Source organism: Parus major, chromosome 1 (genome assembly GCF_001522545.3).
Source record: "Parus major isolate Abel chromosome 1, Parus_major1.1, whole genome shotgun sequence".
NCBI classification, from domain to species: domain Eukaryota; kingdom Metazoa; phylum Chordata; class Aves; order Passeriformes; family Paridae; genus Parus; species Parus major.
In genome coordinates this window covers 88421060-88672380 of record NC_031768.1, presented here as the reverse complement: position 1 = coordinate 88672380, position 251321 = coordinate 88421060, and the positions used below count along the sequence as shown (strand labels likewise).

The 251321-nt window shown below is 40.8% G+C and overlaps 5 protein-coding genes across 10 annotated transcripts in view; 2 read left to right on the top strand and 3 right to left on the bottom strand.

The window, feature by feature from the left end:
- Positions 1–283, bottom strand: part of DUSP12 (dual specificity phosphatase 12) — a 3545-nt gene extending 3262 nt beyond the window's left edge. The window contains exon 1 of the mRNA XM_033514779.1: positions 6–283. Within this exon, the coding sequence (XP_033370670.1) occupies positions 6–268 (263 nt within the window). The 5' untranslated portion in view covers positions 269–283. The remainder of the gene's footprint in view (positions 1–5) is intronic.
- Positions 284–7732: 7449 nt separating this feature from the next.
- On the top strand, positions 7733–16327 carry TENT5C (terminal nucleotidyltransferase 5C). Of its 2 annotated transcripts, none has more exons than XM_015646605.1 (2): positions 7733–7773; positions 10397–16327. In XM_015646605.1, exon 2 carries the CDS (start codon positions 10423–10425, stop codon positions 11596–11598), a length of 1176 nt encoding a protein of 391 aa, XP_015502091.1. In that variant the 5' UTR covers positions 7733–7773; positions 10397–10422; the 3' UTR covers positions 11599–16327. The 2 variants fall into 2 exon arrangements, with proteins under 2 accessions (XP_015502091.1, XP_033373097.1); XM_033517206.1 differs by lacking the exon at positions 7733–7773 and adding an exon at positions 8503–8601.
- Positions 16328–39596: 23269 nt separating this feature from the next.
- On the bottom strand, positions 39597–63121 carry GDAP2 (ganglioside induced differentiation associated protein 2). 2 transcript variants are annotated; one of them, XM_033517203.1, is made up of 15 exons: positions 63013–63100; positions 61657–61810; positions 61225–61471; positions 59553–59692; positions 55689–55842; positions 54072–54160; positions 52080–52156; positions 50872–51031; positions 49227–49377; positions 48241–48317; positions 47510–47586; positions 46809–46948; positions 46165–46219; positions 41337–41480; positions 39597–40401 (listed from the first exon to the last, which is right to left on the bottom strand). In XM_033517203.1, the coding sequence occupies exons 3-15, from the start codon at positions 61398–61400 to the stop codon at positions 40354–40356; spliced, it is 1488 nt and encodes a 495-aa protein (XP_033373094.1). In that variant the 5' UTR covers positions 61401–61471; positions 61657–61810; positions 63013–63100; the 3' UTR covers positions 39597–40353. The 2 variants fall into 2 exon arrangements, with proteins under 2 accessions (XP_033373094.1, XP_015485471.1); XM_015629985.3 differs by lacking the exon at positions 61657–61810 and having other exon boundaries at positions 63013–63121.
- A 52-nt stretch (positions 63122–63173) lies between these two features.
- WDR3 (WD repeat domain 3) lies at positions 63174–82329 on the top strand. The gene is made up of 26 exons (XM_015629976.3): positions 63174–63432; positions 64807–65016; positions 65420–65538; positions 66464–66542; positions 66876–66971; positions 67431–67544; positions 68517–68618; positions 68735–68832; positions 69770–69865; positions 70167–70397; positions 71232–71325; positions 71658–71759; positions 72443–72528; positions 72932–73067; positions 73775–73831; positions 74499–74599; positions 74705–74816; positions 74910–75044; positions 76311–76361; positions 76583–76648; positions 77458–77550; positions 78107–78154; positions 79532–79575; positions 80071–80199; positions 80698–80791; positions 81403–82329. Exons 1-26 carry the CDS (start codon positions 63262–63264, stop codon positions 81556–81558), a joined length of 2820 nt encoding a protein of 939 aa, XP_015485462.1. The 5' UTR covers positions 63174–63261; the 3' UTR covers positions 81559–82329.
- A 2320-nt stretch (positions 82330–84649) lies between these two features.
- SPAG17 (sperm associated antigen 17) lies at positions 84650–172448 on the bottom strand. Of its 4 annotated transcripts, XM_015629915.2 has the most exons (48): positions 172340–172448; positions 163945–164085; positions 163072–163131; positions 149071–149202; positions 145196–145358; positions 142841–143035; positions 140286–140467; positions 137282–137437; positions 136602–136683; positions 135510–135631; positions 134418–134555; positions 134220–134333; positions 132625–132775; positions 130725–130955; positions 128641–128726; positions 127867–127983; positions 126117–126271; positions 122995–123074; positions 121283–121365; positions 119713–119940; positions 118393–118504; positions 117729–117854; positions 115573–115686; positions 113266–113468; positions 110546–110666; positions 108385–108719; positions 106193–106322; positions 104708–104904; positions 104240–104384; positions 102937–103091; positions 102358–102534; positions 101436–101557; positions 101130–101260; positions 100705–100832; positions 100150–100329; positions 98407–98520; positions 96940–96985; positions 95234–95324; positions 94737–94790; positions 93487–93589; positions 92737–92833; positions 91765–91860; positions 91484–91635; positions 90859–91025; positions 89924–89984; positions 88667–88811; positions 87407–87544; positions 84650–84816 (listed from the first exon to the last, which is right to left on the bottom strand). In XM_015629915.2, exons 1-47 carry the CDS (start codon positions 172430–172432, stop codon positions 87408–87410), a joined length of 6348 nt encoding a protein of 2115 aa, XP_015485401.1. In that variant the 5' UTR covers positions 172433–172448; the 3' UTR covers positions 84650–84816; position 87407. The 4 variants fall into 4 exon arrangements, with proteins under 4 accessions (XP_015485401.1, XP_015485434.1, XP_015485442.1 ...); XM_015629948.2 differs by lacking the exons at positions 84650–84816; positions 87407–87544; positions 89924–89984; XM_015629956.3 differs by lacking the exons at positions 84650–84816; positions 87407–87544; positions 88667–88811; ... (4 more) ...; positions 92737–92833; positions 95234–95324 and having other exon boundaries at positions 93503–93589.
- Positions 172449–251321: the final 78873 nt, after the last annotated feature.

The following is a 251321-nucleotide window of genomic DNA, read 5'->3' as shown; positions in this document are numbered from 1 at the left end:
GGAACGCGGCACATTCATCCAGGCGGCTCAGCAGGTCCGCGCCGGGCTCGTCCCGCGCCCGGACGTGCATGGCCCGCACCCCCGGCACGGCCGGCGGCTCCTCTGCGTCCACCGTCAGCACCGCCACCACTCCCGCCGCCGCCAGCGCCTCCGGGGACGAGCAGGACTCGGCGCCGCCCACGTAGAGCCCCGGCAACACCGGCACCATCCCCGTCCCGCCGGGAGCCGCCATGGCTGAGGGAGGGAAGCGCCGCCCCCGGCACGGCATCGCTTTCCGCTTCCCTTGCCAGGACGGACTGAATAATTTCGTAATGATCGTCGCCCTGCGGTGCGATTCTCTCCTCGCTGCGTCCACGAGTGACTGTCTGAACTCGTCTTTTTGTTCCACATCCCTCTGCCTCCTTACAAATGCTCAGAAAACAAATATCACAGGATGGGTCGGGTTGGAAGGGACCACAGTGGGTCATTGGTCCCAGCTCCCTGCTGGAGCGGGGTCGTCCAAGAGCACACGGTACAGGATTGTGTCCAGACGGTTCTGGAGTATCTCCAGTGAGGGAGACTCCTGACAAACAGCACAGAGAACAGAAATTTTCAGCTCCGCTTGAAGCTTCTAAATAAAGCTTAAATACTAACTAGCAAAATAGATAAAAGAGTACGCAAGTAGACACACAGCTAAATGTAGCTGCAGCCAGTGGATAAAACATATAATGAGGAATACAGTGGCTTTTGTAGCAAAGCTATGTAACAAGAAGCAGCAGCATATGGCCTAAGAGAAGTTCAAGCCAAGGTCATCTGCAACATTGGGATGTCAGGAAAATCCACAGACGCCAGAAGTTTATGTCCAAACAGGAGACAGAAAGTCCTGCAGCTTTATTCGAATAAAGGAAGAGAGCCCACGGGGGCACACGCCCGCGGGGTTTTCTCTACAAGTTGTGAAGGGCGCAGCCTCTTTTTATCCGAAACTCCCGGCCAAATGTTTCCCTCTTCCTTTCCCCATTGCCGAGGTACTCGGAAGGTACGGCTTTCCCGGACTGCCTAGCACATATTCTCCCTTTGAACCTACTGTTTTACCCCGAAGTTGAGAAGTTCAGACTTGTTTGTTTCGGGAGCCAAGGTATCAGGGCCCTGCAGCAAACCTGCTGCCCAAAGTTAGTAGAGACATTAAGAACCATTTCAAAGACATTAACACCCACAACTTTACCCATCTAATTGTGAAGACATTAGCTTTCCTCTCAGGGACACTCAGTGAGTATGACCACCAGAGACCCCTCTAGATGACCCTCTAGGACCATAAAGGACTTACAGTAGGAGGTGGATACATGCAAATTTGTTCCAGGAAAAGTGATGTTTCTGTATTAGCTAGGAAGTACACTGCAATGAATATGTATGGTCACAATGGATTTTTACTCCAGACACACCTAAATTAGAGAAGGTACCTTCTCTACCAGCACGCTTATAAAAAAGACTCCCCACTTCAAATTGTGTTTAAAAGTTTATTTGCCAGCTGTTTTCTGTCTCACTCCACAACCTCTCTGGACAACTTGTTCCAGTGCATGGTCACCCTCAAAGTAAAGTTCTTCCTGATGTTCAGGAGGAATTTTCTGTGCATCATTTTCTGCCCTTGTCTGAGTGGCAGACACCAGTGAGAAGAGCCTGGCTCCATCCTCTTGGTCCCCTCCCACTTTTTTTATCGTGGCAAAATGCCAAATCTCATTATAAATACTTGTACTAAGGCTCTCTCCATGGCTGGGACACACAACCTTACCCTGTCTCCACTATAAGGGATAGACGAGCCTAAAGGATCTAATTACCATGACTGAGGGGATTGTTCTAGTGCTGCTCCCTTCGAGACGGCTGCAGGCAAAACTCTTGCAAAAACATCTCCAAGAGCCTCTGGGATCCTTGCAGGATGCTGGCTGGCCACTGAGGGGGTGAGACTGGCAGTCACCTCAGACCTGATAAGGTGAGACTGAAAGTGGTTGCGAAGGGAGGTGGTTTTCCCTTTCCTGCGGGAGAGGCAGATGGAGCTGGGGAACCGCAGAGCAGCTGTCCAGGAGGGATGCACCACCACAGAGATGCTGCTGAGGATGCTACCCATGAGACACTCCCTCACCAGTGCCAGCAGAGAGCATGCACCAGTTGCCAGTCTTGCTGGGAGATGGGCAGTGAGACAGCAGCTTCCAGAGCTGTGGAGTTTCCATGTGCTGCTGGTGGCCCACTGAGCACACTGAGACGATTCTTTGTAGTTGAGATGGGACCCAAGGTTCCCAAGGGTGCAAGGCCACTGCTTAATGTTTGCTGCAATCCTGCCTCACCTCCCATGCTTGCCCTAGTGCCTGTGTGATTGATTGTGTGATTGTGCCATTGTGCAGCAGCCGAACTGGCAAACTGCTCCAGGGAAAGGTGGACCCCCTCTTTGGGTGAATCAGCTCTAAATCGCATAAATGTGACCCAGAGGATGTGCCTGTATATCTGAGTATGGGCAGTTTCTGACAGCTCTCATTTAGATTATTCTAAGCTGCATAAATATTCAAAATTACTTCTTCCAGTTGCCATCACCACCAGTGAGAAATGAAAGGTTTACTGAAAAAGCATTTAAAAATGCAGACAACTTCTCAGTAACAGCAGGGGGGAAAAAAAAAAGCAGCATACTGAAAAGAAAGACAGGTGGAAATTAAAACCAGATAAAACTGTGTATGGACCTCTACTCATGAAAGCAGATAACAATTGAAGTAAACTAGGATGGGGGAAAACCAGCTTATTCATTTCTTGAGTGATCTGAAAAAAGTCAGCAGACAAATGCAAGTTACTGAAGGGACTATGAGTTTTACAGCAGGGTTATATTATCCAGGTACTATGTGAATACTAAGGGGTGGTTAATAATCTCTGTTAACCTTCAAATCTGTGAATATGCAGGGGCAAATAGTACAGTCTTCAACTAAAACCAGGATGCAGGGTCCCAAGAGGTTGGTCTGGTGGTAGTGTTAGCACTACAGTCCTCCACGCTGCTTTCTAAAGCCATGGATAATGAGGGAAATGTGAAAAAGATGTGATTTCAAACTGAAAAGCTGTAGTGAGGGTAAGTACAAAGTCCTTGGGGCACAGCCGACAGACAGCTTGGTATCTAATGGCTTCACACAACCAAAGCTGCACTCCCTAAACCTCACTGTTTCTCTGCACCCCCCCTTTGCTGTGTTTGCCACCTGCAGCCTGAGGCAATGTCTCCTGAATTTGCTCATGGCTCCCAAATTAGAGTAAATTTTTTTTCAATCTGATTTGCAAACCCTTGTTCTGCCCCCACCTCTGCTTCCCCACATCATCTTCTCCTCTACCACCTAAAATTGCGATGTTCTCCCCCAGGTTCCAGGAAACCATGTGACTAATTAAGCAGTTGGGGTGAGCTCAGGTGCAAAGAAAAATCCAGTCAGATGATGGGCTGCTGCCCACTCGCTCCAGCAAGTGCATTCCATCTCTGCATGTGTCTGCCCTGCTGCTTCCTAAGGGAAAAGAAAATGCCAGCCTTCTCTGGGCTGCCCGCTCTGGATCCTCACAACACAACCAGACTGGCAAAACTGATTTTCCTGCTGTGGAAGCAAAAATGCTGGGCCTGGGCAGAGGCATAACACCCTCTTCCCTCCTAGAAGAATTTGTCTGCATCTTTCATTGCACAGCGGGGTGGCTCTGCTCCTTCAGGTTTTTGGGTAGTTTGGGGCCTGTACATCAGAGGATTTGTGAGAAGAGTCTGCAGCTCACAGCCCAGGTTACCAGGGTGCCACACAGCAGAGTAGTGGGGACTTCTTCAAAAAGCCATATATGAGAGACAGCAGCTCTGGATTTCAGTGTCTTCCTCACATCTAAATGCAGCAGGAGCTTACTTTGCACATGTCCTGCTGGTGAAGGGGACTGTACCATTTCTTGCCTCTTGGAGAAAGGATGTTTTGCTGAGCTCAGAACTCTGTGGGAGCTGGGAAGTCCTCCATGGCAGCATACCATCCCTTAAAGCAAGGACTTTCCAGCAGTCACAGTGCTTCTAGCAGGAAATTTAACTTCTGATTTTTGAAGGGCTACTGTTCCCTGCATAACTACACTCCGTGTGTCTATATCCGTGTGTTTACCTTTATCCATGTATCAGGAGGAAGAATTGCTTCATCTCCCAGCAGGAAACCTCAGACTTGCAGAGGCAGCTAGAGAAACAACAGAGAAAGAGGCTCACTCTTGACACTCTGCAGGAGGATTTCATCATAGCCCTGCGTGGGTGAGATGTTCCTACCTGTCTCCACTCTCTCAGCATCTGCAGACATGCAGTTACTCCACATGTCAGACAAAAAAGAAGAGTTTTCCAACTGCAGATCTGATGCTCAATTACAGAATGGAGCCTGACAGCTACTACTACTACTGGGTATTAATAACTCTGCTTCTCTTTATGGCTTTAACAGCTGTAGCAACCAAGATTTATGATGACACATTACCTTCAGCAATGCATCACATAAGGAAACTAATCTGACAGTGCCAGGTCACTGAGCTGACTTACGGGCTTTTAAGTGAGTTTCTTCTGCCAGATTTGCTGCCCTATTTACTGGCTAAAAATGAACAATTTGCGCTGTTTTAATATAGCTCCATACTTGCCTCTGTTTGGGCAGCTCACAGACTCTTTTCCCTTTGTCACACTGCCTTCCCAGGAGCCAGCTGATCCATCTTCATTCCCCATCCTCTGTCTGAAAAGCCTTTGAAACACATCCAGTGCTGTGTATCCTGAAGAAGGGTACACCCCAGCAGAGGGGAGGAAAGGAGGGAGGTAGCTGGGAGGAAACACTGGAGCAAGAGGCAGAGATGAGGGATGGAGCAGCTCTGGGAGAAGGGGGAGATGACAATTGCCTAAGAGCAGAGGAGCACGGTGGTTGCTAGCACTCACTATCTTGTGGCAGGATTTTATCTGTATCCCAGTCACTCCTGGAGAAACTAAGTCTTGCAAAGATTGGGATCACCCATTACTTCTCCCTAGACTTAGAATTAGAGCTGGCAGCAGGAAAGTCCTAAATAACTGCTAATCATTAAGATTGTACCCTGGAGCTGTGTCTGGGCCTGTGTCAGCCACCTCAGCAGCCACAGATCCTAAACGGTAGCCCGCAGTTTTTAATCTCTTGTCTCAGCAGTGGGCTGGAAATTTCCATGTTTTCTATCCTCATGGCACCATAATCCACTGCAGAGGCACAGGTGGATGCATGGCAGAAAGCAGCCTCTCTTCAGGGGTAAGTGGGCTCCTTCACTACTCAAAGATGCATTCCTCTTTATTCCTGCAATTTACTTAAGAGCCCGGTCCAGCCAGCTTTAATGGCATTTCCAATTCCCATCCCAAGGACTCTTGGTGTGGCATCCATGAAAAGCAGCTAAAAAGAACAAGTTTATTGTCAGGAGGTCTAAGTTCACTGCAGAGAGTACTGTGCAGTGTACTGTTCCCCTGACAAATACTCAATGTCTGCAAGTCAGAGGATAAAGAAAACACCCTAAAATAGAGTTGAGCTACTTCTTTGTGTTTACAAATGTTTTTGTGGAACAAGAACTTTTAAACAAATAATGTAAAGTACAAACCTTTGATTAATACTTTAACATCTGTAATAGCAGTATGTGCTGCAGTTTATATTTGTCTATATTTGTATCTAATAAATATCTTCAATAGAAAATATTTCTTAATAAATACTTTAATTGCTCCCCATGTGGCAACAGAAAATATACTTCCCAAAATCATCAGTTATTGTCAATAGGCAATATTATTTGAGGCAGAAATCTTGCTGAAGAAATATTCTTAAGAGGTGAGATCATTCACTGTTTTAATCTCCAAGTGAGACATTTCCTTACAAGTGGTTATGCTTCTCTCATTTGTGCTACTCCTTCTCTTTGAGTTCCCGATTTCTCTTTCTAATTTTAGAAACATAGGGAAAAAGTGTTGAGAGAGATCTGGATCCTCATGTTCAGCTCCATACCACCACAGGCAATAATATTACATATTACATATTTTCTTCTCTAGCTTCATCTTAGACCTTAGTTTTATTCCCTCCCCTCCTGCGAGACTCTAAAATCATGATTATCTCATTGGACAGCAAGATGGTAGCTTGCCTCAAATCTGATTCTTGTGTTAATGTTATCTTTTAATTTAAGTAGGTAATTTTGTTTCCTGTTGTTTATCCCAGTGGGGCAATATTGGAGTAAAAGAAATAATTATCTAATCTATTCCTGCTCAGATTTGGTTTTGTTAGTGAAACAAGGCAGGTCTGTTGTGTTTGCTAGGCCAAAAGGAGCTTCCCAGTTTCCTCATTCAAGGCCAGCTCTTCTCTGTATGTGTGCAGATTTTAATTCATCTTTCTTGACTGTGTATGGCCGAACGATATAACAGATGTAGTGGTGATTTTTTTTTTCCTAATGTTTTGTAAGTACTTTTTTTTTACTTCTACTAGGATTATGTCAGCTGGCCCATCCTAGGTTGTGTTATTTTTCTCCCCCACTTCTGTTGAGTTCTGATTATCCTGACAAAAGACCCCTGTATTTGATGAAACGTTGCATTCTCAGCAGAAATTGTAACTTTTGCCCCAAAACACACGATCTCGCACCCTGCACTATTAACCACCAGCTGATTTTTATGACACTGCATCTCCAAGTTGATTCCTGTCCAGTCATTCCATCATCCTTGTCCATGTGTGCAGAACCTCCCACAGCCCATCAGCCACAGTTTCCAGTAGCACGCTGTTTCAACACTGCTGTAACATCCTTGTGAGCCCATCCTCGTAGGTTCTGGATGAGCGCCTGGTTTGGCTGCTTCCAGTCGAGCACCACAGAGAACTCTTTGGCAGAGCTGGGCGTCTGGGATCGCTGCTGACAGCTGTTCCGTCTGGGACAAGGTGCCTTGTGGAAAGCCCTGCTGTATTTCAGTCAGCTCTTCATCGTAGCCCACAGATTCACAGAATCACAGAACCAATTAGGTTGGAAAAGACCTCTGAGATCATTGAGTCCAACCTGTGACCAAACACCACCATGGCAACTAGATAGTTGCACTGAGTGCCACATCCAGTCTTCCTGTAAACAACTCCAGAGATGGTGACTCCATCCTCTCCCTGGGTAGTCCATTCCAATGTCTAATCTCCTTTTCAGTGAAGAATTTTTTCTGACGTCCAACCTGAACCTGCCACAGCTTAGGACTGTGTCATCTCCTGTCATTTGTTGCCTGGGAGAAGAGATTGATCATTACCCGGCTACATCCTCCTTTCAGGCAGTGGTAGAGAGCAATAAGGTCTGCCCTGAGCCTCCTTTTCTCCAGACTGAACAACCCCGGCTCCTTCAGCCGCTCATCACGGGACTTGTGCTCCAGATCCTTCACCAACTTCGTTGCTCTTCTTCTCCAGTCTCCCCAGCCCCGCAGTGTCCTTTCTGAACCGAGGGGCCCTTTGAAAAGTCCCTTTTGACATGGGAGGGGGGAGCTGGAAGCGGCCGCTGGGCGCTGCGTGCGGAGTGCGCGGGGCGAACCCCCGAGGTGGCGGGCACGGGCTCCAGGGCTCGGGCGGCCACCCCCGTCCGCTCCCCGCTCCGAGCGCCGCGGGGCTCCCGGGCACAGCGCCCGGCGGCCGGACCGGCGGCCAGAGCCGCCCCCGCTGCGGCGGGAGGGCCGGGCCGGGCCGGGCGGGCGGGGCGGGCCGGGGCGGGGCGGCGATGAAGGGCCATAAAGGGCGGTGGCGGACAGCGGCGGGGCTGGCGCGGTTGCTCGGGCTGAGCGGTGGGGCCGAGGTGAGCGGCGGGGCCGGGGCTCCCCTCTTCTCTCGGGGGCTTGAGCCGCAGGGGCCGGGGCTCCTCTCCTCTCGGGGGCTGAGCCGGCGGGGTCGGGGCTCCTCTCCCCTCTCCTCTCGGGGGCTGAGCCGGGGGCGGGCGGGCTGGCTCTCCTGGGAGCAGGCGCTGGGCAGCGCCTCTGTGCTGGCTGCGGGCGCTGGGAGTCAGCGCAAGGCGCGTTCCCGCCGACCCGCGGAGGGAGCCGGACCTCCCGCCTCCAGCGCTGCTGCGGGGACGGGCCCGCGGAACTTCTCTGGGTGTTGTGTCAAGTGATATGTCTTATAGGAGAAAGCTGGTGCTGCAGGGTAGCGCACCTCGTCGTAACCAAGGTGTAGGGGTGTAGTCCTCGTTCTTTTTTTGCCTCTGATTTGGGTGTTGTATTCAATACCCTTTCCACTCGGTATTAAAGATAGTGTCTCCTGCCTCCGCAGTGGTTTTCTTCCCAAGGCGTGAGCATCTTCAGGTGTCAGATCTTGTGAGGGGAATGGCTGGCAGTGGAGCAAGAGGCATGTGAGCTGTTAGCATCCCAAATGCACTGGAGTCGCTAGGAATCTGTTGTCACTAAACATAAACTTTGCCGAGTAGGCAAACACAAGTGATTTGGGGGTGGGAGACTTTGGGGGTTGACAGCCTGAGAATTAAACTCTCCGCTGAACTGGAAATGAAATACTTTGTCTTCCTCCCCCCAAGGGCTGCAGCGTGCATTATTCTCCTAGGTGAGGGTCACCAAGCAGAACCAAGTGTGTGGTGGGGTTGGAAGCACTGGACTAAGTCCTTTCTGGTCACTGGGTGAGTGAGCTGTGTGTGTTGTCTTGGCTGCACAGGGCTACAAATGGGAAGGAGGAGAGGGAATAGTTTCAGAGGTAGTAGCTGAAAGCACTTGCAGCTTAAGTTAGAAGTCACAGGAAGACTCTTGTGTTCTTTAGTGATCTGGAGGATTTAATGGCAATACAATGAATTTACAAAGGAAATGTACTTTAATGTGCTTGAACTGCCTGAGAGCAACTGCTGGAAGGCTTGATGCTTTTTGCTTTGTTGGAACATTAAGGAGCAAGCTTGAGGAACCTCTTGATTTGTCCTAGATTAATCATCTTGCAAATCACAGGCTTGTTTTGTGCATGCTAGTGCTAATGTGTTCCATGGCAGCCCGGTTTGTAATGCAGCAGCTCATGCCCAAGGACAGAAGCTACTTCCCCAGAAGCATTTTAACCTCACCATGTACCTGCTCTAGGATTTGACTCTCTTCATCTGGAGAGGTGGCAGGTCAAATGAGTTGCTCAAAAATTTAAAGCTGGCAAATGGGAGGTTTGGGATGATTTAGCTGTTCTTTAAAACTTGCTTTAAAATGTTCCATGCACTGTGCTGTTGCACACTAGGAAACGATAGGGTTTGACTTTTTTGTTCTTGGTAGGCAAGCGTTAATTTGCTTAAGTTTGGCTAGTCTGACCTTGGCAGCTGCAGTCTTCAGGAGTACTTGGGGCAGAAGAAGGTGAGGCCTCAATTAGTCTGTTGCTGTCAGGAAGCACCTGGCTACACAGAAACCTGGAACACTTAAAAAAAGAAAAGGGTATTAACACCAGTTTGAGTTGCATGACTGTCAAACATCTGTAAGTATCTACATGCTACAAAAGGAGAGTGACTTAAGAAATCTTGTCACAGCTAATCAGATCATTCTCTTGTGCTTAAAATGGTCAGACAAGGCTATGACCAAGTCTGGTTAATGAGATTCTGAGTGTTAAAAGAGTAACATGAACTTGATATGCATCATCTGAATTTATCCCAGATCTTACAAGCTTGTTTGCCCTTCACAAATGCACAGAACTGGGGGCAAGTACGAGTATTTCCAGAAAAGTAGTTTGGTTAGACACTGTCTCTGGAGAGGGGTAAGGAGTTGCTCACAAAGACTGGAGTGCCCACTGAAGGCTGTAACCTGACTTTGCAGCTGAAATTCTCTCCAGGACATTGAAGAGCTGCAGCTTTTTGCAGGAGAAAGATATACTTGGCCTTTATCCTGTGAGTGATAGATGCTGGATCATTCAGAAAGGGAGGAGTCCTATGAAAAGGAAGAAATCTAGAATCTCTGGCATAATTTGAGTTATCAATAGACTGGATGTCTAAGCTCTGAAACTAACACCTGAGAGTCTTCTATGGTTATGTTAGCTGGAGACAGCGGTTTGAGCTTTATGTGCATCATGAAACAACTTCAAAGTCTAACTTTCAGAAGTGTTTTGCAGCACAACTCCCTTCAGCTGGTGCTACTGATGACCTTAGCCTTAGGTAAAGCTTGTGTCATCTTTGGTAATTCTCATTTAACACAAAGTACTTTCCTGAAGCAACTCTACCTCACCAAAAAAAAGAAAAACAGCTAATTTTTTATTTATTTTTTTTTTTTGCCTGCACCAGTAGAGAAGCTGTGTCTCATTTCAGGTGAAAGGATTGCTGATAATGATTAATACAAAGAGTAATTTCTTTCTAGTTTGTGTCTGTGTGAATGGACAGAAAGACAGAGCCTAGGAACAGATCTAGGAAGCACAAACAGAAGCGCTGACTTGTCTTTTTCTTTTTATATTCTTCTTCTGTACAGTTTCTTTGGAGAAGAAAAGCCCTAAGATGGCAGGCAAAGGAAGTAGCAGAGCAGACTCCATGTCCTGCAGTGTACTGAACTGGGAGCAGGTCAGCCGTCTGCACGAGGTTCTTACAGAGGTGGTTCCGATCCATGGCCGGGGGAACTTCCCGACCCTGAAGATAACTCTGAAGGATATTGTTCAGACGGTGCGGAGCCGGCTGAGCGAAGCAGGCATTGTGGTCCACGATGTCCGTCTGAACGGTTCTGCAGCTGGTCATGTCCTGGTCAAGGATAATGGGTTGGGATGCAAAGACCTGGATCTCATTTTTCAAGTTTCTCTTCCAAGTGAGGCAGAGTTTCAGTTAGTTCGAGATGTGGTCCTGCGATCCCTCTTGAACTTCCTGCCGGAAGGAGTAAGCAAGCTGAAAATCAGTCCCGTAACACTGAAGGAAGCCTACATCCAGAAGCTGGTCAAAGTCTACACTGAGACTGACCGTTGGAGCTTGATATCGCTTTCCAACAAGCATGGCAAAAACGTGGAGCTCAAGTTTGTAGACTGCATACGACGGCAGTTTGAGTTCAGTGTAGACTCGTTCCAGATCATTCTGGACTCCCTGCTCTTTTACTATGACTACTCAGAGACCCCCATGTCGGAGCACTTCCATCCAACTGTGATTGGGGAGAGCATGTATGGAGACTTTGAAGCAGCTTTTGATCACCTCCAGAAAAAGCTGATAGCTACGAAAAATCCTGAAGAGATCCGAGGTGGTGGGCTACTGAAGTATAGTAACCTCTTAGTGCGAGACTTCAGGCCCATGGATAAGGATGAGATCAAAACGTTGGAGCGCTACATGTGCTCCCGATTCTTCATAGACTTCCCAGACATCCTGGATCAGCAGCGCAAGCTGGAGACCTACCTCCAGAACCACTTCTCCAAAGAAGAGAGGAGCAAGTATGACTACCTCATGATTCTGCGCAGGGTGGTGAATGAGAGCACCGTCTGCCTCATGGGACATGAGCGAAGGCAGACTCTCAATTTGATTTCTCTGCTGGCGCTCAAGGTGTTGGCGGAACAGAACGTCATCCCTAATGCCACTAGTGTAACCTGTTACTACCAGCCAGCACCTTATGTCAGTGATGCAAACTTCAGCAACTACTACCTTGCAAGTGCCCCAGTGCTGTACAGCCAGTCCTACCCCACTTGGTTGCCTTGCAATTGATCGCTTCCCTGGAGGGCTCCTGGGTGGAGGCTACTGAAAGCCACGAGTGTAAATACAGACTAGTAATGACTGTCAGTTGGGTGTTCTCTAATGGAAACATGATGGCATCAGACTGTCCACTTCCTGGTGTGCAGTGGGATTATGCAGCCAGGTGACCTGCTATGAACCTTTCGGTGTATCTCTACAAATGCCAAAAAGCCTTATTACCTCTTCATTGGGAGAAGAGAGCCAGCAGCCAAACTTTAAGTGGAGCGGTTAAGAAATTTTGTACTAGCTCTGGAAGTGGCTATTAACATGTGATCTAAGTGGAGTATTCAGTAAACTGGGTTGGTTAATTGACTGTAAAATGCCTTAAGCAGAAGCTGCTCCTGTAGTAGCAGCAAAAGTCTGCTTTCTATTCCCTAACCTCATTACTCTTCCTCAGTCCAAGTTCTGGCCAATTTTCTCTTGAGCTAATTGTGCTAAGACTGGGCTCATGTTATCTTGGGTTGCTTTTACTCTGTGTCTGTGTAGCGCTGGTAAGAGTATGAATACTGTCTGTCTTGTAGAGGACATAAATGTTGTTTCCTGTAGTGCCTATGGATATCTGGTCCCGCCTTGAGTTCAAGATCAGTTTCTTGGAAGTTGAAGATAGTTTAGTAAGTCTATTCATAAAGCATAAGCTGCCTAAATTTTTCTTGACTACAAAAACTTGAAAGGTGGCATTTCTAAAAACACACCAAAGCACAGTCTAAAACTTGGTAATGTGAAAAGTCCTTGAAATGAGGAAGCTTTAAATAGAACTGGAGCCACAGTCTGAACACTTAACTTGGAAAAATATTCATGAGTCCAGCATCAAGCTAAAGCCTTTCTATCTTTCAAAACAATTTTGGCACAGTTGGAAAGTAGTACAGCTCTTACCTTAGGGTTTGACTGGATTTTCTTCCACACAGGTCCACAGCAAAACCAACAAAAACCCTAAACAAAAATCCCAAGCCACTATAAATCGCAGGATTATGTGCACTCCTGCCACAGTATGAATTCTGAAAGTGCCTCCTAAAATTAATTTCTTGTTGCACAACTTCAGGCCAATCTATCACAGTCCTGAAGGTTTGCCTTTCTGTCACCACTGAAGGGTTGAGCTTACCAGGTGATCACAATCACCTGGTCACTGTATGAGATGGCATTTTGAGTGATTAGAGTAAAATTCTTCCTTTTTACTGCTCTTGACCCTCACTTGGAGAGGTGTAGAAGCCCTAAGCAGAGCTCTTCACAGAAGTTGTATGTGTTGAAAATCTGGACCTGAGTTCAGAATCGTTTCTGGAAGAGTATGCACTCCCTTGGAGGTACAGGGGGCTGATCTTCCTGAAGGGTGTGTGCTGAACTTGCTGCTTTGGGACTCCCAGGCTTTATAAGGAAGGTTAAAAATTCCTCAGTTATTTATGTAGTGGTGTAATTAACTGGATGATTTTCACTGAATTATAGTAACAAAATACATATAGCAATGCTCTTGAGTTTCTTTTGTTAAACCAGAGATGTCAACTAGAAAGGCAAACCTTAGAGCTATTTATTATGTTCTGGTGCAATGTTCAAGAATGCTTGTTCACTGAATCTTTTTTTATTACTTCTGTAACTATTTATTACTGTTTCTGCAAGCTTTTAAGACCAAAGTGCCTGAGCCAACAAATGATTAAAGCTTAGAAGGTAAAGCAGGAAGCAGGTGGAACACCAATGTTTGCTTGTTATTCAAGGTGGAAAACAGCAGCAGTGCTGTGCTTAAATGACAGTAAAAATTGCCTGCTCCTCAGAAGACCAGCAAGTTCTTTCCACTTTTCATAACTACTTCATAGAGAGTGCCTCAATGGAGCAGTGAGGCTACTATGCTGCTCAGACCTCATTTAGCTTAGGAGGGCAGGGAGGGATGCAATCTACAAAGTGGACAGTGTTTAGCCAAGCGGGCTTTAGCTTAATTTCCTGAACAGTTTTGATAGCAACTTCAGTAGCAAAAAGACAAAGAACTTGGTGGATTTTATTGTAGTTTTTTTTCTTTAAAGGCTTCCTGATTATACAGCCAAAGTAGCTAAACTTGAAAGCAAACCCAGCCTTTTTCATTAACTGTGGCTTGGACTTGGTGTGGTTTACAGACAAGACATCTGTCATCCAAGACTTTGACTTTTTAAAAAACTAACATGATGCCAGTGTTGTCATATGTGTTAAACTTAGTGCAAGTTTACTGCTGGAATGCAATCCTAGGCAAGAATAACTCCTGCATGCAAAGCAATCCTTGGCCTAGTATAGAGTGTCACTAGAAAGAGGACTTAAGGGTTTGTAATTGCTGTCATCTCATAGATATATTTAAAGCCAACCTATGCTACAGCCATTGCAGAAGTGAACCATTGCCTAGAGGGGCTTAGACTCAGATATCTGCCTTCTGTGATGTCATGGCTGATCTTTAGGAGCTGTTCTTGTGCATTGGCTCATGTGGAAGAAGTGGTGAGATGCTTGGGAGGAGTCCTCACAAGCTGGAAACACAGGCTGGTTTCATTAGTCTTTAGTGCCTTGGCTGCTGAACATCAGGCCAGGTGCATCTCCAGGAAAAGGAAATGCTAGAGAAGGAAAAAAGGCTGAATTGGATTCCTAGTGAAAAATAGAGCCACGGAGAAGTTAAGTTTCCTGCCATAAGTATTGTGCTTTTGCTGATGTAACTTGATGCTGAGGCCTCTAGGGAAGCTCTGCATTGAATTGCTGCTCTCTGAACAGCTGAGTGCCTGCCTGGGTTTGGTTTGAGCTTTGCAGGATTCTTATGCTCCATGTCTGGTTGTTAAGATGCTCTGGCACATGGGAAATACTGATGCTTTGTAACCTGGCTCTGAGACACTAAACTCTGAATGGTTATACTCTATCCTGAAGTTGCACACTTCTTGTTCCATTGACCCTGGAGTACCAGGAGTTGCTGGGGCACTGCTTGTCCCATTGCCTTCAAAATAATCCTGGCTTGGCAGGTGAAGCTGGTGTACTTGGTGGCTTTTCATCACTGTGCTGCAAGCAGTCCACCCCTTTCTGTTCCTGGCAGCTTGATGGTGCAAGTGGCAGTGGCTTAATTTGCTGTGGGTTAGCTGGTTTGAGGTCAGGTTTATGGTGACCCCTTATAGCAAGGGGTAATTTGAGAATGACTGCAAGATAAAAGTGACAACTCTAGGCCAAGTCTAGGATGTCTGCTCAATTCAGTCACCCCTCAGCACTAAAAATGCCACTGCAAACCTGTTCTAACCTCTTGTGTGTCACAGGAGGTTAGAGAGAGATTACTGTACCTCAGACTGTTACCTGATATGTTCCCTCTGGGCAGTGGCAGTAAAACAAAGCTGCAGTAACACCCAGTGCATCATTCCTCAGGACCAAGCTTCTGCTAGCTATGGTATAAAATAGCTGTTTTCTTCATGTGGCTTATAAGCACTGCTGGACAAAGTCAGTCTGAGGTAAAGCACCTGCTGACAACATTTATTGCCAAGTTCCCCTTGACTTGCAGTGTATTGTGACTTCCTCACTGTAAGATAGACTTTTTTATTAGATAGAGATGCTGCCAAGGAGACCTGGTAGAAGACTGTGTTTTAGTCACTTTGGTGAAATCCCTCTGCTGATCCATGGTGACTGTGACAAGTTGGAAGCTAAAGCATAGTTTGTGGTTACTGTGCTAAAGATGTAATTATTGCTGTGCTTGTCCTCAGCTCAGTCAGTCAATCAAGCTGGCGGTTCAGGACTACTGCTTGCTTCTGAATAACCATTTTTCAAAAGATCCTCATGCTTTCACATTAATCACCTCCTCTACCAAGCAGTAGGTAGTACTTAAATCTAGTCCAAATATCTAAAGCTTTTTATTGAAACTTAAAGATCCGTATTTTGGACTTGTGTTCTGGGGTTAAGCATTTGGTATGTGCCCAGGTTTTGTGGGTTCCTGATTCCTAGAATAACCACTGATGTTGAAAGTGACCTCTGCTTGTCACTCTATGAATAGCTGGGAAAAGGCCTCTTAGAAGAGAACCTGGACAAATTGCCTTAATTCTTAACTGTCACTCTACTGATGGTACTTGTTTCCTATTCCTCTCCCTCAACTCAGTCAGGATCCTGTAATTGTTAGGCGCAGGAATAAGCAGTAAGTTGACCACAGCCACAGACAGCTTGGTCTAATTTGGGCATTGGGAGAGCCAAATGAACAGTAAAGCTTCTGGCCCTCACATCTAAGTCGTACTTAATTGTTTCTTGAATACAGTTAAGCATATTTCATAAATGTTCTTTATTTTCAGTGAAGATAGATACAGAGTGGGATGTTGGTCTATAGTAGAAACTTTGGGGGGAATGGCTGGAGCACTCTGGTTTTTCTCACTTAGACAAGCCAAATCCAGACATTTATCTGAATAAAACTGCACTTCCCATTAAAATTTAGAAGGCTTTTTTTTTTCTATGTTTATCTTATTTTTTACTGTTAAAAGAAGTCAGCTCTTGGAAGACCTGTCTCTCATCTCTTTGGAAGAACTGAGTTGTTTTGGTTTTTCTTTCTCTCCCCTCCTTCTTTTAGCTGGAAAAACAGGGTACTAGATGTATTTGGATTTGTGATGAGCCCAAATGTGAAATTGGTCACAGTAACTTTGTCTACTGTTCTGCACTGTGGTGTTCACTTGTTATCCTTGGAAATCGGGGTTTGGACCTTAATGATGCTGGAATTCTTGTGCAAATAAACTTATGCTAAACAACCCTTGCCTTGAGCTATTTTTGCCTCTAAATAATGCTGACAAAGTATCTGTAGAGCTTATTTCACCCATGGGTGTGCAGGTGCACTTGTGAGGTGGGTAATAGTGTGGGGTACACAGTAAATGCTTGCTTTAGATGTTATTCAAGGCACATTTTTTTATCTGCCTCAGCTTATTGCAGATTAGTTAGTTAAGTGAGACATGATTAATCTTTTGCTTTCATTTTTTTTCCCTGTCTGACCATCATCTGGTCCCAGCTTTCAGACACAGTGTAACAGACCTAGACCTGTTAGGTAGGGTCTGGTCTGAACTAGAGCCTACCAGTCTGTTCTGACACACTCCCTTTTATATGCTGCTGCAAACTTCAACTCATGACCCAAGGGGACAAGAAACAAAGTCAGCAATTGTTCTTCAGGTTATTTACATGTTGAAAGCTTTTGCTTAATTGCTGATGCTACTATTAACCAATGTTCAGTGGGAGCTGAGCAGGTCAAAGCTAAGTACAAGCTGCGGTTGTGCGGCAGTCCACTTGCTGATCCTGCTCTAGAATAAAAGAATAAATGCTCTTAAAAAGTGTACTTGCTTCTAATCCCCTCCAGAGCACAGACAAACTCTAGCCTTAGTTAAGTATTGCTGGAGAAATTCCAGTTTCCAGGACCTTGTAACACCTGCAGTGGAAACTTCTGTGGAATTTAGAGGCGGTGTGATCCCATGGAAGTAATAATGAACCTTGGGCAGTCCCTTTTCCAGATCTAATTGCTTTCCTATGAACTTAGAGAACTGATAATGCAGCTGGGCAGCACAAACCATCTGCTTGTCACCTGAAACTCTCTTACCTTAACTCCTGTTTGTCACACCATGAAAACTTCAGAGTTATTTTGGGCACTATCCTTATGTTTCTAGAATACCAAGCTCAGCTTTGCAGGGTCAGATAGTGAAACAACAAAATAGCTGTTCTTAGGCAAGTGGTGCCAGAGTACTCTATGTGTTCCATATGGAGCTTATATAATGGTAAACAGAGGAACTAAAGAAAGATGTTTTTGCTCTATTGCAGTTTCACTGTTAGTGAAAATAAGTATTTTGTCCTGATAAATCTGCTAGAGCTTTGCCTTCTCCATGCTGTGCAAGGTGAGCTCAGCCTTGTCTTAGCCTGTGAGGCATTAGACACATGGTATTCTATATTATTGTCATTATTCTGTCAGGTGTCATTTTCTCCTTCCTTCTGTGATGGAATACTTAATATTTTTGAAATCAGAATATTCAAAGTGTCCTTACAGAGATGTTGGTCCTTTGAGAGAAAAAAAAAATAATTTTGCATTCCTGCTTATTTAAAATTGCTTATTACATATTAATGTATTTAGTTCATCGATAAATTAAGTACTTGCAGTCACTATTTTCAGCAATAAAATAGTATTTTTATTTATCCAGCATATACCACTTGAATATGGGTATAAAATATAGCAGTTGTGTTTTGCTGCAGTAGCAGTGCTGCCATCTGCTCTGCCTCATCTCAACGAGTTCCATGTCCTATAGGCAAGACTTCCCAGCCAAGAGAATGTTTAGCCTGCCAAACCTTAGTGATTTTCCTCCTAGGAAAGGGTTGAGTCATCATGCTGGAAAAAGTGAGTCTTGACAAAAACTGTGTCTAAAGCAGCTGCTAGAACCTAAGCTGGTAGTTTGTGTGTACATTAAGGAGTCCTATACATTTGTTAGTGTTATTTCGTTGACCCTTGGCTAATTAATTGGTTTAATTAAGCAGCAGGAATGAGGTGCCTAGGCTGTGCTGGGCTGTTTTTGTCACTGGTAAGTAAATTAGAGGACTATCAGTGTTGCCCCACTGCTTGGAAAATGGAGTAGTGCAAACTCTGGGAGAAGTCTGGCCAGGACAGAGGACTGGCTGGTCTAGTCTGGGTCAACCTTTTGCCACTGAGAAACCTCTGTAGAAACTCCTGCATACTTCAGGAGATTCCCATGGCTTGATTGCACCTCAAGCAAAGGGAAAACTGTCCCCCTGCCTTGCAAGAGAAGGCTTGAAGTGTGAGAACTCTAATTTAGTCACTGCCCCCATGCAGCAAGGCAAATCTGAGTGTGCCAGATATGTGGAATGTGAATTACACCCACAGTCTGGTCCCTTTGTGGGTGCCCTTCTTGCTTCAGAACTGACTGTCCACCTGCAACAATTCCCTTCTCCACCCCCTCCCTATTGCTTATCTGAAAAACTTATTCTGAAAGCTATATCTGAATGTTCCTCCCAGAAAGTTAATGCCCGAAGCTTGCCCTAAAGATAGTGGCAATTCATCGTGTGCTGGGAGAACCTGTTCTAATATTTGATTGTGGTCATTACTGAGAATTTCAATTACATTTTCATGTTGGGCTTTGAACTTTGTCTTCAGCCTGTGGACTGCTGCATCCTTTCCAACAAGGCTGAGAAGTCTCAGATGGTGTTCTGCTATCCACTGGTCTCTTCAGCTCTTGGATGAACTGCAGAGAATGGGCACTTGATGCTTTATGTTGTATAGGTTGGATTCAGAAGCTGGAAACATTTTCTTCTGTAACTTTGTTGTTCCTGTTTCTCCTGACCCAGCACCAGCTGTTAGCCCAGTGCTCTACATACTCCCAAAAACTGGTGCTCAGATTGCTTCCCAACCCCTTGATGTCTGTCCACAAACTCTGCCTGCCATTTTCACCATGGCATTATGGCATGAAAGTGCTTGGCCTGAGTCTGTTATCCACAGTGATTTCAAACTCCATCTGCTGCTTTCTGAGGCAGCCTCTACCATCTGCTATCAACAACATCTGTGCTCCTGGTTTCCAGATGTGGTATTTTGCACTTGTGGGTACTAGGAAAGCACTTTGTCTGAATTCTATGGGCAAATACTCACAAAGTGGATGCACAGTGTAACTCATCTTCATTGTTTACTACCATGCTGTCTTCAGTGTTGCATAGTTCTCACAGTTTTGCATTGTTCTTGCATACTGAAGGGTACATGATGTGGTTGTGGGCACCTTGAAACCTGCAGGTGGTTTAAAACCAGTGTCAGCACAAAGTCCACAGACGTACTGGACACAGGTTATTTTGGGAGTTTTTATTTGTTCTGCAAATACAGGGTAGAGACAGCAAAGAAACTTTATATTCTGTCAGTGCTTAACAGCAGCTCTTCAGTTCTTTGCACCCCTCCACCTCTAAAACTCTGCAGTTACAAGTGCCTGGGCCTTACTGTCTAATTACTGATTTTACTTACTTGTTAATAAGGAATAGATGTGTATGTAGTCAAAGGGTCTTTGGTTTGGCACAACTGAAGTGAGGAGCTCTGTGTTTCTGCTCTTGCCATCACATCTGTAACTCATCACAGTCATCTGCCCGTCTTGCAGCTCATGTGGGGCTCCCCAAATGTTTCACAGCCCAGATGAATTGCCAGGACTGATGTAAATCTCCAGACCTCCATGAGATCCCTTCCACTTTGTCCTCCTGGCCAGCTTTTCTTAAGGCTGGGCTGAAGTAAGTTACTTTGGGGATGAGAGCCTGCCATGGGCACAGTCCAAATTCCCTGTGACACCAGTGGGAGTTTGTCCAGTGCTGTGAGGGATTTGCTAACATAGCCTGGCAGGCCTGAGTGACATGGGCTCCTGTGTTACAGCTGTCCAGCTGTACTGGCCTGTGCTTCCCCAGCCCTGCTTGATCACTGGGAGCAACATGTGCAGATGGAGCTCAGCCTCTGGCATCAAATTCATGGAGTAACTCCAGAGAAATGCTGCTCACAGGAAAAAATACCCCCAGCATCTCTTTTGGAGCAGAGGAAAAATTGAATGTGGAGTAATATTCCAGCTAAAGATTTGCATTCCTCAAATTGGTGGTTGGCCTTCCTCCTTGTAGCACTTATCTGGTAGAAGGAGGATTCCTATTTCATATTGTTTCCCAGCCCATGGGCTCTGAAGAGAGGAAAAAGCACATTTTGGTGACAGAGGGAGCTGCTGACAGGGCCAGGAGTGGATATTTAGGAAGCCCTGCCTGTCGGTGAGGTGGGAAGGGAAAGGGAGGCTGGATGGTACTGGGGCATTTCAGAAATCAAATAGGAGGATTCATGTTTTAAAAAAAACCACACACATGAACCAGGAAGCTGACAGAGAGGTGTTCCATCTTCTTACAAGCAGGTCTGACTTCAAAGTGCAGCAGCATGCCAGCAGAACTTGCAGTGGGGCTGTGTCATGCCCAGTCTTAGGATGCTCCACGAGTATAATTTGTAACTTTTTGCAATACTCAATTGTGACATAAACCATGGTAAATGTGCTCTTCTGTTCTTGTGTGCTACACGTGGCTCTCCTCACTGACACATAAGACACTCATGGTGTGAACTGTGGCCTTCAGAATGCTCAGCCAGAGTTTTGTTGGCTAGTTAGAAATAAAAGATTTCTGTATGGGTATAATTGCAATTATAGTTACGAGTTTCAGTTGACCAGGACTTGAATTTTTATTTTAATTGAAGTACCAGATTGAGAACATTTAGTTAAAAGGAAAAAATAGGAATTTCTTTCTTGAATAAGAGTTCATTTACTAGCAATGTGATACTTGACAAAAGTGTCTTGCTGTAAAACTGCATGTGAAGTTATGAGTTTTAATTCCAGAGCAGCAGTTTTTACTTTGAAGGTGCTTGCTGCCTGATTGCTGGTTTTACTTACTGCTAGTAAAGAATAGATGAATAGTGAAAGGGTCTCTAGTTCACCTCAGGGATCATTTGACTGATTTGCAGTGTTATAATACCAGATTATCATCAGAGAGTTTATGTCCACTACAGTCAAAAGGTCCAGATCCCAGACCTCATGGAAAAGTACTGTTATAATGCACCATAGTGGTCTGGACTTGAATAAGAGAAAAACTGCAGAAAAAAAGAATTTAAACCTGTTTTTTGTTTTGTTTGTTTGGGTTTTTTTTGATGATGACTGTTCTTCAGGCTGTTGCAGGCATGCTTGATAGCTTGCAAGCCATGTTTCATTTGTGAGAGGGACCGTGTCAGAGGATGAGGTTAATTTCTATACATATTGCAGTGTAATACATCACAAATAGGCTGCAGTGTAACAGTGCTGGCTCATGACACTGCTTGAAACAGTCTGACAGCCCAAGTGGCCGAATTTTACATCCATTGAAATGATATTACTTAAAAAATTGTATCAGAGGACTGAGAAGCTGCAGAAAGGTGTTTAATGTTCACGTGGCCAGAGTTGTCTGAAAGGCAGTGGTGCCCACGCTGCCTCTTGAGGAGAGGATTTCTGTGCATGGGGTATTTTAGAGAGGGCCTGGGGTGCTGCTGAGCACTGAGCAGCAGCACAGGGGCCTTCAGTGCCCTGCCACAGTCACTGCATAATGATGTGAAGGAAGTGTCAATTAAACCTTACCTCCAAATGATGTGAAATAAGTGGCAAGTTAAACCTTGCCCCCAGATTAAATCAGGCTCCATAGAAACCCAACATACTTTTTTAATTTTTCCAGTGGTTTAATTTCCTTTTTATTTCCGTAGCAATGGATTCTTGAGAATCCAGACATGCCAGAGTGCTGGCAGTTTACCTAGCCTTTAACCAAATCTTTATTCTCACAGTACTGAGTGAGCAGAGAACACAAACATTGAGTAAAGAAGGTGTAACAGCTCTATAAATGTTATAAACAAATATTTAAAGGGTGGGTTTTAATCTATAGATTACTTATTACTTATTTTATTTTTTTTTATACACTTACTATATCTTTAAAGCTAAAATGTTACTTTCATTAAATAGTTGCCATTTTCATTTTTCTTCAGGAAACTGACAGAGTAGGTGCTGGTTGTAGCCTGGCTCCCAGATATCACCTGGAGATTCCTGTCACAGGTGATAAGAACAGCAAAATAACAGCCTGGCTCTTATTCTGTCTAATGTTTTACTTCCTCTTCTCCAAAGTGAAGATAATCAAAAACAAAAAAAAAGTCTCGTGAAATATTGCACAGACTGACAATATTTTTCTTTCACAAAAGAGTATTTATATAAATTCTTTTCTTTAAAAACATGCATTGAAGCAAGCCTAGGGGTTTATTTTGGCTGAGGGTTCCTGACATACAGCCACCTAAAATAAGCTGCTTATGGCATTTCACAGAGCGTTGTGTCCTGTGCTGGGGGTTTCTGTGAGTCGAGGCAGCCCCTGCCTGGCTGCAAAACCTGTCTGGGGCTTTTCTGCTTCTTGGCACTTTGGCTTTGGGTTATCTGGGCCTGAACTCAGCCTCTGGTTAACCTTCACAGTATTAATAGCTTCTTATCTCAAACTGCTAGAAATATGACAAAAATACCAGGAATTTTCTTTCAAGCCCAGTGGAGACCTGTCACCCTTTCTTGTGGCTCTGTGATGATGACGTTTGTCAGTTCCTGCAGGCTGCTCAAGTCTTCTCTGCTCTGTGTCAAGCTGGGTGTTAGCGATGCTTTCAGCCAAAGGTCTGCAGGGCTCAGGGTGGAGACGTCTCCTGCAGGGCTAAGGAGTCCTTGCAAGTTCTGTCTTCTGTCTCAGATGAAGCCGAGTGACCCACTTGTCCTAGATTCTGGTTTTTTTGTGTCTGAATGTGGCAGGAAGTGCTGCTGCCATGGCAGGAGCAGAGGTTCAGGGGAAAAATCTGACTCAGAGGCCAGAGTTTTATCACGGAACAATTCACATCTTTAAATCACATTCAGTCCATGCTCTTCACCATTTTTTTCCAGTCATCTTTGGCTGGGTAAAGTTACTGTCAGCCCCATGAACTTCAAGGACGATCTCATTTCCAAATGAAAATGACTCTAAGCTATTTAGGAGCCAGAACTGGAAACCAGTCAGTACTGAGTCTGTGCTGGTGACCACACACCTGAGACTGGTTCAGCAGGAGGCATTCAGGGGTCTGGAGGCTGGTTTTGGAGTATCCAAATGAGAACCTTTAGGATATGAAACAGAGTATTCCTGCCAGTGGTTTGGTGTATTATGATGTGTCTCTAAAAACCTAATGTCTCAACAGATGGAGATTCTGAGGAAGATGGACAGGAAAAAAAATACTTTGTGGAGAAAAAATACATTTTTGAATTGGAAAAGTTTTTTAGGAGGACTGTGTTAGATGGACAAAGCTATGTATGCAAGCTTTATTATTATTTTTTGCTTCAGCTAAGAGTCACCGTAATGAGCTCAATGAGATTGGAAGATGATGATACCCCCGAACTGGTAGGGGGTGGAAAAAGACCTGCATCAAACTCATTTTCCAACGTTAAATTACAGTTCAGATTTCTATTTTTTTTTCTTTTTTCGCCCCCTTCTCGTTGGCTGGTTAGGTTTTCTCCTGTCAGCCAACTTCCCCGAGCAGCAGAGGCGTCCCTGTGGCCCCGGGGTGCCCCGCGGAGCGCTCAGCACCGCGGACAGCGCCCGGCTCCCGGCGGGGCCAGCCCCGGGACACCGGCCGGGACCCCCGGAGGGCGGCTCCGGGAGCTGTGCCTGACTGTGGGGGGACGTCTGGGTGTTGCACACATCCTTTGATTAAGAGAGATCATTAACTCTAATAAAAGAGTTAAAGAGCTCCCTCGTTTGATGGAGAAATCTCCAAAAAAAAATTGAGGCAGAAATGCTGCAGGTGTGGTTAACCAGCAAGGAGATGGGGAGGGATGTTCCATATGATCCCGGTCTGAATGGAAGGCTCTAGAGGGAGAGCCTGTTTTCCAGGAGCTATTCCCACCAACCTTTCCAAAGACAGCCTCTTTCTTCAGCTCCAGATGAAGCCTCATGCCCAGTCTTCTCAGGGCTTTTCTTGTACCTGTCACCTGTCCAAATACTGTGCATCCAACTACTCAATGATCTTTGTGGCTTCCTAACAGCTTGGGACATTCCCTGATGCTCACAGCCATGGCAAATCTGCAGCATTTCCAATGCCACAAATGGTAAATACCATTTTATGTATTCCTTTCACTCCAAGAGTCTCATAAGGACCAATCAGTTTGCCTTTCAGAAGGAGAGGAGAAAGTGTTTTAACCCCAGTTTTATTTGACAGAGACCTGAAAAGAGAAGGAAAGAGGAGAAAATGGAAATCATTACACAGAAAACTCCATTTTCTTTGGATCTTGCTGTTCTGTGTCCATTCAGGCTCACCTCTACACTTCCAGTGGAGCAGTTTTTCTTGCAGCCTGGTCTCACAAGGGTTTCTTAGCTTCTCCCTCAGAAAGCACAGACAAACAATCTCCAGGCAAATCCCCTTTAGCAGACAGCTGCACAGAAGAGATAACTCAGGTGTAGGACTATAACAGAACAAATGTGACAAGAGTTTTTCCCACCTCAGCTCCCACCTTACACTCAGTGGATGCTGATCAAAACCTGACAGGACTTTAAGAGAGACAGGAACACTGGGATACATCTTAAAGCATGATTTATTATTCTTCTTTAATGGTCTCAATGGAAGAGTGAGAACATCTCCACCATGTTCCCCAGATGTTCATGGTCAGTGGTCACAAGACCACAGGTTAGAAGATCTCTTAAAGATTAATTAGTTAGTAAACTACTGCTACAAAAGAATGTTTCTATTTTCACACTAACAATTAATTATTTTGTTTTATACATCTTTGCCACAGTGCAGACATTCTTAACCAACACACAAAACTATTTGCAACACTTTAAAACTTCTTATTACTATTATAACTAATTCTGTATCTTAACTTTAAAACCTTAAAGCTTTCTACTACCTAGCTTAATGTTTTTCTCTCTAAACTACAAACTCATATTCTTGCTTGTGGTTTCTAAATCCTTCTGGATTTAAAGGCAGAAGCCTTTTAATGAACACAGGTTGAACCCTGTGTTCATTTCTGTGTTTAGGCCTATATGCACAAGATTTTGAGAATTTTCTATGCTTGGAACTCCCACAAAAACCCATGAGGGACTTGTTTCCAGCCAGCTGAGAACCCTTAAGAGGCAGCGCTTACCTGGATGTTGGTTTTGAACTGTAGATTCCCCCTTCTTCTGTGTTACAGTGTGAGCCCCTGTTCACTCTGGGGCCTGAGACCACATTACAGATCTTGCAGCACTGTTTGGGCAGTATTTTAACTTGTAACTCCTAATGGCCTTGACATGTGGTAGAAAAGAAATGGGTAGGCCACGCCGTGTGGGTTCCTCTGTAGATGTTTGCATGGAAGAGCATGATACCAGTGTGGGAAAGAAAATACCAGGAGGACAGTGTATAACTAGGGATAGGGAGCTCATGGCTGGATCAGCTTGACCAGGGAAATGCCAGTGGAAAAAAGGAGCTGGAATACACTTTTCTTGGTCTGTCTGTGAAAGTTCTGACTGGGGCATGTGCCCTGCTGTGCTGGTGCCCTTGGTCACAGAGGACTGACTCAGCTGCCTCCTTCCAGTGCGGCCCCTCTGGCTGGGGAGAAGAAGGGTGAAGGGTCTTGGGGGCTGGCTTGAAAGCCTGAGTTGTTTTGGCTCCCAGGACAATGAAAGGGCCCTTCAACAGTAGAAAAAGAGGTGGAGAGGGAAAGCTGCCATGGGATGGGATTGAAGGGAAGAGGGGTCATGCTGTGGAAGAGTGTGACTCAGGCTGGCAGCTCTCCTGGAGTGGAAGAATGATTATTATCACCCCCAGGAATAAAAAGGTGCTGCTGATAGTGGACAACTGGGAGGTCAGGACCTCACCCACCCAGGATAGCCTGGGCCTTAGTAACCATCATTTATTCTGCCTCCTCTCCCACAGACCCCAACCCTCACAGCCTCTACTTGTTCCCCTTTCCACTTGCCCCCTGCTGGCCTTCCTTTCCCATCCCTCTGCCAGGGCTGCTCTGCAGCTGCACAGGTTTCATCCCCATCCTCTCCCTCTTTAAAGGCAGAAGCCCCCATGTCTGTGGCAGCTGTCCTGGCTTTTCCAGAGGGTGCTCCTCTCTGCAGAACAAGGGCCAGTATTCACCATCTGTGGTACCTCTTGCCATGGTGGGGACAAATCGCAGCCCTAACCCCAGCCTGGGCTTTCAGCAACTCCTCTCTGGTTTCCCATGTGCACTGGGATGCTGGTGGTGCAGAAGGCCTGGGGACAGCATTTCCACCCTCCCCAGGAGCCCGTGTCCCTGTGGTGGAGGGGGGAACCCCAGCCAGCTGTGAGTGCTCCTTGGCAGCCGGAGGGTGGCACATTGTGTACACAAGAGTGTGTGAACTCAGTCAAACTTCACAAACAAGGATAAGAACAGAGCTAGGACATAATCAGTGCTCAAATATAGCAACTCAAGGTCTCCTGAGAGTGACACAAGTGAAACAGCGAGCCAGAACAGGTGTCACAACCCCTGTGGCTTTCACTTCCCCTTACCTTGGCTTCTCAGCAGTGAGGCTGGTGCTGGCCACAGGGCCAAATTTAGACTTCAGACAGTAAAACAGCCTGTCACAGGCAGCCTTGTTGCTATGCAGGGCAGGAGTCTGACTGTGCCCTGCACAGCAGCGTGTCCAGTGCCACGCAAGTCCCTTGCCTCTGGCAGAGCCCCCACCTCCTCCCCATCCATCTCCACTGCTGCCTCTGCTGCTACGAAAACAGCCAAGCATGATCCCAGCTGGCAGTTTGGAGCAGCCTTGTAGCTGCTCAAGAGCCAAGAGCCGAGGGGCTGTACCCCTCTTCTTGGCCTCTCTGACAGGTCTGACCACTGCTTTCACATGGTGGAAAGATTGGGTTGGTGAGACATGACATGGGCCAGGGTGGCTCCAGTCTCTCGCAGTCCCTGGAAGATGTTATGGGGAAGGTTGCCACTGCCCAGCAGTGTGTGTTTCTTCACCTCTCCCTGGGGAGGAGACCTACCCTATGGGAAAGAGAAACAGAGAAATGCATCCCCTCCTGGGCTGGGTTTGGCTTTCTGAGCTAACATGGGGCTAACAGGGGGCTGTGCTTGTGTTTCCCACCAGTAAATTGCTGCTTCTCTGAGCCCCAGGGACCTGCTGGAAGAGATGAGCTTGTTCTCCTGGGCTGTTCCAGACATGGCTCTGCATGAGGAGAGCCACCTGCAGCTCTCTGTAGGCTTGGGATGAGTTATCTGTGTCTCAGACAGGGCCTGAGAAATCAGAAAGGGAAACCTATGAACCCAGGGCCAGGCTTAGAGCTCTTCTGGGGCTGGATCTAGGCAAAACCTGTCTTGTGCTCAAGTAGGGACCACCAGAACATCAGCAGTCCCAGGAAAAGACCCTTCCTGTTGAAGACATTGCACATGCTTGGCTTCCCCCTGTCACAACAGCAGCGTGGCTGGCAGGTTCTGTGGCCATTGTGGCCATCCTGTTGCCCTGGAGGAGAGGCAGGTTTCCTGGGGAGTTAGAGCCACGAGGGAAAATGTTCAGAAACAGGAGCCTCCTGGTCACAACCCTTGGGGGCTGTCAGCATCCTGTGAAGCACATCCCCTCCTTCATGTGGGCTGGCTGCTTTAGACTCCGGTGGGAGGTGCAGCAGGGCTTGTGGCTGGAAACAGCTGCTCTCCTGACAGCCTTTTCTGACTCAAAACAGCAGCTTTGTGAGAGGACACAGCAGCTAAAATGGGATGAGGTTGGAGGGCCAGGTGCAGCATGAAAGCTTTCACAGTGTCCCAGGCACTGATAATAAAAATAAATAGAGGGAGAAACCGCCTGCATCCTCCTGCCCATGCAATTGGACTTCCAGCCAAGTGCCTAAAGCAGGTTTTTCCTGAGTGTGTGGATCAGTGGGCCCTGTGGATACCTCCTTTCAGCAAGATGTTTCGGTCCCTGTCTTCCTCCTCTTCTCCCCTCATGCCAGTAGACAGTATGGCAACTGAAGCTTCCTCTCTGCACCTGACAAAAGGAATTTGTCCCACTGCTTTCCTGCACTCCTACAGCCCCCAGAACCACTCCTGCCCCTGCTTCTGTGCTCTGACCTGAGCACCAGTGGGGGCCGTGGCCAGCATGGAGCCCATAGCTGAGGACTCTGCTCCTTGGGGAGCTGGGGGGTGACTTGTGAATGCCACACCCCGACAAAATCCTGTATGTGCTGCTGTTTCCCTGGCCCAGCCCGGTGATGGACCAGGATCCCAGCACCAGCTGAGCACCTGCCACTGGGGTGGTGTCCTGCAGTGAGGGCTGTGGCTCGTGCAGCACCTGCTCCATGCACAGCTCTCTAGTGCTGTTTCCCAGCCCCATGAGTGCCTAGTGCCACCACAGCATGAGCTGCTTGTGCTCATCCCTGTCCCATCCTGGGGAGCCTGGGGCTGCTGGGTGTTGGGGTGGGGATGTTCCCTGGAGGAGCAGTGTGTAGGTGAACCTGGTTACTATCTTAGGAAGGTTCTGGGCTGTTCATAGTCCATCTCAGTAACCAATCTGAAAAATCAGTGTGTGGTGCCCAGAGGTGCTTGATCCTTTGGGAATGTGGGATAACCCAATGTGTGATCCTACCAAAAGGTCCATGTGATGCCATGAGAATTTGTGCTCCCATGTCTGAGTGACAGAGCGCAAGGGATGGAATAAATAACTTGTTCCTTGGCCAACACCTGAGTTTTGCAACAGGGAAGGACTCTTTGAAGGCAAGTCAAAGCTTTTGATGGAGTTTGGCAGCTGCGGATGGCAGATGCGGCACATCTGGTGGAGTTCATGGTGCTGGCTGAGCCTCTTGACTGCTTTGTCCCATCTTGGGTGCCAGTACCACAGTGTTTCTGGCTGGACCAGCGCTTGGGACCCCAGGAGCTGTGTCTCAGCTTTGCAGGGGAGCCAGCAGTGGTTCTGAGGAGCTGCTCAGTCACTCTCTGAGAGCTCTGTGGGGAAAAATGCCTGAGAGGCAGCGATCCCTGCAAGGCAGCAGCACGCTGGAGACATGACAGCGAGGTCAGACTAAACATCAGCTCTGTGCCAGGTTGTTGACATTTTGTCCTGGAAGAAAAGATCTTGAAAAGGCCTGGAGGAAGCAGTGAGGTGAAGCTCCATGCCAGGATGGGACCCTTGCCCCAGCCACAGCCTTTCTGGAGAGGCCCTGGGTGTGAGCTTCCAGCCGCCTGCGGTGCTGGCTGCCACGATGTGCATCCCCAGGCTTGTGTGACTTGGGAATTTATCCCAGAAAGGGGAAAAATCCCTAAGGCTGTGCTGCAGCTCCAGAGTCACATTGTGTTTTGGGATGCTGCAGAAGCTGTGTCCCGAGGAGGCAATGATGGCACTAACTCCTCTCCTGGGTGCTGGCATCCCAGGCTGTGCCTGCACTTCTCAGGATGGGAACCTGGCTCTGACAGGTATCACTCCTGTGGCAGAGCCTGCTGGGGAGGTTGCTGGGGCAGGTGCTGCTGATCATCAGTTAAAGTGGGCCAAAAATAATAAAGAATGGGGTTTAGTGAGCTGCTGTTTGCTGTTCCCAGGCAGGAAGGGGTTAGTCCAGTTGTGAAAGCATGGGAGACTCCGTGGTGTTGGAGAGAAACCGCGTGTGGTGCTTTCACAGAAGTGTCCCTCCAGGCATGCTCGTTTCCAGCCTCAACGCAAATTAACCTCATCTTCAGGCTCACTGATCTCAGTCACTGCCCTGGAAACCTGATCAAATACTCCTGTCCATTCCTACTCCTTTGGTTTCCATGGCAGAACTTCTCCCCTTTTACCACAGCAGGCAGGGCTCTCTGGTCTTCACTCCTTAAACATTCAGCGCAGGAACCAACAACTCCATATGGCCTGGCACTAGCAAGGAAGGGTCTAATATCTTTTTTAATAATCTTTAAGCTAAATACCACAAGGCAGAATGGATAGAAAGAAAAAAATTGCCTACAAGCCTGTATCTATACTCTATGTCTGCAGATAACCTTAGGAAAGACCTTGTTGAAAACCTCCAAAAGTCCAAATCAGTTTTTTTTTGGCTTTTTTTTAAAGCCACTTTTTTGCTGACACAGCTGACCGTTCTGTTGAGTTTGTGAGACAATGGCATTTGCTCTGCAGCAGGTGTTCCAGGCTGCAGCCAGCGGGTTTGAGTTTTCTAAATGCTTATCCTTTATTTTTTGCCTTCAGAGACTTGCCAGGTAGAGGTTTAAGCCTGATGGTTCTACAGTTCTGTAAGTTGGTGGGTAAGCTTTTGGAAGTCTCAGCACAAATTGCTGGCTTAAGTTAGCCCATTTCATTCTGTCTCCAACTTGAAAACTTCTTTTCTCTTGGAAAAGTAGCATTAAACCAGAAAAGAGAGTTGAAGTTCTAGCCAACATGTGAGAGGAAGGAGGGAGGACAGTTGCTGTGTTTGGGGGATGGTTTTGGTCCTTTTTGTTCTTTAAAATCAGATACAAATACCTGCAAATTTGGTAGACTTGGGGTTCTTTCTTTTTTTAATTTTATTCTATTTAGGAAGTTAGATCTTGATTGTTCTCTTTTTCCTGGAAGACTTTTGACACAATTTAAGCAAGGGGAAAAAACGAGAACAACCAAGAGGCTCAAAACTATTTTAGTCAAACAAACAATTCAGAACATCTATGTTTTATGTTGGTTCCTTTTAGCAGCTGTTTGTCTCCAGATGTTGAGCAAGTGGAGCACTTTGTGTGAAAATTCAAAGAGTGGTCACTGCTTCAGCTAGCAATGGACAAGGTTTCCACTTCTATTTATCTTTATCTCACCATCTTCCTGTGGGAAACGGGTGAGACAGGAGATCTTAGGGTAAGCAGATTATGCAAGGAGAGCTCAATTCAGGATTAAGCAACAAATATCTATTTAAAAATCTCTATTAAAAAAAAAAAACAAATCCAAGCCCCTTTTTGTCTACTGTGGCAGTTTTATATACCAGAAAGCAAAAACCCAACAACACCTGAAAGTCACCAGAGCCACAAATTGCCTGTGACCCTTTGGAAATCACAAGAGACTGTCAGCCCTTGACTTTGCCTGCAATGTTGCAAAGGACTGACTCACTCCACAGGAAGAGCCCTTTTTCTGCCTGGGGAGGACACTTCAGCTTAGCTGACATGGATTGTCTCTTGGGAAGGGCTGAAATTCTCTTTGGAAAACCTTGTGCCTGTTGGAAAACTGGCATTACCCAGCTGAGGAGCTTTTGCAAAATATGAATGGAGCTTTAGTTGCTAACACTTTATGGGGACAAAAGGGAGACAGCTGCATTGCTGCTCTTGGTCTTGGAAAAAGGAGGCAATTGCAGTTGTATGTAGTTGCATTTGTGTGCAGCTGGGCTCAGGGCTGCCCCTATACTTTTATTTATAAATTTGTTTTCCGGAATAAAAAGTTAATTGCTCCTGATGTGGCTTGAAAAGTAGTAAGAGTAGGATGGATGGAAGTTAAATGGATATCACCTTTCAAGAAATTGTCTGCCAGCAGAAAAGCAAATGGAAAAATAATAATGTTTATAAAAGTGAAATATTTAAAATTAAAAAAAAAAAAAAGAGATCCACATTAGTAACTCAATTTGGGCCATAATATCCTCAAAGTTTATTCTTTGGTTGAAGACATCTCTATTCTTTCTGTCTCTCTTACTGGGCAGTCACAAGACCTGTGATGTGCCTGGCTGCACTGTGTATCTCTCCTGGTGCAATCAGCTTGCATGAACCAGAACTAAGCCCAGGTTAAAAACAACAACTTTTTTGGCCTTGAGAAACAGGGCACCTCATTCCCCTGACCCCCTCCTGCATCTTGCCAAAGTGACTGAGAGCCTTCTGCAGGCCGTGCAGGCTCCCTGTTGCATTGCCTGATCCTTAGGAGAGCAGCTCCAGCACTGCCCCCATCCTCCCTGCCCGTCCTCCCCATGAGAGGTTACTCTGCTGTGCATATGAAAATAACTGGTATGTCCCAGTTTATTATTTCTCCTGAGCAGATGAGAGGGTTGGAGGCCGATCAGAGCAGAGGAGTCTCCTGGTGAGTTCATTCTTCAAAAGCTCGTGGCGGCTGCTTCTTGTTAGGGCTTGCTGTAGCGCCAAGAGAAAAGAATAATTCTCTCTGGATTCATGTGCACGTCCCTTTACTGCTGTCCTGGAGTGGCTGCAGCTGCTCTGCTCTTGGGATTTTTCAGACACAGCAAACTCTGTGCTGTTTAGACTGCATGGGGTGCTGGCAGCTGGAGATGGAGGGCTCGGGGCAGCGCGAGCTCCCAGCTGTGCAGAGCATCCGCGGGCATGGCACTGACCTCCCCTAGGTGCAGGCACACGCTCTGCTCACGGGTCCTGTGATTCATCAAAGAGCAATTGGAGCATCCAGGGGGCTCCTAAATGCTTTATTCTTCCTCAGCCCAAGAACCCCAGCTGCAAGCCCCTCAAGAATTGTCTGGAGTCAGCACGTTTGATACAACATTGATGGTTTAAAACTGCAGTGAGCTGTGCTGTGGGGCAGGGGGACACAGGAACTGCTCGCTGCCCCTGTCATCCTTGCTCCAGGGTTGTGGTGAATTCCCTCAGGCTGGCTGAGAAGCATTGCTAGGCCAGCCTAAGGAAGCAGCCCTGCATCAGAAAACCTTGCTGCTGGCTGCAGTGTGTTTTCCACAGGTGTAAAGACTATTTCTAGTCCAACTGGTATGACTTGCTGCCATTCTGAATCAATAAAATAACTTTATCCATCAGCAAACAGTGACAGACCTTTCCAAACCAGGGGCTGAAAAGGTGTTTCATTTTGAGCCCTTGGAAACAGGCCACTGGAAGATGGGGCAGGAGGGAGCAATGGGTTTTGCAGGGGGGCAGCCCCAACACCTACTTTTAGTAACTCACTTTGAAAGTTCATTGCTGATTGTGAATTATTTCTGTGCTGTGGCTTCTGTAATGACTGTGTAACCAGTTTTGCTGGCTAATGGTAGCAGTGATGATCGCAGTGCACAGAGTGAGACATTTAAATGTGATGTAGCAGAAGAGAATTTGCCCATTGCACAAGTGGCTCTGAAAATGTCTAAAAGGGTATCTTAATTTATGGCCACTCCATCTGTAAAATCTCCACCTGCTCCACCATTTCCTTTGGGTCTCAGTATGCTCTGATGGGCAAAGCACCCATCCCACACCCCTGGGCTCTGCTGTCCTGAGCTGGCACATCAGCAGGTCCCACTGCTGGCTGCTACTGCACCAGCCAGGCTGCAGAACATTTCTGCCTTTTCTTCTTCATGGTTGTGAGTTCTTGGGGTTTAACATTTTATTATTATTATTTTTTAAATTCTTGGATCAGCCCCTCAAAAATGTTTTGGTGTATGGCTGTAGCAGAGTCCAGTTCAAAGAGACGCTCAAGCGCAAACAAAGGCACCACAACAGGACATGGAGCATTTCCCTTCAATGTAAGTACTTCACTGGGATCTGCCAAAAGAAGCTATCCTACCATTACCATAAAATATGTTTGCATTTTTCAGATGCTCTTGTCTGATCTCATAAAGAGAAGCTCTTCTGCTTAGTGCTCTCTCTTTTATGGCTCTGGCCTTAGAAAAATTCTTGTTCAATGTTTCCATTCAGGCCATGATGTTGACCATTAGCTGGTCTCTGCTCAGTAGCCTCTTACCAAGTTCAAATTTCCTGCTGACAGTGTGTGCAAGCTCCTGCATGTGTTTTCATAACAAATCAGAGGCTCACGTTACTGAAATGTACTGTTCAGCCCCTTTGGAAGACCCCTCTGAAGTCCACTGGGACCAGAAGAGGGGGATTGCTCCTGGCCTGCAACGCAGAGCACTGTCAGGGAGAGTTTCAGCTATGCCCAGCAGTTTTCTCTCAGTTTTCCCCTCAGACTCCAAGAGTTGGATGGGCTGGATTGATGAGGCTTTCCTACTGACAGTGGCAGGTTCTAGTGACCTCAGGATCTGCAGTTTCCTTCCCCACTCTTCTGTGCTCAGGTGAGTACTTGCCAGGCTGGGTCATTGACTCCCTTTTGGGATCTTCCATTACTAGTTCACCTGTGGGGCCTTGCAGCTTGCTGTGGAAGTGGCCCAAAAACTTTTAGGAACTCCTAAATCCACACAGGATGTATACTCCTGTGAGGGCAGGCAGTTGTGTCATGCTTCACTCATTGCTGCTGGCTGCTACTGAAGAGAACAGGTTCCAAGCGCTGTGGATTCACCTGCCCCAAACTGCACACTTTGCATCCCATGAAGATGATGCCAATGGATCAATGAGCCAGAGAACCAGCAGGGATAATGAACCCCAGCCAGGCCTTTCCCTTACTACCACTATTAATTCTGTCAAGGGGCCATTTTTCACCTTCCCTGTTCTTGCGGAGTTGTTCACTAGTGTTAGTCTTCAATATGCAAAGCCACCTTTGAAATGTCCTTTCTGTGCAGACAGGGTAACATCTTGCTTGCAAATATGTAAACCTGTTCAGATGATGTAAAAACAGCTTCTCCAGCCAAACCATTAGCAATGCCTAAGTGTGTCCAAGTTGTGATGGCAGCCAAATGCTGCTATTAAACCTTTAAACTTAACAGGAGTTTTTTTCTTTAAACCTTTAAACATAACAGGAGTTATGAGTTCTTTGCTGCAAACGTTTTGGTGAGAATGAGAATCAGGGTTTGCAAAGATCTCTTTCACTGAAACAAGGGAGATTTTTGGGAAAGGATGGACAACACAGAACCCCTACTGCTCTGTGACAGGCCACACAGTTGGTCTCAGGAGAGGTATTAAGTACATCACTCCAGAGCTTCATTAAAATGCTAACAATTAAATAACTTTTCCTTATCAACTACTTAAAAATTGCTTTTGCTTTCTGAAAAATAGCAATGCAACAAGAGCAAATCATGCTCAATCTTTCCTCTGTTTGCCATTCATGTCAGTTCTCAGTGAGTTGCAGGACCTTCCCAATGGACTGAGATTAAGCCCATCGCATTTGCCCACAGCTTCCTTAGTGGATGGATCTGAAAATCACATGTGCAGGCAGCAAAATAGCTGCAGGTACCAGGCAGAGATGTGTCAGGACCACACTGACTGACACAGTGCAGAGCTGGTTCTATCCAGGATCAGTCTCTCCTGAGCATTTCTTCAGGATCTGGTGGAGGGTACTCCTGCCATTACTGCCTACCTGGGTACAAAGCCAGATCCTGCTCCCAAAACCAGTTCCACTGGGAAACATCGGTATTGGAGGACACTGAACTGTTTTTGATGCCTTCCACAGCACAAGGTTAAGAATTTAAGAACCTTCCTTGCCACCACCCTTAAAAATAGGAGAGGACTAAACTATGGTAGATGGGTGGAATGAAGAAGAGGCTCTGGTACCTGCATCTTCTCTGGAGCAAGGACTTCTCATAACAGCTCAGTGAGAGTGTTGAGCACGCAGTAACATTTTGAGTTTTGCTGCTCTAGTGCTAACCACACTGTAATGGCAAGCAGTCCTGTCACATCTGGATGAGGAATCTGGTTTTCAAGGGGAAGCACAGCTGAGGAAGGCTTCAAACAGGATCTGACTGACCGATTAAAAACAGATGCTGTGCTGGCAAACAGGCTGCTGTGGATCATCTGATACAATCCCCTTCCCCTCGTTTCTGTACATAATGTCCTTCCAAGCAAAGCCACCTCCTCCATAGCTATGTCTAAATTGCATTAGGAATCTTGGCATTTTTTCAGTTATACATATTGAGAATGGTTTTGCCATTTAAAATATTTCAGGGGGATTGTAGAATCAAGCAGTAGACTGCTTATCAGAAATCCACCTGGTACTCAAAGAGGCAGAGGCCATGCTGCAGAGGGCTCAGGGCTGCAGCATTTTAATCCCTGCAGTCCTTAACCTTTACACAGAACTCTCCCCCTTCTCCTGGAGGAGGGAGCTGTATCAGCTCTGGAAACAGAGAGGAACACCCTCTCCACCACCTCACACACTGCTTTAATTTTAAGCATATGAGCAAAGAAGGCTCTGCATCGCCGTAGTGAGGCATGAAACATCTTTCTCTCATTTCACTTTGGAGCACCTTGCAGCAGGTTTGCTTGCCTCTACCTGCTCCAGTATGTCCAGTATGGCTCAAGGCTGCTTTAGCTCAGCCACATCCTCACCTTGGCTTAGTGCAGGAACTGGACAGTGCACATTGCTAGTCTGTATTCAGTTGTTCATCCCTCTAGTTTGGGGATTATTACTTTCCTGGGGAGACTGAAGATAATCCAGTGGGCCAGTTGCCATAGGAGTGCTGGCTATATATTGGTGTTAGTCCTCCCTGGCACTGGAGGATCACAAATTGAATTGTTCCAGGCAGTTTTCTTCTAGCCCTCTTCCCCAAATACAGCTAAACCAATTCCCTTACTCTCCCAAGACTGCACCTGCTAACAAAAGTCACTGGGATCAGTTCCTACTTAGCCAGAATCAACACAGTCAGGAATTCCTGTATTGCACTAAGAGGTGCAAACAAGTTTCAAACCAGGAAAGCTGGTTGCTTGGTCACAAATGTAACAGGAGATTCATCCCAGAGAGGCCAAGGAAAGGGGATAACTCCTTTCACTCTTGTTTTTCAGTTTAACAGGGGAGAAGGGCTGATATCAAGTTGGAGACTAGCAGAATCATAAAAATTAATTTCACATGGAATGTCTGTTCTCAGCAGCAGGATGCTAATCCTGTGCAGCACCGCAGCCACAGGAGTGCTCAGGGACAGACTGGGGAGAAGGCCTCGTTTGCTGCAAAGCTGAGGCAACAAAGGCATTTGCAGTAGGAAAAACAGAGGTTCAGGCAACCACTGTGGAAGAGATGTCCATCAAAATCAGCAGCTCTGTTTTCATCCTCAGATTTGTGAGCAGGAGAGCACAGGAAAAAAGTACAGTTCAGGCTCAAAGTGTACATGGCAAACAAGGCACAAGAACAGGCTGTCCAGAGAATCTGTGGGTGCCTCATCCCTGGAACTGTTCAAGGTCAGGTTGGATGGGGCTTTGAGCAGTATGGTCTAGGAAAGGTGTCCCTGCCCATGGCATGGGAGATGGAACCAGATGACCTTTTAGGTCCCTTCCAACCCAAACTGTTCTCTAACTCTCTAAATCCACCCTGGCTCAAAGGCCTGTAGACATTCTGACTTCACCCACAACTTCTTGCCACTTCCCAACAGCATCCAGTTGAGAAATCAGCATAACATACAGCAAGAGCAGCAGCCACCAGGTAATTTATCTGTCACTGCCTTGGCAATTGCTACAAAGTCAGCCTGGGCAAATGACAACAGGTAAGCCCAGACACTTTGAGTCACCTGTCCATGGTCAGACAGCTAATGGCAGTGCCCCTGAGAGAACACAGATCTGTCAGAACAGGAGTGGCCAAGGAGTGCCTGAGCACCACAGCTCAGTTTTACCAACAACAATGCTGCCACTCTACCACTGTAACACCCTGGGCCATGCTGAGGTGAATAATGACCCTTGTAATTACTAATACACCTCTCTAAGGAGACTCCCCTTTTTGAGCCTGAAGATGGTGTAAGATGGCTTTAAGCAAGAAAATAAACCCTTCATCAGAACTTTAAATTCTTCAGTGGGTAAGGATGATAAAATGCACAGTTATGACATGCACAGCCTGCCTCCCTGGCCCCCTTCCAGAGGAAAGCATTGTGTCCACCCTTAACTAGGGCAGGCCAGTGTTTATCACTGCCTAAAACAAATGCAGTTCAGCTGGTTTAATGCAGTTTTTTGCATCTTAGAATTAAGCAGTGAAACATTTTAATAGCAGTGGGTATCCTAAGAATTTCAATGATATGGGTTTTTACATTGTCACATTACATTTTCAAATGTCTCCATTTAAAATGTAAAACTGGTAAATTGTCACAACTTCAGACTCACTGGAAAATGCAGGATCTTTGCAGCACAATGCAGGTCTGTCTTGCCACTGAGATTTGCAAGACTTGGGTAAAAAAATAAGATTTAAAGCAAAGTCTTTCAAGGGAAAAATACACACAATAAGATGCACAGTGCCAAAATCTCCTTTCTGCTTTGCAAGTGCTCTGGAGGCACATTCACACTTCACTGAGCCAAATAATTTCTGAAAATGACTGCACGTTTGGAAAACGTGCAGACTCGAGTCCTAACAAGAACTGTTTAGGTTTTATGACTCTAAGCCATCTGTGAGCTAAAGGGACAGAAACCATCTAAAAACTGTCAAGCTGAGAGTTTGGTTTCCACAATAAGCTCTGAATCACCTTTAATCTGCCCATTAAGTGCACTCTGGCAATTCTGCAACAGCCCCACTGGAAATGCCGTGAGTGTGAAAAACAGCAGATGGTTAACGGGGGTGGAAAGCTGCGCAAATCGTTAGAGAAGCATGGAAAATTCAGTGCTGGCTATAAAAGTCACTAGACAAGGGCAGCTGTAAACAGCCAGGTGAAAAGAGGAGGGAGGGACAGTGGTAGCTGCTCTGCACAAGCTGCTGCTGTTTCCTTCTCAAAAGCCACCAGGAAAGTGCTGAATCAATTCCATGTGAACAGACCATAAGGTGCAGTGCTCCCGTGCATTAGCACGAAGGGAGCTTTCCATTGCGCTGGAGTTTCCAGGTTTCAGCAGCACCTTGGATGTGATTATGGAATCACTTAATGACCCTGAGGGACACTTAGAAAGCAAACCCACTTGCTTTTTATATGTTGTATATATGTATATACTTGCTACAGCCCAGGCAAGTGATTACTGTAACCTATGATGACATAGCGAGAGATATCCCTGTATGCTGAGAATAAACACGACACTAAGCCAGGAGCAAAGGTAGGAAAGAAAGGGAACTCAGTATGGCCTGTCCAACACCACATTCCAAACTCTCTGACTGCATACAGAAGTTGTGACATTCAATTAGATGACTATGAGAGAATTTTTTCCCTGCATATCCCACCAGTTTACATTACATTTAAACAAGAGGTATAATTTCCAACCAGCTCAACAGGCATGAATAGCATAACCTTCTAGGATCTCTAACAATGACTTCTGCTAATGCTTAAATAAGGTGGTTATTGCAGAAGTGGAAAACAAGGAAAACTGGGTTTTGGGAGAGAGTAACAGATACAAGCCTGGGCAGGAAAGCAGGTAGAATCAAATATTGAAAATCATACTGCCATTTTCATATTCAGTAGTGTTATGACATTCTTCCTATGAAGGATTTAATCCTTTTGTACTTGGGCCTGCCATCCCTGATTGTTTTACAAGGCAGCCTTTTCCCCCCTCTTTTAGCTCTCCATGGGCAGCCCTGAAACACTCTTCACCTCCAGTTCAAGTAACCTGTGGCTAAGTTCTCTTGCATGTATCATGTCTGTGAAAAATCAATGAGCGTCATTTTAACAGGAAATCAGAGGGACACTGATATCTCCAAGAGACAATCTCTGCCACCAGAGTTTGGGGTTGGAGCCACCATTTCCCCCTCCCCTCCATGCACAGTTTAGGCAGATGGCATCCACTTACACAAACATATCTGGCCACAGCAAAGGAGAACATAAATGAGTATAGTTAGAGAAAAGAAACCACAAATGCTTTTCAGTTTTATTCTTACTGGGAGGGTAGTGGAATCCTGACATGGTCCTTCACATCATCCAATGAAAACTGACAGGGACTTTTTCAAGGCTCCTAGTTCACCTAGCAGTTTATGGGACTAAATCCTGGAGTAATGTTGGCTTGGCTGTAGTGCTTTGTCAGCCTGCAGACATGGCATTCCCAATTCCAGATAGTTTTGCTGGGTCAAGACTAAAGTAATCAGTACTAACAGAAAGGGAAAGTAATCAGATGTGAAACACAGACCATATGATGAGTGATGTGTCAGGCTGGTACTACACAATATTTGTACAGACCAGTCAGAAATGGGTATTACAAACAGAGCTGGAATATAGTAATAGTTAAAAACATAATCAAGTGCTTTTGATGGATTTCCCAGAAAAAAGTCTCTTCAGAAAAAATAATGTAACAGCTTCAAAAAACAACAGCAGCAGCAACAACAAAACAAACAAACAAACAAACAAATAGATGTATCTAGTGACCTTTAAATCAGCTTTTCCATTGGATAAATACATTTGAAACAGTTGTACAGTTCACAGTGGCATAAAGTTCTCTGATTGCTTGAGTGCTTGAAAATATCTCATCAGTAAAAAAATACCAGAGCTGGGGGAGGAAAACCCTCTCTCTGAATTCTGTACATGGGTAAATGCACAGGTTTTGGCAGGCATCAGGTCATTGGATCCATGGGAAACTGGCAGCATCACAGGACTGCAGATCACAAGTCAGGGGATGGAGGATAAGAAGAACAGTAAGGCCCATTTTCCTGCAATGAGAACAGAATAAGCAATGGAACAGAAGTCTTCTCCGACACATCTCGGTGCAAAGACAGTGCCACAGAGGCAGAAATAATTAGGCATTCTGGCTTTGTCTTCCATGAGTACAGTGAGTGCCACAGCTCACCCAGCAGAGGAGTGTGCTAGTAAACAGGCAAACACAGGCCTTGGTTTTGCTTGTGTTTTAAGCAGAAAGTACAAGTTAAACTTTTGCCATTAAGCCAAAGCTGTGACACCAGGAAGCCACAAATGTTGGCATAACCAGTGACTGAGACAAAGCTACTAATGCAGGCAGACACACAGCTCTGACTGCTACGTTGAAGTTACATCACATAGTCTTTGGAATGATTTTGCCAATGCAAGCCATATTCATGTCACTATTTGATGAGAAACCTGTGGTGCAGAAGGGAGGAGGAAGAGGGTCCTATACACAAAGGCAGGACACCTTTCTACTGTTCCATTTTTGCCTGCTGTTTTGTTGTTTGGGGTTTTTTTACCTTTTCACATGCTTGTTAGTATGTGGAGCAAGGAAAATGAAATGCTACTATTTCTTTTTTCCAGTCAGTGTAAGGTGTTACAGCAGCTAGCACAAATTTTATCTTGTCCACAGGCTGTTATTGTGTTATGTTACAGCTCTTGGCTGAAGAAAGGTAAGCTACCTTTTATGCACATAGGAGACTGATCTAATGGGAAAGTAGCCTCCTTCTTAGCTAAGCCCTCTGCTTGGGCTGATGTAGACCAAAAAAATCAGAGAATCATTACTCATAGAACAACACAGACTCTCCAGAAAACCCTTCCCTCTTCCTTCTCCCCATTCTTAAGATGTGGAAGTCAGTCCCCTTAAAGCTCTTGCAGAGCTGAATGGGAGCAGCACAAGAACTGCTCTTAGGGCAGAGACTCATGGTGGCCACAGGCAGGCACTTACCCTGGCGTCATACTCGAGGACGAAAGGGGGAAGATCAATCTGTTCTGGGGGTATGGCTGTGAACAACTGCTGAAGGCTTTCCACATAGTGGATTTTGTCCTTTAGCCCTGAGACTGTAAAGGTTGTGAAAAACCATGCTGAGACCTGAAAATAAAACCCCACAAAAACCAATTAACAAGATGCTGCTTCAAAACCTTCAAGTTCAGTGCAATACTCCACAGTGAAACAGGCTTGAGTTGAACTTGAAACACTAAAATCATTGCCATAACACAAGGTCAGGAAATATGCACCACCAACTGTTAGCAAGCAGTGTCTTGAGAGCTTCAAGCTAGTGTTTTCTGACTCTATGCTCACTCCTCCCCCAATGCCAGCCTAAGGTCCCTTTCTACAGTCCAAGAGTGACAGCTGTTCTGCTGTTTCTCCTCAAAACACCATCAGTAGAGCGGCATGTTTTCACTCCAGGCTTAGCCAGTACAAAAATTACCTATTTGACTCTGTCAGAAGCATTTTCAACCCTTTACATTGAAGTTTTCTCTTGAAAGAAATGCCAGTTAGAGTGAGAGAAAGGGAGACTTTTCAAAGATTTTACTAAAATCTCCCTTCTGCTTTGGTTTGTCTGAGTGACCTCTTGTTTTACCAACTTTCTTATCAAAGCCTTATTAATTTAACTCTACAAGAATGAGCCTATTAACTTATTCTACAAGATTTTACTTTAAATATTCACATCCCTGTCTGTTTCGGGTACAAACAAGACACAGAATTTTTGTTTTTGAAGACCAGTAAGACAGCAATCTAATCCTGCTTAGATCGACTGCACAAGCTTTACCTTTTCAATCCACCTTCTCCAAAATTAAGTACTGTATTATTTATTGTTTATTTTCTATTCTTTTCCCAGAAAGAAGGAAAAGAAAAAAATCTGTTCTACAGGTCACAAATGCTCACAGTAGGGATCAATCACATGGTCCTGAGAAACCAGCTCTTGCTGACTCTTCTTCAGCCAGGGGTCAGAGCACATGACCTCCACAGTCCTTTACAACCTTGACCATTCTGTTTGATAATTTTGCTTTGACTGCAGGAAGTTAACAGAAAAGAAGCAACACTGCAAGAAAAGCCTTGAGGAAAGCAAGAGTTTCAAATAATCTTGAAGATTAAATCTATAAAAATTATCTGCCTGAATACATTAAAGAAAAAAGTCAATTTCTAAAACCTGTCCTGGAATAACTGTGCTGCCTCCTCAAAACAGCTTATTTTAATGAGAGAGGAACAATGAAAAAGAGAAAAGAAGGTAGAGAACATGACAGAACATTTGAAATCAGTTCATTATTTTGAGGGCAGAATCAGATTCATGTTAGCAGAAAGCAAGGAGACAGATTTTACTGGCAACCATTATTCATTATATTGTTCTAACAAGACCTCTTATGAGTGACACTAAATGACAGTTTAATGAGTGAAAAATACCTTCTCAATCTTGCACCGAAGTATCATGGATTTCAAGGTGTGTTATGAATGACAATTATTAAACATAATTGCTATAGTTGTTCAATGTAAAAAAGCCTAATAGGGGATATTTTTGCAGCCATCACAAAAACTGCTCTTGGGAAAAGTGTTTTTTCTTTTTCCCCTCCTTCATCTCACTATACAAGCCACTGTAGCTTGGCATCTTACCCAGGAACACAGAGAGAAGGGAGGAGAGCAGAAATGTTTCTGGAGAATTTTCCTATTACTTCTGTTCTTGATAATCACAGGTTATAGAAACAGTAATACAAGAGCAGCTATTTTCTTATTGGTAACAGGACATGGAACTTTAAATTAAATCAAATCTCTGTTAATGCACTGAAAGTAAAGTAAGTTATACCAGAGCAGCCAAAGAAAGTTAAAAATCTAGACATCTGCTGAAGTTTCCCTTCATTTTTCTTGTCCTGATATTCTGAATCTAAATAAATGGCTGTAAAAGTCACTCTGCCAAGCTATAAACCCACAGTTAAATGTATGATATGTCTCCCACAAAAAACCAGCAACACAGATTAGCTGTGCCACTAATCTCTTAATTTGGGCATACCTCAAAGAGAAATTTAATAAAATCTGGGAAATTTTATTCCAGTTGGAAGGATCTTGAGTAGAACACAACCAAGTGATTTGCAACAATCTTTCCACTGCCATCTGATCTCTAGAAACTGCTTTTAGGATCATTATAGAAAAACAAACCAAAAATTGTTCATGATAAATACAAAGAGTATCATGATTATGAATATCTAATTCGAGTCTTTGGGAATGTTTCAGCTTTGAAACATTCTTGATTCACAGCCAGTTAATGAAAACAGAATTACTCTGGGTGAGACTGTTTCAGATCCAGCCATTTATAGTTCTGAAAGAGTTTATTTGGAGAGCTCTCAGAAGAAGGGAGCTAAGAGGATTCAAATAAAAATGCCTCCAAAAGCCCTTAATTTATCTATCAGCAGCTTTATCAAAAACAAGCAGGAGGAACTTTGCATGCAAGAGTACAAAGGAACTGATGGCACTTCATGGGTACCTTGATGTGAGGCCTGGCAGCGAAGTGCTCATGCAGCAAGAGCCACTCCAACCTACAAAACTGTTGAGATCTACACTATGATTTCATGACAAGAACAGCTCCATTTCACAGATCACAAGAATATTCAAGGCATGAGGAGAGGCAGGAGCACTGTACAAAAATGTGTGCACGGTGGCTCACCCTGCTTCAGTTACTCTGTGCTTTAGGATAACTGCTGAACCTTCCCCCCTGCACACCAAACTCCATGTTTTCTAGACAGGGAATTACCCTCAGAAAACAGTTTAGAGCAGTTTCATACCTAGAAATTGAACTAAGAATCATTGTTGGAACCATAAAGTACATGGAGAGCTATTCTGGTTTTCTAAGGACATATGATTTCCCAAAAGACCTGATGAAAAGCCTCTTGATCCCTTTTAGCCCATAAAAAAGCAGAAGTGATTCTATGAGATGGCAGCCATCCACCATGCCAGGATTCAATCCTGCTGTGAAAGGGATAATTTATACAAGACATTTAAGATCTGTGCATGAAAGTGATGTCTTTGGGAAGTCACATGAATGCACAGGCCTTCCTCCTGAATTTGAGGCATGGGGACATGAGCCCTGAAAGAGCCAAAAAAAGGAGGGGAGAAAAAAAATCATTCTCTGTTAGCAGCCATCTTCACCATGCTTTCTGCTGCATATTCCCCATCATGTTTCATAAGCTGATAGTCCATGAAACAGTCAGAAGCAATCCCGCTTGCCTTCTAGTTATAGAAAAGATTGGCAGAAAGACATGGATATAAACATTCTCTTTTGCCTCCAGCTGTGCTGCCAGAATAGGATACAAACCAATACTATTTCCAGCAAGTTAGAGAACTCTGTGTCTCTCACCCTCCCTGCTTCCCACCAACCATCTGCTTCGCCTCAACAGATCTGTTGAGTCCCACTGCAGTTTCCAAAGGGACAGACAAGATGGCAACAGACACCAGTGAGGATGAGTTGTCATCCTCCAACAACAGCAACAAAGTTTATAAAAGATGTATCTCAACCAAATAGAAATGTATGGGAAGAGAGGAGGGGGGTGAAGTGCTGCTGATAATCTAAAACACTAGCACTTCCTAGCTTCAGCTTTTCCACTCAACTTTGTGACCTTAGAACTGTTCTATGCCAGCTCCTACATTTTTATGAGCATCAGAGCTGGAAGATCTAATTCTAGGACACAGACCTCTGATCTGTACCCTGTGGGAGTAACTAATAACCTTACAGAAACTGGAAGCTATGCTGTTGGGAATCCTCAGTCTTATCTCCATAAAAACAAGGAAGCTCCAAGTCTCATAGTGTCCCAGCTGTGCACAGGCAAAGAAAGGACTCTATGGAAATTTAGCAGTCAAAGAAATTCTTGAAACAAGAAATTCTTGAAGAAGAAATGTTGCTGAACATGTGCAAACAGATGTGTTTTTCCAGGCATATAATTTTCTCAAATTTGATTAATGTCAGCAAAAAGCAGAATAAACACAGAGGTTAATCTGATGTGGACATGGAGGATCAGATTTCTGTTTTAACTGGACAAAAAAAGAATTCTAGGAAGGGCTGCTGCTGCCACTTAGTTCATCTGAAGTACTCACACTGCTGCAATAGGAGTAGTGGATGTGAAGTTCAGAAGGGAACCAGCTCCATCTTCTGTTGCCCCACACAGATCCCAGCCAAAGGTAACAATTTAGGGCATGACAAGTTCAGGTTTTCTGTCTCCTGATGGATTAGCAGGATTTTTTTCTGCACTCCATCAAAGGCATTCTTCCCATCTTCCTTTGCTGCTCTCCACTCTAACCCTGACTAATCTCACTGCTGCCTGAGGCTGCTCTCTGCCCTTCCCAGGGCAGCTCTGAGGTGACACACAGGACACACGTGATACCTCTTGTGGTAAAAGAAAAGGTGAAACATCCAGGAGATGAAATACACAAAAAACCCCTCCCTGAGTGTTTGGTCATGGTGGTTCATCCCCCTGCCAGCCAGCCAGCAGGAAAAATGACAAGATGTTTCCCTTTGAAAGAAATATGATTAAAAGCTTCCACCTCTCTCTGGTAAGAGCACACTAAAATCAGGCCACAGACAGCATGCACTGCATTGGGGTTCAGCTTATCACAAAGGCTGGAAGATTGCAGCTAGATCAAAGATGGCATGAATTTCAAGTTCTAACTGTGAGTCCAGAAGATACTGCCTAATTTTGGGAATCTTCTAGTGTCTCCAAGTTTTTCATGCTACAGGCTTATGTGCTACCCTGCCAACACAAAAGATACACTTTTCTAAGATTCACCTTACCTTTGAACGAAATGTTGGGTGGACAAAATACAATGCCTTCAAGTTCCTCTTGTACCTGGTTTAGAGAAATAAAAAAAATATTTAAAAGTGAATTCCAGCTAAGGTCACCTACACAAGCAAACTGTCAAAAGAGACCATTTTTCTTAAGTGCAATGTAATTTTACAAAGTTAGATCTAATGTAAGGGCAGACATCAAAAAGTAAATGTAAAGAGAAAAAAAAATAAAAAATAAAAGGCAGCATGGTTATTTTACAGTTAAAGACATCACAGCCTTCAGTCTTTCAAGTAGGAAGTGGAAGAAAATTAAGGACAAATTATGATTGCCACTGTTATCCAAACCCCTCCTCTTATAACCAGCAACATAGTTTAACAAAGACAGGCTCCAAAAGCTCCAGCTCTGGATTGTGACAGACAAGACAACCAGAGTGCCTCCCTAACAGCTCCAGAGGACAGAACTTCTGGTGGAAAAGATGGACTTGAGAAGGAAAGAAAAAACCCTCTCCTCCTTGCATTTCATAGTTATTTAGGTCTTTGTCCCATCCAAACTCTCTCAGAAATAAATGGGAAACCAGATACAGGGAATAACAAATATTTGCATAGCACAGAGGAAGACCAGAACATGTTCTTTTCCTATTGACACTCACTTGGCATCAACAACATCATAGAGTTTCTTCAGGAAGTTAGAGTCTAGCTGATTGTAATCATTTGTGAGCGTATGGAAGTACACCAGGACATATTCCTTCACTGCAATATGATCCATGACGTGGATGAAATACAGAAGAGCCTGAGGCAGAAAGAAACGAAATTTATATTTGCAACAAACTCTTTCACAGTTGCATTACATCTTAATACTTTTCCCTTATTTCATCTTAAAATCAGGAATCATGAGGCTGGATAGCATTACATTTCTGCTACAGAAGCAAGGCTAACCTTCCAAGTCTTCAACTGTAATAACTTGGAAGTCTTTTGTCTATCTGACCTCACAGATGGAGATATGCTCTTGGTGTTTCCCTGAAAAACTACATTTAACTCATTATGTTTCACTCCTCACATCTTGGCACTTACAGAAGCATGGCAACTTTCCTTCATCTTGAGAAGAAAAAGGAGTCCACACTAACCTGTATTTTTTCTAAAAAGGGCCTCATTGAAAAGCATCACCCCAATGCACACATAGCTCTGTAAGGGCATACATTTTCATCTGCCTATAAAACTACTTTCTAGTTGACATCTTAGGTCTTCTTCAAATGATGTTTCTAGTATTAACACTGAATTATCCTTATAATCAGACTTTTCCATCCAAAACATTCATATATAACATACACAACTCTAATTTTACACGTCTTACCTTTTCCATGTCTATCAATGTTACGGGGATATTCCTTCCAACCACCACCATCACAGTGCGGCCACAGTTATCCACACCTACATAAGAAAGAAAGATGTCTCAACTTCTCTCAGTCATGCCAGGTTTTGTAGCTGGGCCCTTTCAAAGTGGGGAGAAACAGCCTCAGCTTAGAACTTTTGCAATGCATCTTGTTTCCAGCAGAGGAAATATGCATAGTTATTGCTCTCACTATACGAGTATCTATTCTGATAAGAAACCCCATGTATCACATCAGAGAAACTTAAGGACTACAATTTTATGTTGCCTGTGTACTTCATATTTAGCTAAATATCAAATAATAACATGGGTTTTATTTAATAAAACCCCTTCACTTGCAATTCTACCACCAAAGCAAAATTCTTCCTAGAAACCAAGCTCTGAACTCCAGTGCACAGATTCCCAGAGCATGCCTCATGGACCTCCTGCAGCCCACGGAGTCTTGTCTAAGGCAAAGCAAAGAATTGAAATTTGCAGCTACTGAGTAGAAGGTATCACACAACCTTGGTATTTACACAAAGATCAAGGTGAGCTCCGGATTTTCATGAGGCCTAAGAGATCGGCCAAAGTGCTGAACAGATTTTCTTTCCAGAAACACAGCTATGATTTCAGCATGACCTATTGTATATGCAAGTCCAAAGAAAGCATTTTTACTTCAAGACAACATAGATCAGTCATCAGTACCATGAACTTACCTGTCTGGTATAAAGCTTTAAGAGAAGCAATGTCAGAGAGGTCTTCAGCTCTTGCCTGACACAGCCAACGATTATAACTAGAAAGTCAAAAACACCTGGTCAGATCTAATCCCCCTTTGGATGAGCACTATAAGCCTGGAGAGGTATATGGGAAGGGAAGGACAAAACAAGCTTTTTCTGACTGAGCCCTATCTGATGTTGCTGTTTTCTGACCTATGGAGCAACTGTCAAGTTTTTAAAGAAAGAAGTGTTAAAAAATAAAATTTAGTGTCTTAGCGACACACCTAATAATTTTCACTCAGATAATTAATACATATTAATATGTATCAACTATTAACTACAGCGGCATTGCATTTGGGCTGAGAAGATCTCAGAGGTTTTTCCATTTAAATATGTCAGTGTTTAAAAGACAGGAAAAAAAGAAAATTTCCTTTAAAAGCCTAGCTGTCAAACACAACTATGCAGCAACCAGTTTCATGAACTTAGTGCCTCATCTGACAAAACAAGCAAACACTGAGCCTTCAGAGGTGGCCAGCATGGAATTACCTTCTAAAGAAGTGATGATGCACGTTAGGGTTACCAGGGCACGGAGGGGGAGAAAGCCTGAGCCTTCTTTTATTTATCAAATGGAAGAAAAGTGTTTTGCTATCTCTGCAGAGCCTCAGGAACAAGTGGGCAGTATCAAAAGCAGGGGATCCCACGACAAAAAGTAGCGACAAAACAGTGACATCTTGTGGCAAATAGGTAAGGCAGCTGGCTGGATGCATTGAGTGTGCTAAAGGGTTCATCACAAGCTTCCCTTTTTCTCCTACGGTCCCATCCCTTCTTCCTTCAGGCCAAAGAGACTACTACATCAATCCAGGGTGACACCAGGCTTTACCTGTATTTGCTAGCTGGAAGATGAGGCTTTACAGATAACAAAACCATCATTCATAAGGGTTGGTCCTAACCAATACAAATACTTTCACAAACAAGCAAATTCTCACTTCCTCTGATGCTGTTTCTGCAGTGCTGCCTCTGACAACTGTCCCTGAAGGATGAGGCGTCTCTGTTTATCAACGTCTCCCTCCATGCGGGCAAAAGCATGGGACCCAATGAAAGACAAATCCGCCTCCAGACCTTCTTCATCTGAAGCATCTGCAGTACAAACAAAGATGGTATAAAATGTTTGGGCTGTGTACAGGACAGCAATGCTGCTGTGGTACATTTCCCAGTGAAACAACAGAGTCATTATGCTACAGACTAGCACAAGACCCGTGAGGTACCATGATGAGGCTCTGATACCTCACCAGTACCACTGGCAGATCACAGCATGTGATTGAGAACCACTCCCTTAAAATGTTGGTTTGCCTGGAAACTAACTGGGAAGTCCTAATCATCAGCTCATAAAGGGTTTAGTCTCCCAAAAAACAAGTTCTGGAGAGACTGACTTCAGCTTTACAGTCATCCTACTTGTCAAAAGGGGAAAAATTGGCATGCAGAGGCACAGATGCTGCAGCTTTATTCAATTTAGAAGCTGTACTGTATGTAGAAAGGGCTCACCTCTTGCATCACTGACACTTCCTGAACAAATGCTGTAGTGATCTGAGTGTAGCTCTTTTTATAGTATTGTTTACAGCACGTCTGGGTGATGAAATAGAAGAGCACAGGCTCACTTGCTGGTGACAATACCAGAATGCTCCACTGAATTGATGTTATCCAGGCATGTTGCTAAGACTTATAGCACTGTCTCTCTGGGCAATCTGGACAGGAACCTAGTTTCCCCTTTTAGCATGACATGCTATAGTAGCATTGGAACAAGAATGCAGGATTCCACTATACAAATTCACTCTTACCTATGCAAATCCAGTAATTTCACAAATTATTAGCTAGAGATTGAATACCTCACACTGATCAGCCACAGCAGCAAATATCAAATATTCAGCCTTATCCCAACTGGCTATGCAAAAGCAGAAAACTGAAATTAATTCCAAGTTATCTGCTTTGAATGATTTAAGGCTGTAAAACTTGCACATCGCTGCTTAACAAGCAAAGCAGAATGTGTCTGCTGTGTCTGTTAATATATTAAATTGTTTTGCTACATGTATCTCACTTCCATCCTGACATCTACCACTGACCTTTGATAGCCACCTCCAAACACTGATTTCTGGGTTCCCCTAGTTATTTTATATATTTTAGGGAGTTTCTGCTAATTTTCACTGCCCATCTACTATTTGGATGCACTGTATCCCTGCTGTACCAATAGAATTGTATTATTTGGGACAACATTTGCTAATATGTAAACAACACTTTGCTAGTACACAAGACAGACCATTAACCATAATACCTTTTTCAATTAGGGGCAGTACAAGCTTCTGCATAAACACTTTCAAAGATCCTAATCACTTTGGGGGAAAAAATTACAAAGGGAACAAACTACAAACCTCTTCCACCAAGTAAAAGACAGAGCAGCTCTACTGCAGTTACTGCCGAGGAACACAAGAAGCCAATGAGGCAGCTTGAGAACTGGAATCATTATAACCTGACTTAGGTGAATTGAGGTAGGAAAACATCTCTCTCCTTCCTTCTCTGTTTTTCCCACTGACTTTCTCACAGAGAGATACTTATTCCCAAGTCCAGCTCCAAACTCACCATCCGGAACGCCTGGCTTTTCAGTAATCCTGATCTGCCGCTCTGGTACTACCGGCTCCCCCTCCGCATTGCCAATATCTGCAGGGAGGTAAGGCAAGGATTGGACCTCTTCTTCCAACGATCTCGGAAAATACAGAGGCAGCAACTTCTGGTAAGTGGCCTACAAATAAGAAAAATGCGTGAAGGGTCTATCACGCATCCGTGCTCTTTGCTTAAACTGCGTCTCCCTTTGCAGCAGGGAACTTCTCAGCAGTTTGGAGGAAAAGTACTGCCTCCCCCTTTGGGCTGTGAGCTGGGAATACTTTATCAAGTAACCTTGATAAAGGTTAACTTTTTTGGGGGGGGTTTTGCTGCATGGAAAATGGCTTTGAGAGGACTTTGCTAAAAACTGCATGAACTCAGGTAGATTGCAGATACCTCAGCTTTGTAATGAAGTTAAAATATGCACAGACAACAGATTTCAGCAAATGTTGCTTATGTTAAAATGCACACTACACAGATCACCTTTAGTGATCTGCATGGGGAAAAAAGAAAAAGCACCAATGAAACAAGAAAATCCCTCCCCACATGAAGGAAAATAGTGAAAATCTCTACAGAATATATTACTTCATGGGTTCTCTCCAGCTGATTAGCAGTTCTATGAACCCCCCAAAATTAGTGATTTTCCTTATCCATATGCCAGAAAACCTGAACAGTGTGGGTGTTCTGCACAGGAACAAATTTTATGTACAAGGAAAGTCAATATTCAAACTACCTGCATCTCTCAGAACACAGATCAGTAAATGTCAAGTTTTTCATTCCAACAAGCCAGCAAGCAGTGTTTCAGATCTTTGTAGGTGATCATTTGGAATGCTGAACTGGCCCTCTTCAAGCACATCTTTGTGTATGGAGGAAACTTTTGTGTGAAGAATTTCCTTTCTGGCTAACAGACAGCATCCAGCACAACTGCATGCTATCACCTCCCCTACTGCTCCCTGTCCACAGCTCAGCAACACAGAAGCCAGAAGCAGAAAGATTCTCAAAGTGTCTATAGTGACTGCTAAGAGCATGAACAGTTCTGGAAAAGAGGCTGTGCTAAGAGGGAGACAGAAGGATGCTGCAAGACCAGAAGTCTGTGATCTGGAAGGAAAATTCAAATCCAGTTTTACTGCTGCAGGGAAGATCAGTCATGCCCAGGAATTTTGGTGGAATGAATGCCAAGAAGATACCTCTTCAAGCTCAGAGACAGCAAACACCACCTTCTCCAGAGTCTCTCCATGAACCTCCAGAAACCTCCTAACTGTGCCTGCAAGGAAGCAGATAAAATGTAGTTAGCAAAACAGAAGGAGAAATAGATACACACAGCTAAAAGTGAAGAACTCAGAATGCAGAAGGGAGATACATCTCTCCTCATACTAAACAGCTCCACAGCCTGTAGGCAAGTGTGGATTAAGTAGTGGTTTAACACACCAAATGGGTTGCTGGGCATATTGGAAGTTCCATCTCCACTCTCTCCTGATGCTGACTTTAGAGAGAGAGACAAATAGAGAATAAATCCCTCTGATTTTAGCTTACTAGGCATTCCTTAGACTGTGAAATGTGATTCAATGGCCCTGAAAAATCAAACCAAATCCTTCCTTTTGAGAGTCCTGTGCAAACTGCTAAAACCAGACATTCTTAGAACAAGTCACTGTGCCCTAAGTTATCAGCAAAGTAAAATATAAGGAAGCTACAGCAGCTGGTTAAAGGCAGGCTCAGCAACACAAAATCTCTGGGGTCAGCTGTGCCAAAGAGGCCTATAAAAATTCTATTTGTAAATCATGAGAGAAAGTGTCCAAACAAATTGGTTGGTACGGGAGTATTTTATCAAGTAGCACACAGACCTACAGAGACAACAGAGGACAGCAATTAAAGAAGTTATCTACAGAGAATACTTTTGTGGGAGTTCAAGAAACAGCAGAGGGAAAAAAGGAGCTGTTTTCAAATACTTCCTGTGTATTACTGTACACAAATTCCTGTGTAATCATGTTGACCTGTGACATTACCTTACACAACAAATGCAGTTGTGCAGTTCCACAGCAAACAGTTCTGAATGTATGTGAACATGTGAAAAAGCCAGAAGAGATGGGGGAAAGTAGGAAGTATAAGTGTATATAGAAGAATATACAATAATCTTGTTTGAGCATTTTTCTGTATTTTATTTTTCAGCCTAGGATGTTTTCTGATTTTTTTTCAGTGGTCTTCATTTTTTCTTTAATATAGTTTCCTCTCGAGCACAAGGAAATTTGAAAACTTTTAGCAATGCTCTTTAGTAAGAATTTCCATAAAACAAATAACAAGCGTAAGAACCATTTCCCCTTGTTTGTTCTGAACTGGCATGGTTTGATGGTTCTTATTCTGGGAGACAGAGAACAGATACCTTTTCACCATTCACCATTTCCATGCCAATGATGAATTTATAGACATCTATCACACTCCCCTCAAGTCAGGTATACTCCAATCTGAAAAAGTCTTGAGTCTCATTTCACTATTTCTTGCCTTTTTCTATTCTTGTTGACCTTCTCAACTTCTCTGTCTACTATATTCTTTTTGAATGTGCAGCTTTAAAGGGTGAACAAAACACTGATTTATTACATAACATTCTTAATTTTGTTGTGTCTTACTCAGCTTGCTGTTTTGAGCTCCTCTGAGCTGTTGTTTTCATGGAACTATTATCACTTGAATGTTTTGCTGCCTATTATCAGCCCATCATTGTGCATGTGAAGGCAGAAGCCTGTAGGAGTGGGTCAGTGGGGGAAGGATATCACTTTACATTTGGATGTGCTGAAGACACTAAAACAGCAGATGAAATTCACTGTTGCTCAAGTCTGCCTACAAGTATTCAACAGTAAAGCCTCATCCTAGCTACTCTGAACAAATTTTTATTATCAGCAAACTCTCTCACCTCACTTTTAGCATTTTTTCCAGGCTATAAATTAATACATTGAAGAATGCAAGTTCCAGCACAGATTCCCATGGATCTGTGCTGATGAGATCTCATAGATCTTTACTGAGAGAAAGGATAATTTTATCTTCCATTTTCTGATCAACCAAGCCTTACATTTTTACAGGCTCTAATGAACCCCTAAAAAAATGTTTCCCCATTTCAAGAGCAATCTGCCAGAGGTAAGAGACCTGCTGAGTGCTGCCATCCAGTTGATGCTGTTTTCCAACACACTTACGCAGGGCTATGTGGGTTGCATCCTCCAAGGGGTAGCATCTTTTCAGAGTGTTAATGACGCAAAAGCCTACGGAGCACATTGCCTGTTCCCTGGAATCCAGAAAAAGAGAAACAAATGAATAGAGAGCCAGGTGCTAACAAATGTCTGTCAGGACAGGGAGTACCATTAATTTCTTCCCTGGCTCTAAGCAGAAGTAATCCTCTTTCAGGTTTTTGCAGGAGGATTCTTCCCTGGCAAGATGCACACACCCTCATTAAGCAGAGAAGGAAAGAACCATTAATTATTCCCCACTGCTTCCTCTGGTGCTTGTTTTCAGATTTGTCCTTCTACCTCAGCTACATTGTTCCTACAGTTCCTCACATCCTCAATGAAGTTCTTATCACTCAAACTCCCTCCAATCCTTGCTCAAAATACTTTTGTTCCTGTTTAGGACTGACAGTAAGGAGAAGGAGGGAAAAAAGAAGGTGCTCTTCAAAGCATACACGCTCCTATTTCTTCACCTGACCAATGATTTTGTTTTGTTAGAGATCTGGACACAGGCCAAGGTGGCTTACTCCATCTTAGGTATGATTAAACAACCATCAGAATGGAGTGACACATACTTTAAGACCAGTAAGATGCTTCTAGCACTGAGCCACTCTTTCAGAAGAGTAAAGCAGAGCTGTTGCCAACAGTAATCAAAGGAGTTTGAGCAAGCTCAGATACGGTAGACAATTTCACAAACATCAAAAGTTACTCTAGAAAACTGACTGAAAGACATTCAGTATGCAGAAGAATTTTAAAACAGTTTTTAACGTTTCAATCCAGGCCTGCATTTTCTTGTAACTTCTGAGGCAGAACAAAACTGGCACATGCTAAAAACGATAGCTGTAAACAGTATGAGTATGAAAAGTTACTATTGCACCATAACACTGAGTCCAACCTTGGAAGAATTATCTTCCCAACCCTAAAAGATTGTTATGTATACTTTCTGACACTGCTCTTGCTCAGGTGTATTTTGTGACTGCTACCACTACAACACTCGTCACTGGAGAAGAACAGAACACCGAAAAATAGGAAGAGAAACCCCTGTTGGTTAAAAGGAAGTAGAAAATACTGCAGATGAGAGGGGGAAAAAACTACAAACCAAGGTGCTGCAACTGTAGATTTAGAAGTAACCTTATACCCTGACTCAAAATTTTACTGGTCTGTTGTACAAAGGCAGAGAAGCCAAACATATGAACTGACACAAAGTCACATCTGCCTGTGGGTGTGTCCACGTGGCTGCAGACACACATGAAGTTGTTGCTGGAGCAAGTTTATTTAATACTTATTGCAGCACAGAACCCAAAGCAATTTCTGTTATTTCTCCTTTGAGGAACTGAATGCTGCACAGCTCTAGCTACCCCGTTTCATGATTTGAATCAGCTTAGATCTCTCTGTGCATTTTATCTACACCACAGCAGAGATAACCAGAGGCATGAAGCACACCATGAAGCCACTCCTGTTCTCATGTCCTTAACCAGACCCGGCGTACACGAGAAGACATTCAGAGAGGCAAGAGCTGTGTGCAGAGCTGAGTTTGCAGGCCAGCTGTGGCCCAGATGGCACCCCCTGTGTGAGCTGTGCTGTGCTTACTTGGCGAGCTGCAGGACGTTGCGGTAGCAGCTGTACAGGGAGCTCTCGGCCGCCGTGCGGTACCGGCTCTTGTACTTGGGGCCCACCGTGTGAATGATGAAACGCGCAGCCAGGTTAAACCCTTTCGTCAGCTTGGCCTCGCCTGTCCTGCAGCCTGGGATAAACAAAACTGAGGGTAAGTAGACATGTCATGGTGAGAAAGATAGAAGTACTACAGACCTTGTCTTCCTCCAGTCAGACAACTCCACTTCATACATAGAAGTCAGGGTTTTAGATATCAAATATTAAGGATAGCATCCGATCTCATACCAGCTGCTTAGCACCTAGTCAGGCTGAGGAGGGGAGAATTGTGCTCATCTCTCTCAATTTTAAAACTATGCATATAAGGACTATTCTAGCTATTGCTAGAATTTCTGTCTTAATCGCAGTGCTTACTATGCTACTTACAGAGCAAAGGAAGAAATGATTTAACAACATGCAGACAACAGATACACAAGTATACCATACAGCTAGCAATACAAAGTCCTTCTGAATTTAACAATTTGCTTTGGAGAGACTGCTTTGTGGATAAAATGACTACAAGTTTCCTTAATCAAACAAACCAGTCGTTGGCAAATCTATTAAAACTGAATAGATAATACACTTGTTTAATTTATGCTCCCAGAAAGAGGTAGCTTGCTTTGTTTTGCAAGTTTCTTCATGTCCACAAGGCAGACATATGATCCTCATGCAGCTCATACTCTGGACAGACTAGTTGTCTAGTCTCAAGGAGAGGAAGTTCAAGAAATATATTTAATTGTTCCATTCACAGCACCCTCCAGTTACATACTCCAGGAAAGAGATTCTGTGTTTGAAGTCTGTTTTCCCTTCAGCACATGGAAGACAAGTCTACTAAACTTCCCCTTCTTCACCTAAATCTAGGTCCACTCCAGGTCTGGACAGCTAAAGAAGTACTTCTAGTCTCTCTCTTTCCCTACCCTCAAAGACAAGTATTTTCCAACCTTCTTCCTTCTGCTTGCACAGCTCCACTTCAGCTTTCTGATCTGATTGAAAACCAGTATTTTCATTGGATTAGCTTTCAACCTGATCTTTTTATAGGTTGCTGGTCTGGTGGCCACAGGAAGAACCAGCTGCAGCCGCCCTTAAGGCAGCAGTGCTGCAGGAGCTTGGCTTAAGATGCCTATTGAACAGGGATGTTCATCTCTCCCACTCCACTACTTCCTCATAGTGCTCAGGCAAGCTAGCAGCATGCATGACAGCATACTTTATGGGAAGAGACACTCCAGGTTGAAAATCTTCCTTACCCAAAACTTAAACCATATCTTTTTCATGGCGACCCCACACTGCCTTGAAGCCAGCAGCCTGTAAAGTTTTTGATCCAATGAATCACATCATTAGTTTCTATAGACCTCCACCCTGCTTCTTCTGGCTAAATCAGAAGGAAGAAAACACCATACTAAAACTCAGTATACTCTTCTGAATTCCTCCACAGCCTCTAAGGTGGCTCAGAGAAAGCAAAGGCCTGTAGGAAAAACTTGTGAAAAAAAAAATGAAGCAAGTTTGATTGAGGTATAGTTGTGATTTCAGTGGGAAACCAATAAATTCAGATTAATAAATAAAATTCAGATTAATAAAATATTAATAAAAACAGATGTAGCATTGGTAATCTTTATACTCAATCACACTTCCCACTTCCCAATGCATTCTGCCTGGAGATGTCCATATAACTTATAAAACTAAAATGAGCAGTAGATATTACTCTTATTTTAAGATACAAGGTGAGAGGAGCTGCACAAGTCAAGGTCTGTGGCAAAACTGGGAACAAAATCAGGATCCTATTTTTTTTATCTGATAAGATCACCAGAGCTGGAAGACTTCTGCCAAAGAAGGTCTTCATTAGACTGCAACAAGTATTTGTTGATTAGCAAGCTTCTATCAATAGCACTTCATCTGTAAGCCTGCCCCTGGCTGTAGGATTTCTGCATGAATGAAAACTGATGCTGCTCCCAGGAACATAGAAGTTAGCTGAGCCTTAACGAAGGCACAGGCCTTTGAAGAGTCAGCATGTCACATGCTTTCAGATCATGATTTTTCCTGGAATCTATGAAATGTGAATGTATACCAAGCAGCAGGAATAAAGCAGGAGAAACCAAACTAGAAATGCATTTTACAGCTTTAAGAACATAGACTATGCATTTTCACTTTTTCTGCATGAACATTCTCCAATGAAAAAATGTCAAGGCTAAATGGAAAGGAGGGCTAAAAGGAAGCAGAGGTGACAAATGAATCCTAAACTGACTTCTTAACTAAGCTCTCCATCCACTTCTGCTACTGTGACAAAATACTAAGGGTGTTCAAATGCCAATTCTGTAACCCAGCCTCTCTTTCCTCCCCCACAAAACATGCCAGTAGGGTGTCAAAGAACTGATTTCCATAAAGCTCTTGGCACAAAATTAAAAGAGAAGTGTTTTCATAGGGAGTTGTGAACCTGCAGAATGCATTACAGGGAGAAGACAAGTGTTTTCACTGCGGTAGAAGATGCAAAACTACGCACAACTCAGCAGGGTAAAAGGGAATTTAAGAAGCCGAGCAAAACAACTCCCTACAGAGCTGACAGATCTCGGACTTTAGGACTCCTTGAAATGCAGTCCCTCTCTTCCCACCTCTCAGTGCACACAAGAAACCCAAGTGAATTTTAGAAGAGCTCTGGCATATATAGCAGGGTCCTAACTATTCTAGAGCGCCTATGGTATTTTAATTTCCACCCACAGCACACACTGAATTTTCGCTCTGTTATAAAATGGTTTCTCTTCCTCCTGCTTTATTTCTAGGTTACTTGAAAAGAGCAAGCTGAATCAGCAAAGGATAATTTTATAGAAACAGGATTTCTATTCAATTGTAATTTAAGCTACTGAGAGTCTATATTAGAAACATAAACTAATATAAGCTCTTCTATATCCATTTTATTACTATTTAAAGAGACCAAGCTGTAATCCAGAGTGAGCAGTACCACACAGAGACTTCAAAATTCAGTTCAGTACCGTAGTTCCCAGAGAAGTGAAATTTTATCTGTAAACCATATCAGACTTCTGTATGACCCTGGATAACTATAAACTCTTGTTCGACACACACAAAATAAGGAAACTCTTATTTCAAGTGCCTGTTAGATGAAAAAAAAAAAAGGCTGAGTATTCATCTCCCACTATCAACAATAAACTTTGTTCATAAAGACTCTAGGCAAACCTCATCCATTTCTAGAATAGCCTTACTTTAGGACTGCTCTTGTAGCTTTCCAATAAAGTCATTTGTTGTACACAAGAGACAAATAAAGCAACCAACTTAAGAAGTCATAGACTTTATTGAGACATGCAATGTTCTATCAATCCATCTATTATTATCATATCTTTCTGAAAGGCTGTGTGTATATTAATATCCTGAAAGAGGATACACAAAGTGCATGACAGAATCCACTTAGTTTCTTCAATGGTGAACTTCAATTTCTTTCCTTCATAATGTATACACACTAAACAGAATAAAATCTCAAGATGTACAAGATTGGTCCCTTGAGCAAAAACTCTGATTAAGCTAACTGCTCAAAGTGGCTTCAGATAGCAATGGGAATTATTGTATCACAAAGTAAAGGTTCATCAACTCAAATATCTGCCACAGACTTTCAATTATCTGTAACGTGAACAGCAAAAAGAGACTAGATTGGCAGGTGTTTCCCTCATTTTTTTCACATTAATGCCAGCTGTTGGGGGCTGAGGGAAGCTCTACCTTTTTCATTTGTACCCCAATCCTGATGCTTTGTACTATGCAAGGACAGGAGATCTCAGTAAGATGGAAATGTCTCCAGCCACTTACCTTTGAGCTTCTGGAGCTCATCCTTCAGGTCAGGCCCAGCATGCATGAATATACTTTCAGATACTGGGTTCTTATCCGTGAGAGTCTCATTGCTGGTGTTTACGATGGCCGTGCAGTTCAGTAACGCGACATCTCCTTTCCTGAGGAAACAGTTTATTGCAGCCTGAATGTAACACTAAGCAGGTTATTCTCAAATCAGTGCTGACAAGCAAGGAAATGCCAAGTTACAGGAAAAGCATTAACAGGGCTCCAGTGCACACACAGCGTAGTGTACCCTGACGTGCTCACCGAGCCGAATCATCCTTTGCCTCTACCTGATGAAGACAGACTGCATGCAAAATGTCACCTCCTTGAAGAGTCCCAGACTCAGCAGTAACTTACTGATATTTGTAAAAAAGGCAGTGTTGTAGTTGTATGTAGGGCAGCTCAGGAGCAAACATGCAAAGCAGCTTGTTAACCTGTGTAGCACTTCTAAAAACCCACATATTTTCTCTTGGGATAAGAGGACAGTCCTTGTGTTATATTACTTTCAAACCTTAAACAATCTTTTCAATGTACTTCTTTATTTTTGCAGACAGACTATTCAGGACACCTTACAGCTGCTGTTCCTCAGACCACTGTGGGTCTAGAGTGACGCTGCAGCTGGACACCTTTTGTTTCCAAATAGTGAACCCTCAAGTTGATCATGCTCATTCTGCTGTCCAAAGATCAGACATGCAGAAGATAAACAAGGCACAGATGCATGAGAGACAATGGCGTAGCAGAACTTTGACCTGCTTTTTGTCAGAGCAGCAGCCATCGGGGATTTTGGGATCAAAGAGCACAGGAAGGGTAATCAAGATTCCCATGCACAGGGAGAAACTAAACTAACAGTTGAAATTGCACACATTTGCCCAAACCATAATAGATGTTTAACCTTTTACTCCTCTCCTTCTTTACTCTCTGTTTTACTCTCATTCTTTACTTAAATGATTTCAGGAAATCCATGAACAGTCCCATTTCCTGCATATATTAACCAGAAAGAGGTTCAGCCTTATGTCTGAATCTGCATCCCTGAGAAATCCTGAAATCCTTCTTCCTTCACACTGATTAAGTTAAGAGTTATTCATCTAAAGAGCAGGCTCAAGTATCTGAGTTACAGGAAGGAAAAAATGGTGGAATAAGTACAGCATGCTATACTTAATCAATAGGTTTTGGAGGAAAGTCACAGAGATGAAACACAGAATGGAGGAAGGAGGTGCAGGAAGGGCCAAAAGCAAGCTACAAGAACCACAGGAAAGAAAGAAATACTGATTTAAAACAGAAAAGTGAAAGCAGAATAACACCAGTAAATACAGCAAAGAGCTAGTAGAGAGCAAACACATTTTTTAAAAATAAAAACCTCGTATCTAAGTGCCCAACTAGATTTTGATACGAAGCATACAGTATCACAGTAGGAAGTACAGCTCCAGTCTGCTGCATCAAGGACTGCCTATGAGCACAACCTGTGGTGGAGCAAAATCCCAAACTTTCAAAGTTACAGTGAACAAAAATTTCCCAGATCTGTAATGTTTGATTCAAGAAAAGAGGATTTAGAAGCTTTATCCTACAGCAGTGATCATTACATGAAGATATGGATCCTGCAGTAAATGGAGAAGTAATGACTGACACGTGAGAGCCACACTGAACTTACCACAAGATTATTTTTTCATTGATGTCTTTCCTGTATGGAAAAGGTGATCTAACATCAACTTGAGCTTTTTCAACAGGATTTTGGTGACAATCCAGCTGCTTGGCCTCATAGGCATCACTCCAACCTGGGAGACTATCAACATCCACAAACTGGGAAGGCGCACCCAAGGGATCCATGGAATGGAAACAACAACTCCTTTCCTCTGCTAACTTGTCACACTCCAATTTTCACTGGAGTCTTCCAGGTGCTTTAAAGGAAAAAAAAAGAAAAATCAAAGCAGGTCACCAGCTGTTCACTAAAAGTTATTGTGGAGCCAGATTTTTCACAAGACTGCAATGCAATAACAGCCAGCAGACAACAGAAAAACACATTTCCAACTCAAACACTCCCTCGTTTGTTACATGTATGCAATAAGGCAATGCAGATACTCACAGTGAGACAATCCTCTTTCAACAATTCAAGGTGAAAACACCTTCTCCACTAAATTGATCCAACTGACTTGCAATCTTGCATTTTGGAAATAGCAAGAACAAATTCCCAATTGCAGAGAGGAACTCAGTCTTTCTGAAAAGTGTTATTTATTTATCTAGACAAAAAGCAAATTTGTAGCAGGGAATGTATAATCTATTCTTTCAGAGATACTAGTAAATACTTATATAAAAGAGAAAAAAGACAGAGCTTCCCAAACCACAATGCCCCTAACCCCCCAAAACCTCAAACTTTACAAACCAACCAACAAAATCCCTCCCTCCCCCTGAATAATACAGCCCTTGCAGTTTACTGAATTCTGAACTGCTGCAAGCAAGATTTAGTGTCACATAGTTCTTACAGCCACGCACTCAGGGACAAAACTCTTTCACCCAAATCAGTTTTGCATGAAAGAGTAAAGCCGTAAATTTGAACACTGCCCCAGTGAATTTTAAGACTGAACTCTGCCATCTGACTGATTTTGAGATGACACTGGTTGCTAGATGAAGGCTCAAACGTGCCAATACTCACTTTTCAGCTGCCAGCAGGTAATGCTTTGGCTCTTACATTTCCAGAGTGAATACTGAATTACACTAGTGAATCAAACTAGCACAAACATACCCACGTAAGTAACTTCAGTTTGCCACATACACACCCACTACTTAACTCCTTCCACAGGTTCATAATTGATAATAATTTAAAAACGATCGCACCCACAAGGAGTAATTGTGAAACGCGACTTACTAAGTACATTCATTAGCCAGGTGAAAACAACACAACCAAACAAAACAACCGAGCATCCAAGCTCACACTGACAGATAATAAAGGCTGACACTAAGACAAAGGCAGACGTAAGACCATCTAAGTGAGGTTTTCGCTGGGAGAAAAGGCAGTGAGAGAAAAAGGCAAGGTAAGCACGGCTACACTGGCCCCAGCGAGAAGCTCGTCTACCACAGCATCTTTCCCCTGCTGAGCAGCCAAACCCAGGGCTCTGGCCACGGCAGCAAGAGGCAGGCGAAGCGCGGCGCGCACATCTCCGGACCATCTCCCCCCGATCGCTGCCGGGCCCTCCCGCCGCGGAGCGGCCCCAAGGGGCTGTCAGGAACGGGCACTGAGCGCTGCGAGCGGGGGCCGAGGCCCCAGTGCCCGGGACGCAGTGCCGTGCCCGTACCGGCAGGAGAACCTGCCTCTCCAGCATCTCCAGCCCCACGCCTCGCAGCCGGGATTCCGGCACCCCGCTCTGCCCGGCATCCAGCGGCCCCCGCCTGGCGCCCGCCCAGCCCAGAACGGGCTGTGCCCCCGGCACCGCACCGCACTCACGGGCACAGCCGCAGAGCCGCCGCCAGCCCCGCCCGGACAGAGGGTCCCGGTCGGCGCCGGTCTGGCGGCATCACCCAGGAAAGCTCCGCGTCTGCCGCGCTTCCGCTTCCCTTCCCGGGCGGGGCCTCAGGGCCGCGCTCGCAGCCGGGCCCGCTCTGACGCACTTCCAGCGCGGCGGGCCCGGAGCGCCGCACGTGTGGCGGCCGCGGCTCCCCGATCCTTCCGTGGGCCGCGTTCCCCACCGCCGCCATGGGCCTGACGCGGCAGTACCTGCGCTACGAGCCCGCCGCCCTCTTCGGGCTGGTGGCCAGCGCCAGGGCCGACGTGGCCTTCGTGGCGCTGCGCGGCGAGCGGGGCCGCTACGTGGCCGTGCCGGCTTGCGAGCACGTGTTCGTGTGGGACACAAGGAAAGGAGAGAAGGTGGGACGCGGGATGCGGTGCCGGGGGAGGTCGGTGGCGGGGCAGGGCTGGGGTGCAGCGTGCGGGGCTTTCAGGCCGCCTGAAGCGGAACGATGTGTGGTGCTGAGCGGCGTTGGGAGGGAAGAGACACCTGCACAGCCTCCCCGCCTCTTGGCAAGGGTGAGCACGGCGTGAGGTTCGGTTATGGGGTGAGCCTGCAGCTCTAGGTGGTGTCTTCCTGTTCTCTAAGCTGGTCACTGCACTAAAAGGATTCTGCATCGTGTTTACCTTTTGAGTAGTCCAAAATATACTGCAGTGTTGGATTCTTACAAAAAATTCTTGCTAGGTACAAGATAGTAATTGGTTATTTCTGTTTAAAGGATTTATAAGGGTTGCATTTGTTGAAATCCAACAGGTAGCACCAGCACACAAGGAACAGAGAAGGCCGTGGATGATTTGGATAATGGGTCTCTGGAATGCAGCGACTCTCACCCTAGGTTTTTTTTTTGGTAGTAATTTGTAGCCATCAGTAGTTAGAGGGAGAGAGTAGTGGTCATGCTGCTCTGCTCTTACTGTGAGAGTGATTTATTTTATCTCGACTTGGTCTTGAAATGGCTGAATAGCACTGTGGATCCCTTGAGATTTGCCTCAGGCCCACAGTTGTGAAAGAGTAATAGTTGTCACAGTAACTGGAAAGTGCTCCCAGTTGAGCTGGCTGTGTGAATGTTCTTGGACAGATCAGGGATGTCATAGAGTTTGTATTTTGGCTATGGCACCTGATATCCCGTATAAAAGTTGTATCCCACAGGGAAGTTGTGAGCTGTAACTTTAAGGACTTGGCCACACACTGTCTCCTGTGAGATTCAGAAATCACCATAAGTACTACTGTCCACTACAAACTGAAATGTGGTTTTGTTTCACAGCTTCTGGAGTGCTGACTGCTGGTATGTTGTTTTGGAGATGTTTTTTGTCATTCTCAAGTTCTTGGTGCAGTCTGTTGAGAAGCTGCTCTGTCCTATACCCGAGAAAGGCCAGGCAAGAGAGGATGGAGTCAGGAAGAAACTATCCAACTTTACTCTCAATATTTCTTGTTCTCTGGTACTTATTGTGTGGGGGCAGAAATGTCAGATTCTGACTTCCAGGGCTCGTTCTGCACCGGTTTCCTGTTTGATTATGAGGAATTGCTTCCCTTCTAGCTGCTGTTTGCCTTGCAAAATGGGGTTAATGATACTGTATTTGGTGCAGGAAGTTGAAAAATGAGCTTATAAAGTGGCAGAAGTGCTCAGTTGGAAGTTCGGGAGAAGAGTAGACTATATTCTCTCTGCTGTGTAAGTATCTGACTCTGACATGTCATTTATCAACATTATACATGTTTTGTCTCCTAAAAAATTGCAGGTTCTTATCCTTAAGGGTCTCAAGCAGCAAGTCAGTTGCCTCTGCCCCTCTCCAGATGGGTTGCACCTGGCTGTTGGGTATGAAGATGGAGCAATCCGTGTCTTCAACCTCCTAAGTGGAGAATCAGCTATCACTTTCAATGGGCACAGGGCTGCAGTTACAGCCCTACAGTACGACCACCTGGGTGGCAGACTGGTGTCTGGCTCAAAGGTGAGGCTTTGATATCTGGAGCATGACCCTTTCACAGACATGCTCCATGGGGAAGGCTGACCTGCACTGAAATGTTCAGTATTTTAAGTGTGGCCTCTGCCCATAACCAGAGGATGGTAGTGGGAGAAGCTGGGGAGCCCAGGGCTAGAGGGGCAGCAGGGGCTGCAGGTAGGAGTAGGGCACTGGTAGAGCTGTTAAAATGAAGAATCTTGTGAGATCAGGAATAGCAAAAGTGTCTCAAGGTGGGACAGTGGTACATCCTTTGGGGAAGCAATGTCACTTGCATGAATCCTCCTTGTGATTCAGAGTGAGAAAGTGTGCTCCCAGGTAATCTTTTCAGTCCCATGGCAGAAGTTTTTCAGAGACAAGGGCCAGTCCCATGGAGACATTCTTTCTGTTCCAGGATACAGAAGTCATCGTGTGGGATGTCATCAATGAGAGTGGCTTGTACCGGCTGAGGGGACACAAGGACGTCATCACTGAAGTCCTTTTCTTGAAGGAGAAGAACTTGTTGGTCACTTGGTGAGCCAAACTAAGAGCAATTGTTGATCAGTAAAGCAGAAACTATTGTATTTGCAATTTAGACATCCTCTGTGTTACAGCCAGTTATCTTTTCCTTCTTGTCTTGTGGTATCTCAGACCCATCAGCATCTGAATATGATTTTTTCACATCCATGTATTTTTTAAGTCTGATGCATGAATCCAAGTCTTAGAGGAACTGAAATGGCCATATGGAAAAAAGTGTTTGGAAAAGGGTTTAACTTGTTGGTAAATCCATCAACTAGAAATTATTGTAACAAAGAATAGTGATATCATCTTCATTATATATGTAACAGTTTTGCATTTTTTTTTAATTTATCTTGAAGAATTAAGCAGACTTGCCTTCTGTATGTGTAATTCACACAGCAGTGTAACAGAAAAATTGCTTTCTTGTAAGCTGTAAATACAAAAATTAATTAAAATATTATAGGGTTTTTTTATTTGATTTTTTAGTTATTCAACTAAATGAGCTGCAAGTTGACTGAATCCCTTTAGTAATAAATGGTTGACAGGAGATATTCTTGCTGAAATATCAGTCACTAAGTTTTTACTTTTTAATGTGCTGTTTACTAGGTTAAGAGAAAAGTACATGCAATCAGTTCAGTTTAAAATTAAAATTACTTTCTTTTGCTTTTTTTTTCAGATGAAAGAAATAGTATTTTGTTGGTTTGGTAGATGATACCCATTTCTTAGTGCAATTTCAAATATTTGTAGGTCAGCTTCAGTGACTTGACAGATACCTTTTTGCAGCATTGTTGTGCCTTTTTTGTTTGGCTTGAAAAATTCAATGTTTGAGCAGCTGCTCTGTGATATGTTCTGATATGTTTTAGATTTTTTTGTATTTCTACCACTTAGCAAAAAGGTGAGTTCTGGAGTCTTTCCTCATGGTTTTTCTTCTTTGTTCCAGTGCCAAAGACACACTGGTGAAATGGTGGGATCTGGACACCCAGCACTGCTTCAAAACTCTGGTTGGACACCGAGCAGAGGTGAAAAGGGGATGTGTGGGAGCTGTTGTGCTGGAGGGTCTTGGGATGTCATGGCTCACTCTGGGTTTTCCTTGCTTTCAGGAGTTGTAAGCTGGTACCATCATACATTTTACTTTCATTAGGCTTTAGGAGTGAGCAAATGAGAAGTTTCCAAACATTCCAGGAGCTGTCAGCAGACAGAGTGGGTGACAATTCCCGTGCTTATGTCCCCAGAGGATGTCCCAGCTAGATCCATTCTCTATTTGTTGCTGTTCAAATACATCAATAAAAGATGTTGTACCTTTTATTATGATAGTTCAAGGAGTCACTTCCTCACATTGTGCCTCCTAACAGGTCTGGGGAATGGCTTTGCTGTCCAGAGAGAAGCGTCTGATCACTGGGAGCGCTGACAGTGAGCTGAGGGTGTGGGATCTCACATACATCCAGGAGGTAAGGCATTTCCTCTGTAACCCCTCAGCCCCTGCCCAGCTGCTTGTCTTTGAACTGAGATGGAACTGGAATATATTCAAATCTGGTGGGTGTTCTGGGAAGCAGCCAAAGCAGTATCTTTGCTGTCTGAGGGGTCCAGGAGCTGCTCATGGGATGGGCTTTGCCGTTTCCAGTGTTTTGAGCTTTCCAATGAAGCTATGGGCACTTGCAGAATGAGATTTCCACAGTCAGATCTTCTGCCTTCTGACTTACAGCTGAGGAAGACAAGTCTTGTGGGTGGATGATAATCCTGGGAGAACATGGAGTGTTTGATGCCTACAGGCAGAGATGCTGTAGGACACTCCAGTGTATGCTAACTAGTTGTATCTCCAGGGAAATGAAGCGTGAGCCAGAAACCACAATACTATTGATCTTGAAGTTAACGTACTCCTTTTGTTTGTATTTTTTCCCTGTGAGCAGGTAAAAGATCCTGATGAGCCAGAATCCAAGAAAAGCAAAGGGTCTTCTTCACCTGGAGCAGAAGTAAACACTGAAGATGATGAGACCTTAGAGCTGGATGAGCATCCTGAGGAAGTAAGATCAGTTTTCAATGCTGTCTCTGAGCTGGTTTATCTAACTCCATTTGCATGATTCATATCCTGGGTGTCATATTTAGTCTGTTTGGGAAAACGTGGTAATTCTTGTCTTGTTCCATAACACCTTCCTCAGCAGCAGTTGCTGCCTCATCTACCTGCAAAACATCAGCAGAAGTATGTGTGCCAAAACATCCACAGATTTATTCTCCATTGACAGTTTTTCTTTGCTTTCTATTTGAGAAGGACTAGCAAATGTGTAAATTTAAACAGTGCTAATAGAGCTGTTTCATCAAACAACACAGAAATAAAATAGTTCCTAGCTGGTTGGCAGCTGCTGAGTTCAGTACTGATCCTCAGCTTTGCAGAAACTGCGAAGTCAGAGTTGCATTGTAATGAAATATGGTGTGAGATTGGATGGCAGAAAGCCATTCCCACTTGTGCTGCTGACTGGAGATTTTACTGAATCTGTCTTTCTAGTAGAACTTTCTGGGATACTGCTCAAATCTCAGGCTGCTTGTAGTTGTGGTAGATACCTGACTTTATTAATTAATTTTCCAGCTTCCTCTCCAGAGGTTTTCTCTCCCTTTAATGCCCTGTTTAAGAGTCTTTGTTCCCACCTTCTCTGCCTCTTTTGACTGAGCTCTGCTGCCTCTGTAGCATAAAAAATCAGCTTTGTCTGTGTGATGGATTGTGGATTAAATGGCTGCTGTTTGCCAGTAAAGTTAAGATATTCTTCCACTGAGACTGCTAATGATTACTTCAGCTGAAATGCAACAAAAAACCAGGAGATAAGCTTGTAGCTCACACAGATGCTTGTTTTGTCCCTTTATTATCATCAGTAACTGTTTCGCCAGGACCCTGTAGGTTCATTTCCCCCGTTCCTTGACTTCCCTTGTCAGCAGGTTTCTTGAGTTTGCTTGAGAAAATGCTTTGACTTTTGAGACCCAAGTTTGTTCTTCTTTCCCTGTAGCGCATTGTTAAGTGCAGCAAAGTTGGATCCATCATGCGGGAAGGGAGAGATCGGGTGGTGACGCTTGGCACAGACCGGATGGGCAAGTTTTTGGCCTGCCATGTGAGTAATGGGGGGCTCTGCTACTGTAGAGGAGAGACTGGTAGAAACCTTGGGTACTTTCTGTAAAGGCCAGCCAGGGCTTTGCATACCTTTGAATTTGTTTGCTCTGACTCTAGGGAACAGATGCTGTTCTGGAAGTGTTCTCTGTACTTTCTGAAGAGGAAATCCAAAAGAAATTGGAAAAGAAAAAGAAGAAAGCAAGGAAAAAAGCCAAGTAAGTAATTTTTTCAAATGCTGTCTGTGTCCAGAAAACTCTAAAAAAAGCTCTTCAGTTAGAAAAGCTTTTCAGTAGAGCTCAACAGTGGTTAAACTCCAAGCTTCTCGCCATTCTCTTTGTGCTAGCTGTTTTATTTGGGGGCCAATTATTCTGTGCGTCCTTGGTGCTTGTCTGAGCAGCACTGCTCCCAGAGACTAAGAAAATGCCTTCCTTTCTGAGTCTTCCCTTTGAAAAAAAATCAATTAAAATGTGCAAAGAAATGGACATAAAATGGGTTTTTCAGAGCTACTCAGCTCTTCTTGACATTGGTGTTTATACTTCTTAGTACATCAAATTAAGTTCTTGGTAGGCAATGCAGGAATAAGAGTTTAATCTGAGAAGTCACAGAGTCTGATACTTCATCTCCTGTTCTGCAGCAGATGAGAGAGATACAGGTGAGAGTTTTCTCAGTGGTTACTCTGTGTTAAGTGTCTCTGTGTATCCTGGCACTTAAGAGGTGCCTCAGAACAGCCTTTAGGGAGGGGTCTGGCTCCAGGGTAGAAACTAAAGCACAGGGCAGGTAAATCTAGAAATGCATTTTGGCATTGGCTGAGAGCTTTCAGTGAGTGATAGGAGATGAGCAGCAGCCAGTCTTGCTCTCAAGCAGCTTCTGTTGACTGTTTTGTCAGTATCTTTGTAATGTGTTTTATGTTTTGGCTCCAGAGGAGATTGCCTTTTTTAGGACAGTTTGTGTCTTTTGTAGTCTGCATAATGGCATGAACTTCATTGTCCACCCTTCACTGTCCCTGTTCTTAGATGTAGTTAGCACTGCTGGAGGAGAGGGAAGTTGTTTCCAACAGGCTAAGTGGTTTCCTTATGCTTTCTCTGTTGCTGTGTTAGTTTGTGTTGGCTGTGCTGGGTCATTTGACTTTCTTCCTTTATCTGACATTTCCAGACAGAACTCTGAAGAGGAGCCTGAAAGGAGTGTGGAATTGAGCCTGCAGGAGGAGATTCAGCGGGTCACTAATGTCAAAGCTTCTTCTAAAATCAAGTGAGTGTAAACCTGTTGTAGAGTCTGATGAGTGGTTATGCTGCTACCTGGGGAGAGCTCTGCATGGCTCAGTGCAGGCAGAGGAGGAAGGAGTTTTTTCTTCAATATATGTTTAGCTTGGAGCTGGGGAGAGGCCTGCCATGATCTCCAGTCCATTCACACCTCTGTGGTTCAGTGTGCACTTGCTTTTTGGATGTGCTCTGTCTATATTCCTTTGTCTCGGTTGTTCTTGATAATTGATCCGTCCAACACTTTGTCTTACTGCTCCTGTGTACAGCTCTGATTTTATCTAACCAAACAGGTCATTTGACTTGATTCTCTCTCCAAAAGGAGAGCTGAAGATGGTACTGCTGCTCCAGAACAATGTCATTGAATTGTACAGCCTGGACCCGTCAGCACAAGTGCCCCAGGCTGTCCGTGTGTCCAGGATAACCATCGGAGGCCACCGCAGTGACGTCAGGACGTTGGCTTTTAGCTCTGACAACATTGCCATTCTCTCAGCAGCTGCAGAGTCTGTGAAGATTTGGAACAGGTACACAGTCTGGTTGTGTCTGTCTCCCAGAATTGAGGGATGCTGTGTTAGAAAAGACTTAGTGTTAGAAAACACTACTAGAAAAGTAGTGATAAGAAAGAGATAAAGCAGTGAATGAAGTAAAGAAAATAAATAGAAAATATTTTTTCTTTTATCCTTATTAGGAAAACTGAGAAACTAAAGATCTAAAATTTTAACAGACGGTCTAAACACAAAGGTCATATATAGCAGTTGAGTATAGACTGTATTTTGCTATGTTTTTTTTCCTGGTTTTTCGTTTTTAATAAGAGGTATTAACTGTTACCCTAAACGAGCTACTGCCTGTTCTTTAGGGAACATGTGGGTTTCTTGACATCTGATCTGAAGGATCTAGTATTAGACTGAGTAGGCTATTGCATTGATGTAGAGTGTTGTGTGTTGATGTAGAGTTCTGTCCCAGTGTTTCTTGAGTGGTGCCAATTTCAAGCTCAGTTTCCCCTGAGTACACTATCTTACACTCAGTCTCTTCCCGAAATGCTGTTTAAAATTAGGAGCTCTGTTCTAGTTCATGGCAGCAATAGGTCATGGTGGTGGACAACAAATGCTGTTTAAAATTAGGAGCTCTGTTCTAGTTCATGGCAGCAATAGGTCATGGTGGTGGACAACATAGTGGCATGTTTTCATGGGAAACGTTAGCAGTAGTGCTGGATAGTGCTTGGGGTAGTGCTGGATAGTGTTTGGGTCAATAGGATGGTGGTGGCTTATCTTCTGACCCAGGAGGCCACACTGGAGCTTGTCTCACAGGGCAGGCCAGATTCTGTGTGTGATAAGAGGTTTTGGGCTCTTTGTCCACAGGTCGACCTTGCAGTGCATCCGGACAATGGAGTGCGAGTATGCGCTCTGCTCGCTGTTCATCCCCGGAGATCGGCAGGTCATCATTGGGACCAAGGTAAGGAGTCCTCTGACTCCAGGCTGCCCAGGTCTGGGAATGTGTTAGGAAAATGTCATTAAGGCAGCCTCACAGAAAATGCACTGCCCCTCCTGATCTGGAGCACTGCTGTGTTCCCAGAGTTGTTACAGAGCTCTTGCAGTTTGAGGTGGAAAGCAGAGGAGAGCTTTGGGAAGGCCCTGATGGAGATCAGGAGTTTGGCCATCTGTGTAACAGCCACCTAGTGAAGCTGGCTGAAGCTGGGGACATGGGTGGTAGGGAGCTCTTCTGCCAGGAGCTGTCACGAGTTGTGAGCAGAGGCTGATCTTCCTCTGTGATGTCTTTCTCCCCAGACAGGGAAGCTGCAGCTTTATGACCTGGCTTCTGGCAGTCTGATAGAGACACTTGATGCCCACGATGGGGCAGTATGGTCCATTGCTCTTTCACCAGACCAGGTAACTCAGACACCCTTAGAAGTGTCATCTGCACATCTTTTCATGTAATTCCTACCTATAGTACTGTGTTTGCACCATGGAATTCGTTTTGCACCACATGCTTTATTCCATGGAAGCATGGAAACCGTCATCCTCAGAGGTGGAGGATGCAGCTGGTAGTGTCTAATAACTTTCTAGTGGAATCAAAACCATAACAAGACATAATCTGCCTGATATTCATCCACCCTACAGATGAAAACATATGGGGTAGATTTTGCCCTTCTTCTTAATGTACAGTGTTGGACTGCTGTTCCTTTAGAAAGCTCTGTTGTAGGGTGGTGGTAATTTTTGTGTTATACAGTAACAGTGAGAGTCTCAAGCTGCCCACAAATCAAAAGCATGTTGTTACCTGCAGCTGAGATGACTGCTTTCAATCCCAAAGTTTCAGTCCAGGTTTTGTTTTACATTTGGGGTCTTTGTCTTAGACCTCCAAAATAAGCTAGAGCTTTTGAAATTGTTGTTGTTACTCAGACAGTGTGTGCTTTAACCAGAGCAGTTGCTCCTGGTGGTGCCCACTTAATCATTAATGGTGTAGAAACATGGGACATTTCAAAAACTTCCTCTGTGTTGGCAGTTCCTTGCTGTAGACTTTCTCTGGGTGATAGGAACTAGTTTCACAGCAATTTTCTTGTTTTCCCCTACAGCATGGCTTTGTGACAGGAGGTGCTGATAAATGTGTCAAGTTCTGGGAGTTTGAGCTTGTGAAGGATGAGAACAGTGTTCAGAAAAGGTGAGAAGATAAACCTTGTGCCATTGTCATTGATGGGCGCTTTGGCCTTTGCTGTGTACTGCAAGAACTGTCCATGACATCTGTGTGGAGCACATGGAGGAGAGTGTGGGCTCAGAAGACCTGAGCTTAGCTAGAGAAGAGCACTTGCTTCATTCTGATCCCTTTTTGTGTGTGTGAGTTTAGTGTCTAATCCAGCTGGGCCTGCAGATGGTTACCGTACATGTAGCAGTGAAGTTCATCATCTGCCAGAGCCTGCTTATTTCCAGTCCTGTTAGAGTGAGGAATGAGGTGCTGCATGTTAGAATTCACTTGCTTTCCCAGGGTGCAATGTGGGACTTGTATCCATTTCTCTTCCTAGTTTATTTTCTTGGGATAACAGTTGTTTTTTTCCTCTTGTTGCCAGGCTTTCCATGAAACACGTGCGCATTTTACAGCTGGATGAAGACGTGCTCTGTGTGCGGTACAGCCCGAACCAGAGGCTGCTGGCTGTCTCCTTACTGGACTGCACTGTGAAAGTTTTCTACGTTGACACACTCAAGGTGCATGACCAAACAGGCTGTGATGCTGTGCAGGAAGGGATGTAACTGTAGCCTGCAAGATCAGAAATACAAAGGAAAAGTGTCTATTTTATGTGGAACATGCATCCTCCTTCAGGAGCCTGTTTGATGGAAAACCTGACAGAACCATGGTTGTTCCACACTGGGAACTGGAAGATCCATTTTTCATTTAAAAGGTGTTCTGAGCCTGCAGGTGGCAAGGTTCATTCTAAACTCTGCAGATGTGGCAGTACTCCAGATCTGTCAGGCACTGTGAAGGTGGGGATGAATGTGTCTCACGTGGCATTAAACAGGTCATGGCAGAGGCAAAGCCTGCAGGAGGAGAGCCTTCCTCATGAGAAGTGTGGTGGATTTGTGAGCTGTGTATTAGCATGTGAATGTTAGGGAGTGACACAAGATGGACTGGTGCTTACAGTTACGTGGAGAGAAACAGAAATGAACTCCATTGATGCTGGTGATTGGCACCGGAGTTAGCTGGAGAGCAAACAGAGCTAGTTCAGCTTGCTTGGCTACTTCCACCTTATTCTTAGTTCTGCCCTCAGGACCCTGCTGCTAACTGTTCAGGGCAAGAATGAAAGTGGGGCAGTGCTAGAAAAACAGCTCCTGAGGCAGAGCAGTAGCCTGGAGCTTGAGATTTGCTCACCTCTCTACCCAGCATGTCTAACTGAGTCACCTTTCTTCTGCTTCAGTTTTTCCTCTCTCTGTATGGACACAAGCTGCCAGTGCTGTGTATGGATATCTGCTATGTAAGTATCACTAGGGCTGTATAACGTGGGACTGTGGTGATGTGGATGATTGTGAGAACCTCTGCTGGCATCAAGGCCTCCAGGATAATGGTTTATTTTCAGCTCCCTGCTCCTGATTTAGCAGGTTCTGGGTGGGACACAGCAAGCCCCTTCTTATTCTGCAGTCCTATGCTTGCTGTAAGGGGTATCAGAGTTGGGGTCCTGACAGAACTGACCCTGGGACATTTTGTGAGTGAGTTGAAATCAAAATGCTGTAATGGTTCCTTACGCTCATTGTAACAGGTACAGCCTGCTTTCTGCTAAAGTTACTGCGTGAGATGAGCCTGAATTGTTAGTGGGAGCCCAGGGCAGGTGCTGAGAGGGAGCAGCCCCTTTGTGCCTGTTCATTCTTGGGCTGCATCTTCCTCTGAGGAATCTTTGGAATGAAGCTTATTGAAAGCCAAGAAGAATGTCAGGATATAACCAAATACCTGCAGAGGGTCAGAGGAAGGCCAGAGTGCTGTCAGTGGGCTGTGCCAGTACCAGAGCATGGGCCACTGGGGAGGAGGTGTAGGGATCAGGAGGCCACATTTCAGGAGCCAGCAGTGCTGAGTCACCGGGGCAGGAGCAGTTCCTTGTGGGGCTGCCAGCCAGCTCCCCACACCCTTCTTCCTTTGTTGCTCTCTAGGATGGGACTCTAATTGCCACTGGCTCTGCTGACAGGAATGTGAAGATTTGGGGCTTGGATTTTGGGGACTGTCACCGTTCTCTCTTTGCCCATGATGACAGGTTAGTCAAATCCTGCAGCATCTCTGGGCTGTGGACTTGTCTTACTGCAGTTGGAATTCTGCAGTGTTCCCCAAGTGGGTAAATTTGAGCCCTTTTCTCTTCCAGTGTGATGTATCTGCAGTTTGTGCCCAAATCCCATCTCTTCTTCACAGCTGGGAAGGACAGCAAGATTAAGCAGTGGGATGCAGATAAATTTGAACATATCCAGACACTGGAGGTAAGAAGTTTTGGAGTCTGTTGAAAGGAAGCATTATCCCTGCATGAGCAGGTGGAAGTTAGGTGATATTAATGTCTTACCTCATCTGTGCAGGGGCATCACCAGGAGGTTTGGTGTTTGGCACTCAGTCCCAATGGAGACTATGTGGTGTCAGCGTCCCATGACAAGTCCCTGCGCCTCTGGGAAAGGACGAGGGAGCCACTGATTTTGGAAGAGGAGAGGGAGATGGTGAGAGTTGCATCTTTCCTACCATAAACAACTTCCAGACCATTTTTTTGGTTTTGGCCTGTAGTGGCTTTCTACTAGTCTTTGACATTCTCTTGTGCGCCTTTCTGCACAGGTGTGTTTGGGAGGCAGTTCAGCAGGTGGATGATGTGGAGGGATGGAGAGCACAGCTCCTGTTAAATACAGTTTATCCCTGTTCCAACTGTGAGAGGTACATTCAGTCTCAGTAGCAGGCCCCAGAGCTCAGGGGTGCTGGAAGAAGCTCCTTTTATTCCATTCAAGCATGTATTGTGACAATCATAGACTCAGAAGGACTTCAGTAGGAAGGAAAGTCTGGAGATCTCTATTCCAGCCCCTTGCTCACTGCAGGATGATTTTAAAGCTATATCAGACTGCTTAGAGACTTGCCTTGATACAATGACATCTCCAAGGAAAGAGATTTTCCAGTCTGTCTGAGCACCTGTACCAGTACTGAGCCACCAGGGTTGGCTGATGTGTTTGTTTCACCCATCCTATCGGAGATTCCCTTGGAACAATTTCTAACTCTGTCTTTTTGCTGGATCCCTCCAAGAACCCTGTTTCTGTCACCCTTTGGTAAGGCAGTTCTCAAACCACGGTGGAGGAGGGAAAGGAGGCAGAAATGCAGAAGCAGGTGTGGATGAGAAACCTGCAGTAGATGTTTGAGGTTTTTTTTATCCCAGCCTGTTTGCAAGAACTGATGCACAAGCTGTACCTTGATGCCCTCTGTTTGGTAAAAGGAGAGACAGAGATAATAGCTCTTTTTCAGATTCCAGAAAAGTTTGTTTTGGGTCAAGTTTGAATAGCAAGATGGGCATGAATGCATGAGCAGTGAACTATGTGTGATGTAACTGGTGCCCTTTCATGTGAGAGATGATTTTCCTTTTGCAGCCCAGGACTTCACTAGATTTGTTCCCTCTGTGTTGTGTGACTGGTGAAAGGTGTGGTACTGAACTATGGTGTCTGTCTCAGCTTGGTGGGATCCTGGAGGGCTGTTCCTGTATCCAGAGCAGAGACCTGGATTTCTTTCTCTGTGGGAGATACTAGAGTTCACTGTGGGGTTGGGACCAGGGAAAAATGGGCATTTTGCTGCTGGCATTGTTGGTCTCTGCTGATTGGTCCTGGAATTGGCTTCATGCAATTGGCGGTATGAAGCCCTCCAAGTTGTCTTGATCAACCTATCTGGAAGGGACTTGCATCCTTGCCTTGCTCCCTGCTGTTGTTAATATGTTGCGTTCTCACCTTCTGTAGCAACGAGAAGCTGAATATGAGGAGAGTGTGGCAAAGGAAGAGCAGCCTGTGGTGAGTTCTACCATGTGAATGTGTGTCAGTCTGACTGTACAAACTCTGGGAAAACTATTTCTGTAAGAGGCATGGAAGAGGTATCAGGGAGAAAGGATCATTTTCTTGCTTTGAGGTGGCATGGGGGGAAGGTGGTGCTGAAGCTGTGGTTGCACCTTGGTGCAGTTGGCTGTGGTACTGTGGAAGGATGGAACTGCTACTCTGTATTTTGTATTTTGTAGGTGGCTGGAGAGAGGCAAGGAGAGACAGGGCTGGCAGGAAAGAAGACCATTGAAACTATCAAAGCGGTAAGGGGCTGTGGCTCTGCTAGTGTGGCTTTGTGCCTTACCAGTCTCTCAAGGGGGGCTGTCACAGGGTCATAGCATCAGTTTGAAGAGTAACCTGTGCTGTCACTTAAGGGCAGATTGCTCTTGCGTGCAGAGGCAGTCTGTCCTCCTCAGAAACCAACAGGGACAATTTTGACTTGGAGTCACACACCAGGAATTTTTCCTCCTGAGAGGAGTGAGGTGTGGGGTTGCTGGAGCTGCAGCTGCCTGTCACATGTGGGACAGACAGAACTGCTCTTGCCCTCTGGAGTTTGCATCCCAAAGGAGCACAAGGCAGCTGGGATGTTCTCAAGGCATCAAGCCTCTCCCTGAAGGCCTGTGCATTCCAGTGGGCATTTGTGGAAGGTGGAAATCTATTGTGGTGCTTGACATGGGAGATGTACTAGGAAGGTGTGGGGGTGGGTAATTCCATGGCTGCAGATTTCAACAGTTTGGTCATTTTCAGAAGAAATCCTTAATCTGAATAGTCAAAATGGTCTGACCCTGGCTTGTGCCTCAAAGGGTCACTGCTTGCTGAGGGTGGTGGTCAAAACAACAACTCAACTGCAAGCAGGGAGCACCCAGGGCAGTGAGGGGATGTGGATGGTGTGTGACATCTTCAGGACATGACCTGTGTGTTCAGGGTAGTGGTGCAGTCTGGAATAGAAGTTGTCAGGGATGATTCCATTTGGTGTTCTCTGTCAGCACCTCTGCTTCCAACTCTATTTGTCCAACTGAGCCTTGCCCTGGCTTGTCTGGTGTCACTGATGTGCTGTTCTTGTGCTGCACAGGCTGAGAGGATCATGGAAGCTATCGAGCTGTACAGAGAAGAGACGGCAAAACTAAAGGAACACAATGCCATATGCAAAGCTGCAGGAAAAGAGGTAAAAGAGTGAGGAATGTAAAAATCCCAAAGTGTGTTGGGTGTATCCTTCCAGCTCAAGGGGAAAGGCTTAGCATGCAGATAAAATCAGAACAGCTGAGAACCGCAGACATTTGCTCAAATCTTTTGGAGAAGTAAATGGCACCATGCTCTGGGGCATAATTAGGGGTGTGTTCTTCCCAGTGATCTTCATGCCTAAAGTTGTATCAGTTTGTAAGTTTTGTCTCTGGAAGAGTGTGCTGCTGCAGATTCATCCTAAAGCCTCATCTTTGCCTTCATCTCAGCACTCCCTGCTATATAGGAGGCTGTGATAGAAGTGGGAAAGGTAACAAGAAGCAGAAGAAAATTCTTCCATGTTTGAATTAGTCATACATGTCTGAGAATGAGATTTTCTGGTGGTTCAAATGAGGCTTTCAGCAACATTCTGGAGAAGGTGGAGGTGTGGGAATTGCAGGAAGACAATAATAGCTCTTTTCTACTGTAAGTAGAAGTTTGCTCTGAATATGCATTTATACACACACACACCTGCCTCATTCTAACCCATTCTGTGTCTCCAGGTTCCCTTCCCTGTCAATCCCATCCTCCGTGCCTATGGAAATATTACAGTAAGTGGAATGCCCAGGCCATTGTATACTCCATTCTCAGCTGGAGTGGGGCCTGGTTCATTTGCTGGCTGAGCCAACATGCTGGGTTGCTCTAGGGAAGGACTTCTTAGTTCAACTTTTTTTGTTTGTGCAAAGTGAACATAATTTGGGGTTTTTATGTTGATGGGGCTTTTTAAATTTTTTTTTTTATTTTTTAATATCATGCATGTGTGTTACAAAAGTTTAACCTTGTCAGGGTTAAACAACCCTGATGGCAGCCATGACTTTATGATGTTCCTTATAATGAGCCAGGGGTTTACAGTCTTATCCAAGATATAGGAAAGGAAGCTTTTCCAGATTTATTTATGTGGTGTTGCACACACCAGTTACTGATTCTGTTCCTATTTCCACTGAATACATTGAGAAAATTCTGCATGGTAGTTCAATGCCCAGGTATTGCAGGCTAGAGCTGGTGCCATTATTCACTCATGTCATACTACTGCACAGCAGTTTTCTCACTAAGTTCTGTGTATTTTTGACATACTACAAAATAGACATGGATGTGTGGATTTCATTGATAAATAAACATCCACTACTCTGAGTAGATTAGTTTTCCTGGTTTATTCCAATACACACTCCCAGGCTGTGTTTTTTAAGTACCCTTAGGAAGATACTTGTTTTATCACTCTCCCCTTTTCATGCAATCATACAATGGTTTGAGTTGTATGTGACCTTAAAGATGTCTGGTTTCAACACCTCTGCCCTGGGCAGGGGCACCTCCCACTAGACCAGGTTGCTCAAAGCTGAATGTCAGTGCCAGATGAAACAGCCTTTGTCTTCCTTCTAATTACCTGTAACCACCTTGCAAGAGCCCTTCTGTCCCTTCCTCCATGATTATAGGTCTATTTAATTATAGGTTGGATAGACTTAACAGAAGTGAATGAAATCCTATGACTTAGTAGTTAGAGGCACTTTACCAATTCCCAGCTCTGTTCTGCATCTGCCAGACTCTTTCAGCAGATAAAAAGGGGCAGTAGGAATTAAGTCTGGGAGATGAGTTTTGTATAAGGTTTTGTACATATAATTTGTTTTACCAAGCCTTTCTTCCAATTTGTACAAGATTCATTGACATGAATTGAGATGAATTAGTTGGTAGAATGTAGATTAGATTCTTCACAATGTGCTTCACCAGTGCAGAGTACCCTGAGAAGCCTGAGGGAGAACTCAGAAAGGCAGCTGACTGAAGCTAAAAGGTTTTCCTCTTTGTTATATTCAGCTTGATGTGTCTGTCTCACAAGATGTGGTGGTGTGTTTTTAGCTGTGTGAAATGGTCATTAAGGCATGTTGGTCCTGGAGTGTTTCTTGTTAAGCAGGGCTGATGTCTTTCTTCTGTTGCAGCCTTCTGCGTACGTGCTGGAAGTTTTCAAGAAGGTCAGGTCGAGGTGAGTCCCAGGAGCTTTATTGCTGAACAGATTTGTGACTGAGTGTTGGGTTTCTAGGCCCAGGACTAGCTGGGGTCCTTGAGTGGTCTCTCATGCAAGGTATGGGCAGTGCTAGAGAGTCTGGAGTTCTCTAGCACTGTTCCTGATAGCCTCTTTGGGAACATGCATGGAACTGGGGAATGGGAAGTCTTCCTTCCACGGGGAGTGTGGGCTGAAGCTTCTGGATGTGGGTTGGCTGCTTGGAGAGGCACATGTATGTGGAGAGCAGTTTGGGGATGCAGAGGAGGAAAGGCTGTGTTCCTGCTCTGTGCCACAAGGTGCCTGGGCTGTGCAGATGCAGGACATCTGGTGCAGATGTGGGTAGTCATGGACAGCAGTGAAGAATGGTTAGCATAGCTGAGTACCAGCACCCACCTATGTGGATCTGTTTCCTGCTCATCTGTAGCAGTGTAGTGGCTGAGGCTAATGCTTGTGTCCCTTTGCTTTTTCCCTCAGTGAGCTGGAAGAGTCTCTCCTAGTGCTGCCCTTCTCCTATGTCCCTGATCTGCTCAGACTCTTCAATGAATATATTCAGCTGGGCTCAGATGTTGAGCTACTGTGCCGAGCTCTCCTCTTCCTGCTCAAGTGAGTCCTTTGTCTTCCCAGACAGTATCTGGGCTTCCTTCTGAGTCTTTGGGCCTGAAACACTTGGGAAGCATCCTTGAGAATAAATGTGTGGTCTCTGCAGGAGACAAGGAATCTCTGCAGCCCACAGTAAATGGTGTGTGTGGATAAACTGCTTGGATGCAGAGTGCTGACATGCCCAGATGGGGTTGCTGGTCCTGGTGGTCCAAGTCTCACTGGAATGAAAAGATCCCCCATCAAGTCTGATAAGGCACTGTTGGTGGCACAGAGTCACTGTAGAGCCTGTGTCCTGAGAAAGACCTTCGCCTTGATACACTGTTAAACTTAAGAAAACAGCTTTTCCAGATAAATTTGTCCATGCCTGTCCATGTCCAGTGCTGCTCTGGGGAAGACTAATTTAAAAAGCCCCATATTTCCAGAACATGCAGAGGCTCAGGAGAGGGTCTTTGTGATGTTTCTAATAACAGTGCTGCAATACACTGCCTGCTTTGTTCCCAGGATACATTTTGGGCAGATCACAAGCAACCAGATGCTGGTGACAGTGATAGAAAATCTGAAGAAAACCACCATCTCCAGAGTCAGTGAGGCTCGGGTGAGTGTTGCACCCTCCCCTTTTCCAGGATCTAGAATAATGGGATGAGACAATGTTTGTGAGCATGAATTATCTGTGGTGTCTAGTGGGGAAGCTGTTTGGGGGTCTGAGCTCATTTAAACCATCCTCTTTTGCAAACAGGCTGCCTTTTCCTTATGTTCCTCCTCACGTGAGAGTACCCAGTGGTGAGCTTATACTTGTGCTCCCTGCCTCATTTGCACTTTGTTTTCTGATGAATGTGTTTGGATGTTGGCTTGCTAGTTTCTAAATATGTAGGAGGCAGAGTTCTGCTTCTCTTAGGCTTTTCTGTGGGCTGCTACCTCAGTGCAGACTGTGCATTTTCCCAGAGAAAGCTTCAGGTGCCTGACAGCAACTTGTGTTTCAGAAAATACAGTGGATTATAGCTGTTCTTAAGAGGGAACTGAGGGGAACTAAGTGCAGCACTGACTGTTCTACTGATCAGATGAAATTTACATTTAAACTAATGTTTTCTCTAATCTGTGAATTGTCTCATCTTCATCATCTCTTAGTGGAGGGTAGCCAGTGCAGGACTCTGCCCCCTAACTAGCTTGGGATGTGCCTCACAGTGTGGTGCTGGTCTGTCTCTGCAGGATGTGCTGGGATTCAACATGGCAGGGCTCCAGTTCCTGAAGAGGGAGATTGAGGCCAAGGATGAGGTGACGTTTTTTGCTGATGCTACTGAACGTTTTGAGGAGAAGAAGAGAAAAAGGAAGAAGAAAGAGAAAATGGTTCTTGCAGTGCTCTAGCATTTGCTGCCCAAGACCCAGAGTACCTGGATGGACTCGGCTGGCCTCACTGCTGACCACGGAAGTGTTCTTGTGGCTGAACATCTGTGATGATGTCCAGTGGCTGGGACAAAGTCTGTCCCCTCCTCATATGGTATAACCCAGCATGTAAACCCAACTCAGAACGGTTGTCTCTGAGATGGACTCTCTGTAGTCTGCTGCAGATGGATGCATTTGGACTCTTTCTGAGATGGCTGTCAAAGGCACGTGCTCTTCCTCTAGTGGAATGCCTTTTAGAAATGGAGTTGATGTCCTGAGATCAGCTTGTTCTGGCAGCACTGATTCAATGGAATCTAGCACACAGACTGCTGGTGAGACCATGCTCTGTCCAGGGAAGGCAGCTGGCAAGGTTTTTCACTGACACCTGCTGGTGGCTTGTGGCCTGTGGGAAAAGCTCTCTGATGCTGAAGTGTGAGGACTTGATCTACAGCCACTCACTCTTCAGTGGGACAGGGAGAAACATGGCTGCACTCTGTTAAAGGCATATTTATATTTCCTTTATGAAACAATTTTGTTCATAGTGTTTTGTCCTGGTATTTCTTTTGTAAATCCTCAGTTGCCTTGATCTGTGTGTCAGTTTTCAAAGGATTTTTTACAGAGAATAAAATCAGTGGGAGCAAATGAAAGGGCTGCCATCCCAGATTCCAGTTTTTCTGGAGAGCTGGCAGACCAAGCATGAGAAGCCTGGATTGTTTGCCTTGTACTTGCTCCAGGTTTTAGAAATTGCACTGATCTGTTGCAATGTTGTACTTGTGCTGTATCAGATAAAATTATTTATTTTCACAGCAGGGGGCAGTGGGGCAGAATGAAGTGAACAAGTCTCTGCTGCTGTTGGTGTTAATTTAGCACATGCTGTGTGTTTTACCAGTAGTCACTGGTTTGGGGATGTGGTGGGGGCTGCTTCCAGATACTTGCTGACTGTTGGGTTCACATGTCTCACTTAGGTACTCAAAGCTAAACTTCCAACTTGAGTTTCATGTGGATTTTTAGTTGCATCCCAGTTGTGGCTGACTGCTGTCTTTGACCTAGTTTCTCTATTAGTAGCAGTTATGCAGAAGGCCAACAGTTCAGTTGGTTATTCTCTAGGCAGAACTTCAAATGTAACAACCATACCTCTGTTGTTGGTAAGTAACTTTGTCAGGGGATGATTGTTCACTTGCTTCTTCAGAGTCCGGATAATTCACAGGAGTACACTGCTCCATTTCCAGGTGGGTCTCAGACTCTATAGAAATGGGAGTTTTCATATAGCTCTGCCAGTTGTTTCTGGGTGCCCCTATAATTTTATATTTCTCCAGATATGGATGAAACTTGTGATCAAACAGCTGCAGTCAAACATGTCTCTATCCTGACTTACACTGTTCTATTTAATTTTATTCTGTTCTTTTCCTTCACTACTCCCAAAATAGACCGTCATAAGAGGGATTACTAGAAGGAAGAGAAGGCACTGTAGGATGATCCATTTTGTTGGTAAAATCAGTTGATATCCACATTATCTGCTGCTGAAATGGGCCAGCCTGCTGGAAAAACAAGTGTTAGAGATGGAGAGGTGGCTTGTGACACCACAGTGCACTATCAGCTGAGGTGACTGAGGAGAGAGATGCCAAAACCAGGTACCAAAAGAGATAGGCTGACTGTGCCTCTGTTTACCTTAATGACAGGGAGATAGATGTTATGGATGCTGTGCAATGAGCTGCTGTTTGATGATCCCCTGGGAGGCCTGGAATTAAAACTCAGTCACGGGCACATCAACTCAGGGCCTGATGAGAAGGATGTAAATGGCAATACAGAAAAGTAGGTTGGGATGCAGAGTCGTCTTATAATGATGATGGGTGTCCTCTGATCTAAGTTGGAAGAGATGGAATTCCTTCACCTTTTTCTGTTTGCTGTCACTGCTATTAGGGAAGAATCCTTGGAGAAAAGGTCTTTTAGGCGTCAGAGAGTTGTTCTCTCGCTGTAGCTGCTGCCACAGGCTGTCCTCGAAGTTTCCCTGTGGTTCTCAGATTTGTATCACTTGTGGTGGGTCTGCACTAAAGCAGGACTTGGGTGGCTACTGACAGAGCCCAGCATATGCTTTAAGTGGAAGGGTTCTGTCCTGTGCCAGCAGTACTCTGATAGGAATTTTAATGTCCTTTGGACATCAGTTTGCCCCTTCTTGGATGAAATTCCCTGGATTTACAAACCTGGGCAGCAAAGCACTTTGAAGTACAGGGCAAGCCTAAATCTGTATTGTTAGGATATGTATCTCACCTAACAGTGTGGATGTGAGGGTTCAGAACTGGCATGCATGTTTTACACTGGTGAAAGCTGCTATTAATGCCCAATCATGGGATTCTTGGTCACTCTGAAGTTGAGAGTTGAGAGAACTTGTTGAGAGAACAAGTCATCTGCATGTATCAAGGAAAATTCCCCATCTCTCTCAGCATGTCACATGGTGGAAAAAGGATGAAGCACAGGAAAGGACCTTGTGAGAAATGAATTCATGAACTGGGAGTAGAGCTGCACTTGGACACACAAATATGGTGGCTCAAAAGGAGTCTGTGAGATTTCTCTTAGTCATTGCTGTGTAGGAATTGCTATAGGAACAAGGAGGGGGAAAGACCATCTCTAAGTGACTCAGTCTTCCAGTATGAAGAGAGATGAGCAGATGAACATTTGAAGGTGCTCATGTGTGACTGAACAAGAGGGTATGAGAATCCCTCTCTCGTCACATATAACTTTGTGTACTCACTACCCCCATCTGGTATTTGCAGCTTTATTAAGGTTGGTGAGCACACACAAAGTTAATCCTGTGATTGTGAAAGGAAACAGAAACTCAGGAATTAGATCAGAGCAGGTCAGCAGCTCCTGAAGAATCACAGTTGACTGTGTTGAAACCTGGTGCATTCCCAGTACCTGAAAAATATTTCAGGTGCATCAGCATGGGTTATTAGAAACCTAACCCCTTTTAAAAACAAATTTAGTGGGAACCATGCAGCACTGCTCTGTAGTAGGGTTGAAATACAGCGATCTTTCCACTGTTTGCATTTCAGACAGCCATGTCAGGAGATTGTGCAACTTTTGGATCACCTTTCCCATTAACAGGGAAAAGGCAAAATATTTATTCTCATTTAATCTGATGAAATAAATGAAAAGATTACATTGGATGTTTCCATAAGGTTGGACAAAAATCTAGGTATTTTGGTGTTGCTGATCTTCATGTTGATCTTCTAGGCTTCTAACCTGTAGTGGAAGAGGACAGAAAATTAACATGAATGGAAAGAAGGAAAAACAAGAAGAAATCCCAGGTCCACCTTTGTAAAGTTGTTGAATCGAATCCCAGTAATTATGTCCAGATTCTTTGCAATTATTGTGTGAGCACTGGCTTCAGATTTGGCCTTTTGCTGTTAGAAGGGATAACAACATGACAGAGTTTTTACACAGGCTTCAAGTAGATTAGGGGGTTTGCTTTTATTGTACAAATTGAATGGCATAAAAATCATAACCACACATTCAGGATGGACAGTCTTCTTAGGAATACTGAAGACTTTCATGGGCAGCTTCCTGTGAGGCATTTAATTCTGAGTATGTTAAGAGAATCTTTTTGAAGTGTTTTAAATATTCATCTGAAATAACTAAGGAAATATGAGATAAGACTGGGTTTGGATAGGTGATGCTTGATCAGTGATTTTTGCTTGTTGGTCTCTGCTAGGAGGTGTGGCAGATTCGTGATCAAGTTTAATATTGCAGGGAAGTTTCTAGGTCTCAGTAGGGAGAATCACTGGCTCTGGTGATAACTGCCTGGGAAAGGTGATAGAAAGTTCTCATGCTGCCTCTGCAGTGACTTGACTGGTTCTGTTCTGGATCACTGAACAAAACTATTTAAGCAATTGCAGGATTTAACATAGGAGTGTCAGTGTTCCATGTTTTGTGAGACTAAACCAACCAATCCAGAGTTCCTTGACATGTCTGAGAGGGCTATGGTTTTGAGTCCAGGAGACTGAGGGGAGAAATATTCGAAGAGGCATTAGGTACAGTTGTTTGGGTAGCATGGGATAGCTGCAGCCAGCTTCAATAGGAATTATCAATCAGTTCACAAAAGGACACTATCAGAAGAGAAGGGAGGGTTTGCTCTGGTGACAGCAGCTATGATTAGCTAGATTAGACATGAAGGAGGAGAATACTGTGTAGTTAATTTCTTTCCCTTTGTGCTTGTCGTTGAAGATGACCCTCATTAGAATTTCTCTTGGGACTGGGGGTATGTCACTCAAATGTGAACTGACTGGGTGAGTATTTCTCTTCTGTTTCAACATAAAGTGAGAGAAGTTTGTCTAAACTGCCTTCATTATGAGTTCCAGGCTGTAAATCCCTAAGGTGGAAGGCATCAAACTGTTGTTTTTTGGTGTGTTACTCTGGGGGTAAAATTCCACACTGGAAAAGGAAAAAAAGATATTTAAGCAGGAAAAAAATCTATACTTGATGTATACTGGGCAGTCCTAGAGCAGATGCAGCAGACAGAGGTACATGTCTGTGAAGTTTTTGAGAACTGACTGATGTGGTCACTGGTTTTTTTTTTTCTCCAGAGGAGAGGAAATGAGATACAGCTGGAATTTCTTTGCTGACTGGTTAGATAACATGGCAGGCTTACAGATGTTTAAGCTGAAAGAAGAAGATGTCAGTGTTACACATATGAAGCAAACGGGGACTCTTCAGCTGAGGAGAGACATCCATGGGGTTCCTGTTTGTGAACTGTCACCATCAATTGCATTGTAGAGTGCCTGAGCTCATGGGGGTGAGGTGAACACCAGCCTAATGTTAAACATGTTGACTGGTGGTTTGTGAGAAATTCCCAGTAAGCCTTTCATGTTGTCAGGGAAGACTTGACCATTCTAAGGCACTCTTAGAAAGCATCCAAATAAGGGCTAGAAGGATGGTGAAGAGTCTTGAGGGGAAGCCTTGTGAGGAGCAGCTGAGGTCACTTGGTCTGTTCAGCCTGGAGGAAACTGAGAGGAGACCTCACTGCAGTCTTCAACGTCTTCATGAGGGGAAGAGGAGGGGCAGGCTGCTGACCAGTGACAGGGACCCAAAGGAATGGCCTGAAGCTGTGTCAGGGAAGAGTTAGGTAGGATATCAGGAGAAGGTTCTTCATCCAGAGGGTGGCTGGGGACTGGAACAGGCTCCCCATGGAAGTAGTCAGAGCACCAAGGCTGGCAGAGTTCAGGAAGTATTTGGACAATGCTCTCAGGCACATGGTGTGAGCCTTGGAATATCCTGTGCAGGGCCAGGAGCTGGATGTGATCCTTGTGGGTCCCTTCCAACTCAGGATATTCTGTGATTCTTCATATAGACTGATTCTGTAAGGCTACAGAAAAGTGCTGTATGAAACTGTGTGCAGAGGGTTGTGTGTATTGGAACGTGTCACATTAAGGCTGCTCTATCTGTCCCTTATTATACTTGCTGTCAGGGTCACCAGTAAGACTTGGTTTTAGAAAGTGAAAAGTGTTAAAGAGAGGCTGATTTATTAGGGCCTAACTGTAGTAAATCCAGCTGCCAGGAGGCTCAAGGACTTGTTTAATGTGGAGACTATAAGTGCAGGATTTGGGACAGGACTGAGGAGTCTGAGCTGAGCAGTTGTAATAACCTGCAGTTCCCTTACAGTGAGTGCTTTGGTTAATGTCATCCAGTGTTTCATTTCCCTTGTCACAGTTACCAAGTCTGTGTGATAGGTGCTTCATCTGCATGAGCTTTGTTCAGGATGCTGCTGATGAAGGGAGGAGTAGGTAAAACAACTGTACTTGAATTTACTGCCAGTGTCACTGCATGCAGTACTTACACTAAGAACAAGGCTTTCGTGGGAGTGTAATCCGTAACCGTGGCTTGGTGCTTGCAGGAACTGCCTGGACTGCTGCTGCCATCCCTCCCTGGGGGTATCCTTTTGGGCGGCACTCATAAATGTCACTGGATAACACAGGTGGAATACCATGTTAAGGATCTAACCATTTTGGTACATTTATTTAAGTAAAATAATGTGTGGAGGTAAGAATGAATTCTCGAAGTAAGGTTGTGAAACATCTTGAATCTGGACTAGTGCCCTCAGCTCAAAGATTAAAGGACCAGGTTAAAAATGGGGTAAAGGCAAATGTTTTGGAGGCTGGTCTGCAACTGTGTCTGAGGACTGGGTGAGTGGGAACAGAACAGCAGCTGGTTTTGCTGCTGTGCTGCTAATCCTGTCTAACTCAGCTCTGCGATTATAGGCATGAAAGATTTCTTTGGGTCAATGCAAAGCAAATTTGGGGAGTTCCAATGTGACATCCAGAGCATATAAAGCCTCAGAAGAGTTGCTGTTAGCATTTACTGTGGTCAGGCTCAGAGTATTCTGAAGTTTTCCTTTCTTTGCTAAGGGTGGTCCTTACTGTGAATGAAGTTTCTGGCATGTTTGGATGTAGCTTGCCTTGCTATTTCTTTTCTAGGTTTCCAGGGGACCCCTTCTCCCAGACTTCTAAGTGTAAATTTGATAATGTCAAACAGAACTTCACCTGGAACACAAGGGAAATAGAAATAATAGCTATTGACTTGGCTCTTTTCTTTTACTGTACTGCCATCAGTAAACAACTGAGAAGCCCACTGAACCCACACAGGCTCATTTCTGACAGCATTAATGAGCTTCTGTGCTTGCACCTTTGCTGCTGCAGGGATTGTCCCATTTGCCTGTTTAGTATCAGGATGATACATCATTTTGTTGCTCATGAGGTTGTGCCACCAGATGATACCACAGATTCAAAAATGTAATGAAGTATTTTCATGAGGGCTATTACTTTCATTTATTTTTTAAAAGCAACATCTTTCTGAGTTGCCATTCTTCCCCACTTTTCAAACCACATTATTCTGATGTAAAATGTGTTTGGCATCAGAATCTCAAATTTTTCATTTGTTGTGCTTTGAAAACACCCATTTATGTATCTCTGAAGAGGACATTAAAGCTTGCTACTGCAACGGCCTGCACTGGAAACAATGCTTGAGGCTTCCAAGAGGAAGATGATCCCCAGGGCTGATGCTATGAGGTGTGTGTGAGAAATAAGACAACAAAGGATATTTGCTTTCACAGGCAGGAGAAGAGTTTCAGTTTCTGTTAATATTTCAATATCATGGGAAACTTCTTCAAGGCCACCAGTGTCTTTCCCTCCAATTAGCATGGCAAAAATCTCTATCTCCAGTTCAACCTGCAAGCCTGCTGCCACCTAGGAGAGACAGTAATTACTCACAGGTAAGGTGCAAGTTTCATACACGGTCCCTTCCAGCAGTCCCCCCAATCCTCTCATGTTAGAGGCATTTGGACAGTGTCCTTAATACTATGGTTTAACTTTTGGCTAGCCCTGAAGTGGTCAGGCAGTTGGACTAGAGGGTTACTGTAGGTCCCTTCCAAATGAAATATATTCTATTCTCTTGTAAAAAGAACATAAAGGTAGGAGGGTACAAAAGGGGCAGATGTGAGGAGATAAGAAGACAGTGGAAATTATTCCTGCCATCTAGATATATTTCTGTAAGGCCTTTGACACTGTCCCTCCACCATCCTCTCTCAACTGGGGCCTTTAAAGATCCCTTCCAATCTACGCTATTCTGTAATTTAAAGTACCGAGTTGTGACTAAGGCTCTGGACTAGGAGGTTTGACTTGCACTGCCTCTCTGCACAAGTCATTGCTTCTTGATTCCATGAATTGGCAAGATATTGCCTGGTATTACATGGATGCTGTGGGGACAGTGACCACCATTATTTATTTATTCAGAGATAACATGCAGGTGAAAAGAGAAACTGAACAAAAGCAGAAAGCATGAAATCTTCCTACTTCATGGGTTAATTTAATGTGCTGTGGTGCTTTGCTAGATAAAAAAGGTGGAGAACAGCTGGAAGCAGGAGAAGAAAGGATTGAGGCAATAGTTTACTAGTTTAAAATTCTGAAGGTATCGGGACAGGAAGTTAAGTATTTGCATAAGACAGAGCAGATATAACAAGCACCTTAAGCAGAAGGGAAAACTCAGAGGCAGTGGTAAATTAATCCCTGTTTGCTTTGAAAAAGCTCTCTATAAACTCACTGCATGACCTGCTGCTTTCCACTGAACATTTTTATCCCTCTCCATTCTGGCACAGGCTGAGACTCGAGTACATAGGGTGCTGCAGCTGAAGGTGGCAGAGGGAATGTGGAAGACAGCATCACTTCAAATAACTTTAAACAAAACAGTGTACCCTGGAAGCTCTATTCCCAGACAGCTGCTGTCCCAGAAAGATGCCCTAGCTAGCCTGAGGGGAAACTGAGTCTAGAAAAAAGCCCAGAAGCTGTCCTGTGTAACCTACAGGTCCTGGTGTGTACATCACTGCCAGTCCTGTGTGCGGAGGTGGCTGCTTCACCCGAAACCTGTCAGAAAGAGATGGGAATCAGTTTGCCAGAAACTGTTTCAGGCAGGAGAAATCACATTGAGGAAGCAGGCTGCCTGCTCTTCCTCTGCTGTTTTAAATGACAGCAGAATTTTTTAGCTCATCCTTTCCATCATAACGTACAAGTTGGACTACAGCAGTATTCCTGGGCTTCTCATGAAGGCTCAGGTTTCTAACAAAACCCAAAAGAGCAGATGAATGGGTCAGAGTAAGCCTTCAAAGAGCTTGTTAACACTGCCTGGTCCTTCCAACAATGTGAAAGAGAAGCATTTTAAACGTGCATATTCAAAGGAAGCTGAAGTACAAAACAGCTTCTTGGCAAACACCTGTGTGTTGCAGACCCAAATGTCCATAAGAGTCTTTATTTAATGTTCTTCAATGTGATTCTATTGCAGAAGACATAATGACATGAATTTTGTGCAAATAATCTTTAATTAAATGGTACCAAGTAAAGCAGAAGTTTTGCTTCCTCATTTCTTACTGATTGTTTCACATCTGAGATGACAGTCCTTTTGTGAATGCAACTTCTTACTGTTCAGGTTTTTAAAGATCATTAGATCAGATATGACCTTTACTTTTGCATTGGTCTGGAACTGATCCTGTGGATTTCATTCCCCCCTGAAGAAGAGTTTACCAGCATGCCCTTGCACCAGAAGCTGTTAAAGGAAAGGTAGTAGGAGAGGCATTCCTAGGATATGGCTCCCCTTTACAGAAAGCTCTGGCAGACCTATAAAGTGGCTGTCAGAATTCCTGCGTTTTCTCTGGAGTGGGGTGGCTCCAGAGAAACTGTACTTGATTTTTGTCAGGATCTATTTTGAGAAATAAAAACCAGGATACTAAGAATTCAGACTAACCTTGAGAAGTTCACACCAACATTCTTCATGATGACAGTGGTTGTGTAAGTGCAGCCTTCCTTTAGCACTCCAAATGTCACCCTGGGTGGGATGAGATGGAAGCTGGTAAGATCCTGTCTTGTTGCAAGAGAAGATATGTTGACCTTTCCTGAGGCAGGATCTTCTATCTTTACAAACAAAATATGAGACAAAGAGAAAGTTGGTGGCCATTAAGTCAGGTGGAGAATTACTTAACCTATATTTGACCTCTGACTCACCCTGAAAAATTACAAAAAGACATCCTAATTTGAGTAAAAACTGAAGCAGCACTATGATTACTGTCTGAAAATTTATACTGGTTTGAGTTTTCAGGTGTATTAAGCCATTGAGGTGTCTCAGGGAAAAAGGGAGAAGCTTTGCTCTTTTAGAAATAGAGTTTCATATAAGTCCCTGATGCAGAATGTTTTTCCTAGCAGTTGAGAGGAAAGGTACTTCTAGAATTGTCAGTAAACATAAATAATTTGCAACAGCCATGTTTCAGTAAACAGATTCAAAACACTTTCCAGTATCGCTCCAGGGTGAAGATTTTATGGAAAAGAGATTACTCAGAGGATATAAATATTGACAAGAAAGATGTTATTTTTACCTTTTTATTTGGTATGGTGTTTGGTTTTTTCCCCTGAAGATACGATGGTAATACTACTTTCTCTTTTCTCGTCTGTCCTGTAACATCCACTGCCAGACTTGGAACTTGAAATTGAAGGGGTGTCTCTTGTGCTCTTGCTGCCATGCTTAGGTCTGGAAGGGAAAGATTTCCAAAAGCATGAAAAAATGACAGGTGGATTTCAATTTGTATTGCAAATATTGTGTCAAGAGTTATAGAAAGATACCAAGCTGCTCCAACTACATTCTGGAAGGCAGGTGTACCTGCTGTGCTGCTGGAACCATCGTCTTCTTGGGAAGGATCCTGCACTGGAAGGCTAGATGAAAGTGAAGAGTCACTTGTAGTATCAAGAAGTTCAGCTATTAAAGGGAAAAAATAATGGAATACTGAGTCAAGTGTTTTTTATAATCACCATAATTTTCATAAACATGTGGAACAAAATCACAGTCTTTGTCACTTTAATTTAGACAATCTTGGAAAGCTGTCTACATATCCGTGAGAAACTGAGAAAATTCTGCATGTGGCATTATGCTCTACTGGGCCACAGGGATCTCAAAAATGCCTGTTGTATGATTAGTCATTTCTTGTTCTCTGGCTAATTGAACTAAAAACCATTAAGGACTAAAAGACAATCCAGCATAGATTTTATGACGACTGAAAATATGAGAGATACGGTATTAGCGGGGGTCTGATAAAACCCCACAGAGGACAGTTTTCCTGATAGGAATCTTTGCTGTATGACTTTTAATCTCACTGTATGATTTCAGTAACTTGTAAGGGCTGCTTTTTAAACAGAACTGAAGTACTCCTCTCAGTTCTGAAAAGCTCAAGCCAAAGATAACAATTCCCTCTTTCACTGCTTCCCATTATGGAGTCACTGCTTTCCTCCTATATCCTCCAGTCTATGTTTAGCCTGCATGTTTCCTATTCCATATTGCTTTCACACTAGTTCCTTCTAACCACTGAGTTTCAGAATGAAATCTCCTATATTTTTCCTACAGTCACATAAGTTTTTTTTCTAAATTTGGCCTTCTTGGTTCTTGGCTCATCTACCCCTAACTATTATTTATTCTGTTAAAGTTTTTCTTGAGCATTTTTCATCTATCCATTTCCCACTCATAGCCAAATTCTTCAGTTTAGCATCCAAAGCAAATGGTTCTTTTACATTCAGTGATGTCTGCAAGGGCTTCTTCCTCCTGAAGAAGATACAAAACTGATGCCAGAAAGTCCATTACCTCCACTGGGTTCTTTTATCAGCCACAGAGGGGAAGTTACACCTTCTTCTTTTTGAAGTGGAGGAAGTTCCTTCGATATTGCTTCCAAATCAGGAAACTAGAGAAAAGGGAGAAAGAGGGCTTAGGTTTCCCAGCTAAATACCTAGGAAAAACAGCCAGCAGACACCCTTCTCCCCTTGCAAAATAAAACAAAAACAAACAAAAAAACCAAACAAAAAAAATGTAAAGGAAAATGTATATAAAAAAAAGAAATGCAAAGGAAACAAATAAGCAGAACCAACGTGGTGACTATAAAAGATATACAAATAGTTACATCAGATTACAATTTATGTTTCTGAGTAGGCTTTTTGCACTTACAGCATTTACCAGGTGAGATTACAGTAGGAAAGCCCCCAAGATCACCTCTAAATTAAGAATGCTAGTTTTACTTATTCCCTTTCTAATAAGCAGGGAGAGGAGTTTGAGGGGTAAGTAGAAAAACCTGAGGTTAAGCTTTGCTCTGAATCAGACTCTTTCCAGAGTTTATGTAAGGAATTTTATAGAGTTTGTACTCAGTCAACATATACCATCTTCAAGTTGGGATTTCCTTTACAAGGGCATATAATTCCCAGTATTAATTCTGCCATAGCTGTCCTTTGTAATGGTTTATTGAGATAAATAGAGGCTGAGATACAAACCCAAAATTGTCTTTTGGAGTATGGGAGATACTAGCTGGCCTAACAAAACTCATCCAGTTTTCAGCTGCATTACCTTTTCATCGAAAAAGCCCTTGCTGAATTCAGATTCAAAATATGGAGCAAATATTTTGTTTTTTATTGCTGCAAATGTAGACTTCTGTTCATCCAGTTCTTTCCTAGGGATGTTTTTCACATTGTTGGTAAGGAAAAGAAAGAAAAAAAAAAAAGCATTATAACTGAGTTCACCCTGTTTTTCAGTATTACGCATCAAGGAATGGATTCAGTAAATGCAAGTGGCATTTTTTCCCCTCATTCATCACATCAAGTAACATTCTTGTAATTGGTATTTTTCTTTGAGCTGGATTAAGAATAAACTGGTCTGATCAGAATGCACATGGACAGTGAGTTGCCTGCTATGAAGAGAACCTCCTCAGAACAGACTCCATTTCTCTAAACCTCATAGAACATGACTGGGACAGCCACCGGTGTCTTTCCAACCTTCCAACAAACAGTTCAAGCTAAGAATTGGTATTCCAGATCCATGAAGAAAATTCTGAACACAAAACTCATCTAATTTCCTTGTTTTATCATTCTAATCATACTGAAAGCTTTATCACTGGTTTTAGAGCCAAAATTGCATGATGTTCTCAGCTGGCTGCTGAGATTTATATATTTAAAGTAATTTTTAAAATAGGATGCAAAACAGTGTGAAATGATATATTAAAATATAACTCTGAAACTCTAAGAGGTTTTTTATCTCATGCAAGTCAGAATGTAATTAAGAAGCAATATGGAAAGCCTCATGTGGAGTGCTGTGTCCACTTGAGGTGTCTGATGCACAGAAGGGCTACAAAGATGATTAAGGGTTTGGAAGACCTTTCATGTGAGGAGAGGCTGAGAGAGCTGGGACAGTTTTGCCAAGAGAAGCTTTGAAGCACCACCATGTGAGGTGTGTCTGGGGTTCTATTGAAAAAATCAGCTTTTATTTGTGAAATATCTGAATTTTAACCTAAAGCATCAGCATTTGAAAATATTAATATATTTTCCACACTATAGTGGCAGAACCAGAAATGAAACACAGGGCTTCTGACTTCAGCCTTGTGTTGCATAGTGTAAGTTAACAGTAATGCTGTTAGGTTTTAGGCAGGGGGAAAAAAAAGAGACTCAAACCATTTATCCAGCATTTCTGTTGAGTAGAAAATACCCATTATTTACAGGCAAGTCATTGGACCATCACCCAAGACCTGGTGAAATCAATTACACTCTTTACAAAATTAGATTAAGCTGGCTCATAAAATAACTTGATCCGACTAATATTATTACCTGTTCTGTTCTAGTTTGCTTTTCCACTTGGATGTTACTGTTACTCCTTCTGGACTGAATCACCAAGAAGAAAAAAAGAGAATAGTGGGAATGAGAAAACTAGTAGTCTTCTATAAATACAAAAGTATTTACAAGATAACCCTGGAAAGAAAATGCTTTTTATGAGCATATGTTATGAAAACATCTCAGGTGACTCCCGACTTGGATGGTTTGCACAAAGTTGTTTGCTTATATCTGCATATTTAGTAGATCATTCAATCCAAAAAACATCCGTAATACTTTCCCAGAAAACCTTGAATTATCTTTCAGATAAGGAAAGAGAGGCATAGAGGGACAAAATAATCAGAAGACAAGATAATAAAACACTGCCATATGTATCTAGGGATCTAGGCCCCAGTCCTTAAAGACAGTCAGTAAAGCACAGTGCCTTCCCTGTGTGCATGGCTTCACCCTTTGTGTAATTTACATCTGCACCAGTCCTCACTGCTCTGTCCTACCTCTGCTGCTGGTCCTCTCTTTGTGCAGTGCTTTTCTTCTCTGTGTGAGCAGGAGAAGCCACTGCCTGTTCATACAGCGCACTCACATGGGCTGCAAGGTGAAGGGTACTACTGAATACGAGTGCTCTGCTAAGCAGTGCCAGGTGTTATGAAGAAAAAACATCAGAGGATATATTTTTAATGCGTATTTCTGCCACTTTCAAACCTAACAGAGCCCTTGTTACTGTGAGGGAAAAAGCAGAAAGAGCTTCATTCCAAAATCAAGATCAGAATATTAACAGATAAGAAGTTGAATTAAATACTGAAAGGACAAGAAGCAGATTAAGTGCACACTCCCACCCTGTATTTCCTGACGTATTTTTATGTTTTTTCAAGACACAAACACCTGTGAATAGGAAAAATTGCTGACATTCAGTCACTTTCTAGCTGGGGTGCTCTGAGGTCTCTATCTACTGCTGAAGAAAATAAGATGGGCTTTCAGAGACCCTTATTACATTTAACTTGTTTAAGCTTGTGTGTGCTAAATTGAGGCTGTGAAGCAGCCATAATCAACATGCTCATGGAAGGAACTACTAGTTCAATATGTACAATGGAGAAATGCCAGTCTTTCCACATTTAACATTGCAACCAGCGCTGGGGCTTTAATAAAAGAGCTGCCCTGTCCTCTGGCATATTTTATAAAGTGTCTTGTTTACTTTATACATTGAAGCTAAATCATATGTCCAAAGAAATTTCCTTGGCTGAAAACAATTTTCTGTGGCAAAATTTAGAAGATGTGAGTATTTGTGAGATATGATCCTATTAGACTATGACAATATCTCTTAATGTTCTGGGAATTACATAAGTTCCAACTTCAAAATGTGGGGTTTTTTTGTCAGCTTTTTCACCATAAAATATGATTTTATTTCCAGCTTTTTCTATTTTTACCTATTTCAAAGAGTTTTTCTTTCCTATCTTCTTCATTACCAATATCACATTAAAATTTCAGCTCCATTTAAAAAGAAGCCGTTCAACAAGCATTTGTTGCAACAGTTTGTTTACTTTGCACAGTATGAAGTCTTTTGGCAAGTAGAAACACTCCTGACAAGGTATGAAGGGCAGAAAAATAACACTTTAAAGATGAGCATCACTATGGGATAGAATGTAATGAAAATTTCTATGGAAAAGGCTTATGGGTTTTTATAAAGAAACACATCCTAATTTTTATTTCTACATATTGAAAACATTAATCAATGCTAATAAAAATATTGTGAAAACTTTGACCAAAGTTCATGATACACTGCTCCATCTTTTCCCTTAGGTAGGTGAATGTAACCTGAACATGTGATGATTTGAAATTAGACTTTGAAGTGTAATAAATAACTAGGATTTACTTAGTTGCTTTGAAAAACTTGTCTGAAAGGTTGTTACTTGCATAAAAGTAGCCAAGTATTTTCATATTCTTATATCTAAGACAACTCACTACATGTGGAAATGTGAGTCAAAATGTCAAATACACATGCCTAAAACCAGGAATTATTTTTCAGAGGTGCTGGATCGTTGATGCTAACAAGTTCTAATCACCTGTGAGAGTCACACAGAAGCATGTACATAGCACATAGATTAATTCACCTTTATATTCCCTCTTTAAAAATAGTATCACAATACTTTAAAACTTATTATGATATTTTAAATTGTAAAAAATACAAATATTCAATTTTTATTACCTCTATCACTGAGCTTTTCAGCTGACTTCTCCCAGTCAGGGAAGGACTGCAATGAAGAGGGAATAACTGTGACTACATGAGAAATAAAATACACAACATCAGCATCTTGTTCAAAGGATTTATATTGTAAACAAGTGATATTTTGTTACCCCCATTCTTGTAGTCACATTTTCAAGTATTTCAGTGTGTTAGAAAACATAAGCTGTGAAAAAAGGAAATGAAGTACAATTTCCATGTTCTAAATAGGTATTTGTTTCCTTCTTGATGACCCATTTCACAGATAGCTTTGTATTTTATATGGTTACATTCTATTACATCAACTAAACTTATTCCCAATCAAACTCAAATCCTTCTGCCAAAAATTTGAACAACCTATATTGTATTAAACTTATACTCCCAACAAGTCAAATGGGAAATGTGCTCAGGATTTTGTAGGCTTTACTACTGAGGAGACCTCATGTGGCTGGCTTACAGCAAAGTGAATGAGGGTTAAGAGGCTCTAAATTAAAGTGTTTTCTTTATTCTTGTGCTGTCTCTGACTTCCCAGTTAACTGGAAGCCAGAGTTCCTCTGAGCAGGCAGTCTGGGTTGTAACAGAGCTACTGGAGACTTGGGAACAATGTGACACTGATTCCTGGGTCACAGCAGGTGCACACTGAGACTGCTGCTCACAAAAGAGTTGTCCAGTGTGAAATCTGTAACTGGAAATGTGCTGAAGGTAGCCAGGACAATCAACAATGATTAGTCACTAGATGAGTTCACTGTATCTGAGCAGCATGTGAGATTCAGCACCTGGGTCTCACAGAAGTAAATAAATGGTTGCCTAGAAGATAGATGCAGATGGAGTTACTGACAGATTATTTCTTTGTCTCTCTTTCCATAAAATCTGTGATCCTCTTCTCCTATTTACCCACCTTTTTCCATTACCTTTTCTCTCCTTTTTCTTTCTGTGCTCTAATTGTCCATGAAAATTTGCAGATTTAAAACAAAATAAAAAAAAAAAGCTGCTCAGTAGTAATGACAATATTCCTCCAGACTGTTTCTGTATTAACCCAAAAGCAGGGTTTAAATTCTTACTATGGAGGTGGCTGTGGTTGAAATAAAAGTCTCCCATGTGCAATGACAACAGACTGGAAACATTTTCATCCTGATGTTGAGGGATATTAAAAAAAGTAAATTACTGGAAAGTAATTTTGGTCTGTGTGTTTGGGAACATATAATTCAGTAGAACCAAACTCTTGAACTGTTTTGAGCATCGCTTCCCCAAATGGCAGCAGTGCCCAGCTGAATTCAGAGCAGCTGAAGGCTGAGCGTGGCTCTGCTTTACCATTAATCTACACCAGAACTGGCACTGGGCTACTCTGACATTTGCTGGTTTATTAGTGGACAATGTGTTTCAAGGCTCACACTTCCACTGCAATACAAGGCTTTTGCTGAAAGAAGTAGTTAAAATTTTGATTTTTCTCACTGCAATCAGCACACGGAGACTTGCAGCATTCTCCTTTTCCTCTTCTGTTCTTGGTTCTTTCACATTCATCTCTTCCAGCTCATTTTCATGCTTTAAGATGTTGTCTATATATTCCTGGTGGAACAATGAAAAAGAACAAGAAAGATGCAGATGTAGACTTAAAATAGATATTTACATTGACATAATCATACCAGCTGCTATAGAAAAGAACACTTTTCCTTCCCCACATTTCTTTAAATCAGCTGGATGGAAAAGAAGGTTTTAAACACACCACCCTACCAGAAAGGTACATGCAGTACAGAACTTTACTAACAGACAGGTTTGTAGAAACAGTTTGTTTCCAGTGCCAGTTTTCTTTCACTTGTTTATATCTCTTCAATCTTACAGGAGATGGAGAAAGGAAGAATAATATTTTCTTTAGATCTTGATTTTACTCTGACAAAGCGAAGGTGTGGCTAAAGATTTAAGATACTTCATTCTGGGGAAAAAAATTAAATATTGATTTATGAGCAATGAGGATATTTCCACTGCACATTTATGCAATTATTACAACTGTTTTTTCAGTGCTAATAATTGCAGTTCTTCCTTCCCAGTGTAACAAAGAGCATTCATCTTTATCTAAGAATCAATAATAGATCTGGGCAATGGAGAGATTTCCCTTGCCATTTTAGTGTGGAACTTTGCCTGTAGTGTTCTTTGAAAGATCAGTCTGCAAATTAAAGAATAATTTTTATATATTTATAGACTGATAAACTGGTAACATTTCATCTGGTAGATTCACATATCCCAAACATGTCTGGGCTGGACAGCTGCCAGTGATTTTTCTATTGCAAGCATGTTTGCTTTGAAATGAAATGGGGGGAAAAGAAAAATTATATAACTGGCTACAATATGCTACAACCTTCACAAATTTCACATGCTGTTAACTTTCAAATTCAATCTGCAATGCCATTATCAAAATAGGTTAAATGAACAAATTACAGGACACATATTTTGTTATTCTCTCATTATTAAGTAATAATGGGGTTTTGACTCTAAAATTTCTTCTAAGAGCATCTTCACAATGTGAATTAAATAAATTAATGTTTTACACCAACACTGAGAAGGGCAAAGCTGCTCACTTTTGGACTCCATCTCAGAACACTGGCACAGGAGGTCTAGCTTGCACCCTGCTATGAACCAGTCACTAATGAGGGATGGTCACAAACTTTGTCAGAAGGCTGCACAGCTACTTCCTAGACAAAACTCAGACTGGAACCTGGAAATGTTCTATGTTGATTTATGAAAACAAATACATAACCAAAACCAGAGTGTGTCTCAATGACCAAGGTAATTGTAGAATTATGGTGAGCTAGAAATTCTTGTTCAGCTTTCTAAGTTTAAGTTCTTAAGACTTTTTGAAGGAAAACAAACCCTAAGCAAAATTAAAGCAAAGTAACAGAGATCAATATTGACAGCAAGGAAATTATATGTTAGAGTACTGTCTGTGATGTATACTGGACTGGATCTCATGTATTTGCTCAGAAAACTGGGTTTCATAAGAGGTAAGTAAAACAATTGAACTTTATCAGAAAAGCACTTATAGAACATGTCTATATATGATATAATTGTTCTTCAAGCATAGTAGATTTCTTTTTCTCGGGTATATACCACACATTTCTCACACCCAATTTGTCTTCTTGTCTGTTTTCTGTTGCTTCTTGGAAGCATTCTTGAAAGAATGAATAAATGTGGTTGAATTACCTTGAGAGAAAGCTGAAGTTTTTCTCTTAGTTCATCACAGAGTGGCTTATACTGGAATAGCTGGCGGATTTGCAGTTTTTTGGGACATTTTTGCACAGACATTGGCAAGGATAATTGTGCTGATCCAATGCTGAGACCCTTCCAAACACGCCTTTGGACTGGGGGACCTGTGATCTCCCTCTGAACAGGGAGGAGCAAACAAAAAGAGCAAGAGGCTACTTACATTTCTGAAAAATGCAGCTAATGGCAATGTGCCTCAGATGAAAAGCACGTGCTCTCCTTATAGAATCACAGACAATAAAGCCAGCAGATTCCTGGGAACAATTCATCTATTCTAAAACATCTTCATCTGGTAAAATAAACTCCCCTTAAAATTGCTATATCCTGTCACTAAGTGTAAAAGAATGGGACCATACATTCCCTGACACAGCCTACCCTTTGCTCTGTCTGCTTAATAAACTGAACTTAACATTCACATTGTTTAGAGCTTCATTTCCCCACAGAGACAAACATCTATTGCTTTATTATGAAAAGACAGTTTTGAAACAATTATACCTCAGGAGGATAGGATTCTTCCTGAGTTCCTGACCGAAGATATGGAGGAACAATACTCTCTGGTTCTTTCTTCATTACCCAGGGGGATGCTTCAGCCATAGGGCGGAGGATAGTAATACTTACAGCACCTGGTTTAAAGATACATTTTGTAAGAATCAGTTCAAGTTAAAAAAAATAAATTCATTTTTATTTGTCTGACTGTGAGTCATGGATAAAAATATGCCATTTTTTTGTTCACTTATCCCTTAACAGCATCCTTCAGTTAATTCTCTGCTTCCTACAGTTTTCCCCCAAACTTCTTTCTTTCACTCCTAGAAGTGTGGACCCTTATTTACAAGGGTAAAAACATTTCCTGCCCATATAAGAGTTTTGAAACTTTGCAATTCTTTCTGCTAGTAGTCTGTCAGAAAAGAGAAGTTTTCTACCTGGCTGTTCTTGTACAGGATCTCGCAAGACTGCAGTGGCAGGATCACTGCAGGCCTCAGCCATACACTGGTGTACATCCTTTTCTCGCAGGAGCTCCGTTCCAGAACCATCTGCAGAGATGATGAAAAACCTGCACAGCCAAACACACACATGGGGCTCTATCAAGAAAGCAGAACTCCAATATGATGGCAACAATTGTGCAAATACAGAGTACTGAACAAAGGGAGCACAAATCTGTGAACCCTGTACAAATGCTGTGCAGTGAAGAAAAGGAAGTGTTAACCTATGAATGCAACGCAGTTTACCTTGGGGCATGCTCATTATAAGTGATAGGTTTGTTAACCTCCTCTGCTGCTGAACTTCTGTCCTCCTTGCCATCAGAGCCAATGCTGGGAATGCACACATCTGTGCTGCCATCAGCCAGGACCTATGGCAGAAATGATGTTAAACTAATTGAGTTAAAAGATCCTTTTAAAATGGTGACTTGCTGGTGAACTTTAACATAACCTAGCCCAGTGAAAGAGACAGAGAAAAACATTTTATGCTGAGCAACTGGAAACTCACAGGAAAAAGAAATAAAGAAGAAAACTGAAAAGACAGTAAAATCCCCGAAACATTTATATAAAGACATGCTGTATCATAAATGCTAATATCACATGCTGATATTTAATAAATGCCCAAGGACTTTAACACAAAAATACTATCTCACTGGTCAAGCCAGCTAACTGTATACTCTAGACAGGCATTGATGTACACTTACTGAGTGCACACCTACAGTATTTTCCTTCTTGAAAGAAATATGTGCTTATTAATGAATGTGGCATTAATATATTCAAACAAGATAGCTAACAATGACCTAAAAAGGAATAATAATGCCTTTTTCAAGATCCAATTTAAATAAGGGTGATTTAAAGGACAGTCCCTGAACTGAATCTGACATACCCAGTTTTTAAATCCTCACTTGCAGAGCTGATTTTTTGCTATAGTACAAATCATGCTAATTAAGGGAACTTTATGGGTGAGCTAAACTGTACACCACATGTTCTGTTTCAGACTCTCTAAAAAGAGATAAATTAAAAATAAAAAGGATATCCATCGCTTAGTCAAGAAGATACCAGAGACCTGATTCTGGCTACTTTAAATATTACAAGGTTACAATTTGACTTTGAGAGAAGTTTATAATATAAAATTAGAATATAGAAACTTGTTTTCTTTCATGAATTCTACCTTAAAAGTATTTCCTTCAGGATCCATCATCTCACAAATAATGCTGGAAGTGTGTTTCATAATGTATCTTCCTGCTTGCTTCTCTTCTTCCTTGCTGCTGAAATTACAAGCTTCATGGCTATAAACTGCTGAACAATCTTCATCAAAGAAAAGAAAGCCTCCCTTGCTGGGTAAAACCTATGGCAGCAAAAAGGGAAGAGATTCAATCCTCAAAGGTGAAAACTTTAAATTAAAGGTACTGTGAAAATGAAGAACAGATACAAATCAAGAGGACAGCTTTCAGACATTCAATACTGAATCATCCAGTTTAGAGCAAGAGAAAGAAGGAAGAGGTCCAAGAGGTGGGCTGATGTGAGTCTCTGTAATATTTAACTTCAGGAAATTTAAGACTGTGATTTAAATATACTGTACATTTGTGAGTAAGTATCTAAACATTGGCAAAGTATGAAAGAGAAACAGAATAATAGGATTAGTGAAAACTATAGAGAAAGGAGGCAATGAAGGTGAGAGCTGCTAACGACAGGGAATTTGGAACACAAAGATTAAACATCACTGTCACAGACTAAAAATAATTCCCACCTGATATGTGCCCTGTGGCTTTGCTAGAATAGATGTCCCATCTCCAAAGATAGTACAACAGGTACCATCCTCACAATTTGTTATAACAGTAGCAAACTCAGGATTCTCGACTCGTGTACCTTTGAGCTTCTTTTTGGTGGCTTTTGAGGGTTCATCTAAGAATTAATACAGAACAATGAGACAAGATCACATGAATCATGGAAATGTCTTGGGATCCAGTTTGCTTTTTCTCTCATAATGCTGGATCTTTATCTCCTCAGTGCAAGACCTTCATAAACTTCATACCATCCTCTATCACATATTTTTATGTTATATAAACAATATGCAACCTTTGAAGTTCTGGACTGTGAATTCAGTATAGGAAAAACCCAACAGCAAAAAATATCTGTAACCATCTGCAGCTGGCTAGGAAAGTACACTCTAATGTATCAAGTATGGTACTAACCATAATGATCAAGATATTCGTGATATACAATTTGGAATACTGAAATTCTTTGTGTCTGTAATATAAGCTTTAAAATGTGAAGAAATTCCTATTCAGCAACACAAATCTTGGAAAACAAATGAAACAGGTATGTTAATCTGGTTATTGCCTTTCCATTGAAGAGACAGATCAGTTCAAGGGTGTCTCGACTTTTAACATCCTACAGGGAGCTGTTTCTGAACATTTCCTGCTAACTCAATAATGGTCTTTTCCTACACTGTGTTTGAAGTCCAGACACTCACACAGTAAATGTCCCTTTCATTTTAATTAAGGAGGATGGGACTTGCCTTGCAAATGAAGCAATCATACAGAATACAACACCAGCCAAAAGAATCACACATGACCTTTAGCCCCACTTATTTCAGGCAAATATAAGTTTCACTTTTCTTGGCAGGACATTTTTCACAGCTATATTCAGATACTCAGTATCTCCAAGGTTGGTGAGTCCACGGCTTCACTGGGGAATATAAGGATGCCTTGGTCCTTACACACCTTCAGTCAGAACTCAAAGCAGCTCCTTGTTATTATTAGGGCAGGTGGAGAGAGGGCAATGACCACACTAAAACTCTGGCACTGCAGTCTCATGGTGAAGAAGGACCATATAGGTATGAAAGAAGGAAATTTAATTATTTGCAACAATATTATTTTTGCATCAAATATACTCTTGAAGGAAAGCAAACAAACAAAGACTTGACTGCACTAGTGGATCTGTTATCTAGGCTACTGGTATAAGCCAGATTTAGTCATTATTTTGACAACTTTCTGTTTCACAAGATATGTCAAGTGCAAGAAAATTAAGTGCTCCCCTTTTGATGTTACCTGTTTCCACACTACCCTCTCGTACAGAAAGCTTTTCACATTTTTCATAAAAAGTTGTGATCCTGGTACCATCGGCATGCTCTACTACTCTGTTACCACGCATCTTCTCAACAATTATCACGTCATCGTCTCGTACAGTCATAATCTGAAGGAATGAAGGACTAATTTATATTGGCACTGTGACAGCAGCAACAACAATATAACAACAACAATATAATAATAACAATATAACAACAACAATATAAGGCATCAGGACTGAAGCTCTGAAGAAGCTTGACTACCATGTCTTCATCTACTTCAGAGACAGAGGAATCACATTTTCTTCAAAATCTAAAGCTACTGCATTTCTAACAGTGAAATAACACAACTTGTAGGACGTTTTTAAAGAACAAATCCTACAACTTATGTGATGGCAGCCCTGTCTCTTAGCTTATAGACAGTGCTATAGTAACACAAAAGCAGTAATACCGTTCCATCATCTAGGTTTGTGGACTGATACATTAAGAGTGGCTTCAGATCCATTCTTGTTGCACCCTCTGTGCCCACTCGAATGCCTAATGGAGTTGTTGTTATCCAGGTTCCTGCCTTAGGTTGTGTAGAATTGGCCTTTTCAAACTCCCCACCCTTGGGTGAGCGTAATAGACTGTTCTTGTCACTGCTTTTCCCTGCAGAAACAAAAATTTCTGTATCAGACTTGATATTCTCTAAGGCAAAGGGCAAAACCAGTGAAGTGCAGAGTTTGTGAACATTGCTTTTGACAGAATTGCAAAATGAGCTATTTAACAGGCTAGAAGAAAATTACAACTCCTGCTACTCAAAGACATGTTTCTGAACTAGCCTTATCTAATGCGCTTCCTTAGAAAAAACTGAAAATAGCATGCTAATGCCATCAGTCCTATGGTGCATCAGAAGAAAAGGATGAAGATCTCATTATGAAAGGCAATTGGAGAGATCTTATTGAGAATATTATAGAGGAGGACTCTTGTCTCCCATTTCAGGAAATATAACTTAGACTAAGTGTATTCAAAAGACAAGAGCATAGTCCAGAGATCAGGCTGAAAAATTTAGAGCAAATATCTTGCAAAAATCCACCCTGAAACCTAAAAGAGATGGAACTCATCACTAGAAATTTGTCAAGAATTAGCAGAGGAGAAGAAAGGTGGGGAAGGGGAAAAAGTGATCATAAATAAAGGACAAGAAATAAAGTACATACACTGGTCACAGATATTGAGAATTCATATTAGAAAATGGTTTGTCAGAGTTGTTCTCATCTTTGCAGTTATCTAAAGAAATATCCTAAGAAAAAGGAATGGACTTGACTCAGAAAGTCTCTTTTTGAGAAACCTTTCTCTTTGGCGGTGATTTTTATTCACCTATTTTTAATAAATCGTATGTCAGTGTGACAGGTCAGAATTATCCTGTGTACTAATACTGACAGTGATCTCGGACTACACTCTGAGGTATGAAATAAATATTATTTGATTTTTTTCTCATTCAAAAAAAAAATACAGTAAGAATGGCTATATTACCATCAACCACAAGTCCATTGGTCATTGATAATGACCAATATTAGGTGCCTTGGAATACATAGAGTGAGAAGAAAAATGTATTCTCTGTGAGAGAAGCATTTCTTAATACAAAGACTAAAAACTGTATGACAAAAGTAAGGATTTAACATTACTGTAGTTACAAGGATTTCTTTTTAAAAGACTTCATGTTCACTCTGAAGCTCTTACACAACTTTTTACTTATTAGAATCCCTGTTAGAAGAAGAAGAAAAGAAATAGGAGAGAAATTATTTGCTATGAAGGTAACATAGCAGCGTGCAGCAACTGAGTACAGATAAAATTGCATTTCACATTGTCAGAATTTTCAGACTAAAGAAATATACTCTTTACTAAGTATCATCAGCCCTATTAACTTTATATCTGTCTAAAACACAAGAAATGTTACCTTTCTTAGTGCTGGTCTCAGATAAATTCTCTGATTCTGGTGAAGGTTGTTTTTTGTCTGGAATTGTAGGTGGTGGTAAGACAGGACCAGAATCAGGGCTCTTACTCACTGTGCCATCAGCAAACAGAATCTACAGAAATCAATGACATACTAGAGGTTAAAATCAATTCAAACACCATTAGAAAGTCTTAATGTATCACAAGTGTGAGTCACTAGAATACTGTGTGATGGAGAGGAAAAAAGTAAAATCTCTCACAATGAATACAAGAAATAAAGAAGTTATTTAAAAGAGACTTAATAGAACAGACTATTTCAGTTGGAAGGGATCTACAATGATCACCTGGTCCAACTGCCTGACCACTTTAGGGCTGATCAAGTTAAAGCATCATAGTGGCATTGACCAAATGCCTCTTAAACATTCACAACCTTGGGATATCAACCACCTTTCTAGCAAGCCTGTTCCAGTATCTGACCACCATTCTTGGTAAAGAAATGCTTCCTAATGTCTGAACCTTCCTTAGTGCTCCTTTGAGCTACTGCCATGTGTCCTGTCAGTGGATCCCAGGGAGAAGGGATCAGCACGTTCCCCTGTACTTCCCGTGTCAGGGAGCTGCAAGAGCAAGGAGGTTGACCCTCAGCTTCTGTCTCTCCAAAGCAGACAAGCGCAGAGCCCTCAGCCCCTCCTCTCAGGATGCACCTGCCAGCCCTTCCACTGGCTTTGTTCTCCTCTGGACTTATTGCAGGACCTTCCCACCCCTCTGAAGTGGCAATGCCCAGAAGTGGTGCCAGCACTCTGGCTGGGGCTGCAGCAGCACTGAGCACAGCAGGGTGATCCCCCCTTCTGCCCGGCTGTGCTGTCTGTTTGATGCCCCCTGGACACGGTTTCTGCCCTCTGGGCTACCCAGGCACACCCTGCTGACTCTCACTGAGCTGCTGCCACCTGCACCCCCAGGGCCCTCCCTGCAGGGCGCTCCCCAGACTCCTCTCCCAGTTTGCACTTGTGCCTGGCGGTAATTCTGTCCCACGTGTAGGATCCAACAGTTGGTTTTGTTAAATTTCATCCCATTAGTCATTGCCAGAAGGAGTGCTATTTTCTGCAGTTCATAGATATAATTAATGGGGATTCTTCTAGAATCCCCATTAATTATAAAAAGTAAAGATTATTCTTTGACTAAATGGTCATAGGTTAATGACTTTTTTTTGGTAGCAGTGATAATGCATCTGTATTGACATATTGATCTGTACTGAGATATTCCACATGTCTAGGACAGCTGTTAATTTTTTAGCCATTATGATAGTTAGCAAAAAGAAGTCTTGGTTATTTATCTAATTATAGCTGGTTTCTAAGATCCATTACACTCAACTCTTGACATGCATGTTCTCTATGTGTCAGATAAACTCTCTAGAATCTAGATAGAACTATTCCAACCATTCCTAAATTAATTTATAAACACAGTAAGATGTATAAAAGAAATGGACAACATATAGAAACAGATCTTGAAATTGTTACTGTATGGAATGAATTATTTCTTCTTTTTTGAATGTTTATCATATGCAATGAATTTCTGATGATTCATAGACATTAAGTTAATATTAGGAAGGATGTACTCATAATCTTTTTAAACAAAGGCTGCTGTAAAATCATGCTAGGCACATAAGATCTACATTTTTCTACCAGAAAACAGTATGTTGAGAATATACAGATATACAGCAGCTACTTTCGTTGCATATTTCTCAAAGGGATATATTTCTCAGGAATCCTGGCTAAGTGGCTTAACATCTAGTGCAGGTCAGGTCTTTCTGGAACCCATATGACTTTTTAGACTGAAAAAATGTATGGATGCTTTCATATTGCCAAAAATACCCAAAGCTGAACTCATCCACACTTCAGATGCCAAAATCTAGGAATACCGTTTTCTGAACCATATTCAGCTATTTCCTAATCACAAAGTTGCCTGAAATTTTCACATGCCTGAAATTTTCACACTTAAATTTCCCTAAGTTCTGACTCTGGACAAAATGAAGAGTGTTTTAGCCTTGACATGGAAGCATAATTCAGTATTACTTAACTCCTTCATCTACAAACTGGACACTTCTCGATCTCAGTAGACAAAAACAAGTTTAAGGGTAATCTTCCATCACATTGAAATGTACTAAATTGTAGTGCTTGCAATGAATTCTACCAAACGTACCTGGGTAGATCCATCCATCAGGTACTTTATGACAGTTCCTTGACTAGTGATGACCCTTGACACCTCTTGTTCTGTTTGCCATGACACAGGTGAATAAAGCTGAGAGTTCTTTACCATTTGGGGATAACTCTGTCTAACCAGAATTTCCAGAGTAGGCTGCTCAGCCTGTTCATTTTTGGTGTCTTCATTCTTTATTTCACCTTCTGTAACCTGATGTTCCTCCTCTGCAGTTTGCATAACCTCTTCCTCTTCCTCCTCTCCTTCATCTGCTTTGGCCTCACTTTTTTCTACCATCTCTTTCTCTGCTTCAGTGGAAGTGGCTTCACCTTTCAAATCTGAAAGCAAACTCTGAATTAATACTGCATAGCACACATTCAAACAGTGCTACAGACCCAGCTACATGGTGTCGACAGAAGACATGCAACTTTAGCTGAGTAAGTCTAACCCTCCTTGGCTGAAGCTATAATCCACATGGTAAAAGACAGACTGATTTCAGAGCAAAGTTTGAAACAGTCACCTACTCAGAAACTCTGCATCTTCCTGTAAAGGCAGCTGTCTTTCCAAATGAAAACTAGGGAAATTTGAAGATAGATTTATTAGGGATGCCAAACTTTTGGAAGACTTACATCAGGTGAGTGGAATCCCCTAATTGCCCATAAAGGTGAAAAAAAAACCCAACTGAGTTTCACCAAGTTTGAATTTGTTATAGAAACCCAAGTAATGTATTCTGTCTGCTCGAGCAAGTAAGTTTTTCAGATTAAATGGTGGCAGTGTTTTCAGTATGCTAATGAGTATAATTATGATAATTGCATTGGGAGACTCCATGTATGTGTCTGTAATCGCTTTGCCCACTTCAGTTACTCGGGATTTCAACTTATGCCTCTTGCCAAACTATGTATACTTGAGAACATTCTGCATGTTCCTTAGTTCGTGTCAGATTAATCATTTACTGGGCTGTACAGATTTGTTGTACATAGGTATTAAATGACATCTATACATGCCTGATGTACAGATCTGGTTTTTAAAACTAACTAGATGACAACAAAATTCACATTTGTCTGCTTCAAAACCTAATAGCATGACTAAAAAAAACCCCAAGATTTACTACACTTTACAACATGTAAAGATGAACCTAACACATTTTCAAAAACACTGGAAAAAATAATTATTGCAGAATATTTGTCAGGCACAGAAGCTCTAAAGTGTCCATATACCCCATCAGTCTTCTAAAGGAAATCTAATGATAAGGGCAGAAAGGCTTATTGTAAGTGTTTTCTCTGTATGTACTGGATGGCATAAACCAAAGGACTTGTGTGAAATCCTGTTTGAAACTGATTGCATCTTTTAGAAAAGCAACAAAAAAACCTGACTGTAAAACATCCAGTAGCAGAGACTCCATCACAACCTTGGTTAGGTGTGCTAATCACTGTCTATTTAGGAGTGTAATGTTCTTACCAAATGAGTACAACTTAAATCTAGTATAAAGTCGTAGTTTTCAGTTTCAAGACCCTGAAAATTGTAACAAGTTTCTATACTGTGTTTACAAGCTATCACCAAAATTCTGCATCCTTGTACTTCAGGCTGGCACCAGTCACTCCTTTGACCTTTGCTCTGGTAATTAAATGGAGTTCTTTGGTGAAATGAACTCATTATAAGATACATTTTCTGATGCTTTAATAATTCTCGTCATTCTTCACTGTATCTTTCAAATTATTAACATTTTGTCCTGGGACTTATGTACATATACTTTCAAAGGAAGTGCAGATATGGGTAATGTAACCAACTTCACGCTATCACTCAAGATTCCTTAATATATATGTATTTATTTATTGAATTTGCTTGTTTTTCTTTTGTATTCCAAACTACATGCATATTCAAATGATTATCCAACATGACTCCCAAGGGCTTTTTAGGGTTGCTACTTCCCTTGCCCTCAATCTTTTATGTTCAATAAGTTGTGATTCTAGATTTTATATTTGTTTGAATAAAAACATACTGTTCATATTGCAAATCCTATTAAATATGCATTATGACACACTTAGCATTCTGACATGTTAAAAACATTACTGTTACATCTAAACCCATCAATGAAGAAATCATTTTCTTCTCTAGTCTTAGCTTCTCTTAAATTCCTTACTTTGCAGTGTCTCAGAAAACTAACCTCGAAACCTTTCACCGAGAAAAGTCAGTACAAGTCCATTGGGACAGGAGACATTCAAACTTGGAAAAGCAGGAGCATCTGACATCTCTTGTGTTTGGGGAACTGGTTCTTTCTTTTCCATCTACAGAATGAAAAATTAATTAAGTTCTATTCCACGTTTTAAAATAATAAAGAAAAAATGAGAGTACAGATTTAGTCTGTACAGATTCCATTTTAAACAATACTATTTTTTTTTAAAGAGCTGCTTACCACATAAAATATTTAACATTTTTAGAGTTTATGGATTCAGAAGTGGAAACTTTAGTTATTTTCTTTGATTATGCTGTCTTTTTTCATTCACCTTGAATAATCATCCCCTAAAAAAAACCTATGTAACAATGGACTGCACTAGGTCTGTAGTCATAAGATGAAAAAGTTTCGAGTTGCATACATAAGTAACAGAAAGAACTTGTCCTGGTATTATCCCATATTCTTGCTTTTTAGCAACAGAAATAGGCAGATATATAGGGGAAATGGCAGATATTTTGCCACCTATTTTTCAGCATAAAAGATGCTGTAGGTTTTACAGTTAATTTACCTAATATTACTGGTAATTAAGGCTACTCTCAATACCCTAAGATTGTAGTCAGAGCATCATGAGGTAGAAATCACAGAATAGGGCATAAGTAACCCTCAGTTGTCATCTACTTCTCCCTGTCTAATGGTAAAAACAATAATTAAGTGTAACTATACCGTTAGTGAAAAATTCTAATGTAACGTATCCTAAAAATTCCCGGGGCTGGAGCTTTCTTAGTAAACTATTCAAAGACTTTTCCTTAATTAACCTCACTGACATTTTCCCATTGATTCACTTGAACCGCTACTGCAAAAAATCAGTTTACCTCTAAATACTTCTGATAGTGATACAAGCTCACATAAGAGATGATGGGTTTTTTAGGTCTTTACAGAAGACTACTCTGTCTCTCAATTCAAGATCAAACCCATACCAATTCTTTTAAAGCTCTCCCACTGGTTTAATTTTCTAGTCCTGTAATCTTAAAGCTTTTATTAAAACTTCAGTGTGGCCCATACTTTTCTTGCAGTGCATTATCCATAACTGGACATAATACTTCAACTGAGACTATACCAGCTCTAAAAGAAAAATAACTTCACATATTTACCAGACTATACTCCTTTGTATTCCCATCACAGTGGTCTTTGCCCTTCTCACAGGAAGATGGCATTGTTGACTTACAGGTAACTTGTGATCCATGACAACTCAGACCTTTCTCTATAGAACTGACACTGACACAACTGTTATGCATTTTGTAGACATAATAGACTGATAATTTATATGTGTAATTGTAAAACCTACCTCTTATTCTTACTGAATTGCATTCTATTTTACAGACCATGTCCATGTGAATTTTTCAAGTTCCATTTGGATTCTAATCCGATTCTCCAAAATAGACTCAGGTGCTGTATGTACCAATATGGATACTCTCTATCCAAGGTAATTCCAAACCAAGTAGTTAAAAGCCTTTTGGTTTAGACGTCATCCTGACATATTTTTAATTATAGGGCTAATTTTCTATAGGGTTCGTTTGTTCCACACAATTGCTGTATGTATGCTGAGTGTTGCTTGGCAACTCCCTACGCCACTTTTCATACTGAAATTAGTTAAGAAGCCCTTTTTGTGGATATGCACAGAATCTGTTTTACAACAGCCACAGTGTTGCTTCAAGTAAAAACTACTTCAGAACAGAAAATCAGAATAGATCATCTGCTTTCCAAAGATTCTTTCCAAAGACCTGTAATATGATAGAAGTACTTCAGTTAAAGGAAAAAGTAACTTCCTCAAATTCTGGTCCCTGGCTTGTTATCAGCTGGAAAGACCAAATTACAGAGAAAGATTCTGCAAAACTCTCTTTGCTAATTTGCTGGTTAGCTAGACTTTTGAATATGGGTTTCAGGAAGCATAAAAACTTCTGCTTGGTTAAACTAAAAATTTAGCAGTTCTTGTAACTGAGATAATAATCAGAATGGTTCAAGTTGGAAGAGGCCTTAAAGACTGTTGAGTTCCACCCCCCTTCCATGGACAGGGACAGTTTCCACTAGACCAAGGTGCTCAAAGGCCCATCCAACCTGGCCTTGAACATTTCCAAGGATAGGTCATCCACATCTTCTCTGGGCATCTGTTCCAGTGCCTCAACCACCTTCACAGTAAAGAATTTCTCCCTAATATTTAACTTAATCTTTCAGTTTAAAGCCATTTCCCCTTGTCCTGTCACTACATGCTCTAGTAAAAAGTCCCCCTCCAGCTCTATCATAGCCTCACTTAGGTACTGGAAGGTGCATTCTAAGGTCTTCTAGAGTGTTCTCCAGGCTGAACAACCCCAGCTGTTCCAGTTTATCTTTGCAGGGGAGGTGCTCCAGGCCCCTGATCACCTGCAGTGTATCAGCTGTAACTGTAAAGCCAAAATTGACAAAAGTATGTGGGCCGTGGCAGGTTCACTGCTTTACGTCAGAGAGTCATAAAGACTAAGTTCATTAACAGCTGCCAATATATTCATTTGAGAACAACTGAAAGAGTAAAACATAGCCTTAAGAACACCACAGATTGTTAGGAATTTGTAAAGGCACAGCTCAAAGTCCTCTGAGAAGAATATATATTTCTTTTACAGAAGTTCGTGCATTTGATTTTTTGTTTATTTGGATTGGATATTTGTGTCTTCTCTCACCTTTTCTTCTTCTTGCTGTACAAGGTCATCAGGTGATGAAGGGGCTAATTTGCCACGGTTTCCTTTGGCAGAAGCTTTTACTGATTTTTTTCTGTCAACCTTATCTTTTTTTGTAATGGGAGAAACTGCTGTCGGAATTATGGTCGGAACATGAACAGAAGGGACGTTCAGAATTCTTGTTAAGACAGAACCTGTTTCCTCATCTAAGGAAAGGAAAAGCAATACTTTCAATGTAATTAAGTTTCATAAATGTAGATGGCCAAATGGTACTTTTTAAAAAGATTTTATGCTAAGTTTTACCTTAGAAATAATAACCTCAGTGGGGGAGTGTGTTATTTCAGATAGAGGGACTAAAGATACAAATATTTAGAAAATCTTTTCACAGAATGACAACTTATTAGCCTAAAAGACACCTTGAAGCTAGTGATTCCCACAAGCTGTCACTTGGTCATGGCCTCAAAAATAAAAAAAATATGATTTTAAAATTCTCTTTTACCTCCAGAATACTTAGAAGTGGAGACATTCTGAATCTAGTACCTAGTAAATGATTATGCTGTGTTATGCTTTATCATGGGCTGATCCAGCACAGACTGACTCTAGAAATTTTGTACTACATAGGTCTATTCTGCTATAATTCATCAGAAAGATTCTAATGATCTAGACTTGACAAGACTCTTTCAATTCTTCAAGCCAAGCATTAGGACAGCCTGCTAGGCATGTCAACAGGAAGTAGTCATGTTGCCCTTCAAAACAATTTATTGAAAATAAAAGAGATACAAATTTACATTTTCTCTAATTATTGCAACAAACTGACACTTCTCTTTCATAGAAATTTCACCCATGCCTTTATTTTGGTTGACATAAAAAGATAAGGAGATTATTTCTAACATAAATGTAAAGTGATCAGAAGTTATCCTTTGATAATGCTGGATAAATCAAAGAATAATTCAAAACTTGAAGAAATATTAACATTTCCTCCCAAAATAAAAAAAAAAAAGTTGTATAAAGCTGAAAGCCAATTTGAGCCTTTTGTCACCTTAGCTTCCCTAAAAGGAGGATGAAATAGATCAAGTGTGAAAAGCAGTAAGAAAAATGAGAATTAGAGAGTTTCCAGAAAACTATTTCAGTACTGCAGGGAAAAAGGGTAATTTGCACACAATTTAACTGATCAGTGGAGAGAAACTGCAGATTTCATGGTATACCATTCTGCACTAGGGATGGATGGCATATGAGAATCATCTAAGAGAGTATTTCTGGTCAGAATTATTCTGAGCACTTATGATACAAAGACCCATGGGAATTTGGAACAAACAAATGATCACAGAAAAACTGCAAGCAATCAAAGAATGCCAGCTAGCAGTGCTCTAAAGCTCAACATGGCAATGATTATTCTAATATAGAAGAGGATGATTATGGTGAATGTGAAAAAACCTAAACATCACAGCTGACATGTAGGTGTTTAATCAGATGTGTCTCTCTTTTAGGCCAAAATCCAAGTTTTTTGCAGGCCCCTATTGTGAATGCTCTCTCTGTCCAAGTCTAAAAAACCTTTTTTTAAATAATTAATTCATAAAATATATTTGAACAATTAAAACTGAGTGTAGAGTTGAATGGTTTACCACAGTCCACACAAAGATGCATTCAATTAAATGTTTTCATATTTTAAGAGCTGAAAAATGCTGGAGTTATTTTCTGATCAGAAAAGGGTTTCAGTTTTATCCATAAGATGGTTTCAGTGGCCTTTCAAATGTAACGGAAACAAAAAGCTCTTGGTAAAAGCAGACGCTGTTTTCACTGTGGTTTTCTGAAGCAATTGCTTCCAGTTGGTGAATGTGTTTATTGAAAGGCTGAGAGAAATCCCTCATTATGTCTGCGCAACTGTAACCTAAAGTCCAACTCCTAAAGTAATATGAAAGTTCCATAATCACCTATATAAGTTTACAAAAATATTATTTCTTGGAAAACCAAGAAGACTCCTCAGAAAATCACATTTTCTTTGGCTCAAATTAATTGGCTGATTTTGCTGGGCTACTTAATAACAATACTTGCACTGCTCTGTTTTCACAGTAAGCAGAAAAGCTTGGAGACCTCCCTCCATTTTGGAAATTGAATCATAGAATATTCTTGACAATGTAATCTCATTTTGAGACTTTCTGAAAATTCTCCACCATGTGGCAACAGCTGCTGAGAAAAGCAGAATTGCATGCAACAAATTATTGGGTTAAGAAGTGTATGAAGGGAAAAAAAAAGGAAAAAAAAAGATCCCCCTATGGTTCTCAAATATCTTCTTCTATTTGCTTACTTTACCTGCTGGCTCCCCTGTAGGTCCATAATAGCTCAGAGACAGCTGGATTCCATTTTCTAAGGTGGCTGAAAAAGATCCAAACTTGCTCAGACCTTTCTTTTGATTTTTCAGTTCTCCTTAAGAAAAAGAAAATTAAAAAAAAAAATTTTAAGGATAGCAACACATACTAGAACCACCTGACTGGTGTCTGGACTGACTGGAAACCAAAGGTTGGTATGAAAAGTGGAACCTCAGCAAGGATGACTAACTTAAATAGACTAAATAGACTAAATATGGCAGGGAAAATCAACATTCCATTCATAGGATACTATATATAATAGCCAATTTTGTGCAATACACCTGTGGTTTTCTATCCAGAAGTAGCATTCTAATTAGCTAGGTGTGTAAAAACAGGTTTAATAGCAACAACTAGTGTAAAGCCTTATGGAATTTAAGCAGCAAAAGAACCTAGTTCTGAAGTTATGGATCCTTGTTTCTTGGCTGACAAGAATGTTAAAGTGCCACTTCTATTGCATGTGGCCTATGCACTGATAAAAATCACTGTCCCTCACATGTTGTCACAGGGACAGGAGCTGAACATCAATTATGCCTGAGGGTCCCTTCCAGCTCAGGATATTCTATGATTCTATGTGTGTACTTTGAGGAGAAAGTGAAAGAAAGGCAAAAAGCTGAGAAATTAGATCCAAAGACACGTCTGGGATTTGTAAAAGTGGATCAGAAGCCAAACTCACTTAGAGGTGCAGACCAAGGTGTCATGTGATGAGTATGTCTGGTGAAAACCACATGAACTAGGCAAGATACACTTCCTAGACACTGGGTCCTATCTTGCCTCTACTTCAGCTGCTAACTACTTTACTGCCTTAAAGAAATGTTCTGTTGGTAAGAGAAAAACTTGGGATTTCCCATATGGGGAACAGCTTCTTAAAATGGTGAGGAGTAGCAGAGAAGACTACAAAAGAAGGTTAAGGCATGCCAAGCTATCCCCCAAACTCATCAACATGGGACACATCCTGAGACCTTGTCTGTTCTTATTTCTTGTCTGTCATTTCAATGCTTATTGCTGAATACCATATGCAGGATGGTGTTTTGGAATTTTGACTGCTTTACACATTTACCATTGTACCATCAAGCCACTGTCAAGTATCAGAGTGGATTGATTCTTGTCTTCCCTGCTGTCTTTCTGTAAGGTGCTCCTGTTTACATGGGAGGAAAGTCTCGCACTTGTGCCCAGTGAATACAACTTGTCTCAGATACTCACACACTGGTTATTGCCAGTACTGTCAGGCAGACCCCAGAATTATACAGGTCAGCTGTCAGAAGTGCAGACAAAAAAAATCTTGTCTGTGGAAGGGATGCAAATTTTGTATTAAAACAACCTACAATTACATCGCTGGTAAGCCAAGGGGAGAAGCAAGAGCAGGATGCTTTTTAACACTGATGAAGATGAAAAGAACTAATATGTCTAAGTTATCCTTTTCCAATACTCTTCAGTTTGGTGACAGCAGTTCCATAATACTTTTTGCAAACATATACACAAATTATTACAAACTGGCTTCCTTCTTGGAAACACTCTCACCAGGGTTCAGAAAGAATTTGGATTCAATGTTTTCTGAGTATTGTGTGAATGTATGCATACATACATACATGCATACTGTTGTTGAGTATGTCAAGCAACAGTAGAAGTTGGTGGATTGCAGAAAGGTCTTGAGGAGGCAGTAATGTTATGGTCATCTGACCCACAAAAGGAGGTCTACATCAAAAGGAGAAATCTTCCTTTTCAAGGGCAGATATTTACTTTGGTCACAATGGGCAGGATTCAGTTTTCATCTTCCTGGGCATTCTCAGGCCACATTAACATATGAAGGGTCCTCCACTGAAGAAGAAAACTATTTTCTTAAGGAATGGTGATTTCCTTTCTCTGGAAAAGAGACTGGTTTGCACTTACTGACTTGCACTGTGCTTTTACATCTTGCTAAGAGCTCTCTCTACAGTGCTTAAGTCAGCCAACTGGATTTTCACTTTGTTTTATGGAACACTGTCTTTTCTTACTCTCTGCCATTAGTAACAATATATTTTCTGTTAGTTGATAAGTTTTACATCCAAATATGAAATATGTCAAACTATTAATTCTTTATATCAGTGATATCAATCCACTGACCTGATTTTATTTGCTGTTCTTCATTAATTTCCTGCTCTTCAGCTTCTTTGAAGTTTCCCTTGGGGTCTGTGATATGAATTAAGAAATTGTGGTTGTCTTTTATTACTTTCACCTTTATCAGAGTTTCTGTAAATGCAGAAATGGAATACAATTATTGCTTCCACCAGGCTTCAGAACTTATTTGCACCCAAATAAATGGTGCACCTGCAACTTTAAAGCACTCAAAAAAGAAAATTTCTCATAACTGGACTGAATTGTGTAGTAGAAAACCAACGTGGCAAAATTAGGGTTATCTGAGTTTAGAGTAAATATTTTAAAACTTCCTGATAATTAAATCTGAGAATCTGCAGAAGAATCTTCTGCTTAGATATATTGCATTTGACTGGAAAAATAATTTGAACATTCTGGAAATATCATGCATCAGTTGCCATTGAACAAATAAATATGAACCAATTTTTCTATATTTCTAGTTTTCTGGTATTTCATTTATCTGTTAACTGTTAACATATTACAGGTAACTGTAAAGATTAGTAGAGATGCAGTCTAATATGGAATTTCTTCAACTGAATTTTGACTGCTAGACATGAAAAAGCATTTATGGATTACGAAATTATTCCTCAGTTAGCACTGAGTCAATGCAAAGCATAAAGAAAAAAATAATCACTTTTTACAAACTCTATCTTCTCTACTTGAATCTGTCCTCCATCAGATGGGAAAAGATATTGATTGGTTCCTGATACTTGAATGACATCATCCCCTGTATTGTAGCCATGAAACTGGAAAAAAACAAGTAAACAAGAAAGGCAGTACACATGAAAGAGGTAAATGAAGGACATATCATCAGGATCACACTGCATTGCTCCACACCTTTTGCTTAGATATTTAACTAATGTAATGAAAACTTGACCAAATATTTAGCATGCTATTATCATACCCAAATATTTTCCCAGTTATGAACTGAAGAAAATTGTTACATGTGAAAACCATCATAGAAACTGATGAGTAGCAAGTAGACTGGTGGGTTAACACAGTGTGAGAGAAAGAAAATTTCTGATGAAGTACAAACATACAAAGTACAATGCCATGGGGTCATATAAAGGGCAGGTAAAGATTCAGCTTTCTACCCTGTAGGTTTTGGAATTCAGACACTGTAAATCTAATTAGATTGTTATGCCTTCCAGAGTGCCACAAGATGGCAAAAATTATCTGACTGTATTCAAGTTAGTTCAGACTGAAATGTTATCTGAGTTTGAAGCCTGTACTTAAGCAAATTTAGACTGAATTATATTGATGTATGCATGTTTTGGATGCAAGACACACTCTGCAAATCCAAGGTGGTGCAAACTGCTGAGAAACTGTTTGAACTAAACTACCAAAGAGCTCTCTCTATTAGTGCAACAAGAAGGGGAGCTGCTGTCTCCATTGAACTGTCTAGACACAAGTTCCTGGGATTGCTAGTGACATGAAGCACAATTACAGTTTAGATTTGATGTGCTTTAATCTCCAAGAGTGAGCTGAGCTCTACATTTTCTGTTGCACACATGCCAATGGAGTTACTTTCTGAAATACAGTGAAAATATGGATTTCAGATTAGGGCACTTCAAGCTTGAATTTTGAAAGAGAAAATATAAGACACAGTGATTTCCAGTGTGGACAGTCAAAATTTCAACTAGGTACAGTAGTTCATTACTATGGAAGGTGGGACAAGTTCTTATGTTCCCCTTTCCTATCCCACAAAAATCTCAATGATCAACTTATGTTAGTGTTCATGTCATATTACACACAAAAAAAAAGAATAAATTAAATAATCTGGTGTAGGATAATCTTGAACATCCAAGAACTGCTTTCAAAATTTTTTAGTAAAGGATCTGCTGCTAAAACAAGGGAGGCAACAAGACTCAGTTGGGCTAATTTGCCCTGAACTCACATTTCACAACAGATAATAGCCTTGCTGTAATCTTGACTCTATAATACAACTCCTTACCTTATAAACTTTCTCAGCAAATGGTTCTGGAATGCTATGATCCTCCTCAAGTTCAGGGTCTTTTGCTGACTCATTTTGAGACATCTTTTCAGAAGGATTTTTGTTTGATTCTTCACATTCTTTATCTTTATTATCCCGTCCTTTCTTTTTACTTTGCAATTTTTCTTCCCTTTCTTCCTTTTCTCTTTTTTCTTCCTCTCGTAATCGGTCCTGCTCCATCTTCCAAGCCTACATTTAACATTAGGAATTAAACAGACTGTGTTTATCTTTGTACTACAAGATATTTCATATGTGCATGCTGAAAAGAATAGAAGCAAACAAAACCAAATCAATGTTCAAACAAAAACAAAATCAAAGTTCTCAGCTAAGACATATTTCAAAAGTCTTACAATATTATGCGCCAAATTTTGGATAAAATTACTGATTCATTCAATCTACAACAGCAGCCATTATTCACCACAGGAGATGAATCAGGTGATTATTCATATCTTACACAATCAGTCACAGGAGAAAAATTTCATTGAATACTTTTCCACAGTGTTTACCACCAAACCACAATGTATCACTGGTATAAGTTTATTGCCCAAATGCAACTGTGAGATAAAATAATTTTATTTTTTTACAGAAAGAGGAATAAGGTATCAATGCCAAAATTATCAGCTTGCATCAGGAAGACATTTGAGATTTTCTGGAATATTTAGGGTCTTGCAGTACTTTATAGTATAAACATACAAAAGCAGAAGCATTTCTGGGGAAGAAATGGCAAGCATTGAGAGTTACAAGTCAGGGGTTAGCCTCAACTGAGCTGTGACAGTTAACCCCATTTCCTATCTACATTCCATGTCAGGACTTGAACTGCACAGCGTTACACACTGTGGGGAAGATGAGACATATGTTTGTGAGGAGTCAAAAAAAAGCAGGGGAATATAATATCGATAAATGAGATTTGTGCAGATTAACGAATAATACCAATGCTAAGACCTAAACAACCGTGTGCTTAATCCCTACCTCAGCCAGAAATCTACTGTGCAAACCTGGGCAAGTCAATAAATCTGTAGTGAATGGTCATGGACTAAATCTATAAAATGGGATTCACTGACATAAGGGAACTCTGAGGTATCATATTTACATTCCCTAATTTCAAAGAGCTGTAGACAGTAAATGTACTGTTAGGTACACAAGTACTTACCTGGATCTGGATCTTATCTTTTCATACCTTTAAAATCAGAAAACTTCTGTAAATAGTTTTCTATTTATATAGGGATATTCTATTTATATATAGGATAAAATCAGTAGGATATTATCCATAACTTTAATTTCCTAGTATTGAAACAATAAATTGCTTTGGAATTGCCTAGTCTAACTCCAAATAGTCTTCCCTTAAGAAAACAACACAGCATGACTCACAGTCAATAAGGAATAAATTATAGAAAATAACATATAAAAGAAATAACAATGAGCAGAAAAACTAAGAGGACTCAATCAAGCCTATGTAAAGAACAAAGGCTTACCTTCCCAAGAAAGCAGTGCTATCTAGTTCATTTCAGAAATACATATATTTTTGCCTCACCTTCAGAGAATCTTCTCTGATAATGAGACTTTCTTCACTCTTGGATTGAGACTCTGTTATATTCTGAGGTTCAGGTGTGCTGCCTTTGAAAAGTGAAAAGGAGAACAAGCAAGGTTATAAATATAGGAAAACAGAATAATTTTTAAAAATAGGGGGGAAAAAGATGTGCAAGTAAATAAAAATGCGTATTTAAAAGCTGAAAAAGCATAACTGTACAATAAAGCAAACCTTAAATATATTTAGAAATAAAATATAAAGTCTGTTAAGGTTAGAAAAAACTTGATTCTCATAACTGGGGACCAATTACACTAAATAATATATCAACAACATGTGTAAAGACTGGGTCTCTGCTTCTTGCTATTGAAGGCTTTGTTCTCACAGTATTTTTTTTTTAAACTGAGCCAGAACAAGCTCAACACCGGAGTCACAGACATTGCAACCTTTCAGGACAAAGAACCCAAATAAATGCTATCTGAACCTTCAAACCTTCACTAAAGAAACACTCACCATATCCCTCATTTACTATTATGGCTTTTTAGCATTTATGATGTATGAAAAGTGTAGCTTCTATAAGAGTAGTTTTATATTATGCTTGGATATTTACCTTCTAGAAAAGATAATTTAAAGAACACTATCAGAAACTTCTAGTTAAACTACTTTGTACGATAAAGTAGAAATTGCAGCGTCAGTGAAATTGAAAACACCTAAGGACACCGTTGCCCATCCGCGTGTTCCAGCTAGAGGTGATTATGTCTTTTCAGCAAGTGAACTACTCCATGAATCATAACTGCCACGAAGCACCACGTGGGCAAGATTCAATCTAGCTCCTGTGACAGCTAGATATGTACAAATTATGATTTAGTAGTCATAACTGTACTTTTAGTTTCCAAACTATAATCAGAAGTGTTAACTGGGTTGAGGAGTAATGTTTCTATTTTTGTAAATGCTAACTGCTAGTTCTGGGAGGTTTCAAAGTACATTCTCAAAAAAGGTAAGAAAGCAAAGGTTAAACATAAACAAATAAATGTTAATACCATTTAAATACACAAGTAGCCAATTCTGACAAAAGTTCTTTTTTGTCAATAAGGGTTTTCAGATTCTGCTGCCTGCTGAACAGTAATTGTATGAACTGCTTACAATTTTCACTACGCAAAATGTTGCTTGTAATTAAAGTTTGCTCTGCAGTCTTGTCAATTCAGGTTTCCAGTTTTAGCTTCTAGCCCACATCTTCTGACTTCCAGCTTTTATCCTGCCCTTTAAAAAGGAATTCTCCTACACCATGTTGCCAGCTTTAACTACTGCTCACCTCTTCATATGTTCAGTCATCTGAACAGATTCATATTTGTATGTAATCCTTAATCTCATTAGATAAGCACAGCTATTGAAAATGCAAGTTGATACTAAAGGTGTCAGTTTTCAGAACAAAGAAAGATGCAGAATACATAAATATAGTGATTTAATTAATTCCAAAACATATTTATGCCTATAGAGATATCAAAACAGGGTCATCCTAGGAAAAAACATAGGCAATTTTGCTCTGAACAAATTTTTGTCTCAGCACTTAGAGTGAAAAATTAATTTCCTAGAATACAAAAACAAGATACCCACTTCTGGCTTTCTTAGTAAAGCCAGTTTTTTGACAGCACTGGCACACAGTACAAGAGGGCCTTGTGCTGTGGCTTTTTCCAATTTAAAAAACTCTATTTCCTTACCCATCTTCTCTTTTTGGTATTTAGCTTCTTCCTCTTTCACCCAGTCTTCAATTGAGTCAGCCACCAGCTCAAGATAGTTCCTGAAAAGCAAATTATCCCTCTATTTAATATAATACAGTTTTCACTAATATGGCTTCAGGTCAAACAAGATCACTTGGCTTCTCAGTTTCTTATGCAATGATAATTCACCAATCTTTGAGACAAGTCTTGTATTTGACAGGATTTCTCTCAGTTTTTACAGGAACTGGTACTTTTGCCTGGCTGGTATTTGCTTAGTATATGCTATACTTGAAATTTTGGTTATCCTTTCTGCTAAGAAATGTAAGAAACTTGTCTGCCAAAGAACACTTGCTCCTAAAGAAAAATCCAGGAAATCAGAAAACATCAAGGCATTCATTTATGAAAGGTTCAGAGCCATTCTCATCCTCACTGTTTTACCACTGAATAACTTAATTTCTTAGTTGCTCGATTGATGTTGATTTTTAGAATATGCTTAATATGTTTGTTTAGAAACGGAAGTGTTATTGTATGCAATACAAGCTCTTCTTTATCAGTTTGACAAGAAGGGTGTTTGGAAATTGTCATCCAAACCCAGATGAGAGAATCAGTGTACCATAACCTGCCATGAATTCAGAATACTCACAAGTAACAAGTTCTCACTTCAACTTAATTGTCTCATCTTCCAAAGGTGTCTGAAATGACTGCTAAAGTAGCTCACTGTAAACAACTGCTTTCAAGAAAGTAGGAAGCCTGGGAATCTTATATCCAACTACCACTCAACCCCTCATTTGGAGTTTTATCACAATTCTTGAAAGTAAAATTCTTCATGTGTGCAAAATTGAAAGGAGCTTTTGAAGAATGCATCTGATTCAGTTGCCTAGTCTTCATGATATTTTGTATTTACAAGTTCAAGATGATTCAACTGTATTCAAAAATTCTACGTGGAGTAGAGGCTTTTGGGTATGAACATGTAGACAATACAATCAATTCTTGACCTCATGTCAGTTTTAAAGTTCCTTTTGCAGCAGTATGTCCAAGAGAATAAATATGTAGGTCATGTACACAGGCTGGCATACACAGGTCAGTTACAGCTTCCAGATATACAAGTCTCTCCCAGCTTCTGCAATGTAGCTGGAGTCTGCTTTGGGAAACTTGCATGGAGAACAGTTGACCAGATGTATACTCAGTAGGGAGAAGGTTATTCTGTTCATATTTGAAGAAAAGTGTACAAGCTATAAAAAACTATGGTGTTGAAAACAAAAGGCAAAACTAGTCTGGAACATGGAGTTACCAGTTCTGGAATAACTTGAAGATGAATATATGTTATAAATAAAAAAGAGACTATTCGTGTGGAAAATATTTTAGGCCAATGAAACAGTCATTCAAAGTCTAAAATACACATTCTATTAATATGTATTCTGATGTCACTACTGCCAATGTCTGACTCAGAAGCATTTCTCAGAAAGGATTATTCTTTTCCAGTAACTTGTGTAATGTGTTTACTATGAAACTATAAACAAATGTCATTAAGATTAACTTTGAGCAAAATAATGATTTTGATAATGCCTGAATACATTTGGCTTCCTGATAGAGTGGTCACTTATTCTAATCAGAATTAAAATGTTTTCTATACACACTTATCATTGCAGGTACATGTGACCATGCCTTGGATTCCCTTACTTGGTGGCATTCATTAGATTTCACATGCAGCCTCCGGCTGCCTACCCTTTAAACAGTATAATTTCTGAATTTTGGATGTTCTACATGAACTACAGGACCTGATATCCATAAAGAAAAATTAGGTAACTGGGATCTCCAGGAGCAAAAGCTGCTGCAACATCAGAAATTTAATTTCCCCTTTGCATGACAATTTGCTGTAACAGGATTCACTGTAATCAAAATGAAATTATTCTGTGATTCTGTAACCAATAGATTAGCAGATAACAGATTTTTATTCCAGAAAGCAGCTATGAAACAACCCTACAAAGATGGTCTGTAGTCTATAAGCTGTCACAATAAAGAAGTAACAAGTGAACACAGATATATAACTCTTATCAGAGAGATTGTCAAGCACTGCATCTATTGTGCATTTGTAACTCTTCTGAATGAATGTGTTCACACTGATGAAAGTGTGATTGTTAAAGCTATACCAAAAATTAGAATGATAGTAATTTTAACAAAATAAAAATCAATAAATTGTTACTAAACTCATCAGGAGTCAGTTATTTCATACAAAGGTAAAAAAAATACTACTCTTAATTAGTAAGTAGAGTTTGTGCCCGTTTTTGGCAACTCAGCAGGATCTGGAAGCTAACTGCAGGCAATAGCCTGAAGCACTCCAGGTATTTAATGAGTGTCCTCCACAGAAGCGTTATGTTGCTTGGAAACACACACTAGCAAATATTTATGATACTTTGTCTGGAAATCTGAAATGATCTTTAGCAATAAGGCAGAAAAAAGTCTGATAACGTGCTGATTATTTTGCAGAGTATAGGCAGGTATCAATGCTGATATTCATAACATATTCATAACAGAACCAAAAAAGGACCTATACGTTCAAAAATTCTAAGTAGCATATATAGCAGTGGACATATCAACCACTGGCACACCTCTAACTGGTGAGCAGATATTGATAAGGAATTAAGAAGAATGTTATTCCGTGACAAGCAAATAAAAAATCTAATATTATCAAAAGGATTTGAACTTTTCTCAAAAAGAATTCCCACTAAATCATTCAATTTATATATATATATATAGTTGAAAAACCTGGTAAGTATATACCAGGTAAGTATATATAAGACAGAATTCTTTTTTTTAACATTCTTCACCTGCTATGTCCCCAGTACAATTTTCTTGATGTGGCATTCCTAATATGATTTTGTATGTGTACATTACTTACATTTTTATATTTGGTGATAAGGACCTACACTCTGCATTGTTCTCACTCAGAAAAGTTCAACAGACTTCTTTTGATACAGCACTGTTTTTGACCTGCATGACTTCCTTTCTCATAATTGTGTCATATAGCCACATCTTAATTTCAAAGCTTTGCCCTAAGCACACCTGTGAGGGCTTTCATGGAAAATGACTGTGAATGAGATGGGGAAGATAAAATCCATTACCTGAATCCAACATTAGAGTGCAGAGCAATATTCCAAGTCTCTTGGCACAGATGATGTTGATTCATAGGATTGTGAAAAACCATTAGTAAAGAGTTATCTTGGGTATGATAAAAGGAATCAATACATCTATATTCTTGGGATGCTGTATGAAGAACCTGAAAAGGAAAGAAATAAAGGTACATTCTCCCTGCAGATGGTAGCATAGGTGCAGAGGCTACACAGCATAGCCTTGAGCAACAGGTGCTCCAGAACACTTTCCTACAAGATGTATTCAAAGCATTTGGATTCCAGCAACCACAGTTGTTCAGGTAGGTGGAAATTGGAATTGCATTGCTACTCATGTTGAGAACAGATAACAACTATGCTCCGCCTTCTGAATGACCATGAATGAAAATGTTCAGCTGCACAAAACCCAAATAAATTAAAATATTAAACAAACACTTAAGTTAATAAAATGCTTAAATAAATAGTAAATAAAGCCAGAATTATCATATACCAGATAAAAAGAAAACTAATTTACTTTTTTTTATCTCAGTTGAGCTTACTTGATATTCAGTTTGGTACACCATGATGTGCACATCTCTGAGATTTGCTGGGACCTACATTATTCCACTCTCCTCTCTACTGCCCCATAATTTTCAATATTTATATTGCCTGCAGGTTGAAGCTTATTTTATAGTCATAGGTGAAAGAAAGCCTTCTTTTAAATTATTATTTTTCAGAACTATGCAACTGAAGGATCTAGAAAGATCTGTTTTATCATCTTCCCAGGAACAGAGGTGAGGCTGATTAAGCTGGTAGATACCAGGGTCCTCCTTTCTACCCTTTTTAAAGATGTGTAAGATGTTTTGCCTTATCCAATCATCTAGGACCTGACTGCCATAACTTTTCTTTCAAAAGGTTATTTTTGGCTGCAATAAAATGCTATTTTTATTATTTTATTTTATTTTCCACCAGTATCTTTTTACTAGACTAATTATGGCGAGTTAAAGTAGTATTAACTAGTTATGTTACATACAAAGGGATGCACTGGAATGCATGAGCAGACATAAAAATTGTCACACTAACGTGGTGCTGCAAAAGTCCAGGCAGCACTTCCTTGGCCCATGTCTAGCACATGTCAGGCTCAAATAAGAATTACAGCCTATGAAGCTGTATGCAGCCGTATACAGCCTATGCTCAAGGCAGCACAGAACTAAAAATCCACTCCTCCCAAGAGGATGCCTCCCAATTCAAGCCAACTACACTGGAACATGTCTTTCAGATTTGCCATTCAGTCTTTCTGCAAGGTAAGTTTTAGTGTTTAGCCTGCAAGATTTCTATAAATGATACTTTTAGCCCTTAAAGGGTGAAGTACTGTAACAACCAAATTTTCTATTTATCCATAAAACATACACTGCACAGGTATTTGCAAAGTATGTTTTCACATCCACTGCAATGAGTCCCAAAACTGCTACAGAGGATCACCCCTAAGGGCAAGGTAGTTTTGTCTCCACCACACTTTCAGCTAAGAGACTTGATGCCAAATAGGACAGCTCTGCTTTGGCCAAACCAGAAATAAAAACCCATTACCAAATAAATTTCACATGAAGAACTAAGAAAGTAGCTAAAGCACAATGAATTTTGGCAAAAATGAAAGATAAAACTGAATCAATTATTGAGCAGAAAAATACCCTGGACTCCACTACTACTACTTTATAAAGCATTCTGAGGGAGGACTGTATATATGAGATTGTCAGTTCAGGGATACCTGATGAAGAACATGTGGTTCAAAATGCTCTTCCAAACTCCAGTCTGTCAAGCAACGCCTCTGTGTCTTTTTTATTTCTTCTAAAATTGGTCCAAGGCCATCATTTTCCAGACTCATCTTAAAATACAACAAACCAAAATAATGAATATCAACATTTCAGTGTCAGTATTAAATTGACTGTAATCTTGTTGGATTAATAGACAGCATCCCATGTTGCATCACAGTTAACTGCATAATAACTGTGCAGAGGCATATGGCACTGTTTAATAAAAAATACAATTACTCCCAAGCTGGTTTGGTTTTGGACATTCTATGACAAAATAGTCTAAATACTTTTATTATTAGCGTATATGTTTTTGAGTTCTGTAAGCAATTATGAGTATTCAAACATGTCCTATAATGTGATTTTAAAATTGCTATGTTTATTATGGGATGTATGGCAGACAGGTGATTCTGAAGATGCCAAACTATACAGTTTACTAGTGTGACACAGTTTGACAATTTCTTTTAAACTTTCCTGTTTGTATTTGACCCCTGGCATTCAGCAAAACCAGTGCAGAATTATCATTAACACCTTCATTGAAACCCGTCACCTTGGAATTCAAAGAAAGTGATTTCACAGTGCTTAAAAGTTATGTCAGTAATTACCAAACATCATAAAATTAACATTTGCACGCAGCATTACAAAGGAATCCCCAGTAACACAGCCTGGCATTGAGCAGTATCTTCTGTTGACTTATGTAAAGTCTAGTTGACTCCATTTCTCACACTTGCCATATCAGAATAAAGAAGATCCAAATCTATGTTCAAAAGAGGACCACCCAAACCATCTCCATCTTCGTCACTTGCTTCTGTATGCCCTGGAAATTGAAAGCAGAATTTAAAGAATTGTTCCAGAAATTTCAGCCCTACTAAGGTTGGAGCAATGCAATTTCCCTTGTCTCCTTGATGAGATTGACGTCAAGTTGAAGCTTTTTTTCACATTTGTCCACTAAATACATGTCTGCTACATTTCTTTATTAAGAGAGCACTTTAAAGTCCAGTGACAAGTACCAGATAATTAAATAAAATTAAAAAAAAAAGAAAAAAGAAAAAAAGGAGAGTTTATAAAACCCACTCAAATCATGCTTTCTATCTGACCCATACTAGCCCACTAAAAATACTCTCAGAAGTATCCTCCAGATTTGTAAACAAAGAACCATTTTTCTTCATACTTTAAAAAGCAATCCCTTGCACAGATGACTAAAAAATGATGATTAAAATAAAAGACAAGACCAACTGTTTTGGTATTTTCACACATTTTTGACAAATGCAAATTTTAATGTTTTAATTAATTTGGTTTACACAGATCCATAAGCTACTGACAGAATATTACTTCTCTGAGGGTCTGACCAGTCATTCCATTGTTGAAATGAACACCTGATACTAACAGCATCACATGACAACTTTAACTTCTATATTCTCTTAATTTTAAAAAATAATTTCCAGTTAAAAGAATTCTTCATTCACTAAGTTAGTGCAGAAGTCACTAGTATTTGATCAAAAGTCACATGTACAGGAAAATTACTCTTTCTGGTGGAAAATACACCACAAAGTATTTGTTTTTAAGTGTCTTATAACCAGCTCAGCTTCTAGACATGTATCTTTAGGCTCTGCTTCTCTTGGAAATTACTCCTGTTTACTGACTGCCTTTAGAAGATAGAAGAAACCTGAAAGCAAATGTTTTATTTTCCTGTATTTGCTTTTGTGCTGCAGAAGTGCTTAAATGTTGTTATGCTTGTAACTGAAGAATTCACTATCATGACTAGTATAAAAGCAAAATACACCAACACCCAAGCATGTTCCCAAGATGCAGAAGAAAAGCAGATAAGAAGGACTCATTTTTGTCTGCTCCAGCCTTCTAAGAAAAGGATCCCAACTAAGCTGCTTGCTTAGAGATCTCTATCAAGAAAGCATAGACAGCATCACAAAGTACTGCATCCAGCTCTGGGGTCCTCAGCAGAGGGAACACATGGATTTGTTGACGTGGGTCCAGAGTAGGCCCAGTGAAGGTGATTGGAGGGAGAAATTGGAAGGTGATTGGAGGGAGAACCTTTCCTGTGAAGACAGGCTCACAGAGTTCAGCCTGGAGAAAAGAAGGCTCTGGGGAGCTCTTCTTATTGTGGCCTTGGAAGAGACTTCTGAGTAGGACCTGTAGTCACAGGATAAAGAGCAATGGTTTTAAAGGAAAGGAGGATAGATTCTGACTAGATAAGGAAGAATGTTTTATCATAAGGGTGGTGAAACACTGGAACAGGTATCCTAGAAAAATGATGGATGCTCCATCACTGGACTGGAGGTCAGATTGGACTCTGAGAAATCTGATCTAGTTGAAAATGTCTATGCTTATTGCAGGGGTGTCATAACAGATGACCTTTAGAGGTTCCTGCCAATCTTAACAATGATTCTATGATTCTGTGATCATGAATCTAAATGTATAATTGCTTAAACTGACCTAATTTCTACTTTTCTTGAGTCTTGAAAAAATAATCATTGTTTTTAATGTTGCTTTTTGGCCAAAACATCTCCTTTAACCAAGCCAAAAACGTTTCATTACATTAGAATCTGCAGGAGAAAATGTAGAACTTCAGCAAATTCTTTCTGCGTCACCTACAAATGTTAATGCTGTAGTACAAAATAGCTTTTGTCTTTATTCTAATATTCCTAGAGAGTAACTCAATGTATAGGCTATATAATACTTGAAAATTTGTTGACTTGTACAAAGAAGAGAAATCACATCTGTGCAATAGCAAATGATATGGTAAGACAAATAGTGGATTCAAATTCTTCAGGAGTAATGTAAACAGAAAGCTTTTTACCAGAGCAGCTTGAGGATTTCTCATTAAGCTTCTTTTCCGTATGGAAGAGTTGTCTCAGCTGTCTTGCAAACATGGCTGGATTATCCCAAGGGATATAAGACACTTCAGCATCACCTCCAATCCTAGATCCAGAGCTCTCCAGGAAACCAGAGTCACTCAGCCCAGTCAGCTTCAGGCTTTCAAAAGTAAACACTCTGAAGGCTCTTTCTACTTCAGCCCAACTCAGATGTTCTAAAAAAGAATTACAATCATTAACTGAAAACGTCCTTACAGCTCAGCAGAAAATAAATACAAGACTATTTAAGTGTATTGTTCTTGGCAACTCTGCAAAAGCCAACAGCAATTTCCTTAATGGTACTGGATCAACTTATGTGGGCTACATTTTACACTGCATTCAAAGTTGAATGCTTCCAAATCGCAAAATGATATGCCTACATATTAATTCATCTTAAATGAAGTGGTCCCTACATCTGAATACCTTCTGGCTCATTAACTTTATAAAAATGATGTTGATTTTAAAATACTGAGTAGACTTTATCAGGCCAATTAGCAACCAGCTATTTTCAGTTCATAAAATGTTTCCATTATCTGTAGCTTCTCAAACAAGCATCAATATTTTTTTCCTCTTCAGACAGAATTTTACACACAATTTAAACAGAAGTTTCAAGGTGCAAAGGCAATAATTAATCCTGTTTATGCTTGTATGCATTCATGAGCATATAACTATATGCTCATTTGCATGAGCATATAGTCATGCAAAGGACTGAAGTTTAAGACCGGTAGTACAATGTTCTATAATAAATTACATAAAGAACATCTTCAGTTTCAAGTGTTTTCTCTTTAGAGTGGTTAACTACCCAAGCACATTGTATATTGTGAGAATGTTGGATCTCTCATCTTCTGTTCAAATTAACCATCTCCTTTGATAAAAGCAAAGGCTTTTCTAGCTAATTTACAAGTTAGGAAAGTCTGGCTGTACAGTATGGACCATTGAGGATCATCAAGTTCAACACCCATCAGCTGGAGGACTGTAGCAATAGTGAACACTTTAATAGCTTACAGTCCAAAATTAACATACCAACAACTAGAAAAAACACAGCAAAGTGTAAATTAATCCAACACAAGGAATTCAGGATGAAAGAGCTGGGAAAGTACCTTCAAGTCCTGTACCTTATATGATGACATGAATGTAACCAAAGGGATTTGGATGTTTATATTTCTTAATAACTTAGAGCAGACTTCTGATACTTCCTAAGGGTATTTATGTAGTCTTTGGGATTGTTTCCCACTGTATGTCATGGTGGCAAACACTCCAAGAAAAGGTAACTGCAGAAGTAATTATGGTTGGAGAAGTCAATGTATTCTTGGTTTGATAAAGGGACAGTTATAAAGTAGCTTTATTATTAACACCAACAGCTTACATAGAATACATTCTTAAAGCTGTGTATTGCTCCATAAAAACTGTATACCTAAGATACATGTGCTTTACTTCCAAAAGTGAGTTGATAAATTAACATAGTTTACATCAGCGTCTCTCAAAATGCATTCTACATTCTAGGATCAAAACTGCAGTTTTGATCCTAGAATGTAGCTGTTTTTTTCTCACAATTAGTAAGAGTTTTTATGTTTGCAAATATAAATAAATAAAGTAGTTCCAAGATACTCCCAGCTCTCAGGTACGCAATATTTAACACTATTTATCATGAAACTGAGGTCTGAAGTTAGGGTTAACTTGTGTAGTAGGCTATAATTATATATAAGCAAGAATGTGAAAGTGGGAAATTCTGCAAAGGTTTTTTTTGGCAGCTTGAAAATCTTGTCCCAGAATTCCTGCTATTTAAGAGAATCATCGACCAGAAATAAAAAAGAATGGAAATTATATCAATGAAAATCATTTTACCAGTAGTACAATAATGCATGAGCTCGTGAACTCTGGCCAAGCGTTTAGTGTTGTTTTCAATTGAAGGAGGGGTGAAATGGATAAGTTCTGTAAGAGGCAGTTTATCCATCATTTCATGCTCAATCTTTTCTGGATTGAAGTTCTTCTGGACCTGGAACAAAAATCAAAGGACCAGAGTTAAAGTAAACTTTCACACTATTGACTTTCAAAAAATTATGTTTGAATAAAGAGGTCTTTCTACAGCAGAAGACATTAGCATGTGCTTAAGTCAGTTGGACATAAACTTAAGCTTGAACATGGGCCCACAGTATGGTTTTGATACATGGTGTCAGATACTGTCGGCAGAAAATTATTAGACACATAAGAGAATGACTGACAGCATAATAACAGACATTTGTTAGCTGTTATTTGTCTGAGTTAGCTAGACTTAAAAATACAGAAATACGTACTGATCTATTCAGACTGGCAGCAAGTACCTTCCATGTATCTTTCAGCTGGTCTGTGCTACTTTTCATAGTAATGAAATCCATAAATTTATTGATCAGTCTGTGATGAGAGGCATCCCTTTATATACAAGGATTTATTTTTTCAGATGTAGTGGTATCTTTCAGTTTCACTCTTTGTAGTATTACACACTTATGGTACCTTTTTCTTTAACTGCATATTCCAAAAGTTTCTCCTCTACTCTTTCCTCAAACATTGTGCTATATCCTGAATTTCCTTTTCAGTAAGTATATAAAATAAATCACATGTGTGTCTGCTAAGAACATCTCTTATTGATTACTCAGTCTTTCCTTCTGCTTGAATACATCCAATGTGTCAAACTTGAGTTGTTTCTGAATAGTTTTAATCAATGGTTGTCAATGTATTCCCCAGATAATTTGTAATCCATGAAGCCAGGCAAACACACCTAAGCTGTGAAAACTAGAACTGTATTATCACTTGTATAATCTGCAGTGAATTTTTAAAGTTTAATGGTAAAACTACACTTTGTCTTTGGAAAAATTCAAGACATTCACAGTGTTTTCTTGATTCAGAAAGTCTGGGAACTGTTACTTTGCAATAATCCCAAACTATGCAGTCTCTGAACCTTTCTGCCTTTGTTAGAGTTTGGGAGTATCTTGGTTACACACTATGCTGCAACTATTTAGCCAATCTGAATACATTTCTTGCTCTCATTAATAGCTGCTATGTATTTTCTGCTACATCTCAACATTTTAGTAGTTAGTCTAGTTTCCATGCTGAGTCACCATTAACAAGTTAGCAACTCATTTTCCATAGTATCATCAGTGTGTAACAGCAAATCAACAGTTCTGTAATACCTCTCATCTATGCCAAAGGCTAGACACTCTCATTAATAATGTGATCACTGAAATCAGTATGTTTGTGCTCCACGTTTGTGAGGTGTCCTCTGTCAGTAACTCACTGCTTCTTAAGCAAACTAAACACGTGTTGGTGCATCCACCACAGTAGAAAGAAGATCTAGGATATGCTGTCCTGTTTTGTAAAAACACCACTCCTCCCCTTCTAGTGCAGTGAGCACTCATTGCCTGTGAACTTTGGAAATACTGATAAATAAATATGTTGCACTGTACCTTCAGCAGGTGTAACCGTTGAGCCAGGGCATCATGGTAGTTAAATAAGAGAGGGTACTGGGGGGTGACAGTCTCTTGTTCAACGTCTTTCAGAGAAAAGTAGTCATACAGATTCTGTTTTAAAAAAAAAAGAAGGAGGCATTAAACCCCAATAATGATATTTGTTGTTTTAGGAAATGAACAAAAGACAACACAAACCTTTTTTTCACTCATGGGAAGTGAAAGAGAAGGAAGGACAGAGATTATATGATCTGCGATGGCACGATGCAGCCCATCAGCCTGAGGCTCTGCTGCTATCAGACTCGGTGGTATAAGGTCTTCTTCACTTGCAATAACCTGGCAAATACAGTATATGTTAGCTTCCATCACAGTATGACTGCTGCTTAACTTTACCAGAAATACCAAGCAAATCCTGTTATAAGCTAAGCACACATCCATAAATTCTGTCAGGGAAGAAAAGCCTAATTTTTTCTGCAAGTAGCAAAAATACAATTTTACAAGTTAGTTTCTGCACAAAATAAAGATTGTGGAAAACAGAATTAAATGTTTTTTCTACCAGTTTGAAAAGATGAGAAGAAAAATATTTCTAACTTGAAATGTTAAGAATTGTTAAGAAACACAGGTAATTAAAAACTGATTGTCTATTAGGTGTTGAACTTTGTGTATTCTATTTTCACACTAAATTACAGAAAATAAAAACTCCAATATTGTGCTGAAATTTTAGTCCTAAAAGAAGGAGGATTTCTAAATAATATTGTGTGTCTCTTCTACATCATAGATTGTGCCTGAACTCAACAGAAGTCAGATTTGTCTAGCACTAGCATTGGTGCTCTTCTGTTAGGCTTGACCTAAGACTTTTGAACTGAGTAAATCAGCAAAAGTTCAGTATCAATAACATTGCTGTAGGACATGAAAACTTGTTATTGACTTAGATAAGAAATTGCACCTTTCTCCTCATTTGATTATATCTGTAGTCTTCAAAAATTAATTATGAAATAACACTATATATACATATATATAGGGTAAGTGCACAATATGAAAGTGGTCTTGATACAGTTCACATCTGCGTGAAGCGTATGTTTGTGTATTCACAGGTTCAAAACATGAAAGAAAATCAAAGTTTGGAGGTTTGACTCCTTTGTATTGAACCTCCTTGCTCAATGCCTCAGTGTCTCATATTTTAGGTTTGAACAGATGGATGTATTGATCTTTGACAATCACTTATATTAGGTCTAGGCCAAAATAGCCACAGAAATTAAAAAAATACATTAAAAAAGAGAACATTCCCACCTGTTCCAACATGCAGCTCAGCATTAAGGGTACAGAAAAGTACTCCTCAGGAATTTGTCTCAGCAAGTCATTGTAATACCTCATGTCCACAGAAGGAAACAGAATAGAAGTTTCTTCATCTGCTACATTAAGAGATAAAACATTAAGATATGTTTGTTCAGAAATACCAATGTATATTCCAAGTCAGTTCTGCGAGTTCACAGCTAATACAAAACTGGGAGTAGCTGTTGACTCTCCCAAAGGCAGGGAGGCCCTGCAGAGAGATCCTGGCAAATTAGAGGGCTGGGCAATTATAAACATTATGAAGATTAAAAAATAGAGTGTAGAATTCTGTGCCTGGGATGAGGCAACCCTGGATGTACATACAGACTGGGGAATAAGATGCTGGAGAGCAGCACCACAGAAAGAGACTGAGGGGTCCTGTTTGGTGGAAAATTGAGTATGAGCCAGGCATACCCAGGCAGCCAGGAGGGCCAACCATGTCCTGGGGTGCATCAAGCACAGCATGGACAGCTGGACGAGGGAGGGGATTGTCCCACTCTGTTCTGCTCTGGGGCAGCCTCACCTTGAGTAAGGGGAGTTTTAGGTTGGGTATTAGAGAAATTTTCACCCAGAGGGTGGTTTGGCACCCTGGGAACAGGCTCCCCAGGAAAGTGGTCACAGCACCAAGCCTGACAGTTCAAGAAGCATTTGGAAAAGAGTTTCAGGCACATGGTGTGACATCCTGTGCAGGGCTAAGTTGGACTCAGTAATCCTTGTGGGTCCCTTCCAACTCAGGATATTCTGTGATTCTGTGAACACTTTAGACAATATTTATAAAAAAAAGTCTAACGAATTAGAGATCTAACAAAATTACTAGAATCTTTTGAATCTGACTGTGACTAGGAACAAATAGAAAAACTGATTTATTAAAGAATTTGGTTATCGCTACTGCAGTTTTCACTTTCACTGCACTTCCACAATGTGCTCACCAGGATACACAATATCTTCAGCTAACTGCACAAATAATTTTGAGGATCTGTGCTGTCAGATGAATGAATGGTTTGACAGAGTGAGCAACTACAGACAGATGCTTTCATCCTTTAAACTTACTCTCTGACAAAACTATTGATGGTAGAATTTCCTCTGGTTTCCCTTTTCTCCTTGTAGGTGTCATCTGTGGTGTTGGTTGTTCCTAAGTGAACAAAAGTTAACATAAAAAAATCAGAAACCATAAAACAAATTTGTATTGCACGAATAGGTGGGAAAACCTAATTTCATTTAGCTTTGGTTACTCACCCTAGACTACATGCTAAACTTTTAAATCGAATAAGATAGTAAGAATGTAGTGTGTGTTCTAATAACCTACTTTCTTCTGCCCACTTAAGCTTTTGCCTATTATGAATAAAATAAGGAAATAGATCTTGCATAGAACTAATAATTATTTTTTTTTGACAGTTCACAAATCTGCAACATTGCATAGTAGCTCTGTGCAGGCATATTGATTTTTCAGACACAAGAATGTATCATCAGACACTATTTAAGAAATTTTTACACCTCTGATACTTTATGCCTGTAGGATCCTTCTAATTTCCTTTTTCTGTTTCCCCAATACTCAGATATTTTTTTCCCATTTTTTTGGGGTTTTAAGTGCTTAAGACAAAAACACAAATTTCATTCACTGAAAATTATTCACAGAGTGATGGTCCAAGATGAATTTATGAGTCAAAATGAAAGACAAGCAATTCTACCCTATTATTAGTTATTGTCAGCAAGAAGAGAAGGGTCCTTGCCTCAAGTGAAGATGGTTGTGTTGACTTGCACTCTGGAAATGCAAGCACATTAATAAACTTGGTGTTTTCCAAGTAGTTGCAATGCTGTCTTCTCCAGTCCAGGCAGTCATACATCAAACAAGCAATGTGTTCAAACAGCACAGTACCAAATGCAAGCTGAGAGAAAATCACATACAAAGGATGAAGTGTGTGTATAAAAGCATCACGTAACTTAGTGAGAGGAGTCATTATCTCTTTAACCAGCAGATCTACATTTACTTATCAACTTTCCAAGACTTCTTCCTCCACCAATTCAATATGTTTTATGGGGTTATTCTAAAACCTCCTTCATTTTATTTGCCTTAACACTGCCACTGCACAGTATAGACTGTGTATTGACTAAATGCTTTAGTTGTTATTAAGTCTAACTTGTCTTAACAGTTCAAGGTCTGCTATCTTGCAGATGGAACTTTTGGGGTTTTAGATGGGAAGGAATGGGAGAGAAAAACTAAAGTGTTTTGTACGTTTTTATTAGTGAACAACCTGCAGCATATTTGCAGAGTCAATCATTTCTCTGCTCTAGAAGGATAAAAAATAAAACCTCAACCTCAAGGTAATATAATCTCATATTCTTTTCTTTCTTTCTGTTGCCCTTTGAAAACAAAGAAAGCCTCAAGAATGGCATTCTGAAATCCACAGTGAGTGAAGGAATGTCAGCATACTGCCCAAATGTCCAAAGGGAGAGCACTGTATCTGCAAAAGTCTGACAAGGAAAGAGTCATGGTTCTTGAGGTCATGTACTGTGGTTTTCACCAAAGCTTGGGAGGAATAAAAAGAATAATAGCCACTTCTATTTTAAATATTAAATGTTACTGTACAAATACCAAAACCCTGTTGGAGACCACATGAAACACTGAAGTTTCAGCAGCTTTAATGGATGTACTCTTCCCCTGTACATCCTGGACTTTGTGGAAAGGATGGAATTATTATAACTTTTAGACAATTTCTGTATAAAAACCTTTCCTGAGTGATTCTTTCACTCTTGTGAAAGTAGGGCAAGTCTCTTGTACTAAGAAGTTTGCCCCTAAGAGGTGGCTAACAACATTGAATATCTCAATTTTAAGTTTCCTAAAATAAAACAGAGAAGAAGCACAACAGACATTAGGCACTAAGAAAAATAACAAACTGTCAAGAAGTATTAAGCATCTCCTTTCCTCAACTCAGTGCCTCTTTGTTACACTGGGAAACAGGCAATCCCAAATCACTGATAAGTTAAGGAATAACTTAAATGGTAAGTTATGGAATATTGGTCTCCATTTTCATAACATTTAAAGACTAGAAGAGACACTTGGGAAAGAAATTCTATTTGTGAAAACAGAATGTTCATTAATATTCTTGCACCTTTGTTTTCCCAATTCAATGTTTTTCTGAAGAATGGGTTAGTATAACACCTTTTCATCCATGTATTTCTTAAGGTATCACTAGAGCCCATAAAAGTTTTATATAAAATATTGAAGTGTTTTCAATGCACAATGTTTTAAACAAAACGAGATTTTTTATGAAGTCATAAGTAACAAAACCCACTGATAATCAATGGGATCCAAGCAAAATTTAGTATAATTACAATTTTGTAATACAATTTGCCTGGTCTCTCCTCAGAACATAGATGCTTATGCAAAGTTTTTCAGGTCTAACCATTAGTGACTCTCCAACAAAGAAAGCATTTTTGAAAGTATTTTCCTTTCTAAAAATCTCAAATCATAGAGCAGAGACTGCTTGCAGTATGTAATACTCTCATTTTTATATTAATGTCTAACATTTTGTCCCAAGAATTTTCCTCCTGTATATCTTGCACTTCAGAGATTCAGCAAGCTTAGACTCAGAGATCCTTCAGCAAGTCCACAAGAACAGACTTACTCTATGTTATTACTATGATTTCAGAACTTATCCCCACCTGTTTCTTTAAAAACTTAGAAACTTTCTTACTTCTGGAGGGCTCATAAAATTTTAACTGCAATCTGTTGAAATCTGTTTCAGTGGCAGATGATTTTCCCTCTATTTCAGCTACAATATAGGTGCTTTCAGGATATTCAAACATAGAAACAGTCCCCTGTAAGATGTGATTATAGGGAAGATAAAAACTGTTTTCCCAAAAGAGGCTTGGGACTGTAAGATTACATAAAGAGTATAATGATAAGTCATATTATAAGTAGCAAGCCTACACAATTCCACAACTAAGGCATTTTCAGTGAATGCTTTGGAAACCACTTAAGAGTTGTTTGTATACAAACATAATCTACTGTACTATAAGTAAGGATTAGAAGAATGTAGTTTAACCCTAGAATGTCCTTTAATCCTAGTAATATAAAAATATAAATATAAAAATACAGTAGGTTAAATTATAGCATGTTGCCTTATTTTGTTACCTCACTATAAGTGAGAATCTAGGATGGAAAAAAATTCTAATGATACACTTTCTCCTTCAGTGTCTGGTAATAATCCTGACTCAGCAGGCTGTAATGACTAATAAATTAGAGCCATGTTTTAGACAAAAAGAAGCAGTACTCAGTATGATAAAACAACATCATATATCAAAAAGTATTCTTGCATTCAGCTAGTTTTTTCTTATGTGACTATTCTGAGGTGTAGTAAGTAGGCCTGATGTTATGAGGACAAAAATATAACTTCTGTGTTATTTCATACATGCATATAACTCTCAAAAGAGATGCAAACTGGGTCTGTAAAGATACTGAATAAATTTAAAACCTCAGACTATTTTACAATTCTTCTTCTGTGGCCTACAATATTAAGAAATTCCAAACCAGGCATTTTTGTTCAAAGAAGTCCTTATAAACAAATGCTGAATAAAGTTGTTGGATACATAGGAAATAATTTTTGTTTAAGATTACAAATATACTACTTGTCGTTTTGTTTCAGAGAATACTTGAGATAAAATTCCTAAAGTGTTCTTAAAAGTTATAAACCCTAAAGCATGCCATGCACTGTAAAAACAGAATGTACTGACCAGCATTTCACTGTCTGACCAATCAGGGGGAAAGTCACTTTCCTTAACTAGGTAATGAAACCTGGCAATATCAAAGAGACTTGATCCATGCTTTCCACTGTTCAGAACGGGGTCCAGGAATTTCCAAAATATTTCCAGGTTCTTGTTAGCTTCGTCTTCCTTTCTTTTCTCTGCTTCTACATCTAAAATATATAAGGATTTGATAAATCATGGCACAATGTCTCCCTTTAACATAAAGCACAAGTCATGTATCAGTCTTCTCTAAGGACTGTTAAAATATTTCCATCCTCAGCAAATATTTGACACCCAACTTTGGGATGAAAAATACCCCCACTTATATCTTGCCATCATCTTCTACCTGTTCCAAGTACAGTCATTGATCCTGACAGTAACCTGTGGGGATCATCTGGTAAAACTCCTCTGCTCAAGCAGTGTCACCAAGCTCAGACTTCCCAGGACCATGCCCAGGTGGCTTTTGAGTACCTCCAAGAATGAAGGCCCCTGACCTCTCTGGGTAGTCTGTGATGGTGTTCAGTCACCCCCACTGTAAACAAGTGTTTCTTTGTCATCAGGTAATGTCATCAGGTAACTGAAACCCCATGTTTCAGTTTTGCCATTGCCTCTTGGCCTGTCACTGAAAAGATCCTGGCTTCCTTTTCTTTGCACACTTCTTTCAGGCATTTATACATATTGATGAGTCCCCTCCAGGCTCTTTCTTCTCCAGGGAAAACATTTCCAGCTTTCAGCCTCTCCTCATATGAGAGATGTTTCATTCCTTTGAACATACAAATTTGTCACTTGATGGACTCTCTCCAGTCTCTGCTCCATATCTCTCCTGTACTGAGGACTCCAGAACTGGACACAGAACTCCAAGTGTGGCCTCACCAGTGCTGAGTACAAAAGAAAGTTCAAATCCCTTGACCTGATGCAGCCTTGGATACCATTAGCCTTGTTTGCTACAAAGGCACAGTGCTGGTTCATGTTCAGATTAGTGCCACCACCCCTAAGTCCTTCTGTGCAGAGCTGCTTTCCAGCCAGTCAGCCCCCACCATGAACTGGTGCAGGACATTGCCTTTGATGAATTTTATGAGGTCCTGCCAGACCATTTCTGGCAGGACCTGTTGAGGTCTCACTGAAAAACAGCACAATTCTATGGTGTTTTGGCCATTCCTCCCAGTTTTGTATCATAAGAGTACTTGCTGAGGGAACTATCCTGATCACTAATGAAGACATTCAGCTGGACTCATACCACCAATCTCCTCTGATACCCACTAGGCCAGGACATTCAGCCATTTTTCAATCCAGCTCAGTGTTTGCTTATCCAGCTTCTTTATGAGAAGACAGTGCCAAAAGTCCCACTGAGTCAGGGCAGAAAATAGTCACTGCTCCCTCCTCCTCTACCAAGACAGTCATTTTGTCACAGAAGATTATCAGGTTGGTTAAGAATTACTTCCATTGGCAAATCCATGCCAAATGACCAACTCCTTGTCCTTCATGTGCCTGGAAATGTTTCCAGAATTAGCTGTTCTATCATATTCCCAGAGACTGAGAAGAGTCTGAGTGGCATTTAGATTCCTGAGTCATTCCTGACATTTCTGAAGATTGGAGTGATGCTTTCCTCCAGTCTTTAGGCACGTTTTCCAACTGCCAACTTTTTTCAAAAGTAACTGACCATGGCCTTGCAGTGACATCACAGACAGGCCCTCAGTATGCCTGAGTGAATCCCATCAGGTCCCATAGATTTATGTGTGTCCAATTTGTTTAAGTAAATCCCTAACCCAATCCTTTTCCACCAAGAGACTTTCTCCAGAGTTTCACCCTGTCTCTGGGACCCGAAAATTCCAAAGACCATTCATGGTCACACCCAATTTTTCTTCTTTCAAGGTCCTTTAGCCAGTCCTTATAGGGAGGCTGTTTGCTGGACTGAATAAAGTTTATTGGTATCTTTCTTCTACTGAAGAGTCCATAATTCTGTTCTCATGACAGCCGAGTACCAGGGAATAACCTTGACCTGCTGGCTATGTCACTACAGCTCAGGACAGCCAGACATCACTGATGACACATATTTGTCACAAGCTTGCTGCTTACCAGGATCCCAGTTCAAGAAAGGTGTTACAGCCCAGGGACAGCTGAGTACAACTACAGAGCATTATTCTGTGACATATTCTCCTGTGGCTGGGGCCACAGTCCCAAAGCAGCCAACTGTCCACTCTCCTTGAAATTACTAAATCAGCCAAGTTTTCTTACTTTTTGTTACTTCCTAACAATTCACAGAAGTATGCATTTGATAAAATGTTCTTCTTTGGTGGCTACTGTGGCTGCAAACTCTGCTTGCTTAGTCAGCCCCTCTTTCTACTGTCCAATTTTTGCACTGGCAAACCATTTGGTTTGGTGGCCAACCAAAGGCAATACTACTTTGGCACTGGCAAACACAGCTGCTTATAGGTAGCATGCACAAACAAGACATGGAGAGGGGAAAAAACACATCCAGAACAGTCATTCCCTCAATATAAAATTATCTCCTTTCTACACATTTTTTTTAGTGACCCAATTACCTTCTTGTGAAATTAAAGATTGTCCTTCAAGTTTAGTTGCTTCTAAGTACATCTGCAATGGCTTGTAATTCTCAGAAGAAATTTGAATTACACTTGAAATGTTAATGCCAAGGTCAGTCAAGACAGGCAACAACTGAAGATTGGGGAAACCCAGAATGATAAAGTAATGATGAGCACCATCATCTGGTTCATCATCTGTTCAAAACACAACAAAAACAGATTGGAGTAAGAACATTCATCAGCTAAACAAAATAAATTTTTACTTGACTACATGGGGTAACACAAATTAACATCAGAGAAACAGTTCTTTTATAATCTAATTGGAACAATTACATTTAAATACAATTTACATGTAAATTCAAAAATTATGTGCATAAGACTCAGGTCTTCTGCACCAAATCACCTATAACACAGCAGGAAGAATACAAGTCAGAAGTAATAATTGGAGAAGGACCAGGAGAAAAACTGCAGAAGCTGATTACAATCAAAATGTTGTAGCAGCATTTCTGCAATTGCTCTTCTCAAAGGAGTTTAGTGCCAGGGCATATCTACATACTCTAATGGTAGCTTAAACTATCCTATTTCATCCTGCATAAAGGTGGACAAGGAACATACACAGAGTAAGTTACAGTATCTTATATGACAGATTACACAAGATATAATAATTTCAAAGGATTAGTTGCAAGTATCAGCTGGCTCACTGCTGACTCCTCCCTACCCAGCAGGTTAATGTTCACTAGATATACTGCTTGGCAAAATCCTCATCAACTGGTAATACCAGCTCACACTAGTCCTTTTAGCTGGCAGGGGATATCCAAATGCATATTAAAGTGCAGATGAGAAGTTTCATTGAGTGCCTGTTTTATTTGGGCTTATCAGTTATGTAGAAATGTGTGTAGCAACATTCCAGTATCAAAACAAAAAGTTAAGCATGATAAAAGTAGGAATGAACTCTCTAGAAGCTCTAGAGTTGTGTAATTTCCTTTCATGCCTTATGGAGAAATACAGGTAGTAAAACAGGTATCAGGTGATTTAATTCATCCAGTACAGTTATTTATCCTAAGTTAGTAGAAACTCCCTGCTAAAGGTCCTGTATCTCTCCATCAGTGCTGAAACACACAGAGCTAGTGCAGACAAACCCGAACTAAAAGCAAATCACAGCTTTATACTCCAGCATTAGGATCCTTTATTATGCTTACTAACACATCACATATCCAAGTGCTTTAGTGATTCCTCAGCTCGTGGGACTCATTTATCCAAGGAAGGAAAAAAGGTAGCCTGGCATCAACATCTCTCTGTGCTCAGATACATGGCCAGGGTTGTGCAAATGCTGCTACCATCTGGAGCAGCAGGCTCTCTGTTGCTTGTAATATTAGCTAAACATACAAAATAACATAGAAATTTAGAGGAAGCAGCCACCACAGTCCAGCACGTATATTGCATAAAGCAAAAATCAAAACCAGAAAAAAACTAGCTTATTATTTCATTCCTAGTACTGAAACTGAAGTACATAAATTTATGTCTCAGTTACTGCAGGAAGAAAAGATATAAGCCCACACTAGACATTAATAATTTTTTTAAAAAAAGACAGGCGTCTACATTGTCACAGAGATCTAAAAATTCCAATTCATACAAGCTGAAGACTGCCTGCCATTTGGAAATGATACCTAAGATTATGCTAATAATAATGACAAGTGGATAACCATCAGTCAGTTCTAATTATCAGTGACTGGTCCATGTGCAAAAGAGGAAAGATATTACAGTAAGTAATCTCAAGATTACTCAAAAGCAGAAATGTTTCATTTCAGAAAGGTGATAACGTATTAGAGATGAACGATAAATTGACTGCTACCAGAAACAGACACAAACTGTCTTTGAATTTAAGGCATGGTCTGTATTTATTTGTTTATTTATTTATACAGCTACATTAAAACAAATGTAAAGAGGGGAGGCTTAGATTGGATGTTAGGGAAAATTTCTTCACTCACAGAGTTGACAACTCTGTCAGCTTTGTTTGAAATTATAGTATAAGAAGAAAGCCACCTTTGGATACTGACACATTTAGTTATTCTGAAATCTTTCTGTAGGACAAGTTTTCCATAGGATTTTTTAGCTACTTTCTTGTAGTCTTACATATGCCCAAACATTTTGATGCTGACATGCCACATATAACTTATCTGTATTTTTACTTCTTGGACTGCAGAATCCACCCTAACACTGAGCAGTACACAGTGCTCTCTTCAAATGCAAAGTGGCAAAGCTTTGATATTGCCAAATAGATCCTGACTTTTCAGCATGGAACAAAACAAAGTACTCCAAAGGTTTATCAGGAGTATATCATCATATTTTACATACCAATGTATTTGTCTTCCACTTCCACTTCTCCTCGTTGTTTTAATAGGGTGTCCTTTTTAACAGGGGGTGCTCCCGATGACTTTTTTCCTTTACTTGTTTTTCTAGATGTCTTACTGGGAGATTTAGATTTTCCTTTCTCTTTTTCTTTTGGCTGCTGCTCTGCCTGACAAGATGAATAAATGAAGTTCTCATTATAGCTTTTGTGCAGAACAAAAGCCAGACTGTTTTAAAATTTTAGGTGTTCAAATTTTTATTTTAATGCTTTTCCCTCTCAGCTGCTATAATGTTCATGTGGTGGAGCTTTATTGAACACGCTGCTTTTTCCTACTCAAACACATAATTCAGTTATTTATATGTTCTTAGTCATAATGCTAAGACTGAACATTAAAAATGAAACTGCAAAGGTAGGTAGACATTATACCCACCAAACTAACAAAACACATATAGGTAGAGAGGTGTGTAAAAAATCCCTGTGCCTTAGTTACTTCCACTATAGCACTTGCACCAGCCAGAAAACTTCCTTGGACTGAGAGGAAATATGGCAAAAATTCAATATCTGTTAATATTTTTAACATCTCTGTTAACACTCTTGACTATGGTGTAAAATGGTACCAGCACTATTTTCCTTTGGTGTAAATATCTGTCTAATGCAAACTAGAACCAAGAGTCATGCGTTCATTTCACACAGGATATTACTCAACCATTCTCATTATCTTTAAACAAAAACACCTACCTAAAGCTCTTTCCAGTAATTTAAGAGTAAAGGATGAAAAAAGATTTTCTAAGTATCCCAAAGCCTCACACTACAAATCAAAAAAATCGAGAATCTGTCTAAAAATTAAAAAACAAAACAAAAAAAATATATTAAGGTAAAGTAGGTTCTGTAGAGCAAGAAATCTCCACTTTATTTTCATCCAGCAGATACAGTACATTCAAACTATGCAAAAATTACATTTCAGAATTATAAAGCTAAATTAAATAAAATAAAAATAAAACCTACAGTGACAACCCTGCTGATGTCACTTTAAAGCCAAATAAAGCAATTAGGAAAGCCTTTCATGCAAATGAGAGAGGGTAGTTAAGTCTATATAGTTGCTTTCCCTAGATCCAGCTGAAAAGCAGATTTTCCAGCTGTGGAAGTTGTATTTAGTTCAAAATCAAAACAAAATCTTTTCCTGCTTTTCCCTTCCTTCTTGAATTTATTTTCTGTAAAATTTAGAAATGTCTTTGACAGATTCTTGAAACTATTTCCACTGTGTAATGAAGGATTTGGAGGCTTTCATTAATTATTTCAAATTTGTTCTACCTTTGACATTTCAAATTAGAAATTTTGATTGTACTAGTTTGAATTCTAAGCTGATGAACACACCAAACAGATGATACAATCATCATGCCACAAAGTTCACAATCAACTTCATCTATTGCATCTACATCATTTTCAGTAATTCTTAAATAAGCAGAGGCATTTCTGGACTTGCCAAGATTCTAACAAAGAACACTACTTGACCTTAATACTTTAAAAAGTAAAGGCCTCTCCTTTCTTGGACTCTTCAATTTGCCTTTCAGTGTCATATTTCTTCTTGCCTACAAGGTGCAGCTTTTTGTGGAGTTTCTAATAATCCATTAACTGCTCCAATTTTGTTATTTTAAGCTTCGACTTACAAAATTTTACTACCTCAGTTTTCTAATTCAGAGACACTTCTCTTCTGCATAATATTTTAAATACATACACCTGTCAATTTATGACAAACTTGTGCTCCTAATGAAATACAGAAATTTCCTAATACCTTCTTTTTTGTTATTTACATGTTATATTAGTTCTGCTGATAGATTCTATTAACTGGTATGTATTTAAAAAAAAACAAGGACAGATATATTTGCTTTCTGAGAACTGATTTGCGAGAAAAATCCTGTTTTCAACGCCCAGATTGTTGGCAACAAAACTTGTATTGTACAAGCTAGTTGGAAAGGATTAAAATGTCATGGCAGCCAATTTAGAGATAGAACTCTACATTAGAAGTCAGTTTCTGTCCACTCTGTGCTGCAGAGCATCTTCATATCCAAGGGCCTTCCAATTCTTGACTCTGTCCTCTTGTGTTTGCCTGTCACACATTGATATAGATACAATTCAAAGGAGGTGACAACTTTTGCAGACAGTTTGGCTAAAACAAAGAAGTAACTGTAAGTGCCAGAGACTCTTCAACCTTCAACACTTGACTATCCTCAAATTAACCAGGGAAATAAAATTGCAGTTACAAGATGAATTTTGTTAAATCAGAGCTCTGTAGACTCCATTTTAATATTGAAGTGCCATTAAACTTCAAATTTTTGTTTGACAGTTTACTTACAAGAATTTACTGCTATCTAAAAGAAAAGCCAATTTTTTCTCAATTCACTATTAACAATCTATTCTATAACTTCAACCTCTTGATTTCTTTTCAGATTGATAACACCTTACTTTTCTCATATTCTTCATATATTTCTGTGGTTTAAATTATCATTTCCTAATAAATTGACTTCTGTGCAAACAGGACACAATTTTAATGGGGTCACCTAGCATTTAATGTTCTTGTGATTGTGTGCTACGCTTCATCCACCAACTACTCCCACAAATAAAGTTGCTGATAAAGAAATTTACAGACTTCTCAGCTATACAAAATCCATTTAACTATTTTCTACTTGCATCTTTTTACATGCACAGACTGCTTAGGTCTCCATGTCGTCACACTTCGCATTATAGTTTTTGATCAATTAACAGGGTAAACTTACTCCAGCAATTATATGATTTTCTGATAATTAACTGACTTTCTTCAGTTTCATGAATGTTTGTTGGAAAAGGACTATAGTAAAACCAACTGTTCAGTAAGCTGTTGAAACGTACCACTGACTACTCCAAAAGATGTTAGAAATAAATTAGAGGTCTGATCTGTGATTCTGTGCAAGCTTGGTGAAATTCCTCCTAGAACACATAAGCAATCTGTCTGAGCCAATCTTGGAGCTAGTGGTGACGATCTTGGAGACAAATGGAAGCAAGTTTTGGGAACACTGGAAAATGTGGTACCCGGTTCTAAGAAGCAGACTTCAAAATATGTACTGTTTTGAGAGAGTTCAGAGGAGAGGTACATGCATAATCAAAAATGAACAAACATGACACATATTTGTGTAGTTAAATATGTAATAGATTTCTGTAGAATGGAGTGCAATGTTGTCCCCAGACACAGGGAGAACTGAAAGAGGTTTAAATGAGAGCACGGTTGGTAGGATCAGAAACCTTTTTCAAATGTGTGCGTTGCAGAGGTGGATCAGAAACAATACTGATTGCCATGGAAAAGGAAAGACACAGCACTGGAAAGTTTTAAGAAAAGGTTCTACAAACATTGGCCAGGAATAGTTTATGTAAATATTACCCTGCCCTAGAGCCAGAGGATGGAAGAGATAACTTCTCCAAATTCCCTCCAGAGAGAAGATTCATAACAAGAACTCTGTCATAGTCTGCTCTGTGTCTATCCTTGATACCTCCCAAGTAACAACCTCTCCTACCTTTACTTCAGCAGGGATACATTCAGCAGAAGCCTGTTCCTAGCTCTGTTTTCTATTCCTCCTAAGACTCAGCTAAGCCACTACTGGCAATCTAGTAAAGACTTCTTCCATAGTTTTTTTTATTTTCTCTTTTTCCCCCATGTTCTCACTGGCATTTGAGTAACTGAGAACTTCATCCACAAAATCTAATCAACTTAAAAAAATATTTCTAATCACATTTCTCTTCAATTACAGTTCTAGAAAGCCAAAAAGGAGAAGAAAGCTGAATTTATGGAAGCAACACTAGAACAGAAGTGTCTTCAAAAATGTAATGCTTCTAGGGCATACTATAGTACCTTCTTTTCCTCTTCTCTCTTCTGAAGATCCTTCTGTTTGAAACAAAGCAACTGAAATTTCAACAGCTTTCCAGTTAGTGTCACAGGAATTTCTTCACCCATGTCCAGAAGGGTTTTGGCTAATTCCACCACCTGCAAAGGAAAAAAAAAAAATCACAGAAAAACTACTACTTGCATAGTTTTAATACTGCACTCAACTCATATTTATTTGCATGCTGAAATGAGGAAGTGTTATCTCACACTATACCATGTGTGGGTCAAAATAGCCACATTTCCAGAAAAAACAATATATCTGTAAGACACAATCATTATTCTTTGGTTCCAAAGACCTCAAATAAAGTTATATCAGCTATAGTACGAGATAAAACTAGAATGGAAAAAACCTTATATGATTTATGAGAAAGTCAACAGACACAGAGTTCTCACAGGAAAACATAATTTTCTTTAAGTTTTAAACAAAGAAACAACATTAAGCAACTACGTATTATAAAGAAATAAATTAAAAATCACATAACAGATAGCAAATCAAGGGGAATAGTTTGCAGTACTGTTTACAAAGTGGCCAGTCTGAGGGACTGGCCCTAAATGAAAGATAAAAACTTCTTGAAGGGAATTTGAGAGGGTCTGTCTTGGTGAAAACACACCCCCTCCCTGTGTAATTCTGATTCTGTTGGTATGCAGCCTAATTGGGGTGAAATAAGGCTATTCAGTTTTCTTAGGGTGATGACAGCAGCGGGAACATACAGCTGCATTGTCCAGATGTGTGGCATTGACAGGCTGTTTTATGACTATGTTTTTTACAGCTTGTTTCCACTAAATTTCATACAACTCACTAACATCTGGGCCGTTTTCCTTGGAGCCTCATAACCACTTTATTTACTGCGAAAAAAATAAAATAACATAAAAATACTGTTAAAAAGTTGTTATATGTTTCTTTTCACTTGTGTTGTCTCTGTAATAAAGTTCACCTACATAGGAAGCGCTGCTGAGGAATAATATAACCATAATATTTTCTTACTTTTGTTTTTAAGCAACCATCAGCTTTATTTATAACCATGGGCTGAATTAGGTGTTACTCAAATGTTCTGACATGTTTCTCTTTTCTCCTCATGAGCAATTACAGTTGGGCACATATGGTGTCAATTTTGCTTGGTAACACTGAGACAATGAAGGTGCACACTGCATCTCACTGAACTGTGTCTTGTCTAATGCAAACACCACCATTAGCTTTGAGCTTCCATAGATTCGTGCCTAGCTTAGAAATTTTCACCTCTCACCTAAATGTAGCCACTAAAATGCTTCTCTGAATAAAGCAGAGCCAAAACAGAATCCAAACTATTATATGCCAAATTATTGTTTCATGCAAACGAAAGCAAGGAGCAGAAAAATACATGTCTTAAAATTCAGATTTTTCACAAGTCACATAACAGGGAGACAAACCAAAACATATTCATCTAAAAACCCTTCCAAAACAATCCTGCTCCTGAAACACAAATAAATCTAATGATCTTAACATACACAAAGGAAGATACATCATGATTAAGATGAGTTTTGCTTTGCATGTTTTGTACTCAAAGACTGGTCACTAGCTCAACAAGCCCATCATAGAAGGCTTCTGGAAAGACCTGCTGACATCAGAGCCACAGCAGAAAATCAAGGACATGTTAAGAACAAGACTTAGAAATTACCACAGACCGTGTGCACACTAGGAACTACTAGTTATTCCAAGAAAAAGCAGTCACGCAGAGATAGGCACACAAATCTGCACTCTGAAAGAAAGATACTTTGGTAGAAATATCATAGTAATTTCCCTCAGAGAGAAAAATTCTCATAAAGTTTTTTTTTTTTTCAGAATTGATGTTAACAGTCTATGGAAAGTGATGCTTCTTGGCCTAACGTAGATGGGTTGCATATTTCTTGAAACACAATAGAGGGGAATTAGAGGGATTCTGGAAGGATTCCTGAAAAGTGTAAATATAGTAACCCAGCTTGATGGCCGTTGTGAAAATAACGTTGTGAAATAAATAATGAATTTATTGTTCATGGAAGAAGAAAAAATTGCTTAGATTCTTAAACCTCACTCTTCCTGAGAATTTTAAAGCATTTTACCAGTCAAAAGCAATGCATAATAATTATTCCTGTATTGTAGATAGAGAATACAGGAATGAAGAAACTTGATGAAGTAGAGTGGGGAGGAAGGACAAATATTCTTATGTGAGCCATGAGAAGTATGGCAAAAATATTTAACAGGAATACATTCCATGACTGTGGAAAGAGATCACACAAATAAAACAAAGACAGAATGAGTGCATTACATTTGGCAATACAAAGAAAGCAAATATCTTTTCATGCAAAAATGTAAAATATGCTTTATACAGGAGGAAATTAAAACCAATCCTAAAGACAGAAAATAGTTCAATCCATGCACAGTAGATGAAAGAAATTAAATTTATTACACATCCATATTTACTTCATCTGTGGTCCTATGAATTATGCAGGCACCTGGCATAAATGGTTAAAAATCTACTGAGCCTCAAGTGAAAAAAAAAACCCAAACAAAAACCTCAAGACAAAAACTGGGTAGGAATACAGAAGGAAGTTTTTTGGATACTATGAAGTGGATTTGTTACAGATTGGCTGTACTTCACCCCACCAGTGATGATCTTTTTCTTATGTGAGAAACCATGGAAACTTGGATGGATAAACTTAGTTAGGTAGGGCCTCTTTTCCTTTAAAGCAAGAGGAAACAGCATTCCTCACACAGCAGGGGTCACACGGGTGAAGTGCAGAAAGGCTTTGGCGATGCAGTATTTGATCTCATATGGTGGCAGTATGAATCACGCAGAGATTTAGCTGTCTGGTGCAAAGGGCATGTATTTTGAGCCACTCAAACACTGCATGAGAGCTTGTAAGTGACCCTACGCTATTGACAGATGTCAGCGCCACTGAGATAGGAGATAGGTCTTAAAAGTTAGGGAGACGTTTAAAGCCAGAGTCATTGTGCTATCTTTCTTTGAAATGCCTCTTTTTCAACATACAAAACCATTGTGGCTGCCAAATCATAATCAGAAAACCTCGCAAAAAGATAAATTAGATTATAAACTTTTACAGCTTTATTACTACCTGGCAGCAGTAACATTGCTTGCTATGAGCAGTGGTTCACTGCTTGCCTACTTCACTGTATAGTTCTCCCATACCCAGAGTGAGCTTTCTAAAGGCCTGTCTTCCCTCTTGCTCTTGAAATTGAAAGAAATCCAGACCATCACATATGCCTCAGACTCGTATAACACTTTCTAAAAGAACAGAATAGTTCCAAGAAGAACCAACTAACTAAAATCCCTTAGTTGCTGACACAGTTCAAGTGAATTGAAGCAGCATAATCATCAGTCAAAAGGTTCTATGGATTACACAACCAAGTTGGTAATTACTATTCAGATGTATTTTCCTGAGCAAAGTAATAAAAGCAGGGGAAAAAAGTGATTTTAACTTATTACAATCTGCTGTCAGTCTTATGAGACCTGCAAGCAACTTTCAAGACAGACTAGGGTACAAAAGCTGCATGTGTCATGCTGATAATTGCTTTTTCTAAAGAAGGCTTCTTTACACATACTATTAAATATTTCTGACTCTGCCAATGCAATTTCATTGACTAAAGCATACTACAAGCAATCATTTTGAAAGAATATCAGGAAGGATCTGAGCTAACTGAAATAACTTCTTGTTTCAGATGACACCTCCATTGTGTTGAAATAATTCATTTTTTCACATTCAACCGTTCACCTAACTTCATTTTAACTCTCAAAACCTCTTCCCACCTATTATGTCAAAAGACCACTTGCTTAATTATTATCTTCCACTAGTGAATTAATGACTCACAGTTCAAAGAGAGCTTAAAGACTCACATAAATCAATAAATCAATTGCATATCTGAGCAGAGCTCCATATAATGCTTATGTATCCACAAGGTAGACTGTAAAACCTAAGATAAGCCAAATAACCAATCCTTGTTAAACAGTGAAGATGTATTCCAGATAAAACAATTCATTAAAATAAAAATAATTGAAGTGGATTTGATGACTCCTTGTACCCCATGGAATCCTTTTGAACTAAACCTACTACACTGAAGCAATACTGAGCAAATATGAATGCTGTTCATGTGCTAAATATCTTTATTTCTTTTGTGAGAATATTTCTCAAAGCAGAAGCAAATGGTTGCTTGTACTCTAGAAAAATAACTTGTCACTCATATGAGTGAGTCTGTTTTTTGCCAAAACACAACACAGCTTGATCTAGTTAGCAGAAACCTATTAGAATTATTCATTGTAAGAAAGTCTGTTCTCTAAACCTCTCTCTACAGAAAATCTGCAACCTGAGGGGATATTTTAACTGTTTTAATCTCAGGGATGCTCTGTGAGAATTTTCTAACACATGTACAGCATTATGTAAAGTATTTAAATAATGTTTAAGAAAAACAGAAATGGTGAATAACCTAATTTCAGTAAAAATGAGAAAATACATTACATAAAAATAAGGAGGATTTTATTAGAGAACTCATTCAGGAGCGCTCACTCTCTGGGAAGTGCACCTCCTATGGCTCCCTGACCATTAGCTACTACGAAAACTAAACTGCTTTAAGGGATACAAATATCCAGTGATTAGAAAGGTCAGGCATTAGCAATGCTGTCTCAGGAAGGAGTTCTATGCACAAGGAAGGTTTTCTCACATGACCTTTGATATATCTGTTTTCTTTTAACACTGATTGGGGGACAATAGTTGAAACAGCATTTAAGTGATTTCAGAAGAACCCCTACAGAACCCAGACCCTTTTAGAAAAAGAGGACAGGCCAGTCTGTTGTGATTTGTGCTCAGATGAAGGCATATATTGCTATGATCAAATACTGAAATGTTTACATTTCAGTGGGATGAATCTGCCCAGTAAATCTTTCCATTATGGCACAGAATATTTTCAGCTTCTGAGAAGTAAATTGTCTCCAGAAATTTCAGCCAACTGAATCCACACAATGAACACCATAGAGCTAAAAGATTTAGTCACGCTTCTCTAACACTGAATCTGGCTAGAAAGAGAACCCAATCAGAGGTGGAACAAAAAGATTAAGAAAGAAAATTGCCTCATCAAACCTTGTGCTGGCAGAACCCACCCAACTACATCTTGACAGAGATCAAGCCACGTCAGAATATTTGGGCCAGGTAGTTCCAATAGCCTTGTAGACTTGGCACCACAAAACTGGGCAGGATCTTTCCACCTTGGTTGGTCCAGCTTTGAAACAGGGCTTTGAGTTTGATTTTTGTTTTTTGGATTCTGAGATTAGTTGCTCTACTGGAGAAAATTTCATACGCTTTATTGTCCTTAACGAACCTATTACAGTCTCCCAAAAACTCTGAAGACAAAAAAACAGAAGACAGCATTGCCTTTGGATACTTCAGAGTGTCCCTCTAACAGTTCAAGGATGACATTCTCACAGACATAACTGCTGTTTCCTTTAGTTACACAGACATCTCAACAAAACCTGCACAAGAAAAGCAGAAATTTGATACCAATTTGCATGTATGCAGGAACTCTTGTAATCAGTCAAGCAAACCCAAAGTCTCACCAGTGTTCTGAAGCAGATTTTAAATAGGTAGATGAATTTCAGAAGTTTATCAATTGTCTCTCCTAGAAAATAAATTGCTAGCAATTTGAGTATTACAAATGGCCTCAGTTCAAATTATTACAACTAACAGTAATAAAATAATAATAATGCATGTTTCTAAAATCCTAGCTTTTGGACTATGAAGAGTCACTATTCTGAAATGAAACTAGAAGATGTGCACATCAATTGCCTCATGTAAATAATAGAACCTGACCTCTCAGATTTTAGGAAACAAAATTAGAAAACACAGATTGCTTTCCTGCTCAAGCTCATAACTTTTTCCCCCCAATTTTAACATTTAGAAATGCTAAATGAACAATGACACATTGTTCCTGGAAAGGGATACTGAACTGGAGACACTTAAACTGACTGAGAACATCTACAATTTTTGGAACTGCCTGGTTTATAGCAACAGTGGTTTCCTCTCATGGAATAATTAATTCTGAATGGAAGGCACACAATTTGATAACTTAAAGGACTACAAAGCCAAGTGGCATCAGATGCTCTGACAATGGCAAAGGCTGATACAAAGACATGCTAAACTTAAATTAACAAATTCTTTCTCTAACATCCTTTTAAGTAGATTGACCTAAATACTGAGAACCAGCAGGTAAAGTAGTTAAACCTTTCTCAGAAGATAAGACACTAAATATCTCAGGTAAATATACCACCTCCTTTAGTGGATTATTTATAAAACATCCTATACTCCATATTATAAACAGGTAGGAGCTTGGTAACAAATAGAAAAGAGCTGAAAACAGATGAGTAGATAATGCCCACAGCAGGATTTAAAGTCCCTTAACCTCCCCTGAAACCAGTACCTCCTTAAAAGGTATATTCAATTAACAACAATTCCCAAGAGTACACATCAAACCTGTGTGTATCCACACAGTGTAAGGGCCAAGTCCTCCTGCAATAAAATTCTCTTCACTTGCATTTACACAACATCACTTGACAAAGGTTGACTGGAGAACTGCTCCATTTCATTATAACATTTAAGAGTGCAGTATGAAATTTATTTTGTACTGGAATGAAAAATAAAATTAAGTTTATGTATCCTTCTAACCATTCAGCATGGCTGCCAAAGCTGCTTCTAGTGTCAAACCCTCTCATGAAACAGTGACAGCAGGTAAGTTTTGGCTCCTGAGCTATTCCATTTTACACTAACTGCTAAAATTAATTTTGTTCCGTTGGAATAAAAACAAAATCTTGCTAACTTGTATTAAGAATAGAATTCTATTGACATGCATATATAGAGTGAGAAGGTTTGGTTTCGATAGGGCTATCTTTACTTTTGGGAAAGCCAAATCCTCACCACAACTTGGTGTTGTGTCAAAATCTATACAACTACACAAAAATAGGAAGGCTTTGATTATGTTTCCACAAGAAATAAAAAGAAATAAAAAGGCTCTCTTAAAAACACTCCTGACTAACATAATGTTTGAAACATTTTTCTTGAGTGCCCCATATCCTGGCTACTACTGAATTTGGTCTTCTCCCACTGCCAGACAATTCTTCTGAGCTTGTACTTAGGTGAAAATATTCCTTCCCATAAGTGTTATGTCTCTGACATTAAATGTCCCCTTCACATCAAGCTAAACTCAACATTTTTTATTTTTTCAGCCCCAGAAGTTTACTAAAAGGAACACAAATTCATATTCCATGTCTCTACTGCTACCCTCCCTTTTTTTATTTTTCTGAAAATATTGTTAGACACAACATTGAGAGTCCAGAAAAGGGACATAGACAACAGAACTATATAAGGTAATAGGAAGGTATAAGGTTTTTAAGACCTACTGAAGAGAGGATATTCAGAAAGAGAACATCTCTTCTTAACTTTTTTAAAAATGAAATTCATGCCATTGGGGTGAGTAATAGCAGGCAGTTTAGAGTAATTTTACACATGCATACACATTAAAACCATATATTTTAAATATATCTATTACCTAATTATAATTACATAAAATAATAAAATTATACATAATACAATATACAAATATATATAAATTTCATAATAGTAGGAGCACTTATCCCAGGAAACACACACTTAGTTGCAATCAAAAATGGACCTTCTCTCTACATCATAATGTGATTAGGGCTTCAAATAATCTTACCAGCACCAACCCTTACTTCATAAGCCTACACTCTACACATTTCTAGCAAAGCATAAATTCACAGGAATGCTTGCAAAGTCCTTTACATCCACTGCTTCCTGCCTAAATTTATTTCACTTTTTTCACCTTGGGCTTGTTAATTGTTATTTTTAATATCCGACAAAAGTTCTTAATATCTTGGTTATATATTTTGTGTTGGAAGTGACAGAAGAGAAATCTGTTTCATGTACACCCAGAAAACTCAAGTCTTCTTCTGTATCTGCTACAGTCTATTGCCTATTAAGGCAAGAAGTACTGTGAACATTATGCACTTTCCCAAGGATAATGGCATCACAATCTTAGGGGAAAAAACAACAACAACAGTAACAATAAACCCAAAGAAAAAAAAAACCCAAATCATGTATGACATAAATAATTTTAAAACAATAAGATTCTATTTCTAACCAATTACCTTTTAGTCCCTTAAATGAGCTGTACAAAACATGAGCTAATTAAGATTTAAATGCAAGCACTCAACTGAACTGGGCTTTAATGGCAAAACTATGCATATTATGCTTGGCAATAGAAGGACCTTGTTTGGGAATCTCTTTGGTTTGTTTATTGAAACTGCACAACTAGTTGATATCTCAGTATGCCTGTTGATAAGGGTTGGCTGTTATATATCTTGACAACGAGCCTGGAGCTTCTCCTGCTTTTATCCATCCAGAGGTTTGAGGTTTCTGAGCTGACACTGCTGCCTTGTTAGCAAGGAGGTAAAATAAAGTGAGGTTTTGTATGAAAACAATCTGCCATGCAGATCTGGAACAGGAGAATCTAACAGGTCCTGTGTTCACCCAGGGATGATAAAAAGTAGAATGATTCTGAAAATTCTGAATAGTCATGATTTTGTACTATCTTCTGTTTAAATATTTACTGTTCCAGCATGTGATTTGAAATGTAATGTTTGCTTGCTCATCACATGTGAATATCAGAGATAATTCATGTAAACCAGTTGGGACTACAAGATCCTGGAAAGTGTAATTTAAAATAGTAAAAAATGAGTATTTCAGATTCAATGAAGAAAGGAAAAAAATAAAGACATAGCAGATGCCAGCAGAGATAAGGATGAGTTTATTTTTTAACTCTATCAGAGAAAAAAAAGAATCAGTAACATGGCATTGGTCTGGTATTAAATTGAAACAATAGAAGAGTCAATATAGATGCAGGAAAAGTTTGGCTAATCAGTGATTATTCTGCTTTATATTCAGAAAAAACCCCAGAGATTCGAGATGATGAAATGGTTACTTCATTAAAAGCAATTATTTAAAACTGCATCAATAGAAAATTGCAAAAAGGCAGCTTTTAAAGCCAGAAATACCAAAAATCAGTAGACCTGGACAATGTAATCAAAGTATTAAAACCAGGTAGCTGAAGAACTCTTTGGACTACAAGTATTGACTTTAACCATCTCTTGGAGAACAAGGGCAGTTTTACAGCAAATAAGAGAAAATATCACATCAATACTTAAAAAAGGGAAATTTGAATCATTTATATACTGGCAATGTAATGCTGATCATTGAAGAACAACAAAGGAGATGTTATTTCTTTAATGTCCTAAAAGAAGATTTAAAAGACAATAAATAAAAGGAGGGTAAAATAATTATAAATTCTATTTTGTTCTTTTTTTAAAAAAAATAAGGAGGCCTTTTCACAAAAATAGTAGCTTTCTATGGCAAGGCTGCAATTCAATTTGAAACAGAAAATATGATAATATGAAAATCAGAATTCCCTAATCTCTGTAGTCTTGGATAGGAAGGAAAGAAAAAGAGGAGAAAAAGGACATCATTGTGTTGGCATCATTTAAACTTAAGCAGGGTGTAGGTTTAAAAAAAAATAAAAATAAAAAATTATTTGCTAGAAACTTTCAGCTGCACCAAACATGTCCACTGCATCTGAGGTCCAAAGCCTAGGGAATCCATTTACCTTTTCCTTTCTAATATGAATGTCTTCACCAATAACCTCCTCCTTCTCCCTCCTGTAAGTTATGGAATATATATATATATATAATTATGCAGATACACACACACACACATATATATGTGTGTGTATATATATATTTCTGCTATGCCCAGGAGTTATTCTACTTGTATTGATCTATTACTGTCCTTATGGAAGGAATACTGGAATGCACTGGACACTGCTCATGCTTTCTTCCATCCTGAAAATGCAGGAGATGCCAGCAGAATTAGGTATCAACCTGGTGATTAACAGCTGAGAAAAACTTATTTACAACTGATTTATGCTGCTCCAGGATCATGGAATTCCAGGATGAGAATGGGACACAATTTGGATTTCACATCTGATCTGATAATGTTTTTCAGCTTGGCAACTATAGCAGGAACTTTGCTGGGAGAAAAAATAGTTAATATATTAATTCTTGTCTGGCTGTGGAATAAAGATTAATATTTTGAATTACACCTTTTTGGTTCCACAGAATGACTTGTCCCAGAGATGAGTCAGAGAAGCATGGAAGGACACTTCTATTACAAGATTTTAGTTTTGCTGGCTTCTCAAGGACAAGGACATATTTTGAAGGCAACATTCTGGAATCCACAACCAAACGAAACTGCTCTCATATCTGCCAGTTGTGCCTTTTTCATCTTCCCATGAACCTTCTTCCCCAAGCATCTCAGTTTATCTGACAGAGCCACAAAACTCTTCCACATCTCTCTCCCTCTGATCCCTCTCACACTCATGGCCATAACTTATTCAACTGTTCATTTCCAGCAACACTATCCATCTTCTTCCAGTCAACTCATGTGAAGGGGCCACATGAGGCTCCATCTGCTTCCATAATCACCATGGTACTACCTTGCAGCTCCATCTTGTTTATGTATTAGTATGGGACATAATTCCTTCTCAGAATTTCCCAGGTAACATAAAGGCAAATTTCTGTTCCCTGTCCCAGTAAGTCAAACAAAACTTCAAAATAATTCTTACAAGAAAAAGAAAAAAAAAATAAGATCCTTTAATCCACACAGCTCCTGAACTCAATCTCACCAGAAATTTAAAGGGGGAAATAAAAAAAAAAAAAAATCAGCCTCATGAAGAATTCTGGTGTGGAAAATTTAGGCTTGAACAGATTTTCAAAATTCAAACTTTCGAAACACTTGTAAGTACTTAAAGAGCATCGTAACCTGTCTCAAACACTGTTAAGGTCACAGAAGGATTTTGCCATGAGATTAACACAGAAAGGAGAGACAGGATGGCGCTAACTCCAGGCCTGGTGGAGGCAAGATCTGGCTAGCATATCCTGGGTAACATCTGGACAAAAATTCCCACTGTGGCAAATTGTATAAGGAAGCAACTGCTCATAGGCATATCACCAGTCAGACAAAGATCACCCCGAGGTTTGGGAGAGATGCCACCTGCAGCCACCAGTGACCACCTAAATATTCCTCTGCAAACCTGAAACTTGGAACTGTAGACAACATAAGATAAAGGTGGTACTATTGTCCAGGTGCTATCTCAGACCTAGGGGAAGGTTAACAAAGCCTAGGGAAAAGAATGTATCGATGATAATGGACAATCCATGAGCCACAAAGAAAGCCAACTCAGCAGCTGTGCTGAAATCAGCTCTGACAGAATTAAAGGTAATTCTGGCAAGGGAAGGCTGTGATTCCAGAAACCCATAAACTCAAAAGAAGAAAAAGACTGAGCATGCAGAATAAGCAGCATTAGAGGTGAGGTAATCATGTAACCAATAGTGTAAGAGAACAGTGTAGCCAAGAAGCATTAATTCCTTTGTTTGCTAAAATGTAGAGATAATGAAAAGTTTTGAATGACTTTGGGACCCCCACTACCAAAAAAGCCCAGAGTGGAGAAGGACTAATAGGATGCTGCTGGATCCAGGGGTGGTGTTATTTTCCACCTGAACTCTCTCTCTCCCCCTCTCTCTTCTAATTCATCGTTAAATAAAATCTGTACCATTGACTTCGGCATATGGTCTTGTTTGCACCTTAATTTGGGCAGAAGCATCTCTTAATAATCAGATCTTAACAACATTATCATATTTAGTAGTGGCAAAATATCTTATTACACATGCTGTTATTAACCTTAATAGAAATGACCCACCAAACAGGTGTGTAAACATCAAGAAATACACAACTTGTTGATAAAATACGTATGTTTTTAGTTGTAGGTCTTGTTAGAAAAATTGTACATGATAAATTATGAAATGTGTTGATATATTACAGGAAGCATAACATTTTCTCTTTCATATATAAGGGAAAAAATGAATTCTGTAGGATATTTGTGAGAGAATCAGCCTATCATCATTCAATTAAGTGCTAGAATTAGTACAAAATTACCAAGCAGGACTCCTACCCCCATCAAGTCATGTAAGAGTCAGAAAAGTTTTAGACACCTAATTCTCCTGGATCTGGAAATTTTTTAGCTACACATTTATAAACCCTGCCCAGAACCTCTTCACTTTGTATAGTAAGAGCGATATGAGATACAATACAATAAAATGATGAAGGGGAATAATTTAGAGCAGACAGGAGGAATTCTTTTAATATGATACATAATTAGCTTGCAATGTATCATGAGCCATTTGTTAAAGGTTCTTTACCTCTAGCCACTGCAAACTTTTGGCTGCACTGAAATTTATTAAAACCCCTGCATTTCAGTGGATGCAAAGTGTAAGACCAATGGCATGGGTAACAATATTACTACTAATACCAATAATAACCACATTACTATGCACATCATTAGTCCCAAATTCACACACATGTACCTGTCATATGGTCAAAGACCATTAAATGTCAGGAATCTCACAGTAGCTCTAAAAATGAATATGGAAACTTGTGGAAAAGGCAGCATGTTGAATCCTGCCACAGAGAACTGTATGTGGCAATGATAGAAATGCTCCTCTCAGAAGAACTTTTTGTAACCCTGTGCTCTGTGCCAATCTTGTATGTGTTTATCTTTACTAGTGGAAGCAGTGCAAGCAGTGCAAGCTTTGAGTGCTCAAACTGCACATGGAATACATGTGAATGTTCCGGAACAAACTCTGCCCAGAGAGGCGGGATCTTAATGCTGTGGCAACATGATCGATCTTTTAATTTGCTACAGCCTGAACGGAAACTGAGTCCAAGCAAAAGGTCAGAACAGGCATTTTATATTCTGTGTTAAAGGAGGGGAGTAAAAAAACGTCTTTCAGGAGTAAAGTAAGTAGCTAATGAGACACAGCACTGACAGCTGGAATTTAATAAGTGTCCACTTCACAAGGAAAATTGCTCAAGGTAATTAAATACAGGTATCATTCAAAACTTCTGCTTAGAGCTAGACTTCAAAATCCTTCTGTCAAGCAGGACTGAAGAAGTTTTACATACCAAGTAACATAAGGGTGAATTTGCCTGGGAGGCTAGTCCTAAATGAAGAGGGTTAATTGCATAAAATTCACAGTCCTGTCAGTGGTAAATAATTCCAAAGGGACTTGTTCAGGTAGCAGCTTGGCATTACTGAAAAACAGACCACAGCTAAAAAGTACTGTTATAAAGTCCACCAAAACCTGAGACACATAAAAAGTTTATTAGCCATTGCAGAAATAAAATGCAAACAAAGTCTTTTTAGAGGGGTCCAAAATTCTTTACGCTTCAGGTCTATAAGGACTGTAAAACTCTACCTGAGAAAATTTTAAACAATCTTCTAATTAATTGCAGGATTTTATCGCCTCTCACAAGCTGTAAGTAAAACATTAACAGGGTAGGAGGAAGTACTCTTTGTACTAAGCATGATTCCAAACCCTGCTGACATAGCTCACTAGATGAATCAGGTTACATCAAACTGAGATTATAATGGGTACTAGCACACAGAATAGTGTTTCATATAGGGGATTGCATCCCCATAAATGAAGGTATAAGTTTCTAAATTATTGGGAGCATCTGAGACAGAAGAGCCTGACAGATTTTCTGTAATTTGAGACATCACCATCAAAACATGATCACATAAAATATCCTTCAATAATGAAACTCGTATCCCTGAACACATGTTTTGATCATCACTTAATCAGCAATCCAACAGAATATTGCTGGTATCACAAAAACAAAGCAGTTTAAGTGTCTAGATGTTGAATGTTTTTACCAGCTAGATCCAACAAATTTGCATTTACTTAAGAATGTGTAACCAAACCACACGGCCCTACACACTTCAGTGTAAAAGAGCACTGACTCTGCAATAATGTTTTAACTTACCTCATAGTACATAGGTGCATCCTTAGCCTTTTTTCCCTTTTGACGCCCAGATTCTGCGATCTGCAAGTAAATAAAGCATTCTACTGTGAGAAGATTTTATGTTTACCCAAAGTACTTTGCTCATTCCTTTTTGCAAACTACACTCACACTTCAAAACAGGAAGGAATCATCTTATGGCAACCCTGTACCTTAGGGAGGGTGTTTTTTATCAGCACCTTGAAGAAAAGTCTGTAACAAAACTTCATTTACAGGGAGCAGAGAAGCTTTTATTGTAAGCTTTTATTTTTCCATTTTTAACTCCAATGAGTTAGAGCAATGAAGCTTCTAAAAGTATAGAGAGTAAGTCCTATAAGGAGTGGATGAGGGAGCTGGGGCTGTTTAGTCTGGAGAAATCCATTTCTCAGAAGACACCTTATCAGTCTCTACAGTTCCCTGAAAGGAGGTTGTAGTAAGGTGGGGATCAGTCTCATCTCCCAGGCAAAAAGTGACAAGATGAGAGGAAATGGCCTCAAGCTGTTCCAGGACAGGTTCATGCTGGACATCAGGAAGAATTTTTTCAAAGAAAGGGTTGTCAAGCATTAGGATGGGCTGACCAAGGAGGTGGTAGAGTCACCATCACCACTTCCATCCCTGGAAGTGTTCAAGAAATGACTGAATGTGGTATTCAGTGCTGTGGTTTAGTTGATAAGGTGGTGTTCAAAGGTTGGATTCGATGATCTTAAAGGTCTTTTCCAACCTTAATGATTTTATGAATTAGTATAATTTTTGAAACTTCCACAGACCAGTTTATCATTACCACAGACCAAAAAAGGCAGGGTCTAGAAGTGACATCTACAGTTTGGTGCTTTATTAAAAATTACTGTCCTGGAATACCTGTCTGTCAATATCTTCACGGGTTATCACACTGAAGAGCTTTCGCAGTGGCACCTGAACAGCAAGAGCCAGGGCCTGGGTGTGGATTTCATCCTCAATCTTGGTCCCAACAATGAAAGTGATGCTAGGCTTCCAGTCATCCTACATTTCAAATATTTAAATATTAATATTAAATATTTAAAATATTCAAACTCATGCCAACAAAAGTTCTTCTCTGCAGTTTCAAAGAGTAATCTCGTAGAGATGGCTTTAGGTCACTCTAAAACATATCAAACATCACTGTATTAATCACACTGAAATTGCATGCAACTCGAAAAAGCCCCTACTACTTTGTCCCAATTATTTCTGCCATCAGGTGGCAGCATTATGCTATGAAAAACACAAAAGCCTAACAGCCTTAAACCTTTTTGCAGGCAAATGATGCATTAGCATCTCACAAAGATGTACTAACTTTTAAATGGCATTTGCAGATTTGACAGTTCAGCAAACAAGCAAAAGAAATAAGTGAATTTTTAATATGTATTATTGTGATTACTCAATGTAGAAAAAAATTTACAATTTTCAGCTCCCTCGTCTTTGAATTAGATAATGCCCAGGTACTATTTTTTTACATTGTAGCATTATTTTTAGGATGTTTTATGAAGGTATATTTATGCATACTATGGCTCTTTCATGGTTTCACTAAATATTCTGAATCAAGAAAAATTACTTACCAATGGCAAGTTTTACACTACAGTATTGGTAAGTTAAAAACACTAGCAGTTTTCAAACATTTGCAGTAGCATATGCATTACTGTAATGTAGAAAAATGTTTTCAGCACTAAAAAAATGCAGAACAAGAAAAGACTGGAACACATTATTTAGTGATGTACATCTACAAAAGCTGAAAAATCATGTAATTTAAGCAACTTTTACTGGTTCTTCTCTTTCACATTTCTACTGGAATTCCTTCCACAGAGTGATTCGCTATCTCCAGCACATCTGTATCTCACTCTAGAGTATTCTCTATCAGCATTACTGGTGGCTGAAGTAGGAGTATTTGTAATGGTTGTGATGCACAGGAATCATCCAATTTATTTTTTTTTCAATGCATATCTGCATGTGCAAACAGCAAGGTTACCAATGCAGCTGCATAAAGGTAAATATGGAAAGGAATTCAGTCAGATCAAGGCAGTCCCAGGACAGTCACATTAATCAGGACCAGGCTAAGCAGAGTCCAGTCCAGTGTGCATCATAGCAAGGAAAGATTTTAAGAGACTTAAGACAGGGTGGTAACTTTAGGATATTGAGCATTTTCATATATTTATACTACATACAAAGTCCTTGTGGAATAGAACAAAACCTGAGCTGAGTTATGGTAAAGTGAGGAAAAGGAGAATTCTAAAAAAAATATTTAGATAGTAAGAGAAGCATCTTCTTCCAATTTTACAGTACCCTTCTCCATTTGCTCCTTTTCTTAGCTGGTAAAAAAGCTACCTAAATGTCTGCAATTTGTGTAACTGATGGCTATGGATGGGAGAAAGCCACAGTTGAATTAAGCCTCAAAACGGTGCATGCTTGCATGGTGGGAAACAGTTTGTCAAACACTTAAGGTAACAAAGGATAACATCACATAAGTGTGCCCCATTTTTCTAACCACAGAATATTCAGAAAAACAAAAAGGATGTAAAGGTCAACTGGGTCATTAAAATTGCAAGTAGCTACAGATCAGATAACTAATCCAAAAGGGTGCCTACAGCTCCACACATCATGAACTTCGTTGATGGTTTATTGCTGCACAAAATAAATCTCAAGCTTTTAAAATTATGAAGTGCTAGAGAGATCAAGCATATCACTGATGCTCTAGGAGTGTGCAAACATGGTGGAATTTAGGAGTGTCCAGCTGCACTGATGCAGCAGACACTGCTCACCAGAGAAGTGGCAGTAGTAGTGGGGACTGCACCAAGTACACTGAATTGCATTTTGCTCTTTTAAGTCTTTCTGTCTAAAGCTGCAAGACAGCTACTGGTGCACAGCACTGTGAAAGAGCTCTAGGTATTCCAGTATTGCAGCTAACCTGGAATCAAAATTGTATACCTGTCAAGAGCTGGACAGTAAAACTTCAGCATTCTTTGCACAGGAAGTACTTAGATGCCAATGCTTGTGTGAAAATGCATAACTAGGCTCTCAGAACTGAGATTGAAATGCTCTCACGTGGCAGTATCCTGGTGTTCCCAGTGCTGATCACCAGATACAGGATTTTTACAATAACCTGTGTCCTGAGCTAATGGAGCAACTGTTATCACCGCCCACTTCAGTGAGGATGACAGAGAGGAAAACAAGGTCCAGTAAGTCTCACAGAGATGCTGACAGCTCAAGAGCAGCAAGCATTAGGAATGTCAGGATCATACGGTAAGCATGGTCAAGCAGCAATACAGAGCTTACTCCCACAACTTGCTACAGTTCTTCAGATATATAAAAAAATATCTATGAGAGAGTTCTAAAACCCTGCCTTATGCCTTCTTCAGTTCCTCCTCAGAACATGTTGATAGCTTGCTGCCCACAAATTAAAGCTGCTTAGCACTGATAAATATTACTGCAACAACAATGCCTGTGGAACCTGTCTTCCTTGTTGTCCTCTCTTGATTTTTCCACCCCCCTGGTCACAACTGTTCCTAGTTAATTTCTCCTTCCTTTTCCACTCTTTGTTCCTCATCTCAGTTACACCACTTGTCTTAATGCTTCCCCCACCTGTGATTTGCTCCCCAGCTCTCGTCCTCTGTCTCCTTGTTTAGCAGCTCTCCACTTTCATTATCTGATCCCACTTCAGGCTTTCTCCACCTTTAGATTCTTCTCCAAATTCTTATCCTTTAGCCAATATAATAATTCCCAGGAATTTTCAGAGCAATGAACCCTCCTGCACAGAAGTACTGTAAGTCTTTCTAAGAGAAGAGAAATTTCCTTGTTACCTGTGTGGTGCCCACCTTCTCAGCAGCCTGTGACAAAGCACCAAAGCAAAACATCAGGGTAGGTCCTGCTTGTGCAAAATGAGTATAAAAAAAACCCAGGACTTATGCAAACAAAATTATCCAACTACAGATTTTTTTAATTCAAGAAGAAATTATCATCAGTGGGCCACATCTTCTCCCTGTTCTCTGCTTCAAAGAAACAGGGCGAAAAAGCTACTCCACAGAACAGCTACGAGAATATTTATACTATAGGCAAACCATTGGCTAATACATTAAAATAAAATACATGGAATGAGCCTCTACAAGATAACTGAACTTGTAGTGAAAATTACAACCCTACTTAATTCTACAGAAGTATAAGCAGCTCAATACAGGGTCTTTTGCAAAAAATCTAGAAATTATTAGAGACAGCCTATTCTCCCTAGTGCTAAATGAAGAAAATAAACTGCTTTTCTAAGAAAAGTGCAATACCTGGAAATAGGAGCTGGAAGTAGCTAGTAAATATCTGAAGTAGCTACACACATCTTCCCAGTAAATAATGATCTAGACTTCTTGGAGTCATTAATAGCATGTCATCTATTTCTAGACTGATCGGTTTTGAAGCCTTTAAGGATCATTTTTCTGAAGAGCTGCACATTGAGAACACGAATTGAAGTCAATAGTCAATGTGCAGCATAAATACACAATTTAAGGTGTTTAATTGATTAGACTATTTTCTGAGGTTAAAAATCTAGTATTTTTGCAATCCTGCCTTTATATTATTGATCCTGTAACAGTATCTCTAATGTTCAAGGCACTGAAAGGACAGAGAAGAAACAGACCCTGCTTCTACAGCTCACCACCTAAAATCACAACATAAAAATGTGAAGGAAAAGTAGTAAAATGTATATGGTTACTTTAAAAATATTTTCTCCCTCAATATACAACTGCTCCTCTACTTAGTTTTATTCTTTCAAATGTTATTGTAGCATCAAGGCTTGAGAAAGGATCTGAGAAAGGATAGATTAGTGACCCTAAGGCTACCTCAAATGACGTTCCCAGCTTAATGAACAGGATAGAAAAAACCATAAAAATAACTACTGGAAAACCATGGAAACAGTCTAGGGAGATTGCCATTGAGAATTTAACATGAGCTCTACAAACTGCACAAAGACCAAAATGCAGGGAGCAGATATCCCACAGAATCAACAATGTGAATTTAAAAAAGAAATTGAAGCTGGAAATGTGGCATTGGCAACTGAACACTATTTAAGCAATCTGAAACAAACTCCAATTAAGGGCAGGCTAGATTGCTCTCACTGGAAAACATTTAGTGACAACCATTGTTACAAATGACACTATCCAGTTTTAAAACTCCTGGCCATGTCAAGAGTTGAAATGCTCCAAAGTCTCTCAGTTTTAGAAATAACCATCTGTGTGGGAAACTTCTATGCCCCTTAGTTGGAGAGGCTCCAAATCTGCAAGATCAACCTAATCCCAGAAGCTCCATGTAAGCAGCAAATGGTTGTCCAGAATCCTTGCTTTCACAAAACACAGAAGGTGCCTCATCTTCTCATGATTTTGCTCTCAAGGCTCCACTGCGTTCCTCTGTAATGTGATTTTTTCCAACTGTTATAAACCAGTATGCGTAGCCTGTAGATCTTCATCACAACAGTATTGGAATAGCATAGGTATGTTAAGAAAATATCTAACTTTAATTCACATTGAAGAAGAAAGCAGATTTTCTTCTTCCTTTTTATACTTATCTTGTTTTCTCTGCTTCATTTCCTAGACACAAAAGGGCAGCTGTTTTAGGGAAGACAGTTGAAGAAGTCAGGTATATTGTTTATTTTTTCAGTACCAGTTTCTAGTTTCTCCTTGGTCAAGAAAAGCTTCAAGCAGCCATTTTACCCTCCTCCCATTTCCAGACAATCTGGGTATCTATCATCTTATTTTTGTGGTACTTAATGTTGTGGAGTTAACTGGGTTTTTTTTTGGTTTGTTTGTTTGATCAGGCTGTGTGTTTGTTTTGTTTGACTGTTTGGTTTATTTCCCTTAGGACAACAACCAGCAAGTTAATTTCATTACAGCAGTATTACAAATTTACCTGCAAGAGCTGAGAAGAAACATTTGAAAACTCAAAACATCTGAGCATCAAACATATTAGTGGTTTATGAACAATTAGCATAATTAGCACTCTTCATTTCCAAGACTGACAGAGCTTGTAAACCACCAGTAAATACAACTGGCATATCAGGAGTTTTGTAGCCTCAAGGTAGGAAATCACTTCTTGGAAATCTGCAGATTCACTTGCACTACCTGCTGATTGACACATCCACATTTACTAATGGCTTTTGCTCTTAAGAGCCTGAGGTTTTACTGTCAACATGGGGAGGTGAGAGAATATCAAAGCTCAACAGAATGTTAATTTTTCTCTGAAGAGGAAGTAGTATGAATAGCAATCAAAAGTGGAGCTACCCTATTCAGAACATTTTTAGAGGTTTCACAAGATTTAAGATCAATTTTCAGGCCCTAAAATGCCAATGCAATGAGAGAAATCATACAGATGGAAAGTCAGCACAGAACATGGCTTCCAGCTGCTATGCTTAGTTATACCAGTTAATAAGAACAAATAATAAATGACAGTTATTTTAATTAAGGGCTGTATTTGCCCAGAATTCACCTTTCACTTAGCAAATAGCGCCCTTTACCTACTTAACACATGCAAAGTGAAACTACTTAAGAATCATAATTTATATTTTGCAATTTAATTCTGTAGTGAACCCAATCAAAGTAGATTATAAATATCTGAAGGCAAATACAGTTTGCAACTCCATGTTCTTCTGCATAGCACATTACAAACAAGAAAGACATACATAAAATATAATGTGAGGCTCTGGAAAATCCATATTTCCTCTGTATGTGTTTTTAAGCTGTATGTTTGCCAGTTTTCACAGTGCATTTAATAAAAGCAATTATTTGGTTAGTAAATACCATTTAAATCATATTTTAGTTAGTATACCCGTTCATAAAAATCTTAACAGCACTGGTAAAATGGTTTTCATAGATTGAACTAATAAAATAGTGAAAGTCATAAACACATTAAAATGTGAAATTTCACCACTCGGTCTATCTGGTACAATTTAAAGCCAGTTCTAGTAAATTCCCTTTGCCTCCAATAAAGGGGAAAATATTTTTCAAATTGATACAAGTAAAAGATTTAAAAATTCTTTACATATGAATTATGAGGAGAGACATTTATTTACTTGATAGAGTTCCTGTCATCTCCTAAATCATTTCAGATTCATATCGTATTTCATACACAATACTGAGGATGAGTAAGAAGTAACTTTTGTGCTCTATGTCTGGTGATATCTAAAATTCAAGCTGTTCAACACCCTCTTTTACAGACTGCTTTCAGTTCCTGAGCTTTATATATCTGAGTTTAAACTTTGTATGTTATATTATTACTGGGGTAGGGTGGGTGGGGAGAGGGAAGTGTGGTTGGACTATTTGCAGAATGAGATTTGATTTTTAAAAATCATGTTTATCCTTTAATAAAAACCCCTATATGATTAAGTAATTAAGATATTCAATGCCCTCTGTGTTCAAGAGGAAGGAATTAAATTTGGCAGCAGAGCCGTACTTGTGTCAAAGATTTGCTTTTACAGAGCATGTTTATTTACATTATGTACACCCACATTTGGCCACACTTGATGAATCTTGATTCACACATGCTCAGAAGAGATTTGCTGGCATTTGACAGTTTTGCACCGAGTGTGCTCCTGCCCATGACTCTAGGAGCTGAATAAGAAGACTCCTGCAGTAAGAAATTTCAGTGGCTGCCCAGCATCTCAGAAGCCTGAGTTCAAGCTGACAGCAGCAAGGGGACAGTTCTTCCCAAGTTCCCAAGGCTCTGTCTGTGAACAGCATGGCAAAGAAAGTGAAATTAGCTTAACTGGAACAGAAAGCAGTTAGACGATACCAGAATTACGGAAACAAGGAATCTCAAGTCCGCCCCCATGGGTACAGGCATTACAATAATCTTTAATTAGGTGATCACATATTTTTTCCTACAGAATTCTTGCCCTATTCAGTGAGCATTCAACATTTTTTCCATCTGCCTCAATGTGTGGTCCAGAATAATACCAACTTTGACATTTCCTAAATTTTGAGCATTTTATTTCCTACCTTTAAAAATACTTCAATATAATGGTTTGCATTTAAGAAATGTAATAAATTACGTCTAGAGGCAGCAGAGCATACAAAGCACCTTGTTCAGTGAATTCACTGCACAATATCCACAACCACAGTAAACGCCACCATAAAAAAACATAATCACTAATTGGCACCTTGCTAGTAAGCATTGGAGGAAGACCAGGAACAGAGTAGGTGATGGAGATTGAACCTTCACCCCATTCTTATGCCTCAGGGATGTTTCCCAAGAGTAGGGACAAGATTCACAAGTAAGAAATGGCTCAAGCACCTTAGAACTCTACTAAAAAATCTGTGTTCTAGGGAAAAATGGAAAACAACAGCCTAAGCTATTGAAAAAGTGGTCTTGTTTGGCTAAACTTGTTTTATATGGTTACTACCAAATAAAAGTAAAAGTAAAAGCAAGTAAATATTTAAGAGCTTTCTGGACATATGTGGCTTTTTCGGGAAAAGCAATTAGCCAGTTTAAAAGCCTCCTCCTGAATTAAAAGTTCCTTATAGTTAACCAGTGCTGCTGGTATATTAAAAGAAAAAATGCAGCAAAACACAAACCCACATCAGCTAAAACAAAAAACTTTTTTTTTTTTTTTTTAATAGGGCACAACAGGAATCCAGAAAACGAGGAAGCCACGGAAGCAATTTGTCTCACTTGCAGAAGCCGTGCTAGATAAACCCATGTGAAATAAATATTATTGTTTGTGAAACTACCACCCTATTTTGAAACCAAATTCTCTCTTGCAAGTCAAGATTTATGAGAATTACATTGCTTACACGGAACCTGGAAACCTAAATATGCCTTTAGATCCTCACACTCTGTAAAAGAAAAAAAAAAAGAAAAAAAATAGAAAAAAAAAGAAAAGAGAAAAGTGCCTTTTAGCTGCACACACTCAGGCAGGAAAATTACAGCCTCACATTTTCAACGCTACAGTTAATGCTGTGTCAGCACCTCCATCAAACCTCGTTGTTCAGCAGTTTATAAAAAGTTCACTCCGAGCCGAAACTTGGCACCCAGAGAGAGCCCAGAAAGGGAAGTGCCGAGGAGAGGAGGAGCACAGAAACCCGCAGGGCTACGCACGGTGGCGGGGCAGAGGGGCAAGGGCGGCTCCGCCGCTCCCCGGGACCATTCGCGGCCCTCCCCGGGGCCATCCTGGAGCCCCCAGGAGCCCCCGGCAGCCATGACCCGCGGCCCGAGCCGCCTCAGCCCGCTCCCCCTTCCCCCCGCGCCGCCGGCTCTACCCCCCGGCTGCCTTCACCTCCTCGAGGCGGGCGGACACCAGCGCGGGCTCCCAGCTCGGCGGCCCGGGCACCGGCGACTCCCGGGCGGACCTGGGCCGCTTGGGGCCCATGGCGGGGCGGCGGCGGCAGCGGCAGCCCCGGCGGCCCCACGCGTCGCCCCGGAGACCGCGGCCGCGGGCGGAGCCGGCCCGCCGGGGCAGCGCTGGGCACGGCGCCGCCGCACCGCTCCGACGGGGAAAGGCTGGGGCAGCTGGAACTGCTCAGCCTCGGGAGGGGACATCTTCAGTGGCTATGAGTATCTAAAGGGGTTGTCAGAGCGTGAAGCCAGGCTCTGCTCGGTGATCCCAGGGCACAGGACAAGAGGCAACGGGAATGAACTGATGCACAGGAAGGTACACCTAAATGAGAGTGTGAACTTTGCTGTGACCACACACTGAAACAGGTTGCCCGGAGGAGTTGCGGAGTCCTCACTCACTGGAGATAGGCAAGAACCAATTGAACCCAGTTCTGTGCCATGTGGTTCCAGGAACTCTGCATGGAGGTTGAATTGGAAGATCCACTGTGGTTCCTTCTAACCTGATGGATCCTGTGCATTCTTTTGGGGCCTTGGGGTACTTTTAGCATCATTTTTGAGACATGAGCCGTCTCCATCACGGCTGCTCAAAGAAGCCTCACTGAGGCTGTGTGGAGAGTGTTGGGCAGGCACACAGACACCAAGTGACATCTCATGAGTGAGGGGCTTGGAACACAAGTCCTATAAGGAATGGCTGAGGGAGCTGGGGTTGTTTAGCCTGGAGAAAAGGAGACTCAGAGGTGACCTTATCACCCTCCAAAACTCCCTGAAATGTGGCTGTAGCCAGGTGAGGGTTGGTCTCTTTCACCAGGCAGCAGCTGATAGAACGAGAGGACACAATCTCAAGCTGCGCCAAGGGAAATATAGGTTGGATATTAGGAAAAAGTTTATCATGGAAAGAATAATAAAGTACTGGAATGGTCTGCCCAGGGAGGTGGTGGAGTCACCACCTCTGGATGTGTTTAAAACAAGACTGGATGTGGCACTCAGTGCCATAGTCTAGTTGTCGTGATAGGGCATGGGTTGGACTTGATCTTGGAGGTCTCTTCCAACCTAATCATTCTGTTGAATTCTGTTGAATTAATACCCTGGGCACCAAGTGACACATCTCGTCCCCAGGGCCAAATGGCAGCACCCTGAGTGGAGTACCCTGAGGAGGCTGGAGGAGCCAGCTCTGTGCCGGCGCTGGAGCGAGACCCGAGCGGCGAGGCGGGGGTGCGCAGGTGTGGGCAGCCAGGCCTGCTCCCAGGCCCAAGTGGCTCTGCAAACACTACCATATGTTACAGCACTGGGACCAGAAGGGGAGAGGGAGGCACTGTTGGGAGAAAACAGGAGAGCTGCCAAGATAAAGAATTCATTACAGAGGAGTCATGTCGTGATCTCACACTGGAGACGAGTGAAATATTCTGTGTGATTTAACATTTGGTGAAAATACCCCAAACCACATGCTGCCCTTCCCCCACCCCCTTATACCGACTGGAGTTGCTCAGAGCCTCCAAATCTTTATTTTATTTTCGTCAGAGCTTAAAACCCTGCTGTGCAGTGTGTTACTGCCTTAGTCAAGATTTCATTCTGGGATGATACTGACCTAGTGTGTGTGCTGTATGAAACACCTTTTATTACACAGCTTTAATGAAGAAGTAGGAATTTAGCTTCATAGGGGATGTAACGAGAAAGTCTTGCATCATTTTAGTTTGCAGAAAGGTATCTTCCCAGTGTTTGTAAATAGTGATGCAGTTGCTAACCTGGGAAAGCTGCACAGTAGACTTGCCAGCATCCATTAACATTTCCCCCAGCCCATCTCTTGGCCGGTGTCAATTTTTCTCTTTTTGAGTTTTTCTTTTATTATCCAGAAAAAAACAAAAATCAGTCTTCACTTGTTCAAAGAAACAGGCTGCATGATATTCCCACCATATCCTTGTTTTTCACTAAAGTCTTGGATACACAGCCTGTGCCTGCTGAGGTGCGCTGACTGTATGGAAAGGAAAAATGGGGTAGGATCACCAGCTGATGTAGCAGAACAATAGAGAAGTTTGGGGTTGAATGCAGCGATAACATTGCTAAATATCCCAACTATGAACCACCCTTCAGATTTTTCATGGCTCAGTTTTCAGGAATAAATATAAATTTCAGGAGGAATGACAGGAGAGGGTTGTGCATCCAGATCTTAATAGTGTGTCTGGAATGTGCGTTGCCATGACTTTGGTGAGAGATCACTACTGTTTAATTATGCCCCTGGATCTGTGTGGATCTGTATCCTCATATCATTGGAAGGTTAAAAACCAGACAGACTGGTGTTAGCCAACCAGCAGTTCTGAGAACACAAACAGTAGTTGTGAGAACCATGAATTGGCCTGTTTATATGTACTGTGGGTTTGCTTGTTGCATAAGGAATATTTGAAGGAAATGGTTTTGTTCTGCTGGTTACCACCTTAGTAAATGCATCTTGATAACTTGTTTATTGTTGGATGCTGTAGCAAGATAGCAAGTCCAACTAAAGTAGGACAGCTGATCACTAGGTGTTTATACCGGTTTATTTAAAATCACCTCCACTACTCTCATAAACAAAGGAGAGGAAGAAATTTGATTTATGCTCTATTATAAAAGGTTGTACCTTACAGTCCTAAAATGGGTTATCCATCAGTGAAGTCAGGTGAAGACATCTCCTGTTTGCCTGCATGTCTCTGTCCATTCTGTTGTGCTGCCAAAGATGCTTGTAGGCCAAGGTGTGGACCAGATCACTGAAACCCCTTTGGTTAAATCCTGTAACAGACAAATCAGGAATACTGGTAAACTACAGCCTTTGTTTCCTCCAAATGGTCTGGACTGCACAACACCCATGTGTTGCATGTTTTGCAGCTGAGCCATCTGAAAAACTTCAGTTTTCTTCTGATAACTAAAATATGAAGCTGTTGCAATCTCAAAACTTGTACTAGCAAAGCTGGATGTAATTCAGCTATACTGATAAGCCTCTGGTTAGAGGAATAGGCAAATTTCAGATTCAGAGAGACAGTATGCAGTTTGGGGTACCTTTTCAGAAAACAGGAGTGTGTAGGTGTAAGCTTGACATTTCCAAGAAGTGAAATTTGGTCTAGTGCAAGAGTTAATGGTGCTATCTGTGATGACTTTGTGTGTGACAGGAATATTTATGGTGAGATTTTCAGGAATATTGGCAACCTAAAGATGCCAAGATCAGCCTTGAATTTTTTGGCTTATTAAAAACACTACTTGTAAATTCATGTGTGGAGTAACCTAAGGCTTGAATTTATAGTACACTTGCAATTCTGAATGATACTCTATATAAATAAAGCATAGTTTACCTTTTCTGGGAGACAGGTTAACAAGCCTGTGTATTATGAGATTATACAGCAGGGTAAGAAAGAATGCATGGTTAATACTGGAGTACTAACACTGTAATGTACTGTGGAGTAGCTAGATTCAGTAACATGTCTGCATGCCCACACTTTTAATACTAGTATAGGAGGAGTGATTAAAAATGAGGTGTACTCTTTACCTCCTTCAGGAAGAGAAGGAACATTCGTTACCTTTTATTTTGGGGCAACTTAAAGAACATTTGCACTTGTTCTTCAGTAATGTGTGGGGAGTGGAAAGGCATTACTATTTGTATGTGTCATTTCTTCTCTACTTGATATTTTCTGAAAGACTATGGCCGACTAGAGGACCTGTAAAGGTTTTCATTCTTATTAATTAAAGCCTGATTAAGTGAGAAGGGAATTAATTTTAATACAGCTTGCTTTGTTTTAAAAATGTGGTTATTTTAAATGCTTGAAAATTATTTGGAAAAAATTATCTTTTCAGTAAGAGCCATCACCTTCTCAGCTTTAATTGGGAAGTAAGTGGAGTCTCTTTGCTTGGGTCCTTAAGAACACACTTAATTGCTTTATACTGCTTTCATAAGATTTAAATGTTGCTGAAACAGGGAGGCTTCCTGAATTATGGCTTCAGAAAGCTGTTTCTGTTTTAGAAAACTGGCCAGAAAAGCTGTCTAGAACAGCTAACATGGCTCTCAGCACTGCGAAGGAAACAGCCTTTCATCCTCCTTATATTTCTAAAAGAAGAAGAAAGGTATTAAGAGAAAAGAAAAAAGCACACTTCCTCCCCCTTAACCCCCCACTACCACCCCAAGAGAACACTGTTCAGTCCTTTTTCCCCTCAGAAAGGAAGAAGGGGAGGAACATAAAACTCATTTTGCTCTCCTTTCCAGTTTCATTGCACTGCAGCATCTGGGCTGGGAACAGCTTTTGCTTGAAGTTTGCAACTCCCCAGGACACAAACGTCTCACAAGTTACACAGATTGGACAGCTCTAGCATGTGTTACCACAGCCTCCCTGAACTCTCACATACCAAGCTGGATGTAGGAGGTCTTTGCCTACATTGCTGCTCTGGCCACCAAATGATTCTTTATAATTTATTTCTTAGTCTCTAAATTTGTTTATATAATTTGCATAAAGCTTCCCACATGGGCTGACTTGGCCCTGTGGATGTGGACCAAGTATCTGTTTTGGTTCCTAAAGCTTATTCTACATCAGTATATTGTAAGTGCATGTGCCACAAAAGGGATAAAGGTAAAGCCAACTGTAATATATTAACACATCCCCCTTCTGAATATGACATGGTGCTCTTATTTTTCTAGTGCCAAGTTTCTAGTAACTTCTTCATTAGACTGAGTTCTAATCATGAGACAGTAAAACAACCTTTCTCCTTCTCAGACTGTAATGGGCCTTCCTGATAAAATAAGGCTTGCTTGATGCTTGCTGAACTGTGAGAACTTTCAGGGATGGTTTGAGGGAAAAACAGCTGGATTCTAAATACAGTGCAGTTCAGACAAGTCCATCAGCCACATGGCAGGGCCTGCCCACCAGTGCTGGGCCACTCTATGCACTCTCTGGGCCTAACCTATTTAAGCTGGTCCATCCAATAACATGGCCAAAGCAAAACAAGTTGTAGATATTCCCTTCTCCCTCCAGCTCTTGCATTTACTGGGTGCCTGGCCAGTCAGTGTTTTTTTCTCTTCATTCAAATGTTTCCAATCAAGCTGAATGATAAGTGTTTGTAGCCTCTGTTGTTTATCACAAGTATAACATACAGAACAGATCAAACTTACTTTATACAAATACATTTATATTTAAAAGTCTCCACCAACCTTGTTTTATTGGGAAAAACCCTCAAAACTTGCAAGGCCCTGTATTTAATTTTGGAAAAGATGCTTTCTTAGTCCGCTCCCCCACGTGCTTGCATGTGCAAGGAGAATGATTTTTCCTCTCTGTAGCAATGGCATAAGGATTCCTGGCAAAGCTCAAAATGAAATCCATTATCATCTGTCAGTAAAATGTCTTCCAAATTCCAGCTGGATGCTGTGCAACAGTCTCTTTATAGAAAGACTCCTGCATTTGGTATTGTAGTTCTACTTTCTCTAGGTAACTGAATTTTGGAAGTAGTTCAGTGCTATCAGCCAGCAAAAAAAAATTGAAATTCAAGTGTCTCAGGTTTTATTCCTGCCCCTTTCCAAATCAGATCACAAATTTTTATATTTCTCCCTAAATGAAGAAACCCAAAGTAAACATTCTCCCATTCTTCCACAAAGCCGAACTCCCTTCTCTACTCCATTCTCCTGCATTTTCAAATCCTGCATCATTGCATGCTTTCTTCTGGCACAAAAGGAGTAATTTCGCTAAGGCTGTAATGTCTTTTATGGAGGTCTGCTTCTGTAGCAGTCCTTATTCCTACCACCATACAGAAAGGGTGACTTGCACAGTAGTGCTGAGCACTAACTGCGAATGTTTCTCAACAGCCAAACAAAGCAAAGTCTAAATAAGTAGGATTTGAAACATTATGCCATTACTGCAAAAAAAAAAAAAAAAAAGTTTCTAATCCATTAAAAACAAACATTAACACCATGGAGGGTAAACAGACTTGAGCTGTATGCCAAAGTTTGCAATGAAAATATTGATGAAAAGGGGTGGAAAGACATGGTGTGTTTATTTTTTTTAAAAACAAGAGATTATTTTTAAAAGTAAGTGTAAGCTGTACTAGACTTGGAGTAACTAAATGGCTAGGGCTATACTTCTTTGGCCTTGGTAGTCTCATTCAGTGAGCTTTTAGTTGGATAGTTTTTAACTGGATTTTCTTACGGTGATGTCTAATGGCAGAATGATTAAATTGTCACATTATAGACTATACTGAAACTGCTGCTTTGAATTTATTTCCCCCTCATTTCTTTTTAAATCATTTTCCTGAGCATATACACCCCCCAGCAGATCTGTTTCAGTGAGCATGTTTTGGAAAGAAGTACATGGAGTAATGACTATTTCTTGCTCTATTTTGGCTCTAAGTCATACTAGTGCCTGAAATCTGCTTTATAGAACATCCATGATTAAACTTCCCAGTCATAGGACTAAATCACAAAACACTATCATGCCACTAAATACTTTACACTTTCATAAACCTGAAGTGCAGCTGCTGTCTCCTTACAGCAGAACAGAAAAGCATCCTGTGCTTCTCTCTTCCCCACCCATGTCATTCCTACTTCACAAGCTTTTCTTATCCTGCATCTCCAGGATTCAAACTGGACTGCACATTGTAGCACCATGAAGAGTCAAATCCAGTGTTCCCCAGCAGGAGCTCATCTTTCACCAGCACCTCGCTCCTGCCGGTCCTTCCTTCTGGACACAGCTGGTCTGTGTGATTTGAGCTACACCTGCCAAGATCCCCATCCTGTGAACTCCAAGCACAGTGCTCCAATGAACATATTTATGCAGGTGTGGTCTTCTTCCTCATCAGCTGTGCTGGAATGCGTCCTCTCTTGTTCTTTATTGGGCAACCCAAGACCACCATTTTCCAGGCAATTATATGAAATAAAAAAGCATGGGAAGGCTGGCTTCTGCGATAGCTGATGTATGAGTTCAAAACCTGAAATCTGTGAGCTGTCCTAAAGGAAGTCCAGATAATTCCAGAATTTACTTACTCCTAAGGGCATCAGGATCTAGCCCTGAACCTGTACAGTGTCCTGTGCAACTGCTGTATCCCATGTTACTAGGAAAAGGATGGTGAGAACCAGGTGATGGAGATGAGCAGGCCATTGGCAGTCTCTGCCTGCCAGGGCCTCATCTTGCACCCTCCTACCAAGACAGTGAGAGTTAGAAAGTATTACAAAATGCAGCTTACCTTTGTGGAATTATCTGTAAGGGAGTAGCATTCTTTGGCTTTTTTGCAAGGACACTGTGCAGTCATGTGAAATAACTACAAAATAAGACAGTTTTCTTCTCCACCAAAGCCCATGAATGTATTCTTTGTGCAAGATTTTTAGCAAGTCTTAACAATGTGGGAGGTAGAAATAATTAGTGGTGTCTTTTTTTTCTGCAAATGACAGCAAAATCAGAAGCAGAATCAGAATAGAAAACTATTTATTTAAAGATCAAATTAAATAATTTTTAAATAATTAAATAATTTTAGGAAAGATAAATAATAAATAAATAAATAAATAAATAAATAAATAATTTTATCCCCATCAGATGCTAACACTTGCTCTAATGTAAAAGCTCCATTTATTACTGGCAGATGTTGTATGATAAATAAGTTACAAAGAAGATTTGGTAATGCTTTATCATCAACATAGGGTAGCTTCTGCCATGACCAGCCATTCCTATGGATTCAGTAAGCTTTAAGCAAATAAAATGTCACAAGTTTTTATATTGTATCATTGCAGAGATTGAGTTCAAAAGCATTTCTGATTAGCACTTTTCTTAGTTAACCAACTGTGTTAGCACTGATTCCCATCAGTCAAATTCCTTAACTCACATTAAGAGCAGTCAAGATGAAAAAGCAGGCCTTTTTCCATCTCTCTCCATCTCATTACTTCAGACAAAGCAAAACATTTACTGTGGCAGGGCTGCAAGAAGTGGAGGGCCATTAATGGAAAAGGTACAGTACATAACTAAAATCTGGCCATGCTCCAGATGCATTGACTTGCTTGTGCCAGTGCTTTCAGATCATGCATCCTTAATACTTCTTTGTATCCAGTGATTTTTAAGAGAGGTAGTAGTCAGAATTTGAAAATGATGTGGAGAGATTTGAGATAAACAGTTGAGCTCAGCAGTTTGGTCCCATGTACCACCTATGGTGTCTAAACTTTAGTTCTCAACTGCACACTTAGGCTTGGAGTATGTAAATGTTGTAAAGTCATTGTGACAGTCATTGGTTATGTCAAATTAGGACTCTGAGCAAAATGAAAGAAAGCAGATTTCTTAGTTTTCTTTAAAATATAAATTACATGCCAACAGAAAGCTTTTTTTGGTGAAAACATATTTTTTCACTTGCCTTGAATTATCTTTGCTTTTCTTTGTCATCCCAAAAAATCCTCTGATGACTAAACAATAATAATTTAAAGAAAACAATGACAAATTAGTTATTTTTACTGCAAACTCTCATCAGTAAACCTTGTGTGCCATTACTACCAGTGTGGATCAATGAACTGCAACTTGTCTGGTTTCCATTTAGACAAATAGTTAACATTTACAAGATTTAATTGAACTTCTAATTATTTTTTTTTAAATTTTGTAACAGCAAATATTGTCTTCCAGGACAGAAGGTTAATTAACTGACATTCAAAGTCTTTTAGTGTAATGTTGTTTAGACAACAGTAGAAAGAAAGAGCTCTCACCAAAAAGTGTGAGAGTTTGGATGGAGTAAAGGACTACTCTGAAAATGAGTCACTTCTAGAGTGGTTTTCATTTCAGAGTCGTTGGAATTATATTTTGGAAATCATAAAACCTTTTGCACAAAAGGTTCAATAAGCACTTTTTGTTAATTTTTAGAGCTCAGTACTTGAGATTCCGAGCTGGAGCAAATATATCTCTGTTGCTTGTTTTGGGGCAGTAAGTTAGCTGTGGGAAAAGCTGATTAGTTTTGAAGGAAGTTATTGACTACTAAAGCTCAACATTTACCTTGTTCAGACCTTGCCATCAGAGTTCAAGTAGTTCTAGATGCTTTGAGCAAGAGGCTGAAGCCCATATCTGTAGGCACTGAGCTCCCCAGACACCTTGAGTGACCTGAGCTTTTGTACCTGCCTTGCTCATTTTCACCCACACACACTGGATCACCAGATCATTGCGGTCTGACAGGGAGAAAACAGGGCAGACTGAGGTGGGTTACCCTTCTTTTTTGCCCAGAATGAGTGGATTAGAAACATGCAGTAGGTATGATTGGCAGCACTTCTCATCTCAGTGGTTCTAGTAGAGTTCAGGAAATGTTAGTTGATTCTCTACATGTACTAGGATCCTGTTCAAATCAGAGACTTGGAGATCTTTCCTGCCAAGAACAATGGAGTGGCCTGTAGAAAGCACTGTCCTTTTTTGCTTTTCAGAACATGGCAAAATGATGGAAGGCTTCAAAGTGCCATAAACCAATTTTTTTTTCCAAGTGTTCATGATAAAAGACTATTGATGATGGAGCTTGGTCTTTGGGAGGCATTCCTCAAGGCTACATTTATTCCACCATTGATATTTCATCAACTAGCTGGGAACAGAGTGATCTTCTGAAAGAATGAGTACATTCCTGATCCTGATTTTATCTATAGAAGTAATATGAAGGCAGGGAGAAAACAAAAGAGTGACAGAGCTCAGAACCCTGGAAGCCACTGCATCACTGCTCCAACACTTGAACAAAGCAGTCTGTACAGCTCCAAGTGTGGTGAAGGGTGAGAAGGCACTAAAAGCAGGCATTTGAGGCATGAAGAAAGTAATTCTAATTCTTTTAATGCAAACACACTACAAGTGGTGCATGGCAGTATTATCGTTTGAGGCTATGTAATGTGTTCAATGTCTTATTAAACTGAGATATCTTGACCTGCTTTAACCCATTCATTTTCCCATCCTCCCATGCTGGTATCTACACTTATGTATTTGGAATTTAAAGAATTGTTGAAAGGAAGAAACATTATGCACACACTTTTATCCATTTATTTTCCTCAGGTCAGTAGGGAAATAGAATATTTTGTGTTTTGAAAGGTTCCTGACCTAGATGGGAAGCACTGTTACACATTTGCATTGGACTTTTAAAAAGAACATCTTATCAGCCTGATAAAGATCAAACTGGGGATGTTTTGCCCAGCTACTTTCTGGGTTATTTATGAGAATCTGATGTGGTGTTTTTTGAATGTTTTTTTAATACATGCATAAGACACTTGTTTACAGTAGTAGGTCTAAAGCATAAGTTTAAGAAAGAACAAGACAAAGAAAAGCCTGTTGTAATGTTAAACACCCATATTTTCAGTGTGGTTCAGTATGCATTTGTAAAGCTAGAGCTGCAAAACTCTGGTGATATTCTTGATAGCAGACGAAAAACAAGACTGTTCTCTAAGCTAACAAATGCTCAGTACTTTGTATTTATGAGAAGTACAAGCATAGGAAAGCAAACATCAGTAGGGGTTCTATCCTTCAGGAACAGGTATATGTGTTACATATACAGAGCTAACCTCTAATAATAATAATAATATGTATGGACATATACATTACAGAGCTAACCTCTGCACTTTACCTGGAGCAGAAACAGTGGGATGTGTGTACATGCTGAATCATGAAACGATAGATATTTCCTGTCTCACCATTTGGTTGTTTCCAACTTACACTCATGATCTAGAGCTCTGGAAAATACTCCAAATTATCCAAATATTCTGACAAATCTGGTGAAAGCTAGACTTGTTACCCAAGATAGAGCTTATGGTAGAGACCTCGATTATTGGCTAGATGGCAGTAGAGTTTATTTATATTTCTATGTACATGTACACTGTGTACCATACCATGCTGAAATTCAGCTTACTCTACTAGTGGAAAGTTTCTAATATCACAGATCTACTCATCCCTATGCTAATGCTGCTGTGCTCTGTTACAATTAAGCAAAAAGTGATTTTCATAAGGACAATTCAGTTTGTTTCCATACTTCCTTCATATTCGTGGAATGCAAAACCAAGCACTTGTCCCTTTTCAATATTTTACTTCTAATTAACATTATACAAATCTGGCCAAATAAGCCAGATGCTTACTGCTCCAGGGCAGTGAAATCTATTTTCTCTCAACTTCTTGGAAGACTCCCAGTTTATGTGTTTCCAGTGGTCCCTCTGCTTGGTTTGTACAATAGAGGGTTTGGGCAGGATATGGGCTTCGGTTTGCTAGTGTAGTGGTGTGAGCTTATGATAATTAATCCTCTTCCTGGTGGGGACAGGGGTAGCTCTGTGAGCACCAGGACTTTTGTGTCCCCTCAGGGAATGTCATTCAAGATGGTGGTTTAACTCCTCCAGCCAGAGAAGGATCCTGTTGGTGTGGGAGTTTCCATGTCTCCACAGAGTCTCCACAGGCAGGGTGGCTGCAGCTGGGGAGATCTGAAGTTTAGGCAGCACAGCATGTAGGGGAGGCTCTGGCAGCCAGTCCCTGTGATTCCCAAGAATGCTAAGGAAAGCAGTGGTTTGCAGACCACATAAAGTACACTATGGCAGGATCCCTGGAGACCAAACTTGTACAAGCCCTGTGATGCAGTACCAGTCACCAGCCCACCAGATGCTGGCAGGGCAGGAGAAAAACAAACCAGCCTGCCCCAAATATCTTTCAGAGAATCAGGCAACATGCTGATGTCACCATTGAGTCAAAGACCACTAGGATGATTTAGGTCTGGTCCCTTAAACAGGTGTTGATGCAATTTGATGACATTTTGCAACCCCTGTCTCTTTCAGAGAAGGAAACTACCCTGCAAGGGTGCTTTTCACAGTGTCCTTGGCCTTGCTCTGTAGCTGACTGGAACACGTCTCAGGGAATGGACAGACTGAGATCCAGGCTTGGATCTGAAAAACTTGAGGCCCAGAGGAGATGTTTTACATCCTCCACCTTGTCTTCTGTGATCCACTGTTCTCTGTGTCCTGTGGAGCCCTCTGCTGCAGCTGAAGCTGGTGCCCCTCTGTAGCAGCAACTGCCTTCAGCCCCGCTGCTCTGCCTTTGCCTTCCCACCTGTTGGTGGATGCGCCCTCCCAGGCAGCCTCAAGCCCGAGGAGATTAGAGCATTCATATCTGAAGTGACAGGGGGGTGCGAAATTTTAAAGTGGCTTGTTCTTAGTGCTGCTCCCCCACAGACCCCTGTCCCCCCTGAGCAGCTGCCCCCTCCCACCCCCCAAAGCCCCTTGGAGCAGCTGCTGTCCGTCTGGCTGCCTTGGCCTCCTTGTCAGCTGTTTGATGTCACCCATCAATCTTCCATCTTTCCTGCAAATCTCTGATGATCAAGTTTCACGTATCCAGGACTCTGGCCGTAAAGCCCCTTCCACTGGTATAATTAGTAATTAGAGGAATAATGTTAGCAAACTCCTCTTGGCATAAACAGACACTCAATCCCCATCTGTCAGGTCAGGAAATTCACATTAGGGTGAAGGCCCAATACAGATTTTTCTATCTGAGGTGAATGACCGCACACGCTCCGCACTACTTAATTAAGCTGGCCACATGACATCAAGTGGGAGCTATTTATAAGTGACCACTTCAATTATAAACAATTTTCAGTGTTTTGAAAGTCATCGTGTCTTACAAATCCCCATGGGTTTTGAAAGGAATGGTCTCTCTCAGCAGTGCTCTGTAATGCTCGGTGAGGAGCTAGGGGGTCATTGATAACTGGTGTTCAAATCCACGGGTGTTTTTTGAGCTGCACTTCTGAGATGACACCATTCAGTGGAAGTATCCTGTCATTCAAGTGTGACAGGTAAGGCAAACTGAGGACCAGATGTCTTCACTGTATAGACCACTGCTGATAACAAACTCCTGATATTCTGCAGTGGGTAAAAACTGGTTCAGACTGGAAAGAAGGCAGCATGTATTTAATGTGGAACAGGCAAAATTGATGTTTTATTATGGTGTAATAGACGCTATCACTCAAAGATAAGATAATTTAGGAAACACCTATGCCTTGTGTTATGCAGGAGACTGGAGGAGATGATCACAATGGCTTCTTCTGACCTTATCATCTGTAGTGTTCAGCTCCTCATATGAACTACTTTTTTTCCCTTCTGCAGAGGGGAAGGTTCATATCTGACTGAGGATCAAGCTTCTGGTCCTTCCATAATTATATGAGGGAAAGCCAGAAGTTGTACAGCTGGGCAAAGGCTCAGCAGCGGTTAAGATCAGAAACCCTTTTCTGGGTTTTTTGTTTCATTTATAGGTGTTGGTGCAACCAAAACAAAGATGAACAAGCCAAGTCTGTGGCTGTGTTCTATGCCTGTAGTTGGACAGACTGTAAATACAAAACCACAGCACCACAACCAAGGCAATTTTTGCGTGCCCAAAGGTTTGTGTTGTTCTGTAACCCAGTCCTGCCTGGTCTCTCCGTAAGGGAAGCAATCTCTTAACAGGTTTCTGAGCTAAATAAGACATAACAGCACCTTGTTGTTTCAGGAATGGGCAGAGAAGCTTAAATCACACTCATGTAAGGACCCATTGCTAAATGGAAATGGGAAAATATGATCTGATTTTTCAAGCAGTATTTAACTTTAAATTACCAGGGCCACTACTTAATTTAAAGGGACCTACTTCTAGGAGCTTGAGAGGGACAGGGTGAATCACAGCTGCTGGAGTAGGAAAGGAGGACTTTCTAAAGAAGGAGAGGACCTCTGAAATTTTCCTGACATAGTAATTTTCTTTGCAGGATGTGTACATGAAGAAGGATGCAGACAATTATTGTTTTGTTGGAACCATTTCCAGGTATTTTGAACACTGTGTCTCAACATACCAAAAATCAAGCTGTAGATGGAGTTCACTGTTAGATACAAAATGGAAATTAATACAGTAAAACATATTAAACCGTATGAAAAACAGGGTTAAATTCATACAGTAACATAACCTCTTACTTTTGACCTGATGCATACTTCACAATGCTGTCCTTATTTTAAACAACTTGAAAGTACTTTTAAGTTTTAGCAGTTTAATAGTATTGTATTAAAATATTTTTCTGAATTATGTTACTAGGCCTCAAAAAAGAAAGGTGAGATCAAGAAAAAATAAACCAGTTATGTAGGATCACACCGACATCCTTAACAACTGATAACTTAAGGTCACTTTCAGGAGCCTTTGTCACTTGAGCTAACTGAAACAACTGGTAACAGCAGAGGTTTGCTATTTGAGGGTGAAGGAGCATGAAAAAGAGATGAGGTCATACAATTTGTACTACCCCATACTACTGGATTTTGGAGAGAATGAGTGGCAGGAGTCGTGAGATGCAGACTCTGTTCCCATGGGGACTGTGATCACCATGGATCTCCTCTGCCAGCTCCAAACAAGCTGTGATCCTTGTGTCCCATCTCTGTTCCCTGAACCTTGCTGCAGTTCTTCCTTTTTCCTGTTCATAGATATGTGTTGTAGTTCAATCTCTTCTCCCCCATGCCTGCCCCAGTTTCCTGGCTGATCTTGTCTCTGACCCCCTTCTCTGATTTGTGTCAGTGCCATTGACTAGTTCACTGATCAGTGTTTCTCTGCCATGGTGATTACAAATTACAGTAATTTGTTCCTACCTGTGTTTCTGTTGCTCTCTGTTGCTCTGTCCCACTGCAGCTTCTCAGAATCTTCAGTCACCCTTGGTGTTCACCCTGTTTTCTGTCTTCTGTATGCTCTGTTCCCTCTCCAGCCTTGGGCTCTATGTAGACCAACTCTTTTACTTTGCACACAACTCTTACTCAAATTGATATCTCTCCTGCCACACCTCTGTGTCTGACAGGTTTCCAAATAGCTTGTAACTCCATCCTTCTCCCCAAGATGAGTCGTTCCTTTTCAGATACCTCGTCCTCTATTCTTCTGAATGTGGCCTTCCCTTTTACTCAGATTCCTGTCCTGAGCATTCTGGTCAATTTCCTGCTCAGTATCAGTTGGTTTTTATTCCTTCCCTCTCCCCTCCACATCTGCTTCTGTTCAGTAGGTCTTCTCCACCATTTTCTCTGATTGCCAGTAGCAGATCATCACAATCCTGAGGGGAGTCTGTCCTACCACTATTAACTACAGGAGCAGTAATTATAAGAAGCAACCTACTTGGCTTCTTATGCATGCAGGGAATACACAAAATCCTCAGTGACTTCACATGCACAGCTCTGACCTGTGCATATCAAAATGTGACCTTTGAACTTAGCCAAGCTTTGATAGTTTTCACAATGAGAAAATGAGGAACAGTCCTGACTCAAAAGCCATGTAATATCCTTTCTGATAGGACTACATTCTTCTTTGAACATTAATACCATTACAAATTTAAAAAAAAAAACAACAAAAAAACTTCAGAATATGATCAATGTGAGAAAAAACTGTCCATAAATTAATTTTTCTTTTTTTTTTTAAGTTTTTTTTTCCAAATGAGTGCCTTACCATGAATATGACATGGGAAGGCCAGGACCAGAGAGGGAGATGAGATGGGAAAGTGAGTGGAGACCTGAAAAGGAAAAAAATCTATGCCAAAGATGTATATGTCTTCATTTCTTTAGCAGCAGTTGCAGAAAGTCTTTAACAGCATATGGTTATTATGGTTCTCTTTTTACTCCTCTGCCTGTTTTGTCTCCTCCTACTTCATTCAATCCTTTCTCTAATTCCCTGTCCCAAACATTTTTATTCTTCAGTTCTGTACCTTTTTCATCTCCTGCTGTATCTCCTTATGCTCATGTTGCACCTCATTTTGTTTTTCTTTCTTACTCTGCCTCTTAATTATCTCCTAAATCTCTTCTTTTGGCTTCTCTCTCATGTCATAATTTTCTTTCTCCCCTCAGTCTACTTTATGGAATAATTCTGGCTATGGAAAAAAAAAAAAAGAAAAAGCCAAGAACAATAGCTATAAGGCCAGATGTCTGGACATCAGCATTCATTTGTGCTCTTACTTTTGGTCATACACAAAATGTGCCCAGCTGTTGCACTAAGCCCTTTAAACAATCAACAAATCCCTGCTCTGCCTGCCCTGAATATATTAATGCATAGAACTCCATCTGGAATTGCTCGTCTTTTCTCAGGTCCTCTTCTGCCTTATACTTCTGGGTCTGATTGAAAAAGGATTTTATAAAGAATATTTTGAGGAAAAAAAATAGCAAATCTTGTCAGTTGGAAATCTCTTCAACTGACACTATGTTTTCCACTGTGAAAGCAGTGTGTGTTTCCCTTCATTGTTCTCTGTCCTCTGTTTGTCCCTCCATTGCTTCATTTCCATTCCTCCACACATCAGTGCTGTGCTGAAAATTGGCTGGAGAATATGTCTGGTTTGACTATATTTGAAAGCCCCAGGCTGCTTAGTGATAACACCTGTCCAACCAGTTAGAGAGGGCACAGATCTAATGGGGACTGTGAAGGGAGGCAGAGGCAGCTCTCTCCATTCAGCATGACACTGAGGGTTAATAGAAGGAAAATATTGATGTTTTATTGAATTACTTCTATAGGTCAGATCATATAACATGCCCAAGATCTAAACAATGATCCTGTTCTGGAGGAATGTGTGGTTCAGACTGATGAGATAAACCGTTTGCTGGAATATCTCTCTGAGTTCACTAAATTGCTTCCCTTATTTAATTACAAATTAATTGAAAACACTCCTTGCCCAGTGGAACAGTACTTAAATTCTGATTTGTTGATAGTATCCTAATCCTGCTTCATATTCCTGCAGACTCTCCCACAATTATGTCATCAGTTTTGCACGTTTTTAGACTTTGGCAAAACCTTTTATGCAGGACTCATTAACATAAATAAAAGAAAAAGCTGCAGCCCTGTGGCACACAAAGCCTCATTAGTCCCAGCCAGGGTGATGCTGACATAAATAACAAAGTGGCACACTTGCATCTGATGTAAATTTGGTAGCAGAGGCACTATGAGAGCTTAGAATAGAAAGGTGTGGCTCTGTTAGCAGAACAAGGAGATGAGGATTCAGACAGGAAGCAAATTAAATCTTCCTTGCAAATGAAATCTTGCAGGAAGAGGCTGAGTTATGGAATTAGTTGAATTTAAAGCATCCAGAGGGTCACATGCCCTCTGCCAGTTGCATTTCTAGTCTTCAATCAGTACAAGATTACTCACCTTGCTGCACTTTTCAGTGCTTAGCATGATCTTTCTCTTGGTATTCGAAGGGAAGCAGAATCTGCCTTGAAGCAGACAGCTCCACAGTGTGGTAGCAAAACCGGTCTGTCAAAGAGAAAAATCAGAGTTAACTTTCAGACCACGGGAAGCAGGTTGCTGATTTTTCTGCCAAGTTGTTGGTCTTTCTGTTTGGGATGATAATCTGTTTGCCTACTGTGAAGTGCTTTGTAACAACAATAGAAATCTGAATACTGCACTGATAAGGTACTTAGCAATATCAAATTCTTACAAAACATCTGTCAGCCAGCATCACAAAGTATTCTTACTCAGCCCAACACTATAAATTCAAACCACTGTCCACTTTCCTTCACATAGATAAAAGCTCATTCTTTGCCTTCTTTTCTACAGCTTATCCTTTTCCTGAAATACTGATCATATCAATAATTTATACGGTGTACCAAAAAGGCTGATAGATCTGGGCAATTTTGGACACCACAAAGAAGAAAATATGGTATATATGATATATGATATGATATTATGTGATTTGGATATTCTGGGTCTGGATTTGTCAGCTGTCCCTATCTTCAGTGAGGACAGGATCCTGGGAAGAGGGGATGTTTTGTGCATATTGGTTCTGGCTATTTTGGGTCAAAAAGAGAAAGTTGGAGCCTAATAGGCATGTGGTACAAATCCCAGGGCTATGGGGGCACATTATCTCAGGAAGATGCTCCTTTAGAAGGCAAGTAATACTTCCCAATCTGTATGAAATTTACTTCAAGTATCAGCCCCTCCCTGGTACATAGCAGTGATCTGCTTTTGAAGTAATGAAAACATGAATTGTAATGGCACCCTGGCTAAGACCCTGCAAAAGTCACACCCTAATGCAGGTGGAAAGGCTGAGTTACTACCATCATATGAATGCCAAACAGCTACAGAAGACATTTAGTTAGCTCACAGATGGGCATAGTTCAGAGGCTTCTCTGAATTATGCCCATCTGTGTTTTAGATCTGGAAGGATGAGACTGCATGTTCTGAGTTTTCCAAATACCTGGGTCTCTTACCATAGAGGAACCAGAAGGTATTGCCTGAAGCTCTCCATTTGGTTGGGCTATTTAGCAAGGGTTCTGGGAAAACAAGATGCTAAATACAGCCTGGGGTGCTGTATAAACAAGCAGTTCCACTTCTAATCACCTAGAGCTTATTTCATGCTGGCACTACCCATCCTAGATATAGCTGGGTGTTCTGATAGTGTCCCCAGGAACCATTTGGACATCTGAATCTTTGCAAGCAAAAAAGGTACAAGGTTTCTGCTAGTTCCAGTCTTCCAGTGGGGTGGGGAGACCACCTTCCTCTCTGATGGGGGTGGGGGAGATGGATATGTGCAGTCCCTGTGTGATGGGCACTCTCAGTTACCTCTTTTATAATTCCCACTATGCAATGTCCCCATCTGTTCCCAACATCACATCATCAGTCAGAGAGATTTTAATATTGCCTTTTCCTAAGGACTACTCTTCAGTGCAAATTACTCATTTCAGTTCTCCAGCACCACCCTGAAATAACAATCACAATGTACCCAAGAAACAGAGATCATGAATCTGGGATTTCAAAAATATGCCCAGGCATATTTGGGTAATCAAGTAACAGAAGTATGAATGTATTGATGGATATAGTGAGCAAAAGGCTGTATCAATGAATATAGATAATGGACTCAAAATTTTCAGGTTATACAGTTTTGTATGTTTGCAATGTCCCTGGAGTTTTCAAGATAAGGAAAACCTAGCATAGGTTCCAGTGAGTAGAGGAACAAATGACTGAGGACTTTTAAAGATGATTTGAGCATGCAAAGACAAAGTGCCTACATCCCCATCTATGTTTTCTAAAAGCCAATTTACAACTTTTCTAACTTCACTTTTCCTAAGGCTAAACAAATCCCTTTCTTACTATTTTGACATGTTGAAGTCACTTTAACAAAAGCCAGGAAGATTAGCTTCTCTTTAATTACAATAAAAAGTGGGGATTGGAAGAGAGCAAGAGACCCAAAAGTCATGGACTACTTAGGGCAGAGAGGAAAATGTTCACAAACTGCTGACAAGATTAATATGCAGTTGATGGGAAACGCTTTCACACCAGGGTGCCAACAAATAAACACAATTCAAAAATATCATCCCTGCTGCACTGGATAAGGGTGGATTCCCAGCAACAGAGAGGGAGGGAGAGAGGGAGGGGGGAGACATTTAGAGAAGGCGGGAGACCTGTTTGCCCTGTGAAGCTTCATGCCCAGAATTCCTCTGTTGGAATCTGATAGTGGGGGGCTAGCTGGGCCAAAGGGTTACTGCTTTCTGCATTAAAAAAAAAAAAAGGAAGCAGGGAAAGAAGGCTAGGGCAGGGGAGGTTGAGGACTGTGTGTGAAAACCTGAAGATCAAGTCTGTGCACAGCTGCTGTGGGGCTGGGAGCTTCCACCTGCTGTGAGGGCTGAGCTGACTTCACGAATGCTGCAGGATTTGCAGAACCTGAAGATGAACAAAAGGGTAGAGTCCTCTCCTCGCTCGGCGCATAGTGGAAGGCTGTGCCTGGTTTAAGTAACATAAACATATCTTGTTAGTGTGGTCTGTGTCAAAACAAAAAAAAAACCAACTTGGGGGAAGTAAGCTGGAAGAGCATGAGGGGAGGCACCTCCACAAGCTGAAGAATGTGCTGTGACACTAGCAGTGTACAATCACTCCTCAAAATACAAAAACCAACCAACCAACCAACCAAAGCTGATTATTTTCCCCTTCTCTTTGACCTTTTCTGTCTTCATTCCCTTCTTCCTCTGCTCTCTCTCATCTCCCTTACATGCTGCTGTATTCTACTATTGAAGGAAATGCTGCCATTTCACTGCCAATCACCTGTTTAAAAATGCAATTTAGATAATATTTCAGTTAAGCTGGGTTGAAATTGCCAGGCTTGAAAATTGAACAGCACTGGATTATGTGTCTATATATATCAGCAGAGGAGATTTAATGAAATTGTTCACTAATGAAATCTTAGCTTTAAGACTTCACATCCCTTCAGAGAAATGTGACATTAAGAGCCCTCTGCTTCTATGACAGCCAAGAACTTTTAGCGAGATTTTACTCAGTATAATTTTACAGTAGATTTACAGTAGTCTACAGTACATTTTACTATAAACAAAATAATATAAAACATTGTTGCAGTCAATGTGAGTGTCACCAGTTACTTTAAAAAGGAGTTTTTAACCCCTGTGTTCATCTCCTTATGGCTGAAAGCATGGACACCTTAGTCCTGTCCTGCAGCTCTTCACTCTTGCAGTCCTATAACCTCCATCCCATGCTACTTATTTTCCCCAAGCCTTTCCACTCCTGGCATTCCCCTGGGCAAATCAACTTCCCACCCCCTTCCAGCCTTCAGCTATTCAATGTCTAGTGCAGGCTCTGCACCCAAAAAACTACACAACGGTTCAGTGATGTGCATAAATGGGAACTACAAAAGGCAATAAGCAGAGTCCCACTTCTTTCCTGTTTGAAAGGGGCTGTTTAAATCTAGGTTTCCAAAGGGAAAAGGCATTGGAGGAACTCTGTCATACCACTCCACCTGCACCTCTAAGTCACTATTGGATGAGGAAGGACGGTTTTGCTTTTGGGGCTGATCCAATTGGTCTTGTAACCTTTCGGTTCCCACAGGAGCATGACAGCTCTGTCTGTGTGGCAGCTAATGCCTTGCAGTTGACCTCCAGGGTCAAGGACATTGTGCTGATCTGATGACAGTAATAGTTCTGTTGACAGATGCATTTCAGCAGCTGTACAGCCACTTGGTGGGACTTGAAGTTAACTCTTCCTGTGCCACCTGACACCCATGGCTCACTTGTAACTTGCGTGAGACAGATTGTCGTACAGCCCCTTTGCCCTCCGTGCAGTATAAACCTCTCCAAAATAAATTGCCTCATCACTTTAAGGAAGAAATATGCAGATTCTGAGTACCAAGCTCTCTCTTCAGCTCCTCCTTCTCCTTGACTTAGTCTGTCCAGCTTTATGCCTGTTCCCTCTTCTCTCTATTTGCTTCCTCTTAAATCCCTGCTTGATTGTTGAAATGCTCATTTAGACCTTGTGATCTTTTTTCGTTCTGCTCCCTGCCACTGAGACCAAAGTCTTCCCCTGATGAAAAGACTGACTCAGCTGCTGCACTGAGGATCCTGGATGACTGCTGATGAATCTCCTTCTTGCTCTGTCTCCAGTGTCTCCAATTTCTTTCTCTGAATTTTTTATCTGTCTACCTCTTTCTCCTTCATCAGTGCCCAGTCCTTATGTTGAATGACATCTCTGGTCTCACTAGTGATGTTTTGAACTTAAATTTCTTTTCACTTTCATCCTCTTCAATGCTGGTCCAGTACCCTTATGCACCCACTCAGATGGTCTTACAGCACATTTTATGTGACACACTGTCTTCTTATAAGTCTCTAAGTTATTTCTCTTTATTTCATTTCTTCCTCACTTCTCTCTCAGCCTTTTTAGAATCTTGGTGGGGTCTTCTTCCCTAAAAACATCTCTAGCATCTGTGCTTACTCTTACACTGCTTCATTTATCTTTGACATATTTTTTACCTTGTTTTCCTGTTGACTCCTTTGTTGCCCCAAATAACTGTTTTCAGCCCTGTTCTCTGAGTTTCCCTTAGGACTTGTGCAGGTGACTTAGGAAAGGAAAGCTTTTCCCTGCTTTCCCCACTTACGGAGCTGCAGCAGCAGCTGTTGTACCTGCAGTGACTTAGCTGAGAAGCACCACAAACATTGCAGGATGCTGCATGGAGGCCACAGATCAGGCCCAGCTCCATCATCCCTCAGCTTCTTGAAAGTCTCCTAAGGTTTCATATCAGATACACTCGAGCACAGACCTGGTTACTCCAAGTACTCCAAGTGGTTTGTGTATGTGGACAGCAAGATGAGAGAGCCTCCCAAAAGGGCTGCAACCTTTGGATCTACAGTTTCAATGTGCAATCCCCTAAGATGGAAGCATGTCCTTTGTGTTTCAGGACTGGCTTATAAAAATCAAAATAGATAGTTATCCTGCATCTGGAAAACAACAGTCTGGTGCTTTCTGGTCTTTCTCACTCCTAGACCTTTTTTACCTTTCTCCTCACCCTCCCCTATTTTAAAGAGTGAATATTCTGACGTAATTGAAAGCTCCTTTTTGAGTAATAAAAGTGGCTTTGCAATCCATTTCTTTAAAGGTGATAAAGTATACAACTGAGCAAAGAGAAAGAAATGTAAAATGTATACGATTTTAAAGAGCTTTTGCAATACATACAGAATTAGAAAGGTCAAAATGCTTTATTTATTTTTTTTTTTCTTCTGCTTTTGACATCATGGTTCCATTTTAGATACACATTTTCATTTTTACTTGTTTCCATTACTGGACTGCTTTTCCTTATGCTTGATTTTCCAGTGACTTTACTGAACTTCTTTGACTGCTTGGGAGCTTTTATGGAGCAAACTGGCACATCTTTGTCCAGATCCTACCAAATATAAATTGATCATGTGCCCAAGATCACCACACAGCCTCCTTTGGCACACACTACTCTTCCTGTCTTTATCATAAGAATAATCTACAACTTGATTTCCCAGCGAGACTGCAATATTGCTTAACACCCCTTTTGATAGAGTATTTGTGAAGGGTTTGAACTACCAGAATGATATGGATCAGTACAAGCACCCTCCTGCTGCCTCTCAACTTTATTAGATTAAGGAAAATTGACCTATCTCCAAAGTTACTTTCTAGGCTTACTATTGCATATGAATTTCTCCTGCTCTGGATTTAAAGAAATAGTGAAAATCTTTCCATTGTCATCTCTTAGCCACAGTAATTTTGTCAAGTTTGGAAAAAGAAGTAATCAAAATGAAATTTTGAGAGGTTTGTATTCCTGTGTTTCACATATATTGGATACGTATTTTTTAGTGGACAGCAGTGAAGTGGTATTTTCCTTGTGAATCTAAATGTGATATTATATAATTCTGCTAATAACCATGATGCTTGTATATCCCTTGTTATCATGACTGTAGTGAGTAAGTGATAAAAAATATTTATTCTCTTCCCTTCCTATGGGGATATGTTAAGTTTGGCTTGATTTTCTAAATGAATGCACTAAAAAAGTATTATTACTTAAAAACAGCAACAAAAACAACACCCCCCCCAAAAAAAAAACAAGCCTTTCCAAATATATAGGTATTGCATTTGTTTCTAGAAGTGGCAAGACTGAATATTTACTTACTTTTCACCAGACAGAAAAATTCTGCAGCCTGACCTCGATCCTGGCCAAGCTCCTGCTTCCCATGGTCAGAAGCCTCCCTCTATCGACCAATAATCTCACTGTTCAGGAGGAGGGAGCTTTGGCTAGAAGCAGGAACAGGACCTGATCTGCCAACAAAATAAAAAAAAAGTAATAATTTTATCTGCATAGTTTTGAATAGTTTCTACAGTGACTTCTTTTTGTTGATTAAATGTATGCTTATACTGTTGAATGAGTTGGTCCAGCAGGACTAGAAAAATTATCTTTTCTGTTGATACAGAATAAATTCTCTTTCTGCTGTTGTGTCTCTGTTCCTAATGATAGTGAAAAAGGAAAAACTTTGGCCTACATGTTTCTTACCTGAAAGACCTTCAAACAAGAGCTGTGGAGAACTGAATCATAAACTGAATCAAGAACTGGGTCTGGCATTCAGGGATGACTGCACCACCTTGGCTGTATTAACACAGTTATCATTTGAAGCCACTCAGAAGAACTAAAAAGAAATTGCTGAACCTGTTCTTTCATATTTGTTTGGGACAAGCACTCAGCATGCATTGTTATGTATAAAAAGCCATTTTCCTGGCTCCAATAATAATTTTTTTTTTAAAAAAATCCATTATAGTCAATAAATATATGCTCTGGTTTTTGTTTGGTTTCTTTTTTTTTTTCAAATGAGATTATTATGGGCAAATATAAATTTGCAGAATTGTACTTACTAACAAATCCCAGTGTACCAGACAACAGAGAACTATACTCAGGCAGGCAAGTAAGCAGGACCCTTTCTAGAATGTGCTTTGCCCTGAGTCACAGTGGTGATGGAGCAGATCCTCAGGCAGTGTAAACTGACATGGTGCCATTAACTCCAGTGGAGCACTGGTGAAGTACCACTGGATGCCTAAGCTGTCTGGGAGAAACTGGGATGGTTCTGGGCTTTATTATGCTGATTTACATGCTGATTTAATATTACATTTTAGAGGTACACGGGAGAACTGGACAAGGTACACTGTGCTCATTTTTGAGTTGCTTAGAAAGGCTGCAGTGTGCACCCAGAGGCTTTAACAGGGCTGCTCAGAAGGTGCAACTGGGGAGCATGAGTTAAGAAAATGTAGAGAGTGAGCAAGCTCAGGGAAAGTGGAGAGTTTGAACATATTTCTAGACTTGCAAGACTACAGCTGTGGGAATAATTTAAAAAGCACACTTTTTTGGATAATTTATTTTTGAAACTCTGCAAAATTTGTCAAATCGTTTATTTGATGAGCATTATTTGACCAGCTGTACAGAGAGCCACACTGGAGTGCTGTAATGAGTGCTTTGGAATGCGACCAGCGTTAATGTGCCTGTGATAGTTGGATAATTCTTTTACCCTGCTCATTTCTGTGGTTTGCCTGTAACTATGGCCCCACTTGATTGCTGTTATGATGTGAGCTTTGAATTCTCTCTCTCCTTTGGCCTTTTCCTTTTGGCAGTTCCTGCCGAGCCGAGCCCTGATTAGAACCACAGCAGGTCATTCGATCTTCAGATGGCTATAAAAGGTCTGTGCAAGTGACCATCTCGCTCCTGTCCCAAATGGATGATCACGCATAGCGCACATTGCCGCACTCCTGGCAGGACTTCAGCAAAACTGCCGCGTTTTTCCTTCCAGAGCTAAAGCATAACACAAGGTACAAGGAGCAATTCCATTAAATGTCCCTTTAAACTGTCAGATTTAGCAGAAACTTTGAAACAGATCAGACTTTAAAGTGATGAGGGAGAAGTACGGTTCCCCTGCTTGAAATTGCAGCTGGGTTTGTTACCATCAGGTGTGATATGAAGTCAGCATTTTCCTTGATGACTTTTTCCTTTGCCATTGTTGCAATCTGGCACTGGAGGTCGGTGCCTCATTCCAGGTTTTTAAAGGGAACTATAACTTTCCTGAAGGATTTTATTCCTTGTCTCCTTCTAAATGGATTTCGTTATTTTGTAATTTCTCAAAAATGAGTGAGTTTGATAAAATCCAGATATTTGGAATCAAGATGGAGAGTTCAGATAATAACAGTTTTACTGCAGAAAAAACAGAGGTTTAAATACTCATGCTATTAAGTAAAGTTTATAGTAATGTGCTGTTCTCTTTCATTCATGGGGTTCTTCAGAATACTGATGCTCTTTCTTGAGAAGCTTGTGCTGTTCAAGTGCTGGTGGCATTTCCAGGTGAAACAGCATCTAGATTATCTTCCCACCTTGGTGGGAAACACTCACGAGAGGGATCTCCATGTCTCAATATCTGCATGTACATTGCTTTGTTCAAAGACACGTTCTCTGGAGCACAGGCCTTTGAGTGCTGGACACAAATGTTTCTTTGGGAATCTAATTTTCTAATGCAATTCACAAAAGGCAGTGTTTCAAGAGTTCTCTTCGGTCAGACATTGAAATAGAGAGGGAATTTTTCCAATGCTGTCCTTGCACACAGATATCGAAGGCTAAAATTCATAATGCAGAAGATCTTCATATGATTAAAATGCTCCCCTTGTTTTGCTAATTGCAAGTATTGTCTGGGATGCCTGGTGCAGGCACTAATTTTGGTTTTATTTTTTGTATTTGTTATTTCAATAATATTCAAATGGTGGACTTACAGAAGTCTGAAGTTTCAGTCCCAGCTTGCAGTTCAGCTCATTGACACTACTTCAGACTCAGCTTGTGGCTAAAGGTCCCAGTAGGAAAGAAATGTTATTTTCCTATTCTTTCAAGCTGTCCTTTAAGATTTCTCAATACATCTAGATTATCTCTCGACGGTCTGATCTCAGGTTTGAAAATATCAAAAACAAATGGCTTATGAGATTGAAGTAGCCAATTTTAATTTTTTTTCCCCAAAAAAAGTTATCCTTATAAATACTTTTAAAAATTACAATTCTTAAAAGATATAATGGAAAGAAATGATAAAATATACAGCTTCTTGGAACATATGATCTCATATTTGGTTTTGGTCATTTTGACTGATCAGCTGATGCATGAGTGTTCAAATCAAGGTGTTTTTCTACTTTCTTTGTAAAAAACACAGTAAAATATATTGAGAAGAATGATCAGCTAAGGAAAAGAAATGTAGTTCACAAGGTGGCCTGTAGAAAAGTGATTCAACACTGAAATAAACTCTGACTGTTCAGTTAATCTTATATGCAGATAATTATCATTAACAGTGCCATTTCAGCATGTCATGATAGCTTATAAATATAAAAAGGATATTCTTATTGTCAGTGAATTAATTAAAAAAAAATCAGGTATGTTTTATTTTCATATTGGAAGTATTGTAGCTCATTCCAAACATTGGTGCAGAAATTAAAAGCTAAATACTGGAATGCCCACACAAACTCAAACCTAAATTCCTCTTTTATTAGTGTTCAATACACACAGTTATGTCACAGAGTTCTGCCAGATGTCAGGGAACAAAAATGCACACACTGCCAGGTGAGGAGAGGGCTAAGAAATCTGTGTTGCAAAACCAAAGGCCAACCACAGAAATATTTTGGCAATAGCTTTCATGTGAGGGGATCATATGTGTCTCCTGGAATGCAAGTCCAGCAGTAGAGCAAATGCAAGAACTTCATGTGCTGAGCTGGCCAAAGATACCCCATTTCCCCTGGCATTTCTGCTTCGGTCCTTTTCTGGAGGCACCACCTGTTTTAGCAGAAGTGCAAGGGTGGGAAGTACATCTGTGCTTAGGTGCTGCAGTTCACACACTGGCATTTCAGCTTGGCCTAAAAGCCTCAAAGACACTTTGTGATGGGTGGTAGGAACAGACATAATGTCTGTCCTTCCATTTCAGAAAAATTCAGCAGAGCTTTTTGGTTGGTTAGTAGTGAAGAGTTCCCATCAGGATAAACTGTAACAGGACAGAATTTATTTCCATTGCATGAATTCTGAGAAATTCTAATATTTCAACGTTCACTTCTGTTCCCAAATCAAAACATAAATTGTAGGATCACAGAATATCCTGAGTTGGAAGAAACCCACAAGGATCATTGATTCCAGTTCCTGGCCCTGCACAGGACACCCCAAGAGTCACACCATTGTGCCTGAGAACATTGTCCAGATTCTTCTTGAATTCTGTCAGGGCTGGTGCTGTGACCACACTACCTGGGAAGCCTGCCCAGTGCCCAGCCACCTCTGGGTGAAGAACCTTTTCCTAATATCCAACCTAAACCTCCCCTGACACAACTCAGGCCATTTCCTCAGTCCTGTCATGGGTCATCACAAAGATGAGATCAGTGCCTGCCTCTCCTTTTTCCATCTCAATGAAGTTTCAGACTGCAGTGAGGTGTTTCCCCAGTCTCCTCCAGGCTGAACAGACCAAGGGACCTCAGCTGCTTCTCACAATGCTTCCCCTCAAGGCCCTTCACCATCTTTGTGGCCCTCCTTTGGATATTCCCAAAATTAACAAACAAAATTTGTCCCTAAAAAAAAGAGATTCAGAATTAGCGAATGTTTATATATTTATTTAATATCTTGCCCAAGCTAAACCCCTGAAACTGATGATGTTTCAAACCCATGGTACACTGAATTCTCCCCACTAAAGCAAATGCTGTCTGGGGAGTTCCTTTTCTTGATGCCTCTCTGTCACTGAGTATAGGTTAGTATCTGAATTACAACCTGCACCTATGATCAATTTTTGGTTAGAAGAGAAGCACCGTGACATGAAGAGGCAGGTAACTCACAGGGAACTTGGCTGACAGAACAGACACATCAAAGAAGCAAACAGAAAAGACAATTCAATGAGTTCAAAGAACCAATAGTCAGTTGGGGGAATGCAACTCAAGAACATACTGAACTGAGGTGTCTAAAGTTGTAGATAACAAAGTCTTGAAGGAAAAAATCATCCTTGCATTGTCTTCTACTAAAACACAGGCTCCCAAACATCTCCCATTGCTTGTCGAGGAATATGGAAAGTAACAGGAATGACACAATAGATTTCATTCAATATGTATCACTGTCATCATTGTGCTTATAACCTCAGCGGCCTTTGTGATGGGATGAATAATTCGCTATGCTAAATGTCATACAAGAAACGCAAAATTGTCCCCTTCCAAATAAAATTATGATGGAGACAAAGAGTGGAGGCAGAAGAAGGATCTTAACTGATGTACACGTGTCTCCCCTTTATTAGCATCTGCCATACTACTCACTGCATATGCAGCTCCTTGCACCTTGTTCAGGTAGGACCTGTAATTGCTGCCAGAAATCTAAATGAGGATACCATCTTTTCTTACGCAGAAGGGATGTGGATCCAAGGAGGCATACCACAGACAGTAATAGAGATGGCTCAGAGCATGCATGGGTGAAGGAAGTGAACCTGAACAGTGGAGACAGAAATGGAAGAAGCTGTTGCTTGAAGACAAGTTGTTGCTTCAAGGGGAGAAACCCTTTTATTGTAATTATTTATTATTTTAAAATGTAAAAATAATATTCTGCTACATGTCTCTATTAGAGAAGAGTGTATCAAAAGGCATGGTGGGTATGTGGAGAAGGAGATGAAAACGAGGATATTTATCCTAATTTGCTGCATCCTGATTCATATTTTGCACATCTTTGGGGTACACACCCAGAGCACAGGGGGAATTAGACATCCATGGCTCACCAATCTGTATGGATGAAATGATAGCCTGTTCCCCTCTATATGTAACCAGAATTTCCAATGGGTTAAAGGCTTCTTCACAAAAGCTGTGACTTTGGTAAGGTTCAGCCATACAATGATGAAGACAGAAGACACAGCCAAGGCATTCTCTGCTAGGACAGCCTCCCAGCTGCCCATTAGTGGAAAAAGTGTCACTTGAAACTGTTTTTGGAGGTGGCTGAAGAAGGAATGTTCTGCAGGCTGGAATTATTTTTCTGTTAGTTTTTCCTTTGCTGTCATCTTTTCCGAAGTCCTCACAGCCTCTCCTTCCATCAAGTGACAAGGAGGGAGATGAGCACATGACTGAATGTTATTCCCCATTATGCCACTGCATATGTGCCCCTCACATGATGTGGGGTGGTGCCATTTTTGGCACGTGGCCTCTGTGCATCTGATCATATGACAGGAAAGGAGAAAAGGGAGAGCAGCTCTCCCATATGAGGCTGTGTAGCTGGCTCCATGCTTCCCCTATTTAAAACTTCACCTTGGTGATCTGGTGGGAATGGACAGTAGAATTTTGTGAAGCAAGGTAGCAAGGAAGTCTCCTGAAGGAGATGAAACATCCTCTAGGAGAAAAAGTCAAGAGGCTATTTAATTTTTCCAGATTTTAAAAACCTATTAATCAATGCTCAAACCTCCAGTAAAAATATAGGAAGCACAAACTGGACCCTAGTGAACTTTTTTCAATTTCTTCTATATTTCTTCTAAAACAGAGTCTCTTGGTTTTCTCAGAAGATGCATGAGAGAGATGTCAGTCCTGTTATCAGAACTTGATAACAAAATCAATTCCAGTGGTACTTTCAATGTTCTCACTATGAACAGAAAGTCTGTTTGATACAGTAGGCCTTACTAAAACCATTTCCACTTCAGTTTATGTGAGGCATCATTTTACCAGTCTGCTATCTAAAGAAAGGAGCAGTCTTCAGCTCACAAAGACACCTGATTTCTATTTCAATTACTCGTGTCACAGGATCTGATTTACTGCTGGACAGAGGCTTGATTGAGATCAGCATAGATCAGTTTAGCATCATTCTGGAGAACTCCCTCCCTTCCCCCACCCTTATGCAACCCTTCTGGACAAGTGTGACCTGCTCAGTATGACAGTGAGTCATCAGGTTGGCTCAAGTTGTCTCCCCATACCTTTCAGATGGATGATTAAGATCCAATTGCAGGCCAATTGAAAACTTAACTAACTTCAGCAGTGCCAGTGGTTAAAGCTGAAGTGAATTAATCAGTGAAGCATCCAAGGATTCTATCAGGGGTCATATATGTGTGATCATTGCTGTATCAGTTTTCCACCCAGACACATTTATTTAAGTTGTGACTACCTGTCAGAAGGAAATAGTAGCAATATTTCCTAAGGCATCCTCTGCTAAGGTTTTGGTTATTCTGAAATTATGTTCCTTTCATCACAGAAGAGCCCTAAGTGGAACTATATGCCAGTTTGTTTTTATATAACTATATGACAGCTTGTTTTTGCAGAAGGCATCAACATTCATGCTCAGAATCAGGAGGCTGGAGCAAGACTACAGGGCATTCATACTTTTCTCTAAGTCAGTATGAAGGATGTAAAGAAAACGGTGTTCTGGAGTTTAACTGTCCTTGGAAGTAACAATCAATGCCTCTTTATTATGTATCAGTTACATGTTTGTTAGTCCCCAGCCTGCCACTCTGTCTGCATCACTGCTTCATAATATGATGGGTGTGCCACTGCAGCCCTCCCTTCTCAGCATGCCCACAAGGTGATTCTAATTTCACTTGTGTAACTGTGTACACAACAAATGAGAAAATACTGACTTTGTCCTTTTCACAGAAATGTCAGAATTTCTCACTTGAGGTCAACTTACAGCATGGGATTACAATTAATTGCATTAGTTGCTTGAAATAAAGAAAATAGGACTCTCTCCCACTGTGTCTGTTGAGAATAGAAATATGGAGGAGACATATGAAGATTAAAAGCTAGCAGAATGAAATGATCTTAAGAAAAGAGAGGGTTTTCATTCAGGCTCTTCTTTGAAAGTTTGGTCATGAGGTGATAATAAAAATCTGATGTTTCACTGGGGAAACTCCTCAAATTACTTTTCTATAGCTTAAAGTTTCGTGGTTTTTGCAGTACCAGCTGGGAGACCAGGTATTTGTCATTTGAATAGTGATGTGCAAACACAAACAACTATCATTTACCTTTTGCACATACTGTGAACACTGGTAAGAGACAGCTCTAGAACAGGCAAATATAACTGTGAGCATCTGGATAAAGCCTAGCTTGGCAATGACAGAACAAGCAGGCCTCATATGTCTGGCAGCTTCCTCAGAATTTAACTAAATCTAAACTTAAATTGCAGTACAGTGAAGCTATTCTTCAAACTTCCTGTGAGGTGAAGGATGTAGACCTGTTATTGAGTCAGGGAACTGACTTTGTGGGTCCAAGAACATCTGAAACGCACGAAAGAAAGATCATAACACTGAGATAGTTCCTGCAGCTGGATGGTGAAACTTGTTTAAATTGCTCTGTGGTATAATGGGGAAGTTTTCTTTGGCCATCACTGATGCTTCAAGAGTTTCTTGAAGGGCTTCTTTATAGGAACATCTGGGTTGACTGCAGCAATTTCATCATCGGTTCTCTAGCAGTATTTTTGCAAAGCTGGTTGTCTCTGTGGCTCCAGGATGAGTCATGTAAAAGAGTGCTGAGCTTGTCCTGTGTCAGAGCCTCCCATGTGTGACTGATCCCACTCTGCTAGCTCACACACCAGACTCCATTTCATGGCTTTTCCTCATCTTTCATGGTTTAGTCACATCACAATATTCCTTTACTTGCATGGCAAAAATAACATCTGCAGGAGCTTTCCAACGTCCTGTGATTGAAACTAAGATACAGCAGGGTTTCTGTGTGGGTCTAACATGCATGTGAGGATAACACAAAAGAGTGCCTTCTCACAGCTTTCCCAGCAGGTCATTTTGATTGACATATTTGTAGAGGCTTCAGGGTGGATTGTAGATTCAGCTGGTATGTCAAACCAGATGGGAGAATTCCACCGAATGCACAATGAAATGAGGAGTGCTGTTGTATGGCTTTCTCTGCTTCTAACAGATGGATGGGAAAATAAAATACCTCTTCATAATCTCCTTTTCATTCTGAGGACCACCTCTATTCCTCTCATCACCTTCTCCTCTTTTCCTTCCCCTGTGTTTTCATTTTGTATATCCCTTCAGCTTCTCCTGTCTTTGGGCTTTCCTGCAGAACCATTCTTTTCTCCTTCTTTCCCTTCCCCAAGTGATCTTTGTTGTTCTTATTTTTCTATAACCAGAGGTGTTCCCAGCAGAGAAAGAGCAGACAATGCACAACAATTTGGGCAGCTCCAGGAGGGGTTAGTGAAATTTTCTATCCCAGTGTGGAATGAAAAACACCAGATCATGTCAGGGAATGAATGAACCTTGTGGCATTAGAGGTTTGGCAGAATTTTGTTGCTATTTTGGGAGCTCATTGAACTAGATGGAGTCAATAAGTCTTTTTCTTTTGTAATTTTATTCCCCTTTTTTTTTCTTTTCTTTTGGTGATTCAGTTAAGGAACCCAAAGATGTTTTCCTAGACCAAAGGAATCTTTTGTATATGTCAGGGACAAAAGAAATCCTCCATTTGCTGGGTTGGTACAAGTAGTTACCCTATATTATAGCTTTCAAAACAACAGAAGCTATCATCAAGGTTATGCCTGGACTTTTATTATAATCTCCCATTTCAGTGCGTGGTCTTAGCTCTGGAGGTAAAATGTTTTAGAAAGTTTGACCACAATCTCATTGTGGAATACATAGTGAAAAAGGTTTCCCATCACATGATGTGTTTAGATGCTTTTTAATCAAGGAATACTAAAAAAAAATAAAAATATTACAATAAAATGAAGGCACTATGAAATATGAAGTTAATCCTTAATCACACTAAAACAATTCTCTGCAGCAAAAGCAATTAATGTGTTTTAAAACCTTCTACCAACTGGATGCTGTTCTGTCCCCCAGCTGCTCATAATTGTCTATATAAAGAAGGTAGCTGAAGAAAGCAGTAAAAGCATCCTTCTCTTTTCACAGAGCTGCACACATTGTCTACAAGAGGCACCTACACTGCTGCAGGGCTGTTAGTGTACCCAGCACATTTGGATTTAAAGCTAAGACTCCCCTAAATGTAGCATTGCAGCCCTTCAAGCCACGCTCAGGAGTTTGACCTGTAGAACTTTTGTTGTTTGTGTGCACAAATACAGGAGAACACACCATTTACCAGCCATTAAATGCAGCACAAGTAAAAGAAAAATAAAGGTGTTCAAACAATCCTGATCATCAGGGCCAGAGTTGTTCAAAATAGGGATTTCCTTGGCTACAGACTAAACAGAAGGACCTTGTTTACATTATTTTTGGCAGGGTGGGAAGTGTATGGTAGAGCAGACTGCAAGTCTTCTGGGAGAAAAGTAATGCACAGAGGTCTTCTGGAGAGCCTCAGTGGTCAGCTGTGGTTCAGGAAGGATTTAGAGAAGATGGCTCCTTCAGGCTGCTGAAATGCACATGCTGCAGGTCGTGAGCCCTCCTCAACTGAGCTCCTCTTGGAGCTTCCCACGGTCATGTCCTGCCTTACTTCCAGCCGTGGCTATTTCAAAAGCTTCTCCCCTCAGCCACTATCCAGTCCTTTGTGGCCTTTCCATGTTTCTTCTCAAAAACTGACCAAGGCCCTCAGGGCTTCTTGCCATGGGGACAGCATGAGTCTCTTGGCAATGCCAGAGGGAGAGCTTTGGTGTGTGGTGGGCACTGAGCTGTGTGGGCTGTGCTGGAGCAGGATCTAAACATTCATTGGGATACCTGAGAATCTTCTAATGTGAAAACCTGAGCTGTCTCTGAAGCTCAGACTTCATCCAGACCCCCAGTTTTCACCCACAGAGTCTTTTATCAGTGCCTTCTTTGCTCTTCATATCTGTTAAATGAGACAGTATTTGTGAATGTCCAAGCAGTTGCTGTAAAGTGTGAACACAAGGCAGAAGTTTCCCTACAAGCCACCAATGCCCCCAGCTGCCCCTGGCCTCACACCTTTCCTGACGTCAAAAGTGCAAAGAGTGTGAGAACAGGCATGTGGTGACAACATCACAGCCATCATTATTTGTTTTGAAAATGGTTTAGTGACACACAGCCACCTTGCTGTAGCTGCCCACTGATGTGGCAACAGCTGAATCTTTTTTTTCAGGCTAACAGAGTTAGAGTGAGGCACCACTGACTCAAACTGTCTGCCTGCATATTTTTAGGGACTGGTCTCCAAAGCTAATGGCTGTCCCAAATGTTGTTTAATAGTTTCCACTTCTACTGCAGAGCAGTCTCAAATTCTGAGAGGGTTTTGCAGAGTTCATAAGCTCCACAGGAGGGAGTCTTTACCTATACTTAAATACCACACCTAGTTACTGAAGGTATTTGCCACCTACAGTGATGGTTGGTAAAGGCTGGTTTGTGCTTTTTCTTCAAAAGTGTTGTGGATCAAATGGGGTGCACCCTCTTTGGTCAACCTGGCCCATGTCTTGGGAATGGAGTCTGGCAAACTTTGGAAAATCCATGAAAAATATTTGACATGCACATGGTAGCATTGCTGATTGTTTTCCAGTGAAGTGTCAAGCTCAGTTTTCTTCTAGAAATTGTAAAGTGTTTGCTTTTCTCTTCCCCAGCCATGACTTTATGAAAATGATTTAACTTTGCCATGTATTATGTAAAAGAGAATAAGAAGACCCGAGGTCTGGTAAAAGACTCCCAGAAATTTAAGCAAAACCAAAAACCACCAGGGAGATAAAGGACAAAGCTTCTAAATATAGACAGTCCAGGATATTTTGAAGAAGACAACAGGATAGGAAAACACAAACTCATGAGGGTAGAAAGCATTTCCTGTTGGCAACATTCGACAGCGTGGTGCTGCTCTGAACTGGGAGGCTGAGTAGTGCCAACCACTTCAGGTGTTGCAAGTCTACATACAGTGACAGACAGCTCTAGTGGAAGGATGGACAGCTTCTTCATCCACCCCAAGAGTCAGAGTTTATCAAACAGAATCCTTTCTGATTAATGAATGAGAATGAATTAAGAGCAGAGTTATGAATGTGGAAATAAAGCACACAGACTTACTGTGAAAAAAGAGGGGGCAAAAGGTGCAAGAGAAGGTTAGCTAGAGAAGGGTACTGCAAACAAAAGACATGGAGTGCAGGGGCCAGGAATGACAACTGCAGCCTGCAGTGCAGCTTGGGAAGGGAATAAGTGGTAGCTTTGAAGGACTCCTAAGGCACCCAACACAGACTGAAAACCTCCAGGTAGGTTTGGCTGGGTAATTGCTATGAAGAAAACAAGGACTTTATGGAACATTCCTGTCTGCCACATGTGAAATTTAAAGTTCCTGGTGAAGAATGCTTTGATATTGCTGTCTTGATACTACTGATTTGAGAATGAGAATAAACCTACCTGATTTAAGGGCACAATTCAAATCCTGTCGTTTTACCTGAGTTTCCTTTGCCTTTACTGAGACAATAGTAATGGAAAACTCATTTGCATGCATGTTCTTGCTGTGAATCAGAGAAGGACAGGAATAATCCTCATGATTCATAAACTTATTAATCAATAAGTGCAAAGGAATATTTCCATTTCTACTTCCTCTGTGTTTTGGATAAACAGGTGGTTTGCTTTCTAGATAATCAGAAGCTCCTTATCTACTTGCAGCTTGGCAATATGTGTGTTATATAAAAATACTCTCTTCCTATTCTGTGTGCCATGAACAGTGGAGTTTTCCATACGGGAAAATTATGAGGGCTTGACAGTACAAAACAGGTTTCATTGGAAGATTTCTTAGACAAAGCTTGGAACAGAATAAGAAAAGGATCCCAGATGCACAGTCTGATGGGCATTTTTCTCTGCAAGAATAGCTCCTATCTTATCTGCCTACCCTGACAGCCGAGATTTTTCTTCCTCAGGCATCCTATTGTGTGCTCTGGTAACCAAGCAGAACAGAAGTGGTATTTCTCTCCCTTAAAGGCCTCCCCTCCTTCCTGTCTCATTTCTCCACCTGCAGCTACTCTCCTGATAGGCGCTTCTCCTTGAGCAGAGTGCTTTCTATCAGATCAGGTTTTGCTGGATGCCCCTGAGAGCAGTGTAACCCCTGCCCTGTGCTGATGGATTGAATAAAGCCACTAATAGTTAAGTGAAAGTCACACCAGACTTTGCATGGAGTGAAAGCAGGAGGCACAGTCTTCAGCCTCTAGGGCTTGGCAGGTTTCACAACAAAACAGCTGGCTGTAAGACATGGGTGCTGATGGAATACATTAATTACTGTCGTCAAGGTTTTAGACACACTTGTGTGTTGCTGGTAATACCAGCATGCAGGATTATCAGAGGAATCACTTGTGAAAAAGTAAAAAAAGTAGAGAAGGGAAGAAAGGAACTTGGAAAGAAGGTTGTCTGACTCAGGTCCACACTCCACTTGCATGGGCAAGACAGACTTACCCACTTTGACCAGTGCATTCCATGGTTTCCACAACAGATGCACAGAATTTCTCTGAACATAGTGATGCAACTCAGCCTTGTTATGACCTCTAAGGGGTTGTACAAACCAGACTGTGACTATTTGAGGGACAGATTCTGGAGCATTTTAGCCAAGCTCAGTTGCAGTTTGCTCAGTAGTGATAGCAAGCCTCTAGGCTTCCTCCTGCAGTGTGGTAGAACTTTGTATTTTCATCTCATTTCTACTCTGGTCTTGAAACAATATATATATATATATATATATAAATAGAGGAAAGTGGTTTTCTTTTCAGTCTCCACAGGAGCAAGTGGAGGCAAGGCTACATTTGCAAAGCAATTGAATCATCCAGTGGAAGAATGGGATGAAATTGTTGCTAGACAGGATGCCTTACCTTTGAGTTCAGAGGTGAGTGGTGAGTCTCACTGTTTTCTAGCACAGAGACAGGCACCTGGTGAGGCTGAAAGGAGCTCAGCTTTGTAGTTCAGTGCAGGGGTGCCTCTGCTGCCCTGTGGACTTGTTCATTACTAAGCTGAGCTGCCTCTTTTTAATCCTCACCTGCCCCTTCACGTGCAGTGGGGTAGAGGTCAGGCCACAAAACTCCAACTAGTCATTAAGAGAAAAAGCAATTGACCTTTTTTTGCTCGCATTAACTTTGCTGATCTTCAGCCCTGAAGTGTTTATTTTGCAAAAGATTCCATCACTGCTACTGCACTAAGGAGACAGAATAATGCCATTAATATTGTTTGTTTTGATTGGAGGAAAAACACTCTGAACCTCTAACAAATATCCTCTTGTTAGCAATTGGAAACATATAATTAGGACAGACTCTCCTGTTATTTTAATGAGATTTCAGTTCCCTGCCCCCTGCCTCTTGCTGTTGCTCTCTTTCCCATTTTTAATGAGATACCAATTTCCTCCCTTCTCATTTGCAGATGCCTTTCCAATAAAACAGACAGCTTTGATTTTCATCTTAGTGTGCATTCTTAGCCTTAATTCATTCGTCTACATAAGCTGCCCACCACACTCTCCATGTGCTAAACGGCTGTTAATCGCTGAAAAATTAACAAGGTGTTTAACACCAAAAAAAAAAAAAAACCACCAAAAAAAACCTGTTCTTGTTTGTTGGAAAGAGTTGTATTTTTGTGACCTGCCAAAGCTCAAGTAATTCTAGGCACGGAGGGCAACACAGAACATCTTTTTTGCGAATCTACTCAGTCTCTCTTCTGCTACACTGCTTCTACGCTTTATGTACTACTCTATCTTTCCCCAAACCTCTAAGTCAGTCTTCTTTCCTATAAGCTGTAAAGAAATCCTCCACTTTCCTTTTGTAAGATTGACTGTAGGCCAGTATATTTTAATTGCAGAAATGCTGTCAACTTGTGGGCAGCCCAGGAGGCCCTGGAAGATTTGTAGGTGTTGAAGGCATGAAGAGAGGGACCTTTCTCAGTGTAGCTGATTCAGTACAGCGAATTCTTCCCACGAGGTTTGGGGAGATGCAGCCTTGGCAAGTTTGGTCAATAAACTATTTATTTATGAAATTTTATTTTTTTTTTTTTTCACTTAAATAACTCTTTAAGACCTGCAGAAATCCTGAAACAGCATAGACTTTGCAGCAGAGAATCTGGCCTTTGTTTTAGTCAGCCCAGCTACCAGATGAGATTTTCTGTAGATCTTATGTGTCATTTCTGTTGTCTGATATGTACCATCATGGAATGGTAACTCATTAATTCTTACCTCTGTAGAACTGAGTTGGCTCCATGTTTGGATTTTGTCCCATGGCCAAGGGAGATGGCAGGTGCTGCAGCCAGTATCTGGCCGAGTGCTGTACACAGCTCCTGATACTACCTGATGCTGCAAATGTTGCACTAAAGAAAATGGACCTGTTGACCCATAATGGAGCATTTTCCATCTCTTTCTCAGTTAGAAATGGAAAAGTGGCTTGTGTTCATTGTTTCATCTCAGTTTTAGTCAGATATCATATTATTGTAGTATCTGTAGCATCAAACCTTTTGCTCCATTTGCAAATAATCTTTTGTACGAGACCTTTCTTGGCTAGTATGTCTTAGTCAAACCAGAGTCACTGGCTACAAGTGCCAAAGGGCAGAAAGGACATATAATGAAATCTAATAAAAAAAAGACGGGGGAGCTCACAGTGCCCTCATTGCTTTCTGAATTCTGAGATTTTGCATTGATGGTCTCCCCACTTTTTGTTCAAACAGAGGTTGAATCAGCCTAGAAGGTGAGCTACAGGCAGTCTCTTTACTTTGACCAGTTCCCTTTGTGAACAGTGGATTTATTATGGAATCCCCTTACTTAGAGATGATTGTCCTGTTGCTTTAGTTGAACATTATATCCAGTATCTCACTTGTATCCATCCTGTCCTGTGGAAGATAGGGTGCTAATGATGGACAGGATGGATGTGGGAGGTGACTCTGCCAGTGCATGGCCATTAATGCGCAGTGTGACCCAGGCCAGCAGAGACTGCAGGTGGTGCTTCACCTGTGGTGAGTGAATCCACACCTCTTTTGTGTGGCTTAGTTCTTCACTGGATGAAGATCTAGTAAATATACTGGCTGTATCAACAGCTGAGGCAACATTTCAAAGGTAAAAATAAAGTCAGGCCTCAGTTTATGCTTGTACAGAAATATATGTCCAACAAGGCCAAATGTGTAAACCACAGTGAAAGATTATTATTATTTCTATTGTCAAAGTCTTTTTGGTGCTTAGGATAAATTCCCTTTTGTTCTGAATGTATAAAGGCTTTTGGGAGGAATTGTAACAAGCCAGGATCCTATTTACTCAGAGTTGGTATTAGTCTGAAAAAGGCATATGTAAATTTCTATAAAAACAATTTAACTTAGTTAAGAACAGTGTTCTGTGGAAAAGGGATGCCATCTTGTCTTTCTGAACTGGTGCATAAATTCATCAGACCCTTCCCTTCCAGCTCCTTCTCTTCATGAAAATGAACTCTGCATCTAATTGGTCTCATTAGGACAGATTACTTGGATCTTCTGAATGAAAAGTGTCACAAAATAGAATATATAGAATATAGAATAGAAAAATAGGTAATGATTACTCATTCAAAATTGATTTCTTTCCTTTGGCCATTTTGATGGAAAGACAGGAGGCTGTAAAGACAGCAGGCACACAAATGGATCTCTTAAGGTATGGGGAGAGGATCCCTGTCAGTCATGAGTGACATTTCCTGGGTAGTTCTGAGTAATATGGAGACCTCTGTTTCTTTGACAACTCCAGCACCATAGTCAGGCAGCATAAAACTCACAATTTGTGTAAACTAAATGAAAACTAATGTGTTACCCAAGCAGAGTTGAAAATAGAGAATTCTTTAATGGCAACAGTTTTAGCAAGTGCTGGTGACTCAGTGTTCAGGTCACTAAAACTCAGAATTAAAATTGTAACCATAAGAATAATGATCTGTTGTAGCATTTTACGCAGGGACATCATAAATTATTTGCCACTTGAAGTCTCTTAATGGGGACTCATTGTCTTTTTAAAAGTTATGCTTTGGTTCTGCCAAAAATTAATGGCTGAGATGGAGCAATTTCTTGACATTTTTTTTTCTATGTTATGTAGAAGTCAAACTAAATCACCACAGAGTTTGCTTCTAGACTCTATAAATCTATGTGAGCGATCCACATGTAATTCCAGCATCAAACACCAAAGAGGGTAAAGTATTACAGTTTGACTAATGAGATAAGAATGAAGAAACCTAAACATAGGTGGTCTACTCAGGGAAAAAAAATATCTTCAGTGACATTTATTAGCTGTGGAACTCCATCTACAAGAGATGGTGAAAGCCAGTTCTTGAGTCATTTGAAACAGTGATGCATTTAAAAGCAGTACAGAGTTTCTGAATATAGCAAAAGGAGTATGCCTTCTTTAATAGTCTAACAGGCTATTAAAACAATGGACTTTTCCACTTCTACTCCCATGATTGTTCCACAGCATGGAAAATTTGGAGAATATTAATGAAGAGCTAGCCACGGGAAAATTACTGCTGGTGACTGAACATCCATGGACACATTTATCTCAAGTCTGTAACAAACCTTTGTCAGCAGCATAGAAGTTGATACCACCACTGAGCCATTCTCCTTCCTCATTTCTTTTGCCACAGTAGATCAGTGAATGCTGCTGGTTGACTACTGTGGAAAGACAGAGGAACTGATCCCTGAGTCTCTCAGCAGGTCACTACCTGAGAGTGGCAGGCATAACCTTCGTAACTGAGGGCCTTACCACATCTAACCATGGCTTGGTATATAGAAATTAGCTGGCTGAATTGAGGCCATCCCTCAAGGAAATGTTAAAAGGGATTCAGATGGTAGATTTCAAGTGACTTCTGCACTTTACAGTGTATTTTGCAGGAGATGATAATTTCTAGGTTTGAAAACTCTGTAAGCATGGCTATACATTGATGTGGAGAGAGGGGAACAGCAGGGTAGGATAAGAGGGTAATTTGCAATGGTCAGCTAAAATTGTACCTTACACGTCATGTTTTGGAGGCTTTTTGGGCACACCAGAATCACTAAAAGGAAGAGAAGTATAATTTCTGCAAAGGTGGCTTCAAGCCTACTTTTTTTCCAAGAGTGATCCTGTGTTACTTTAAGTTGTTCTGTGCTAGCATTGGTAAGGCCCAGGCTTTTCATTAACACTTAATTAAGCCACAGTGACCCTTCCTTCCCACCGGGGGCTTCCCTCATTTGCAGAGTTAGTTAAAGGGGTTCTGCTAAGTTGGTTAGGCTTATAATGTGACTGATCTTTACAGCTGCATAGTCCAGCAGGAAATGCCCAGAATGCACCCCTAGGGTTCTGTCTGTCTCTCTAAACTAAAGCCCATCCTTCAAAAAGAAGAGAACTACTATTTTTTCAGGTAGAATTTTATAGCCCTGGGTGTGAGTCAGGGTGTGATGGATGCACACAGGCTGCACCCTTGTGCTCTGAGTGCAATAATAGTAAATACAGTATTTACACATGTATGATAGGCAGGCTGAGCCTATGCCTGCCTTTCTCATAAAGTACAGAGAAATACTGAGACTTGAATGGGACAATCTGGAAAGTAATCCTGCAGATGTGTGCAGGAGACGACATCACAGACACAATTTTATTACTGAATGGGTTTTCAGGCATGTGGCCACATGCAAGCTTGGTCCAGGCTGGGCTGAGAGGGGCAGAGGTTCAGGAGCTGTGTCACTTGAGTGGGTTATTCACTGAGTGTGCTGGCCACAGCTGGAGCTGGAGGCAGGGAGCACTTCTCTCCCCTCCTGCTGCTGGTTAATGCTGACAGAAGAAGTGGCCACATGGAAACCTCTTTTGCAGAAGTTCATTCTTGATGTGCCTCTGTATGCCCAATTGCTTAAAAATATTAAAAGAATAAAAATTCTAAGGAGTAATGTATGCAAAAAGTTAAGAAACCATGGGATTAAAGTTGACTGCCTGAGTTTAGCTCAACCTTTTTTGGAAGTGTGTTGCAATGTTAACTTTGTTAACTTAATGGGGAATTTGCTTTTTGTTGCTTCTTATAGTGCACAAAAAAAGGGTGCTTAGGGACTGGATCAGGGTGAGGTTATTTAGGAAGTACAGCTGCTTGGGCCTCCCTTCTTACAGATGGTGGAAGGTGGACAACAGATTTCATAGTCATCCAGGTCAGACAGTAGAATGTTGTTGAAAAGGGGAAAGCAAATTGGCAAGGAAGCACTGCACTAGTAAAACCAGGAGTTTACCTCCAGGTTTGGACAAGGATTGACAACTTTGTTGTTATCTGAATTTCTGATAAGTGATTTATGCTTCCTCCATGGTGCTCGTGGAAGTTCCTCTCTTATTCTGTGTGTCACAACCAGCACAAAAAATTTATTTTTTCAATCAATAGCCAGTATTGTCCCTAAATCTGAGCAACTCCATACAATTTTAAATCACAAGCTGTTTCTAATCATGAGCAATTTAGAGTTTGTAATTCATCAGGGCACTCTCTGCCAACACTTTTCACATGACAGAATGGAATGACTGCTGGTGGTTCTCTGAGCACATTGTGGAAAAGGAGGCTTCCTGGGAAGGCAAGAGTTCATGGACACACACTGCCTTTGGTAACAGCCAGTTAACAATGTCATTCTCCTGTGGTGGTGAAGATAATCACATCCACTGGAATCCACCACACAAGAAGTGCCATGCAGTCAAATATGTGAGCGGCAGCTCTGGCTGCCAACAGCACATCCTCCTGCTACTGTGTCAAATCTCCCTGCCGTTTTTTAGGCTAAATTCTTGTCACCCCCATGACCTAAGTGTTTGTTTATTTTGTGTCTTTGCATCAATCTGCAAGGCCTGATAATTTCTCTAACAACCACTCGCGCATCACAAAGTTTCAGACTCAAGTTTGCTACAAATCCATCTGATGTCATCAGTTATCCTAACCCCGAGCAATCCAGGAGCATAGCATGTTGTTTTCCTGGCAGTGTGTCAGCAGATTAGCTCAGAATGACCAGAAAAAATATTTAATAACATAACAGTGGCCAATGTGCTGTTCTGGACATTTCTCTTTTAGTCTATAAATCAAACAAATGACTTATCAGCCATCCTAGACTTAGTATTTTATTTTATTTTTTTACATATAGGTAGCATGCACATATAGAAAACTTCTAAAAAGCTTAGCATTGCTCTGATGAGCTGTCTGAAGTAATGGCAGCAGGACATCTGTGCTATCATATTACAGTGTGACAAGCTTGAAAGAATTTTTCTCCACAATGAAAGAGCATACTTCATACAGCTTATTTCATAAAAAAAACTTGTGAATGCTACTTCAAGAGAGAGAAGTGAATTTGCTACAGGCAGTACAGAGGGTCACAGAAAAGAAATAACCTCCTGCACTCTCCCTTTCTTTAGAGGTGTTGCAATGGATAGGGTGTTGTTGTAGAGGGTGACATGTCACAGATATTCCCGTGGAATAGCTGTAGTTTGAGATACAATCTGGTAAGTGTTCTTCCCTCAACTGCAAGAAATCCTGGCCCATGCAGTTCCTGAAAAGTGTAGGTGTTCCACTATGTTAATGTTTCGCTGTAGGTGGGAACATCTCATATTCACAACTGGTTTGTGTGTGGGACTTTGTCTTTACTGACATGTACCAGAAACCTTCATGTAGATCAATACCAGTTAGAGCTGAGAGACCCAGTAACATCTTGTGATTTTTGTCAGATGTGATGTTAGAAACTCAGAAGGTCATACAAAGCAGAACTAATCCTTACCATCAGGACTCCTGGCCTGACATAATGGAGTTGGATGAAGGCCATCCTTGCAATTGGTAACCTCATGCTGGCGTGTGCCTTCTCCTCTTTCCTACCCCAAAATGCCCTCCTCACCCTCAGAGGGTGATCTGACAGCTGCTTACAAAAACTGGCAAGGACAAGGCTTTCTAAAACTGTTTTCTTTAGTGCCAATTGCAGCCAAAAATAAATAATAAAAAAAAAAACAAAAAAAAAATTTCTTCTTTCCAGTATGAAAACCATCTCCAAGTGATTCAATATTTTGGACTTGAATGTAATTTCCTCTTTTGGGCCAAATGGCTTACCACATCATCAGCACGTTTGTTCTCTGTACAAATGGTATTTTGAGATGGAAGCATATCTAAGGAACTGTTATCTATTAGAAGCTGAATCCATTTTTTCCTGGCTTGTTCAACAGCCTACTTTTAAGGGATTTAAATTCCTCTCATCCTTATGTTCCTGTCACTGTTTGGAAGAAATATACATGAAATTATGAGGGACAGGTTAAAGTTAGCAAAGAACAGATCTCAAGGCCAGTGGCATCCTTGGCACTGGCTATTGATTACTCCATAAAGGGTCCTGCATGAATGCTGGGACAACCTGATAGCTTTGGTTCATGGACATTAAAATGAAATAATTAATGATGTAACCATTGGAGTACAATTCTCCCATGACTTCACCCTCATCATTGACTCCTGACTTCAACAAATTAGTACCATCTAATGATTCACTGGAAGTTCACTTGCAGACTGACATGACATCTGTATTTTCTCTCCAGGTTTACTAGAATTCATTCTTTTAAACAGAATTATTCTGCTTTGCCTGTATGTGCACATGTACTTTCTTGGCTGATCTCAGTGTTGCTTTTTGAACTGAGACTGTAAGTCAGACACAGTGAGTGTGACTCAGTATATACCTCTCCCAAATGATTGTTCTTTAACAATCAGAATGGTTCCTAAAACTCTTCTTTCCTGAATTAGCCTAATTAATGAAAAAGAAATCAGTCAGATTTGCCTGTAAAGGTTTCTCTCAAACTTCCTAATTACAGAAACATATCAGTTAAGGGAATGATTGCAGATTTAAGTAACTACAAAGAAGATTTATATATGCTGCTTTGACTGGACAGACTGTCTTTACACAAACATGAATGTTATAAATAAGTGCCCTTTAGCCTACCAGGAGAGAACTGCTGTGAGTCTGTAAAAACATTTTTTTATTCTCAATGGAAAAAGAAATAAGGTATTCTGAAAAGTTTTTTCTTGGTCACTGTTTTATTGTCTTCTCTTTATTCTGGAAAATTTACTGTTTCATGGTAATATATGTTTTCAGGTTCCTTTATGTCAAATATCATTTGGCTGTAGCACAGACTATGCAATGTGTAATCACATAAAACCTCACATTTGTGTCTGCCTGTTTCTTGAATTCATATTGCACACGTGTGACTGTATTCAACCATTTCTATATATGTTTCTTATTTGCAAAAAGGCTTATTCACCCTTTTGACAGCACAACCTCCTGTATTTATTCTAAGCTGTATGTCCTTGCATCTCTAAAGAAGAATCAATCCTTTTTAAATTGAAACAGTTTTTTCAAAAATCTATGAATTGCAATATAAGGATATGTAAGTTTAATATATGTTTGTGCAATCTTCATGTTGTTATTAGCACCATTCATTTTAGGATTAATTGTAATATCCTTTGTCTGTTTTTTGTAAGATTACTGACCAGCACTCAATGTTAAATCAAGTTTAGTGTTTTCTTCTAGTAAACATTTCAAGAAACATCACAGCCTGAATCCTGTGAGTGACTGAGTTTGTCATTTGAAAATTAGTACAGACACTCTAATCATTCAAGGGGACTACAGACAAGGAGCCAAGAAGAAAAACAGAAGCAATTCAAATGATTTTTTTCTGAGGTGGTGATGAAACCTCTGTGTAAGTTACTCCAAAGGTTACTTCTTAGGTGCCATGTTTGATTTTGGCATTGGTTCATAAAATAATGTTAGAATATTGAAGAAGGTATGAAAAACAAAAAGAAAGAATTCTGGAAAGCATGCCCGAAAATGAGAGATTAAAAGAGCTTACTTTTTTTATCCCATAAAAGGGAACATTAGCAGGTAAATAAATCATCAGCAGTAGAAGTCTACAAAAGGTAGAGATGTATGTCATCTTGAGACCCTTTAATCTAGCTGATGGTGGTATAGTAAAATGTGGCATCTAGAAACTGAGGTTAGAAAAAGGCAAATTTGAATAAAACTTACAGCTTCTCAACCTTTAGTATAATTAATCACCTTAGCAATCAAGCTTTCAAAAAGCTAAGTTTTTACTGGATTGGAGATTTCAAATTAAGAATGAATGTCTATTTTAAAGTTGCTTTCCAGACCAGTCCCAGGCTGCTGGGCAATTCCTTTAAGAAAATCTTCTGTAGGTTATGGAAATGAGAATTTTTTGCCCATTTCAGTAGAGGATATTACATAAGTAAGGAAACAAATCTTTGAGTGAGGATGTGATTTGCATTACATCAGATTCAGTGGTAACAGTCCTCCAGTGTTAACATCTATGAAGTATCACAACAAACAAATTGACAGATACATATTTAATTTTGCCCAAGTCTAAGTTTTTCCAGTTCCATTTACGTAACCGTTCAGACGTCACCCTTTGCGTAGGCCATATTTTGGAAGAAAGCACCAACCATTTAGTGGAGTGAGGAATAAAGAATATTCTCACTTTTGAACTATTCTTGCAAATTTTCATCACATCTAAATCACTTACCTGACTCTGAGACATGATGTGAGGAAAATAACTAATGTGGTTTTCAAGGCTACAGTGAAATTCTATTTTGGTTGGTCCACTAAAAACCATCTTTGATAGAAATTTGTCATCGTGGCAGTGCATCACACCCAGATGCCAAGTGCTATGTGTGGGTCTGGTCTGTCAGTGTTTAATCTCCAAAGCCAGTGCAAATTGACTTCTGTATTTACTGATGAGCACCTATAGGTTTCCTTCCTGCTGAGTTGCCTTGGCTAATGACATAGGGAAAGCCATGAGGAAGCAAGAATGTTGGACTCAAAGGCTGATTCTTCCATTTGTTTATTGCATAAGCAACTACAAGAGATGTCCCCTGTGTGGTTTTGGTTCCTTCAATGGCCATGCCACTTGTTCAAGATGCTTTTGATTCACAAAAACTGATAAAGGATGTATTCTCTATTTCCTTGTCCTGCTCTCATGGTCATATACAATTATGTAGACAGTAGCTGAGTCTCTTCATGGGCTTCTTAAAATACAAAAACCATAATGGTAACATAATTGTAACTTAAATTAAGAATGTAAAAAAAAAAAAGTAAAATCTTATGCCGCCCCCCCCCCCCCCCCAAATTCTATTTTATGTATAACTCAGTCTACAATGTTTATAAAGCAGTAGAGTGTTCAACTGAAGATGTCTTTTCAGAGAGATTTGGGGGTTTTATTTCTTGATTTTAAACCTTAGGAATATCATGCATACAAGTCCTTATTTTTCATCCTTGCTGGAAATACCCAGATACCCTGATTTGAAAGTCTTAATAGTGTAGATACGTTGAATTGCTTTCTTTGAGCTGATTAAAAAACCCCACTTCAACAAAGTGGCTGCAGACAAAATCAAATAAAAAATAATCTTCTATAGCCTGAGTAGAAACTACTTGTCCTTTCACCCTTTTTGCCCAAGTATTTTAAGTGCTGCCTTTGCTTGGCAGCTGCCTTATGTCAAGCCCAACAGCCACTTCATGAGGGTCTACTGTCATCTCTTCCGCTGTGCCCCGCTGGCTGTAGGACAAGTAACTGACCCCTAGCTGGAAGGGCCCCTGAACAATGGGCTTACAGCTCCTCATTCTAGCCCCAAGCTGTGACACTGGGAGAGTTACAAGACACCTGTGTTGGACGAGCACTCCTGCTGTCCCTAAAGCCCTGCGCAAATGGGGGGAATCTGCTGCTACCACTGGTTTTAAGCAGCATGTCAATTAGACTTGTTCCAAGCAGGGTTCAATGACATGCTGCATAAATTGGCAGTAGCAGCTGGTGACATAGCTATCCCAGGTCTCCACCTCAGCAGTGGAGCAGGACAGATGTTTGCAAGCAGTAGTCCAGCCTAGTGTTCAGGGCACCATTTCTGTCCCTGGTCCTCCTACTGTCACTCTGTCATCAGGAAAACTCTCAAGGCAAATGAACATAGTGCTGAAAATGAACTACTGGTCCAGTTTTTAGGGGATGTGAGGAAACCCCACTTTGAGCCCACACCCAGAAACATGGAAGCTAAAGATTTCTGTCCAGACAGAAGCTATTGCCCCCCTCTCTCCATACCTTTTTCATAGCCTGTAATCACAGTTTGCACAATATAATTTGTTTTCATTTGAATCTTTGCTCCAGCCTCAGCAGGAAAGGTTCAGTCGGAGAAGCTTGTATGCCTTTCTCAACCCAGCACAAGGTGAGCATCCTTCCTTATTGCTCTCACAAAGTGTTAATCCTTCCTACTGCTCTGTGCTGACTGATCTGTCAGCTGCTCCTGCTGTGCTGGTGGCCACCTCCAAATCGCTCCTGCTGTGCTTCAGGATTTTCTCAGAGGTGAATGAGTGACAAGCAGAGTCCTGATGCAACAGAGCCACAGCAAAGGTGGTGCAAGAGAAACGGAGGAGGCTTTCTCCTGTGAGTTTCCTTTCTACAGGAGTCCTCAAGGGTTAAACCTCACCACTTAATGCCCATTTCCTTTCCTCTGTTCCTCACTCCTACCTACTGCCACCCCTTTGATTAGCAGTGCCAATGAGTGGATACAGAAGGTTAAAAATGGGGTAGCAAGTCTCATAATTTCCCACAGGAGGATGCTCTCTATGGTGAAGGAGGAGGAAACAAATCACCTGATTTTTACCACAACAGGGAACTGCCTGATGGGGTCTGGGAAAAGGAAACCCAGGTAAGCACTTAAGAATCTACAAGAATCATTTACCTGGTGCTCCCTCATACTCTCATGGCAGCCTTAACTGTTCTGTTTTACCATGGGAACATGTTCAAAACCCTGATGCATCCCATAAAAGCCCAAGTGTCCCTCTGGGATGCCCAGCTCCAGGGCAGGCTGGATGCCTGTGGAGACCCATGATCCAAGGAGCTCTGTGTGGTGTGGACTTTCATTGCACGGATATTTCCCATTTCAAGCAAATTGAAAACAGCTTTAGTGGGCATTTCCTGGTACCTGCTTTCTCCTAGTTTTTCTTCTCTCTTGTCTTTGCTGCAAACCTGTGAATCCAAGTCAATCATATTTCTCTATGACACCTTTAATTTATTCATTCTGTTGCCAGAAATATGCAAGGCCCCTTCCTCTGCTGAAGCTGTGTCTGTCCTCAGCAGAGACATTTAGACATTTCCCCATGCTGCAGCATACCCAGTGCTCATGGAGCACACATTGCAGAAAAATATCCATTTTGTTGAGGCAACAAGAATACATAAATGCTTCCTTCTTTGTCCTTCCTTTTGTCTAACTACCCTCCAGATGTTTCAGATTCTGTGGTTCACACATAGCCAAGCAATGCTCTTGTTTTTGCACAGCAGGAAAGAAAGGGATTTCGAAAATGGACACATAACAGTTCCTTAGGTCTGCTGCTTATCAAATGTTTCCTGGCAACTCTCTGTAATCCCCGATTCCTCTTTCAGATTTTCTCTCTGAAGCAATTGAAGCCTTCTGTTTTACAATCAGCTCTCCTTCCATTTGATAAGGTTCAAAATGGCCTTTAGTGGAAATAATTCACTTGGTAAAACCAACTCTGGTGTGGCACCCTGCAAAAAAACATCTAGCTCTACAATCAAGCATGCGATATAAATTAATTTCCTACTTAATTCACTATTAAACATCTTGTCCTCATCCAATTTCACATTTTTTTTTCTGGTGGCATTTGTTGGTGTGTATTTTTTTTCTTTATGAAAATGTCTTACAGTAAAGACACTTTAACTACATTTATTTCATTTTTCAGATGACTGCAGGGCCAGATTACCTACTAGCTATCTTTATTCCCTGTTGTTCACTTTCTTCAACTATAGCAGCTTTGCACTATTGCAGTCTAAAACTGAGACCTTGATGAACTGGAAAAGTTTGTGCTAGCAAGCTGTCAGCTTTGCCTAGCTATCAATCTGATTTTGCAAATTTTATTCCTTTTGAAACTTTCCAAATGTTTGGTGATAGAACCATACACATGCTATGTTTTAGAGCTTTACAGATTATGGGACATGACTCAGAGCTTTGCTGTTTTCCTCCTCATCTTGCTTCCAGCCTGACAGCAAAAATAAACCGATTTTATGAGTGACACATGCCCGAGAAGCATTGTGTGTCCTTACAATCCCAGGCAAGTTTGAGACCAGTAAAAATTCAGCATTGTAGGATCATAGAACAGTTTGAAAGGAACCTTAAAGATCATCTAGTCCTATCCCCAAAGATCATTCATCTTCGAAGTCTCAGCCACTGTCTGGCAGCAGCTCATAGACACACTTGATTTTTATAATTTAAACCCCTCACTTTTTACCACTGAATGATATTGGGGGATAAGTGTTTGTCCAATTACCAAAATAGGATTTTATATTTTCTCTGTTGCACATTAAATGCTGATTTAGATACCCATTCTCAGATGTTTATTCTTGTAGAAGCCATGTCTTTTTTAGGCTTTCTTAAACCTCCAATATCTGCCTTTATCCAGCAACTCCAATGTCATTCTTCGTCCTCTCAAAGTATTTGGCTGGCATTATCTGTACTTCTGGTATGTGTTTTGATTCAGCATGATATCATGCTAAGATACTGCAATATTTACGTTTTATTCAGTCATGCCCACGTAACACTCAAACACTCAGTATTGTCATCTAAAATTAGAGTGCAATTTTAAAATAAATAGTCCTGCTACAGACCATGGGTTTTTGTGTGTCTGGTGGGGTTTTTTTGGTGTGTTTTGTTTTTGTTTTTGTTTTTTCTTTGTGGCACAATTATTTGAAGTAAAATAAAATGCAAAGAGGATAATCCTTTTACATATCTACCTTTGGGTAATAATACCATAAATCCTATTTTGGCTGACTTACAGAAAAAAATGTGGAAAAATTTCTCTCATGTTGTATTGACAAATGCAATGGGCTTTTTTCTTCTGCTCTTGTTTTGATTGTGTGTTTGAGTTTTATCTGTGCTTCCAGTGAAAAAGACCATCCACTCTTATGTTTCTGAACAAAATTTTGTCTGTTTGACACTGGGGACTTTTTTTCCCAGGATGAAATTTCTCCCAAGAGAACAGTTTAATCTGGACCACTTTTTGTTCAGATATCACACCTCTGGGACATTTATTTTCCCTGGAATGGCTTAGTGAGTAATTTCTGCAACTTTGAAAGAATTTTAGCAATTTTAACAGTGTCCCCATTTGATCTGATGGAGATAATCATTTTCACGGATAATTTCTGAAAGAAAACCAAACTGTTTTGCTTTTTGGGTATGCCATGCCTGCTGAAATATCTCTTTGCTTAGCCTCTGATTGCTACTGTTGTAATGGCTGGCAGTCCATGTAGCTGCCGTAAGTCTATATAGCTGTTAACAGTGGCAAAGTAGTTTGCATGGATTCCTCTGGGGTGAAAAAATAAAAACAGCAGTACATAGCTCATTTCTTCTTTACTACAGTACTCAGAATGATACTGTGTGTTTCATTTTTTTGGTTTTTTTTCTTTCTGCATGAATTCCATTTTTGTGCACTGACCACAGCTCTTCAACATGCCTCTGGTACTTGTATTCTTATTTGCTCACTGCATGGCATATGTGACCAACTTGTTTTTGTTTCTGAGATACGTGCTCCGAGCCCAACTGTTCTTTTTCTTTCAAACATTCTCTGCTTTGTGTGTACCTTAAATTTTTAGATGTTGTCATAACACAGTGACCTCTCCTGGAGATCCACTATCACTCTATCATTGCTGCTTCATTTCTGTGGAGTATTTTCCACTGTCACTGAAGACTGATTTTTCAACCAGAACATGGAAATACTGCTTTACATGTGATTCCAGTGCTGTTTAATCTCACTAAATCTTAATTTTAATAACCTATTAGTAATTTGTCTCACCTTGTTTAGTACTTGCACTCCCCAGTTTGTTGTGTAGGCAAATTCCTCAATATTCTTGAGTCCTTTCTCGTAAATGCATGGCAATTGTTGTTATTTGACATTTGGCAACTATAAAGGTTATAGTTAAACCAATTGCCCCCTTAACTGTGTTTAGGGCACTTAATCTGCTCCAGAGAATTTGGGGATTTTCTCAAGTTCTCCTAACACCTCTGGCTGGGTGTAAAAACACATTATATGCGAAGTCTGCTGCATCAGGCCTGTGTTGTCCCAGTTCCTTGCAAACTCCCTCCAGATGTCAGAGTAACCTCTGCTTCATAAAGCTAATCAGAATCCGCAGTGAAGCCCGTTCCCCCTGCACAGGCTCCAACTGTTGCTTTTTGTGCTTGAGTGGCCGATCCCCTCCCTCTCCCCTGCCTCTGGTGTGCTGCCTGGCACAGGTAACAAATGCTTCGTCACTGACCCGTACTGGTGTGAAGGCCCCTGGGTTCAATTAAGTGGAGCAAAAGGCAGTAAATAAACCACATGGGCCAGGGCATTAAATCACTCAGGGCAGGGAAGAATCAGATGCCGAGGAGGTTTGGGTTGGAGGTGGGCCGCGTGCACTTGCATCCACACTGCAACTTAATACCCCTGCTGCAACTTAATGACAATTGCAATCAGGCAGGGTGATGTCCCCTTTCTTCCTTCCACTCCCGCTCTTTTTACGTTCCCAACGCTCTCCCCAATAAATTAAAGCCTTTCTCCCCCTGCCCCAGCTGCCCCCTCCCTCCTTTTCCTATTTTGTTTTACTGCCTTCATGCTGTTCTTCTTTATTTCCAGCATTTTATTTCAAGGAGTGGGATTGAAGTGCTCTCAGCCCATCTGCTGGCTTGGTTTAGAACAAGGACTGGAATGAGACAAGGGCTTTTGGAAGTCATGAACTATTTATAGCATATTTGTTTTTTCACATTGGCACTAAACTTTGTTTATAGAATCACCTGCAGTAGAACCTGAGCCAGGGGACCACAGCTCACTTGATCTAAAATTGGCTTTATTTCTTGAGTTTCTTAACAGAGACCACATGTGTGTGTCCAGTGCTGGCTAAGGTGTGTTTGATGCTCACACAAGTTTCAAAAGCACAAATGCAAAGTGCCCATGAGTGCCTGTGTGTGTGCAAAGGGCTCATAAGGAATATTCTTATGGATCACACGTGTATATAGCATAAGAAGGGAGTTGTATGCGTGTGTTACCACTGTCTAAAAAATAAAGGTTCCCAAGAGAAAACTTGAATGAAAAGATTTCCATTGCAATTTCTCCAGTCGGTTTTCATTTTCTCCAAGCCGTATTTTTGTCTTGGGTCGGCCGGTTAAAACACAACGCTCATTTTTGTTTTCATTCTGCGTTAAATATTTTTTTTTCAAAACAAAACAACAATTTAAATTGAAACCGAAGCATATCTGTCATTTCAAATTGTTATTTTGACGTAAAAGCGTTTCATTTATTTTTCTAGGCAAAAATTGACGTTTTAATTTGAACCCAAACAAAATTTTTCATTTACTTTCAAAGTATCAATTACAAATGAAAATATTTTCGTTGCTTCTACTCAGAAAGTCAGACTGTTTAGTGCTTCCAAAATTGTAGGCGTGCGGGTTTGCAGGGTTTGTGCGCGCATAACTGTGGTGGTGTGACCATTGTGCAGGATGCTGGTTGAGTATTTGCAGGTGTTACATGTACATAGTTTTGCAGAATGTGCCCTCATCCGTGGAGTTTGTACATCTACGTTTGCACAGCGGTGGTGAGATATGCACACATACGTTGAGTCCATGCCAGTAATATCTACTTGTATTTGTGTTTTCAGGTTTTCCTTGTGAATGTGCTTTTAATGTTCACGGGCTTGTTGCAGTGCTGCCAACAGTGTTAAAAATAACAGAGCAAGACTGAGTAAGTAACACATAAGTTTTGAGAAACTGATAGATTTTGGTTTCTTTTGACCACTTTCCCCCTTTTTTTTTCTTAGCCTGTCGGATTCATGTTTTCAATCTGATCTTTACAGCTTTGATGACAGAAAAGCAACGTTTTCATTGTAAAAGTAGATTTCTGGTTCTGGAGAGATCAGTTTAAGAAGAGGGATGAAGAAGATAAGCAGAACCTGCATTAGATTTTGGGAGCTGGTAAAAAGGGTTTCTGTTTCTGTTTGCAGAGTAAATAATTTGTGCTTGTAATAACAATACTGTATACTCATGCTTTGTGCTTGCATGCATCTACAGGTTAGCTAAATGTTTATGTATTTTTGCCTCATGTTGGTGTGTATTATGTGTAATTTTAGCCATATTAAAGTTTAGCTTCTAGTCTAAATCAGACATTTAAGTACTTCATAGTAAGTAGAGAGAACCTCTCCGAGTGAGGAAGTCATCGTCTCCTAAGACTCATCTCCTCTAATGGTGTGGGCATTTTGGGCATGTATTTGGGCTGGCCATCTGATTTTTGGGTGTGCTTACTGTGTGTGTTCAGGATGTGTGTTTACTTGTGATTTGTATTTATGTTGGAGTTTATATGGCAGTTCTATGTGCAAAATGCAGACACTTTTGTAATGTCTGAGTCCACATATATCTGTGTGAAAATCAGCCAGCAGGAGTTTCTGCAGAGCGCACTCTAAGTATGAAATACTCGTCCTTCAGCCTGGGTCAGACAATTGTGCTATGCTTTGCTTACCTAAAATATTTCAGAGCAGCTTGGTACAGCAGGAGGCCGAATGCCAGTGTTAGAACTTAGCCTGATAACCTTTTCCCAGAGCTAAGCTCCCAGAAAGTCTCCACAAGCGCCCTACAGGTTTCTTGCTGCCCTGTTCCTCCCTGGCCCCAAAGGCATGAGCCAGCTGAGGAGAGGGAGCAGGGCTTCAGAGAGCATTGAGTGAGCATGTTCATTAGGCTGCCAGCCTGCAGCCCCTGCCAGACAATTTACCATGATAAGGGAGTGTAGAATCACAGCAGCATTGATCCACATGGAAGTGCTTTCATTTGAGAAACAGGGATCTGATATGTCTGCATTGAAGGATATGAAAACACAATGTTCTGTTATTTTGTGTGAAAATGTCAGTTTCTGTCTGACAAATGTTAACATTTCAGGTTTTAAGCTGAGATGAAATAAGAAGGTGAGATGTCAGAATTTTCTATTGGAGAAATATTCTGAATTTTGCTTAGCTTTCCATTTATAGGTAGTCTGTGTATTTGAATAGGTGTATGAATATTCTATATTTAATGGGAGCACTTGTGGTCAACACAGTGAATGCTTTCTGTGAACTGATTAAAGAGTATGAAAGTAGAATGTGTCTGGTTACACACCTAAGCACTTTCTCGTTTGTAAATATTCACATTAGCGTTTTAAGGATCAGATCCTAAGGAGACGAGGACAGTTGTAGGTCCTCTGACTTTAGCTGCCTCTTGATTCCTGCCAGGATGGATCGTGGCCTGGAAAACATGCTTACTATGAGAGATTAGAGGGGATCTGTTTGTTTCACTTGTAAAAGAGCTTAAGAAACAATTTAATCATGTTCTATAATTACTTATGAGAAGAGGAGATATCTGATATTACAGGGCTCTTCGGTCCAGCAAACAAAAGTATAACAAGATTTGACTGCCAAACCATTCAATTCTAATATAAGGTACAACTTTTCAATAAGGTTTTTTAAAGTGGATGTATTTAGCTTTGGGATAGAGAAGGTAAATTCTACATCCCTCTGAACCTTTAAAATAAGACTGAATGGTTCCCTAAAAGATGTGCCTCTGAGCTGTTAAGTCAGAAGCCAAATTACTGGGGGAAGATTCGTGGTGGTTGCTGAGCCAGTGAGGACTGAAAGGATCAGGTCACGCTGATCAGACATAAAACCCCAATAAGAGCTAAATGAGTCTTAATAATTGGTTAACAATTATCTGATCAAGATTATCTATTGCATCAAAGGAAGAGCTGATTATCTGTTGCACCAAGTGGAGAGCTGCCCCTTGCCCCTCTGTGCACACAGGGGGACATGTGCATCCGTGCTATTTATTCCGGGCTGTGACGTGTGCTTGGTGTTTGCTGCCGGGAGCCTGGGGCATATTTTTCGGGGTGCTCCCATGCACAGGGTGTCAGTGACAGGGAGTGGAGCAGAGATTTATGCAGTGCCTCCAGGAATCCCCAGCGGGGCCCCTCTGGTGAACTTTGGCTCCCCGGCTTGCTGCCAAGCATTAACTACAATACTCACACTTGTTTTTAACAGCAGCATGCAGGTTGTATTTCACCAATTGCTATTTTGGTTTGGGAGTTATGGCAGAAATGTCTCTGGGTTCTTGGCTGGTATAAGCGGAGCAGGAGATTTACTCTTATTGTGTAATGTCACCTTTCAGTCAGTGCTTGGGGCGAAAATTATGGAGTGTCATTTGCTCTCTTTATTAAATTTCAAGGGCATGCACCTCTTGTGTGGGAGAAGTATCTGGGGAGAAACTTGGCCTGATTCTGCCTAGAAGGGTAGCCTCATCTACTGAACACCTTTTAAAATATGAATTAGTCCTTTTTTGCTTTTCTTTTTTCAGTAAATTTGGTACAGAGGCAGCAGCAGTTCCCATCTTCCAAACTGTTGCCTGTGATGATAGATGAGTTTGACCCTGGTAGCACAGAGAGATACTGGACTCAGCACAACACAGATGTTGCAATGCAGCCAAATTAAGCTTTAGTGGGAATGTGCAAGTTGGGTCTTAGTCAGAGTATCTCATGCCTGCCTGCTCACTGAAAAGCAAGAGAGAAATATTAGCAGCTGACCTGGTGGGATATACACTTGCCCAAAATATTCTGTTACTGGCTGCAGATGAACCAGCATCTGATCTGCTGTGTGACTTTCCCCAGGATCTCACAGCTGTGGGGTGGGGAGGAAAAGGAGTCCTCCAAAAGAAATACAGATTTCTTCAACCTTCATTTCTCTGTAAATCACGACACAGGAGATAAACAAGAGGTATTATGATGGCAGGTCATGTTTATTTCTGGTTCAGTACACCACAGGAAGCAAATCTGATAATTACGCTATGAAAAATATTCCTGGGAGCTTTGGGGATAAAATAGAAGCAGGTTGCTTAATTAATTATTATGATGAAGATTGTAACTGTGGTTATGACATGGATTTCCAGTCTATACAGCTAGAAAAATCAATTAAAGTTATTTGTCTAAACCAACACACCAATAAAACTTAACAAGGAAGTGTCTAAAGACTCCCAGCTATAGATGACAAAAGCTGTCTCTAACTGAAGGTCCTGTACAACACTTTTGGCCTAATAGCTGAAAAGAGAAAAAACAGGAAATAGGCGAAGAGTAGAGTGTGGATACAAGGAAAAAAGTATGAAGAAAAGATAGAAATTTCTCAGTAATGGCTTCATGTTTCAGGATAATAAGCACAAAATTTGGTGAAGATGGCAAAAAAGTGAAGGATGAAGGGATTAATATTCTTTAGTTTATTTATTGTATCACACTCTAATAATCTTGACACTGTAATCAATATGTTCTTGATCTTAACATGATAGGATAAACCAGAATTAAGAAGTTAAAGGAGACAAATATATCTTGCAATCTTTTTTAGAAATAATTCTAATTTTTTTCTGAAATAATTCTAAATTTTATCTAGATGAAGATAAAGAAGGAATATAGAGCCTGAGATTTTCCCAGTAGAGGAGTCTGGTGTTTGGAATATCAGTTCCTCCTGATAGGATATAATTGAATTGCAACAGGAGAGCAGAGAGGATCTAAAAATTGCCTGAAAACAAATTCTTCCTTGTGACCAACAAAGGGGACAGACTGTAGACAAATATAGTTTCTGGAGGGTGCAAGTTAAAACTAGATTGGATTGCCAAGCACAAAACTCAGTTAGAGAGTGTGTAAATGAAGAAATACAAATGAGAATGTGCTAGCAGATATATATTCTTTTTTTTTTTTTTTTAAAATGACCTGTCTGTGATATGACTTTTCCACTCAGCATATGTGAAAATAAAACTGAAGGAGATTTAATTCTTATACACTCCTAACGTTATTATCTACATTCCTATTTTAAAAATACTCTCCTGTTAAAGAAGTGAGTGTGTGTGGATAGTAGATGTGTTTTCTGTTTGTACAATGAAAAAGTGTAACCTCTATAGGCACCACGAAGGACAATTTCCACTCATGCTGGAGAAAATCAGAGTAGCTTTATATTTACTTTTTTTTAATTTGGTTTGGTTTTTTACTGCATAAATGTATGTGTGGATTAAAGCCCTTACACAAACAGCAAAGCTATTTCACATAAAAGTCCCAAATACAAAATTGCTTCTCCTCAGGTGAATAATAGCAGAACGTTTTACAGTTTTTGATGTTTGTACACCTTCTTCTATTTCTCCCCCCCAAAAAAATTTTTTTGCTGTTTTTAATTTAGATCACTGAAAGCAAACAACATTGAGAATGTCAGTGCTTTTATTTCACTTTTTTAGTTTCTCATTTTGATTCATATGACCTTTTAGGACTATGTAAAATTTGAAAAACTGGTTTAAGGAAGAGAATAATTGAAACTGAAACCGCTAACATGCAATATCGTCAGCCTTGAAAAAGCGCAACTAGATTGTAGATTTTTTCCTAGCAAATTTTCCAGTGCTGTGAAGAATTTGAAAAGAAAGAAATACTGAAGAAAAAATACATATTAAAAAAAAAAAAGAAAATTTGAACATAAATATCAACATTTTAAATAGAATTCACTTTGTTGTAGCTCATATTCCAAGGGTTTGAAATGTTTAGTTTGAAACATTTGGTCTGAAACATTTGGTTGGACAGCAGGAAAAAAAATACTTTTAAAGAAAAATCTACTTCTAAAAAAGAATTATTTTTTGTGCAACACAAATTTTCAATAACAATTTCTAACTGACAAGAATTTAGTGTCATGTTTAAAACAGATAAGGCAAACCAGGAGAACGATATATTATTCCAAAATTTGTGTTCTAAAACCAGTACCCACCTAGACTCCAGAAAGGGAATGGAATGTGTGAGAATTGGGTTTGATTACTCTAGCACAGGCTTTTTCATGGGCTCATAAGACACTCCTGAGCAGGCAGCGATCCGATGTGGTCTGACGTGACGGCGCTCTCGCGTTATCCACTCCTGGGGAGCCCGCTCCACTGTTTTTCTTCTTTCTCCACTTTCTTCTTTCTCACTCTCCTGCCAGGTTTTCCCTTTCAGTCTTCCTTCTTGTGAGGTGGGTATGAAAAAGCTTAGTGTACAAAAATTCACATAATGATACTCTGAGGGCGAATTATGTCCTTGCTTCCCTAGGCAGCTCGAAGTTGCCTAGAAAATAGGAAAACAGTGCAGATTTAGGCTCTAACAGTAATTTTTATCGCTGCTATTTAGGAAATTGTTCTGGAGTCTCTATTTGGCAGCTCTCTTTTACATCCATCAGCAATGCAGCATAACCGTACCATCAGCACTAAGCACAAATTCTCACACCCTGCTGGGGACTCAGGACAAGCCTCCCACAAATAGCTTTCCATTTCCATCCTGAATTCAGCATTAGCCAATTTAAAGGCAATATATGGCTCTAGGAATAGGCTGTCATGTACAGTATGCACAAGACAGCTCTCCCCTAATCTCATCTAATTGGCAACAGGAGCGGCTGTCATTAGGCACAGAGTGTGAGAGGCATTAGAGTCATTAGCGTTTTTGCAGGCTGCAGGGAGGTCAAACATTTGGGGAGATTCAGACACCTTCCCTAGGAAGATTGTTGCACTCCTGAATTACTTCTTCCACTCAGTGTTTTCCTGTAGAGAATTACACACTTGCCCTAGTAAAAAGTATCAGAAAATAGACTTTTGGCTCACACAGATAACAGCTTTGGGACAAGCAGAAAATGCAGTATCTGTTATATTTTCTAATGTAGAAATTCAGTAAGTCAGGACTCAATCTTCTGCCTCTGAAATATAGAAAATCCTGTGAAATAATATTCTAGAAAATGCTAATTTCTGAAATGAAAAAGCATTTCATTTTGGCACAATCTTTTAAAAATATTGACCTATACACTACAAAGGAAAACATTACAGAAAGTAGATTCAAGGTCACACCCCAAGATTTTGTTCAGGGAAACCTGGTCTTTTGATAGTATAGGATATCTATCTCCTCCAGCTTTATCTCTGAAGCAAAACTTCCATGAAATCATCACTGACTCATAAAACAATTCCATTGCAACAAAATTAGTTCCCCAATAACAAAGAGTTCTGCTAGACACCTTCAACAAGTGACAGTGCAATTTGAACTGTGGTTCTGGTACCCAGATGGGGATAAAATGCTGACCTGGCTTTTGAGAGAGGCCCCAGGACTGCAGAAAGTAATTTCCAGCAGAGACTGCAGTTTCTGTGTACTTAGTCAGAGAAGGTTTGTGTTTTGTTTGGCTGGCAGAGCTCCTGCCTGCAGGTTGAGGGGATTGACACTGAGTTTCCCCGTGGGGCAGTGCCAAGGACACCCTCCCGCAGGCCTGACCAGGGCTGGGATGTGTACCTGCTCTAGCTCGGGGCCATGGCTCATCTCCCCATCTCCAAGGCACTGGCAGCAGCACTGGCTGTTTGCAGATGTTCCTCCTGCTTCTCTGAGCATCCAGCCCAGCCTGCTTCCCAAGTCACCCCAGCCTCCTCATCCTTGCCCCATGAGGTTTCTCTTCACCAGCCCTGCAGAGAACTCCTTGTCGCTTCGGTTCTATTTAAGTGGAGACTGTCTGGCCACAAACACCTCATTTATGCCTTTCCTTTCTCTGGATAATTTAGAATTCATGCAGGGTTGTGGTTCAAGGAAAATCCAAGTCCAAGCAGAGTGCTTGGTTAGACTGTGGCTCGGGCAGGCAGTCCTCACTCAGCAGTAGCATTTCATCTTCCAGGCCACGGCGCCTTCACAGAGGCAGAGAAAAATGTGTTTTTCTGTGAACACAGCATTCCTCTGCCATGTTTTTGTTTGCACCAAGCTTTTTCATATCACAGGCTGTGAACAGAAATGGCCGGGGAGTTCAGTTTCTGCTACCAGTAAAGGTTTGCAGCTGCTCACCCTTCCCCCACTTCCTACTGCCAGAAGTTCTTTTAGGGCTCTGTGCTGTGCAGAGGAGATGGCAGAAGATGAAAAGTCACTGCAGGTACCAAGATATTTTTGAAGAGGTGTAAGCTGTAAAACTTCCCCTGATGATCCAGTTCCCTGGAGCACAAGCAGGTGAAGGTGCTAGAGCACATGATGTGGGTTGGAGCCATCATGGGAAATGCCTCTGCTCTTGTCAGCGTTGCAGAATTAGCCTGCAGATGATAATAGAACAACAACAGCAGCAGTAATTGGTGTTGAGAGAGATCACATCTTGGACAAATGCTGTTGTACTGTGCTGTAGGATGCCACAGCACCTTACTGCAGGCAGAAGCAATGGGCGTGCTAACAAAACGTAGTGAATGTACATCGGTGTATTTGTAGCATAAGACATCTGAGACAGGTGAGCACTGGGGGACTGGCATTATTCCATATCAACCCTCCCAATGCCATTCCCCTAACATGGAATTAACAAAGTACCACTGAGCTCCTGGTCCCTGATCAGTTTGACTCCAAAAATACCTCCCATGAAATCCCCAGTTGTGGCAGGCAATGATGACTTTAGTATATCAACTTCTAGCTTTTCCCCCTTCATTCCTTGCCTCTTTTTAGGTGAATTTTTAAATAAATCATGAAGTGCTGCTTGGCCAGTGGATCTGTGTAGTTGGCTAGAACATCAGCCATAGGTGATGAGAGAGGTCAGTGCCATACTGAAGATAAAATCGATGGATTTTTCCCCTGGTGCTGGCTAACAAAACATTTTCCTGATGCTCCTCATTAAAAATGCTTAAAGAGGCTTGTTAATGATGGGGGCAAAAAGGCACAAGTAGTGTTCATTGGAAAGGAAGCTATCTAATTATCAGAGTGCCCGGGGGGGTGGTGGCTGCCCTGGGAGGTGTGACAGGTGCACTTGGCTCTGCTGCAGATGTCCTTCAAGCAGGCCTGGGGCACAGCTTCTACACTCGCTTTACACGCCGGCATGGAGCCAGCCCCGCTTCATCCCTACAGAACAGGAACTGCCTTGTCCTTTTCCTCATATCCCATCAACTATCAACCCTGGTTTCTTTGCCTGGCTGCTTGTGAGGGTGCACAGACACGCAAGGAGGGGTGTGATGGGGAGTGGACTTAGCAGCTGGAAATGGGGCAGCTGTTTTTGCAGCAGTGACAGCATATGCCTTACCTAGAGAACCAAGAGCAGGTTGATGGTGCCATTACAGGTGGCAGCTAGACCTAAGACACACTAGTCAGGAAAGGTGTTTGTGGGGGGCCTGCTTCCTCCTCCATGCCATAAACATCCTCCCACTTCTGTGCTCCTGCTGTTGCTTATACACCTCTCTTGAGCCAGTTTGATTCCACAGTGTTTAAACACCATAACACTGATGTTACAGCTGGGCTAGTTGTGTGAATTAGCCTCCAGTGGGATCAGGTAAGCACCAAGACAGGAGTAGGTGACAAGATGTTGGGACTGGAGCAGCCAGGAAAGGAAATTAGGACCCAGGTGATGAATGTTTTTCGGTAGCAGCTGGACAGACTGACCTTGTCATAACATGAAGCTGCCCAAATTTCTGATCTCCTGTGTTTTGCATAGGAAATCCTGCTTTTGAGTAAGAGTCTTTCTCCATTCACTGACAACCTTCCAGTGTTGCCTATTTGCAGCTCTCTTGACTCCAGAGGAAATGAAAATGGCATTCCTTTTCACTGCTGTGTCTGCACAGGGAGAAAAATATCTACTGGGAATGATGTAGGTGGAGCTGATACTTTGTGAGGCAAGGGAATGTAGAAGATGACCTCTGGAGATCCCTTTTGGCACAATTTTCTGGAATTCTCTGGTTGTGCAGGGTAAAATGATGAGCTAAGAATAGAAGAATTTGAGTCTATCCTGTTTGATGTCTAAGACATTGCAAAGAGTTTTTATTTGTGGGAAGTGACCTATTGGCAGCAGTGCATTGTATGGCTTAAAGTGTCTGGCAGAAAGAATTTTAACAAATATCCTACTTCAAGAACTGTGTTAAACAGCCAAGAATGTTATATTCTAATACTGAAAAATAATTACAAGTAGATGCAGTAACATGTGAATAGTAAAACCTGTTCTCTTTTAAAAAAAGGTGGCCATTATGAGTTTCTTTCTTTAAAGAATACAAATTATTGTGTTTCACAGTGTACCTTCCCTGTGTGCACAAAACACTGGACTAGGTGGAGAAGACAGTAAAATCACATGTTGTTAAGAGGTTGCCCAGAGGCTTCAGGGCAGTACAGAAACTTGTTGTCATGCAAGATGAGCAGAGTCTGATCAACTCTGTTCCTAATAGCTTGCCATGCACCTGAAGAGACTGGAGGAAGGAGAATAAGGCAAGCAGGAATGGGGCTTTGTGCTGATCCAGATCCATTTTGTAACATGAAAAATGTCCTGAAGAACAGCAGTTCCCCCTCACTGCCCTGAGGATCTTATCTGTCCATTTATGATGGGTATCAAGGCAGACATGGAACTGGAAGGTGAGATCTTCCTCTGAATCTGTATCAGGGTTTAAGGAAAGAGGGAACTCCCTGCTTAAAGTTAGGATTTCTAAGAACATGCCTGAATGTGAGGTTGGCACTGATTTGATTATTTCAACACAGTTAAATTGGTGGTGCATTCTACGGCTGTGGATGCAGTTACTCCAGTGTAACTGTATCATATCTCATAATTCATATCACAGTTGTACAGTTTGTCCTTATAAAGCACATGATCAGTGGTGTAAGGCATTGGTGTGACTATGTGCTCTATAGGGACCATATCTCATCTGTTATAAAATCTGTTTGTTGCAGAAGGACAGAAAAATGCCAGGAGGCAGGACACTGCACTGGATCTCGTTTCTCCTGCTGAAGAAGTCAGTCAGATCATGTGCACAGAGATCCTGAGAGCACAGAGCTGGGGAAATAGCAAGGCAACCAAGAAATACATGTATTGTAGATTACTGAATCATACTATTGCTGTAGATTCTGCTGGTCCTTGGCAGCTGGTAAATAATAAAGAGTGTTTATCCTGCTGATATAAATCAGAGCAGAAAAGAGCCCCAGGATTCCTCCAGAATATGCTGTGTGCTCCTATGGGAATCTGTCCTAGCATTGCTTTCATTTGAATCCTCCTTTGTTTATTTTGAAAAACAGAAAAATTATTCTGAAGGACTTTTGGCTTCTTCAACTCCTGCCTTGGATATTCCAGCTTCCAATGAAAATCAGACACCCTCTGGCTCCAGACTAGTAACTCCCCACTGTTTTCTCTAACCACTAAGAGGTCTAGCATGTACAATTTTGAACTGAGTATCTAAACACAAAGAAACTTAGAATACTGTGACAGACTACAAGTTGTGGTTTTTTAATCACAGTTATAATTTTTGTATCCTGTTACTCATTAGATGCGTGGAAACTTCCATTTAGGCTTGAAGAAAGGAGTTAAAAATTGTTAAGGGTAATGGGTCTCCACATAGCATGTAAGACATTTGAACTCTACATGCAATAAAAAGCAAGATGAAGGACTTTTTTAGACTGGCAACTACTGTCATTATAGGCCAAAAACCAAAGCACTGAATTACCAATGAAAATAAATTAATGGAGCAGCAAAACAGCTCTCCTACTGACCTCCAAAGTGATGTAGGTGAAAATGAGGACAGCAGGGAATCCTTTGCAGAGGACATCTAATTTTTTTGGTGAGAAGAGTATTGAGAACTTAGAAAGAAAACTGTGGTCTCCACCTAGATTTCTCAAGGAAACATGTGCCAGCAACCAGAGGAGATGCAGCTCTTATTTTCTCATTCACCTGTATATCTGACACATCCCTACCTGTCTGGTGCCTCTTAATATTGCTTGCCAGGATTGAAATTTTTAAAAAAGGAAAGATAACTCACAGGAAGAGACTGCAAAAAACAGGGAAAGTCAAGGAGAAACCGTAGCCAAGCAGTTTCCTTTTCATCATCTTTCAGGATATTTTTGGGTCAGTCTCCTTCCACTCAAGGGAAAGAGGAACTGTCAAAGCAGAGGAAATGTCCCAGCCACTTCAGTCTGGTGGTGGTGTTGGCTGACCATTCTGTGCTCTTTTTTGACACTCTAGAACAAAGATATCCTGCAGATAATTGAATTCAGAGGTAACTTTTCTTTCCTCTGGCCAGAGCCCAGTTAGACTCAAGTTTCTTTATGAGTGTGATCCTTTTTGACACCTCTTTCAATGTAAAAATCCCTCAAGTTTCTAGTCAGGCAAAGGCACAAATCCATTGAGTGTCTCCACACAAATCACTCCATGTTAGCAATTCATGGCACTGCTAGAGAAAAATCACTCTCCCATCCAATTTAAAATCTCACTTGTGTTAGCTGCACTTCTGTGAGTACAGTTAATTAATACCTTGAATTCAAGTTGACAAAAACTCGCTTTCCCATTCTTTGGGAGAGTGCTACCATTCTGCTGGTCACTCAGAGTCCACCTGGGCAGAGCCTGTGACTCATCAATCACATTCAGATTATGTGCACGCTTTGCACAGTGTGCTGGGGGTTTGAGCTTCTGTGTACACAGATAAACTCATCTCAGTTCTGTCAGTTTGCATTTCTGTGTTCACAGACTGCCACTGTGGTTGTGTCACTTTTTGTTTGTAACCTTCCCCTGCTTCTTCTTTACCTCCTACATTAAATCATAGAATCATTAAGGTTGGAAAGGACCTCCAAGGTCATCAAGTCCAAGACCATCTTCTGACCAATCACCGCCATATCGACTAAACCAACTAAACTAAACTAAACTAAACTAAACTCAACTAAACTAAACTAAACTAAACTAAACCAAATTAAACTAAACTAAATTAAACTAAACTAAATTAAACTAAACTTCCTGACTGGAAGTGCTACATCCAGTTATTTATTGAACATTTTCAGGGATGATGATTTCACCACCTCCCTGGTAGCCTGTTCCAATGCTTTACAACCCTTTCTGTGAAGACATTCCTCCTGATGTCCAGTGTGAACCTATCCTGGCACAGCTTGAAGCCATTTCCCCTTCCCTGTGACTGGTTGCTGGGAGCAGAGACCGACTCCCACTGGCTACAACCTCCTTTAAGGGAGTTGTGGAGGGCAATAAGGCCCCCTCTGAGCCTCCTTTCCTCCAGGATGAGCCCCAGTTCTGTCAGCCACTCTTCACAGGCCTTGTGCTCTGGATCTTCCATGGTTTTCATTGTCCTTCTCTAGACTATCTCCAGCCCCTCAATGCTTTTGCAGTGAGGGGCCCAGAACTGGACACAGCACTTGAGGTGTGATCTCATCAGTGCTGAGTAGAGGGGACAATCCCTGTCCTGCTCCTGCTGCCACACTATTCCTGACACAGACCAGTTGCCATTTGCTTTCTTGGCCACCTGGGCACAGCTGGCTCATGTTCAGCTCTGTCACCAGCACCCTCAGGTCCTTTTCCTCTGGGCAGCTTCCCAGCCACTCTGTCACCAGCCTGTGGTGCTGCCTGGGGTTGGAACTGGTGTATCCTTTTGAGCTGTGTGCAGTCAGTTCTTACACTACCCATCATCTCTCATTCACTTGGAAGCTATTGGATCTTTGGCCAGACTTTGGTGCCATACCATAGTGCCTGTATGTTACATTTTCAGATCTAATGACCACATTTTCTCCTTTTTTGCCTCTCATTCCTGGAGGCATTCCCTGTAATAGGAGACAAAATCTGTTCCACCACTCTCTTTCAGGCTTCACTGGCTGGAAAAACTGTGACGGAAGTGTTTTTGTGGTTGCTGGCATGTGCCAGTTCACTGCAACTGGAAGGTTGTGCAAGTCCCGTGAGGGCCAGCCCGCCAGGAGAACGTCCCCAGCAGGGGCTCCGTGCCCCTTCTCACTCAGTGTTGCAACAGTTCCGGTTTTTGTTCTGGCTGGACTGTCACCAAGTGCTGAGATGCAAATTCCTCTGCAAATAAAATGTCTCTCTTGGCTCAGTTCTCTTCCCAATTGTTTTCCTTCCAGTGATGCCTACGGGTGCAATGGTTAGGTTGCAGCCCATCGCACTGACCAGCGCTGTCTCTCTGTGTCTGTGTGCTCATTCATCTGTCTGTAGCTGCCCATTGTGTTCTGCCTTATGATCACTTTGAAGGGTGGAACTGTGTTTTCCTTTTGTCCTCAGACCTATGGGACTTGGGTTGAAAAACAGGCATCTTATGCCCCATGGTAACACAAGCATGAAACAATGGGATGTTTTTTTTCAGTAAGAGGACAAATGTTAAGCCCTTACTCAGGCAAACCTCCATTAGCTGTAGTGCAGCTGAACACTCTTTGAGTAGAAATACAGGAAGAAGGTAAGAATTTGATTCAAGAGAAAATTAATTAAAATTCACACTGTCCTCATCCTTCTGTGTATTGAAAAGCTTGCAATCTCCACACTGGCATAATGAAGAGACCTTTCTTAGCACACTGTCAGACACAGAGGTGGTCTGAATCCATGCATCCATGAATCCATGGGGAGAAAGTGGAAATAAATGACATTGTTCCAGCTGTGATTTGTGCAAGTTTCATACCAGGGCCGTATGTCGTGATGCACCTTCTGCCCAGTCATGAGATGAACCAGGCTGTCAGTCTTCTGTGGTCTCAGAGCAGAAAATAAGAGTGATAGACAATGTCAATTCTTAAAAAATAAAATGAGTGGTGAAGGGGAGTGGTATGCCTACCACTGCCCAAAATTCTCACTGGCCTGTGCTGCCCCTTAGACTGTGCCTTGGCTTAGTCCATGAGGGTCCAGCTGGTTTGGGAAAGCTGTGTCAGTGTGTGTACCAAAAGTTAACATTACAGATGATTGCTGACTAACCCTTGAGCCCTAATTAGTTTATTAGCTGAGATACAGCTTATAAGTATATAAGAAGTACACAAATAAAAAAGATGAGGATTAAAAAAACCCTGCAAATGCACAGACAAGAAGTGTGCATAAAAACCCAAGCACCATAGATAGGAGTCTGGATAAATGGATTAATTAAATACCTGGTTTTGAAATTCATAGCATCCCCATGCCCTGTCCAAGATGGGAATGCAGCTCTCCTAGGTGTTTCATAAATCAGTAGTATTGGATGTCCCTTGTATGTGACATCTAACTGTCTGATTACTTTATATATTTTACAAAAGGGATAAGAAGCAAAGGGAGCTATTTAAAAGTAAACCAAACCCAGTTATGCTCAGTTTTGAGTATAAACACATTCATGCTTATCTTTTTTGAGAAACTCTTTGAGAATGAATGGATATCTCATTAGATGCATTCTTTTTCAAAAGCAGCTAAGATTAAAAGAACTGTGGAAATATAAGGCTAAAGAAGCCATTCTATAATTTTGGAATCTGGGACCTATTCATGAAGATATGTCTTGAATCAGAAATTTCATGACTTGAGAATGCAGATGATCTCCCTTTAAAGCTTTAAAGCTTGCTCTGAAAGCGCTTTTTTTTCATGTATCCCTACAAAAGGCATCCCTGAATGGGGTACAAATTCAGTGACTGGCAAGGTAAATACGGGTCAGTGTAATTCATCCTTAGGTAACATAGTTATATAGGAAATACTTTGCTTTCAGTATTTGCAAGGAGAAAGAAACTTAAAGCTAGATTTAATTCAAGTTTACCAGAAGGTGGAGCTGGATAGTAAATCTAAACAATAGCTTGAAATGAATACATTCCAAGGATTATTCCAATACAGAAAAACGACTGTTGTTCTACCAGTAGTTTCCATGCACTGCAATTCATACACTGCAACTGGTACCTATTACCTGGACAGAAGTCAAATGACCAGAGTAGCCACAAAAGTGTACATTAATGGTAAAGTGGTAATATGAAAAAAGACTGCAGAAGTACGGTTTGAAAGTAAAGAAAATGAAACACTAATTTAAATTCCAATCCTTCAAAGTGTTGAAGTATATGCATATACAGGTAAAGACCACAAAATCTTAAATTGAGGCTGCAGGGGAAATTAAACCTCAGACACTGAAACATACGTGTCAAGATAAATAACCATATCAGACTTATCATGGGCTATCTCTTAAAATTATATCCCAGTGTATTTCACATTTCCATACTCCTGTCCCCTGTAGATTGCCATATTGCCATACAAATATTTCTTTGGGCAGATGAGGCAGACATTTAACTTGATCTTTTTGTCCTGATCATCCTTCTCTTTGGACGGCCAGACTGCCTTTGTAAGAGGTAGGCTTATTACATCTTACAAACTGTCCTTGCTGCAGGCATTCTAGTAGAGTCTGGAGGTGGGGTTGTAACACCATGAAAGACCCATCCTCCTTTTGGAGTTGTCTTTCCCCACTGGACAGCTTTTTTTGCCTGAGTTACGAATCTTTTGCCAAACTCTCAGTACTGTGAAGTGTTCAGCTGTAGCATTTTCCAAAGGTCAGGACCAAATGTATTGAACTCTACCCATCAAAGATACCAGGTAAACACCAGCATCAATCACAGATGAAGCCCAGAGTGAGAAGGACTGCAGGTGAGCTGTCACTCTGAGGTGTCCTCACAATGGTCCTATGCTCTTTCTCCAGTTCATCTCCAGATCACGATGGAAGCCAGTTTGGGTGAGGAGATATCTGGAAAATAATGAAGAATTGGCACCAGGCTCAGAGCCCACATTCACTCCATGCTGACTTCAGTCCATCTCAGAATAAAGAACTGTAAAAAACAGGCAAAAGATGTTTGCAGAGCTTTTTCAGGAAAGTGATTTTCCACAGGCAGAAAGAATATGGTAAACCTTTTCAGGGGAAGAAATAATAAATACAGAGCTCCATTGTGTTTCATCATAAATGACACAAGGCTCATATGATTAATGATTAATGCCAGCTCAGTACAGTCCTCCCAAATATGCCTCCCAAAGAAGGAAGAAGGTAGAGGGTTTAGGTCTTCAGCTGAGGTATCTGAATTAATTTAAATATGATTGTATCTCACATGCTTGGTCTTAATTGTCTCCTCCTGAAAATTCAATACCTGCATTCATGCTCCTGGGCTCCAGGGATTCCAGAGCACCACACTGTCCCCACTGAAAGGAAATGAAAAATCGGCTGATGCTAACCAGACCCCTTCAGCAACTTTACCCATTTAAGTGCTGTATCCTGCAGAGTGATTAATGATTTTTTTCCTTCTACATCTAACAGCAAAGAAAGAAGGAAAGAAAGAATGTGTACTGTCGCTCACCTTCCAGCCAATAGACTACAAAGGCATAACTTGCCAGGATATTCACTTTCCTCCTGAGTGTGATTTATTTTTCATGTGTATCTGATGTTGCCTCTTCCTTGGATGTGGTTGGAACCTGCAGCATCTTATCAGCAAAAGGTTTGGCTCACTCTTCTATGTGATTAGTATTGTGCTTTCTTTGGGTCTTTTCAAAACTGCAACCTGAACCTGTTCACCAACCCTTTATTAACATGTGTTTTATGGTACAGGTGTAATAATTAATCCAAATGGCTAGCAGATGTGGCTGTCTATCTCTGGGCATATCAGTTCCTAAACACCACCCCTTAATCAAGCAGTGCCCAAGCAATGCCAAAGTAAATGAAAGAAAATAAATTCCACTGAGATATTTATGAGGGCCACCTGGATAGGGAAATACCTTGGCCTTTGCCGGTCCCCTGCTCCAGGTGGCTACAAAAGACTGAAGTCCCTCACTATACACGAGTCAAATCAATCTTGCAGGGAGCTGAAAATGAAAAGCTGTGCTTGGCTCCCTAGTTTAACAATAATGAAATTTTGTACGTGTGCTCTAAGGAAGTCTTCCCATTTCACCTTATTTATTTGAAATTTCCCTTCTTTTTTTACCAGTGCCAGCACCTGATGGACTTCACATAATTCAGGTTGCTGGTTCCTGCCTCTGTTTATAGCAAGCCAAAGCTAAGGATCTTCTTTGTGTTATCAGCTGGACTCCGAGTGTTGTTTTGCAAATCACAAAGGGAGATGCCAGATTTTTACATTCCTGCCAGTTCCACATTTTTTTCTCCCATTATTTATAGTCTTCACATGGGTAATTCCTGGCAGATTTTCATCACATTCAGCTTCTGCTGGGACAAAAGGTTTTCCTGTGAAGGGGTGGCTGTTCCAGCTGCCTCAGAGGAGCCCATCCCTGGTAGAAGCTGCAGCCTCAGCTTCCTTAGAGCATCGTGGCAAAATGCACCTCCCACCCCATGGGAAAGTTCTTCACATCTTCTGCATCACATCCAGGTGCTACAGTCCAACAACCACCCCAGGAACACCACGGATGATAACCCAGGTGTCCTGGACTGCATCCAACTCAGTGTGGCCAGCAGGTTGAGATGGGCTATTCTGCCTCTCTGCTTGGCACTTGTGGTGACCCCCCAGGAGTAGTGCATCCAGCTCTGGGCCTCAGCTCAGGGAAGACCTGGACCTGCTGGAGCAATTCCAGAAGGGAGCCACAAAGGTGGGTAGAGGGCTGGTGTCCCTGCCATGACAAGGGGATAGGAACTAGCTGACCTTGAAGTGCCCTCCAACCCTGAGCATTAGATGATTCCATGGGGTGGGGGGATAGGTTGACCCCAGCTGGACATCAGATGCTCCCCCAAAGCCACTATGTCACTCCCTCCTCTCTTAGGGGAGAGAAAATACAATGGAACGTTCATGGACTGAGGTAAGGACAAGGAGAGACCACCCACCAATTACCATCACAGGGAAAACATGCCTCATTTAGGGAAGTTAGTTTAGTTTACTATGAATCAGATCAGAGTAGGATAACAAGAAATCAAACAAAATCTTAAAAAAACTTTCTCCCCACCTCTTCCTTCTTCCCAGATTTCCTTTTACTTTTACTTATATTTTTTTTTTCTTTTAAAAGAAGAAAAAAAACCTTACTTTTTTAAAAATAAAAAAATCTTTACTTTTACTTATTTTCCATCTCCTCCCTAAGAGCAGCTCAGGAAAATGGGGAGAAAGGACTGAGGTTATAGAATCATAGAATGGTGGGAGTTGAAAAGGACCTTAAAGATCATTTAGTTCCAACCCCACTGCCATGGGCGGGGAAACCTTCCACTACACCAGTCTGCTCAGAGCTCCATCTGGCCTGCTCCTGAACACTTTGAGGGATGGGGCAGCCACAACTTCTCATCCAGGGACAGGGAGCTCTCAGCTTCTGTGGGCAGGTCAGTCCATCACACATAGCTCCCTGATGCTCCTCCCTCCTCAGGGGGATGACTCCTCACACTCTCCCCTTGCTCCACTGTGGATTTCCTCTCATGTGAGACAGTCCTCCACAAACTTCTTCAGCGTGAATCCTTCCTCTGCTTTCCACAGGGTGCAGTCCTCCAGGCACAGAGAGCTCCAGCATGGGTCCCCCTTGGGGTCCAGGTCCTAGCAACAAACCTGCTGCAATGGAGGCTTTCCTCTCTGTTGAATTCTCAGTGAATGAGAAGCAGTCAATGCTGGGAAAAGAACTGTGCATGACAGAGGAAACAATCTGTCTGTCTGTAAAAAATAATTAATAATAATCCTTATTAGTAGCTGTAAGTCTTTTTTATCCGCATAACAAGAAAAGGAAATTATCAGTGCAGCTAGTTCCATCATGGGCATTGCTTAGTGCTTAACAACTGTGATGCCAGGCTAGATAGGTAAAATTGTGTGCCAAATGTAAGATCCAATTAAATCAAAGCTGATAATAGGCATCTGCCTTGCACTTTGAACATGTAAGCTCATTTCCTAATCAACATGTATAGGAAAATGTTTCCTTTAGGTTCCTTTTTATCTATTTGGCAAGTTTTGCCTAATAAGCCTGTACATTGACTGCTGCCACAGACAGATGAAACAGGTGGATCCCTGGAGTGAAACTTAATGCTCTGATTATCCTGATGCAGTTTAAATATATATTGAAAACTTACAGGCAAACACAAGGGGTATTAAAACCTTTTTCAATTTGAACTATTACTGCTTAAATTTCCCCACTATTCAGTCATGCTAGAGAGAAATTACTGAACAAAAACCAAGCACATGATTCATGATTAAATCCGTGAGACCTACTAGCTATCAGCTTTCCATTAACCAGTCTGAAACTCTATGCCAAGAAGTGTCACAGTCTGCTTAGAACAGCAATGGGGCCAGCCTCAACCAAATGGCAGCAGCAAAAAAACTCCCAAACTATGCTGATTTCTTAATATATCTTGCCATATTTTCATCCCTGTTATGCAAGATCTGAATGTTGGAATGAATTGTCTTTGATAACATGGAGGTTAATAGCCCTGGGAGTCTGGAGTCTCCTCTTTTCTACTTCAAGACATTTTGGAATATGGATGTGCACAGAAGTGTGTTAAATGGATTATGCTTCTATTATTTTAACTTGTTTATTTGCAACATGAGAACAGCATGAAGTAAACACCTGGCAAATTTCAGTTGGAAAAGTTCAGATGTTCTTTGGTTGTGAAGGCACAAAAATAGCATCCTTTTAGAACAAGCATATAAAAAAAAAATTCAGAAAAGCCATATGTTGTGTAACATGAAAACTGACGTTTTTCTTGTGGCTTCCAAAAATATCCACTTCTGCACTGAGACTAATGCCTGTTACAGTTTAGCCAAAACAGGGTCAAAGCAGGTGGTTTAAGATTAAAGTCCCATATCAAATTATCTGTGCTATTTGATATCTGGTAAATACTCTCCAGGGCAAGTTGAATAAGAGCCCTTATTATACACAACAGATTGGAGTAAATAAAAAGTGCAAGACAAACAAAACATCCCCTCTCTGTAATAAACGTTCCCTCCACCACCCAGTCTCAAGGGAAGAAAAAGAAAAGGAAGACCAGCGGTCAGATGAAATACTTTATTGTGAAGGAAGCATGTGTCTGGCAGCTTCAGACATGCACATGAAAAGTAGACTGTTGGAACCAAAGGGTTTCTCCATATGTTGAACTCTGAGTCTCCCATTTCTTCCAGAAATGATTAGCTAAGGGTATTTTCCACTTTTCAGTCAAAGAGAAAACAAAATACTGCAGGGAGATGTTAGATGTTCCACTTGGAAATGTACATGTTCTTATCTCTCTCTGTGAGTATCCCTTCCAATCTTTCTTTTCCACCTGCCCCAGACCCTGGGCTGCTAAGCCAAGTTTCATGGGGATTATAGTTTCCTGAGCCTTCCTGTTGATCATTTATAATTACTGGCATGAGATTTCTTTTTTTTTTTTTTTTTTTTACAGTGCAACATCCTCAGGAGCCTGAGATTTGTTTAAAAACTATGTCAGTGGATCAGAAAACTCCTTAGCCAATTCTTTTAAAACTCCTTACTGCAGTGGACATTTCTTCTTTGGTACCCTGAGGACAAAGCATGGACGTTGGAGGTAAGACTTGGCACAGAAGCAATGTGTGCAGCTCAAACACCATCTGTCTATCATGTATTCATGGTATAATACACATAAATCACACAGCTTCATCAAAATTTATATCTTCACTCCATTCACTGTCAGTATTGCCTCCCTTGCTTGCTCTTGAACTTCTGAGAAGAGGAGGAGGATGGCTAAAGATGTGGTTGGACACTTTGCTGGTTCCCGTCTTCCCATATTTCTACTTGTTCATTTTTTTTGTTGTTGTTGTTGTTTTTTCTAGGCCCTGCCTTTGGTGATTTTGCTCCCCATTCATTGATACCTGTGAAATGCACTTTGCAGAAAAGAGGAGAGGTGTGGATGTGTCTCTGGTCACTGCACTCACCAGACATGCTGCTCATTTAACGCCAATGCAGATGTTCCGGACTGTCGAAGCTTTGTGCTCTGCATGAAAGATGGAAATTATGCAAAAGCCCTGCCTTGGCCAATGGACCACAGTAAAAAGCCTTAAAGATGAAAGGGAGAATTTTGGACTTTGAAAACAGGGCTGTACATTCTGGCAATCTTTAAAAATGTAAAATATGTACATATCTGTGTAAAAGCTTTCTGACAACACTTCTTATAAAGGGGAAAGCAGAGTGACTGAAATAAGCAGATGCCTGTCTAAAACTGATAGGTTAAATAGTGGAGGCTGAGACAGAGCTTCTGGAATCAAGAATTAGTGTGTTCAAAGTAGATTTATGTAAAATAGATCTTATCCAAGCAGCCTTGGATACAAGGGGGATGAGGTTCTAAATATAGTGCATAAAGCTTAGTATGTCAATAAAATAACCTTCAGTATGGAATTTCATTTGGTGTCACTATGTGTTTTCATTTAGAAACTATCATAATAAAAAATGAGAGCAACTTATGTTAAGTATTTTAAAAAATAAATTATAAATTGGAAATACTATAAATCTGGATTCTGTTAAATAACTGAGCTTTATCTGGAGCCCTGAATGGTTCAGTTTTCAGAATTAAACTATTTTGCATTAGTATCAATGTCCAAGGATAAAAAAAATGCACTAACCACTGACAAAGACTGGATATGACAAAAATATTATGAAATGGGAGAAAAAAAAAGGGCAGGAAGATAAAATAGTGATGTAGACCAGATTGCCTGGTGAAACAGATGCTAGCAGCATATTAGGAAGTAAAGGAAGGCAATCTTTGGAAAAAAAAATAAAGAAATAAAAAAGAACAAAGCCCTACAGACAGAACATATTTAATGTGTACTCTGGATGGTAATTGGGACCACAGTAGGTACAAAAGCCACTAGAAGTTCCCTGAAGACCTTCAGAAAGGATTCCAGAAGGTGAACTAGAAATGAGAACATAGAATACTGGTATGGTATTTGGTGACAATGCTGCCATGACATCTGTATTCCCTGGTGTCCACAAGCTGAGCTGGGGACATTGAACAGCAGAAACCGTCTCATAGGATAATCTAGAGGATGGTTAAAAGTCTGGAACACTTGCACCAGAAAAGAAGACTGTAAAAGAGCTCAGTTTCTTCAAGAATTTTATGAAGATGACTGCCTATATCTTTCCATATTGACATTTTGTTTTGTTTCATTTGGGTTTGGGGCTTTGTTATCTATTGGATAAAGACATCAGAGCATCCAATGTCTGGAAACACAAACATGGTAACTTCAGACCAAAAGTAAGACACACATGTTTTTACCAGAGAGGGACAGCTAATCACCAAAGGAATAGATGTGGTGGCTATACAAAGTTCTCTATCACTGGCAATTTGAAAAATAAAGATTGACTGTTTCTCTTACAGATATGTGCCTTACTTCCAAAAGGAAGTAATTCAGGGAAGTAGTGGTCTGGCCTGTGCTCTCCTAGAGAGGCTGCTTCCCTCTGGCTTTATAAACCTTGAATCTGTTTCTTAATTCTTTCACGGGGAGGTCTGTTCTTTTGAGCTTTGCTTTTCCTATTGAATTGAAATTAGACATGATTGCATTTGTAGCATTAATTCTCCCAGACAACCAATAAATCAGACACATATTTTGCTTGGGATGTTTAGTTCACTTTAGCCACAAAAAACTAAGGAGGAACTTGGACTGGAACATGGGTATTACAAAGAGAGGAAGAGATAGCTTTATGGGCTGCAATGAGATGACCTCATCCAACATTGCCTTCCTTAGATGTCAAAACCCTAATTGTTTGAGATTGTTGTTCTCTATTTGTTGTTTGCTTGTTTTCTTTTATTTGAGGCTAAACTTTAAAACAGAATGAAAAGTCACAATAGAGCCAAAGCAGGATGAGCACTCTTTTTTCTTTTTTCCCCCTCTGGAATTATCCCAGGATTTTAACTTCAAGTGGGTTTAATCTAAGGACTCCAGCCTCCCTGTAGCCACATGTTGAATCAATTGAAAAGCAACCAACAGGTAAATATCTCTATCACGGCACTGCTAATAATGTAGCAGACCTTTAGCAGAAGAGGAAACCCTTTTGACCCCTCTTGTGAAAGCTTTTCTGTGGCCTCAAGTTTGGTTGATTTTTTCTTAAACTGTCATTAAAAATGCAAGAAGCAGACACCTGCAAGAAGCTGATAACTCCACATACATCAACAAGGAGAGAAAGCAGAGGCAAATAGGTTTTATTTGGCTTTAACAGAGCACCAGGGAGAAATACACAGGGAGATTGACTGACAAGGGCTTCAGAAGAAACCCATCAGCTCGTAATGTGAGAAAGTGCTTGCAAATGAACAAAAAGCCCGTGGCCCTTTCCAAAACTGGGACACTTTGCCTGAAATATTCTACTTTTTCCCCATTGTTTCCTACCCTCCTGTGTTGAGGTCTAACCACAGAACAAGGCACCACTGAGCCACACTGCCGTTCTGTGTATCCATCTGGAACGCGTCAAGCCTTGGCAGCCTGCCCCTGTGCAAAACCCTGAAAAGGGAAGGAGGTAACTGTTATGTATTTTTAAAACAAAAATTTCTCCTATGGACCACGATCCTATCAGAATTTGTGTTCTATAAAGAGATAGGCTGTGTTCAGCACATAACTAGGGAACTCCCAAGAAACCTTGAATTGTTTGAAGAGTGTCAGAAGAAAATATCAGAAGTTGAGAAGATAATGTGGTCTCCATGAGGCAAAGAATAAATGCATTAAGGTTATTGGAGACATCCTCTCTCAATTTAGACATAAAACACCTATCCTGCCTACTTCTGGACAAAAATTAATCATGAATTATGTCATTTTTTCCACATAAAATTAAAGAAATTGTGAAGAATTTTCTTCCTATTGCTTGAAAATATTTAACCCTAGAAAAAAGTGAGACTATTGAAGATTTTACAGAGCTATTTGCTAAAATTAAAATATTAACTCAAATTCTCAGAAAGATTTTACCCCGATGCCATCTCATGTTCTAACTTTACTCCTATAGGACTGGGAATTTTTCACTGTCTTCCTTTTTCTGTTTTAAAGGGCTATGTTGTTTTATTAAATATCACCTAGAGCTTCTGACAACAGAGAAGTATGCCCTTCAGGAGATGCAGGCAGTATCTGTTTCATTTAACGTGTATATTGTAATTTTTATTTATACACAGTATAAAATTTACTTTGTGGCTGTTGTATGTATATTCTTTAAGCCTTCTTCTGAGATTTGTCTCATGTCCAAAATCATATAGGAAATGACAGTTTCATTGTTTCAGTAATGGGTGAGCTCAGGACTTGGAGGACATATCTCTAAGATAGCAGGTTTTTACCTTTTGTGCCTTTCTTCATCTTGGTAGTGGAAGAAAAAGTGCTTCACATGTGTTTAGATTTTTTTTTAGTTCCTTGACTTGCCTTGTTTTCCCTTGCTGCTGCAACTCCATTTCTTCGTCAGGATTTACCACAACCTTAGAAGTCAGAGATACCTAAGAGGCAATGCATATACAGAATTTCAATGTGTAAGTTTGAGAAGTGGGATTCTGTTCTAGCAGATAACTTCAGCTGCACAAGAATATCCATTTAACACACCTTAAAAATAATTTCTATAATGCTTCTAAGCATCTCTACCCCAGCTCTTTGTTTCCATAGAACATCAGAAGAAATAAGGGCTCTGTGAGATGATCACATTTCACAGGTACTCTCTATCTGGGAGAACTTTTCAGGAAAAAACCCACAGCATTTATCATCTTAACATTTTCATACACAAAAAGAAGTCTATCAATTATAAAAGAGACCGAGGTAATGATTTCATATTTCATTCTAATTCCTATTTTAAGGGGAATTAAAATTACAATGGTTGAGTCTGTGAGAAGACAGATTCACAAGCCCACAGCAGCCTTTGGACCTTTTTTTTTTTTTTTTCCTGTCTTTCTGTTATTAAAAACAAAAATACATTGGAAAGTGTCATTATATTATTGACAACAGTGAAGTTATGGCATTTTTAATACCAGTTGAGGTTTGTCGAGTGGTGGTTTTGGTTATTTACAGCACAGCAAGTGATGCATTGTGCCAGGGTGCAGAGATTATTGCTCTGTTTGAAGGAAAAAGAGACTTCTGAGCCCCATAGATTAAGACATGCATCACCTTCTCTTGTGGCTCAGTGACCCTCCAAGGTTTTACCTTCAGTCAAATACATGGGTTTGTTATGTTGAGTTGTGCTCTTTACACAAGCGACACCATTGCCCCCCATCCCATCCCATCCCATCCC

Excerpts from the sequence above, each read along its gene's own strand:
- TENT5C (XM_015646605.1), top strand. The coding sequence starts at position 10,423 with ATGGCAGGCAAAGGAAGTAGCAGAGCAGACTCCATGTCCTGCAGTGTA.
- GDAP2 (XM_015629985.3), bottom strand. The coding sequence starts at position 61,400 with ATGGATCCCTTGGGTGCGCCTTCCCAGTTTGTGGATGTTGATAGTCTC. Across the intron at positions 59,693-61,224 it reads AATGAAAAAATAATCTTGTG|GAAAGGAGATGTCGCGTTAC; the intron begins GTAAGTTCAGTG and ends CTGTTTCCTCAG. Across the intron at positions 49,378-50,871 it reads AAAGCCAGGCGTTCCGGATG|ATGCTTCAGATGAAGAAGGT; the intron begins GTGAGTTTGGAG and ends TTTGTACTGCAG.
- WDR3 (XM_015629976.3), top strand. The coding sequence starts at position 63,262 with ATGGGCCTGACGCGGCAGTACCTGCGCTACGAGCCCGCCGCCCTCTTC. Across the intron at positions 66,543-66,875 it reads TGGTTGGACACCGAGCAGAG|GTCTGGGGAATGGCTTTGCT; the intron begins GTGAAAAGGGGA and ends GCCTCCTAACAG. Across the intron at positions 76,649-77,457 it reads CCATTGAAACTATCAAAGCG|GCTGAGAGGATCATGGAAGC; the intron begins GTAAGGGGCTGT and ends TGTGCTGCACAG.
- SPAG17 (XM_015629915.2), bottom strand. The coding sequence starts at position 172,432 with ATGGGCCCCAAGCGGCCCAGGTCCGCCCGGGAGTCGCCGGTGCCCGGG. Across the intron at positions 149,203-163,071 it reads ATGCACCTATGTACTATGAG|GTGGTGGAATTAGCCAAAAC; the intron begins GTAAGTTAAAAC and ends TTTCCTTTGCAG. Across the intron at positions 104,385-104,707 it reads CAAACCTAGATGATGGAACG|ATTATGACTGTACGAGACGA; the intron begins GTATTACTGCTT and ends TCATTCCTTCAG.